The sequence below is a fragment of the Canis lupus genome, chromosome 11 (genome assembly GCF_003254725.2).
Source record: "Canis lupus dingo isolate Sandy chromosome 11, ASM325472v2, whole genome shotgun sequence".
In the NCBI taxonomy this organism is placed as follows: Eukaryota; Metazoa; Chordata; class Mammalia; order Carnivora; family Canidae; genus Canis; species Canis lupus.
Window position 1 is genome coordinate 67,252,424 of NC_064253.1, and position 280,999 is coordinate 67,533,422.

Below are 280,999 nucleotides of genomic sequence, written 5' to 3' on the forward strand. Positions count from 1 at the left end.
TTTTGTTTTCTTCTGATATAAAAGTAATCACCCCAAAAATGTTTAAAAATACAAAGTGTACAAAGTAAAAGGCGAAAGCCTGATCTCACTGCTCACTGAGGGGCAGACACAGGGCAAGTAAATACACAAGATTTCAGATAGTGATGAGCGCTAGAAAGGCAGGCAAAGGGCGGCGGCGTGAGCGGCGCGGGGTGGGGGTTCCGAAGGGCGGCCAGGTGAAGATTAAGGGGCGTGTCCTGCAGGTGAGCCCCCGGCCCCAGCAAAGGTGCGCGGTGGGGGGGTGGGGTGGGAACCAAGGGCAAAGCCCCGCCGAGGACCTTCGGCCCCCCAGTCGCTGCCCAGGGCTTGCTGCAACGGCACTTGTGCTCGTTATGCTCTCATTTTCCTGGGAGCATCACAAATATGCATATATTTTCTTTCTTCCTTCTCCCCCTCCCCGCCCCCTTCTTTTTAAACAAAACCTCCTCCTGTAGTCTTAAAACCGGCCTGTTCATTTCATTCAGGGCCCCCTCATCCTCGTGGGGCCCAGTCCTGGGAGAAAATACCAAGGGCAGAGTCACAGAGCTTAGGCCATCAAGGGAGAGCTTGACTCCAAAACTCATTGTCACAAGCAGGATTCCTACAAGTGGGAGTGGAAAGGGTGAGTGGGAGGTCAGAGGTCCAGCTGCATTTCACAGAAGCCCAGAAGGGTTGACTTTGTTCCAGGTTCCAGGGTCGCCTGAAAGCCATCTCCTTAGGTTCTGGTCCCATCTCCGTCACCTGACTCTGTGAACCCTTCATTGAATTCTCTTCTTTGCTGGGCCTCAGTCTCCAATATCCAAAATGGGGGGATTGGACAAAATAACTTTCAACTGAGGTCCAGATCAGCTTGTAAATCAATTTCCAAGGTAATTAACTTTGTCCATGGAACCTCAGTTCCTCCATATATAAAAAGAGCATGCTTACTTCAAGATGAAATGACAGCACATGAAAAAGCTCTTTGAGAAGTAGATGACTTTTTTTTTTTAATTCATTTATTCATGAGAGACACAGAGAGAGAGAGAGAGAGGCAGAGACACAGGCAGAGGGAGAAGCAGGCTCCATGCAGGGAGCCCGATGTGGGACTGGGACTCGATTCCAGGACTCCAGGATCACACCTGGGCCGAAGGCAGGCGCTAAACTGCCTAGCCACCCAGGGATCCCCAGATGATTCTTTTTTCAAAAAAATTATCTTTAGGGGCACCTGGCTGGTTCAGTGGGTAGAGCATAGGACTCTTGATCACTGGGTCATGAAGTCAAGCTCCACACTGGGCATAGAGACTACTTAAAAAATAGCAGTAATAAAACAAAAAGGGATGCCTGGGTGACTCAGTGGTTAAACGTTTGTCTTTGCTCAGGGAGTGATCCCAGGGATCCAGGGATCAAGTCTGGCATCTGGCTCCCTGCAGGGAGCCTGCTTCTCCCTCTGCCTGTGTCTCTGCTTCTCTTTCTGTGTCTCTCATGAATAAATAAATAAATAATCTTTAAAAAAATAAAAAATTATAATTTTTATATAATTTTTAATAATTCTGTGTTTATAGTTGACACACAGTATTACATTAGTTTCATAGTTTCAGGTGTACAACATACTGATTCAACCTCTGTATACATTTTTTAAAAGAATTTCTTTATTTATTTATTTATTTGTTTGTTTGTTTGTTTATATTAGAGAGAGAAGCTCTGTATACATTATGCTATGCCAAGTGCAGCCACCATCCGTCCGCATACACACTATTACAACAGCATTGACTGTATTCCCGGTGCTGTACTTTTCATCCCCATGACTTATTCATTCCATAACTGGAAGCCTGTATCTCCCACTCCCCTTCATCTATTTTGCCCATCTGTCCCCTAGAAGATGATTCCTTTCAGATAATTGCGTCTCCTGAGTAAGGCTTCTGTTTGGTCACATAACTATTTCAAGCCCGGGCACCTGTTGCACACGGCAGGTAAATCCATTATCATCTACGTGAGTGTGCCCTCTGGACTTGCAACCCTGACTTTACTGTTTGCCCTTTAGGTTCTGTCTTTCCGTTTCCCTGAATAACTTTTCAGCAGAGATAAAGGAGACTTGCATGTCACAGGAAAGCCAATGACAGGTCCCCACTATTCTGCAATAAGCTTCTTTCTGATTTCCCATTTCAAAAATGGATACCCTTGGGGCACCTGGCTGGCTCAGTTGGTAGAGCAAGTGACTGTGGATCTCAGGGTCGTGAATTCAAGCTGCTCACTGGGTGTAGAGCTCACTTAAAAAAAAAAAAAAAGGTACACTCTGGAAGCCTGGGTGGTTCAGTGGGAGAGCATCTGCCTTCAGCCCAGGGCGTGATCCCGGGGTCCTGGGATTGAGTCCATATCAGGCTCCCTGCAGGGAGCCTGCTTCTCCCTCTGTCAGTGTCTCTGTGGCTGTCTCTGTGTCTCTCATGAATAAATAATTTTTTTAATGATATACTCAGTAGTTATAGTTTCCTCCCCAAGTCAAATGACAGAAATCCTCCTTGGAGGTTTTCATTCCTTGATCTAGCCTGGGTAGACTCCGACCTCATGACCACTCCTGGAGACTCCTGGCATGTCATTATACTGAACACTGCCTTTGGTCCATTTCTCTTTGAGGAACGCCCACACAGGCCTGATCCCAGGATCCTGAGATCATGACCCAAACAGAAATCAAGAGCCAGATGCTCAACTGACTAAGCCACCAAGGCATCTCATATTGTGAGTGTGTGTGTTTTTAAAAATATTTACTAGTTTGAGAGAGAGAAACATGAGTAGGAGAGGGAGAGAGAATCCTAACCAGACTCTATGCTGAGCATGGAGCTGATGCCAGGCTCAATCCCACAACCCTAAGATCATGACCTGAGCTAAATCCAAGAGACACCCATCTGAATGCACCACCCAGGTGCCCCTTGTGTGTGTGTATGTGTTTTAAGTAAGCTCTACATCCAACATGGCACTTGAACTCATGACCCTGAAATCAAGAGTTGCATGCTCTGCTGACTTAACCAGACAGACACCCCACCACATTTTACTGTTGATGGGCATTTGGGTTATCCAGTTTGGGGTTACTGCAAATATTAGAAAATGTTGACAGGAGCATTCTTGAGTATGTATATCTTTGGGGGAATAAAGGCACACATTTGTTAGGTAAATACCTAGATGTGGAATGAACTATACATATTTTCAGCTTTAGTGGATAGGGCCAATTTTCTGAAGTGGTTGTGCCAGTAAATGTCTTTAGAGTTCCCTTGCTACCCATTCTCAACCATTGGCATTGTCTCTTTTTAAAATTTTAGGGACTCTGATAGGTGTATGGTGGTATCTCACTGTGGGTTGTTTTTTTTTTTTTTAAGATTTATTTCTTTTTTGAGAGGGGAGAGAGATGGAAGGGCAGCGGGAGAGGGAGGGAGAGAGAGAGAGAGAGAGAGAGAGAGAGAGAGGGAAAATCTCAAGTAGACACCCTGCTGAGCATGGAACCTGACCTAGGGGTCAATCCCACAACCCTGAGATCATGACCTGAGCCAAAACCGAGAGTTAGATGCTTAGTCGACTGTGCCACTCAGGTGCCCCTCGTTGTGATTTTATTATTTTATTTTTTAAAAAGATTTTATTTATTTATTCATGGCAGAGAGAGAGAGGGAGAGAGAGAGAGAGAGAAGCAGGCTCCATGCAGGGAACCCGATGTGGGACTCGATCCTGGGTCTCCAAGATCACACCCCAGACTGAAGGTGGCGCTAAACCGCTGAGCCACCCGGGCTGCCCCCCTCGTTGTGGTTTTAATTAGAATTTCTCTGTTGACTAATGAACACATTTTCATATATGCATTGGTGGTTTTCATTTTTATTTACACAAATCACATGAATATATCCTTGTTAGATATAATACATGAATATAAAAATGCATCTGATGCTAAGATAACACATAAAAAAGCTTAAGTTCCCCTAAAACCAATACCCTTCCCAGGTTTGAGCACTGGGCTTGGAGTTTGGAGACCAGAATTGCAGCCTTGGTCTGTCACCAGCTTGTGTGAATTTGAACAAGTCCCATTTCTGGGTCTGTCTTCCATCTGCACAATTAGTGAACTAGATGGTCTCTAAAGACCTCTTTGATGTTCTGATCACTGTTTCTGTGATTATAAGAAACTTCATGTGGTGGGGGTGGCCGTTTGGCCCTCTAACCACCCTATCCGTTTTCCTTAGTTAACAGAACACTTGAGGTTTAGCTGGGCTCATGCCTGCCCCACTAGAGTCTATCTTTCAACATCCCTTACACAACGAGGTGTGGCCACGTGACTAAGCTCAGACAAGAGCATATGGACAGAAGTGACATGCTGAACTCCCGAGTTGCGCCCTTATAAAGAAGCATCATGCCCCCCAATTTCCCTTCTCTTTTTGGTGACCAAAGAGAGGAGCTAACGGTGAGGACTGGACTTGTCATCTTTGACCATGTGATGGAAGCCGAGATTTGCTGAGTTAGAACAAGTCAGGAACCAGAACCCACCACATCATGGACTGGATTGCGTGGGGAGCAACACTTCCATCTAACTATCATTACTTTGGCTTCTTATGACCACTGAGCTTGAATCCTAATAGTCACTGGGGTATGACTTTGAATCGGTTATCAGGGCAGGGGTTCTTTTTTGTTTTTGTTTTTGTTTTTAGGAAGTGACAAGGGAGCCAAGATCTTAGCAATAGACAGCCACACGGATTTGGGGGAAAGCATTCCATGCAAAGGGGACAACAGCGGCAAAGCTCTGAGACTCCACTAGACTTCCGTAGAGTGAGGCAGACCTGGTCAATCATGGTGCCACATCTCCCTTGCCAGGGTTTACTGACTGGAGGCTGGTCATGTGACCTGAGCAGGGCCAATCAGAGACCTCTGGAAATGTCCTGCATGGTGGGAAAAGATCTTTCTGGGGGAGCCTAAGTCATAAGGACCATGTGGCTGTCAAATGGCAAAAGCCCATCTCTGACTAAAGCCAAGCTGAGGCAAACCTACAAGAACTAGGAAGGGACGTGGCCTCCATGACAGCCTTTAACCCTAGACCCCACCACACTTGACCTTACTAAAGTCAAGTTATGAAAACTAATCATTTTTTTTTTATCATTTCCTTTTTTGCTACTGGATTTGTCACTCGCAACCAAAAATACCTGAAACAATAAAATATGGGGTGCTGCAGATCACAGGCCCTAATATGTGGAACTGGTGGAGTTCATGTGAGGTGTGGGGTTGGTCAGAATTCCTCCTTTCCTAATTGGGAAATTGGTAGTCAAGTGGCTGATTAAAATGCCCGTGGTTTGTTGGGACCCTCCGCCATATGCCCAGTGAGGTTGTAGTTTTAGGGATCGTAGTAACAAAGTGAGAATGGTCAAAAGTATTGGTTGTTGTGGCCTTTGGGAAGGTCCTACAAGAAAGACAAGCTGTCGTCTAAGCAGGCATCTCAGAAGGAAATAAAGTCAAGTCTCGTTAAGAAAGGGCCCGAATGCTCACCAACAGGCTGTGATGCTTGGAAGTCTGAAAATATGCCAGGCTAATGGTGGGAGCAGCTGAGTTCTCTCTGTGCAAGGATAAAATTACCACCAGCAAGGGGAGGGCGCACAGCAGGAGACTGGGATGGTGGAGGAGCTAGATCCCCCGGGACCACCCAAACCCCTCCAGCTTGCCTGCCTGGCTATTGCCTCTGGACACAAAACCTAGCTGGGCTGGAACAGACACTGAGCAGGCACCTCTGGTGACCTATCCTGACTCCAGAGGGCACTTCGCTTAGACCATGATGCCTGAGGCACGCTGGCCGTCGGTACACCCCGTTATAACAGCATCCCGTTAGATCCTGAATTTGGCTACTGTTTATTGGGAGATGGTGTGGCACAGTGGTTAAGGGCAGAGGCCTTGGAGTTCAACTATGTGGGTTCAAATCCCAGCTCTGACGGCTTCAGTGATGGGGCTCTAGCCCCAGTTGTCTCACATACTAGTTGAAAGGCCTTAGGTGAGTCACAAGCTCTCTAGATAGAGCTCCCTCACTGCAAACCCACGCTAAATTTAGGACTCCCCCGCTCTACTGTCTCTTCCAAGCTTCCTATCTTAGTAAATGGCCCATCAGCCATCAGGAGCTCAAGCCAAGTTCCTCCTTCCCATCTAATGTACCTCCTTCACCCCCACGGTCACCACTCCAGCCCAGGCTACGCATTTTCTCATCTGCACTTTGCCAGTGCTGTCAAACATTTTCACAAGATGCAAACTCGGAGCAAGTTGTTCTGTTGCTTAAAAATCCTTCGAATGGCTTTGCTTTCTCTTGGAATAAAGTCTGAAAAGCCTCCCCCATCTTCCTTATATGCTTTTGAGCCCTGCATACTTTGGGCCTGGTCTCTCTCCCTTTCCAGGTCAGGCCATCTCTTCCTTCACCCTCCACTGTGCGTGTTCTCCTAGCTCATTCTAGACGCAGAGTTCCCTCTGTCAGGAATGCTCTTAGCTTGCTTGCTCATCCTTCAGGTGCAGCCTTATGTGTCAGCTTGTCGGGGAAGTATGTTTGATACTTCAGACCCAGTCAGGTCCTGGTGACCTCCTTCACAGCCCCTGCCACATCACTGGTGACACATCTGCCCCCTGGTTCTCCTCAAGGAAACTCCTCCTCAGTCCACTTAACATTTGCTTCTGAGGGGCCTGGACACATACAGAGGTGTTTGCTTCTTGTGGAATTTGTATCTAAAGAGCCAGGTCTGTCTCCCGTCTCCCTATGCCTAGAAGAAGCAGGCCTTGTATTAGCTTGGCAGTGATGAGTCTGGGATGTCCCTGAAGAACCCCCCTTTCCCTCATTCCTGAGCTCAGGGATCAGGGGCCGAGGGGCCAGGAGACAAGATGCCAAGAAGCTAAAAAGCTAACCGAGCCAAAGGTTCTGGTCTGGTCAGAGCCCTGAGGCACATCAATAGCTCATCTCCAATAGCATCTAGGTGGGAGTCCCAGTCTCAGGCTCCTTGGACCTGAGCCTGGTGAGATCAGGTCCTCAGGCCAGCTGCAGCTCTGGGGAAGATAACTGGGAGTCAGAGGAGGCTGGTCCGCCTACAGGAGCTGCTGGGAGTTTCTGATTCTAAATTTTCAAATGGACTGTATTGCTTTAAGATCTGAATTGGGCTTGCTTTGGCCCTAGATTTGGGAATCCTTGTCATCTTGCAGGCAGGCAGGTAGACTTTGCAAAAGCCCTTGGCTGGGCCTTAACTTTTAAGTGGAGAGATAGGAGGTCGTGAGTCTCAGAAGAAAGCACACTTTCGGGAGTTCAAGCCAGAAACCCATGAGGGCACCCTCGTTTCCTCTCATCCCCTGGACTTAAAGCTTAGGTAAAATCTGCTAATTCTGCCTCCAGAATGTATCCTGAATAGGTCTACTCCCTCAGTTCTCCACTGCCACCACCCTGGTCCAGGCCACTGTCAGGGCTCTGCAAGGGCCTCCCCACCGGCCTCTTTCTCGTTCCCCCTTCCCTGTTCTCATGGCAGCCGTGTAGGAAAGGGGAACACACGTAACTTCTGGTTGAGATCCTCCAGGTGGCTTTCTATCCAATGCAAAATGAGACCGAGCTTCCTACCAGGTACAGAGCCTACCCTTCCAACCTCTGGTCCCGTCGCCACCCTGTGTTTCTGTACCCTGCTTTTAGCAGCCCTCCCACCTCCTTCCACTGCAGGACCTTTGCACATTTTGTGCCATTCTTGTGGCTTCTGATGCACTTTGCTCTGCTTTCTGGAGGATCTTTTCTGGTCCCTTGACCTCATGGAGGGCTTCTTAACCACCCTCTCAAGAGACACCCTTGGTCCGTTATTCTGTCTCAGACCCTTTCCTTCAAAGTCCTAATTACAATTTGTAATTGGTTTGTTTTCTTGATGAACATCTGGCTGCCTATTCTCCTTCACAGATTCCACACAGAAGACAAGCTGAGACCTGTCCTGCTATATGCCCAGTACCCAGCACCATGCCTGGACACCAAGCAGATGTTCTCAAAAATTCTCTCTTCAACAGAAAAGCCTTTTTGGTGATAGCACCTCCAATCGTCAGGAACTCTCTATTTGCTTCTGAATTTTGATCCTCAGGCAGTGTTTCTGCTCATTAACCAGTAATTCTTCTCTGGGTATATGGCTGACAGCAGAACAGAGGATCTCAGGCGGCCTGGCAGCGTGGGTCTGCGCGGGCGAATCATCTTCCAGTGGAATTAAAGCAAACCTTAACTCTAAACCTGAAGATGTCACTCTAGGTCTGTGGGCCACTGCCCAGCTCCACTGCCAAAGGCCTTGGGCTTTCCAGAGCTTCTCATGATACAAGATGCAACTTGCCCTCCTCTACCCTAATGCTCCAAGCCCCTCTCCTAGGCCTCACCAAGCTTGCACCCTGACCTCCTAGTGGCTTTCAAGCTGAGGCCATGCCAGGAGGAGGAGCTGGGGTGGCGGAGGTGAGCCTCAGTGCTGACCCAGGGGAGGAATGGGGAAGCCTGGGAGGCTTGAGTGGTTAAAATGTGGCAGGCTGGCAGAAAGTACCCGGGGCTGCTGGATACCTGCCAGCGTGTGAATAGGAAGAGGGCACGAGGGCACAGTTCTAAAGTAGTATTTACTTTGGTTTTCACTTCTCTAAGGCCCTGGGACCTTTTAAAAGTTCTAGCTGTTGGTCTTGTGCTCGGTCTCCATCACTCCTCCTTCAGCCACTGCAATAGCTGAGGTGTGTAGTAGGTGATGATGATGTCGGCACCTGTGGGGGACAGATGCAGGAAGGGGGAGAAGCCTGGCATCAGCTCTGGGCACCCCTTTGGGGAGACGAGGGCCAAGAGCAGAGGGGGTGGAAGGCTGCTACCATGAAGGGGCACAGCTCGTGGGCATTATGACATAAGATCAAGCCAAGCTCCGGGCAGTTACAGCTCTGCACACCGTGCGACCCTGGGCAAGTCATTTTCGCTTGCTGGGCCTGTTTGCCAACGTATAAGGTGCAAGGTGGGGAAATGAGTAAGCTGTGAGGGCCCTCCTCAGGCTGTATGCACACCAACAAAACCAGCTCCCATTTGCAGAGTGGAGAGCATATGCCAATGACATATATCATCCTCACTCAATTCTCCGGACAACCAATGTCGGGTGTTTTATCCCCCGTTTGCAGATAAGGACTCTGAGGTTCACGGACATGGCTCAGCTAAGGTCTCAAAACCAAAAAGTGACAGAGGGTTCTTCCTTCACTGCTGCATGCTGTGTTCTGCAGTTCCATGTCCCCTCCTCTTTAGATCGCTGCTATTTCCAGGCATGCGACGCCAGGCTGTCTCAACTTTATTTCCCTCTCTGGGCAAAGTGCCCATCAGCCCTGTAGCCCAGGTCAAAAAAACCCCAGCCCCGCCTGTTCACCTGCGCGGCGGAAGGCGGTCATGGCCTCCAGAACAGCAGCCTTGAGATCAAACGCCCCGGCCCGGGCTCCGTGCCACAGCATGGCAAACTCTCCGGAAACGTGGTACACGGCAAGAGGGAGCTCAGGGTGCTGCGGAAAAGCAGTGGGAGGCGGACAGGTGCAAGGGCGGAACCTCTGGGAGTGTCCCTTCCTCCCAACCGGTGAGCATCTTGAGCCCCATGCCCTGTGTCACTACTGCTGGCAGCCTGACACATTTTTTTTTTTTTTAAAAGACTTATTTATTAGGACGTCTGGGTGGCTCAGTGGTTGAGCATCTGCCTTCGATTCAGGGCGTGATCCCCGGGTCCAGGGATCGAGTCTCGCATTGGGCTCCCTGTGAGAAGCCTGCTTTTCCCTATGCCTGTGTCTCTGCCTCACTCTCTGTCTCTCATGAATAAATAAAATCTTTTTTTTTAAGATTTTATTTTTTAATTTTTATTTATTTATGATAGTCACAGAGAGAGAGAGAGAGGCAGAGACACAGGCAGAGGGAGAAGCAGGCTCCATGCACCGGGAGCCTGACGTGGGATTCGATCCAGGGTCTCCAGGATCGCGCCCTGGGCCAAAGGCAGGCGCCAAACCGCTGCGCCACCCAGGGATCCCTAAATAAAATCTTAGAAAAAAAACCAACTTATTTATTTTAGAGAGGGAGGGGGTGGGGCAGAGAGAGAGAGAGAAGCCTAAGCAGGCTCCCCGCTGAGCCAGAGTCCGATGACACTTGATGACACTTGGCCCCATGACCCTGACTTGAGAGTTGGACACTCAACCGACTGAACCACCCGGGCGCCCCAGCCTGGCTCATTCTTGAATGGTGAAAGCACAGCAGCTCAAAGGCCCTGCGCGCCCTGGGGCAGGTGGCTCCGAACTCAGAGAGTCTGTCAGTCTGAGATCCCAGAGCCGGCGGACAAGCTCCCTCGTCTCCCTGGGCCCCCGCTTGTCTCCGCTCTCCTGCTCACCTTGTCCTTGACCTCCCGCACAACGTCCAGGTAGGGCATTCCCGGCTTCACCATGAGCATGTCGGCTCCTTCCCGTACGTCCCGGGCCTACGGGAGGAAGTACCATGTGGGGCATGCACAGGAGGTGAGCCGGGAGGGGGACAGGCCGGTGGGGCTCCTGCACCGGTCACGGTCACTCACCACTGCTCGGAGGGCCAGGCCCCGCGCTCCCGGTGGCAGCTGGTAGCAGCGGCGGTCTCCAAAAGCCGGGCTGGACTGCGCCGCGTCCCTGGGAAGCAGAGGCGTCAGTGGGGGTGCTCCAGCTTTGGGCTAATGGGCCAGGGGTTTGAGAGCAGACCTCTGCTAATCCTCACTCACCGGAAAGGTCCATAGAAACAGGATGCAAATTTGGCACTATAGCTCATCACTGACACCTGCGGGCAGACAACGAGGGTGGAGGTTTCAGATGTCCCCGGGTGAAGTGACAAGGAGAGACAGGATGTAGGCTTTGGTCTAGTCCCAGTAAAGCTCTGAGTCTCCATTGAGCGGGATCCCAAAGGCCTCACCAGGGCTGTCTGCACTTCTGTGATGCTTAGCAGATACGGGGGCAGGGCTGGCCCAGGCTTTCTCCTTACCTTCCCCACACCCCCCGCCACGCTCCCCGCCCCTACCCTGTTGCCAAGTCCATGTGCCATCAGAGCCTCCTTGATGGCCTCGACGCGTCCATCCATCATGTCCGAAGGGGCTACCACCTGACATCCTGAGGGGCAGAGGGTGGCCTTCAGAACTCTGGGACCTGCCTGTCCACTCTGCTACCTCCCTGCCCCGGAGCTGCTCACTCACCTGCCTTGGCATAGGCCAGTGCCACTTCTGCTAGCCGCTGGCGGCTCTCCTCAGCCAGGAAGGCCCCATTCTTGCTCAGGAGCCCTGCAGGGACAGGCAGCTGGGTTTGGGGGAGCATCTTGACCCCTGGCCCACCCACCCAAAGGGGGACTAGGTAGTGGAAATGCAGGTGGCAGCAGGGCTGGTGGAGGGCGGGAGCTCACCACAGTGACCATGGGAGGTGTAAGGGCACAGGCAGACGTCGCAGGCCACCAGAAGGCTGGGGAACGTCTTGCGCAACAGGCGGATGGCCTCGATAGCCGGGGAGTCCTCGGAGTCGGCTGCTGAACCCCGCTCATCCTAGCGGTGGCGGGGGGACACAGGGAACACGTGCTTCGTGAGGCCCCCAAGAACCAGGATGGCCAGACCTCACAGGGTGAAGCTCCCTGCATGGGAACGCAGGCAGGACAGTCCCCATTTTGCACAGGCCTGCCCAGTCAGGGTGTCACGGCCCTACTTATTAGCTTCCTGTCCCTACGTGGGTGCTGTCATGGGGGGGCGTGCCCCTGGCCCTCTCCCAGAGCAGCCTAAGGCCATAACGAGGACGTGATCAGTGCGGGAGCTCAGCTCACCCTCACCCGACCCTCCTGTGACCCTCCACTGTCCTCCCCTTGAAGCTACTTCTGCTTCTCCACCTTGGGGACTCTGCTGGGGACTCCAAAGACCAGGACACAGCGCAGGCCCTCTTCCACCAGGGGCTTCAGCATCTCTTCCAGCCGGTTTACACCATACCTGCGTGGAGGTGGGGCAGAGGGGCTGAAAGAAGGTAGGAGGCAGGCAAGGGTCTCCCTCGCCCCCCTTTAAGAGCCACGCTGCAGCCGGTACCAGGGGGGCTCAAGCCACACAGCACAGGGAGGGGTGGGAATGCTCCCACCAAACAGATGGAAAAACTGAGGCCTCCCCGGAAGCAGCTGTGGAAAGCCCCCCAAGGTTCTCACTGAACTCCCATTTGCAGCTCAGCTCTCCTTTGCAATGGCCTCTGCTATGATGTTTCCGGTCATGAATGGGTAGCTCATCCCTTTCTGAGGCTGCCTCTTCTGTTCTGGAACAACCTTGTCCCTGAGAAAAACCCATCTCTCTACTGAGCTGAAGTGAGCTTCTCTGGGTCTTCTACCTCTGGGTCTGCTTCCAGGCACCTCCAGCTGGGAAATCTCTCCCTCCATCCTCCCCCGGGCCCTCCCCACCACATCTCCTACCTGGCCACTCCTGGGAGGCTGCTGATGGGCTGTACGTCATCAGGAACGTCCCTGCAAGAGTGGGGGGCTGGGCTATGGACTGGTAGCTGTGGGAAGGGCCATTGGTGAGGGAGGGCCTGGGAGGGGTGGTTGGGGAGATGGGAAGGAGCATGGAAGTGGGGATGGAGGGGGGAGGTTGGGGTACAGTGTCTGGTTCCCTGCCTGGCCAAGCCCAGGGCCTGAAATAATAACAGGAATAAGAGTGACAGTGACAACAGAAGCAAATGGACTAAAAGAACACTTAATCATACGAAGGAGTCAAGCGGCTATGAACTTGGGATTCTGAAGGCAGAAGGCCCTTGCCTGTGATCCCAGCCACCTGGCTAGGTGACCATGCCAAGTGGAACCATTCTTTGAGCCTTGGCCCTTCATCTGTATTTGGGTGGATTTGTTCATTCATTCGACTAATACCGAGCGCTTATCACACACCAGGTACCATTCACTCTCTGGAGATACAAAGTGAACGAAACAAACACAAATCCCTGCCCGCGTGGAGAGGACACGGTAGGGGCTAATATCCATACTGTGCTCCTATGAAAACTGTCAGGGCTGAAGGAGATAATCCACGTAAGCTTGCTCAGCAGAGTACCCGGTACACAGTAAGCGCTCAATAAATGTCAGCCATTGCTGTCATGAATAATCATGACTGCCACCTCTCACACAGACATATAGATCTTTACAATCTACAGGACAAGCCTTCTCAGCTTCTGGCTTATTGCAGAGCTTAGGATAGCGGACCAGGGAAATACTATTCTTAGTTTTCAAATGGGAAGACAGTTCTTTTCAAGGTTTGTTCGATTCCTAAGACTGTTGTCCTTAACCCACTCTCTTTCACACACATATACACTCTTTCTCTCACACACACACACACCCTGCAGATCAGAGGCGTGCACCGTTCCTGGGGACTCACGTGACAAAGATGGGGTAGATGAGGTTGGAGGCACTGAGGGTCGTGGCGGCTGTCTGCCAGGTGCGGAGCAGCGGGTGGAAGTAGCCGCTGTGCAGGACCGACTGGGGCTGCATGGTGGGCAGCGGGATCACGGCACCTGGCTGGTGGGAACCGCAGGCTCCTGAGCGGTGGCTGCACACTCAGCTCTGGGGTGGGAGTGGGGGGGCAACAGGAAGCACATGAGACTTGGTCCCTGTCCCCAGGAGATGGTAACCCCCCCACTCCTGGATTCCTGCCTCTTCTGCTCTCCGGTCAGCGCTCCTCCTAGTGTGGCTCACCAATCCCTGCGGCTCTGAGGCAGGGTTAGGCAGAGGAAGGGAAGTAGGCCCTTTGGAAACTTCCTGAGCTGTGGGACTCTAATAATCTCAGATCTGGGCTTGTATTTTATACGGTCTCTTTTTCTTTTTCGGTCTCTTTTTCTAAAATAACCTTTCTCTAGCAATTCGATACAATTTTTTTTTTGTATTTTATAAAAAAAAAAATCAATCTGCAATGGATTGGAAATTAGGATGAGAAGCACTGACCTAGCCAGTATTTAAACTTTGTTTATTCCATGAAAAATGCTCATGTGATTGGCAGAAATTTTATTTTTAAAAAGATTTTTATTTATTTCTTCATGAGAGACGCAGAGAGAGGCAGAGAGAGAAGCAGGCTCCCTGCAAGGAATCTGATGTGGGACTTGATCCCAGGAGCCCGGGATCACGACCTGAGCCGAAGGCAGCGCTCAACCTCTGAACCACCCATGTGTCCCGCCTCCTGTAATTCAACCTCTAGAGAAAAACACTGTTCACACCTTGGTACAGAGACTTCTTGTCAGGCACAACCCACACTAAGAGGATTAAACAGCACAGGCCCGACAGATAGACAGACCCTCCGTAGGGTGACCGCCTAAGTGGTCTTTTCCAGCCTGAGAGCCTCCTGCTGTTCCCCAGCACAAACCACCCTTGGCTGATTTCTGATTCTGCTCACCCCGTTCCCTTTACCTGAAACGTTTGTGGGCTCTCCACAACCTCTCACCCCCAGATCCTACCCGGTGTGCCCACCTTCCCTCCCCCACTGAAGCTCCTTTCGCCCAGATCATAATCTCTCTTACATAACAGCTCTTTCTGGATCTACTTTATCTCATTCCAGTAGACAGAGCTTCTGCAGGGCAGGATCCACAGTGAGTTCATTTCTGCCTCCCCCCCCCCCCCCTGCCCAGCACCCTGGCACACGGTAAATATTTAACAACATAACTACCTATTGCCTTAAATATCCAGTAAGTGATATAAGACAGAAGGAAGCTGAGGCCGGGGGTGGGGGGGTGGGGGGCAGTGCCTGGGTGGCTCAGTGGGTGAAGCATCTGCCTTGGCTTGAGTCATGATCCCAGGGTCCTCGGATCCCAGCTCCCTGCTCAGTGGGGACCCTTCTTCTCCCTCTCCTCCTGCTTTTTTTTTTTTTTTTAAAGATTTATTTAATTTATTTATTTATGATAGTCACACAGAGAGAGAGAGAGAGAGAGGGAGAGAGAGAGAGGCAGAGACACATGCAGAGGGAGAAGCAGGCCCCATGCACCAGGAGCCCAACGTGGGATTTGATCCCGGGTCTCCAGGATCGCGCCCTGGGCCAAAGGCAGGCGCTAAAGCGCTGCGCCACCCAGGGATCCCTCCTCCTGCTTTTTAAAAAATAAATATCTTTAAATCTTTTTAAAAATATTTTATTTATTTATTCATGAGACACACAGAGAGGCAGAGACACAGGGAGGAAGAGGAACAGGCTCCATGCAGGGAGCCCGAGGCAGGACTCGATCCTGGGACTCCGGGATCACGCCCTAAGCCCAAGGCAGATGCTCAACCACTGAGCCACCCAGGCGTCCCTAAATAAATAAAATCTTAAAAACAAAACAAAAAAGAGGGAAGCTGGGGCATTAACACTTGTTTCTTGAGCACCAGGCCATTCTGGGCACCTGCACACACCATTTCTCACCCAGGTGGCACTACGGTCCAGGCTGATGGAGGGCTCAGGGAGGAGCTGCCCTAAGTGAACCATGAGTTTGGAGGCTGGAAGAAGCTTGCTGGAAATAGTCGGGGGGCTTCAACTTGGTTTTTCAGGATGCGTGTGTTCAGCTTGGCAGAGGGAAAGGGGAGGATGTTCCCTTAGGAAGGGAAGAAAGAGGCCAGGGTAGGGAAGGAGGACTGGCTGTGGGCTTTTCTGAGGCTGAAGAGGCAACTCTTCAGGGGAGGGGACAAGAGGGGACCACTGAGGGCAGGGAAGATGAGCAGGGGTGGGGGTACGGCCTACTGAGAGGCTCAGAACCAGGAGCAGAGTGGATGGAGCAGAGGGGCACACACACTGCGGAGCCGAGGGGAGGACAGGAAAGGCCTGTCGCGAGGCAGCCAAGAGCCAGTCTCTTGGGGCGGATGCTCTGAGCTTGTGGGACCCACAGGGCAATGGAGACAGGGACGAGGCAGGAACAGGGTGGCAGGGCGCTGAGCTTTCAGAGGTGCCTGGGGAAATACCCAGTAAAGGGGTGGAAAAGCTACCAGATAGTTCCTTGTATGAATGGCACCCAGGGGTCCAGAGAAGGGCAAGGACGCATTCAAGGTCACACTTGGTGAGTTACGAGGCTGTAAGGGCAGGCCTAGAAACCTCGTGTGTCATCCTCCAGGTGGGGGGTGGGGGTCCCCTAGGACACTGATAATGCCTCTCTCCCCAGTCTCTGGGGTCCCTTTCGCTCCCTCCCAACCAGCTCAGGGGCCCATTTTATCCAGTTCCCCTCCTTGGCAGGGCGGGCTGGGGTTATCAGGAGCCACACAGAGATCCACCTACTACCACACCCCTAGGCCAGCCCTATCATCTGACACAGAGGCAAGCCAGGCCCCCCAAAGTCATCCCGACCCCCAAACGAGCAGTCATTCAGCACACAGAAAGTCCCACGTGCCCATTTTGCGCAACATTTGCTGTCAGGTCGGCTGGGGGTCAGCTCACCTCGGAGAGGTTAAGTCCCTCGCCCAAGACCACACAGATGGTCAGTAAATGAGCCAGAATTTGAATCTGTTCTGGACAATGAGTACACGGTTTTATCTACCACCCCCCCGACACTGAGGAACACTTGATTCAGCGAGCAGGTCTCTGCCTATACGATCTGCCCGTGGGTCAGCGAGGTGGAGGACGCACAAGAGAAAAACATCCCGAGCCTTGTGTTATGTGCTGGGCACGGGCCTAGGTGCACATGTATCTCATTTCACCGCAGAGATTATTCTGGCTCTTAGTGATAAGGAGACAGAGGCTCTGAGAGGTTAAGTGACTTGTTCCATGTTGTTCTAGAGAGTCAAGTCGGATTTTGAGCTCATCTCTGATCCACTTCCCAGAGAACTACCTGTATTTTATTTTTTAACATTTTATTTATTTATTCATGAGAGACACAGAGAGAGAGGCAGAGACACAGGGAGAGGGAGAAGCAGGCTCCATGCAGGGAGCCCGATGCGGGACTCGATCCCAGGACCCCGGGGATCATTACTCGAGTCAAAGGCAGACACACTCAATCACTGAGCCACCCAGGCATCCTGAGAACCACCTTTATGGCTTCTGGAATCCAAAACTGCATTCTACTGGCCTCAACTACCCACCTGTTTTAGAAGCCTGGGTGAACAAATACCTTCTGCTTATCAGAAGCAGCAGAGCACGGCTGCCTAGGGGCTTTGCAGGTCAAATTTTACCACGAGGTGGTGGGAGGGTTGGTGATAGGGGCAAGGGAGTGGGGTGAGGGTGGAAGAGGTAGGTCTGACTAGGGCAATTCTTGTTTCTGTTTCTTTAATAATGTTTGGGTTAGGGAGAAATTTGCTTTGAGAAACAGGTGTCAGTGCTGAGAAAATTTGAACTCAGGAAAATCGCCAATCCTGTTCATCTCGCACATTCTGAAGCGGGAAATGAGGAGCGGAGAAGTATAGGATTTGCTTGACATCCCACGGTGAGTCAGGTACAGAGGTGGATTTGACCAGGAGTCTCTCCCAGCTTCCAGTCCCGTGCCCTGTCACCTCAACCACACGCGGTCATTCTGTTACAACAGGCACTTAATAAATACCACCGAAGAGAAAAACAGCCCTTGAGCCAGACTTGCTTGTTTGCAGAGCCAAACCCATGCCAAGGTTTTGCTTCGCAAAAAAAGTCCCTCAGGATTGGGAGATTTCCACACATTTGGGAGGGCACTTCTTCCAAATTAAGGGAGCCTCCAAGCCACAGCTTAAATCCTATGACACTTCACTGAAGCAAGAGCAAGTCACCAGGGCACCCAGCACCTCTGCTCACCCACATTAGACTAGGTTAGCTTAGCTGGAAGGCAGTACAGGGCGGTGCAGAAAGAACCTTGTTTCAGGATCCCATGGTCCCATATCTGCTCTGTGCCCTGTGTGTCACTTTGGGCAAGGTTGCTGGCCTTTCAGAGTCCTTATTTCATAATCTATAAAATGGGACTGATACCATCAAGCTTGCAAAGCTGAGGAAATTAGATTAGAGATAGTTAGGAGGTACGTGCCTGGCACTGGGTAGCAGCCCAGTAAACGTGTAAGCTACTTTTATCATCATTAGGAGAAGTGAGCTGGAAATAGACCCCCTGGAGTCATCACAGGTGTGCCATCACACCACCCCAGAAGGGAGAACTTTCACGCAACCCCGTGTGGCCGCAGGGTCTTCCGAGATATCTCCAGTGGGGTCCCTGCCTTCCAGCAGCTTCTATGGTGAGGAGAAATGATCACCACACTGACACTACAGGAGAGGGGTGGACTAGATGTTATCTGTGGGAGGGGCCTGTGTCTCCAGGTGTCAAGCATGGCTTCATGGAAGAGGCAGTTTTGCAGACTGATGGTGAAGGCATCTCCTCCTTCGATGGCAACTTCCCCAATCTGGGCCCTAAGAGCTGCCACTGTGGGAAGGGGGGTTAGAAGAGCTGTGAGCCTGAACACCCCCTTCACACCACCCCAGCCCCAGGCGGCTCATGCTGTGCTCTGCTGAGGATTTCAGAGGCTGTGCTATTGGAGAGAAAGTTGGGAGCTGCTGCCAACTCTGGCAGGCCCTGCTGCTGGCTGGGGAGGAGGCAGTCAGGAGGGCCAACTAAGGTAGAAGGTGGCCAAGGGCTGAGAAATCCAAAGCCCCAGAAGGGCTCAGGAAAGCAGCTGTCAGGCAGGTCTGAGAAGGGCCCAACTGCCTGCCTGTTTATTCAACCAGCATTTCCTGAATATCTACCCTGGGCCTGCCCCAGTGCTAGATACAGGGATTAAAGAGAAGCATGAGACCGGGGACCCGGGCCTTGATGAGCCCAACCTCTTCTGGGTTTAGCTATCTGGAGCTACAGGGACAATGTGCCAGTTCCACAGACTCCCAGAACATCTTGGCTAGGAAGCTCCTTAAAGCCTTTTGACTACGTCATTGAAATGATGGTGAAACTGGGCTCAGAGAAAAGACGGACACTGGCTCAAGGTCAGGCAAGGGGTCAGTGGTAGATGTCGGGGTCAGAATCCAAGCCTTCAGCAGCCCAGTTCTCAGCCCACCATTAGCCCTCGATACTTGAAGTACAGACTTCAAAGCAGCTACCAGCAGAGGTGGGCTGGTGGAGAAGGGGGGGGTGTAGGGGGGGAAGGAGGAGGGAGGAGGGAGGATGTGGACCCTGGACTCGCCTGCAGCTGGCAGCCTGATGGTTACGTGTGTGGGTTTTGGAGTCTGTAGACGTGGGTTCAAACCCTGATTCCGACACTTTCCTAGCTGTGGGAGTTCAGTGTCTGCACCTGGTAAATGGGCGCGTTCTCCAACTGACCTCAAAGGCCCTTAATGGGCCCGTTGCCTTAATGGGCCAATGCATGGGACTTCTGTAGAAGCGCAGCACCAAGCGCCTGTTCCTGCCTCCACTTCCGTGCCTCATCCTTCGGGGCACTTCGGGCTGCTGTGTACTAGTGGGCAGTGTCCACGGGCCGCCAAGGGAGTGGACCCCGGAGAGGAGGGGACGGTCGGAGCCGGGCCCCCCAGGGCTGCGGCCACGCTCCAGCCCGCGCGGCTGCAACCCAAGCCCGCTGCAGCGGAGCAACCTACGCCCGAACAAGGGCTGCACAAGGACCGTGTCCTCGGCTGCACCCGCGACGGGGGTTCGGGGCCCGGGGACGCCGGGCTCTCGGTGCCACCGCCCCCACCTCCAAGGGCGCCATCCCCCGGAGCCCGGCCCCCGCTCACCTGCTTCCTCAGGGGCTCGGGGCCGCCGCTCCCGCCGCCGCCGTAGCGCCTTCTAGTCTCCCGGGGCCCGTGCGGGGGCGGGGCGGCTCGCCCGGAAGCAGCTCCCCCTCGCCGCGCCCCGCCCCCGCCGGCGCGCAGGCCACGCCCCCTGCGGCCGCTTCGCCCGCGGGCTGGTCAGCTCGCGCGGAGGCCCCGCCCACGCCCGGGGAGGCCTGGCCAATCGGGTGCGCGGAAGGGCTGGCGGGCCCACGCCCCGCCCCCCGGAGCCCCGAGCTCGGGTGCCGGAAGGCCCGCCGGAGCCCACGTGGGGGCGCGGGGCCGCTGCGGCGGGGCCCTGGCGGAGGGGAGGCGGTTGCATGCCCGAGGTTCCCCTTACCGTCCTCCCCTTCCCAGCCTGGCGCATACTTGGCGCCGCTTCGTTGTTGAAAGAATAATTGGGGGTTTGGGGGTTAAGGACATTAAAACAACACCTTAGATCTCGGGGTCCTGCACTCGAGCCCCCCGTTGGGCCCCCTGCTCAGGGTGAAGTCGGCTTCTCCCTCTCTCGCTCCTCCCTGCTTGTGCTGTCAAATGCATCTTAAAAAAAATAAAAATAAAGCAACAACAACAAAAATAAAGCAACACCTTAATGCCCAACACAATAGCTAAGTCCATTTTTGCAGACTGAATATTTTAAAGCTGTTGAGTTCAGCACCAGGCTGCCTTCCAGGTTTTCAGAGAAAATTAATTCCAGCGTAATTACTCAGGGCCTGCTCGGGGTACCATGGATGGAGAGATGTGATGTGATGTGATGTGAAAGGTATGGGCGCTCCGGAAAAGCGCCAAGTCTAATGGGGACATCAAACGGATCTGGGATGGGTACAGTGTGAGATTTGACGGCAGGTCTGTGCGGGGGTTTGGGTAGAGTATGTGCAGAGGCAGGAGGGAACCGGTGACGCTTGGGGCTTGGGGGAGCTAGTAGGATTGGGTGGGTGAAGTAGGGGTGGAGATTAGGACCTTAGTAAAGGAATGCCTCCATAAAGGTGCATCAGGGATTCTGGAAAAGCTGACTTTGACTTGCTAAGGAGGCCAGGGGGCTGATCGTATTACACTTCCTTTCAGATTTTCTCAAAATCGGTACTCCAAACCTGTTTTTTTTTTTTTTAAGATTTTATTTATTTATTCATGAGAGACACAGAGCAGCGACACAGGGAGAAGCAGGCTCCATGCAGGGGGCCTGATGTGGGACTGGATCCCAGGACCCCAGGACCACACCCCGGGCCAAAGGCAGGCAGTTAACCTCTGAGCCTCCCAGGTGTCCCCTCCAAACTTGTTTTAAAAGGTAGAGAGGCTTAAAGCTGGGGAAATTTGACCTGCGTAATTTCCAGCTACTAGAGCTCTGATCTGTGGCCAAATGAGGGAGGTGGTAGAAATGAAGTCATATTTTTTTTGTGCATTTATGAGTCAGGGACCGTACCTAGCGTTTTGCATTCACTTATCTAATTTTGATGAGAACTATGTTACTACCCTCATTTGACAGACTAGGAAGACAATCTCCAGGGAGATTAAATAATTTGCCCTATGTCACACTGACTTTCTCTGCAATGCCTGCTAGTTAGGTTCCTTCAACTCATAGGGGTAATTAGTTTATATTCCCTGTGCATTTCTTTCACGACACCTGTTCCATCTCTGAGTTTATTGATAATTAAGCGTAATTAGGACCATCTACCTCAAAGAGCCCCCAAAGAGTGAGAAACTTAAGAATGCTGCTGTTTGGTGTAATCTATTTTTCACATGTCTCTTATTCTTGGCAGAAAGACCTGCTTCCATTCTCCACCCTGCATGAGTGGCGGGTGGCGGGAGGGCAGTAAGAGGGAGAGAGAGAAAGAGAAAGGGAGAGAGAGGAGCGGACTCTCTGCTGAGCAGGGAGCCTGATGGGGCTTGATTCCAGGACTTTGGGATCAAAACGTGAGCCGACCAGGTGCCCTTAATCTTTCAGTCTTACCCATAAAAAGTATTGTGAATGCAACAATATGAATAAATCTTAAATATAATGTTGAGCAAAAGGAGTCAGACTAAAGAATACATATTGTATGATTCCATTTATAAGAAATACAAACCAGGCAAAATTCACTTGTACTGTTGGAAGTCAGGATAGTGATTACTGTTGGGGAAGATAGGGAGTGCCTGGGAGACCATAGGGGCTTTCTAGGGTGCTGGTCATGCTGTTTATTGATCTGAGTGTTAGTTACATGGATGTGTTTGTGCAAATTCATCAAGCTTTACATTTATCTGCACCATTTAATATGTTATACTTTATTTTATTTAATATTTTTAAAAGATTTTATTTATTTATTCATGAGAGACACACAGAGAGAGAGGCCCAGAAACAGGCAGAGGCAGAAGCAGGCTCCATGCAGGGAGCCGGATGTGGGACTTGATCCCAGACCCCAGGATAATGCCCTGAGCCAAAGGCAGACACTCAACCTCGACCGCTGAGCCACCTAGGCGCCCCAGTATGTTATACTTTAATAAAAAGTAACAACAGGGATCCCTGGGTGGCGCAGTGGTTTGGCGCCTGCCTTTGGCCCAGGGCGGGATCCTGGAGACCCGGGATCGAGTCCCACGTCGGGCTCCCGGTGCATGGAGCCTGCCTCTCCCTCTGCCTGTGTCTCTGCCTCTCTCTCTCTCTCTCTGTGATGACTATCATAAATAAATAAAGAAAAAATATTAAAAAAAAGTAACAACAACAACAAAAACCCCCACTGGACTATTGTGAGTGCTTCCCAGGCAGGTATAGGGCCTTGTGCTAAACGCTTTGAAGTGAGTAACAATAGGGATTAGTGGTTGCCAGGGGCTGGAGGGAGGGAAGCATGGGGTCTAAGTGCTTGACAGGTACAGGGTTTTTCTGGGGTGATGAAAACATTTTGGAACTAGAGAGAAGTGATGGTTGCGCAATATTTTGAATGTGCTAAATGCCCCACATTGGTCATATAATTTTATGTTCTGTGAATTTCATCTCAATTAAAAGATAAAATGGGGGCGGCACTTGGGTGGCTCAGTCAGTTGGGCAGCAGCCCTTGGTTTTGGCTCAGGTCATGATCTCAGGGTGGTAGCTCAGCCTGGTGTTGGTGGGGAGGCTCCACACTCAGCAGGGACTCTGCTGGAGATTTTCTCTCCCTCTCCCCCTGCCCCTCCCCCTGCTCACTCACTCTCATATAAGTAAAATCTAAAAACAAAAAAAAAACAAAAAAAAAACCCTGGTCTTAAAAAAAAAAAAAAGATAAAATCGGTTCACTGAATGCAATGTGGTATTCTGGAATGGATCCTGGAACAAAAAAGGGCATTAGGTTTTTTTTGTTTGTTTGTTTTTGTTTTTTGTTTTCTTTTAAAAAGGGCACTAGTGGAAAAACTGGTGAAATACAAGTAGTTTGGTATTTGGTAGTTTTTTCTTCAGTTTTGACAAATGTACCTTGGTTATGTAAGATGTCAACATGAGGGAAAGCTGGGTGATTACATGAGAACTCTGCACTCTGCAACTTTTCTGAAAACTAAGATTGTTCCAAAGTAAAAAAAGTTCATTAAAGAAAAAAAAAGAGAAAGAAATAGAAACAAAGTCACACACAGGGCCGCTAGAATAGGATCCTAGCTTTCATAAATAAATTGGTGGTAAGATCTTGAGCAAGTCACTTCTCTCTGATGAGCCTCAATTTCTCATTGGCAAAAATCGGATTAGGTTGCAAAAGTAATTTCTTATTTTTTTAAAGATTTTATTTATTTATTCATGAGACACACACAGAGACGCAGAGACACGGGCAGAGGAAGAAGCAGGCTCCATGCAGGGAGCCTGATGTGGGAGTTGATCCTGGATCTCCAGGATCATACTCTGGGCTGAAGGTGGCGCTAAGCAGCTGAGCCACTGGAGCCGCCCTAAAAGTAATTTTTTAAAAAAGATTTACTTGAGAGAGAAAGAGCACGCACACACAAGTGGGGGAAAGGGCAGAGAGAGATGCAGACTCCCCATGGAGTTGGGGAACCCCATGCAGGGCTGGATCCCAGGACCCTGGGATCATAAAGTGAACCTGAAGTTGGATGCTTAACTGGGCCACATGGGGGCCCCAGTAGTTAAAAAAAAAAAAAATCTCTATACTCGATATAGGGTTCAAATTTATAGCCCTGACATTGAGTTGCACACTTTGCTGACTGAGCCCCTCAGATACCCCTGAAAATGTAATTTTGCACTGGTAAAAATGGTAACCTTTCCACCCTCCAAATCTAGATCAGAATCTGTAGGCATGAAGGGTTGTGGCTTACAAAAGATGAGATTTTTGCCTTACCTTAGTTAAGCAACCTTCAAAATTCAGATACCACCACAGGAATGTTAAAGGTGTGCTTGGAAAAAACTAGTTGATAACCTCAGATTTTTCCTTTTTTTTTTTTTTAAAAAGTAATTTCTAGGGATGCCTGGGTGATTCAGTGGTTGGGCATCCGCCTTCAGCTCAGGTCATGATCCCAGAATCCAGGATTGAGTCCCGCATCACGCTCCTTGCGGGAAGCCTGCTTCTCCCTGTCTGTGTGTCTCTGTCTCTCATGAATAAATAAAATTTTTAAAAAATTTCTACACCCAGTGCAGGGCTCAAACTTACTACCCTGAGGTCAAGACTCAGGCTCTACCAGCTGAGCAACCCAGACACCTCTTAAATTCTGTGGTTTTAAGTCAGAATTCCCATTCCCAGGAAATATGCTTTTTTTCTTAGGTAGTCAAAGTTCGGGAAGACCTAAAGCCATGTGGAGAGTTCTTCTGGGGGATGCATTAACTGGAGACTTACAAGGTAGTAGAGACAGATTGGAATAGATGGTGAGGCAAGCCCTCAAGCAGGTTTTGTGTACCAGGTTTAAGTATGGATTAAATGGAAGCAGTGAGGGCCTGGAACATAGCAATGTTCCAGGATGATCCACTTGGCAAGCAGTACTTGGGGGAAGTTGGGGGGCAGCAGACAGGTGGCAGGACACAGTTCAAAGAAGCCACAGGAGTCCAGAAGGGACTTGAGAACTTAGCTGAGTGGTGCTCATGGGAATTAGGAAAGGATGTTTCTGCTGTGGACAGGGAAAAAGCCACCAGATCTAATGACTCCTGGGGTTGTAAGTTTAAGGAATGTTATTTATAAACTCGTGACTTGAAAGTTATGTAGATTAGAGGTAATAAAGCATTGTGGTTGACATCATGAAGGTAAAAGTTCTCCTTTATAGGATTTCAGAGTTCATACTTGAAAGCATGTAGGACAGTACCAAACACACAATAGGGACTCGATAAATATGGAGTCATTAAGCAACTAGTAACCATAGGGTGCCCAGCAGAGCCATAGAAAAGCTCTTGTCGTGGTCGAAGAGCAGCATCTGCTGGTCATCCAAGGCAACGCAGGATCCCAGATTTACAAAGACCTGGCCCAGTCTACCTTCCAAAAACCATATAGGGATGATCAGTGAGGGTCCTCCCCCAAAGTATAGTATAAACAAGCAAGATGAAACAGGAGTCATCACTGTTAACAAGAATGTTCTTTATTTGTACAAAGCATTATAATTTTCCTCAACATTCTTCATTTATTTGTCAACAAACTCTTGACTATATTCATTAAACAAATTAACAGTGTCAAACTACATACATTTGACTATCTGTCAACCTCCAAGCGCTCAACTTAGAGACAAACAAAAAAGTGCTTGGAGCACCAAATATCAAGAGAAAACAACAACAACAACAAAAAAACAACTCTGAGAAAGGTCAACAGAATTACTTTAGAAGCAGTTAAAGGGGATGGATTTTTTTGCAGTGGGGATTAGATTCCTGAGCACCATCAGATTTCTGCACTTTGGGACATTAAGCAGGTTATCAAAGATCCTGGGTTGGGAGATGTGACAAAAGGAGGAAGAAAGTGGGAATGGGGAACAGAGGAGAGGCAGAAGGGAGACAGGGAAGGGAGACGCAAGAGGGAGAAAGTTGTGCCTAAAAGAAATAAAGTTTGGAATTCGTCATGAATTAAAGAATGAAAAACAAAAGTCACAAGCCTGGGAAATGGACTATGAGAAGAAAAAGCCTGGGGTTTTATACCTTCCAGGAGGTGACCATAAATCCTAAAGCCATAGAGTGGCAGGCAATGAGGTGCATCTGAGACTAAACCGTCTGTTTTTTTTTTTGGGGGGGGGGAGGGGTAAGATATTGGCACACGTGCTTGACGAGTTCCACTTTACACTAATGATTTAGAAGCATATGCACCCAGAGGACAGCACCCCAGCAGGTCAAATGCCTACCAGGCAACATAGAGGAGCTCCACGCCAAGTGGGTCTGGAGAAATAAAAATTCAATCAATGTTAACGCCAAGTGAAAAGACAACAGATTTCATTTCCCCCCCATAACCTTTTAGTAGTTTCCTAAAGCTAAACCATCCCAACCACTTATAACAAGCTAGTACTGCCAAATCCTATACAATCAAAACAGACCAACCATGCTCAAAAGCCCCAATTTTTCCTGAGCTTTGACTGCCTCTGTGACCTGGAACACAGCAGGCAGCATGGAAATCATTATTACTTTTTTTTTGGGGGGTGGTGGTGGTGGTGGTGATGGATGGGGACCAAAAAACTGCCAGACCACATATATAAGTAATAAGAGATCAAATCGACTAATTAAATTTAGCCGCTCAGAATCCCTCTCGTCAAAAAGTCATTACCTTCAGAACTGACTTAGCAAAATGGGACTCTGCTATTCAGATGCTCTGACGGAAGCGCTGGTTTTGGTCATTTTAGTCAGTTTTTATTTTGATCTTCTCAGGCTCTTCTGGCGAGGCCCACTCTCCCCAGCAGGGAAAGAGCCTCTCAGGACCGCACCACGTTTCAGGGCGGTACCTGCCAAGGTGCCAACGTCTTCCCGTCCCACTAGTTGTCTACTTCCTCCTCTTCGTTCTGTTCTTCTTCTTCCAGCCTTTCTTCGTCTTCATCGTTGTCCTCATCTCTGCCCTTGTCTTGCTCCTCTGCATCGGTTTTTTTGTCTTTGTCCTTCTTCTTCTGCTCGGAAGCTTCCTTCTTGCCTTTCTGCTCTCTCCTGTACGCTGTGAGGAGGAAGGCGGTTAGCAGGCAGGGCTGGACCAAACCCACCGCAAGCAGCCAACTCCGCTGCACAACCGGAGAAGCTGGGGCCGGGAAGGAACAGTGAATCTGCTCGGCATCACAAATCAGATCAGATTCGGCGCCCATCGAACGGATTCCGAGTCGCAACCAGATACTCGGTTCCTGTTCCTACGCAGACCCCAGCTGCGAAGGCTCAGCGCGGCCAGGTGAGCCGGTCACACGGGACGGACATCTCCTCGGCCGCACAGAGCAGAGGGACGTTACCTTCCAGAGCTTCTTTCAGGGGGGTGACGAACCGCTGGAACTCCATCTCCTCCATGGCTGAGAGCACGTCACTGGCGTTCAACGTCTTGCGTTTTCCCTTCATCGCGAAGTTGTTGGCACTGAAACAAAAGGGAGATTCGGGCGTGAAACGGGGCAGGGCAAAGCCTAGGTCAGGGATGCTCGGATGCGTCCCTCCCCTTCCCTGCACAAAAGGGTCGTTTTATTTTGCTTCAGACCTCGCGAGCCCTGGACGAGGGCGCGACCTCCGCCGCACCGCGGGAGGGCCCACCTGTTGGGGGTTCGCGACTCCAGGGTGCGGAGTGGGGACCGGACGGGGGGGGGGGGGTCTGTGCGGCTCCCTCCCTCCCTCCCTCCCGCCCCAGCCCCAGCCCCAGCCCCAGAGGAGCTCTCGCCGGCTCCGCCCGGCCCGGCTCACCAGGAAGTGGCGTACAGCACGAAGACGCTAGCGGCGCGGGAGATGGCGCTGCGGGCCTCCTTGGAGATGTTGACACCGTCCGGGAGCTGCGAGAAGAGCGCGGGTGAGTAACGCTGCGGCCCGGGACCCGGGACCCGGACCCCGGACCCGCTCCCCCGCTGCCGGCTCGTCCGCCCCGCGCCCACCCGCCAGCCGGGGCTGCCCACCGCTTCCTTGATGATCCTGGTGATGACAGCATTGGGCAGGTTTAGGTCCTCGGGCCTCTCCGCCATGGCCGCCGGCGCCGCGGCCCGCCTCCGCCCCGAGCCTCTCCTCCAGGCCGCTCCGGCGTCCGGACTTCCCGCGTCGCCGCGCGCTGACCCAAGGAGGCTTCCGTCCCGCCCCCCGGGGCCCACGCTGCGTCCCACAGTGCCCCGCGCGCCATTGCCTCCCTCAGCACCCGGCCCCGCCCCCGCCTCGAGTCGCCCGAGCGTCCGAACTCTGCACGCCGCTACGGCGTTGGCCTTCCCGGGTTCTCGTCCGGCCTCCCCCCGGGGACCCAGCGGCCCCTTCCCAGGCTCGTGCCCCTGCTGCTGGCCGCCGCCACGTCTAGAGACTCCTCCTTCAGCTCAAGTATGGCTCACCGGAGCTTCCGTCCCTTCCCCACAGTGCTCTGCGCCGTTGCCTGGCAACGGCGGGCGTGGGCGACGGAGGCGTGGGCGGGGCTCCTTCCGACGCGGGGCGGGGCCTCGCCGCGTCTCGGCGTCGGCGCGGGCGTCGGGCTTTGCGGCCGGATTCGGCTTCCCGGCCGCCCGAGGCCCGCTGTCCCGCTCTGCGGTACCGGAGCGAAGCGGGTATCTTTAAAAAAAAAAAAAAAAAAATTTTTTTTTTTTTTTTTTTTTCAGTTCTGCGGGACCTGATGTCCGTCTTGGAGCTCTTCACCCCTCCCAGCTTTGCCATAAGCGCAGTACGGAGAACCGTCGCCTGGAAGTGCTGCACGCAAACTCCTTTGCGGGCGCAGCGCTAAGGCTGGGGACGTAGACGCGGGCGGGGCTCGCCTCGGGCCTGGGTTCGGGCCGCCCAGGAGGAGAGCGCGGCCTTGCGTTCACTCAGAGCCAAACCCTCAGCCTTCTGTGTGTCTTTTACTTCGTTGACTTGTGCATAATACGTCTTTCCCAGTCGCAAGCATCATTAGCATGGTGTTGCACTGGCTTTTAGGTTGCATCATTGCATAGAAATTATTCTCATTCTCCCTGAGCTCGAATGCTTTTTTTTCCCCCTTAAAATGTGCTGTCTTATGTCACCCTTAATTTACCTTTTTTTTAAAAAATATATTTTTAAATTTATTCATGAGAAACACAGAGAGAGAGAGAGAGACAGGCAGAGACACATGCCGAGGGAGAAGCAGGCTCCCTGCAGGGAGCACGATGCAGGACTCGATCCAGGGTCTCCAGAATCACGCCCTGGGCCCAAGGCAGGCTAAACCGCTGAGCCACCTGGGCTGTCTTTAATTTACTTATTTTTGAGTAATTTCTTTCTTTCTTTCTTTCTTTCTTTCTTTCTTTCTTTCTTTCTTTCTTTCTTTCTTTCTTTCTTTCTTCTTTCCTTTTCTTCTTTCTTTCTTTTCTTTTCTTTTTTTTTTTTTTAAGATTTTACTTGTTTATTCATGAGAGACACAGAGAGGCAGAGACATAAAGGGAGAAACAGGCTCCCTGTAAGAGGCTGGTGCTGTGGGACTCCATCCCAGGCCCCGGGGGATCACCATCTGAGCCAAAGGCTGATGCTCAACCACTGAGCCCCCTCAGGCATCCCTATTTTGAGTAATTTCTACCGGGAACGTCAGGCTGGAGCTCATGACCACAGAGTCATGATCAAGAGTCACATGCTCTACCTCCTGAGCCAACTGGGTGGGCATCCCAGTTTTCCAGCTTTTGACAGAGACATAAGTACAGAGAAATACTTCCCTATTAGGAGAAAAACACCAGCAAACGTGATGATAAAGAGCAACTGGAACTGGATTAGTTAGAGATTATAGGGTTTGGTGGGGGAAACTCTCCATTTGGATGTAACAGGTCTGGTTTAAAGATACCAGGAGGCTCTCAGCTCCAATTGCTGTATAGTTGGAACTGTGAGCCGTGATGTCATATATTTTGATCTTTAAGAGGAACCAGAAATCTGAACACCGTGGACTATCTCCACTTAAAAAAAAAAAAAAGATTCAAAGTGCAGGCCAAGCAAAACAAGTCATAGGGCAGCTGTGATGCCATGCCAATGCTGCGCTCTCTTTGGTCTAATTTATAAGCTCTTGAGAACAAGGACTTATTTTGTTCATTACTGTTCTCTATGCCTGTTACAGGTCCCATCACATATATGGTAGTCAGTAAATGTGTTGGATAAAAGGAAGAAGAAATGGATACTGTCCGTAAAAAGTTATTAGGAACAAAAAAGTTATTAGGGATCAGGTGGTAGTGATCGCCTAAAATATTTCTAGAGAGAGAAAGATGATACTGTTTGTTGATCCTATATTATATATCATACGTAAAAATATATTATTTCTCTTAATGCTTTAGGGATTTTTCTTCCCCTCTTTATATGAGGAAACAAGCTGAGAGAGTTGAAGTCACTTGCCTACGACCATACAGCCAGTAAATGAAAAGCCAGAGGCTTCTGATGTGACTGTGAGTCTGCTGATTTGGTGCTTGAGCAAACCCATTGGTTTCTGCTGGGTATTTTTTTTTTAAGATTTTATTTATTTATTCATGAGAATAGACAGAGAGGAGAGAGAGAGAGGCAGAGACACAGGCAGAGGGAGAAGCAGGCTCCATGCAGGGAGCCCGACGTGGGATTCGATCCCAGGTCTCCAGGATCAGGTCCTGGGCTGTAGGTGGCACTAAACCGCTGAGCCACCAGGGCTGCCCTCTGCTGGGTATTTTAGCTGCCTGTATGAAAAAGGAGCATATTGGGCAGCCCCGGTGGTACAGCGGTTTAGCGCCGCCTGCAGCCCAGGGTGTGATCCTGGAGACCCGGGATCGAGTCCCACGTCGGGCTCACTGCATGGAGCCTGCTTCTCTCACTGCCTGTGTCTGCTTCTCTTTCGGTCTCTCTGAATAAATAAATAAATAAATCTTTAAAAAAAAAAAAAGAAAAAGGAGCATATTGAAAAATGAAGCATGTTTTCCAAAGGTTATGAGCCCATCTAAAGCCATCTCAAGCATTTCTGTGATTATATTCTGATTTGATAGGACTTTTTGGAGATGGGTGGTGTCTTCTCCCCAATGGCTAATGAAGGGGAAAAGGGAAGGATGCCAATACTTATTTTGAATTATGTGCCAGACCCTGTAATATCCATTAACTAATTTTTGTAATGACCCCGTGAAACAGGCTTATCCTCATTTTGCAGATGAGGAACTTGTAGCTCAGATTGCTTAAGTCCCAGGTTACTCAGCTAACTGGCCAAGTGGGAGACTTTATGAGGTCAATCTGCTCCAAAAACTCTTGCCACTCTACTTCATGCTGAGATGTTTTCATACTTCCTTGTTACCCAGTCTTTTAAAAATTTTGATTATAATGTAGTCAAATATTGTGTTATAATATAGTGATGCAACAATTCTATATATTTCTCAGCAATCATCCCAATAAATATACTCTTAGTCCCTATCACCTATTTCACGCTTACCACCCCCTCACCTCCCCTGTGGTGACCAGTTTGTTCTGTATAGTTAAGAGTCTGTTTTCTGGCTTGTGTCTTTTCTCTCTCTCTCATTTTATATCTTAAATTCCACATGAGTGAGATCATATGATATTTGTCTTCTCTCTGTCTGACTTATTTCACTTAGCATTATACCCTCTAGCTCCATTCATGTTGTTGCAAATGGCAAGAGTTCATTCTTTTTAATGGCTGAGTAGCTTGTTACCCAATTTTTTTTCTTTAAAGATTTTATTTATTTGAGAGAGAGGTAGTGAGAGAGAGCACGAGCAGGGAGGAGAGGGAGAAGTGGTCACCCTGCGAGCAGGGAGCCCGATGTGGAGCTCCATCTGAGGACCCTGGGATCATGACCTGAGCTTAACTGACAGGCACGTAACCGACTGAACCAACTGAGCCACCCAGGCACCCCAGCTTGTTACCCAATTCTTAATTATCCTGTGACCATCATTTATGTGTATAGGTTCAATAGAAATATTTTATGCTTTGAGACCAAATTAAGATCTGGACTGCATGGCTAATGTATTATATGCTCTAATTGTGTGGTGGTTGTTTCTTTAGAGGGCTAGAAAGCTGCAAGATTGGCTTTTGTCCCAAACCATTTGTAGCTATGCATTTGCCAGACGAGAGTCAGTGGGATGAAACCACCTGCAAGTTGGCTATTTGTCAGCATCCACAGTGCTGGGCAACGATCCGCCGGATTGAGAGGGGCCACCCTCGAATCCTGGGCACCCCCCGCAAAACAACTATCGATGATGAAGGTGAATTAGTCAGCCCTGCTTCTTCCTTACAATATCCTTGAATTATTTCTGTTTGGGTCCCTTTTGACATACCACATGTTTTCTTCTGGTCTATTTTCTCAGACAAACTCCCGATGCTCACCATTGTAAACATGTCAGATTCCTGCATACGGGCCAAGAGACTTGCTCATCATCATTTATCAGGATTTACCTTTACCAAACCTCCCTCTTTATTGTGTCCTGGTTCAAAGGTTCACTCCAAATTTCAAGGCAGGTAAATTATCATGGAATCCTCTTTTATGAGCCTCCTATCTCAAAATTCTGGCTTGACTTCCTTCACCCATGTAGTAGACCTTGACCAGTTCAGTTAGAGAAATGGAATTAGGTAGTGGGAAAGCATTATTTGTGTTGTAGGAGTTAAAATAGGGGTGTGTTACTTTGCTAGGGTCATCCTAACAAAGTACCCTAGACTGTGTGGCTTAAACAACACAAATTTAGTTTTTCACAGTCTAACGGCTAGAAGTCCAAGATTAAGGTGTTGATAGTTGTTTTCTGGTGAACTGTTTCTCCTTGCCTTGTAGGTGACCATTTTCTCCCTATGTCTTAACATGGTTTTCCTTCTGTGTGTCTTTGTCCTAATTTCCTTCCTTCCTTTCTTCCTTTCTTTCTTTTCTTTTCTCTTTTTCTCTTTTTTCTCTTTTCTTTTCTTTTCTTTCATTTTATTTATTTGAGAGATAGAGAGCCGTGCCAGAGAGCCGTGCCATTTATTTGAGAGACAGAGTGCATGTGCCAGAGGAAAAACACAGGCCAGGGGAGGGGCAGAGGGAGAAGCAGACTCCCCACCGAGCAGGGAGCCCAGTGGACATGGGGCCCAGGACCTGGGGTTCATGACCTGAGCCGAAGGCCCACGCTTAACTGACTGAGCCATACAGGCGTGAAACTTTAAATTAAGTTTTAAATTTTAATTCCAGTATAATTTACACAGTGTTATATTAGTTTCAGGTGTAGGACATAGTGATTCAACCATTCTCTATGTTACTTAGTGCTCGTCATGATAAGTGAACTCTTAATCCCTTAATTTCCTCTTCCTCCTTTTTTTTTTTTAATTTATTCATAAGACACACAGAGAAAGGGGTAGAGACACAGGCAGAGGGAGAAGCAGGCCCCATGCAGGGAGCCCTATGTGGGACTCGATCCCGGGTCTCCAGGATCAGGCCCTGGGCTGAAGGTGGCGCTAAACTGCTGAGCCACCCGGGCTGCCCTAATTTCCTCTTATTTTTTTTTAAATTTTTTTATTTATGATAGAGAGAGAGAGAGAGAGGGGCAGAGACATAGGCAGAGGGAGAAGCAGGCTCCATGCACCGGGAGCCCGACGTGGGATTCGATCCCAGGCCTCCAGGATCGCGCCCTGGGCCAAAGGCAGGCACCAAACCGCTGCGCCACCCAGGGATCCCTCCTCTTCTTAATAACAGCATGAGTCATATTGGATTAGGACCTATCTACCTCTCTGTGTGACTTCATTTTACCTTAATTACCTTCTTAAAGACCCTATCTCCAACTACTGAGGGGCTCAAATTGTGAGGTATTGAGGGTTAGGACTGAAAGTAAGAATTTGGGGGGCACAGCTCAGTCCACTGCAGGGGGTATCTCATCAGCCTCTGCAGGTTATCAGAACACTGTGTCTACACACACGGTCTTTCTTATCTTTTATTTTTAGGCGTGAAACTATTTGTAAGCTCTTGAAGGCAAAAGCAGTGATCTCCTTTTGAATCTACAAAGCCTAGGTGCCTAGTTAGTGCTCATTGATACGGGAAGCTAAGGGACAGGGATCTGCAGAAAACTGAGACTTACAACATTTGGAACCCCTGTGGTTTGGAACCAAAGCACACCTAGTGGCCCCTTGTTCCTTTCTCCTGTTTAATGTAAGCAGCCCTTAGTGGTTTCCATTAGACTAAAGACAGTATGAGAAAGGGTAGGACTACTTTCTGGTTCTCTAGGACTTGAACCTTGGGAAGAAGGTGGCTTCTCCCAGTCAGGGCCTACGAAGGCAAAGATCATGACATCACTCGTGTAGTCACTCATTGAATTCACAAATGTATTTTGGTGGGGACCATTGGCTGGGTTCTGGGGATTCAGTGGCAAATAAGATACAGTCTTTACCCCTAAAGGGCTTGCAGCCTAGCTGGGGAGGCAAAGAGGGGCACTCCCAGGTGCATGGAAGCACATGGGAAGGGTTCCTCACCCAGGGCACTATAGTTTGTGCAGATGGCACTTGTGTCTGTACCTGAAATTCCAGCAGTCTGGTGAAGTGGGGGTTGCAGGTGGGAGGTGGCCACGAAGAGAGTTCTAGACTATGGAAATAACATATGCAAAGGCCTGGAGGCAAGAGGAAGTTCTTCAGGTATCAGGAGAAGAGCTCACTGAATGTGAAACAGAGCAGGAATGGGAGAGTGGTCAGAGATGAAGCTAAGGGAGCTGGAGTAGAAAGCAGTGGCCTAAGACAGTGAATCATACACATCCTGATTCTGTTAGTTTCACTGTCCTTTGAAGACTTTTTCACCTTGGGGAGTAGGAGTAAAGGAATTAATGATCACATGTTCAGCTACCCTTGATGTGCTAGCAAAGAAATATTTACATGCATTTCTGCAACATTTTCTGTGGTAGATTTAAGATGTCTCGGTGCAAATTCCTTGACACTCCTCTCCTTGAGAAATGGGGTCTGTCTCCTCCACTTGAATCTGGCAGGCTTCATGACTGCTTTGAGCAATAGATAGGATAGAAGAGATGCTGGGCCAGTTTCTAGTCCCAGGCCTTAAGGAACAGGCAGTTTCTTCTGTTTCTTAAAATACTCTGGTAGCCCTGAGCTGCCATGGGGAAGTTCAAATACCCTTAGCCTGCCCTACTGGAGGGTGTATGGTTAGATGCTCCAGTTGATGCTCCTGGATCCAGCCTTCCAGTCCTTTCCTCTAAAGAACCAGATTTGAGAGTAAAGCCATCTTGGACTCACTAGACCAGCCTTTCCCTTCAGCTGAACACCACCAAGTAACTACTACTGATCACATGGGAAGAATCATCTACCTGAGCCCGAACCAAATTCCTGACCCACACAATTGTGAAATGTTATTAAATGGTTGTGGTTTTAAGTCACTACGATTTTGGTAGTTTGTTATACAGCAATTTGTAATGGGAGCATCCTCTTGGCATACTTCTTTTGTGTTTTGTTTTCCTTTTTTTCTCACAGTGTCAATGTACCTTGTTGCAATGCCCCTATACTACTAAAGAAAACAAGTGTCGTTTCTTTGTTCCCAAAGTGCTCTTATATTCAAAGAGAAACTTAACTGACAATCAGACCCTCCTGTGTTGATAAGATAAAGTGTTAAAAAGCTAACAACTTGCTTCTAAAGGAAGATAAGATTTAGCAGAAGTACCCTGTTTTAGAGGAGCATTGTCTTGAGTGTAATTGCTTCCACCTTGCTCTTTTGCTCTTGCTAATATTGAACTAAATTTAACCTTTTTAAAGATGCGTGGTATTCAGGGGTGCCTGGGTGGTTCTGTCCGTTAAGCGTCTGCCTTCCGTTCAGGTCATGATCTCGGGTCCTGGGTTGAGCCCTGCATCCTGAGATTGAGCCCCGCATGGGGCTCTACGCTAAGTGGGGAGCCTACTTCTCCCTCTCCCTCTGCCATTGCACCTGCTTGGGCCCTGTCCCTTAAATGAATAAATAACAGCAACAAAAAAAGCAATGGCCTACATCACAATGTCTGTTTTGGAGGTGTTCTAGAACAAACACATACAACTTAAGTAAATGAGGAGACCCTACATTCATTTAAGTATTAACTCTCAGGTTTTCTGCGGATAAGCAGAAGGCTTTTCCTCATAGCACTGTCATCCCAGTAAGTCTTTTGTGTTCCTATATCATATTTGGAAACTCATTTTTTTAGGCCTCAGAAGGATTTACCTAACAAAGATGTAATCGGCAATACTGATAGATCTCCTAAAGTAAATCACAGATTAACAAAGGTACTTCCTCAGCATTTTCTCTTTACTAGTGGGAATACAATATCTGTCTCTGTTTAACATTGAGGGTGACTATAATCCAAATAATGGCAATGATAACTAATATTGGGCCCTTAAGTGCTGGTCTGCAGAGATGCCTATACGTACTATATAGTTTCCAGAAATCCCAGACACCAGTGGGATTGATTTTTGGCTGTTTGGCATGGGTAAGACTTTCCTGTCTGTATCCTACATAGAGCATGTTCAGCTACTAAGTAAACCCTATCATCTCATAATATGGGGAAATTAGAATGCTGGAATGTCACACCTAAAATGGGCCTTCAGATCATCTACTTTGACGACTGTCAAACTTTTTAAACTATGACCTACAGTAAGAAATACATTTTGCAACAAAAGAGCATAAAACAATACTTACCCTAATTATGAGTGATCTACTCTGCTATTTTCTGTCCTATTTTACGTTTTTTTTTGAGAGGGAGAGAGAGCAGAAGTGCAAGTGAGGGGAGGGACAGGGGGAGGGGAGAGGGAGAATCTTAAGCAGGCTCCATGTTCAGCATGGAGCCTGATTTGGGGCTTGATCCCGTGACCCAGGGATCACGACCTGAGCCGAAATCAAGAGTTGGCTGTTTAACTGAGCTACTGAGGTACTCCACAACCCTATTTTTAATAGGTTTTTTTCCCCTCCTTCCTGTATCCTACCAGGGGTATGGACAAGATGGTTTATAAGGTTTCCTTAGCACCACTGTTCTAATATCCTAAATGGCTGAACGTGAAAAGTGTTGTGACCTTACCTTTTATGTAGATGTCTCTAATCATAGACCGGCTATAAAAGCAGAAAACTTGCTTCTGTCTCTACCAATTTCCTCCCTGTTCTCAAATTGTATTGTGTTATCTGAAAGGGATCTAAGTGTTTGGAGTGGAGTAGGTGGAACGAGTAGTGTTCCCTCAGGTAAGCCCCAAGTAGTTACTCCCTTAGATGTATGGGGTGGGGAGTTGCTCAGTGCCACCCTAATGTCACAGGGAGGTGGGGGGTAAGACTTCACTGAAAGTGTTCACTCTTGTAGACACCTGTACTGCTGTCAGGTTTCTCGAGGAATTGTTACGAAGACAGTATGGGGAAGAGAAATATCTTTTTATTGTCTTATGCACTACCTGACCCTTTTCATTAGCATGATAATTCAGTTTTTAGGCCTGTCCTGAATACTAGCAGGAGCTGGCACCTTCTAGCCATCCATAGGCTTTATATCTTTCTCTTAGCTTTCAGTGCTGAATTTGAATGAGACACAACTTCCCAGCCCTCAAGATGTTAGAAATATGGTTGTAATCTGGATCCCAGAACAACCAGAGAAGCAGATGAGGTGAGTATTGTGTCCAGAACTTGGGAGCCTTCCAGCCTTCTATTCTGCCCTTTGCAGGCCTCCTATCTGTCATCTCCTTTTTAGCCACCTCATTGCCAGTGACAGGAGGCCAACTAGAGAAGGTTATGGTCTCTTGTACTTGCCTCTTGCTCCACTGTGGTTCTATTTAATGCACTTTCCACTTCCTGTGGTGAGGCTTCTCTACATCAAGTCCTACGTGGCAGTAAATAGCATGCAAGACTGGGCCTGTGTATTGTGAGGTCTAAGAAACAGATACTTCCTATCAGTTTTTCTTTTCTTATTTTATTTATTTATTTTTTTCTTTTCTTTTTTTTTTTTTTTTAAAGATTTTATTTATTTATTTGAGAAAGTGAGAGATAGCAAAGGGGGAGGGGCAGAGAGAGAGAGAGAGAGAGAGAGATTGGCAGACTCCCCACTGAGCAGGGAGCCTGACATGGGGCTGATCCCTGGAACCTGGGATCATAACTTGAGCTGAAGGCAGATGCTTAACTGACTGAGCCATGCAGGCAGCCCTTCTCAGTTTTTCTTATTAGCCATCTCCAGCTAGTGAAAACATTTTCAGTGAAGCATGTGACTCTTTGGTCTCAGCTACAACTGGCACAGTGGCACAAAATAAATAGCATGTTGGGATCCCTAGGTGGCTCAGTGGTTTAGTGCCGCCTTCAGCCCAGGGCATGATCCTGGAGTCCCGGGATCAAGTCTCACGTTGAGCTCCCTGCATGGATCCTGCTTCTCCCTCTGCCTCTCTCTTTCTCTTTCTCTGCCTTTCATGAATAAATAAATAAAATCTTAAAAAAAATGAAATAGCATGTAGAACTTGTGTACAAAGCAGAAGGATTTGGCCAAGGCCCAAAGGCTTGCTAATACTGATAATCTTTAGAAGAAAGTGTTTGGCTTTTCTCTCGTAAATGCTGAGGCTTTCAGGTTCTGTTAAGTGACTAGATATGACATGTTTTAAGAATTTCTTATTTTATTTTTTAATGATCCTATCAGTGCTTCTGCATATATGCATTTGTGTGTGTGTATGTATATGATGTAAACAAACAAACAAAAAATACCCCTAATGGTATATTTCCTTTCATGTAAAAAAAAGCCCAGAGGTGGGTTGGCCAGGTCTAGTGCATTAGCTCCATGAGGTCATCAGAAACTGGCTCTCTGGTCATCATCCTTCGTCCATGACTTTCATTTTCTCATGGGGTATCTCATGGGGTCTTTTAAGATCTAAGTTGACTGCTAGAGCTCCAGCCATCATATCCATGTTCCAGGCAAGGAGGTGGAAGATGACAGAGCAAAAAATACTTGAGCACCTCCTCTGTGCCAAGCAGTAAAGAATCTAGTGAAGAAACAAATAGACTTGCTCCCTATCCTCCTAGAGTCTTGTGATGGTGGTAGGGGGTGGGGTTGGGGGTCCTCAGGCCTTACAAATGTCACCAGACTTAAGTATATAATTACTAATTTGGATTAATGCTTTGAAGGCAAATAACTGGATTGTATGAGAGAATAGTAGGGCACCTAATGTAGACGTGAGATTAGGTCTTCTTTTTCCAAAGCTTCTGGGCAGTTGGTTCCTCTAGGCTTCCAACCAGCCATCTTTGGGTACTGAATAGAGGATAGAAATCTTCAAATATCCTTGGTGCTTCTGTTTGAGAGGTCTGGGAATAAGCTGTGGTTATTCTTTCAAGTCCAGCTGAGAAGAAGCATGTTGTTCCCAGCCAGGACTGGAGGAAGGGAAGAATGAAATCTACAGTGGTAAGTTGGATATATTGGCCAAACCTTTATGAGACTAGACTGTAGAGTTTTGTTTTGTTTTTCCTTTCTGGTGCCTTCCCCTTTCCCCCATTCTTATTAAATAAAAGTTGCCAAAGAAAACCCCTTTTAAGGAATAATTATCAAAGCATTTTCTGTTCAGAGACTCTTTTCCCTACCTCCTCCCTGTAGGAAGGTGAAAGGCATCTTGAAGAAAAGTTAGGAGGAAGTGTTGGATATTCGGGGGTAGTTTTTGACTAACTAAAGACAAATTCCCAGTGTGATAGAGGGAGAGCTTCAGTGGACTAGAGGTTACAATGTCCTGGGGGTTCTCATCTCATGCCACCAATTATGGGTAAATATAGCCTTGGGTAAGTCATAGAACCAGAAGGTTGCTACATCTGCTACCGTAGTGTCTCGGTCCACTTTGTTCATTGCTGAATCCCCAGTGCCAGTCCTGTACCTGGCACATAGTTGGTCAATAAATATCTATTCAGTTTGCTCAGTGAATGAATTAATAACGCTTTTGGGAGAAAACCAGAAACAATTAATCCTTGTGACCTGAATTCAACAATCGGGTGGGGAGCCAGAGAGGGAAAAATACGGTGGCCTTCATGGTGCAGAGGATGGGGAGCTGCTGGAGCGGGTCTGGAAACAGGGAGCTTGGTGTGCCAGGGTTTTGTTTGGGAGGCCCGGATGTTGACCGGAAGGAGTGGCACTCAAGAGAGTACTTCATTTCCATTTTTGCTTTTCTAGAAAGACAGTTTTCTCAATGAAAAGCAGAAAACAGAAACACAGCTGGGACCTCCGGAGATGATTGTGCCCCCTCCGTCGCCAGTAAACTTTTTTGAGCAACTAAGTACAGAGTCCATACCTTTCTGGAACCAGTTTGACATGGTCCCTCAGGATCTACTGAAGGAGTGAGTATCTCTGAAGCCTGGGGGAGAGCCAGAGTACATGCTCCTCTCTGAAGCAGCAAAGGCATGAAGAAACATGCTCTTTCTGAGGAGGGAAGGGAGAAAATTGTCCTGCCTGCTTGTTCAGTGAGTTCTGAGATTTACGAATGTACAGTAATCACCGCCAATTATCAAGTACTTAGCACTTGTCAGTCTCTGCCTGTTCTCTTATCTGAACCTCCAAGAGGCACTATTACTCTCTTTTTCTTCCTATTTTTAAAGTAAGGTGTACATTCAACGTGGGGCTCGAACTCACGACTCTGAGATCAAGCGTTGCACGCTTCACCGACTGAGGTGGCCAGGTGCCTCCACTCTCTTCTTCATGGATGAGTTATGGATAAGTGAGAGGCAGAGAGGAATGTGGCTCGGAGTGAGACAGCCTTTGGATTTCATATTGAAACATCCTGGTTTTGATACTTTATCGAGCATATTTATGCTTCGTTCCCTCATTTGCAAAATGGGGATAAGAAGGCCTGTCCTGATGAGTTGGAAGGTGTTACCTGATGAGTGCCTGTTGGCATAGGCTTTTTCAGGCCCAGAGTAGAAATTTATTCAAATTTGGAGCCCTTTTCATCCCTTTTTTCCTCAGCCATGCTTACCAAGAGGAACTGTTGCTGACTGCCTGTCTCTGTCCCCTTCAGCCTCTTGCCCAATGAAGGGAAAACCATGCCTTCTCTGGAGATGAAGACACAATTGGCCATGATGAAGAAGAAACCACCCCTGGAAAAGAGCCGACCCGACAGTGCCATTTCTGCTAAGATGTTTTTATCTGTACACCGTCTCACCCTGCAGGTGAGAGCTAGGGAGCCTTGAAGAAATGTCTAGGTCCAAATCCAAACTCATTTGTCTTCAAGGCTAGAAGAGGTTTTTTGTTATTTTATTTTATTTTATTTTATTTTATTTATTTTTTCATTCATTCATGAGAGACACAGAGATAGAGGCAGAAGGAGAAGCAGACTCCATGCAGGGAGCTTGATGTGGGACTTGTTCCCGAGTTTCTGGGATCGTGACCTGAGCTGAAGGCAGACGCTCAACCGCTGAGCCACCCAGGCATCCCAAGGCTGGAAGAGTTGACTTTCTCTTTCTTCTTATTTCTCTCCACCTTTCCACGCTGGACCTAAGCCCCACAGAAGGACTGGGCTATATGTAGGTGAAAGCCAGTGCATGGGGAGGGGTTTGAGGAATGTTCCGTTTCTTCCGCAGTTTGTTCCCTGCCCCGTTTCCTCTCGCCAGAGCCCAGGTACGAGGCTGGTTGCACTGGGTTCTCAAACAGTGCTTGTCGGCTGGGTACCTGCATGTGAGGGGTATGTTTTGGGAAAAGGAAGCACCTTCAGTAGAGCTTTTCTTCTTTTTTCTCTCCAGAGACCAGCATTGAGATATCCTAAACATTTGAATAAATTCTATTATAACCTAAACACAGAAGGTAGGTTTTCTTGGTACCACCAGATCCTCCGGCCCTGTCCCCCCTCAGCCCACAGTTCTCATACTTGGTCTTGCTCCCAATTTGATATGTTTGTGGCCATAGTCACATAGGATCATGTGTAGAACTGAGGAAACTGCGGATTCAGGAAGCAGCCCCCAACCCTCCCCATTACAAATGGCTCGGTTCTGATAGAGGATGTCCCCGTTGTGGAGCAGGGCCCAGCAAGCAGCCCCCCGGGAAAGCTGGGAGCTGTCTGGGAGAAGAGGATTGAGCTGGGGCTCTGGTCACTAGGTCACAAGAAGCAGCAGTGGCAGCAGAAGCAGCTGCAGCAGAAGTTGAAAACACCACCTAGGAGACAGGTAGAGTGGCTGTGAGGGAAGCCCTAGGACTGGCTGGGACTGGGCTGAGGGGAGCAGCCTGAACTGGAAAGCGGTGCACGAGGTGTGAGTCTCCTGTTCTCTGTCTGGTTCTAGATACAGAGAGTTCCTGTCAGCTTGCAGGTATTTCCTTCTTTCAGACTCTTTGTGAAATGTTTTCTTCACTTCCGAAGGGCCTAATTCAGTTCCTCCTCATATGGGTTTCAGGAGGCCAAAAAGAAACCCAAGAGTGATCCCGGGAGCCAGGACATTTTGCACAAATGTTCAGGTGCCGTGGCTTATGGCCCACGCTATGGTAAGGAGAATATGGGCTTGGGAGGGATGGAATCTCAGGACGTAGCTGAGGGCAGGAAAAGCTGAACATGTCTGTTATTTTGGGACCTGCCTTTGTTAGGTATTCAGAATTCTCGGAACGTTCTGGCTTGGCTGGGCTACCGTGCATCATCCTTCTATCAAATATTTACTAAGGAAGCAAGCTGGGCCAGATGTCTGCTTTGTGTGAGCATTCAAGAGAGGACCATGAGCATGAGTCAGAGTCATTTTTTCTCAGGTCTTTAGGAAAAGCAGAGTGGTTTGAGAAGGAAGAGCAAGCAATGAGTCAGAACAGAGCCAGGGCTCCTGACTAGCCCCAAGAGGGTTCTAAGGAAGCAGAATCCAGCCTCAGCACCCTCTTCCCAGCCACAAATCAGTCCCTGGAGGCTCAGGTTGAGATCAGCACATTAGATCCTTCCAGGAGGCAGGTGGCCAATTCTTGACAGGTGATCCTTTTCCTCTGCTGAAGACCTGAATAGGTAGCTCTCCTTTTTGGAATCCTTATCACATGTCTGAGCTGAAGGATATACTTACCCTGGTCCCTCTGATGTTGCTCAGTTGGAGTGCAGAAAAAAAAAAGGGAGTGAGAATCCCCTTAAACCTTAGGAGCTGCTTTAGCCTTGCTCAGATTGGACCTTGCTGACTACTTCCTTGTCAGAATTGGCTCTCCCCTACCTCCCTGGGGCAGTGGGAGGGCTCAAGTAAGATGTTCCCTCAGAAGGGTGTTCCTCTCTCAGTTTGTTTCCCATCCTACTGGGCCCTCAGATGCCAACAGTGGCCCCTGACCTTCAGATTCAAGAAGCTTCCTGACCTTCATGTGGGAGGTAGACAAAACCAGAGCTGTGGCCCACGATGGGGCTGACGGGTCCAAGGTTAGCACCCTATCCCGGGTGGTCAGCACATCCCTGAATTCATTCAGGTGCCTTTCATTTCCTCTTCCTGATGTCTCCAATAGGAGCAGACTTGCTTGGGTGACTGGGGTGCCTTTTTGAATTATGTTCTTGGAGCAGTGGCCTGGTTGAGAAAAACTGTATGGAAGAGTTGATTTTTGCATTGGATCTTGGATGTGTGAGAGTCTTCCTGATACAGAGGAGAATCCCAGAAGTAGGAATAGACTGTGCAGATGTACCTGGGCTGTGCAGGGAACACAGTGGTCCCTCGTGGCCGTGGATTATGTAAGAGGCCATGGTAAAAAGGTCAGGCTGAAGAGGTAGGCGGGAGCTTGTATAGCTGCTAAGACGTTTGACTATGGTCATGGTGTTCTACTGTGACTGCATATTGAAATCAACTAAGGAGCTTTCCTTCTTTCTTTTTTCTTTTCTTTTTTTTTTCAGAGAGAGAGAGAGAGAGAGAGAGAGTGCGCACATGAGTGGGGGCAAGAGGAAGAGGGAGAGAGAATCCTAAGCATGTTCAATGCCCCAGTGCAGAGCCTGACATGGGGCTCGATCTCATGACCCTGAGATTATGACCTGAGCCCAAATCAAGAGTCAGATGCTTAACCGACTGAGCCACTCAGGTGCCCTAACTGAGGAGCTTTTAAAACCCAGATACCCAGGATGTACTCCAGGCCTATTAAATCAGAAGTTCTATTGTTGGGACCCAGGCCTCAGTGTTTTCTAGAACTTCCAGTACTTTGAGTGTGCAGTTGAGGTAAAAACCAGTGCTGGTAGGGAGCCAACGGAAGTGTTCAACAAGGGAGTTCCTCGGTGGGCTTTGCTTTTTTGCATAACTCCTCTGGTGGCAGCTTGGGAGATGTTCGTTTAGAGAAAAGGAATTGAGAAAGGAGAGGATGAATGCTAGAGGATGAATGCTTTTAGGGACTAGTTGGGGAGACAGCCGATGCAGAAGAATCCAAGAACTAGAGCTTTTTGAAGAGAGGGGTTCCATTTTCAGAAGCCAGTATGGGGACTAGGGTTGGTGCCAGAAGGTCAGAGGAATCTTCATAAACTGAAAACATAGGGTCAGGCTTCTTTTGCGGCGATGATGTGCAGATACCTGCCCCTTTGGTTTCTTGGAGGAACCCTAAGTTGTTTTTGTACACTTGACCTTAATCCCTAATTCTGTAGTAGATGTGGTCACAGTCCGAGGTGAACCGAGTCACAAATAGAACTCAGAGGCCAAACTCCTTCTCACCTCCTCTAACCTGTCTTGTCCTAGATGAGGAGTCACTTGTAGGCTAGGGGGTCAACTAGAAACCCAACAACAGGATATGAAATACGGATAAGAAGATAATTGAATTGACTTTGTGGTCACTAGGTCACAGAACTCTACTGGGTCGGAAAAGTGACAAAAAGCAGCCACAGCGGGTGAAGTCAGAAGGACCCACCTCGAGACAGGTAGAAGTACTGGAACCATTGTGCCTGGGCCCTGTTTCAGTTATCTATTACTGTATAACCCACCACCTCAAAGCTGAAACCACAGTGGTTGGTTGTTTCTCAGGATTCTGAGGGCTGATTGGACAGTTTTTCTGGCGTTGTTTGATGTCACTCCTGCAGGCACCTTCAGCTGGCAGCTGGGGTGGGGCTGTTAGCCAGATTGCCTTAGTTCTCTTCTGTGAGGTCTCTCTCTCTCTCTCTTTTTTTTTTTTTTTTAAATTTTTATCTATTTATGATAGTCACACAGAGAGAGAGAGAATGAGAGAGAGAGGCAGAGACATAGGCAGAGGGAGAAGCAGGCTCCATGCACTGGGAACCAGACGTGGGATTCGATCCTGGGTCTCCAGGATTGCGCCCTGGGCCAAAGGCAAGTGCTAAACCGCTGCACCACCCAGGGATCCCACTGTGAGGTCTCTTTATTGTGGTTTGTTTGGGCTTCTTGACAGTATGGTAATCTCAAAAGCACTTTCTCGAGAGATGGGGCTGGACCTGGAACAGTGTCACTTCTGTTGTATTTTATTGGTCCAAAAAAAAAAAAAATCACAAGTCCAACCCAGATTCGAGAGAAAATGGACTCCATCTCTTGGTGGGAGGAACAGCATGCGCCTTCCAGGTTGGCCACCACCCCTGGAGGAGTCACTTGTAGGCTAGGCTTTCCCCAGTAGACAGCTGGCAATGGGACAAAGTGGGTTCTGGCTTCATCCAGTCAGCCTGGAGGGCAAAGAATTTGTGAGACAAGCTTCTCTCTTTAGTCTCAGGAGGTGGCAATTTGTCCTGTCCTCGATGTTAATTTTTTTCCAAGAAAAGCATATTTTAGAAAAACCTTTTTTTGATTCAAATTTCCTTACACTTTAATGAATTACAGGATTCCAAAAGGAGACCACAGGTGGAATACTCTGAGAATTATCCGGATTCCTTTCCTGATAAGGATGGTAAGTTACTAGGGTGGAGGAACCTTAGTAAGTCACTTAGGCCAGGGGGGGACTGAACCTGTGTTGACAAGGATGGTTTACCTCCCTGGAGGCCATAGTCCTCATCCCTCAGAACGGTCCTAAAGACACCTAGCCCTTCCTTTTCTGTCTTTCATTTGTCACAGTTGGCAGAAGGTTACAGGTACAGTTAATGGCTGGGTCTTCTTTTAGATCCTGAGTTATCCAAGACAGAACCCTCTAAAAAGGACATCAGTGCTCAGAAGGCGGTTGTGCTGGCATCCCAAGGGAGGAGCCCAGAGGACCTTTCAGACAGCACATCTAGAAGAAGGTGGAGCCCTGAGCTCAAACTGCTGAGGATTCTTCAGGCCACTGATGATGAGGATGAGGAGGACCAACTCTCTGGGTCACAGAGCTCAGAGTCTTTCAAGACTTCACAGGGCAGCCTGACTCCAGATTAGGATGCTTAGAATCCTGAGGACCCCAACCTTGGACATAAGAGCAGAAAAGAGAGAGGACTTCTGCTCCCTGGAGCCTTTACCAGGGCCTGACTGCAGGGATTCGGCTTTCTTCATTCACTTCTCCTTCCCTCTAAAATAAGTGAGGGAGAAAAAGCCTCACCCTTTTTAAACGTAGATTATTTCTCTTTCATTAGGGACAGAATAATTTTAGTAATTAAACAAAACTGCTAATTAAGGAAAAGCCTCATTCTGTTTCTGCGAGGAGGGGAGAGTTGTTTCTGTAGATCTGCTTTCTGGGTCACTTTTATCCTCACTCTGAAGCTCTAAAAGGTTTCCAGTTACAGGAGGATGTATTTTGGGGCACCTGGCTAGCTCATTCTATAGAGCGTGTGAGTCTTGATCTCAAGGTTGTGAATTCGAGCCTCACATTCAGAATAAAAATTACCAAAAAAATAAAAAATAAAAAATAAAGGAGGGGGGAAGATGAGTTTGGTCTGTGGGAACACCTACTATGTGTCTGTCTTTTCCTCTCATTCCCTGGAAATGGTTTCTTTTAGGGTTGTCACCCAATGATCGTTATCAAATAATATTTGAATTAACCCAAGAGAGTCTAAAGCTCCAGATTTTCAGTGACTGAGTCTGTGGGAATGTTTTGGTGATGCTCATAAAGACTCAGAATTTCAGACTCTCAGGGGACCTTGAATTTGGTTTTTGGAAGGATTTTTTTTTTTTAATGTTTTTGTCCTTAAAGTTTTTTGTTTTTTTTAAAATATTTTATTTATTTATTCATGAGAGACAGAGAGAGAGAGAGGCAGAGACACAGGCAGAGGGAGAAGTAGGCTTCATGCAGGGAGCCTGACGTGGGACTCGATCCTGGGACTCTAGGATCATGCCCTGGGCCGAAGGCAGGCACTAAACCGCTGAGCCACCTAGGGATCCCCTGTCCTTAAAGTTTTTAATAGAGAAAAATTTCAAAAATTTTGAAATTCAAGAGAATAATATAATGGAACTCTTAGTACGCAGAATGTTAGATGCGGGCAGTGAAAGCCCTTGCCCTGTGCCCTTGGCCTGTGAGCTGTGGTCAGGGCAGCTGGAGCCAGTTATTCTCTCCAGCTCTGCACCCAGGGTCAAGTCTTCCCATCCGTGGGAGGTGGCTGGAAGAAGAGAGCCCTGGCTGTTGGTGGTACTCATTAGCACTCAGCCTCAGCCTCCAGTAGTTGGGGGTAGGATAAGAAATGATGACATCTTGTCCCTCTTGACCAGCTGTCTGTCTGGGAGCTGGGGGAGGGAGCCCTGTGTTTTTGGGCAGCAGCAATCTGGGGTAGTTGAAGTTGGGGTGGGAAAAGCAGAAACAGCTCTAAAGTCATACAGCACAGACTCAGTTCCTACTGAGCTCAAACAGTTTGCTGTATGCTGTTAGGGTCATTTTCAGAGACATAACTTTTTTTTATTTTTTCATTTTTAAAAAGATTTTATTTATTCATGAGAGAGACAGAGACATAGGTGGAGGGAGAAGCAAGCTCCCTGTGGGGAGCCTGATGTGGAACTCAATCCCAGGACCCTGGGATCACTACTCGAGCCAAAGGCAGATGCTCAACTGCTGAGACATAAGCATTTTTTTAAAAAGATTTTATTTATTTATTCATGAGAGAGAGAGAGGCAGAGACACAGGCAGAGGGAGAAGTAGGCTCCAATGCAGGGAGCCTGATGTGGGACTGGATCCCGGGTTTCCAGGATCACACCGCTGGCCGACGGCGGCGCTAAACCACTAAGCCACCAGGGCTGCCCGATAAACATTTTTAAAAATAATTGTCACTGGACAACAGTCTGTGAATGTCTCACACTTTTGTTGGAAGTGGAACTCAGGACTGGGTCTGACATCTTTTTTCCCCCCTTAAGATTTATCAATTAGTTTTAGTGAGAGAGCACGCAAGCAAGGGGAGGGGCAGAAGGAGAGGGAGAGAATCCCAAGCAGTCTGCTCACTCCAGTGGGGCTCTATCCCACGACCCTGAGCTCATGACCTGAGCCGAAATCAAGTGTCGGTCACTCAACTGACTGAGACCCCCAGGCGCCCCCTGAGATCTTTTCATAAGAGAAACCTATCCCTCATCAATTATTTGGTTCCACTAAGTATAGTTCGTACAAGAAAGACATTAAATGTTAACTCTTTTTTTAACGTTGTCTCCAAACAGACCAAATTAGAAAGCTAAAACTGCTGCCTACTCATTCCTCTCTTCCAAGCCAAATCAAAATTATATGACATCATTTGTGTTACTAGACTGAACTATACTTAGCTGAATCTTCATAATAAGAGGAGTCCAAGAATCCAAGAGGTGTTATGTGGGCTGTTTTTCTGCAAATAATTATTTCTCAAACGTACATTATATTGCAGAATGACTTGTGTGGATTAACTTGAAAATTACACCTTTTTTCAACATCTAAGCCTTCCCTCAGACCTGTCCACTCAAGCAAACTCGATTTCCAGTGGTCAGTAGTGAGGTTGAGGACAGGGCAGGGCTGAGCTTTCATTTGGTCATTTTATCTGAAGACTCAGAAGAGAAATTCTATTAACCAATTCAACTATTAGTCAAGCAACTCTCAGAAATTGGCAGATTCTTTTCAGTTTTGTTGACGAGCATAAAGTTACCTTTGAATCATGACACATTTTGAATGAGAAGATGCTTGCTGTTTGAACACTGGCCTTTGCTTCTGTTTTCAAAGGGAGGAAAAACTATTTGCAGGCTGAAACTTGTTTCACCTTTGTTACACCAATCCCTCAGATCACAAACAGAATTTAGGGCAATATAGGGCAGCCCCGGTGGCGCAGCCTTTTGGCGCCGCCTGCAGCCTGGGGTGTGATCCTGGAGACCCAGAATGGAGTCCCACTTCGAGCTCCCTGCATGGAGCCTGCTTCTCCCTCTCCCTCTGCCTGTGTCTCTGCCTCTCTCTCTGTGTCTATGAATAAATAAATAAAATCTTAAAAAAAAAAAGAATTTAGGGCAATATAATCTGCACGCCACATTACAATTTTCAAGCAGTTCATACCCACTATTTTGGTTGGTTCTCTGGCCAAATCTATAGATAGATGGGGATTGTCTCCATTTTGTAGATTAGAAAACAGGCTCAGAATCCAGGGCTGATGAGAACTCATTTGGGGCTTCGAGAACCAAAAAAAAAAAAAAAAAAAAAAAAAAAAAGCATCCTTTAAGACACTTTGCTATGATCTGTTGAAAATTCTCTCAATGAATATACAGATCTACAATAATTACAATATGAGTGGCATCTCTGGAGTTGGCCCAAAACCTTCATCCCAGGACCTGGTGGCCTTGCTGGAGAGATAAAGTCATTTAATAGAAATCCAAGGCCAGCAAGGGAAGGGGGCTGGGCTTAGAATCTGGGTCCTTGCTCTTCTCATCCACTGAACTCTGATGCTTCTCTAATTCCCTCTCTTTAATGCACAGCAGAGCCTGGGACAGTCTTTATCAGAAAGGAAGGATGAGATCACGTAGAAAAGAATTGACTGAGAGGAAAGAGCCCTCACGAGCACTTTGGGTTAGCCTCTCCATGTTCTGAGAGAAGAGGAGCCAGGTAACTGTTGCTAACTGCCACTTCCCCACTATCTGGGCCGTAGGAATCAGGAGAACGAAGGCCCAACAGCCCAGGAAGCTCTAGCTAGAATTGCTTGGAGATTACTTTATGCATTTAAGCAGACAAGAGGTCTTAAGAATTAGTTGGAATATGGTCCTAGGATCCTTATAAAAGGAGCACATTTCCAATGACACCTAGCCTGGTTTGACCTGTGCCTAAAAGCAGTCAGTGAGTCTTCAGGCAGTCTGTGTCTACACTTTCCTCCTTGCAGGGCCAGCAATTTCCTGTTTTGGTATTGGTCCTGACATATGGGGTAACAGACTCTGTTCTTCATTGTTTGTGGGTTACAGTAAGCTCCCTTTGATGGGAGAGAGTCAGGGTTTCAACCAGGGTAGCAGTGACCCTTAATGAAAATCTGTTTATTCAAATATGCCTAAAGGAATTGTTTGCTAAATTATTTTTTTAAAAGATTTTATTTATTTATTTATTTGACACAGAGAGAGCGTGAGAGAGCACCAGCAGAGGGTAGTGGCAGGCAGAGGGAGAGGGAGAAGCAGACTCCCCACTGAGGGAGCCTGACATGGGGCTTGATCCCAGGACTCCAAGATTATGACCTGAGCTGAAGACAGAGGCTTACTGACTGACTGAGCCACCCAGGTGCCCCTTGTTTGCTGAATTAAAGACATAAATGCCTCTGACTGTTAGATAAGAATGATTAGAGGTCCTTTGGAATCTAGAGAAGTCTGGGGAAGATTTTCTAAATTGTCTCTTTCGGTTGTCAGAAGGTACCAGGGTATGAAATTATTTTGTCCTTCTGTTTATATGTTTATCTAACCAATACTGAATACCTATTCTAATACTAATAATAATTCTAATACTGAATACCTATTCTAATTGACCCTTAGCTTGTCTTGATAGAGATATGAAAAGTTCTAGGGAGATGAAGAATCATTCCCTGGAAGCTAGCTAGAAATTTTTTTTGATCACTTGGCAAAGCTGTTTGGGACCACTAGGTGGTGATATTACATTGTGAAAATGATACTCTGAAGCCTGGTGGCCTCTGGTTCTTTTCTGAGGCCAGAGTTTACACAGCCAAAGACATGTCCTTGTGAGTAAATGGAGGAAAAAACTCCACATTTCACCAATGAGATAGATGATCCAATTTAAATGCTCTGATGAATGAATTCATCTTTGAACAATTTAGAATGTCATTGGAAGAACTCGTTCAAGAGTTCTGGATAAATCCTGGGACGTGCCCACAGTCCTAGGATTTGGGGAAATCGGGAGCTATTGATGGTCCTGACAGTCATCAGTTGGGCAGAAATTGAGGGAGGCAGCATTTGATAGGTAGAAATACCAAAAATTATTGGAGGCTCTTATGCTGATTTGCAGCTCCTAAATTTATTTTGATCAGATTTTTAATTTTTTTAATTTATTTTATTTTTTAAAAATACAACATACAAACTTTATTTAACAAAAGTAACAAAGTCACACAGGCACTTATATTAAGAGAAAAACTGACTAGAAGAAATTTATCTTGAACATCTTATAGTAACCTACTTGCAGTTGCATTTAACTGAACTCTGTTGCTGTGAAGAATACAGCTCATGACCAGGTATGGATCAACAATTTGCACATTTTTCAATACTACCTTACATACACATATACGTTAAATTTGAAAAAGATTTAATTGACGATCCCCAGAAAGACTTCATTTTTGTTGCTCTTTTGGAAGAGGTTATCTAAAGAGAAGAATATGCGGTTCTGGCTCATGAATCATGTAATGAACCCAGCCTAGACTCTGCTGGACACCAAGTCTCCTCCACTCTTCTTCAGACATCAGATAGGTTTTCAGTACTTGTTTGGAAAGTTCTCTGGGTAACATGACATGCTGGTACTCATAGTGCTCATAGAAGTACTTGTCCGAGTAGTAGATCTACTTGTGGGCCATCCTGCAGGCAGCGAGAGCAATGGGGTGTGAAGAGTGGGCACAGCAGGCCACATATCCACGTCAGGCCGAGGCAACGACTCGACTGCCTTGATCAGAATTTTTAAGAAAAGATTTTATTTATTAGAGAGAGAGAGAGAGAGAAAGCATGTGCTGGGGAGAGGGGCAGAGGGAGAGGGAGAAGCAGATTCCCAACTGAGCAGGGAGCCCGATATGGGGACTCTATCCCAGGACCACAGGACCATGACCTGAGCCAAAGGCAGCCACTTAAATGACTGAGCCACTCAGGCACCCCTATCTTGATCAGATTTTGCCTGTTTAAAAATTCGGGGAGGAGGGGCGCCTGGGTGGCTCAGATGGCTAAAGCATCTGCCTTTGGCTCTGTGTCACAATCCCCAGGTCCTGGGATCAAGCCCCACATCGGGCTCCCTGCCTAGTGGAGAGTCTGCTTCCCCCTCTCTCTCCGCTTCTGTCCCCTCCTTCTGCTGCTCCCCTTGCTTGTGTGCTCTCTCTCTCCCAAATAAATAAAATCTTAAAAAAAAAAAATCAGGGAGGATGAAACCAATAAATTCAGATTTTTTTTTTTTTGAGTCTCTTTTATTTCTAAGGATGGCCTGGTTTTGGAAGGAATCTCCAAAAACAACACTCTCTCTTGGCCTCTGGATCAAACTCAACCCCTTTGCTTGTCTTACAAGCCTTGTAAGATAGGTCTGTGGCCTGGCAGGGCCCTGCTTGTCTCCCTCGCCCCAATTCCCCCCTCTTCTCTCTGGTACTATGTGCTCTAGTCATGATTTTTTTCATCTGGTTCTTTTTTTTTTTTTAAGATTTTATTTATTCGTGAGAGACACAGAGACACAGGGAGAGGGAGAAGCAGGCTCCATGCAGGGAGCCTGATGTGGGACTTGATCCCCGGTCTCCAGGATCACACCCTGGGCTGAAGGCGGTGCTAAACCCCCAGAGCCACCTGGGCTGCCCATCATCTGGTTCTAATGAGTCATGTCCTCTCTTACCTTCGGGCTTTTAAAAAAAACTTTTTTTCCCTATACTTTTCCTTCAACCTGTACAATTCTTTTCTTCCCTCTGTGCCTGACTACTTTCTACTCATTCTTTATTATTTAAAAGATTTTATTTATTCGTGAGACACACAGAGAGAGAAGCAGAGACACAGGCAGAGGGAGAAGCAGGTTTTCTGTGGAAGCCTGATGTAGGACTCCATCCCAGGACCCCAGGATCATGCCCTGAGCTGAAGACAGACGCTCAACCACTGAGCCACCCAGGTGTCCCTCTACTCATTTGTTAGATGTCAGCTTACCTGTTACGTATTTGGGGAAGCTTTTTCTGACCACTGGTAGGGATGAGGTCCTCCTCTTTCACTTTCCCTCTCCCGGCCTCTGTGGAATTCATGGCTTGTCTGATGCCACCTTCCACAGCCAGACCATGAGTTCTGAGTGGCATTTGTCTTCAGCATGTACCTTCAGTACCTAGTTGAGTGCTTGACACATTGGAAATGCTCAGTAATATATGCGAAGTGAGCAAATGAATGAAAAACATGCATGACACATCTCTTTCCTTCAGGGTTCATATAAGGCAATAGTGAGCTGAGTGGTACAGAGAAGGAGCTCTAGTAACAAGAAGAGAGAGGGGCACTTTAGATGCTACCATCTGAGGCTACTAGGTTTTGGCAAATGGAGATGTCTATGGAGGTGGCCATTAGGCAGGTGGAGGGAAGTGATGCAGATTAGAAAGAGTGGGAGGATAAGCAAGGAGTGTCATATTCTGGCCTGAAAAAAGTGGAAGGCAGGGCTGGAGACAGCCTGTGTCCCTGTCATTCAGGGCCTCAGATGCTGGGCTGGAGAGAGTGGGCTCTATGTGATAGCCATCAATGGCTTTTAACTAAGGTAGTGATAGGACTAAAGTGGTGCTTTACATGTTGTTAATCTGGGGCACCTGGATGGTGCAGTTGGTTGGATGTCCAACTCTTGGTTTTGGCTTGGGTCATGATCTCGAGGTTGTGGGATGGAGCCCTGCATCATGCTCCATGCTCAGCACAGAGTCTGCTTCAGATTCTCTCTCCCTCTCCCTCTGCCCCTCCTGCTTGTATGCTTTCTCTCTCTAAAATAAATAAATATATCTTTAAAAAAAAAAAAGAAAAAAAAGAAATTGCTAATCCAATGGCAACAAAACGTGAATTGGAGAGACACCAGCAAGCCCAGCAAGATCAGTTAGGAGGTTATCACCAAACTCAAGGTGGGATGTGCCCAGGGCCTGGAGTGTGCAGGCAGCAGTGGAATGGAAAGAAGGGGGCCTGGCACAAAGGAAAAATTAGCAGAAACCTAGAAACTAGAAAGAGTGAGGGAGAGGGAGGAGCCAAAAGAATTTTCAAACTGATTCAGTGAGGTGCTGTCATTTATTTGAAACTAGGAGGTCCCAAGGAAAAACCAGTTTAAGGAAAGATAAGAGAATTCCTCCATCAAACTTTTACAGTGAAGTTATGGCTTTTAAAGAAATATTTTAAATTTTTATATTATCCTTTTAAAAAAGATTTTATTTGTTATTTGACAGAGAGAGAGAGAGAGAGAGAGAGCAAGCACAGGCAGGGGGAGCAGCAGAGAGAGAGGGAGAAGCAGACCCCCACTGAGAAGGGAACCTGATGCAGGGCTCGATCCCAGGACCCTGTAATCAAGACCTGAGCTGAAGGCAGCTGCTTAGCCAACAGAACCACCCAGACATCCCTGGAGTTATGCTTTGTATGCTTTTCATTTATGGAAGTTCAATCAATGTACAGAGCCAAAAAATGAAGCACAAGCAGGAAGGAGTGACGGGGAGTACAGTGCACTTGGCAGGGCTGTTCCAGCTCTGCCACTCAGTGAAAATACAGTCCAGAGGGAGTGTGAAATGCAGAAGGCAAATTTGCTGTTCCCCTTCTGATTTACAATACCATGTGTATTTAATGGATGACGAAGGGCTTATTTGAAGGTAATTTGGTTATTCACAATTTATGCCTTGTATGCTGACTTTAGATCTGAATTTCCTGGCAAGATTTGCCTTTTTAAAATGTGTGCCAGATGCCAGGGTGGACAGTAGGCAGCTACTGAGAAGACACACCCCAGTCACTGCAGTAGAGTTGCACACAGTCTAGGTGGGTAGGAAGATCTGGAAGCAGACAATTAGGGCTAGTCTAGGTGAGCAGTCAGGAAGGCAGTGGGTGCAGAGAGGAAGAAGAGCATTGGTTAGTGCATCAAAGCAGAGGTGGCCCTGGGCCTGGGGTTGGAGAGAGATATGGGTCCTTCTCAGAACAGCACAGAGTAGCAGCAAGAGAGGAGATCTCAGAGGAAGGGGATCTAGAGGCGGGAAGGTGGATTTAAGGGCATGGCTGGAGAACACACCTCACTAGAAGGCAGGAAGAGCCACAGAACAGAGGAATTATCAGGAAGTGGGAGGAGAACTTTGGCCAAGGGGATGAGGATAGGCACATGAGAATAGGGAGAACCTTTGAGTCCTCTGGATGCTATCACCTCCATCCCCATGGTTCTTCCCAGTATGCTCTGCTACTGTCCACTGAAAGAGTACTCACCACCACAGGACACTCACCTAGAGATAGGCTTTGCTCTACATAAGCCTCACGGTCCAGCTTGAGTGCAGTCCAGCTGAGACATAGCTCTCAGCTGTGCTTGCCTCATTTTAAACTAAAACATATCTGAACTACTTTCCGCCCGAAGTAGGATCCACACTCCCACATGACTGCAAATGTTAACTTGCTAATTGTTCCCCTGGAGTTTGTTTCTTTGCAATTACTTTGTCAGGATTTAGACAAGGCAACATAGAATAATTTAGTTGAGGATACAGGGAGCTCTGGATGTTTTTTAAGCCAACAATTCCTTCTACTAGTTATATTGTTCTTTCCAAGAGATTAAAATAGTAGGAAATGTATGTATCCATGTAGTTTACCACTTCTGGTGTTCTCTGCATTCCTTTGTGCAGATCAAAATTTCTAGATGGTATCATTTTCCTGCTGCCTGGAAGACTTTTTTTTTTTAATTTTTAAAGATTTTATTTATTTATTCATGATAGTCACAGAGAGAGAGAGAGAGAGGCAGAGACACAGGCAGAGGGAGAAGCGGGCTCCATGCACCGGGAGCCCGACGTGGGATTCAATCCCAGGTCTCCAGGATTGCGCCCTGGGCCAAAGGCAGGCGCCAAACCGCTGCACCACCCAGGGATCCCTGGAAGACTTTAACATTCCTTGTGGTGCAGGTTTTGTCAATGATGAATTCATTCAGCTTTTGGAAGTCTGAGAAGATCTTTATTTTCACCGTCATTTTTGAAGGGTATTTTTGCTGGGTAAAGAATTCTCAGTTGGCAGGTTTTTTTTTTTCTTTCAATGAAGTTGCAGCTTCATTGTCTTCTGGTGTGTGTTTCTGATGAGAAGGCTAATACCATCTTTTTTTTTTTTAAGATTTTAATTTATTTATTCATGAGAGACACACACACAGAGAGGCAGAGACACAGGCGGAGGGAGAAGCAGGCTCCATGCAGGAAGCCCAACATGGGACTCGATCCCAGGTCTTCAGGATCAGGCAGGCCCTGAGCTGAAGGCAGCCTCTGAGCCACCTGGGCTGCCTGGCTAATCCCATCTTTGTTCTTCTGTATGTAATCTGGGTTTCTTTTCTGACTGCTCTCAAGACTCACTTTATTATTGGTTTTAGACAGTTTGATCATGATGTGCTTTGGTGTAGGTTTCTTCATATTTCTTTCACTTGTGATTCATTGAGCTTCATGGATTTGTGGGTTTGAAATTTACATCAGGTTTGGAAAATTTTTACATTATTTCCTCAAATATATTTCTGGCCCTCATCTCCTTCAGGGATTCCAATTATGTATGTACTAAGGTGCTGGAAGTTGTCCTGAAGCTCACTAATGGTCTTTTTGTTTATTTTTTTTTTTTTGCGGGGGGAGGGTCCTTTTTTTCTATGTTTTATTTTGGATGGCTTCTGTTGCTATATTTTCATTTCCTTTAAAAGGTTTTATTTATTTATTCATGATAGACACAGAAAGAGAGGCAGAGACATAGGCAGAGGGAGGAGCAGGCTCCTTGCAGGAAGCCCAATGCAGGACTCCATCCCTGGACCATCATGCCCTGAGCCAAAGGCAGGTGCTCAACTGCTGAGACACTAGGTGTCCCTCTATTGCTATATTTTCATGTTCACTAATCTTTCTTTTTTCTATGGTGTCTAATCTGCTATTAACCCCATCCTGTGTATTTTTGCATCTCAGACATTACATTTTTCACCTCTAGATGTTTGATTTGGTCTTTTTTATAGTTTCCACATCTCAACATGCTTTTAAAGTGCTCCTTGAACATAAAAATATAGTTGTAATAACCATTATAATGTACTTGTTTACTAATCCTATCACCTGTGTCATTTCTGGATTGATTTCTATTGCTTGACTTTTCTCCGTACTGTGGGCCCTATTTTCCTGCTTCCATGCATGCCTCACAAATTTTTATTGGATACTAGACATTGTGGATTTGACCTTGTTGGTTGTTGGGTATTTTTGCATTCCTCTAAATATTTTTTTTAAAAGATTTTATTTATTGATTCATGAGAGACCCAGATAGAGAGGCAGAGGCACAGGCAGGGGGAGAAGCAGGCACCATGAAGGGATCCCGATGTGGGACTTGATCCTGGGACTCCAGGATCACACCCTGGGCAGAAGGCAGGTGCCAAACCGCTGAGCCACCCAGAGATCCCCACATTCCTCTAAATATTCTTCAGCTTGTTAAATTACTTAGAAACATTTTGATCTTTTGGGGTCTTACTTTTAAGCTTTTTTGGATAGCATCAGAGTGTCATTTAGTCCAGGGCTAATTATTCCCCACAGCTGAAGCAAAATCTTTCTGAGTCACTACTCCATGCCCCATGAATTAGGGGGTCTTCCCAGTCTGGCTGATGAATAGAGGAACTATTTCTGGCCCTGTGTGAGCCTCAAAGACAGTTCCTTGTAACCCTCTTGTATGGTTCTTTCCCCAATCTTGGGATACATTTATCAAACCCCCAGCTTAGAAGCACTTATCTGAGGGTTTTGCAGATCTCTTGGGCTCTCTCTTTGTGCAACTTTCTTTCTCTGACACTCTGTCCTGTGAACTCTAGCTGCCTTGGCCTCCTGAACAACTCAATTCAGGGATTTGGAGTTTGTCCAGGTTCCCTCTCCCTTTCAGCAAGTCTCTCTGGGCAATAAACTGGGGCAATTGTCGGGCTCACCTTGTTGGTTTTCTGTTTCTTAGAGATCACTGACCTTTTTGTTTGAGGTCTAATATCTTGAAAATCATTGTTTCATATTTTTTGTCCAATCTTTTAGTTGTTTCAGGTGAGAGGGAAAATCTAGTCCTTGAACTGGATCCAATGCCAAGATGTTACTCCATCTTGGCTGGAGGCAGAGGTTAAATATAAGTTCAGAAGACTTTTTGAGGGCCTATGAAACCTCTTGACTATGCCACACCAAGTTGAATGTTGTCAGGCCAAGAAAATGGTACCTTTTGAAAAAGGCTTTCAACATAACTACAAGGACACTGAGCCATTCTAGGAGAGACTGGGGACTCTGCTTTTCTTCTTATGCTTTTGTCAAGGCTCTGGCTTTTATCTTTGGATTCAGCAACTATTTTACAATTCTCTGGTGGTAAGGGCTTTGGTCTCGTACTTTTTTTTTTTTTTTTAAAGATTTTATTTATTTACTCATGAGAGACACAGAAGCAGAGACATAGATAGAGGGAGAAGCAGGCTCCCTGCAGGGAACCTGATACAGGACTTGATCCCAGGACCCCAGGATCATGACCTGAGCCAAAGGCAGACACTCAACCACTGAGCCACCCAGGTGCACTGGTCTCTTGTATGTTGAGAACTTATTTGGAGGTTCTAGCAGGGGAGCACAGCTACTCTTATACCCTTGACTGAATAATGGTCCTCCTCTATTGAGGAATGTGATTCACTTTGACCAAGTGTGCTACTTTGGGAGGGACATACATGGCACATGGAGCAGTGAGGAAGGAGGGGGACACCTGCCTGGCTAGCCAGATCAACTGAAGTGACCTTGGCAATCAGTGGGGTGACAGATGTCACAGCCAGATTGGTCCTGGTCTCTTGGCTCACTTGGAATCTTGAGTTTTTTACTTGGTTTCCATTTAGACCCTGTTTGTGCATTTAGGTCACCAAAGGCTTCTCCACATGAGGCAAATTACAATTTCTCAGCGGTACTTACTGTAACCAGCATCTGCTCTTATAGAGAACCATTAATTCAGAGATACTGTGTTCTACCTTGAAGATGAATTGCAGACACACTTTTAAAGAGCAAATCCTGCATTTCAAGGGTGAATAAAATACCACTTTACAAAGCATTCCAGTTGGTTAAATTTAGGACGAGAAGAAAACATGACCCAAGGATATTCTCTGGCTTTGAGCCCAGGGTATTTTTCCTTTTAGAGTGAATTTGGTACATTTTCATTCATGTGGAGCTGTTGCCTCCCAGCATTTTATTCTGGGATGGAAGGTCAACAATGACTGCCTTGTTGCTAAATCCAATGGACCCTTCTCAGTTATTAACCTACTTGACCTCTCAACAGTATTTGACGCGGTTGACAATTATTTCCTCCTTAACACGCTCCCAGGCTTTCCTTCCCCCTCTCATGCCTTTTCTCCCCTGCCTGCCTTTTCAGTTGGTACACTCCTTGGTTCTTTCCTGAGCCTTCTTTTCACATTAAACATGCTCCTTGGACTCTCCTATCCATGCTCATGACTTTCCTGGGAATTTCTACATCCATATTTCTAGCCTAATCTTTTTTTCCTGAACTTCTTGTCTAGTATCTTCAGCTGTTCATTGGACATCTCCACTTGGATGGCATGTGGGTCACTCAGCTCCTCCTCTCATGTTCTCCATCTCTGTAAAGGGCACTTTTTTTTTTTTTTAAGTTTATTTATTTTTTCAGTAATCTCTACACCCGACATAGGGCTCGAACTCATGATCCGGAGATCAAGAGTCATAGGTTATCCCAACAGAGCCAGCCAGACACTGAAAGGGCACTTCTAAACATTGAATTTCTCAAGCCAGGATTCCTTTTTGCATTTTATCTTCCAGTCAGTCATCAAGTACTATTGACTCTACCTCTTTCCATGCCTTCCAGCCACTATCATCTTCTGGACTCCTAGAAAAGACTTCACCTAACAGTACTTTCTGTTTCCATGTTTCCAAGGCCACCCCTTACCCCCATCCATTTTTTCTCACTCTGGCCAGAGTGATCTTTCTAAAACATGAATTAAAGCCTTTTTTGGAATGTTGTTTAAAATCTTTTGACGAATATCCTGTGCTCTTAGGACAAAGCCCCATCTCCTTTCTTTTGGGTTAAAATATACAAAAACTCCTTATTGTGAATTCCATATAGCGAACTGATTCTCATTGGATGCCTCCACTGATTTTTTCCTAATTCTCATATCCATAGCCAACCTACAGTTTTAATTAAATGGTGTTTTGACAAATAGAATTGCATCCTTTTTTTTTTTTTTTTAATTTTTATTTATTTATGATAGCACAGAGAGAGAGAGGCAGAGACACAGGCAGAGAGAAGCAGGCTCCATGCACCGGGAACCCGACGTGGGAATCGATCCTGGGTCTCCAGGATCGCGCCCTAGGCCAAAGGCAGGCGCCAAACTGCTGCGCCACCCAGGGATCCCTAGAATTGCATCCTAATCTAGACAATCAACAAACCAAATAAAGCCCTGATTTATAGTACTTGCCAATTTCTTTAGTGCAAATACTCCCACCATGGTTGGTTTTGAGCAACCAGTGTGACATCACTGCACATGGAGTTGGGAACAGTCTATGCACAGTAGTATAGATAATAATAAAAAATGGTAAAATAATTAGGAAATGATGAGTTTGGAGAATTTATTTTGAGTGTGTTAGTCTGCATAATGTAAATTTAATAATGGCTGCATTTAATAATCACCTTGCAAAATCCTGCACATTTCACTATCTGCCCTCATGGGCCTGTATGAATTGGCTCCAGCCCATCATTGGATTCACATTATAAATATGTATTTCCTAATATGGGTTAAAGTTAAAAGGAAAAGATGAAAACTCCTCTAGAGACCTATAATGTTTTTGGGCCTGGGTTTAACCCAGTCTTTAAAAAATCTCCAGGGATGAAGCTTCATAGTCTTACATAGAACAAACCCATTTCCTTTCTATGGAAATAAGAATTCTGAAACTTCCAGGAGGTACATTTTTGATAGTTCCTCTGGGTGATGTCTAGAGTTTCTGCTCACCCTGCACCCTTTTTGCTTTTCTTGGGGTGGGGGATCAGACCTCAGATTTTCATCTGGGGAACCACCTACCAAGCTCTTTTTAATAATAATGAAGCTCTGTATGATGCTTACCTTCTTGCATATTACTTCCACCCCCACACTTTTAACTTCCCTGCCATGTGAGGCTTCCCATCATTGAGTTCCCCAAACGAACAATGCTTCACTCTCCTTTTGCTGGGTGTGTTTTGTTCTTTCTGCCTGTGGTAACCCTTCCTTCACTTCCTTTGTTGGCTACATCATCCTTCAGATGTTTTTCTTTGAAAAGTCCTCTCTGACTTCTTTTACGACCTCAGCCTGGCCTGCGACTCAGACTGAATGAGACGTTAATCTGTGCTGCCACAGGTCAACATGATGGTTCCTCTGTTGTAATACCCATCCAGTCTCTTACTAAATCATATGCCCCATCTTGTTCACTTCTAGAACCCCAGCGAAAAGTGTAAGGTTCAGCACAAAATAGTGTTTAGCTTCATAAACATCTGTTGAATTTTATTATTTTTAAAAAAGATTTTATTTAGGGCAGCCCGGTGGCTCAGCGGTTTAGTGCCGCCTTGGCCCAGGGCATGATCCTGGAGACCCAGAATCGAGTCCCATGTCAAGCTCCCTGCATGGAGCCTGCTTCTCCCTCTGCCTGTGTCTCTGCCTCTCTCTCTCTCTCTCTCTCGTGTCTCTCATGAATAAATAAATAAAATCTTAAAAAAAAAAAAGATTTTATTTATTAGAGAGAGAGAGAACACGAATGGATGGAATGGAGGGAGGGGGAGAGGCAGAGGGAGAAGCAGACTCCCCCCCCACCTGCCCCCCCCGCAGCAGGGAGCCTGAGGCCAGGACCCTGAGAGCCAAAGTCAGAGGCTTAACTGCTTAACCAGTTGAGCCACCCAGGAGCTCCTTGAATTGAATTTTAACATGTCAGTAGCCACAGAGATTTCAGTCCCCTTGTGTGTAACCTAGTCATTCTGAGCAGGAGGACTGGTAGGGAAGGGAAGATATTCTATAATGATTCTTTGGCTGGATTCTGATTTATCCAATGTTTATTTACTGCTTTGGCAACCCCATTCAGTTAACAGCTCTGACCTTTAGTTGCTTCATCAATAGAAATGCTTGAACTTCCTGGAGGCAGATGCTTTTTAAAACATTTTTATTTCTCTGATTTATCAGTATTTTATGCCTCTCCTGTGCAATGATTATTCTGTTTTTTTTGTACATTTATATTTTTCTTACTGATTTGTAAGTCTTCTTGATTCATACATACATATATTTTATATATATTTTAATTTTTTTAAAAGATTTTTATTTATTTATTCATGAGACACACAGAGAGAGAGAGGCAGAGACACAGGCAAAGGGAGAAGCAGGCTCCATGCAGGGAGCCTGATGTGGGACTCAATCCCAGGTCTCCAGGATCACACCCTGGGCTGAAGGCGGCGCTAAACCGCTGAGCCACCTGGGCTGCCCCTAAATTCATTTTTTAATTTAAAATTTAAAAATTTTTTATGGCCATAAAAAAGCTTTAATTTTTTTCAACCATTTAAAAATGTAAAATCCATTTTTTAAAAAAGATTTTGTTTATTCATGAGAGACACAGAGAGAGGCAGAGACACAGGCAAAGGAAGAAGCAGGCTCCCTGCAGGGAGCCAGATGTGTGATTTGATCCCAGGACTCTGGGATCAAGCCCTGAGCCAAAGGCAGATGCTCAACCACTGAGCCACCCAGGTGCCCCATAAAATCCATTCTTAGTCCACTTGTACAAAAATAGGTGGTGGGCCAGATTTGGTTTGTAAGCATAGTTTGCCAACCTCGGCACTAATATGCTCATTAAATCTGAATGATCTTTATATTCCTAGAATAAATATCACTTGATCATGAATCCTGCCAGCTTTGATTTGCTAATATTTTAGTTAGGAACTTTGTGTCTACATTCATAAATCAGATTGGTCTAGTAGAGATTTCAAATTAGTTATAAGGCAAAGATAGATTTTATTTGGCCTATAAAATATTTTACAATTTTTTGAGTGAATTGCCCATATTAAAAAAATGGGAGATATTAAATGAAAAATTTGAGATTTCTGGCTTTCCTTTAAAAAAGGAATGTGGCCAGACTGGGAGAATGTGGGCTCAATTTTGTTTCTCTCTTTTTTAAAAAAATATTTATTTATTCATGAGAGACAGAGAGAGAGTCAGAGACACAGGCAGAGGGAGAAGCAGGCTCCATGCAGGGAGCCTGATATGGGACTCAATCCCAGGTCTCCAGGATCAGACCCTCGGCTGAAGGTGGAGCTAAACCGCTGAGCCACCTGGGCTGCCCTTGTCTCATTTTTAATAGAGCTCCTCTATGTTTTGTATTTCATTAATTTCTACTTTTTTTTTTTAAGATTTTATTTATTTACTCATGAGAGACACAGAAAGAGAGGCAGAGACACAGGCAGAGGGAGGAGAAGCAGGCTCCATGCAGGGAACCCGATGTGGGTCTTGATCCTGGGAATCTGGGATCACACCCTGAGCCGAAGGCTCACTGCTAAGCCACCCAGGCGTCCCTTATTTTTCTCTTTGAACTTTGGTTTATAAATTTCTGTTGCTAAATTTAACTGGTTTTTGTCTTTGCCTAACTTTATACCTAGCACTGAGAAATCTTCCAGTTTTTTCATCTAGTCCTGAAACAGTTTAAATTACATAGATATTGACTGTTTCTTCGAGGTCTCATAGAATTGGCCTCTAAAACTATTGGGGTCTTCTATAATTTTGTCAGGTAGAGTTTTGATTTCTTTTTGTATTATATGTATGGTTAGTCATCTATCTACTAAAAATTTCAAACTCTTGTTTCAGTTTTAGTAATTAATACTTTCTAGAAAATCACCTATTTTCCCCCTAGATTTTCAAAATTATAAAGTTGCGATGGTTTTCTCTTATACTTTAAAGAATTACCTTGATCCTTTACCTTGTAGCATGGCCATCTTTCTCTTTCCTAAACTTGTTTATTTGTAGTTTTTTTCTGTTTTGCTGGAGTTCTATTTATTTGTTTTTTCAAAGAATCAGGTTCTGGTTCCATTCTTCAATTCTAGTTTATTTATTTATTTATTTTTTGTATGTATGTATGTATTTATTTATTTTTAAAGATTTTATTCATTTATTCATGAGAGACACATAGAGAGGCAGAGACACAGGCAGAGGGAGAAGCAGACTCAATGCAGGGAGCCTGACGTGGGACTCGATCCTGGGACTCCAGGATTATGCTCTGGGCCGAAGGCAGGTGCCAAACTACTGAGCCACCTGGGCTGCCCCAAGTCTAGTTTTTTAAAAAATAAAATTTAACTTGTTTCTTTAAAAAATTTTTTATCAAATTAGCTTCTTCTAACTTTTTGAAATGAATCTTTAGTTAAAAATTTTTTAAAAATTTATTGTTTTCTAAAAAAAACACTTTCCCTCATTGAACTTTCTATTCTGTTCTATTGATCTGTTTGTCTTCTGTCTGGTGCTACATCACTATAATTTCATTTAATATATGGTAGTCCTAGTCCCCTTTATTATTATTTTTTTTCAAAAATGTTTTGGATATTAGGCTAGACGATATCTCAAATGCACTATGATTCTTTGATAGCTAATGCAAAGATGTAGCCAGATAAACCCTTTAGTCCCTTCCTCCCACCCAAACTGTCTTTGGGGTTCTTCTAGATACAAAATCACTATTTATATATTCATTAAATTTATTTATAAAAGGTTTTATTTATTTATTTAGAAGAGAGAGTGTGCACACAAGCAGGTTGGGGGGAAGGGCAGAGGGAGAAGGAGAAGCAGACTCCCTGCTGAGCAGGGAGCCTGCCACTGGGGGGGGGTGGTGAGGAGGCTCAATCTCAGGACCCTGAGATCATGACCCAAGCAGAAGGCAGGTGCTTACCCACTAAGCCACCCAGGCGCCCCTGTATATGGTGTATTTGTGTATGTGTGTACATGGTGATATGGTATGTATATGTATATGTGTAGAGTATGTGCAACATGTGTTTGTGTTGTGTCTGGAGTATACTATGCACTGTGGAGTGTGAATCAGGTGTAAGGGAGACATTGAGGCCCACAGCCCCGGGGGTGCTAGAGTGCTTAGGGCATGCCAGAAAGACAGGCTTGGCTAGCAAACTCCCCTGCCTCCTTAGGGAAAGCAGGGCCATGACTGCAACCCTTTCTGGATGGCCCCTTTGGACAGTAATGTGCGTGAATAGGCCCAGTTTCTCCTGTAGGGCCTCTGCCCAGGTTCCCATTCATTTCTATCCTCCCTCTCCTGAGAAGAGTGACCTCTCTTTTTAAGAGAAGGGAGTGTCCAGTGTTCTACTAAGTAAAGGAGCCTTACTATTGCTGGTTAAAGTGGTGGAGATGGTGGCATTAGAGGGGTCAGATCAGGATCAGAGTGGCTTTGGGTTCTCCCAACTGAGTAGGTTAGCTGCAGAGTGGCCCTTTACTCTGAGTGGGGGTGAAGTGTCAGTGTGAGTTTCAGTCTCCGCACCCCCCACCCCCACTAGCCCACACTATTTGAATGCAGCTCTATCCTGCTCTTCTGGGTCCCACCCTCCTGAGTGTGCATCTGTACTTTGCTCATGGCTTCCTGAGCTCAAGATTGTCTTCCCCGATACAGGCTCCACTGTGGCCCCAGGCAGAGCTGTGAAGGGGCCACTGCTACCTTGGGCACATCACTGTCCCTTCCTGTGTGGACCTTCCTTTGCCTTGGCTCCACAATGCCATGCTTTCTAATTCATATTGGGAATAAACACTGCTCTCAGGGGCATCCTCCGTCATGCCTAACTCCAGCTCCTATCTTGTTCTTGCAGGTCTGTAACACCACCAGCCTTAGTGTCCTTTCTGCATCCTGTGGCTTGAGCCCGATGCTGGATGGAGTGGCAGGGCCAGCATACCTCTGTGCTGAGAAAGGATGCGTGGACGCAAACTACCCCAGCCAGGAGGAGAATCAGGCACATTCAAGTCCAGGGTGCAGGTAAGTCTGTCTGTCACTGGTTGGGGCCAGAGGAGTAGGCTTGCCTCTGCTCTGGGCAGTGCTCGTGGTATGTGGATTGGGCAAAGGGCAGAGCAAGGGCTTCATAGAGTGCCAGGTTTCAAACAGTCCGCTGGCCTTTATGTGACTCATTTGCACTTGACCATTAGTTTGCTGATTCCAGGGCTCCTTCTCTAGTGTCCGTTCCTTGTGGTAGCCAGCTGGCCCTGAGCCTTCAAGATTCCTTACCTGCCTCAAGAAGGCAAGTCTGCAACCTGCACTTGCTTTGCTGTTGTCCATGAGGCAGGTGTGGAGGCCAAAGAAGAATGGACAGAGGATGTCAGGCAGGCAGGCCTGGGTTCAAATTTTAGCTCTGCCAGCCTTGGACAAGTCACCTCCCCTCTCTGCCTGAGGTTCAGATTTATCCCTGGTAAACTGGGGCTAATACTTTTCAGGATCACCATGAGGATTAAATGAGATGATGTGTGTTAATTGCCCAGCTCAGCCCCTGGCACCTGGTACACAAAACATTCAACTTTCTCCCCACTTTCTCTCTTGCATCTTCCAACCTTGTCTTGAGTGGATCCCTCAGCCAGATATCCATCTGGCAACTTCCAACACCTCCCATTTTTAGATTTACATAAGACCAGCAGCTTTCCCTCCCACAGCAGCAACAGTCAGAGATTTGCAGAGCAGATGTCTTGGTGTGAAACTGTTCCCAGGAGGTGTCCCACAAATGTTTGCTGACAAAGCAGTGCAGGGACTGACCTTCCTTCCAGCTCTGCCTCCTGACACCTGGCTCTGGAGACCGAAAGCCGCCTACCCTGCCTGCCAACCGTGTGTTTCTGTCCTCGCTCCTTTTCCATGGCAGCAGGCTGCAGATAGGGGGCTGTGAGGTTGGCCGAGCAAGCTGCTCTGGTCTGGACCTGTGCGGGGAGGGCTGCTCCCATCCACGAGGAGGCTCAAGAGGCAGATGGAGAGGGCAGAGTTTGGGAAGGGGGCTGCAGCCTGGTGGGGGCAGCCGGTCCAAGCATGGAGAACACTTTCCCAAACCCCACCGCACTGGGCCGGGAGGATGCTCCTTTGCCCTTGCTTGGGTCCGGTGATTACAGGTCTGGGCTTCAAAGCATGTTAGGAACCTGGCTAATTGCTGGCTCGGGGGAGCTGGGCGAGCAGGCCAAGCCCGCCTGCGTGGACACGCCAGGGGCCACGGGCCTCGCATGGGGCGGGCACTTCCAGCCTGGAGCCGGGAGCCCGGTGCGGCCGCCGGGTCCTCCCGGGCCCTCGGGGAGGGCTGCGGGCTGCGGGCTGCGGGCTGCGGGGAGCGCGGAGGAGGGGCCACCGGGCCTGCAGGTGGGGCGCTGCCGGCTGTCCACCCCGGCTGTCCCCCCGGCTGTCCCCCCGGCTGACCCCCGGCTGTCCCCCCGGCTGTCCCCCCGGCTGTCCCCCCGGCTGACCCCCGGCTGTCCTCCCGGCTGTCCCCCCGGCTGTCCTCCCGGCTGTCTCCGGCCGTCGGTGGAAGCCTCCCCATTCAAACGGCGCGGGCCAATGAGGGCTGGGCGCGCCGCCCGTTCAAACGCCGCGGCCCCGCTCCGCCTCCGCCTCCGCCTCCGCCTCCCGACGCGGGCCGGGCGGGCGGTGAACCTGCTGCCAGGGCGACGGGCAGCAACACCGCCGCCTCGGGGTCCGCGGCCGCCATGCAGCGCTCCCTGCACCGCGTGGCCCTCGGGAGCCGGCGCGCCCGCCCCGGCCTGTCCTTCTACCTCGCCACCTTCGGTGAGTGCCCGCCGCGCACCCCGTGCCGGGGCAGGTGCCCGGGAGGGGCTGGGGCCCTCGGCCGGCTGGGCAGTCCGCGGGGCACCCCTGCTGCCCGGCCGGTCGCGCCAGGTGCCAGGTGCCAGGTGCCAGGTGCCAGGTGCCAGGTGCACTGGTTCTGCCCCACTTGGCCGCAGTGATCGCGCCGGCTTGGTCTTTGGGAGACCGGTGCGCACCCCTAGTGTCCCAGGAGCAAGCAGCTCAGGGTTAAATCGCGGTCTTGTTACTACATCTCAAGGTTTCCTCCCTCCTCTGGCCTTTGGCTCAGGGACAGAACAGGTGCCAAGTCAGCCCCGGGGGGGCGGGAGGTCGGTCAGCTCCTGTGGGCTCGCCTTGGAAGCTGTGCTGTGACCGCGCTATCTGACCCACAGCAGATGTAGGAGAATTCTCTTCTCCAGGAGTGACCAGACCCTCAGGAGGGTCACAGGGGCTGCCCTGGGGGCTTGAGGTAGAGAGAAATGGGCAGGGGGCCCCTGCTCCCAAACCCCGACCTAGCACGCCTGGGGTCCCCCAAAGAACAGCGGGGCAGCAGCTTCCCCAAGGGTCTGGGCAAATCCAACCTTTCAAGTAGCCCTAACAGAGATAAGAGCCCTGTCCAGAGCACAGCCCTTCATGTGTGTCCTCACTGGTTCTGCAACTACCTGGGGAGAGCGGGTAATATTTTCTCTGTGGAGACTTGACATCCAGAGAGAGGAAGGTCGCCCAGTGGCAGACTTCGTACCTGAGCTCAAACCTTCCGAGACGACTTGTCCAGCACTTTTTTTTTTTTTTGATTGTATACAATTTTCTTTATAAAGGTTGGGGTAGTTACCAACATACAGGACTTTGGCCAGAGTTCATAGGCAGAACGGCCCAGGAGTTAGGCCCTCCCTGGGGTTCCGGCTCTCCTAGTCTTAGGCTTACCCCTATCAGCGTGCTTGGTTTTTCTTCACAAACAGCCTTTTTCTCTAGGAGCAGAGGGAGTGATAGAAAAGCAGTGGCTTGGCCCCTAGCAATGGCCTGCAGTCTGGCACCCTGGAATTCACTCGTCTAGTTGGTGGGCGCTGATGAAGGGAGTGATGAAGTAGCCACCATTTGTTGATTACTTACCACGTGCCATGCCTTGTGTCAAGTACTTTTTCTTGTTTGCTCTCTCCCAAACCTTGCAGGCAGTTCCTGTTATCCCCACTGGGATATGGGAGTCTACCAGACAAGGGAGGTTTCTGGGGTGGTCTGAGTTGGTGGGGCTGGGGTGGTCAGGAAAGAGTGTCAAGGAGCTATGAGGCCCTATTACCTTAGCTCTGTCCTGATTTATTTATTTTTTATTTTTTAAAAATATTTTATTTATTTATTCATGAGAGACACACACACAGAGAGAGAAACACACACACACAGGCAGAGGGATAAGCAGGCTCGATGCAGGGTGCCTGACATGGGACTGGATCCCGGGTCTCCAGGATCACAACCTGGGCTGAAGGCGGCACTAAACCACTGAGTCACCCGGGCTGCTCTCTGTCCTGATTTAAAGGTAAAAGTATATCTCATTGTTTTTTCCTCCTTGTTATCACTGTCAGATGGCTTCCTTGTTGAAAACTTAGTGGAAAGGAGAAAGCAAAGAATCACCTGTATTCTGACTCCTCAGAAAAGACCATTGTCAGTTAACATTTTTATACCCTTCCCGACTTATTTGTGAGTGTATGTGTAAGGGCGTGTTTAATTTGCAAAGAATCAAGGCCATATTGTATATACCGTTTTAGAATCCATTTCTTTTCCTTACTGGTATAGTGTGACTGTTTCCTAGCATCAGTTCATAGTCTTCTATTGAATTAATCATCCTGCCAGATCTGGGAAGTTGAGGAGTGTCCAGAACAGCAGGGAGTGGATTCCCCGCCCTGGCGTGGCCTCAGGGTTGGGTCGGATGGTTATCTGGAAAGGGTTGCTGCTTGAACCAGTGACTGTGACCTGAGTGTGCAGCGGGCAGGCAGGAGCCTTGTAGGGTGGGGAGCCTCCCGCTCTTATGTATGCAGTCTCCACTCAGATCTCTCTGAGGACACAGCTTGACACCGGACAGTTCTGCCCTGTTTTTCCTGCTTAAATTCTAATTTCCTTGACAAATGCTGCCCTTCTTTGAGGCTGTTGGTTTTCTTCATACATTGAGTGCCTTTTCTTGTCTGCTCATGAATGAAGATTCGTATTGGTGGTTACCAGACCTGGTCACTTTGCAGAAGCACCTGGCAAGTCTATTGAAAACAGATTCCTGGGGCGCCTGGGTGACATAGCAGTTGAGCATCCGACTCTTGGTTTTGGTCTTGGTTGTGATCTCAGGGTCGTGGGATCAAGCCCCCGTGTGGGGCTCTGAGCTCAGCATGGAGTCTGCTTATGACTCTCTCTCCCTTTGCCCCCCTGCTCTTGCACACTCTCTGTCTCTCAAAATAATAAATAAGTCTTTAAAAAAATGTCCCATAGATTCCTAGGATCTTCATAAGTCTAGGGTGGAGCCTGAGAATCTGTAATTGTAAGAAGCCACAGAAGTATTTTGATGATTAACCAGGTTTGGAAGCTATGGATTTAGTTAGCTTTGGTAGCCAGTGTGAACTCTCTTAACATGAAAGCCTTTGCTAAGTTTACCCCTTTGCTGGCTTTTTTCCAGCACGGCAGGTAGTCCCTGGTTTTTAGGAGTTGGCTTTGCCCTGGTAGGACCAGATGAAAGTGTTGCCAAGCTGATGGTTTACCAAGCAGTAACATTTATTTATTTATTTATTTATTTATTTATTTATTTATTTATGCATGTATTATTTTTAAAGATTTTATTTGTTTATTCACGAGAGACACACAGAGAGAGGCAGAGACACAGGCAGAGGGAGAAGCTGGCTCCATGCAGGGAGCCCAATGCGGGACTTGATCCCAGAACGCCCTGAGCCAAAAGCAGATGCTCAACCACTGAGCCACCCAGGCGCTCCCCCAAGCACAAACGTTTAAAGGGAGTTAAATTTCCAGGATCTCTGGAATTATAAAGAAACAAAATTGTTTTCCTTCCAGAGAGAGTACTGTAGGCATATGTTGAGGTTTATGTAGTGTGTGTGTATGTATGTGGGCGTGTGTGTGTGTGTGTGTGTGTGTGTGTGTGTGTACAGGGGTCCAGTGCCTTGTCCCCTAGTAAGAAGCATGTTCAAGTAACATTAGTTGGCCACACACTGACTTCTTTTTTTTTTTTTTTAAAGATTTCATTTATTTATTCATGAGAGACACGGAGAGAAAGAGGCAGAGACACAGGCAGAGGGAGAAGCAGGCTCCATGCAGGGATCCTGACGTGGGACTTGATCCTGGATCCCTAGGATCACACCCTGGGCTGAAGGCGGCGCTAAACCGCTGGGCCACCGGGGCTACCCCACACACTGCCTTCTAAGGAAGTGTTCTGGCTGCAGGAGAGGGGAGTCTATAAACCAGGCCTAGAACCCAACTCCTCCAGGGATGACAAACGTGTTTTCTGTAGAACAGATGCCAGCCGGCTGCTGTGCAAGTTGGGCAGCGTGAAGCAGGGCCCTGAACTGGAGGCTGCGATCTGGCCTTGCCGGCTGCCCCTGACTGGCCTTGCTGCTCTGAGCCTGGGCTGGTCCCCAGGCTTGGCCAGAAAGCCCGTCCAGCGACTTCTCAGGAACCCATCACTTGCTGGTCGGGGCCCTCGGTATTTATTGTCATTCCTGTCATTTGGGGTCTGTTTGTGTGGGAGCTCTCAGAAATTCTCAGTTTCTGGCCTGTCAATAGCCCTTTTGTTCTCTTTTCCCATTCTGCTCAATTTTTTAAAAATCCTTTTTATTCAGAAAAGTGTCCCTCCCCCCCCCCATAACATGCAGTTCAGTGACTTATCACAAAGTAAATACCTGCGTATGTAACTTGTACGGGGGGTGGGGGTGGGGAGTGGGAGGCGGTCAAGATGACCAATATCCAGAAGCCTCATGTTTGATGTTTGCAGTTTTCTTCTTTATCATTCAGCTCAAAATAGTTTCTTATTTTTATAGCCATACTTTCTCAAGTCTTTAGGTGATTTGGAATTGTGTTTCTTAATTTCCAAATAGTGGAGATTTTCTTTTCTTTTTTAAGAATTTTATTTATTTTCTCATGAGAGACACAGAGAGAGAGAGAGAGAGGCAGAGATACAGGCAGAGGGAGAAGCAGGCTCCCTGCGGGGAACCTGATGCGAGACTTGGTCCCAGAACCCTGGGATCATGACCTGAGCCACCCAGGGGTCCCAAGTTGTCAGTCTTTCTTTTATATATTTTGAAACAATAGAGTGTACAGATTTAGAATTACTATCTTAGTAGAGAACTGAAACTTTTATTACTATGAAGCCTTCTCTTTATTTCTAGTGGAGAAAAGTAGGCCTTTCCTGATGTCAAAATAGCTTCCCAGCCTTTTGGTTAACAATGAATTTGCCTGGTGTACCTTTTTTCGTCTTATTTCCATCAGTCTTCCTGTTTCCTTCTGTTCTAGGTGTGCTGTGCCTCTTACAAATGGCAGGCACAGAGTTGTGTTTTTGCTGCATGATGCAGACCCAGGGTGATACCTTCCTTTGAAAAGATATTTGCTTCTGTCAGGGGCTTGAGGTCATTAGTGATCCGGGATAATGGTACTGTTAGGGATTGGGATCATCTGATGTTAGGCTGCAGTCCCTTGAGGGCCGTATTCCCTGCAGAGCAGCCCTGGAAGGTTCCAACCCCAAAGGACCCCACTCTTGACAGGCCCTGGTCTCCAACACCCGTTCCTCTCACCCTGTGAGACAGACAGAAACTCCGCCCAGCTTCTCAGCCTCCCTGTCATCTCTCTGGAATTTGAAAACACCCTAAGGAGAGAATTAGTCCAGAAAACATTAAACTTCATTCCACAGAATTCCCTCCTCCCAGAGCCTGCTCCCTAGTTCCTCTCTGTCCTGTTGTATCTCCAAGAAACTACTTCTAAATGTTTTGTCTGGCTCTTCTAGATTTCCTCAGTGGACCTGTCATCCTAGAAATAGAGGTTCCCTAATGGGTGTTTTCTAATTATTCTGAGTCGTTTTTTCTCTTTTCATCTCCTCTCCTTTCCTCCCTCCCTTCCATCCTTCCATCCACCCACCCACCTTGCACCCTTCCAATCCTCCATCATTCCATCCTTCCTTCCACTCTTCCACCCTTCCTTCAACCCTTCCATCATTCCATCCTTCCTTCCATCCTTCCCTACACTCTTCCACCCTTCCATCCTTGCTTCTACCCTTTCATCCTTCCATCCTTCCACTCTTCCATGCTTCCATTCTTCCTTCCACCCTTCCACCCTCCACCCATCCTTCTACCCTTCCACCCTTCCATCCTTCCTTCCACCCTTCCACTCTTCCATCCTTCCTTCTACCCTTCTGGCCTTCCATTCTTCCTTCCACCCTTCCAACCGTTTATCCTTCCTTCTACCCTTCCACCCTTCTACCTGTCCTTCCTCTCTTCCATCTTTCCTTCCATCCTTCCATCCTTCCAAACTTCCTCCCTCCCTTCTACCCTTCCACCCTTCCTTCCACCCTTCTACCTGTCCTTCCTCCCTTTCACCCTGCTATACCTGTCCTTCCTCCCTTCCATCCTTCCTTCCACCCATCCATACTTCCTTTTTTTTTTTTTTAAAGATTTTATTTATTTATGAGAGAGAGAGAGAGAGACAGACAGACAGACAGACAGGCAGAGGGAGAAGCAGGCTCCATGCAGGGAGCCCAATGTGGGACTCAATCCTGGGACTCCAGGATCACACCCTGAACTGAAAGCAGGTGCTAAACTGCTGAGCCATCCAGGGATCCCCTTCCTTCTACCCTTCCATCCTTCCATCCATCTTCCTTCCATCCTTCCTTCTACCCTTTCATCCTTCCTTTCACCCTTCCAAACTTCTTCCCTCCCTTCTATCTTTCCACCCTTCCACCCGTCCTTCTACCCTTCCACTCTTCCGTCCTTCCTTCCACCCTTCTAAACTTCCCCCCTCCCTTCCATCCTTCCATCCTTCCATTCTTCCACCCTTCCATCCTTCTTTCCACCCTTTCATCCTTCCTTCCACCCTTCCCCCCTCCCTTCTTCCCTCCATCCCTCCATCCTTCCATCTTTCATTCTACCCCTTTCATCTTTCCATCCTTCCCTCCACCTTTCCACCCTTCCATCCTTCCTTTTTCTTCCTTCCATCCTTCCTTTTGTCCTATCAGTGGGAATGTCTTCCATTTGCTGGGTGCTCCACGTGTATTCATTCTCAGTTTTATAAGAGGCCTGCCAGAACTGTATGGTTCTTCTTCTTTCCATTGTACAGATGAGGAAACAAAGGGGTAGTGATTCAGGATCATCAATGTGGAACCAGGATCCAAGCCAGGTCATACTGACTCTAAAACCCTCGGTTTGCTAATAATTCCTTCCGTGCTTCCTCCCTGGTGTTTTCCCAATTAGACTTGTTCTACTGGAAAACTTTGATAGTGAAAAAATAACACACTGTAAAACATAATGAAAAGAAATCATTGACTTCACAGTGTGGCTTGGAGCCATCAGCAAGGATGTAACAGGTGTTCATCATTGTAAAATAACATTTGACTATGGAGAAGTTTGTAGTATAAGATAGGTAAAGGTGGCAAGAGTCATTTCTAAATTGCGGCAAAACTGACAATTTTAAAATTCAAGTTGTTATAGTAAAATTTAAAAGAAAATCATAAAAGGCAGAATAATGTGAATTTTCTGTATGTTGTGTTTGTACATGAATAGGTATAAAAGAAAATCGTTTGCTCTGAGGTTGAAGCCTTTTCATGAATGTGCTGGGCTGTTCATGGGTTAACGTGAGACGATTCCAGATTTTGCAGTTGAATTGGTAATGAGTACAGTTTCAATCTATCAGAATTCTTTGTGGAGAAAATCAAGGATCTCACAAATGGAAAGTCTTTTGTTTCCTTAGTCATAATATACTGATTTATCTTAGAATTATATTTTCTTAACAGTTTTAAAAATTGAAGAATTGCCTCGGAGTTGATATCAGGTTTATGTTACCTGACTACAGAGGCAATCTGGAGACATATTCATTATCTGATGCTTCGTAGCAAAGTACCCCAATACCTATTGGCTTAAAAAGCCCAAACATTCATTATCTCCCAGTTTCTGTGAGTCAGGAATTTGGGAATGGCTTTGCTGGGTGGTTTTTGCTTGGGGTTTCTGCTGCCAAGATGTTAGCTGGCGAGAGCAATCTATTCCTGGAACTAAAAAACAGCTTGGGAAACCACATTAATATCAGGTTTCACAGGAAGTAGAGAGTCAGAAGAGAGGAGTCGCACTGACCCGTCATCATCTCTCTCCCACCACTGTAGCCCCCGATCCCCTGGGCTCTGCAGGCCTCCTTCTGCCAGCAGGCACCAGCATAAGTCAGGCTGTTTCTCCAAATGGAACTCAAGATTCTCCTTCTTCAAAGGAACAGACACTTGCAAGGTTCCACAGGGCTGCATCCCCAGAGCTGGATGGTTCCCATCTCCCCAGCGCCCCTGCAGCATACCCTTTCTCCTGTAGAGGGCAGAAAGTGAAATCTGTAAATGTGTGAACCCCTCTCTGAGCCGTGTTCAGGCTGCCCTGTGGGTCAGGCAGCCCAGGATCGCAGAGGGAGGGGTGCCTGACAGCCGGTTGGCTCCTTCCCGCTCTCTTGCACACACAGCTTGAGGTACAGACCCATCTCCACAAATCAAGGGGGAATCTGTTGAGTGTTGGTGGCTGGTGAGGCTACATGGAGACCCAGCCTCCTTTGTACATTTGTCCTGACATCGTCCCCCTTTCTGTGGCTCTCAACACATGGTAGCTCCTAAATGGGGAATTGCTTTTGAGGTGAACTGGGTTTGGGGATGACTGCTGCTTCATAGCAGCCAGGCCATGAGACTCTCAAGAGATGTATCCTCTGCATACTCCAGGGTGACGTGAGCTCCCTCTAGGACATGTTCCTGCTGATCCCCGAGTCCAGCAGTGGTGTGCGGGCCCTCATCTTCTTTTTTTAAATTTATTTTATTATTTTATTTATTGATACACACACAGAGAGAGAGAGAGAGAGAGAGAGAGGCAGAGACATAGGCAGAGGGATAAGCAGGATCCATGCAGGGAACCCAACATGGGACTCGGGACTTGATCCTGGGTCTCCAGGATCACACACCCTGGGCTGCAGGCGGCGCTAAACCGCTGCACCACTGGGGCTGCCCTCTTTTTTTTTTTTTTTAAAGATTTATTTATTTATTTATTCATGAGAGACACACACACACACACAGAGAGAGAGAGAGAGAGAGAGAGAGAGAGGCAGTGACACAGGCAGAGGGAGAAGCAGGCTCCATGCAGGGAGCCTGACGTGGGACTCGGGACTCAATCCTGGGTCTCCAGGATCACACACCCTGGGCTAAAGGCAACGCTAAACCGCTGAGCCACCTGGGCTGCCTGGCCCGCCCGGCCCTCATCTTGCTTCATTTTCTGAGTATGTCTCTGCCTGGCTGTGTCCTGAGAGTCAGAATTTGTCTTCCTGTGGTCCTCTTATAACAAACAGAGTAAGGTCTGCCAGCTTGAATTTCTTTTGCTGGTTTCCATGCCCTTTTATCTACAGGACCCAGTGAGTCTGAACCCCCCTAGGTCCCATGCCAGCAAAGTCTGGATTCAGTGCCTTCCCTGTGCCTTCTGAGGCTCACTGTCACCCAGGATTTTTCCTGTCACGTGTGTCCCTGTCTGTTCTCCCTTTGTCTCTGGGCCCTGGCTCCCATGCACTTCTACAGCCTCTCTGGGTCCCCGTCACCACCTCCCTGTGCAGACAGAGTGCTCAACCACAGCTCAGTGGGACTTGGCGGGGGGATGGGTGTGCCCTCTCCAGGGCCCCTGAATACCCTGGTGAGAATGGCTTCAGGCCCTGTGGCCTGGACATTCCTGGTACTGTCATAGGCCACTTGCTGGACCTGGGCAGAAAGCGGGGATAGTGACCAGATCAGAGATTCCAGGGATGGGTTTTTCAGATTGGCTGAAGGCCCCAGGGTTTCAGCCTGACTTCCCCTCTACCCCGTGGTTTATTTCTTGAGACTTGGGACGTTTCTTTGAGCCTGCCCTCTTTTTGGGTTCTGAAGCAAAGCTATGGCACCTTGTCCTGTGCCTGATGGCTCCCTCTGCTTCCAAGCCCCAGGGTTGCATCGGCAGGTACGGTGGTGTCCATTAATGGCTCTAGAAGACCGGGTCGGTGTACACACAAGAGTGCTGGAGTTGGGACAGCATCTGGTCTCCCATTCTAGCCTGCCTTACTTGGGTCATTCTGGGTCCAGGGCAAGTCACCTTTCATATCTGGGCATGACTGTTCTGGCTCCCAGTCGAGGAGGCTGGGCAAGATGACTTCAGGGCCCTTGAGACACATTGATTTGATGGAAGGGGCTAAGTGGGGGAGGCAGAAGGAACAGGTGTGGCTGAGTGGGCTAGGGGTGAGTAGGGGCAAAATTCTTCATTTTGCCCTTATCTGTGAGCCCACTGTTGGGCTGGAGGAGGGTGTGTGCTGCACTGGGGGCCTGAACCTCGGCTGTGGGGCTTGGTTTCTCTGCTGTAACAGGATAGAGGGCACGCTTGCCATCCCTGAGGAGGCCTGCAAGGGGTGCTGGGCAGTCTCCTCTGACTTCTGAGTCAGTCTTTACTCCAGGCCTGTCCTGTGCTCCAGCTACACTTTTGGCCTTGGCCATGGCCCTCCAAGTCACACTGGGCTGTGAGTTCCCTGTGGGTGGGCACCGGGCCATTCAGATCTGTCCTTTCTGACTCAGCGCCCCCCATGCAGGTACCTGGCTAATGTTTGTCGAATGGAACCAACGGCCATTTGTGCTGGGAGATTTCTCCATCCTGATTTCTGTAAATGGGTTGTTGGTAGGTGATGGTGTTGCTCAGCACAGTGGCTCCCGCAGCTTCGGAAAGCCAGATATGTTCAGGCCAAAGCTGCCTTTGCACTGGTGATAGTTTCAGAAGAAACGTTTAGGGTTAAACACAGTGGCCTTTGGGTTGATGAGATGGGATCTGTGACTGCTGGCCACTTCTGTCTGTTTCAAAGCCTTTTCCTACTCGACACTGGATCCAGCGTAGTTTTTGTAGGAGATTTCTCAGCTTGAGGGAACCCCAAAGTGGTAATCGCTCAGATCTTGAGCTAATAATACCATGGATTCTCTTGGTGTCTTTCATCCAATGACCTCCTCACCCTGCAGTGTTATCTGATCCACACACAACTTGGCAAGTGCAGACACCCCTGTTATTAGCTCCACCTCACAGCTGGGGACAAGGTGTCTCTGAGAGAGAGGAGAGTAGTTGGTACTGGAACAAGAACAGGCCTCTGGGCTTCTGAGATCTGTGTCCTGGGCAGGAGAGCAGTAGGAGTTTCTGATGAACGAGGGTTTGCTGGAATCTGGGTTATTTGGGTTTGCAGTTTAAACACCCCCAAAATGTGAGGGACAAGTGGTTTCTAGGCCCCAGAGGTTAGGGAACTGCTCAGAATTTCCTTCCTTTCTGTTCTCCAAACCTTGCCTGGCCTTCCTCCAGCCAGCAGCGAAGCACAAGCCCCAGCCCCAGTCCTAGTTTCATGGGGCATGTCCAGAGATAAACATTTGGGATGTTGAGGAGATGTCTCACTGTGCCTGCCAGGAGGAGTGGTGATCTAAGAGGACACAGCCTGGAGATTGACAGTAGAACCATGTCTGGGGAATACAGGTTACTGAGAGGCCACTTCTGGCTCAATATAAGATGGAACATTGAACAATCAGAGCTATCACAAAAGAAAAAGCGTTCCCATTACAGGAAGTGAGATCCCCGTCACCAGAGGTGATCAAGCAGAGGCTGAGGACTGTAAGACAGGGTTGTCATGGATGCAAGGGCTTTCCGGTTGATGTGTGGAGTTGCTGCAGGCTGAGAGGGCCTGCCCTGTCCTCCTTGCCTCCCCAGTACGTGTTCACCAGGTGGATTGAGTTCATTGGCTTCTTGAGGTTCCAGGAAGAGTCCAGTGGACTGAGGAAAAATTGTCAACATGTCAGTGAAGAAGAGAAGCATGATCCTTCTGTCCATGCTGAAGGGCCCACTGGGCATCTGTGAGGAAGACTTGATGTTTTATTTTGTTTTGATATTGTCTTTAAAAAAATTAGAAAACCCAGGGGGAAAACTGACTCCTCATTCTTCACCTGCTTTCCAGCCCTGGCCCTTCCATTATGGTTACATTTACTCCTCCTTTCGTCTCTTCCTTCTCTCTCCCACTGCCCTTCCGTTCTTTTTTCATTTGCTCTTCTTATTTTTAATTTTTATTTTTAAAAAGATTTTTTAATTAATTAATTTGGAGCTAGAGTGAGAGAGCAGAGGGAGAGGGAGAGAGAATCTCAAGCAGACTCCCCACTGAGCGTGGAGCCTGACTTGGGGCTCCATCTTACGACCCTGAGGTCATGACCTGAGCCAAAATCCAGAGTCAGACGCTTAACCAAATGAGCCACCCAGGTGCCCCCACTTCTTATTTTTAATTATAGAAGTGCTATAGTTCATAAAATTTGTGTTGTTGAAACAAGTGATAAAGTCCTCTTGACTTCCCTCCCTCCAATTCTAGAGGTGATCTTTGTTTTTCATTTGGCATCACGCACGCGCACACATGCACACAGAAATATATAATATGTATATTGTTCTGCAATTTGCTTGGTTCTCTTAAAAACTTATTGCAACAATCTTCCCCTGTCAGGACATATAGAGCTCCCCCATTTTTTTGCAATAGCCCCTATTATTCCAAGCACAGCCAGAGATGGCTCATTTAACCATTTTTATATTGATGGACATTTCAGGTGTTTCCAATTTGTCCTTATTTTAAACAGCACTGGAGCACCAGCCTTATGTGGTTTTTGTCCATAATAGTTACCTGGGAGAAGAATTGCCAAGTTGAAGGACATGCACAATTAAATTCTAATAGCTAGGGCACCTGGGTGGCTCAGTGGTTGAGCATCTGGTCGTGATCCCTGGGTCCCGGGATCGAGCCCCACATCGGGCTCCCCATAGGGAGCGTGCTTCTCCCTTTGCTTGGGTCTCTGCCTCTCTCTCTGGCTCTCATGAATAAATAAATAAAATCTTAAAAAAAAATTCTAATAGATATTGTCAGAACTTACCCTCCATTATACTTCTCACAGGGTCTGAGAGTATGTGTTTTCTTACATTTTTAGCCAACATTTGACGTTATCTTTTTTTAAAAAAAGATTTTATTTTATTATTATTATTGTTTTTTAAGTAGGATACATGCCCAGTGTAGAGCCCAGTGCAGGACCTGAACTCCGTCTCTGGAGATCAAGACCTGAACTGAGATCACGAGTCAGAAGCCCAACCGACTGAGCCATCCAGGCGCCCCTAAAGATTTTATTTTTAAGTAATCTCTGCACCCAACGTGGGGCTTGAATTTACAAACGAGACCAAGGGTCGCCTGCTCTACCAACTGCGCCAGCCAGGAGGCCCAACATTATCTGTTTTTTAAATGATCTGTCAAGCACATTGATAGAAAATGGTATTTTTTAAAAAAGATTTTATTTATTTATTCATGAGAGACGCAGAGAGAGAGAGAGAGAGAGAGAGAGAGAGGGAGAGACACAGGCAGAGGGAGAAGCAGGCTCCTTGAGAGGAGTCCGATGTAGGACTCGATCCCAGGACCCTTGAGCCAAAGGCAGACCTCAACCACTGAGCCACCCAGACATCCCAGAAAATGGTATTTTATGTTATCTTACATGTCCCAGATCTCTTTGAGGGCGAGCCTCTTCTTGTACATTTATTGGCTGTTTTGGCTTCTCTGAATTTCCAATGTATGACCTTTGTCTATTTTTCTATTTTGTTGTCTCATGACTTTATGATACCTTTCATTGTAATGGACATTTAAAAATCATATGGAGTCAGAGTTGTCTATCTTTTCCCTTGGTGCTTCTGCATTTTGTGTCTTGCTAAGAAGGCCTTTTTCCAAGCTTATAGACATGCTCAGAGGCTTTTCAGCGTGCTCTAGTCCGGGGCTCCTCAACCTTTAATGGACCTGTGCCTCCCTGGGGATCCAGTCAAATTGCAGATTCTGGTTCAGTATGCCTGGGGTGGGGCCTGTGATTCTGCATTTCTGAGCGTCACCCAGATGCTTCTGATGCTGGTGGTTCTCGAACCACACTTGGGTAGTGTGGCTCTATGCCAACGGTTGGTTTCTCTTTCGGGACATTGGAATTCTGCGGGATGGTCCGGGATGGTAGCACGGACTCTGAAGGAGCTCTCTGGCCACGCCTGATCTCTTTGCCTTTGGTTTTCCCCCAAATCATCTGTCGTTTTGTCCTTGTGTTGTGACTGCCTTTCCAGAACACAGCTAGCTGTCAGTCACAGTGGAGGGCTTGTCCTGACCTCCCCTTGGGCCCCCATGGACTCCCAACCAAGGCCCAGGATCCTTGACTCTCCCATCTGGGCTCGTTGTGATGTGGTTGCAACAACTTTTCCAGATGTCCCACAGAGAGAGCTCTCCAGCGTTAACCTAGGCTGCCTTATAAAGTAATGAGCTCCCCATCACCAGAGAGGGTGTAAGCCCAGGGTGGAGAACCACTGCTGGAGGTATTGCAGAAGGGACTCTCGTTGCGACAAGGCTAAGTGGCTTCTGAGCTGCCTTGCAGCCCAGAGACTGGATGGATCTTTGAATCACTTTCCATGAACAGAAGAGCATTCTCATCGCTGCTACCCCATCTTTCACCCAACAAGGAGATGAGTTGACGTTTCTTTTTTTTTTTTTTTTTAAAGATTTTATTTATTTATTCATGAGAGACACAGAGAGAGAGAGAGAGGCAGAGACACAGGCAGAGGGAGAAGCAGGCTCCATGTAGGGAGCCTGATGTGGGACTTGATCCCAGGTCTCCAGGATCAGGCCCTGGGCTGAAGGCGGTGCTCAACCGCTAAGCCACCCAGGCTGCCTGGTGATGTTGTTTCTGTTGTTTCCTTAGGTCAGCTGAAGCTGTCGATCGATGCCCGGGACCGGGTTCTGCTGCTCCACAGTGAGTATGAGGCCAGGCGAGGAAGGTCCTCTGTGCCACTCAGAGGATTTTGCACTTTACCTGTCCATTTATGCATTTGTCTGTCCTTTCACCCAGCACAAAAGTAGTTACTGAGCTCCTGCCATGGCCTTCGCTGCCTGGACCCTTCTGTTTGGCCCTGTAGGCCCTGCCCAGCTTTCCAGCCTGAGTGGTTCTTGCTGTTGGAGTCTCCCTGTGCCCTCTTTCCTGTCCTGTTATGTGCACCCCCTTGAGAGCATCATGCTTGCTCATGCCTCTGTGCCTTTGCACGTGCTATTTCTTGTGTCTGGAGTCACCTGTCTTCTTTTTGAATTCCTTTTGAAAAATAACCCTCCCTCCCTCTGATTTTGTAAGAAACATGCCTGCCTTCATCATCATTAAGACTCAGGAAGGAAGGCTCATTTGGCTTCATTTTTTCCCCCTCCAAGAATTACCCCCTGACCTACCTAAGTGCGTTGTGTCCTTTTCTGTGTCCTTGTCACAGCCCTGACTACACAGTGTCATTCTGGTCTATACAGGGAGTGCAGTGGGGCAGCAGCCATGTCTGCTCCACCTGCACTGGGGCCAGGGAGACCCAGGGTTTCCTCAGGCCAGGAGTCTGCCCCCCATGACCACGCCCTCGAGAGGAAGGATGCACACAGGAACAGTAGCTAGGACACCAGGCAGAGTAGACCAGCAGGCGCCTGGGGTCCTCCGGTCCTGGCCTTGGGGGGGCCCAAGGTGAAGTTCCCAAGGACCAGCAGAGGGGGGTTCTTTGCCAGCCAGAGCCTGACTCCAGCTGTGCAAACAGATTTTGCAAAATGCATCTTGGCCTCCACCACTTCATTTGTCCTGCACAGTTTGCTTTGGCTTCACCCCAGTCTTAGGGCTCTTCATCCCTTCCAGCCTGTTCTCTCTCTCCTTTGGCTTTCATAGGCTTCACGCCTCAGACTACGGGAGCCCCGTCCAAGCCAGGTCCAAGCCAAACCCTAGGGCTCAATCCAAACTGGACAGAAAAGAAAATAGCAAAGAGGCTCTGCTTCTGTCAGGCCTGCTGTCTGATTCCTGCAGACCTCAGGCAAATGGGCTGTGCTCACGTTCAGGAGCAGGCTTGCACCTCACCTCCCACCCACCCCTTGCTTTTTTTTATTATTATTTTTTGTCTAGCCAGCCTTCCTTGAGCAGTTAGTTACTTGCTTGCCAGGCACTCTGCTCAGCACTGTAGACACATTATCTCATTTAACCGGCACAACTACCATGCGAAGTGAATGTTGTGGTCACTAACCCATTATTATCACTTCTCCATTGAAAAAATAGCAAATTCAGTTGCAGAGAAGCAAAACCACTTGCTCAAGCTCTCATGTCTAGTAAGTGGTGGAGCTGGCATGTGTGCTGGTCTGTGAACCCGGGGCCCTAGGCCATCTCTGGACCCAGGCTTTTACCTGCTGTGCTCTGCTGTCCACCAGCCACAGCGCAGCTGACAGGGCAGGGTAAGTTCTCTAGCCTGGCTTCTCCATCCCAGGAGGCAGCCTCATGTGGAGGAAGGAACAGTGGACTAGGAGTCAGGAGATAGGGATCCAAACCCAGCTCTGTCATCCCCATTGGTCTGATTGCTCTGTGGCTTTGGGCAAATTTCTTACTATCTCTGGGTCCCCCATTAGTCTCATCTTTCCCATTAAATGAGGGGTTAAACTTAATAAATTTGCTGTTCTCTTTCAGTTGTAAGTTTCAAGGAATCGAATGTACCCTAGAATGGCTCAGTGAGGGTGCTGCCTGCATGTGGGAAATGGTGGGAATGAACTAGATCAGAGGGGGGTTAATAGCCAATGGCTGTTAGACACATTAGGGACTAGTGATAATCCTTCCCACCCATCTACCCACCCCAACATTTTCATTCTTTGTTTAGTCATAGAAGGCAAAGGCCTGATGAGCAGAGAGCCTGGCATCTGTGATCCCTACGTGAAGGTATATGATGGGCTGGAGGTGGGGATGGGGATGCTTGGGATCGGGGGGAGTGAGGGGCCATGGCACAAGACTGTGCCCCAGGGTCTCAGCACATCTGTGGGCCTGGGGCCATTCGAAGTGGCAAGGACTGCCTCATTATTTGGTCAGTAGGCATTTTTTAGGTCCTGTGATGAGGTGCTAGCTAGGACAGGCTCCTCCCTTAGCCCAGCTTGGTCCCTAAGGCTTCTTGCAAGAGCTGGAATCTTATGGGTGAGCATAGCGAACGTGTGGGTGATGGAAACCCACAGATAATCCCAAGCCCTCTCTTGAAAAGCAATATTTTCACCCCTCTCCCTGGCAAAACCAGAAGCAAGGTGGCCAGTTTTGGATGGTAGAGGGGAGGGACTGTCTCTGAGGACTGCAAGATCCATCAGAGTGGGGGGGCCCCTGCTATGAAGACAGAGGCCCCACAGGGCAGAGGGCCTACTTCTGGCCACGACCAAAGGCCTGGCACCTCCCAGAGTGTGGCAGCTGGGATGCCAGGTGCAAGCCCTGATGCACCCCTCTCTACCCTCCCCAAAGTCCTCAGGCTGGTCAGAGGCCACTGTGGGCAAGGACTTGGTTAGGAGCAGGGCAGGAGCAGAGGCCTGGGAAGAGCAGCTTGCAGGCCAGAACACAGATTTGGGGCCTTAGCAGAGGCTGACCTGAGCCTCTGGTGAAGGAAGCACCCAGCAGTGGCGGGGAACTGAGGGGAGAGGCGGGTGCTGAGAGGAAGAGCAGAGGTGGCTTAGCTGCACCCCATCTACAGCTGGGCCCGTGGCTGCCTTGGTGGTGTCGCCTGCTGCGGGGCCCTGTCTGGGCATCTGACTCCGGTGCCTCGGCCCGGGCTTCTGTTTGTTTCTGGAGTCTGAGGACTGCACTCTGTCCTCTGTGGAGGCCGGTGTGAAGGCCACCCGGGAAGCCTTTGACCTGGGGGATGGGCAGCATCAGCTGTTGGGCTTGGGGGATTCCGCAGCTGAGAGTCATCATCTCTTGCTTACTTTTCTCCAATTCAAGATTTCTTTGATCCCAGAAGATAATCGACTACGTCGCCAGAAGACGCAGACGGTCCCAGACTGCAGAGAGCCAGTCTTCCACGAGCACTTCTTTTTGTAAGAGTCTGGGGCAGCCAGGCCCTCCAGGGGAGAGGGAAGGAATGTTTATCTGGAAACAACTCTGTTTGCCAAATCTAGAAGTAGATCTAAGCAGAAAAACAGTGACTTCTAAAGGATGTCTGTGTTTTCTCGTTCACTGGGGTCCTTGCATCCCTGGCACCGGGCCCAGCAGCGAGGTCCGTGGTGATAAGATATCGCTTGGCTGGTTCTCCCAACCAAAGTGCCCAGCCTGAGGCTGATGGCCCCTGACCAGTAGGGATTTTCCCACTGTGCCTCGGGCCAAGGCTTCTCTGTCAGTAGAAGAGATTTTCCAAGCTGTGAGATCCCTCCCCCTTATAAAACTTGCTACCCTCCCTGAGCCTCAGCTTCCGTAGTTGTAAAATGGGCTTAGGAGAGTAGTAGCCTCAGAGGGCTGATGTGTAATGAGACAGTGTAATGCACTATTGATGATGATGATGATGATGATGATGATTTTTCACCCCTTCCTGAACTCTGTGGCTGATGGGAACTAAAATTCACTAATTTTAGTGAAAATTAAGAACACTTTGGCTTTTTTTCAAACTGCACAAGGTAATTTTGCTTATTGTAGAAAAATAGATCAGCAAAGAGAAGAAAGGAGACCTCCCCCTGCACCCCCCAAGCTGTATTACTTATGACATGCCTCAGCTTATTTCTTCTCAGGTCTTTGGATTTGTGTGGGTGTGTATGCCTGTCTGTGTACGTGCAGGTGTTTACAAAAATGGAATTGTTCTATAGTATTGTGCAGGAACCTCCCTTTTGTCTCAAATGAGGTAATACAGACTTTTGTGTATGTGAATACTCACCCCCCTGCCCCCGCCCTATTGGTGCTTGAGTCTCTCTAACCAGTTCCTTATGGTTGTTTAGGTCATTTCTAAATTTTGTGTTTGTGATGGACTGAGGTGCGGCCCTGCTAACCCCCCAACCGTCTGGTTTGCTTTGCAGTCCTGTCCAAGAGGAAGATGAACAGAAGCGCCTTCTGGTCACTGTGTGGAATAGGGCAGGTGACTCCAGGTGAGGGGAAGCGCTGAGCTGGAGGGGAAGGCCTGCTCTAGGCCCCTGGTGGCAGCCAGGCAGCCAGCAGACAGCAGGGACTCAGTTAACGCTTGTTGGATGAATGTCGCAGTGGCAACATTAAATCTGAGATGCTGCCACCCCGTCGCAAGGACTGAGTTATCAAGGAGTGTCTGCTGCGCCCTTGGTATCAACAAGGCACCATGTTGGCCTCTGGGGATGCCAGCCAGCCTGCCCGTGGATTCTGCTCTCAGGTGTCTATGTGCAGGAAGGGACACCAGGTGCTGTGTAGACACAGATTACAGTAACAATATACACAGGCTCAGTTCCACAGGAGTAGAAGCTCCAAGGGAAAAAAAAAAGCCCATTTCTTTCTTAGTCATCACTCTACCTGGTGCCTAGCACATAGATGTTTTGTAAATATTATTTGAATGAATAAAAGATTGAATGAGTAATAAGGACAGTAAGTATGGGAAGGAGAGAAGTATGTAAGTAAGTAGGTATGGGAAGAGGGAAGGAAATTCATCGTGGGCCAAGGTGATCAAGGAAGACTTCATGGAAGAAATGGGATTGTGAACATGGGGTAGAGATCAAGAATAGGACAAGGAGGGGCAGTCCAGGTGGGTGGCTCAGCGGTTTAGCACCGCCTTCAGCCCAGGGTGTGATCCTAGAGACCTAAGATCAAGTCCCACATTGGGCTCCCTGCATGGAGCCTACTTCTCCTTCTGCCTGTGTCTCTGCTTCTCTCTTTCTCTCTCTCTCTCTGTCTCTCATGAATAAATAAATAAAATCCTAAAAAAAAAAAAAGAATAGGACAAGGAGAGAAGGTTTTGCATGAGCAAAGCAAGAGGCAGGAACATGCATGCCAGGCTTGGGCTGCCATGAGGAGGTGGTGTAGGAGGTACAGAGGTTTTATGTGGGAGAAGCCAAACAAGCTATGTTGCATGCTGCCTGGGACATAGGAGGCCGGATGTGGTCATTAGCTGGGGGTTTAGTGCAGCACAGGGGAGGGGTGCTGGGTGAGAGGGAGAATCAGCTGCCCAGCAGAGGTGGTAAGAGCACCTGGACTGAGTACCGTGGCCCCACTGTGAGCAGCCAGGGTTCATTCACCTGGTGCAGCCCAAGGAATCTGGGGGACCCTGAGGCCATGCATTTGTTGAGCAATCATAGAACCAAGTAGTGACCAGATCAGCTCTGCTCCACTTGCAGTTAAATGTTTTTTAGTATCTTAAATGTTATAGCTGGTATGCCTTTTTTTTTTTTTAAAGATTTTATTTATTCATTTGACAGAGGAAGAGAGAGAGAGAGAGAGAACACAAGCAGGGGGAGCAGCAGAGAGAGAGGGAGAAGCGGAGGCAGAGGGAGAGGCAGACTCCTCGCTGACCAGGGAGCCCCATGTGGGGGATCAGGACCTGAGCCGAAGGCAGATGCCCAACCGACTGAGCCCAAGGTCACATGGCCAGTAGGTGGTGGAGCCAGGATGGGGACCCAGGGAGTTAGACCCCAGAGTCTCACTCTCAATACTATATTGCCTCCTGGGGTACAAGCAAAAGGATGGAAGAAAAACTGGCGGGATATAGAGGGCAGGGCATGGCAGGGCAGGAGTGGGGAGCGATCTCAAAACTCCCTGGTGTTGCAGGAGGGTCAAGTACAAAGTAGGGACCAGCTGGAGAGATGAGATAAAGAGGTTGGTGTAAGCCAAACCAGATGCATCTGTAGGTGTTCTTTGGAGTGGGCTTCCTCCTAAGGTTGGTGGTTCCCCCCCTGGATTTGCATCAGAGTCCCGTGGGATACTTGCAAGGAACACAGCTTCCCAGGTGCCACATCACATGGATTCAGTCTGGTCTTCCTGGGCAGGGCTGAGGGATCTACATTTACCCAAGTTTGGGAGAACCTCATGCCCCGTGGGCTTGGTGTTTGGGAAGCTGGCAGTAGAGAGATACTGAGGGGTGTGAGCAGGGGAGAGGCAGATGTGTGTGTAGGGCTTTGGCAGGCTGAGGAGGAGCTAGGAGATCCTTGCCGTGATCTGTGAAAGAGATGCTTTAGGGATGGGGGAGGGGAGACAGACTTAGGAGGTGAGATTAATGGTACTTAGTGATGGTTTGGCTGTGAGAGCAGCAGGTGAAGTCAGGGATCATTCCTGAGCATCAGGCGGGGTCCCCCAGCCAAACCAGCATGCCCTGAAAAGGCAGGGAACCAGCTTTGGGTACCCTGAGATGGAGGGGCCAGAGAGCAGCCCGGTGAAAGCTGTGTAGGGGGGAGGCTTGCTGACACAGCCCAGAGGGAGAGAGAGGTCCGTGCCAAGGTACGGATGTGGGGGCCGTGCCCACCAAGGCGATGGCTGAAGTGGTGAGTTGGTGGGACTGCTCAGGGTGACAGTGAGTGACAAGGCTCAAGGGTCAGAATCCCGTCTTGGCAGGAAAGCCCGAAGAAGACAGAGGAAGGGTGTCAGAGAGTTGGAGGACGTCTGAGGAGCCCACGGGATGGAGGCAAGTCGGGAGCAGGTGCTGGAGGCAGGTGCCACACTGGGATCCACCACGGAGGTCTGCCCTCCTGTGAGACCAGAGCGAGCCGGGCAGGGTGCAGTTCATGTTTTTTGGAAAATAAAGTGAGGCCGGCGGGGAAAGTGAGTCAGCGCCCAGCGGGGAGTGTGACAGAGGCAGTGTCTCCACTTGTTGCCTATTTTGGGAAAGTGAGATTCCTTATTAAACTAAACACCGTGGAACTCATGGTCACAGTCCCAACCCAAAGCTCGAGAGGGACAGAGCAGGCCCAGGCAGGCCCACTTCAGAACAGATGGCCCCTCCGAAGCTGCCAGCACCACGGAGGCCTGCTCAGCTGCAGGGAGGCAGAGTGTTGATCCGCCTCTGAGCCAGGAGGCCGACCCAGCAATTGCAGGAAACTTCTGCCCTGCGGAACGCTCTCAAATCACACTGTGCTTCTCCAAAGCGCGGGCATGCAACTTAGCACCATCTAAGACCATTTACCGAGCGCTTCTCTGCGCCAGGCACCTTACCTACATTATCTCATTTAATCCTCCTAGCAACCCCGAGAGCGAGCAACTATTACTGTCCCTCTCTTCAGAGAGGAAGAAACTGAGGCTTCTTAAGGTTAAAGCACTTGCGTGAGGTTATTAAACACTTACCGTGTCCACTGTGTGTGGACATGGCATAGCAGATTCCATGTATCGTCTAATGCAATTCTCACGATGGTCTATAAATAAGGTAATGTTGCTGTCGCTCTCTTACAGGTGAGGACACAGAGGTGCAGAGAGGTTAACTAACTTGCCTAAGCTAATGCAGCTAGGGGGTGATGGAAACAATTCAAATCCAGGCAGCCTGGCGCCAAACCTATAGCTCGCTTGACCGTCTCACGCAGGCGATAAATGACTCTAAAGCTGTGCTGTTTCTGTGTCAGTACACTTGTTCCTCGGGGCCTGGGCTGCTTCCTATGGCATCTATCTATCTATCTATCTATCTATCTATCTATCTATCTATCATCTATTTAATTTATTCATGAGAGAGAGAGGCAGAGACATAGGCAGAGGGAGAAGTAGGCTCCCTGAGGGGAGCCTGATGTGGGACTTGATCCAGGGATCACACCCTGAGCCAAACACAGACCCTCAACCACTAGGCGACCCAGGCGTCCCTTCCCATGGCATTTATAATGTGGTTTTACAGAAATCATCCAGCTGAACATGTGGCGGCTACATTTTGAAACTCATAGGAGATAAAAGGGAAGCGTTTCATGACTTCTCACCATCCTTCCAGTGATGGCTGTAAACTTGGATTAGGGGAACAAGATGGTCTACAGAGACATTCTTGAGGAAGTGCTGGGTGATATCCCCTCATGGTGGCACAGTGGGTGCTGAGGGGAACCAGGCCTCAGGGCAGGAGATTTGGCTTAACTCCAGTATCACTGTGAGACGTTGGGTAAGTCCCTTCCCCACTCCGAGCCTCAGTTTCAACTGTGAAATGCAGTGAAAGATACAAAGGTTTCTTTTTTTTCTTTTCAAAGATTTCTTTAAGCTTTTACGTTGTGTGAGTTTTCTTTTTTCTTTTTTTTTTTTTTTAAAGATTTTATTTATTTATGATAGACATAGAGAGAGAGAGAGAGAGAGACATAGGCAGAGACACAGGCAGAGGGAGAGGCAGGCTCCATGCAGGGAGCCCGGCGTGGGACTCCATCCCGGGACTCCAGGATCGCGCCCTGGGCCAAAGGCAGGTGCTAAATCGCTGAGCCACCCAGAGATCCCCTTTTTTCTTTTTCTAAAGATTTTGTTTATTTATTCATGAGAAACACACACACACACACAGAGGCAGAGACACAGGCAGAGGGAGAAGCAGGGTTCCCCTGCAGGGAGCTGATGTGGGACTCGATCCCAGGACTCCAGGATCATGCTGTGGGCTGAAGGCAGGCGCTAAACCTCTGAGCCACCCAGGGATCCCCGGTTGTGTGAATTTTCAAGAAATTATAGACATTTTCAAAGTTATGCAAAAGTAGAAAATATCATCTAATTAGCCCTCATATACTCATAGTCCAGCCTCATCAGTTATCAATATATGGCCAATCTTATTCCCTCCACGCTCCCATGCATTCTCCCTTCCACCAGTGAATTCTTTTATTTTTTTATTTTTATTTTTTAAAAAAGATTTTTATTCATGAGAGACACAGAAAGGGGCAGAGACACAGGCAAAAGGAGCAGCAGGCTCCCTGTGGGGAGCCTAATGCAGGACTCAATCCCAGGACCCCAGGATCACGACCTGAGCTGAAGGCAGACACTCCACCACTGAGCCACCCAGGTGTCCCATCTAGTGAATTCTTTTGAAGCAAATCCCAGATATCATCTCCTCTCACCTCTCTCTCTCTCTCTCTCTCTTTCTCTAAAAGATGTCTTAAAAAGACAACCACAATGCCATCATCATGCTTGACAATTAATAGTAACTTCTCAATATCGTTGACTATGCAACTCAGCTATTTAAAAGTTTTGTTTGATGAGATGGTGAAGGCCAAACTGAAGCTTCCTATATCAGTCGTAGCACTTTTCAGAACCTGTGGCCAGAGAACAGTCTTAGGATTGTAATGTCACACACCACATTAAAAAAAAAAAGAACAAAACACACATACATTTAAAACACAGTCTCTTACACAAAGAGTATGTTCATTTATGGAGAGTCGGCTTGCTGTGTGTCATACCCTGTCCTGGGCATTCTAAGTCTTTTCTCTCTTTTAATCTACTTTCCAAGTGGGACCTCAGTGCCAAGCACAGTGCCATAACGTTAGGTTGTGACCTGACATAGGGAAAGAAAAGGAAAGAAGAGAAATGAATGGAAAAATATGTGTTCAATTTAAACCATCAAATTAAAAATAAATTGAGATTAAATGCGGTACTCCTGCAACAGAAAGTTTAAGGCCCCTGCGAGAGAGAGAGAGAATTAAAATTCATTCCCTGAAAATAATGCATTTTCATTGTGTGTGTGTGTTTCTTTTTTAAAGATTTATCTATGCATGAGAGACACAGAGAGAGAGGCAGAGGCATAGGCAGAGGGAGAAGCAGACTCCCTGTGGAGAGCCCCATGCAGGACTTGATCCCAGGACCCCGGGATCATGACCTGAGACAAAGGCAGATGCTTAACCACTGAGCCCCCCAGGTGCCCCTGCATTTTCGTTTTGTAGTTGGTCTCTTACCCTTTACTCAAAAGGTAACTGAGGCAAGTACTATTCGTCATGAGTGTTCCATGAAGCCTTCCCTCTGAGCCTTTGTACTGGCTGTTCCCTCTGCCTGACATGCCCTTCCTCTTCCTGTCCCTGACTTAGCTCTTCAGGCCTCCTCCAGCATCTCCACTCTCCCAGAGCTTTCAGCGTTTGTTGCCCACACTGTCCATCTGTCAATCTCACCCTGTTGAGTGATATTCCTTGTATTGCTGCCTTGAATTGCTATTTAAATTCCTGCATGTTTGTCTTCTTTCCTTAATGCCGCGGCTCTTTGCCCAGTGCCTGCCAACCAACCACAGGCATGATGGATTTGTCCATTTGTCAAGACTTCACTGAGTGCACCGAGCCCTGAGCTCAGGGCTTAGCATTCAGAAGTAACCAAGGCTCAGCCCCTGTACTGTATGCCCATACACTTTTCAGGCAGTCTCCAGGGTAAGCACTAGTTCCCAAGATTATAAACTGACCAGTACAAAGCCGTGTACTCAGATTACACGTAAAAGAAGTCTTTCTTCCTCCCAAGATTTTTCAAAAGCAGGCTTCAGGAGTAGCTAATTGAAGAACACTTAGAGTTTCCTGCTTATGGACATTAATTGTGACAATTTACTTGGCCTGAATTAGCATGAAATCATTGGAGGCCCCTTAGCAGGGAAGCAAAGCTCATGGGAGGCTATTAACCATTTAGCATTCTCTAAGCACCAGGGAATGAAAATTCCACTTATTGAAGAGCAACAGGCAGAGGAAGCCTTTATTACAGCTAAAGCGTCATGCTTGAAGATTTAGAAAGTTACAGCCATAGCCGGTGTGAAAGGGAAGTGTGCAACAAGGAAGTGTGAGCACCTAGATACCTGCTCCTGACCGTGTTGACAAAATTAAATCAGTGGTGAGGACTTTGGCAAGGTCTTGACAAGGCTTTTCTGGAATGGCAACTCCGATCAGCGTCTGTCGCTCGCCCATGATGGCCACTGTGGCTGTTGTTGCTGACTTGGCCTCTTCCCAGGAGGGAGGAGTTCTTGTTTCTGGTGCTGGGCTGGGAAGATGGATGTGGGAAGGGTTGCTTTCCTGGGGTGAGCACACTGTCCTCCTTGGGTAGATTATTAGCATGGCCTTGAATGAGGGAGGGGGCAAGGAAGGGGGGGCAGTGGCGCCCAGGCTGCAGGAAGTGAGGGCGGGGAGGGGGATCCGGGGAAGTAGCCCAGTGACAGGAGCTGGGGAGGCACAGCCAGGTGCAGAGTGTGCAACTGTGGGGCAGGTGACCAGTTCTGAGGATCAGTCCCTAGTGTTCTGCAGCCCTACCTCTCCCTTGACTTGGCTGCCTGTGAGAAGCTGTTTTGTTTTGCTTGGGACTGTCAGGTGGTAAGCTGCCACCCTTTCCGGAGAATGCAAACAGTATGTATTTATAGAGACCTGGTCCACTGGTCCTTGACTGGGGCAGGCTCAGGCGGCGCCCTGCAGTATTCTCAGGGCAGCTTTCTCTAGACTTGCAGTCTGGATCCCACCTTGGACTCATGGTGTCTGGTCCCCGGAGGCTGGCTCTGGGGCGCAGACCTTGGACGGGCTCTTCAGAGGGTTCTGTGGTCCACGCCTAGTTACAGCCACTGGCCTCACTCGGGCTGCTGTAGGCCAGGTTCTGGGGAGGCACATCTCTAGGGAGTTCACTGCCCATCTGGGAGGCTCAGTCCATCTTTGGCTTTTCGCTTGTGTCTTCCACAGTGTTTGCTCAATCCCTTCTGTGTGTGGGTCCCTCAGATATTGAAGGATTAATGCTTCCATCTAAATACTCATATTGTTTCTCAATCAATAGCTATTAAACCAGTCTCTGGGGCAGTCTGAGTTGGGGATGCTCTAAGAAAGGGGAACAGAAAAATGAAAAAGCAGCTCTATTGTTAGGATAGAGAAAGATATGTTAGAATGGAAGTATTTTCAAATACTTATATACTGTTTTTCTTTTCTGATTACAAAAGTAACACTTTTTTTCCCTGTGAAAATTTGAAAACACTGAAAACCCAAAGAAGAAAATCAAAACCCCTCTAATCCCATTTACCGGGTACAACCATTTTTAATATTTTTGTGAGCATCTTTCTCATTAAATTACTGATTTGTAAACTTCCTTTTCTCTCCCAGTGACAAGATAATTTTTTGAATTTCATTAATATTAACCTTTGCCATCATTACTGAAAGCTGCCAGGTATCATTCGGTCTCAATGGTGATTAGTCTTCCGGAACTTTTTTTTTTAAGATTTTATTTATTTATTCATGAGAGACACACACAGAGAGAGAGGCAGAGACACAGGCAGAGGGAGAAGCAGGCTCCATGCAGGAAGCCCGATATGGGACTTGATCCCAGGACCCCAGGATCCCAGCCTGAGCCGAAGGCAGATGGTCAACCACTGAGCCACCCAGGGGTCCCAGACTTTGAATTACTCTTAACCAAGGAGGACGTGACTGAACTCAGCCCCTTGCCACAGTGTGACACTCCCACAAGGCCTGACTCTGGCTCATGCCTATTTGTCCAGCTGGAAGCGGGTCAGGTCCGTCTCAACAATTTTTGTGTTGATTTGGACCTTGATCTGAAACTGTCCAGGAACTGCTAAGGTCCTACCTGTACCTGAGAAACACTTCTTGAAGTTGAGGTCCCATAACTTTTCAGTTGAGCATCAACCCACTGACATGGTTGCTGAAATTCCCGGTGGGGACTGACTTCTGATCCTTCCAGTACCAGAACAGTTAATGCTAAGTGAAGTAAGTCAGGCAGAGAAAGACAAATACCATATGATTTCACTCCTATGTAGAATTAAGAGACAATACAAATGAGCAAATAAAGAAAAAAGACAAACAGAAAAACCGGACTCTTTTTTTTTTTTTAATTTTTATTTATTTATGATAGTCACAGAGAGAGAGAGAGAGAGAGAGAAGCAGAGACATAGGCAGAGGGAGAAGCAGGCTCCATGCACCAGGAGCCCAACGTGGGATTCGATCCCGGGTCTCCAGGATCGCGCCCTGAGCCAAAGGCAGGCGCTAAAACGCTGCGCCACCCAGGGATCCCAAAACCGGACTCTTAAATAGAACAAACTGGTTGCCAGAAGAGAGGTGGGCCGGGGGAGCGGGGGGAGGGGAGGTGGTGCCCTATCTGGATGAGCACTGAGAAATATAGAATTGTTGCATCATTATACTGTACACCTGAAACTAATATAACTGTATGTTAGTTATACTAAAATAAGAAAAGAAAAAAAATCCCCAAAGCCTATGGTTGGCTCTGAGCTTCTATGGTTGGTGGAGGGAGTACTGCTTTCTGATGTAGGGGGCACAGCTTTCCCATGGGACTAGTTTTGGGACCTTGGGAAGGGGACCAGCTCTGAGCCTTGGCCTTTTCCTCTGTGAAATGGAGAAAATAAGCCCTTTCCACCCTAATTCACAAAGTTGGAAAGATCAAATGAGATGACGCGGGTACCAGTGCTTTGTAAACCACAGCGTATCGGGCAGACCTGGGGTGCACCCCGTAGAGCCCGGCGAGAGGGTGCTGACTCAAGCCTCTGTTGTTCCCCCAGGCAGAGTGGACTCATTGGCTGCATGAGCTTTGGGGTGAAGTCCCTCCTGACTCCGGACAAGGTGGGTCCCAGGGTAGTGTCCAGCAGGGTCATCCCACCAAGGCCAGGGTTAGCGCAGGCAGAGAGGCCTTTGTCTGGAAGCCCTTGGGTGGGGCTTCTGTCTTGAGTGCTTTGTGGCCTGAATCACACCACGGTTTAGCATCTGAGTGGCCAGGGCTTTGGGTCGTCTCCTTGGTTGGTTCTTGTCACAGATCGGTTGTCAGGCAGCCCCAAGGCCTGGCTCTGGGGGGGCTCTGGGTCTGCCGTCTGCCACATCAGGACCCTGGCAGGTCCCTCGGAGTTCCCAGCACTCCTAGACTTGCCCCGGAGGAGGACGGCTAGGTGGTTCTCATCCTCCTGACATTATCTATTAGGTGTCGTGTTGTTGGTCTAGCAAGTGCTTGTGGGGTGGAGTGAGCAACACTAGCCTCTGTGGAGCTTTCCTTTAGGGTCTTCTGACCGCAGCACTGGCTTTATTCCCTCTGGGGAGATGCTCCATGGGGACTGCTCAGGAGCCTCAGGTGCCTACTTTCTGGCCTCTCCATCCCTCTCTCATTCCCTCCCTTCTGTTCTGTCAGCATTCATTGGGCTCCTACTGTATACCAGGCACAGTGCTAGGCACATCAAAGAGCCTAGGCACCACCTGGTGGGGAGGCAGGCGTGCGAGTAGACCGCTGTTCTCCAGGGACAACAGGCTGTGGGAATTCAGCAGAGAGGAAGACCAGCTCTGCCCGGAGCATCAGGGAAAGCTTCCTGGAGGCGTAGGCGTCACAGCTCCCTCCGGGGCAGGACGGCTGGAGTGTCTGTCTCTGCAGCGATGATGCTCCTGAGGGAGACTCTCTAGCTGCTGCTGTTTGAGGGGGAATTGGTGGCTGCCCGACCTGTGTCCCCTGCCTCCTCTGCCTGAGCGTGTCATGCCTTCTCTCGTAACAGGAAATCAGTGGCTGGTACTACCTTCTGGGGGAAGACCTGGGCCGGACTAAACACCTGAAGGTGGCCAGGCGGCGGCTGCGGCCCCTGAGAGGTACGTGCACACCACCTTCAGCTTCCCCCCAGACACGCTGCTCCACCCGCCCCTGGGGCTTCTCCCTTCCCTCCCTGCCCCTGTGTTTTGTGGCATCTGTCACCCCTGGCTGCGATCAAGTCAGGGGTCCAGGGGCTTCTCACGAGCACCTGCTGGAATGCAGGCTGCAGGTAGCACTTGCCCACAACACCTTATTTTTGGGGCTGGACATCCCCGGGAGAGGATTATATGCCTGACCCTCTGTGGTTCAGCTCCCTCCATTCTGCCTTATAGAGAGCTGGGTTTCGGGAGCTTCCTGCTACGCTCCTTCCCAGGCTTTGGTGCAAGGATCCTTCCCAGGTTGCCTTACTGGCCTTAGGGCTGTCCACCTCGATAGGCAGGGCAAGTGGGCCCTGCCGTGAGTCCTGAGGCTCAGGATCCAGCTTTTGTGTTCCTTCTGTTCTGTTCTTCTTACATGCAGGCCTGGCTCTGATTCTCTGCTTAGCCTGAGCCCAGGTACCCCCATGTCCTGGAGGCCGGCAGTGATCTGGACAGCCACCTGGGCCTGGCACCCTGGCCTCGCCCTCTGGGTGGTCTCTGGAATGGACTCTCTGTGCCAATAGAAGCGTTCTGACTCTGCTCTGTCATCTTCCAGACCCGCTGCTGAGAACACCAGGATGTGGGGATGCTGAGAACGGGGAGAAACTCAAGGTAGGTGGGGACGGGCCTGGGCAGGACTGGCAGGGCCTGGGCCCCTCCCTGGGCTCTTACGTGGTCCTGGTCTGTCCCTTGGCCCAGGAGACCCCTAAGCAGGACTGCATTTGGTGCCCGAGACTCAGGTTCACTTCAAGCTTGGAAACTCAGCAAGTCATGCACTTTTTTCTAAGGATTTTATTTATTTATTCATGAGAGACACACAGAGAGAGGCAGAGACGCAGGCAGAGGGAGAAGCAGGCTCCCTGCAGGGAAGCCGATGCGGGACTCGATCCCAGGACCTGGGGATCACTCCCTGAACTAAAGGCAGACGCTCAACCACTGAACCACTCAGGCATCCCAAGTTATGCATTTTTAAGGGATTATTTCTTGTGCTTTTCTCCAGTTGCTCATGGTTAGGGCAGCAGTGGGGAGAGAGCCAGGCCCAGGCTCTGGAGATGGAGGCATCTGGAGATGGAGATGGCTCTGGATCTTCCTGACTTTCGAGCTGTTGAATCCGAGTCTCCCCTATCCCCCAGGTCCCCTCGGATGGCTGGTTTTCCCCAGCACTGTGGCTGAATCACCCTCAGCTTAGGCCTGTTGTCAGGGAGCAGCTGTGAGTCTAAACCTGAGACCAAAGACTTCTTATTCCACTAGGGCTTTGAATGGAGAGAGAGGAACCTTCACATCAGGATTTTAGGGCCTTCCCCCAAGTTCATTCCATCTCTCCGTGGGACATGGTCTTCTCTAACAACTGGGAGAGGGAGAACAAACTCCCTGTGACTGAGAAGCCCCTCTGTGCCAGATGTTGTTGTTCCCTGCTTCAACCCTCACTGCCACCTCTGTGGCGGGCGTGACTTCCCCATCTCACAGATACCCAGGTTCAGAGATGTTCGGTCACTCTCTGCGATCACGCAGCCAGCAAGTGATGGAGGCAGGACCCCAAGCAAGGTCTGGCCACCTGAGTACACTGTGCCACACTGCCTCCTGTGCGTGACCTACTTGGGAAGATACGATGGCGTGGTTTCCCTTGATCACAGCTTACACAGAGGTGTATTATATTCTACAAAACGTTTTTCCTTTCATTTACTCGGTTCATCCATTCACTCACTCATTCACTCATTGTTTAAGCATTCTCACGGGCCAGACCCTGTGCTGGGTGCTGGGTGCTGGGTGCTGGGGCAGAGCTGTGAGCAAGTCAAAGCTGCCTGCCCTCATGCAGCGTATAGTTTAGAGCTGCCCTGTGCAATAATATGGTAGCCACTAGCCCCTGAGGCTGAAACACGAGTGGTTGAAACATGGTTAGTATGACTGGGGACTGGAGTTTTTCATTTTATTTAACTTTAATTAAGTCAGATTTACCTTGCACATGTGTCTTGTCACTACCATATTGGACAGCACAGTTATTAAGTTATTCAAATAACTTCCTGGCTACTGTATTCTGTGGCTTCATTAAGAATTTAAAACCTTCCAGCTTCCGGGGCACCTGGGTGGCCCGATCGGTTAGGTGTGGAACTCTTGATTTCGGCTCAGGTCATGATCTCAGGATCATAGGATCAAGCCCTGCATCAGGCTCCACCCTCAGCATGGAGCCTGGTTGAGATTCTCTCTTTCTCTTTCTCTCTCTCTTTTAAATAAATACATAAATCTTAAAAAAAAAACAAAAAACAAAAAACCCTAGCTTCACTGGCGGAGCTGCAAATACCTTTCTTCCTCTCTCTGTACTTGCCAAGCACAGAGAGATTAGTGACCAGGGAGCCCTACTGGTGGTTTGTGGGAATGATGCGACATGGACGGCAGTGCTGCACGTTTCCAGGTGGCTTCATTCTGGATCTGCACACAGGCCCTGACCCAGGGGGACATTGTTCTGAAGCCCGCTTGATTTTCCTGGGCTTGCACACCCAGAGGGGCCCATGGGACCCAGCACCGAGGGGGTGGTTGTTAGAGGCCTGGTTGGGCTGGGGGAGGGCTCCCAGAGGTCACCCGCTCTAGTCTCCCATTGTGCACATGGGGAGATGGAGACCCAGAAACCTGCGTGATCTACCCACTGTCATGGCCACCAGAGCTGGGCTGTACCAAGGGACACTCCCTGGCCTCAAGGACATGAGTGGCCGGGTGGGTTTCCTTAGGGACGGTGAGGAGGGTGTAAGGGGCGCTGGGCTCACCAGGTACTGCTCTACGAGGTGGAGAACAAGACTGGGGTTCTGTGACCTTGACCACTGTCATCCCCAGCTTCTTGGTGGGTAAAGGAGGAGGCCGGATCATTTGGTGATTGGAACTCCCTTCCTGATTTGCCTTCATGGGCCCGGGGTGTCATCAGATGCTTAGAGCCGCCCTCTTGGTTGGCCAAGGAAACGGACTTTTAAGTAGCTGGTGAACGGCAGCCTGTTCCTGGGACTCCCGTCGTTTCAGGTTCTGGGTCTTGCCTGGGATGTCTGTGAGTGCAACCCCCTCAGGCGTCCTTGGATTCGTTCGATTGTGTTAGTCCCCTGGACTTGCTCCCGGGGACAGCTGGGGCTTGCAGGGGGAGGTGGCCTTGTTACAGAGGGGCCGTGTTTTCTGCCTGGGTTCTCCTCCAGCCAGGGGTGTTTGTGAGAACATTGGAATCACAAAGTGGCCCACGGCGGAGAATGCAGCCAGAACAAAGGCGCCCTCTCCCCGCCCGGGCCCGGGGAATACTAACTAGTTGACAGGAATTTTAATATAAAACTCTCCCTCTTCCTTGTCACTCGGAGGTTTCAGGAAGCCTTCGGGCTTATCGTGCCGAGGCACACAGCACAGACAGGGCTTGGGGAGGTGAGAGGTGATTTCCTGCCATTCTTCTGCGGGGCGGGCTTCCCAGGGCGGTCATGCCAGGCTGACGGGGCGCAGTGCGGGCTCCCACTGCTGGGGGGAGAGCTGGGATTTCATGGGGCGGCAGCCGAGACGGGACCGCAGCCATGAACCGCTTCAATGGGCTCTGCAAGGTGTGCTCGGAGCGCCGCTACCGCCAGGTGGGTGCTCGGCCCTCGGGGGTGCCGGGCTGTGGCCGGGGGCCGGGGCGGGGGCCCACCTGAGCGGGACTTCTCCTCCCCCGGGGCCTTCCTGGCTTCTTCCTGCCCCTTGTAGGTTGGCTTCAATCCGGGGCAGGCCGGAGGCCGGAGCGGGCCCCGACGTCCCCCCTTTACCCGCGGCCCCTCTCTGGGGGCAGACCGGGCCCAGCTCTGCATCATCCTAACCCGGACACGGTGGTGTCCTCGGCGAGATTATCTGGTTGATTTGCTGCGGTTTTTACCTGGGGGCAGTGTGGGTTTAAAAAAGGGACCCCAAGCCTGAGATGGGAAATGGCCGAGCAGCTAGGTTTTGTGCTTTTCCTAACTTCATACTTCCTCGAACTTGCCCTACGTCTCTGATGGGACAGGATCCCCCACTGTATGTGTGTGATCATGTGTTTTCACGTGTGTTGGTGTGCGCTTACACGTGAGCTGGGATGTTGCGTGCGTATGTGTGTGCACACGATGTGCCCCCTGGTCGCTGTGATGCCTTGAGGTGGCTCTGGAGTCCTCAGGCTCCAGAGCCCATCCTCACAGACGGGCTTGGCCTCTCAGCTGCCGCTTCTGGGATGTGGGGCAGAGTGGGGGTCATGATCTCTTGGCCTCAGGGCTTTTCTGGGACCATGTTGGACATGTTTTCTTTTCTTTTCTTTTTTTTTTTTTCTTTTTTTCACGTTTTCTTTTAACAGCCAGGACTGGGGTCAGGGCAAGTGAAGGAAGGGACGTCCAGATTTTGGGAATGGCCAAGCTGATGGAAGCTCAGGAGTGGTTCTGACTTTTTTTTTTAAGTTTTATTTATTCATGAGAGACACAGAGAGAAGGGGAGAGACACAGGCAGAGGGAGAAGAAGGCTCCACGCAGGGAGCCCGATGTGGGACTTGATTCTAGGACCCCAGGATCACACCCTGAGCCAAAGGCAAAAGCTCAACCGCTGAGCCACTCAGGCGTCCCAGGAATGGGTCTGATTTTAGAAGTATAGAAAAGCTCCTCTGGGGCAGCCCCGGTGGCCCAGCGGTTTAGCGCCGCCTTCAGCCCGGGGTGTGATCCTAGAGACCTGGGATCGAGTCCCGTCAGACTCCCTACATGGAGCCTGCTTCTCCCTCTGCCTGTGTCTCTGCCTCTCTGTCTCTCTGTGTGTATCTATCATGAATAAATAAATAAAATCTTAAAAAAAAAAAAAGCTCCTCTGTATATTGTAATGACCAGAGTGGAGTGTGGGTCCCGACTGCTGCAGACAGACAGCCTTCGGTCCTCGGAGGGGCCTCCTGTGCGCGGCTTGCTGCCACCCACCCGTTCTCCCTAGCATCCTGCCCAGCTCTCAGGGCCCTGCCTATACCCCCGGTCCTGCTGGAGCCCCGCAGAACAGCCCCAGTGACCCCAGTAGCTGGGTGCAGGGTGGCGGGGTGGAGGACGCTGTTTGGGAAGTGGAGGTTTGTGGCCACCTGGGCCGGTGGGCCAGAAGACAGGCACGCCGGCTGTCACAGCGGAGCGAGGCACGAGTACGGACAGGGCCTGGCGCTGACATCCAAGATGGATCCTATGCTAGGAACCAGCACCAGCTCTTACCCTCTTTTTTTTTTTTTTTTTTAAAGATTTTATTTATTTATTCATGAGAGAGACAGAGAGAGAGAAACAGACACACAGGCAGAGGGAGAAGCAGGCTCCATGCAGGGAGCCCGATGTAGGACTTGATCCTGGGATTCCAGGATCATGCCCTGGGCCAAAGGCAGGCGCTAAACCGCTGAGCCACCCAGGGATCCCCAGCTCTTACCCTCTTTACCCGAGGCTCAAGAGCATGTCTCTAGACCTCTCTGAGCCTCAGTATCCTCGCCAGTGGAGGAGGGTTGGTAATATCCAGTGATGGTGCCATGGGGTAGATGGAATGTCGTGTGCAAAGTGCCTGGGGCAGGGCCTGGGAAGTACATATAGGAAATAAACAGTGGCAGTTAGGGATTGGGATGGAAGCCCAGGTGGGGCAGAGGATCAGAAAGCAGGCAGGAGGGCCGAGGTGAGGTGCCGGCCTGGGTGAGATCTGGGAGCAGTGACCGGAAGGCGCAGGAAACTCCCAGCTGCCAACGTCCCCGAGCCTGGGCAGGCCTGCTCCCCACATCTCCTGACCCTGCAACCCCAGGTCCCAGAGGAGGGCTGAGCGCTGGGGGCTGCCACTTGCTGTCTTCAGGCCTCAGCTTCCTCTTCTGTGAAGTGGGGATAGGAAAACCAGTCCTGCATTCCCCCTGGGGCTGCAGCGACGATCCAGTTCTTTGGGGACTGTCCTCTCACCGTAGTGAGTGCTCATCATGGACAGAGTGTAATTCTGCTTCCTTTACGCAGTCCCACCCCTCACTCGGGGCCAGGAGGGGAGCTTGCTTCCTGGCACCCCTTCCTCTTCCCTTCCTTCCCAGCCCCCAGCTGACTTGGATGGTTGTCTGGGCTGGTTCTTCTTAGGCTGATGCCTTGAGAGGCAGAGGGGACTAGGTCTACAGTCCCTCCTGGACGAGGGGACCGGGATGTGGAAGGGGGAGGCTCTTTTGCAGGAGTATACTTCTCTCCAGATTCAACCCTGGGGCCAGTCCCCAAACTACTAGCACTGAGCCCATGGGTGCCAGGGCCTGTTTACCTGTTTGTAGAGCCAGGACCCCAGGCAGGAGGGGTTGTGGCCCTTACTGGGGTCAGAAGGGGAAAGGTCTAGAAAGACTGGAATGCCAGCTCCTGCCTGGGCTGAAGGTAGGATGAGAGGCCCCGTGAAGTCCTTGCTGCTCGCAGGGAGTGGACCAGGCTCCTGACATCTCCCCTTAGCCTCAGCCTGGGCTTTGCACACTCACTCCACAGTTTGTTTTTCTTTCTTTCTTTCCATTTTTTTCCTCTTCCTGTCTTAGCTGCGTGTTTTCCCAGAATTCTTATGGGAACAGAGTATTTTCCTGCCCCCCTCCCCCTTCCCCTTGTCTGTCAGATTTCCTGTTTTACAAACTCGCTTTGAATCCAGGCCCAGGGCTGGTGGGAAGCAGAGCCTCCGGGGCCTCCCCGACAGCCTCCAAGGCCCCTGGTCACCCTGGGTCCCCCGGCCCTCCCCTTCCTCACGCCTGGCCTGTGGGACAGCTGGTAGGTGAATGCCAGGCACCCAGCCTCAAGGATACAACCCCTAGAGGAAGGGGACAGGAGTCTCCTGAAAAGGCCGCTGGCCCTTGACCTTTTCTAGCGTGCTGAGCTGGCTTCTCCTTCAACCTGCCTGGGACACCCTCCCTCGTGCCTCACCAGGGACCTCTCCATGTCCACTTCTCCTTGGAAGTTTCTTGGGACCCCAGGGAACCCCTTTCCTGGCTTCTCCTCCCTTAGGTCTGTCACTTTCTCACACCTGCTCTGAGCAGCCTGGACTCACTCCTTGGGCGAGCAGGGCCCAGGCCTGCTGTACCCCACCCACAGCCTCGTTGGCAGTGCACGGAGGGAAGTGTAGCAAGGCTGAACTGAACTGAGCCAGCAGATAGCAGTGTACCCTGACAGTTCCTGCTGCTCCTGGGACCGCTCTGCGCTGTCCTCACTAAGCGGTTGCTGAGTTCCTGGCATGCACTAAGCCTGCCTTGCACCAGCCCGCCATCCAAAGTCAAACACAAGGAACTATTCCCAACTCGGTTCTTGGTTCTCGTACTTTGCTCCATGGCATGTTGAGTCCTTTGCTTTGGAGAGATCTGCATATTCTTGGGGCCCTCCAGGAGCCAGAGGTCAAGACTTCAGCCCTCTGGGCAGCCCTGGTGGCGCAGTGGTTTGGCGCTGCCTGCAGCCTGGGGTGTGATCCTGGAGACCCGGGATCAAGTCCCACATCGGGCTCCCTGCATGGAGCCTGCTTCTCCCTCTCCCTGTGTCTCTGCCTCTCTCTCTCTGTGTGTCTATGAATAAATAAATAAAAATCTTAAAAAAAAAAAAAGACTTCAGCCCTCAAGACCTCGGTAGAACCTGGCATGCATGCAGTAGGAGCTCCATAATTGTGTGTTGCTTTGCAAAGAGGGTGCGCAGGGCCTTTTCAGGGGACTTCTGAAGGACGGTTGTGGACCTGCCATGCAGCAGGCACTATGAGGTCAGTGGCTGGTGTAGGTTTCACCAGGAGGCCTGTCTGTGCCCTTACCTGCCCCCTCACCTGGGAGCCCTCACTGGATGCCTCAAGCCCCAGCAATGGCCTTCCCTGAGCCCCTAGCCCTTGTTCCCTGGCCCTTGTCCTGAGGTTGTGAGTGTGTATGTCCCTATCTTCCTTCCTCTGTGCTCTGGGCCACCTGGGTGGGTGGGCTTTGTCCCTGGGCTGATACTCTGTGAGCCCCTGAGGGAAAAGAAGAGGGGCCCGAGGAGGCAGTGGATCACAGGCAGTGGAGGCGTGTAGGTCTGGTGGGCTCTCTGGACTGGACCATGTGTCTGTGGGGCCTGAGGAAGGCAAGGCTTGCTCTTCCACGACTCTGTCCACCCTGGGCCCTTCCCCATCAGCCTGGACTTACGTCCTGAGCTCCCAGCCTTCCTGCTTGGCCCACAACCGAGTACTAAAGATGCCTGGGCCAAGGTAGGGACAGCAAGGGCTGGCCAGCCTCCTTCTTGGCCCCAGCTCCCTTGGAGAGGAGGGTGGTTCTGGAGCAGGGTCTGTGGGCTTCCCAACCTTGGAGCAGAGGCAGCAGCCTTGTGGCTCCTGGGAGTAACCATGCAGGGCTGTGTCCTAGATCACCATCCCGAGGGGGAAGGACGGCTTTGGCTTCACCATCTGCTGTGACTCTCCGGTTCGAGTCCAGGCAGTGGATTCTGGTAAGTGAGCACGCTTCTCGGGTGATGCCAGCCTCGCTTGCCGGCCACGTGCCTGGCTTCGCCCACAAGATGTGGGATCTGAAAGGGGCGGGGGGCCCACAACAGTGTCCCACTTTTTCAAAACAAAAGAATAATATTTTTAAATGACCACAGTCGAAGGCTGAGGTTTATGAAAATATATTCATCATTTTCTTTGGGTTGTTTTTATCAAAATGAAAATAGATTTTTGTATTTTGCTTCCCAATCATGTCAAACAGGAACGAAACCTCTATTTTCAGTAAGGGCCGCATAGGAAAATAAGAATCACTGTGGAAGCCGTGACTCGAGGTCCTTTGACAGTGTCAGGAGCTTCACAGGAGCCCTTGGGTGGCTTTTCTTTGTCCCTGCAGGAGGTCCAGCGGAGCGGGCAGGGCTGCAGCAGCTGGACACCGTGCTGCAGCTGAACGAGAGGCCCGTGGAGCACTGGAAATGCGTGGAGCTGGCCCATGAGATCCGGTGACTGGGCCAGCGGGGGGCTTTGGGCCTCGGGCTAATGGCACCCCCCCCCCAGCCCCCAGGGAACCAGGCCTGCCCTCCTCCCCTCCTCTGTGCAGCTGTGAGCAATTCACTTTGCCCCTCAGGGAATCAGCTTCTTGGCCTGAAAATGGAAGGTTCAGGCTCCGAGGAATTTTGAATCCCTCCGCCCCCTCCCCACAGCAAATAGCAGGGAAGAAGCTCTCGAACGGACCCTGCGGTTCCTGTCACTGCTCCAGGGAGTCACTTTCTAGTCTGAGCTCATTAATTGCTGTGACCTTGGAGCTAAGCCTGTTGTTTTTAAAGGAATGTGTAGATCTCGCAAATTTTTCGAATGCATGCTTAAGACATTATTCTTTAGGATATTGGGGTCCCCCTTAGTTTCGACACGCTAGGGTGAAACTCTCATGATCATTTTAGGTATACTTCTAGAATAGAGAAGTTGCAGGGGGGTGGCTCGCTTGCTCCTCCTTGCTTACACTTTACCCGTTACCGTGACCGACATCACTTAGCGGAGTTGCGTATTCTTGTTTAACCTGGCCTTGACCTCAGGGTTCTTCTCAGCCACTGCAGGTCAACCAGAGTTGACTGGTGGAAGGGACACTTTTGCTGTCTCAGCTCAAGATGGTCTCTTACCCCTGGGGTTTGGGGGTTTTCTCTCCCCCACCCCCACTCTGGTCCTCTGCCCTGTTCTGTTGTAGGCCCCGCCCTGGCTGACTTTCCCCAAACTCAACCTCTTTGTGTGAACCTCCCCTCCCCACCCAACTGTAGGAGCTGCCCCAGTGAGATCATCCTGCTTGTGTGGCGCATGGTCCCCCAGGTCAAGCCAGGGCCGGACGGCGGGGTCCTGCGGCGGGCCTCCTGCAAGTCGACACATGACCTCCAGTCACCCCCCAATAAGCGGGAGAAGAATTGCACCCACGGGGCCCAGGCACGGCCCGAGCAGCGCCACAGCTGCCACCTGGTGTGTGACAGCTCAGATGGGCTGCTGCTCGGCGGCTGGGAACGCTACACCGAGGTGGCCAAGCGTGGGGGCCAGCATACCCTGCCTGCGCTGTCCCGGGCCACGGCCTCCACGGACCCCAACTACATCATCTTGGCCCCATTGAACCCCGGGAGCCAGGTATGGACAGCTGGTCCGGCGAAGGTGAAGAGTATGGGTCCCTGGCCTCGCCCAAAACTGTGTAGGGAGGAGCTGCAAGGGGCTGGAGGTGTTCGGTCAGGAGGCGGGGGTACGTGTTCACTTCCGCCACCACGGGGCTGTTCTGGGTAGAGAGGGAGCAGATGGATCTCTGTATCCCTGGGCACAGATCCAGGCCCGAGGAACGTCACAGGGAGGAAGATTTCACCTCAGAGGAAGGAGGAGCTTGCTGCCAGTCTGTGCTTTCCTACAGTGGGGAACGGGCTGCCGTGAGAGGGGTGAGCCCCCTGTAATAGGTGGGAAAGCAGACCCTGCATGATGGCACGGTGGGACGAGGAGTAGGTGCACCAAAACGTTAGTCCTGGGGCACACTTTGGGAAAAAAAGTGTCCTGAGGTCAAATACGTTTGAGAAATACCCCAAACTCTCCTCCTCTTCTGGGAGATTCCCAATGTGTAATAGCCTGCTCGAGGCTCTGAGGGTATCCTGCAGTCAAGGCTGGTTTGACCCAGGCTTTCCCCAATTCCCCTGACGGTGTCCCCCCTGTGGCAGGGTCATTAGTGTCCTACAGTGCCAGTGTTCCCGGGAACACACTGGAGCAAGCTGCCATCAGGAAAGCTGGGGACTCAGCCAACGGGTTACACTGGATGAAAGATAAAGCTTTGTTCAACTCTAACATTCTAGAGGATTCTGGATTCTGTAATCCCTCCAAGTGCCTCCACTGCTCCTTAGCCAGGCTGCTGGGCTTTGGTGCCCTGAGGTGCTCCCTTCCTTTCTGCAGGCTGCTCACCTGGTTGTCCTTCCCCATTCCTGGGGTGGAAGTGATCCTTCTATCTTCTTTTGCAGCTGCTGCGACCTGTGTACCAAGAGGATGCCATCCCCGAAGGTGGGTCTTTCCCCGGCGGCTATGGCCTCCCTGTCCCAGATAGCTGTGGGGTCAGCTGTCAGGATCCCCAGCGTGTTGACCCAGACTCTCTCTTCCCACCATACCTGTTCTCCCTCGCTGAACCAGTGTCTTTCCTCCTTGGAACCTGAACTGAGAAGGAAGAAGGGATCTTCCCACAGCAGTCTAAGAGATGGTGTTTGGGATTCTGGGCATCTGACTGGGATTCATTCCATTTTACTGAGCAACTAATATACGTTAGGTGCCGCCAGCAACATGCTGGGGCCGCCCAGGAGGGGGGCATGGAGGGCTCGAATTGGAGTTGCCTGACTGAACGGACCCATGTCCCCTCCCTGAGCCTCGGTCCAGTGAGTTCAGGGAGTCCAGTTTCTTTTTCTATAAAATGGGGCTGACACTTCCCACATCAGAGAGTTGTTGGGAGGGGTAGAGGAGAGACTGGCTGTGAGGGTCTGCCCCCTGAGGGAGGCGACACCCAGGACAGTTGTCTTTGAGCTGCAAGGGTGTCTCTGTCCTGGTTCTTCTCCGCTGGCCTCTGAATCCAGGCCTTATGTTTTAAGAGCCCGGGAGAGAAGCTGAGCTCAAGACCCGGGCCTTCTCCCAGGAAACCTGAGATACCAGTCTTGGTGCTGGAGCTGGCGTAGTGTTCCTGATGGTCCTCCACGTGCCTGCTGGGGTCCAGCCCCCTCGAGTCTGTCTGGTGTCTGGAAGGCAGTGGCCAGCCTTGCCTGGTGGCCCTGTGCTCCAGCCCTTTCTCTAGTGCCTACAGAACGCATGGTGACTTCCTTCCCGGAGAGGGGCCTTTTCCTAGCTCCTTGCGGACTCACTTCCTCGCAGCCTCCCCATCGGTAGTGTGAACTCGATGCTGGCTTATAGCAGGGACTTGGAAGAGCGCCTGTGCCTTGGGGCGGGGGTGGGGGGGGCTCCCATCAGGCTCAGACCTGCTGACGGAAGGCATCTTCATTCTCTCCAGGGCAGGCCATTTGGATGGATGAGCCTGGTCTGTTGGAAATGCATCTGTGTTCCTTCTGGGGAGGAGTCTGATGGTTATTCAACCTTGAGTTCTTAAAAAGCTTTTAGTCAGCGCATTAGGTTAGAGCGGGGTGTCACCGCTAAATGGTGACTTCATTAAGGCAGGGCCTGGCCGGCTCCTTTCTGCGGATCCGGTGCTGGACCCGGGGTGTGGCAGGCAGCCGGTGCTCAGTAGAGTTTCAGCCGAGGGACTGAGTGAAGGCGAATGGCTGGTGGCTGCCAGGGTTGGAAGGCCGGCCACGGAGCCCAGGAGCCGGAGAGGTGTGCTGCCTGCGGTGGGCGAGTCGTGTGGGACGGAGTCCTCCTACCCTGGGTCCACGTTTTGATTCCCCCCTGAGAATATGGTATTTAGTGACTCAAAAGAAATCATCTAAGCTGTGAAGAGAGATGGACAAGTACAGAGATGATGACAGCGTTAATAACAGTGGTAGCTTTTTAAAAAAATATTTTATTTATTTTATTAGAAAGAGAGTGAGCACGAGCAGGGGGAGGGGCAGAGAGAGAAGCAGACTCCCTGCTGAGCAGGGAGCAGGATGTGGGGCTCTATCCCAGGCCCCTGGGATCATCACCCGAGCTGAAGGCAGTTGCTTCACCGACTGAGCCACCCTGGCGCCCCAACAGTGGTAGCTTTTTGAAGGCATTGTATTGAGAACTTTGATCTTCCTTCCTTCATTTATTCCTCATGGTAATAGTGTTTTTCGATATGCAAGGACATCTTGGCTCTTTATCAGCAATCGAGTCTTCATAGCTTCCCGTCCTGGAGCTCAGAGGAAGGAGCGGCACTGAACCTTCCCTTAAACACACTTGGGGTTCTCCAGAGGCCGGGGCTGTCAGCAGGGTGCCGACCTCTGTCTCCTTCTCTGGCTGGGCCACCTGGCCTTTCCGGGAGGAGGGTTGAGTCATCCAGAGCTGAATGGGATCTGGTGCCCTTCTGAGGCCTAGGGCACTTGCTGCTTGTAGTTGGCATATTCCCTGGGGCCCTGGTGCCCTCAGTATTGTCCCCTGCCCTGCAAAGGGGCCCAGCCTCAGATTCCCCACTGCCAGAGTGGGATGGCTGCCAGGGCTCGCCTCGGAAGCCAGAGGAAAGCCGAGTAATTACTGTGTTTGGTCAGTGAAGCAGGTGTTCTAGCAAAAAGGGGTGACATGGAGTTCAGACCAGAGGATGTTAAGAGGTAGCAGGTGGGAAATCACGGAGTTTGGCTTCACAGAGCTGAGCAGCTGGGTTGCAACCTGGATTGTTTTTTTAAAAAGATAGTTCAGAAAATCCTTTTTGGGGAGCCATGCCCCCTTGCCACGTGTTATCCAGGGGTGTGTAGAGATGGGGCTCTCAGGCATGACTGCTGGATAGGTTGGGTTGATGTTGCTTTATACCCTATACTGGTCAAGTGTCCTTGGGCAGGTCTCCCAGCTACTCTAGGCCTCACTCAGTTGCCTGGTCTATACAGCGGGGCTCAGCACACCTTCCCCACCCAAAGGCACAGGTGTGGCACCCGGCTTACTTCTGGCTCTGTAGGCCCAAGGCGAAGATGCTGTGACAGCCCTGTGCAGCTGGGCTAAGGAAGGGAAGAGACAGATTCTTTTCCAAGCCTGAGACGGGACGCACAGGGCCCAGGTTTTGGCCTCTGCAAGTGGTACCCTCTAATTTTGGTCTGTTTTGCCTCGGTCCCCCACTTGTCAGTCCCGTGTGGTTTTGCCTTCTCTGGTCTAGGCTTGGTCATGTTCTGTTAGACTGTCTTGTCTAGTTTCAGGTAGACCCTGTGATATCTCATTCACAGTATGGTTTGGGGCCTGGCAGGCCTGTCCTAACACCAGCCCTGGTGGATGCACTGTCTGTCAGCTTGGGTTTGTGCTAATCCCTCGTGCGCTCCACTCCTATACCGATCACTAAGCTGTTTCCCTTCAGGCCTGTTGTGAGAGCCCCCCATCCCGCCCTCAGTCCCCGCGCCCTCCCCAGCCTGGGCGCACACTCTTTCTACTCTCTTGCCTCCTTGAAGAGGCAGGAAGTGGTTTAAGTTATTATGGTTTGAGTCCTGCCCCAAGATGTGGCTGTGATCGGTGGTCACTTGTCATGGGGATCTGACTTGTTTTTCTCACCCTGATTAGTGAGAAGGGGCATGTGGTGGGCGGAGGAAGTAAATGTGAGATCTTCTGAGCTGAGTCTTTCCTTTGAGGCTGCGGACCTTGCGTTGGCGGGGAGCTTCCCCGAGACTTAGCTCAGACCACCTTTTCACCCCTTGGCTGCCAGAACTGGGGTTGGGTGCGAAAGGACTCCTAGGTCCTCGGACATGGGCCAGACATCCAGGTCAGTTGCCCATACAGGAGGGGGCCCAGGTATATGCTGAGCCCTAATGCTTGCTCTGCCCTTGACCTACCCACCAAGCTAGTAAGTAGAGGAGTAGGATTTGGGCACAACCACAGGGCCTCAGAGCTGGTGTTCTTTCCTCAAGAACTGGGCCAGCAGGTGCCACTCCTTATTTTAGACTGACGTAGGCAAGCCAGGCTGCCCCAGCTCCCATGGTTCACAGAGGGAAGGCTCCGATACAGCCTCGCAAAGCCCACTGGATCTTCTGTCCCTTTGTCCATGGGACTGGGAGGCGATGAAACAATGTGAAATGCACTGGGCGCATAGAGGGAGCCGCAGGGCTGGGAGAGACGGGAGGCGGAGAGAGGGCGTGACTGACACCCAGGGCGGCCCAACTGACCCATTGTTCTGTGTGGGACTGTGGGCCCTGGGAGGTCAGATCTTCTGATTTCTCAAATATGAGAGATTTCCTGATTTTGTAAAGCACGAGGCCAAAATGATAGGTGGGTCTGATTCGAGCTTTGGACACTGGTTGGGGATTGCTGCCTCCCTCTGAGCCCCGGAGCTGCTTATTTATGTGTCACCAGCTCCCATGAGAAGAGTGCGAGGGAATCCCTGAGGCTCAAGACCCTTCAGGGGCCTCCCTGTGTTTTCAGTACCTTGCACAGGGCCCGGCAGGTAGCATATACTCAGGAAGTGGTGACTGGCTGGCCCAGTCTGTGTTCCCTGTTTCTGCAGAGGGGATGCCTTTGCCTGGACATGCCTCATGGTCCCCCCATTTCTGTTCCGCAGAATCAGGTAGTCCCAGTAAAGGGAAGTCCTACACGGGCCTGGGGAAGAAGTCCCGGCTGATGAAAACAGTGCAGACCATGAAGGGCCACGGGAACTACCAGAACTGCCCGGTCATGAGGCCGCATGCCCCACACTCAAGCTATGGCACCTACGTCACCCTGGCCCCCAAAGTCCTCGTGTTTCCAGTCTTTGTTCAGGTAAGCTAGTGGCTGGCCCCAGGCGCTCCCTTGGGAGATGAGAAAGAGGAGGATCCTTCACCCCAGCATCAGGGATGGCGCCTTGTTCCAGAAAGGATCCCTCTGGGGAAAGAAATGGCTTCAGGTGCTCAGGATTCTGGGGGTTATACTGAGGGAGCAGAGGTCTCCAGGAGGAGGAACAGGAGAGTGGGGGCCGGGAAGCTGAGCAACGAAAGCCTCTTGTCCCTGCCCCCTTTCCCAATTTTCCCTTTCTCTGGGGACATGCAGGCACACTACAGCTACTTGTTGGCATTGCCGCGGGGCCGGCTTGCTGAGGCTTCTGCTTTTCTGGCTCATCAGGTGCTTTGCTGTTTGGAAGTGAGCCTTGAGCTCTGGCGTCTGGCCTCCTTGGTCTTAGCAAACGTGTCTGGCCAGTATGAGCTGGTGGCCTGAGATTCATCTCCCATCTCCCTCTCCTCCTGCTCCCTCTGCTTCTTCCATCCCTTCCTCCCTTTATGTCTTCCACCACCCAGACAGAATCAGCATGAACATTCGGGTGTCTTTTCTGTGTGTGTGTACACATTCCAGAAAGAAAACCGAACAACTTTTATTGTACATTTTCTATCCCTTTGCCTTTTGTTGAGCAAGGAGCCTTGATGCGGGGCTCCATCCCAGGACCCCGGGATAATGACCTGAGCCAAAGGCAGATGCTTCACCGACTGGCCACCCAGGCACCCCCATCATTGCCTTTTTTAAATGAAAGTTGCAGCATGAACATTTTCTACGTCACTAAATACTCTCCAAGCCTTTGTTTTACAGTGCTTGCATACTACTCTAGTTTACGGACATGTATTTATTTAACCAGCTCTCTGTTCAGATATACTTCTATCTCCTCCTTAGCTATTGCAAACAACTCTGTGATGAAAATCCTTGCGCATGAATTGCCCCCTCTGATTATTTTCCTTGGAAGAGAGCCCTGGAAGTGAAATGACGGGGTCATGGGCCAGAAACACGTCAAAGGCTCTTTGTATATATTTACAAATGGCTTTCCAGAAAGACTGTGTTCGTTGGTCCTCTCATCAGCAGCATAGAGGTGACACAGTCAGGGGCTTCATTTCTGACCATGCCTTCCTTCTCCATGCACCTCTGGCAGGTGACACACCTCTCCCTGGATGGCTCCTGCCTTTCTTTTGGTCTCTTCTCTTTCTCAGGACAAGACCACAGAGGTCTGTACATCCACTGGGATTATTTTCCCCTTTCCTTTTAAAATCTTTACAAAAAATGACAATTTGTTTTCAGAGAGTTATAGCAACTTTTAAATTGTAAAGTTTTTAAACCAAAAATGGCATAACAAGTGTGCAGTTTAATGAATAATCACGAAGCAGGTGTCCCCTAAGATAAAGCCGTAGGCCATTGCTGCCTTTCCAAAGGCCGTATGTTTCCTCTAGATCCTCATACCCTCCTCCCTGCCAGGCCTACCCATGAGCCCGACTCCTTAAGAGTCATTTCCTTGCTTTCCTTTATTTTTACTATCTCTCTGTGCTTTCCTGGATAACATATTTTGTTTGGCCTCTTCTGGGACCTTGCTTCTTTTGCCTCACAGTCTTTGTGAGATCCATCCAGGTGGTTGTGTGCAGTTGACATCTGCTGCATTATCTTTCTTCTAGCACCTTGCTTGGTGTTGGGTACCTGAAGCCATGTTATAAATACATATTCACCAAGGATTAGTCCTGCTGGGTAATCCAGAATTTAGGGAGCTTTCTCTGGGCTGGGCAGGTGGCAGGGGTTCCTGAGTGGGAAAGGGGCAGGATGATGGGGTGGCTGAGGAGTGTGGGTGAGAACTGGTCCCTGGGGACTGATGGCTGAGCAGGAGGCCCTCTACTCAAGGGTGTTATGAATGTAGAGTGGGGACTGGGCTGGCTCTGAAGGGACTTAAGTGACCAAATCTGGCATGAGGCTCTCAGGGTATCTCTGAGAGCCTGGGCCTGGCAGGAGGGACTTTTCCATGAGGCCTGCATGGGTCAGATGGAGGGAGGGCGGAGAGGGCCCCCCAGAGCCCATCTAGTCGGGGAGCTCGGGGGAGAATGGTGAGCACCTAAACATGTGGTTGGACTTCCTGCCAGAGCATGGCTTTTACAGTGGAGCTTGGTGGGGAAGGTGGTGGCAACAGTTCCGCCCAGGACAAGAGTATCTGTCTTTCTGTTTCCACCTGTGTGTGAGGGGGCGTGTGGGCTCACGGGGTGGGGGGAGCCTGGAGCCTTCTCTCGGTCGGCAGCCGACAGGGTTCTCTGTGGCTGGCTCTGGCAAGCTGCCTCCCCCTCCACCCACCCCGTCTCCATTGGGCTTCTCTGAATTGCCCACATTGTTTTCAGCCTTTAGATCTCTGTAACCCTGCCCGGACACTCCTGTTGTCTGAGGAGCTGCTGCTGTACGAGGGGAGGAACAAGGCTGTGGAGGTAAGGCTGACACGTGTGCTTCCCAGGTAGGGTTTCACCAGCATCCTCCAGGCCCCTAACTTTTCTCTTCCTGATGGTCTTAGAATTGTACAGTCTCAGGGCAGGAAAATCCTGAAAGCTTCCACCCCGTCCCCTTTCCCATCCCCCTCCTTATCAAATGGCTGCCTAGCTTGCTCTTGTACCTTTCCAATGATGGGGAACTCACTACCTATCAAAGCTGTGTAGTCCATCTTTGATGGTTAGAAAGCTTTCCCAGCCCCTGAAGACCTCCCATTGTCTATCTTAACTTCCTTCACCCCGGCTGTGATGAATGGCTTTGTAGATGAGAAGATTGGAACTATTAGCCAAAGAGAATTTTTGAAGGAGCATCAGTTGCTCAGGTTTTCTGGGTCTGTATTACCCCAAATCCCAGCTCCTCTTCTGAAGGATACATCTGTGATTTCTTCTGGGCTCTAGCTCTGCCGATGGAGGCCTGGGTGTGGAGATTACACAGTTCTGCCCGGGAGTTTCTTATCTCTTATCTCTACCTGGGGGAGTTTCCCTCACCCACACAGTCCCCAGAGCCATCTCAGGCCAGTGAAATCTACTTGGCGCTGAAGTTGGAGCCCTGGGATCTGACTGGACCCTCTGCAGGGCTTGCTGCCGATTGGGCCGGCAATGGGGCTCAGCGGAGCTGAGCAGCAGCTTGGGGTAGTGGAATGTTCAGGAAGCCTGGAGGCTAGAAGCTTATAGCCAGCTCCTGCTCTGCGGCTGGCTCACTCCTGACTTCCCTGTCCTTTCCTTAGTGTTCTCCTCTGAACACTGGTGGTGTGTGTATTTGAGGCAGCTGAGGTTAGCTGATCTCTAAGGGCCCGTTCAGCCTCAGCATTCTGGGACATTATGTGTAATTGTGGCTAAGTAGGAGGCTGATTTTGTTTTTTCTCAGCTAGGGAACCAGAACTTGTTTATTCCAAATGAGCATTTTCTTTTTCTAGGGAACTCCCTGCTTACTTCTACCCCACTGGCATTGCTCACTACACTTCTTCTTTTTATTTTATTTTTTATTTTAAAAAATATTTTATTTATTTATTCATGAGACACAGAGAAAGAGAGAGGCAGAGACACAGGCAGAGGGAGAAGCAGGCTCCATGCAGGGAGCCCGATGTGGGACTCGATCCCGGGTCTCCAGGATCACGCCCTGGGCTGAAGGTGGCGCTAAACCTCTGAGCCACCCGGGCTGCCCTTCTTCTTTTTTTTTTTTTTTTTTTTTTTTAAATTTTTATTTATTTATGATAGTCACAGAGAGAGAGAGAGAGGGGCACAGAGACATAGGCAGAGGGAGAAGCAGGCTCCATGCACCGGGAGCCTGATGTGGGATTCGATCCCGGGTCTCCAGGATCGCGCCCTGGGCCAAAGGCAGGCGCCAAACCGCTGCGCCACCCAGGGATCCCTGCCCTTCTTCTTTTAAAAAATATTTATTTATTTGAGACAGAGAGAGAGCAAGCAAGCAAGCAAGCAAGCAAGAGAGCAGGAGTAGGGGCAGAGGGAGAGGGAGAAGCAGACTCTCCGCTGAGCAGGGAGCCTGACGTGTGGCTCGATCCCAGGACCCTGAGATCATGACCAGAGCTGAAGGCAGATCCTTAACTGACTGAGCCCCCCAGGTGCCAAGCTCACTACACTTCTGGACTTCCTCTTGAGGAGCTTTCTTAAGAACCTTGGCATATCTTCTGAGTTACCTCTGAGAGAGTAAAACTTCACCAGTAAATTTGAGTTTTAGGAACAAGAAATCGCTTGGAGCTGTGCTTGATGAGTAAGTGTGTGGTGGAGCTAAGTCAGGTGGCCAAGTGTCAGAAAGTGAGGTGTGGCTACAAATTCACAAGACTCAGATGAAGGCAGAAATGACAGCCATCCTAAAACACATACCTATGTCTAAATCTGCTCTTTTGTTTGTCTTCTCACCACTGGGCGCTCAAACACTTCTCACTGCACATGCATTTAACATAGTAGACCTTAAATTAGCTCCTGCAGCATCCTTGAGAGAGAGGCCAGTTGTCCCCACTTTACAGATGAAGAAGGTGAGGCTCCCAGTGAGATCAACTGGAACCCAGGGGTCTCAAGGCGCATTACGGATAGAGCCAGGATTAGCAGTTGGATCTCTGGCTCAGCAGTGCTTTCACGATCCCATGCTGCCTCTGGCATGTTTGTTGAAAAACAGACTGACAAGCACAGGCTGGAGCCATAGCCTGATTATGTTTACAGTCTGTCCAAAAAAGCTTTGTCTAGTGGATCTTTAGAGTCTTAGAACTAAGAGATCCCTTTTGAAGACTGAAAGAAACGACTTGAAGACAAATAAATATCTTTCTTTTTCATGAAACATGCTAGGCTGCCAATACATGGATCTTGGTACCTTTAGGTCAAAAATACAAACCAATTCAAGAGGGGCTTGGATAAGTTTGTAGAATTGCAGCGTTGGTTGGGCCCTCAGAAGTCATCCATTCTGACTGCTTCTCTGTAACTTTCCAGCTGATGGTTTTCCAGATGGCTTTGGATTGGGAGAGGCAGCCCCTCCAGGCACACACAGGTTTTGTTACGGGAGAATGCTAAATTGTAGAAAGTTCCCTTTTACCCATAACAGAAATCTTTCTTCCTGGAATGTTCCCGCTTGTTCGTCTTCCCGTCTCTTCTCCGAGCATGCTCCAGGTCGCTAACGTCTGGGAGCTGATGAGTCTCACATTGGGCTGCCCCACATCATGCGCCCTCCCAGAAGTCACACGCTTGAGTAACGTGCCCTGAGATCAAATCAGCACTATGGCGTAGCCTCGCTTACACGTTCAAACAATAGCTGTTGAGCATCTACCAGGCCCTGTGCTCAGGGTCACAGGGGAATTATGAGGCCCAAGACAGACACACCCTCACTTCATGCACTGACTCACTGAGTTTACCATTAACCAAGGCACCAAGGTCTTTTCTGCAAACTCTGCCTTTAGGCAAGATCTCTGGGGAGAGCTTGCTTAGGGCTCCTTGGGAGAAGTGAACCTCCAAGTTGCAAGGATTTCCTAACCAAGCGATCTCTCAACCTTTGACCCTTTGGGAAAGCAGATGTGTCCTTGGAGCAAATGTGGGGAAGGCACCCGGCGGCCCCATGGCCTGTTGTGGAAGGCAACAGGTAATTGGGCGGTGGAGATGGCATCACTCCACTGTGGGCCGCTACGGCTCCTTCTGGAGGAAGTCCGGCAGGGTGCTGGTGGCACAGGAGAGGGATCCCCCTGCCCCTCTGCCCTGTGTCCAGCTGTGTGCCAGCTCTGTCCTTTCCCTGACCCGACCTTTGGGGAAATTCTTCATTCATGCCTTAATCACTTCCTGTCTAGACCACATTCTCAGCACTGGGAATTGGGGCCAGAGTAGTGGCCTGGAGCTCCTCTCACCTTGCCCATGGTTCTTCCCAAGTTGCCATCCACCTAGCTCTCTTAGAGCCTGGGACCTTTTTTTTTTTTTTTTTTTTTTTTTTAACATTTTAGATTCCTGACAGACTGCCCCCCCTCGGACCCTTCCCCTGCCAGCTTCCCTACGGGTCTGGAGGTATGACTGCCAGATTTCTTTTTAGTGGGAAAACCTGCAAGTTTGCTCAGAGAATCAACCCCTCAGGTCCTAGATCATTTTTTCCCCCTTCTTTAACTTCATTTTTGGTCTCCTTTGCTTTTCTCTTTTGGTCCGTGCTTGGCTCCTTTCGCATTCAGGGGGAGGATGGATGTAGGCATATGGATACCTCTCCATGTTATAAGAGCTTTGGAGTCAGACAGATCTGGGCAATGGTCCATGGCTGTGTGGCCTTGGACAGGTCACTTCAGCTCTCTGAGCTGCATGGTCCCCATCTTTGAAGGAAGGCAGTGATGCTATTTACAAGTAAGAATCCACTGAGCAGAAAGAAAGAACTTAACAGATGGGCCTTCTTTTGGGCTGTGTTGGGTCAGGACTGTGGTTTGGGAGAAGTCTGGAGAGTCATACCAGAATCTCTCCCAGCCCACATTTCCAGAGCTCTCGTGTTGGGTGCCCATTGGAGAAGCTAGAGCCCAGGAGAGCCTCCTGCTCAGGGACACCCCCATTGCCCCTATGGCCCAGATTCCTCCAAACCTCTGTGCTTGTGCTGTGCTCAAGGAGCCAAGTGGTCCTTTGAAAAATATTTATGTATTTTTAAATCACGAAAGTAATAGGCTCTCTTGTCATACAATGCAAATTAAACAGAAATGTATAAAGTGAAATTCTGCTCCCAAAGGGAAGAGTGTGATATCTTAGACATTTAAAAAATGTATAAATCTACAATTTTATGTTACAAAATTGGATTAAAATCTAGGCATTTTTGCACATTGAGCTACTTGGCTTTTTAGGGCAATGTGGGCACCATGTGGACAGATTTCTACCTGCATTTCTGTCCACATAGCCTTACTTTATTCTTTTGATAGTTGCATAAAATTCTCCCATATGAAGGCAGATTTATTTTTTAAAGAGTTTTACTTATTTATTCATGAGAGACACAGAGAGAGAGAGGCAGAGACATAGGCAGAGGGAGAAGCAGGCTCCCTGCAGGGAACCCAATGTGGGACTCGATCTCAGGACCCTGGGATCACGACCTGAGCCAAAAGCAGATGCTCGACCCCTGAGCCACCCAGGTGCCCCTAGAATAATTTATTTTATCCATCCTCTCTTGTTGGGTATCTGTGTTCTTTTTTTTATTATGAAGATACCGTTGAGAACATCCTTATAGTTTCATATTAATATATCCTTGTAGGTATTTCTGTAGGCTAGAGCATCAGAGGTAGTTATTCCGTCATCTTTAACAGTCTGATAGCTAAATGTCAACATGTTGACTTTCTTAAACTTCAGCAATCACCCCGAGCATACTCGCTGTGGCCTTTGAGGGTGCACGCCAAGCCTTCTGGGTAACTCCTCCTACCTCAGAAGAGATAAGGTGTCAAGGTTTTGATACCTCAAAGGGAAGTTCACATAATTAATAACATTTTGTTTTCTTTGGAGAATCTAAAATTGGATTTTATTGCTTTTAACTAAGAGCTGCTGCAAGGCTTACAAAGCAAAGAACAGTGTAATCTTTAGTGGCATTAGGGGATCAAGTAGTTTTTTTTTAGCACGAAACTATGCTGAGCATGCCTGTTGGTTTACCTATAATGTCTAAAAATAGCTTTCTCCTTTTATTTTTGGAACAGCTAGCGCATAAAAGAGATAAAAGTCACATACATGTCTGTATTAGAGCGTAAGTAGCTGGCTTTCTCTTGAACTGATTATGTGTTAATGTAGTTAAAATCATCCTCGAAGAATGTGATCATAAGACCTCACACTGCATGATGCTTCAATTCAGTCTACACAGGGCTCGTGAAAGAAGCCTGTGAGGGACCTGGGCAGGGACACTCCCCTGTCTGTACAGATGAGAAAACTGAAGCATCAGCTCTGGGGACCCTAACCAGGTTTTCATGGCTCCTTAGTGGAGAGCCTTGTGACTTCTGACTCCAAGTGCAGCGCTCTTTTAGCCAGACATTTAGAGGAGAATACAAGCAATTGTGCCAACATCCCGCAGCTCCCGAGTGGCGCCAAGCCAGCAGCGCTGGGCTGAAGATTCCAGGGGCCTGTAGTCAGAAAGATGGCCTGGCGGGGGTTGGGCTGTGGAGGTGGAGAGGCCTGCAGGGGTCACCTGCCGTGGAAGGTGAGGGTCGTGTTTTATCCTATTTCCCTACCCCCTCCCCATGATAAAGAGTTAGAGGTGTAGAAAACTCTAGACCAAAGGGAAGTCCTGATTGTAGATCACATCTCTGTCCTTGGCCAAGGCCACACTGAGAGTCTGATCCTAGTTCTGCCCGAGATGACCAAGACTCCTTACCCCGGCCTCCCAGGGAGACCGTGGCTCCCGGGCTCTGGGGCAGCAGAGCAGCCGGTTCTGTTTGCTCTCTTGGGATGCAGGTGACGCTGTTTGCCTACTCAGACCTGCTGCTCTTCACCAAGGAAGATGAGCCGGGACGCTGCAACGTCCTGAGGAACCCCCTCTACCTCCAGAGCGTGAAGCTGCAGGAAGGTAAGTGCGTGCCCCAGGTGCCCTGGATTCCATCCTGCTTGCCCTGAGTCCCGCTACTCTGGGCCGTACAGATGCACAGTTTGGATTTGACCCGGCTGCCAGGCGGGCTGCCAGCCATCAGTGGGGCATCTGAGCACGTGGGGTTGGGGCCAGTCCTGCCCCTGGGCCGCTAGGCTCCGCGACACTGGCGTTTCATCCTAGGCCGTATGCCCTGAGCTCTGCTGGGAGGTTTCTGGTCCAGACACGTTTCAGGGAGGCCGTGGAGTGGGAAGAGCTTTGGGCTCACACAGACCTGTGCTTAGATCTCGGCCCTGCCGCTCACTGCCTGTGATCTTGGGCACGTTCTACTCCAACCTCTTTGAGCCTGGGGGCTCACGTGTAAGTGGGGCTGCCGGTAGGTTGTTGTGCAGATTTAGTAAGGTCATATGCAGGGGCCCGGCCCACACCAGGTGCCCGGTGCTCGCTGCCTGCTGCCCCACTCGCCACGCACATCCCGGACAGGAGAGCACTGCTCCTTCTGCACCCAGCCACATGGCCCAGGCTGGGGCCCGGGGAGCAGGGGTCCCGGGGGACCGTGGAGCCAAGGTCCCCTGCAAACTTTCCATCGGGCCTCCTCCACTCGGGAACGGGAAGCCAGCTGGGAGTATCTGTTGAGCGGTTTGGTTTGGCGCCTAAAGTCCCTGCTGAAAGGGGCTTGATTTCCTCTCCCAGATTATGAAAACAACAACAGACCTGTTTGAGCACGGGCGACAGGGGCAGAGAGGAAAATATTACCCTGCGAAAGAATTCTGTTTTGACGGGTTTTGCTCCAGGAGAACTTCCTGCATGTTTGCAGAGCCGTCCTGTGTTCCTGTGCACGGTTCCTCCTCCTCCTCAGGAACCCAGGGAGTGTGAGAACCTCCCCTCGGGCCGCCCCACAGGAAGTCACTTACAACTTCTCCTTCTCTGCCTCGAGCTTTCTCCTGCCCACTGAGCAGGGCCGCCCCTGAGTGGGGAGAAGCAGGTCACCTGTCTCTGGGCCAGCTCCTCTTGCAGGGTGGCCGCAGGCAGCCTTCTGAGTAAGCTCCGCTGCAGCAGCTCCCACCCTGGCTCCCCAGGGCCTGCGGGGGGGGGGGGGGGGGGGGGAGCAGGTGAGAGCTCCGGCAGACTCTGCCCAGGGCTTCCCTGCCCCGCCCTGTTTCCCTCAGACCCAGCTTCCCCTGCTCACCCCTCCACCCCCTTCTCCCAGCCCTGCCACCCCCCTGCACGCATACCCCGCCTCAGACAATCAGGACCCAGTCAGGGATGGGGAGCCCGATAAGATGCACAGGCTGATTATAAGACCCAGACCTTTACTCAGTTGTGCTCATCATGCTCCTCACCCAGGTCTGGGGCCATGAGCCCTGGATGCTCATCTGCTCAGCCTCCTGCTAGAAGAGGGGAGGGGAAAGAAGAGAGGCTCAAACTGGCCATGCTTTGTGATGGGACTGGAGTGGGAGAGAAGAGGCCGTGGAAGAGCAGAGGGTCAGAGCTGGGAGTTTGGGGTCTGGGCTCTGCTTCGCTGCTAACGTGCTCTGTGACTTCAGCTGGCCGGCTCCCTTTTCTGGACTCTGGTGTCTCAGACTGTGAAGGATGGGTTGGACCCATCCTTGATGGTCTTTCCCAGCCCTGACGTGCCCTGACAGGAGGTTGCTGTGAGATGGTAGATGGTGCCCAAACATCCTGCCTCCACCCCTTGGGGTGGGCTGGGGGTGCTCGGCTGGGGATTGGTTGGCTCTTCCCCTCCTGGAGCCCTCAGACCCAAGCCTTGAAGTTAGAGTCTGGGTGAGCTCCGTCTTCCACTGGGTGGTGGCTGGTCCGAGTGGGTGGTGTGGGGCCTCAGGTGTTGCAGAGGACCTTCCAGATGCTGAGCTCTTGTGAGCAATAGCCTTGTGCAGACATGGCTTCCTTGAGCTAGAGCCCACATCCTCTCCCTGCAGATAGATGGTAGGCTGAGGGTGGCCAAGGCTGGCACCCCTCAGGAGAGAGGACCACGGCCAGCAGAGCCTGCTGGCTTGGCATGGGTGTCGAGGTGTGTGTGTGTGAGTGTTCACGTATTCTGGACTTGCTGCGACGGTTTGGTGCAGGTGGTTTGGTGTAGACGTGTTGTCTTGCCCTTCTCCAGCCCCTTCTCCAGCAAACAGTGAACATGGCTCTCCAGGGACAAGGCTCGGTGACACTGAGCACACAGGTGCATGTCTCATCTCTTAGATTTTCCTCCAGACGTTGGTGGAGCCCCTCCTTCCTCCCCCTGCCTCCACTCCCCTGAGACAGGCTTGTGGTTCCCAGGGCTCACAGAAATCCAGTGTCCCCTTCTCCTGCAGTTGGAGTTGGGGCTGTGGGACCCAGGGTCCTGAGTCCTGGCACCTGGCCTCCAGCCCATCTCCCACTGCAGCAGCGAGGGCCTGGGTGAGGCTTTTAAGAGATCCATCTGGGGCCTCGGCTGGAGCTTCTATTAACAGAATGGCCTCTGATTAATGTTGCTCATGCCTCCCAGGTGTGTCAACATGCATAGAAAGTTCAGTTTGGGGCAAAGAGGATGGTAATAAGGAGCACACCCTGCCTTTCCTACGGGCTGGGGCTGACAAGGGCTTTTCCTAGCAGGGGGGACCCTATGCCACCCAGGGAGCAATGACTGCCGTGTGTGACTTGCCCGAATGGAGCTTAGCTCTGCTGGCCAAGCATCCTCCCAGGGCCTAGCACGAGGCACAGAGCATTGTGAGTGCCCAGTGAATGTCTGTTGGCTGAATGAATGCATGAGCGACTAGGAGACTAGAAGTGCTGTGCAGCTCAGGGGCTGGGGCACACTTCTCCAGGGCTCCCAGCTGGTGGTGGCCACGTAAACTTCGCCTGCCCTCCTCCCTAGCATCCCCAAACTACAGCAGGTCTGAATGGCAGCATAAAGGGAACAGGCGGAGAGTTGGTGCTAACAATTGGGACATCTCTGGTCATCCAGGGCCCATTGTGGCCTCTTCCTGTCTCTGCCACCCACTGGCTTTACTGGTCTTTATATTTCTCTCTCCCAGGGGCCAGCATCCCGCCCACAGTGTGTCTTCCTGGCCTGCTCTGTTCTCTTAGGATGGCCTGGAAATGTCCAGCTGATTCTTGGGCTCTCCATCCACCACGAGGGAGCCAGGTACCCAGTCTCGGTAACTCAGCTGCTTAGGGTTCCAGCTGCTGGAACGCTTGGAGTTAAATTTAGTCAGCTGACATTTGCTGAGCACATCCTCCAAGCTCACCTCAGTGCCAGCTGCCTCCAAGGCCATGGCAGGGGGAGAGACACATTCCCACCTCTGGAGTAGGAGTGCAGAGTCTGGTGGGATGCAGAGAAGTAAAGGGGTGCGGGGCAGGGGGAGCAGAAATGTGATGCACTGGTTGGAACTCGGGCTTCAGAGGCAGCCGGCCTGGGTTCGAATCTCAGCTCCACCCGTCACTTACTGCATGCCTATACAAATTGTTTTCTCTCCCTGGGTCTCAGTTTCTGCAACTGGAAAATGGAAACAACACCCCTCTTGGCTTTGTCACGCAAGCATAGGGAGTGCTTGGCGAATGGCTGAGTTTGGGATCTCAGACCAGGTTTGAGAGGGCTCTGGGAACATGACAGAGGGATCAGACTCGAGTGAGGAAGCCATCTCTGGGCCTCTGGACCTCTCTCTGCACGGCCCACAGTCCTTGGTGGGAAGCAGGGTTCACCCAGGAGCCAGTGACTTGCAGTGGAATTTCAAAATGATGAAGGTAGCTGGAGTGTTGGATGGAAAACCCAAATGTGTGCTGCCTCCAGGTCTCTTTTCTTTGTACTTCTCCACACTCTGGAAAGCCCAGGGCCCGGTCTAATGTCCCAGAAGGGTTTCTGACGGGGTGAGGTGGCTCTCCTGGGTCAGCCACCACTTTTCCGCGGCTACGCCTCCTTCCTGGCACCCTGGGTTCCGGGGGCTTGCTGTCCCTTGTTGAGGCTCTGAGCCATGCTGAGCGCTGCCCCCATTCCATCCTTCTCTCAAAGCGCTGCCAGCACAAGGCTGTGATGTGGAACAGACTTCAGGGAAGGTTTGGGGTAATGTAGGAGGGTGGTGGCAGGGGGTGTCACAGCCCAGGAAGTTGTCAAGCAGCCGTCAACCACCCCCTGCCATTGGGAATATGTCGTAGGCTGAGCCTCCCCCAACCTCTCGGCCTCCTGTCTCCCCGAGGCTCCCATCTCCTTGGCTTTCCCCTCCCATCTGGAGCCTTCTTTTCTCTCACTGCCAGCTTCTAAAACCCACATTTCTGTTATTTTCTTACATAGATCTTTTTGTTTCTCCCTTGGCACTAAGATCTGCTTCTGGAAAGCCAAGGAGGCATCCAGAATGTTTTCTTAAACAAAAGAAACCACCTCCCCTTGTCTCCACCCTCAGCAAGGCAAATAGTTGGTGGAAGTTTCCAAATGAGAGGTTTCTTAAACATGATGAGCTTCCTAGGGGGGCCCTCCCCGTCCCGACCCTCCTTTAGGTGAGGAGAAGTAGAAGGATTTCTTCTGAGTCCAGAGTGAACTCCCCTGCCACCCCCGCCATCCCCCTCCCCCCCATTGGACTATTGGACTATTTTTCTCTGGCTCTTGCTGGCACCCCTGGCCCTAGGGAACTGCCCGTATGCTTGCTGCAGGGGGGCCTGGTCTTCACCCACACGAGGGCCTTCACTCACTGCTTTTCTTAGGAGTTGGCTTGCCCCACTATCTCTGTTACCTGGTTAGCTTTGCTTTGCAACCCATTTTGGTTTATCGGACAATTTCTTCGATTCAAATGTGTGTTGAGCCTCAGTTTTCCCCACACGAATCATGGATGCTAGTGGCCCCTGCGTCCTGGGGGTTGTTGCAAGGGTCGAGCTTCTGCACGGACAGCAGATGGCACAGCGGTCGGCACATGGCCCTGTAAGTGTGTGTTGTTATACGTGTGGTATGGTTGTTTCTCTCAATAATGACTACCTGCCCAGTGAAGTCAATTGCTTGAAATTCAGGAAATTGCTAACCATCCCTGGTCTGTGCCCCGAAGAATGCCCCGGTGGGGAGTGATGCCAGGTTCCGAGGAGCAGCCCACAATGGTCAGGGAAGGGGCAGGGCTTCTTCCTCACACTTGCTATCCCTTGAACCACAGCTTGTGCTTCTGCACGTCTGTGCCTTTGCCAATGCTGTTCCCACCTCCCGGAGTGTCCTTCTTCCCATCTTGCATTGAAGTTCAAGAGGATCCTCCTCCAAGGAGCCTTCCCCAGCAGCCAGGGATCACCTCTTGGTCTTTGTGTTTCTGAAGTGCTGGGACCAAATGGGTCGTCTGTAGGTTCTCTGCCTTAGCCCCTCTGCTGGAGGTGCGGGGAGCCCGACGGCCCCTCCCAGCTGCCTCCCAGGTGGAGAAGTGGAGGGTGGGCAGTTTGGGATTGGAAATCGGGGCTCTAGGAAAACACACTGAGGGGCTGGGCCCAGGCTGGGAGGCCATCTGCGGGTGACATCCAGACCACGACTGGGGATCTCGCTGCACAGCCCACACATTCCTAGGTCCATCCAGCAAGTTAAGTGGCCCCTTGTTGAACCCTTGGGAGCATTTCAAGGAAAACCCAAATGTGTGCTGCCTCTGTGTCCCTCCGTGTCCCTCATGGCAGGGAGCATGGAAAGACCGAAGCCTTCTGAGGCAGGTGACAGCTCCCTGGACCTGTGCCCAGAGGTGTTCCTGGCTACCTGTCAAGGGAGTGGGACTGCAGCATCCCTGGGGTGATGCAGACCTGTGGGTAAAGCCCTTACTGCTGTGCCTCCATCTGCTTAGTTCCTAAGTGGGTTTCCCTCCAGAGATTTCCCTGTCCCCTGTGCCTGCTTCCTTCTTCCTCTTTTTCTGGAAGGTACTGCACACAGGCTTCTGGGCGAGGCAGCTGGCAGTACTATAGCTGCTTAGACTGTGTTGCCGACTCTAACGCAAGTCTTATATTTTCTTTCCTCCAAGGTTCTTCAGAAGACCTGAAATTCTGTGTGCTGTACCTAGCAGAGGTGAGTCCTTGCCTCTGGATCTGAAGAGAGAGCTCTGTGGCCTGGTGCTAGTGGGAAGACATTGGTCTGCGTCTAGTCCTGGGTTCCAGTGCCAGGCTCCATGTCATCTCATACCGTGGTCCTGGGGGGTTTCCTGCCCTAGAATGGGGTCAGGAGTCCCTACCTCAGTGTCTCTCACCTCTGCGTGGAAGAGCAGTGGGCACAGAAGTGCCTAGAAGGGGGGTACCTGGGTGGCTCAGTCGGTGAAGCATCTTTCATCTGCTAGTCGTGATCCCAGGGTCCTGGGATCGAGCCCCACATCGGGCTCCCTGCTTAGCGAGGAGCCTGCTTCTCCCTCTCCCTCTGCCGTTCCCCCTGCTGGTGCTCTCTCGCTCTGTCCAATAAATATAGAAAATCTTAAAAAAAAAAAAAAAAAAGAAAAGAAATGCCCCGAGGGGACAGAAGGACATTGTGATCCCCCAATTAGGACCCTCTGGTCTCCAGCACCTGCAGGGGTCAGAGTGAGGCTGTGGCCTGACAGCTATGCATCATTTTCTTTACTTGGTTGGTAGCCTTGCTTCTGGAGATTTGCCCTGGTTCTTGTGCCTGCCTCCTTCTCCCTCTTTTTCCAGGAAGTACCACCCATGACCCCTCCTGCAGAATCTTGTCAGCGTTTTAAAGGGCACGGATGTAATTGCACGTTTACCTGGGCCAGCTAATGCAGGCTAAAGGAAACATTGAGTGTCTGCGCTTTGGGGCTGGAATGATGCCCACTCCGTGTGATTGGTATTCCTGGTTATCTCAGTCTGCTCAGAAGCACGTATGGGCGGTGCTATGCCTTTGCTGAACAAAAGCAGGCAGACAACTTACTGCTTGATATACTTTGGGAGATAAAATATTATCAGACCAGGGCTTTAATCACAGAAGTCCGTGGTGATGAAAACGTTGATTGCTACGGAGCCATAGAAACTCTTGAATTTTCAGCCAAATTTCTATTCCCAGTCTCATGTCTCTGCTGATAGGAGCAGGGGCAGTATCCATTCTAAGCAAGGATTCGTTAGACCCGTTCCCAGCCTCTGCTTCTACTTAAGTCTGTTCCATCTAAAAGTCCTGGACACACCAGCCTGTCTGGTGGGACAAGATGCTGTGGGCAGGGCATGGTCTACACTCGCTGGCCAAGAGGAAGGTACCCTTTGGAGAAGGAGTGTGTATGTCGCTTACGATTAAAAATCATCCTTTTAGTTCCTGGCTATGAAAAGGGGTTCAGGCCTTCGAGAGAGTCCCCTTGGCTGAACAGATGCCTGGCAGAGAAGGCGGAGTTGACCAGTTAGCTTCATGGGAGGGCAGAGCATTTTAAAGGGCAGTGGACATTGTCGGAGCTGAACTGAGGACCTTGACTGCCTAGAATGGCGACCCAAGGCCCAGGAAGGCATTGGATGTCTTCCCCTGGTCGGCACATCTCCACCAGGCACAGGAAGTAGCTGGCAGAGGCGCTTCAGAGCCCATGGGTAGTCGATTCCACAGAGCCCAGCCACCAGCCTAGCAGCTGTGAACGAGGCTGGGAAAAGTCAGAGCACTGGCCCCTCAGCCTCACCCCTCTGGATTCCAGCTCTCCCTGGCAGGGCCTGAAATGAAGCTCCAGGTTCTTTAATGCTAGGAGAGCTTCCTGCCAGGCTGGTTTGTTTTGTCCAGAGAAAAGCACTTCTGCTTATTGGCTTCCAGGGAACTGTGACCGCCTAGCTCTCCAAAGATTGATGAAGGGATATTGATTCAGGGCCTTTTATTTCAGTTAAAGTGCCAGGAGTTCTGATCCAGAGGGGCTGGAGATTGGAGCTCACAGGCAGCCAGAAGCCTCTTTTCTCCTAAGAGGCTGTTGTGAGAGGCACATCTGTAACGGGAAGATAGGATGCCTGCTTGCTCTGTAGCCCCACATAGGTTCGACATGATGCTTTTGGATCCCACGGGGAACCCCAAACTCACATTGTCACTGGACCTTCTCCAAGTGGTTTATCTTCATTGTCTAACATGCAGGAAGCACCCAGAAAAGAAACTGGGGCAAGAGAGTCAGGAGTTTGAAAGGTTTTCCACTGCATTCCAAAAGCCTCAATTGCCTGGGGAGGGGGTGGGTGGGCAGCAGCTTTGGTTGTTTCCTAGCAGTAGGTGCTGGGTGGCATTGTCCTAAGTAGTCCTTGGCCCTGGAGTCTCTATTTTCCTGGACAGGTATCCCTCAGCCCCTGCAAACCTGTGGGACAGACACAGCCTCCTACTGGCTTGGGAACACCAAGGTCACTGGGACAAATGGCATGTCGGTCAAGAACCATTCTCTTGGGATCTGATCCTGGCTCCATTAATTTGAGAGTCTGTGCTTTGGGGTTAGGAAGACCTAGACTTGAATCATGGCTCTGCCATTTCCTAACTGAGTGATCTGGGCCAGTCACGTACTCCTCTCTGAAACAAGGCTGATGGGGCCTACCTGGCAGGGCTGTTGTAATGATTAAATGAGATTCAATAAGATACCCTGGTCAAGGCACTTAGCACAGAGCCTGGCACAGGGTGAGTGCTCCATAAATGGTAGTTATTGTTATTGTCAGCTTCATAACAGGGGGAGAGCTTTTCATATTCATTTATTCTCCATTAGAGACATCACCAATGATTTATTGACCTTTTAAAAAGAAAGCTAAGAGGAATATCTCATGTTCCTTGTAATGTACATACAGAGTTACACAAACGCGGTAAGACTGCAGGCTCTAGGGCAGGGGACAGACTCTGAATCTCCTTTCCTGAGGTCTCCCGGGGCCACTGACTTACCCTCTCCAAGCCTCAGTGTTCTCATCTGAAAAATGAAAGGCTGTGCCTTTCCTTCCTACCTGTATCATAAAGTCATTAGACTTAAATGAGAGGATGTTTGTCAAGGCAAGTGAACAAACAGTAGCAGGAGGGGTTTTAGTTCCTACGAAGATAATACTAATTCAAGAACAAGGAGATATGGCAAGACAGGTTGTTTTTTTTTTAAGATTTTATTTATTCATTCATGAGAGATACATGCACACACGGGGGGAGAGAGAGAGAGAGAGAGAGAGAGAGAGGCAGAGACACAGGCAGAGGGAGAAGCAGGCTCCATGCAGGGAGCCTGACATGGGACTCGATCCCGGGTCTCCAGGATCAGGCCCTGGGCCGAAGGTGGCACTAAACCACTGAGCCACCCGGGCTGCCCAAGACGGGTTTTACAGAGGCCGGGAGCACCCAGGTTTCTGGCTGGATTTGAGGATGCTCGTGTTTGAATGCAGAAATCCAGGCCCAGTTCTCCATCAGGAGGCCCCTTCTCTGAGTGAGTTACATGAGGATGCTTTTAAGGCTGCTTATGGCCTCGACCCTGGGTCCTGGTATGTGAGGGCATGGTGTGCAATGGCATTGAAACCAATGAGTTAGATCACTCGGGATTAAGAGAGACTGTTCATATGCAGGGCAGCCAGGCAGGCAATAGGTCCTTGATTTGACAGATATATACAGATGGGAATTCAGCTACCCTGGAGGAAGTTGGTTCTAGGCTTTCTCTCTTGACTAGATCAGCCTCCAAAGCTCCTAGAAAGGAGCCTTGGGAGCAAGGGCCTCCCCAACATGTTTGCCCATCTAAGACAGCCAACCCCTGGCCCCTGGGGCCAGGCGTGGGTTTAGGTCTTTGGTGCCTCAGAAGGCTTCTGGATTCTCTAGCATTATGGGGCTTTCAGCTTCAAGCTCTCAGAGCCAGAGACTCAGCCCTGAACTCTACATTGAGATAGGTCATATGGTCACCATCCCAGGCAGGGAGAAACACGATTTTCTAAAAAGAGATTATCTACAGGGCAAGGAAGAGGAAGTGGTTCTTGTGGTTGTCAGTAAAATGGAGATAATCACAGCCTTTACCTTGCAAGGTTATTGGAAGTACTGAGACCCCCCTGGCGAAGTGCTTAGCACTGTGTGGGGTATGGCATGTGGGGGGTGGTGGTGACTCAAGATGAGTTTGCCGGCAGCCCTCTCACTGTGAGGGGAGGCTTTCCTGCACTTCTGTAGAAAGGCACACGATCCTGGAGCTCAGAGCAGTGTAGAGTAGTACAAAAAGTTACCAGTGAGCTCTGCAGCTGCTCTGAGACCCACTGGCTGGCAGGGCTCTTTGAAGGCTTTCGTGCTCTGGTTGCTTCTGGGCCCAGTCTGCAAGGGGGAGCATTCCTGCCAGGGGGCAGTGACTCAGCAGGCCTCCTAGGGGCCTCTCAGGTTTGGGGGATGAAATCTCAGCGGGTGTTTCTCCAAGGCTTTGAGTCTTGCTTCTGGGACTTGCTGGCAATAAGAGTTGGAGGAGCCCTTAGTTCTCATTGCATGCTCTGAGCCATGGTTTTCCCCTCCCTTGCTTTTGGGAGCAACCATCTAAGCCCTTCCTACCTCTTCATGAGATTGTCGAGATCAAAATGAGAGCATGGATAGGAAAGCGCTCTTAAAAAAAAAAAAAAAAAAAGAAAAGAAAAGAAAAGAAAAAAAAGGAAAGCGCTCTTTAAAACTGATAATTAGAGAAAATGAATTGTTATTAAGGCAGAGTTCCTGCTTTGGAACAGAAAGAGAAGAAGAGGTTTGGCTCTGGGAGGTTAAGTGATGTGCTGAAGCCCAAAACGCTAGGTCGAGGCAGGGCCAGCTTTGTGGAGAGATGGCCTGTCTAGGCTGGAAGGGACCATGGTCCTTGCCTCACCCCTCACCTGGCCGGGGAACATGGTGAGACACGTCCTGCCCTAGCTGGCTTCCCTCTGGGGAATCCTGGGGTCTTCGTTGCTGGGCCTGTCCTTCCCCTGCAGCAGACTGGGGGCGGGGGGTGGTTCTGAGAAGTGGAGGGAATCTGTTGTTAAGTGGGACAATTGCCTCATCACATCTGCCCAGTTCTCTGAAGCCAAAGGGTGGCGATTTCTTCCCTCTCTGATGCTTTTAGGAAGACCAGCGCCTGAGCACTTTGGGGCAGGAAGGAACGGCTGGCATGCTGGGAACACTTAGCATGAGAGCCGACCCCACCCTGAAGGGTTGGGTGAACGTCCCTGCATGCTAGTCGAAGATGCTGGTAGCCATCCCAGCTCAGAGCCATTGCATGCGCTGTTCCTTCTGCCTGGAACAGTTTCTCCCAAGCAGTTGCCTCGCCGGCCTATATGGTTCAGGCCTTCACCCTAATGCCACCCCTGCAGAGAGGCCTTCTCTGACCACCAGGCTCAAGCAGAACCTCTCCCTTTTGGCCTTTTCACAATTGGTAATGATATTATTCCATTGTTCAATGGTTTATGGTCTCTGCCCCAACCTGAGGGCCAGGGCTCCGTGTCTCTTACTTGCTTCTTACCCCCCCACGACCTAGTACAGCCTCTGACATGTAGCAGGCGCTCAGTAAATATTTATTAAGTGAGCAAAGGACTGAGTAATAACAACAGTAGCTGCTCTCTGTCGAGGCCTCGGACTGTTCTCGTGACTTCCCTGCTCTCTCACGAGCACCAAGAGGGGGTGATGTCATTACCATTGGCATCTGACAGGCTTTCCTGAGGTCCACAGCTAGGAAGTGGCAAGGCTGGGATTCATTCAATCCTTGCCACTTCCTCCTAGCTGTGGACCTCCGAGAACGACTGCAATAGAAGTCCGAGGAACAAGGACTGCCTAGAAACACTGCCCTTTTCTCTGTTCCAAGCCATCCAGCCCATGCTCTCAGCTCCCCGGCAGAGCTCATGTAATCGCAGCCCTGTGAGGTTATAATCAAATTCCAGTGGAGTCAGAAAGAGCCTGCAGTCCCCTGACCAGAGTGTTCTAGAGTGGATGATCGCTCTGGGCGTGCTGGACTGCCCCCCCGCCCCTCCCCCCAGCATGGTCCAGCTACCCCCATCCCCACCCCTGCCCCAGGGGGGCCCCCCTCCCTGGGTCTCAGCAGGCAGCGCCCTGGTGCTTGTGCCAAAGCCGGCCTGCCTTTGACCTCATCCCGAAGTCCCTCCGGGAGCCAGAGCTTACCGAGGCCATCACTGGCCATGCACCGTGCTGGGCCCAGATGGAAAAGGCCTTTCTGGAAGGACTTTCTAGTCTAGTTGGGGGGACGAGACTGTACTTAACAAGGTTACATGGCAAGATGAGATTGGAATGACAGCAGCACTTGGGCTGGAGTCTGTCATTGCACCTGACGGAGCTGAGGAGCCCTGGGGCGCCCCCGGCTCCCGTGCCAGGCACTAGTACGGCCGTAGGGGCCACATGACTGCACCTGCCAAAGACTTTCTCAAGGGACCTGAGTTTCTGTCTGAGTTCTGTTGGTACGTCTGTCCACCTGCCCATCTAACCTTGCCCTTGTGATCAGATCTTGCACCGAGGTGGGGGAGGGGGTGCCGTGTGAGCTGGAGCGGGGTCTGGGCTCCACAGAGCGTCAGAGGCCTGGAGACCTTGGCCCTCTGGGTTCCCCTGTGCTCCCCCAGCTGCTGCCTTGTGCTGCCTGTCCCCGGGGGTGACCTCACCATTTCTGTCCTGTGGCTCTCCACAGGCCTCCACTGTGTTGGGAACCAACGCCTCCCGCCCTTCCCCCCATCCCGCGGGCACACCGCTCCCTCGCCAGCTGGCCCCCGAACCAGCTTCCCTGCTCCTCTGGCTGCCTCGATGTCACTGGGGATTAGTGTGCATTTGTGGCTTTTAGTGGGCCCTCCCCTCCCTGCTGCAGCCTCACCCTCTGGAGCCCAGGGATGGGCTGGGGCCTGGGAGCCCCCTGAACCAGGGAGCAGCCCTGACCATCCTTTTCTCTGTTTTCCCTGACGTCAGAAGGCAGAGTGCTTATTCACTTTGGAAGCGCACTCGCAGGAGCAGAAGAAGAGAGTGTGCTGGTGCCTGTCGGAGAACATCGCCAAGCAGCAACAGCTGGCCGCTTCGCCCCTGGAGAGCAAGGTAAGGGCCTCACCGGTGGCCACAGCCCTGGCTGCCTGGCTTCCCCTCGGCCAGCCTCGACCCTCATGGCTCCGATTTGAGCTTGGGACCAGCTTCAGCTTAGGACTTGGATCTGAGCAGCAAGCCCTCGGCAGGGATGCCTGTGCTTGAATGTCTCTCCCCTTTGGCATCTCACTGGGTCTACAGAGTCGGTTTTGCATTGCTCAGGTGGAGTGACAGAGCCTGATGGGGCATGGCCATCCGTTCTCGGCTCTGTTCGATGGCTTGCCTATGGCCAGGTCTCATTTGGGTTGGCCTGCTGCTGCCTGGCATGTCGTGCCCAGGGGGAGCACACTGGTGTTTAACACTGGCCGAGGGCAGGCATCTTTGGGAGGAGGTATCTGCGTCAGAAGCTGTCTAGTTTGATGCAGGCCACGGCCAAGTGGACCCAAGTGGAGTTTGCTGGGGCCTGGGTGCTGGCCAGCAGAGCATCCGGGAAGATTAGGGCCTCCCAGCAGAGGCTGACCTGGGATAGGCGCCCCTCAGCTGGCCTGGTGCCCGTGGAGGGGATGGGAGCCAGATCACAGCCTTGCCCTTTGTCGGCTCCATGCCAACCACAAGGCACAGTTGTAGTTCCCATTTGTGAGTCACGCAGGTGACTTCTCTGGTGAGAGTGTTGGCCATTTGGGGATTTGGTCTGGTTGGCTGTGTAAGGATCTGAGTGGTTGGTCTGCTGGCTCAGGGGGAGAGGATGAATGAAACTGCGCGGCAGTCGGTAGACTGGCTGCCCTATTTCTTCTCCCCTGTGCGTTCAGCGGGCATATGGGGGCTGCGGGGACAGGCCTGCTAAGGCAGGAGGTTTCTGGCAGCCTCTGGAGCGGCCGTGGGGGACAGCAGCTCCCCAGCTATCCCCTAAGGAAGGGAATGATGGTCTGAGAATTCTGGAATCTCAGACGTGGAAATTATTTTGTTTTATACTTGGCAGGGGGCAAGAGTAACTTTGTGGAGGGAGGATAGTGGGAAGAGCATGGACTTTGAATCACACTCTACTGCTGACTGGCGGTGTGACCTTGGGCAAGTCGCTCTACTACTCAGTGCTTTGGTGTCCTCATCTGGGAACAACAGTTCCTCCTCCAAAGGGCTGCCGGGAGAGTCAAATGAGATGGTGCATACACAGCTCACGGCACAGTGCCTGGTATGCAGCAGGCGCTCAACCACAGTGGTGGGGAGTGCACTGCCCCCACCTCTGCCCTGGCTCCTTGTCGCTACCTTCCTACCTCCGGGTTCTTCTATGAACACAGACCTGTGGCGGAGGCTGTAGGCTGCTTGGCTTGGTCACAGTCAGAAACCAGGCCATTCTCTTCGCTGGGCCAGTCCCTGGGAGGATCCATGGCTGAACTCATGCCCCACCCCCACCCCAGCTTTCTTATGTTATTGGCCTTAGCTCCTTCTAGTCTGGGGGGGAAGAATTCTTTCTGCTTCAACTTCAGAGTTTGCAGGCTCTGAAGTGTGCTGCCAACATCCTCTCAGCGCCTCGGGCGATCTCTCCATCTTCAGTTGGGAGGACACTTTGAGCGACTGAACAGGGTCTGAGTTTCTGAGACAGGCTCTGGGCCCTGCAGGCTGTGGGATGTGGCTGGCTGACACCAGAAGGGCCCTAGCGGCTGGGGCCTGGCTTCAGGGCCATGCCAAGACCCATGGGCACCCTGGGCTGGCCACCGTTAGACACCTCTTCAAATCAAAACGCTTTACATGTGTGTTTTTAATGGAGCAACTGTGTGTTGGGTGGAGGAGGTTAAAGCATGGGGACAACTTCAGAACCGCCTCCTTGCCTGAGAACCCGACCCTGCTGCCGTCCTGCACACCCCACTGGCCCACTTTCCTTAGAAGGCAGTTACGTGACCATCTTTTGTTCGGCCTGGAGGCCCCTTGGGGTCTCAAGCCCAACCTCCCCCACCCCTAACCCCCACCGTACCCACTTAAGGAGTCTTAGTGACTTAGTCCTCCTGGTCATTTACAAAAAGCTCCCCGAGAGACTTTCTGGTAACTATGACTTTCTCCAGTCCCATGGAGCTCCAGGAGGGCTTTCGCATCCTTAGCAACTTGGCCTGGTGGCCATCCAGCCAACCCACACCTGCCCTCAGCTCCTCCGGGTCCTGGCAGCCTCAGAGGTGACCATGAAGGACCTTGCCGAGGGTGGGGCCACAGCCATTCTGCTAAGGTTGCTGACTTCCAGGGAGAGAGAAGAGGGAAGGCCAGGCAAAGCTCAGGCCCCAGCGTCTTGTTCTTTAGGCAGAAAGTCTCACTTGATTGATTTGTCCAGACTGAGTAGCATGCCTTTTTTTTTTTTTTTTTTTAATGCCTTTTCTTTGTTCTTTCTGAGAATGCTCCGCCTTCTGCTGCATGAGGGAAACCTTTGCCCAGGCTGTTCCCTGCCCTAACTCAGATGCCTCTCTGGGGAAAGAGGGGCTTGCAAGGCTACTCCCCAAAGTCCCATGCTGCCCTTTCTCAACCCTGTTCAGTAGCGTCTGCCGATAACCTTGGAATGGGGGACCCTCACACCTCTCAAGGGTTGCAAAGTTCTTTCCAAATTTACAAAACATAAATGGGAACATGAAATGCTTATTGGAAAAGGTAGAGGGAAGTCGGAGAAGATGGATTCGAAGAACAAGAGAGGCGGGTGTGCCACTACCTGCCGTGTGACCTCTGGCAGCTGCTTCCTCAGCAGTCCCACTCGTGCATAGGTCAGCTGGCCCTTTCTTGCTTTTGAACTTTGAGATCTTCCTGAAAGTTCACCATGGAAGATTATCACGGAGGGCCTGGGGTCATGCAGTCTCTGGATGATTTCCGCATGACTTGGTTGCCTGTGAACTCTACAGCCTGTAGGGGCCAGGTCCTTGGGTCCCCTCTCAGGGGTGGGACAGTCACAGGCTTTCGGTGCTGTCTTGAGGTGCCTGGGGGTTGCTGGCGGGGGTGGGCTCCAGCTGTGGTAGTGCAGACACAACGAGGCAGGCAGCGTCCAGCCCATACCCCTTCTCTGGGAGCTCCGTTGCCTTTTTCAGCTCACTTTGAGCTGCCCTGAGTCAGCCTGTGTAAGCTCTGCCTCTCTCTGTAGGAGTGAATGAACCAGCTTCCTTCCACTCACCACACCCTTCTTTCTCATCAGAACTCTGCCCATTGCTTCAGCATCTATTCCTGGAGGGAACCTACCTTTCTTCTGCCTGGGATAGCTTTTACCCGACTCCCGGCCACGGGGTGTGCTGGCATGCTTCTACTGTAGAATAATAACTCACGGGTAGTCCCGCCTGTGGCTGCTGAGATTCTAAGTCAGTAGGGACAAATGGTTGCATGTTATTTTGGTTATTCAAATATACATAATAAATGCCTGCTCTGTGCCAGACACTAGGTTAGGTTCTTTGGGGTCGCAGAGATGGATGAGACCTGTCCTATGGAACTCTTATTTATTTATTTATTTATTTATTTATTTATTTATTTAATTTATTCATGAGAGACACAGGCAGAGGGAGAAGCAGGCTCCTCGCAGGGAGGTGGATGCGGGACTTGATCCCAGGACCCCCGGGATCACGCCCTGAGCTGAAGGCAGATGCTCAACTGCTGAGCCACCCAGGCATCCCGGAACTCTCTTTTAATTGGGCAGAGGTGACTAGGAATGGCACTCCATGCTTTAAAGGCTGTGCCTGTTGGGTCCTAAGAGCGGTCCAGTGAGGTCCAGAGTGGTCTGGGCTGCACATTCATCGTCCACTCTCTAACCACCCCCTGAGCCCCCACTACATGCACAGCGCTGGCCTGGGCCACGGGAAGCCTGAGGAGAGTAGGCTTCCGACAGCCACCAGGCATATGAGAGGAAACGCAGGGCAGCAGGTAACTGCTCTGTTCTCTGGGTGCACCCTGGACTCCACGGTGGGAATGCACAGATGGATCCGCCACACTCTTGCCTTGCGAGATCGCAGTCCAGTGGTGAGACAGATATGCCAACAGATTGCTCACAAGTAAAACGGCAAGTGGTATGGGGGGTGTAAAGTCTTGGCACTCTGTGAGCTCAGGTGAGGCAGCGAGCCTGGCTGAGGCTCAGGTGTTTTCATCAGTAAAGTGGCTGGATTGACAGGGTTCTCCTGACGATTAAACTCAGGTCATGTGTGCACAAGAAGAACTCCATGAACTAGCTGCTCTTGTCACCATTTCAAAGCTATGTTTATATAGGAAGATTCATCTAGTGGCCTTGCTTGTTGAAGCTGAATGCTGCTGCTCTGAGCACATGTGATGACCGCTCCATGTCACTGCCTGGTAACCACCTGCTGTATTGCGGGGCCCAGGCAGGGAAACTGAGGCCTCCTGTGTCTGCTCTGGCTCTGAGACTTCTCCCACAAGTGACGCCTTGTCATCTCCACTGGTCAGCTAGAGGCGGGGCCCCGGAGGTGCCAGGGTCTGTCCGAGCTCCGTAGAAAGGAACAGGGACAGGTCCTGGAGTCAGGCAGCCCCGGCCAGAGTAGACAGCGAGCTAATTCCAGTTCTGTCTGGTTCCACAGAAACTCCACCCTTATGGCTCTCTCCAGCAGGAGATGGGGCCGGCCAACTCAACCAATGCTACCCAGGATAGAAGCTTTACCTCATCAGGACAGACTCTGATTGGCTGAGCAAACCCAAGGGCGGGACTCTGCTTCTGGCAACTTAACCCTTTGTTGGGCATCCCCTACCACACAGTAACCTCACCTCAACTGGACCCAAAGCGGAGGACCAAGATGGTGGGCCTAGGGTCACCTGAAGGCAGTGGCCCCACGGGTGTGTGTGGACTGGCATCAGAAGGACCACAGTGGTATGAGCGGCCCTGTGGGCACGTGCAGACTGGCATCAGAAAGTTCCAAATGGAGAAGACTCAAACTTTCTCCCTACAAGGAAAAAGGAGAAGAAATAGTATCTGGGCTTCCCTTGACTCCAGTGCCTGCCTTGGGGGCAGCAGGAGAGGTTGGCAGAGGTCAGCCCTGACGGAGAACCATGGCCTCGGCCTCCACTGCCAGAGGATGTCCCCACTCAATCGCTTCTTCATCTGTTCTCATTCCTTCCTTCCTTCATGCAGCAGATATTTTGAAGGGGTGGGGCGGGGGGGCATCTACTTTGTGCCAGGCTCTGGGCTAGGAGCTAGGGATTCTGTGGAGAATGAGGTGGATATGGCCTCCACTCTTGTCATGATTTCAGTTCTAGTAGGAGAGTGAGCATTAAATAGCTCAACACCAACACACACGCAACACGTACACGTACACACACATGATTACAAACTGATGAAGAAAAGGATTCCTTTAAGAGAGAATATGATTTAGATTGCTATGGGGAGCGGGGCTAGGGGGTTGGGTAGGGAATATCATCCCTTTGAAGTCAAGACCTGCAGGCCAGAAAGGAGCCAGTCAGGGATTTTGGAAGGAGCGTTCCAGGCAAATAGAACATCCTGTGGAGAGAACTTGAGATGGGAAAGAGCTTGCCATGCTGGGGCCGACAGAAGCCAGGCCGGTGTGGCCAGAGCTGAGTGAGGAGGCCGACCAGCTGGGTGGGGGCCAGATCATGCAGGGCCGCGGTGGTTAATGTTTCGCTGGTGTCATTCTAGATACAGTGGGAAGCCACTGAAGGCTTTTGAGAAAGGGAGTCAATCTCAGGTACATTTCTAGAAGATCAGAGAGCCCAAGGTGGCACCCAAGTGGGTGTGAAGAGATCAGTGAGGGGGTCCCTCCAGTCTTCCAGATGAGGGCCAGTGATGGCCCGTCCCAGATAGTGGTTGGAGAGGTAAACATGTGAATTTCCAGATCCTGGGATACGGTGGAGGCTCTGGGATGAGAAGAGAGAGTTCCCTGACACCCACCCCCCCCCCCCCCCCCCCCGCAGCTCCCGGCCCCAGTGTCTCTTCCACTCTGTCTTGTTCTCTCAGTGATGCACATGAGCACTGGAGCCTTCTTTACAGAGCCTCCTCCCAGCCAGGCCTGGGTAGGCACGAGGGCTGAGTTCTAGGAAGGACCCTAGAAGTTGGGAGCCATGGGGCTTTCACCTGGCCCAGGTGGTAAAGTTCACAGCCCCCAGGCCTCGGCAGGGGTTGCCGTGCCGTCTCCATCCTGTGCTGAATGGCTGGACAGGAAGCTGCGACACAGCTCTCTGGAAGCTGATTAGGTCTGCTTGCTTCCGAGCTCCCACGGTTCAGGGGTGGGGGCTAGGTGTGGCCCAGCTAAAGGAAGACCTATTAGGAGACAGTGATGAGAGCCCAGCCTGCTCACCACCTGGAACCCGGGGATGGACAGCTCTCACACTCTTCTCTAACTGCCAAGACCTAGAAGGAGGGAAGCCAGAGGTCACAGGTCTGAGTAATAGAGCTCGAACACAAAAGATATGTGTAGGACCATGGTCACTTGTGTAGAAAAAGGGGGTCCAAGAGGCTAGAGAGATGATGGCTCAGGCCAGAGAAGCCCCTGGACCTTGGATGGTCTCTGCATCGTGTCCTGTAAAACCTTCTCAATGTCATTAGGGAGGGCTCTTACGTCTGACGAGGTTGCTCACCTGCTGTGGCCACTTGAACTCCAAGAACGATGGCCCAGAAGAGAATACGTCCCTCACCTCCCATTTAGGCAAGATCAGAACAGGGGATGGAATGTATCTGCCGGTGACCAAGCTGATGCCCCAGCCCAGCAGGGGGACAGGCTCGGCCTGCAGCTCGCTTGCTCGCTTGCGGCGGGGGCGAGGGCTACACGGTGTCCGCGGGCCCGGACTCAGCCCGCAGGGTTCATTCCGAGGGGCGGAGCAGCCGTGTCTGCCCAGACAGGAAGCTGCACTTTGATTTCACTGGACTCCCTTATGAAATGACATTAAGGGGGATGTGGGGCCCAGGAGAATCGCCTGTCTGGGAAGGCAGCAAGCTTGATTCTGCAGGACGCGGTGACCCACGTCCGCCCACCAGACAGGTGCGGAGGACAGGAGCTCTGGCCACAGGGAAATGGAGCATCAGAACACGACATCGGGCCCCGGGGACAGGGGTTCCTCCCAGCTCGTCCTGACAAGCTGCCCACTTGAGTGGTGCTCCTTGCTGGGGTCCTAGGCTGGCTGCCGGGAGGAGCGGACATCGGCTTCTGGGGCATCTCCTCGCCGGGAGCCCATCTCACTGGGGACCGTGGCGAGCCACAGTGCCGCTGCATCTCTGCCTCTCAAATCGATGAAACAATTAATTTGGCTCCACGGGCCCGAGGAGATGAAATATGATGGGGTGGCCGCTGCTCTGCAGGTCCCAGTGCCTCCAGGATGATGGACACGCTCTGGAAGCTGCATCTGAGAGTCATAATCACGGGAAACATGCTGGGCCCCGCCCTCCACATAAATCATGCTAAGAAGCCTTACACAATGGTCTCTTTCCTGATGGCCCGATTGTCTTGGTTTGGTGTCTGGGGCCTGGGAGCCAGGAGGACGGGAGCACACCACTGATTGTTGAAAAGGCCATCTGTGCGATTTGAATACAAAGTGATCCTTTCAGTTCCCCTCACACCCTCTGATCCCGTGTTTTCTTAGGTCTCAGGCGCTGGGTCTTTTGAAACTCTCTCTCTCCTTTAAGTAGCCATGCCCGGTCTCTGCTGGCGAGCTGGGACCTGCTGGAAATAATGACATTTCTTTATGTAGGTCTTGTTTGTTTGCTTATTTAAATTCTTTATTTAAAATGTTTTCATAAGTTCTGAGACCAAAGCCCTCACTTCTCACACACGGCACCCAGTGGGGTCTGCAGAGTGAGGGCGGAGGCAGTCTGGGCAAGGGTTCCCCATAGGGACAGCAGAGCCTTCCGGGGATGGCAGTCAGGATCCCCAGGCCTCCAGCAGCCTCTGGGTACAGGTGAAAGGGACTGAGACTCAGAGAAATGAAATGACCTATCCAAGGTCACACAGCTAGTAAGAGGCTGAACTAATCTTCAAGCTGAAACCCTTCCACCTGACCCACTGCTTTTCCCAGATGCAAAGGGGATGGAAGCCGAGAAGTCAGTAATCTCCTTCTGGAAGAAGCAGGTGGATGATATCCTGCATGTAGAAGCTGTGGCCCTTTAAGCTCTAGAGGAGATGCTTTGTCCTCCAAATGAATGAGATGTCTAATTTTCCACATAGTGGAGAAAGCTTCCAGAGTTCATATGTCTGAGGGGTAGCCCAAAAAGCTCAAGAGCTTCACACCAGATTTGATGTGAAGGGCAAGGGAGACTGGCTCTCAGGGGGCACCAGGGTGGTGGGCTGATGCCCCTTCCCCTCTCGAGTCTGGCCTTCCAGAGGACTGGCCCGCAGACACAGAGTTGGGTACCCAGCAGCAATAGGACTGTGGCCAGAGGCAGAAAGGGACAGCTCTAGGTTTAGGACCTGAGCCCTTGACCCGAGCCCCATCAAGGGCAGGGAGAGAGTCCACACTGCATTCTGGGCCCAGATTTTGTTAATTGACTAGTTCCAACTCTCAACCCCAAGTAACTGGGAGTCATCTGGGCTGGATTTCAGATATCCCCCCGGAAAGCAGGCTTTTCCCGAAGAGGCTCACCTGTCTTCCTGTGTCTCCAGCCTTCTCCCCAGCCCTGCTTGCTGCCCGTCTGCCTCTGGACAGACAGCCCATGTCGCCACCTCGCTCTTCACCTGAGCCATGGCGCTGTTTTTGTTTTAGCTCTTAACGAAGACAGGGCAACCTTACTCTCCGTCCTGTCTTGACCTTATCTTCCCTCAAGCCTTCCTCTGAACAAGGCCACCACCCTGCAGTTGTTCCCAGGTCCTTGGTTTTAAGGGTAGAATAATAACTCTAGGTGGTTCGATGAGCACTTACACCGTGACCTCTATCTATTGTCTCTTTAATCCTCACTCCGGCCCTCATGAGGTTCATTATCCCCATTACACACCTACTCTCCTTACAGTCAACTTAGACAAAGATACTGCATCTTAGAGAAATTAAGAAACTTGCCCAAGGTCACACAGCTGCGGTAACTAGGTTCGGAACCTGGCGGCCCAGCTGCCGAGCACCTGCTTTGGATTGCTCTGTACTACTGCCTTCTGGCAATCACAGATCGTCCAAGCTGCTTCCAGACCACGTGGGAGGCTATTGTCAGAATAAAGCCCAGGTCTCCTCTTGGTTCTCAAGCCTCTCCCTGGGTGCACCATGCTCCTGCTTTGGGGCTGCAGCCCAGCCACACTGGATTATTTCAACCCTTCTCCAGACTCCCTGTGCACATTCATGTTTTAGCCGTCCTCCCAGAGGTGGCCTGCCGTCCTCTGCTGTCCCTGCCGGCACAATCCTCAACCTTTAAAGCCTGGCCCCTCTCCTGAGACACCAATCTCGGGCATGTCTCAGAAGTCATCGCTTCCTTCTCTCTGTTCCCGTGGTATTTTGTTCATCCTTAGCACGGTGTGTTAAGCAGATATGTCTCATCTGCAAGACTGTGAGTTCTTTGGGAGCCAGTGGCAGTCATATCTTATCGATTTCTTACTCTGTTACTGCCCCGTCCTTCGTACATGCTCAGGGGATATCGTGGAATTGATTTGGGTCAGACGGTTCAAGCCTCTCGTGTTCTAGAATTTAAATGAGGAGACTGAGTCTCAAGGGACGTGAGCTGGCCATGGTCATGGGACACTGTTAGTGGCCAAGTTAAGTCTCCTGACTGTCTTGGCTCAGAGCTTTGTCTCTTGCGCCTCCACTTGGTGAGACCAGAGCCCGGAACCCCACCTGGTTTAGTAAACAATCTGGCCAGGTTGATTTCAGGGTCACGGATACGACCGTGTTCCGTGCTGACTCCTGGCATCCTCAGAGGCAAAGGAGAACTGACCAGAGCTGCTCCCATGGTTCACTTCCCCAGGTGTGTGGAGCTCCCCTCTCACTGAACCCCTTGCCCTCGGAGAAAACCAGAGTAGGATTCTGAGGATCTTGGTTTGAATCCTGATGTTATTGGTAACGTACTGTGTGACTTTGGGCAAATTACTTTATCTCTCTGATCATTGGTTTCCTTACCAAGAAAAATGAGGCAGTTGAGTCTAGATGAGCTCCAGGAATCATCTTCAAAGCCTCGGGACCCTGATAGCAAGCAGGTTAAAGGAAGAAAGAAAACAGACGTTCTGGTCTTCACTTTGAAACAAGATGTACGAGCTGTGAATATATGCAAATGCTGTATGTGGTTAGTATTCACCATGTACTCGAGACACATAAGGATACTTACGGATCTTGTACAGGAAGGGATCCCTGTCATAGGTACACAAATTATAAGCACACTCCTGACTCCTCCCTACCCCAAGGTGCCTCCTTCTGGACTGGGCCCTGGGAAGCTAGTACAAGGAGCTTTCCAAGCCCAAATCCTCCCCTCTTCTTTCCTCCTTTCTACTCACCGACTGTTTTGTTTGAACTTCACATATATATGTGGGCACTTACGTTCTTTTAACCTTTCCAACTGGGAAAGGGCCCATGGCCTGAGGCTAACTTTCAAGTGGAATTTATGGTAACCAAAATGCGGGGCCTTTCATTCTCGTGTGATCAGAAATCTCTTTCAGATTCCGCCCCAGAAGTCACCACTGACTTCTTCTTATTGCCTTTAATGTGCATCTTCTTTCATACAAACACTGCTCCAGGTAAATTTTCTACCAACAGTGTCTTTTAAATGTGAGTGGCTTCCTCTGATAGTGTTTGGCTGTTGCTCCTTGTGGAAGAACATTAAGGGTTAAGTAGGCTAGCCTAAGAAGCCGACCACCACTTATAACACAGTTTTCAGTGGGAGAATGCGTTCTGAGGTCCATAATCAACTCTCAGATGGACTTTGAGAACACAGCTCAACACATACCCCAAAGCCGATGAATATTTTATGAATGACTAGAATTTTGATAGAACCATTGAACCTTTGAATGTGGAACTGAAAAGCTTCCCTCTTCCCACACCAAGATCAGTTGACGAACAAGCTAATTTATAGAAACCAAGACCAAAAGAGAGGCAAGAACTTGGCCAAGAGCCAAGCAGTTGGTGCTAGAACTGGAAGTGGGGCCCAAGTCTTTCGTTTCTAGGCCAGTGTTCCTCTTTAGTGACTTTTGAAGAGTCGACCAGGTTGGGGGCAGGGAGGGGCACAGATGTCCTAGAGATGCTCTCCTTGTCTCACTCGGCTCACTGTGTTGTCATTAGGAAAAGTTAAGTCACCACTTGGGGCTGTAATGGAACTAGTGAGAAATGGCCTGGCTAATGGCGTGGGGGGGGAGGTCGTCTAGTCGGCTGGCTGGTCTATAAATTCCTGCCGTGTTCCCGCCCGAGCAGAATGAATGGGGCTGCTGTTTTACCTGGAGCTCCGAGCATGGTGGAGATGTTCCCTGTGCTCTGTTCTAAAAATAGTGGTGGGAATGGAGCTGAGGGGAAGAGGAGGGGGCTCCTTTGGGAACTGGGTGGGGCGCCTCACCCCCTTCCTCTTCCTGCCAGGCCCTATGTGAGGAAGAGCCGCAGGTTGAGAGGATTGAGATCTGAGAGGGTCCTGGAGCCATCAACCCTCACACCCCGTCCTCACACAGAAGAGGAGGCCCTACTAGGCCCCAGGAGGGGAAAGGACTGGCGAGCAGTCACCGAGCCCAGGGAGGAGGTCCCCGCTGGCAGACTCTTTTCCCCCTGCTGCTCAGCAGGGCAGCTGCAGTCTGTGAGGTTTTCTCTCACTGCCTCTGGGCGTGCACAGGGCCTGGGAACTCCTGGGGCCGGATGTGGTTGGGCTTCCTGAGAGTCGCCCAGCAGGCGAGGAGCACCGGCTAGTCTGCCCCAAGCCCTGACCTCTGCCAGTGGGCCTTCCAGCGCCACGCCTTCCCTTTGCTGGCGTCCCCACCCTTGCTAACTTGCTCTTCTGTCGCCTTCTGGACTGTCTGCAGGGACGGCAGACAAAGGCCTATAGGACAGAGGGCCTACTAGCTCAGGACCTTTCTCTACCCTTCTCAGGAACAAGGAGACCCAGCTAAGGTAGAGGCAGGGGCCTGGGTTCAAACCCCAGCTCTGCTTCTCCCTAGCTGGGCTGTTAGTAGTGGGCCACCTAGCATCTGTCAAATGAGATGAGGACCCCTATCCCACTGGATTCTTGGGCTGTGCAAAGTGCCTGGAATGTAGGAGGTACTCAGCACTGCTAGCTGTCATCGCTAAATCAAGCATGAGCACAGGCTTGACTTCCTGCAACCCCCCTTCTTGGGGCTTCTACCAGTGGAGGCGTGGCAGACGTTTGTTGGTTTGTTTTTTAAAGGCAGGTGACTTTTTGTCATGTTGTTGCAAAAGTAATTTGTATTTTATTATGAAGAAAACATTGAATACGGTTGAACCAGAAGAAGGACATGAAGTTCACTCTTAATCCCAACACCCAGAGATAACCACTGTTAACATTTTGGGGTATATCCTGTCAGGCATTTGTTTATACACACATATATCTACTTTGCAAATTGGTGCACACAACTGATGCACACAACTTTCTCACTTGTTTTTTTCCATTCAGCGATGTAGTGTATCCATGTTTCCATGTCAATAAATATTCTTCTACAGCATCTGGGGAGTATTTCATTGTGTAGGCGAAATAGTTTTATCTAAATAATCTCCAGTAGTTCGACATTTGTGTTGTTTCCAATTTTTCTTTTCTTTTTCTTAAAGATTTTATTTATTTATTTGAGAGAGAGAGAGAGAGAAAGAACGTGTGTGCATGAATGGGAGGAGCACAGGGAGGGAATCTCAAGCAGACTCCCCACTGAGCAAGGGGTCCTATACAGGCTCAATCTCATGACCCATAAGATCATGACCTGAGCTGAAACAAAGACCCGGGGGCTCACCCAACTGAGCCACCCAGGTGCCTCTCCAATTTTTCACTGTTACAAAAACCTAAGATAAAAATCCTTATAGGCATATCTTGGTATCCCCAGCATCATCCAGTGTACATGTTTGACCCTCCACAAGTATTTGTTGAATAAATGAATATTTTTTTTAGAATAAATTCCAGGGGGGCAGCCCCGGTAGCTCAGTGGTTTGGCACCGCCTTCAGCCCAGGGTGTGATCCTGGAGACCCAGGATCAAGTCCCATGTTGGGCTCCCTGCATGGAGCCTGCTTCTCCCTCTGCCTGTGTCTCTGCCTCTGTCTCTCATGAATAAATAAGTAAAATCTTAAAAAAAAAAAAAAAAAAAAAAGAATAAATTCCAGGTAGTAGCATTTCCAAGCAGAAGGTGTGTATTTGTAAAAAAGCTTCCTGATACCCATTGTTAAATGACTCCCTGGAATGGTTGTACTGATTTATGGTCAGTACTTTAAAGATTTTATTTATTTATTTGAGAGAGAGAGAGACAGAGAGCGCACATGCATGCACAAGCAGGGGGAGGGGCAGAGGGAGACGGAGAGAGAGAGTCTCAAGTAGGCTCTGCGCTAAGCATGGAGCCCGATGCACAGCTTGATCTCCAGACCCTGAGATCATGACCTGAGCTGAAACCAAGGTTTGTTTGTTTGTTTGTTTATTTATTTATTTATATTTTAAAAAGATTTATTTATTTGAGAAAGAGAACATGAGCATGGGGAGAAGCAGACTCCCCACTGAGCAGGGAGCCCAACATGGGGCTCCATTCCAGGACCCATGAGACCATGACTTGAGCTGAAGGCAGACATTTAACCAACTGAGCCATCCAGGTGCCTCTATTTATTATTTTTAAATTTTTTTAGAGAGGAGCAGGGAACGGGACAGGCAGGGAGAGAGAGGATCTTTTTTTTCTTTTTACCATTTTATTAATTTATTCATGAGAGACACAGAGAGTGAGGCAGAGACACAGGCAGAGGGAGAAGCAGCCTCGCTGCAGGGAGCCCGACGTGGGACTCGATCCCAAGACTCCAGGATCACACCCTGGGCCTCAGGCAGACGCTCAACCGCTGAGCCACCCGGGCATCTCTGATTACTAGAGATGTTAAATATTTACTTATTTGCCTTTTAGTCACTTACATTGCCTCTTTTGTGAGTCGTTTGTTCCAGTCTTTTGTACATTTTTAAAATTGGGCTACTTACAGTTTAATTATTAGTTGACAAGAGCTCTTTATATAATAAGGATTTTTTAAACTGATTTTATTCACTTATATATTCATGAAAGATACAGAGAGAGACACAGGCAGAGGGAGGAGTAGGCTCCACACAGGGAGCCTGATGCGGGACTTGACCCCGGGACTCCAGGACCACACCCCGGGCTAAAGGCAGGCACTAAACTGCTGAGCCACCCAGGGATCCCCTAATAAGGATATTTTATTTTTTATTTTTTATTTTTTATTATTGCTTAAAACTACAGATGTCTCAGATTGATAGATAGTCTTGTCTGTAAGTTGTTTTGGTAGCAGCTTGTTGAGATATTATTTTTGTGCCACAGAATGCATTTATTCAAAGTATATAATTCAATGTGATATATTCACAGACTTGTGCAATAATCACCACAATCAATATTAGAATCTGCAAAAGAAACCATACCCTGTAGCGGTCACCCCCACCCCCCATCTCCTTCAACCCAAGGCAACCACTGAGACATTTTCTGCTTCTATAGGTTTGCCTATTGTGGACAATTCCTATAGATGGAATCCTATAATATTTGGCCTTTGTGGCTGTTTCTTTCACTCAGCGTCATGTTTTCAGGGTCCATCCATGTTATAGAATGTGCCAGTACTTCATTTCTCTCTGTGGCTGAATCATATTTCATGGATGCATGGATGGATCCCTGGATATACCACATTTTATTTGTCTGGTCATCTGTTGATGAACGTTTGAGTTCTTTCTGCCTTTTAGCTACTTTGAATAATGCTGCCATAAATGCTTGCGTGCAAGTTTTTGTGTGGACATATGTATTCACTTCTCTTGAACATACACCTAGCACTAGAACCCCTGGATCAAATGGCAGCTTTATGTTTAACCTTCGGAGGACCTGCTAGACGTTACCCAAAGGGACTACATGGTTTTATGTCCCCAGCATCAGTGTATGAGGGTTCCAATTTCTCCGCATCCTCTCGGATAACACTGTTATTTTCCCATTTTAAAACCCAACACCATCCTAGTGGGTTTGAAGTAGTATCTTGCTGTGGTTTTGAATTGCATTTTTCTGATGACTAATGGTATCTATAAATTTTTAAATGTTTTTTTTTTTTTTTTTTGCCTTTGGGGTTGTGGTATTTACCACAGGATTATATAATATTCACCCCCCCCAAAACTATATGGTTTATTTTTTAAGTTTTACCCCCTCCTCCTCATTAATATGTCTATTCCTACAGCAGGTTAAGACTTAATTAATTACAGCTATATGGTAGCAGTAGTAGTATACATCCCAAGGCTGCCTTCCCATTATTCCGCAAAATTTCCTCTGAAATTCTACCCCTGAATTCTAGTCTGCCAGAGGTTTTACCCTTACCTTCTCCATAAACATATTTCAATATCAGGCATGACACCAGATCTAGAATAGTTTATCCTCACCTCTGACTACCCATTAGTGAATGTGTCAGCTAACCTATACTTCTCTTTGCTTTCCTCTGTGCCTCCCAGGGATGGTTGAAATCATCTGGAATTTTAGTTTCTGATTATTATCGTTTTCAGACATTAGTCCTGTTATGTTTTAAGAGTCATTTATTTAAATTGCATTTAACTCCTCAATTATGGTATCAGTGGTTAAGTGTATAAATGTTTCTGACTTCATTGCTTTCCCATCTCACAGATACCACACCATCTCGTTCTTGACTCCTTGACTTGGATTCATTTTTTTTTCTGGAGAGCTCTCTTGAATAATTTTTCCAGAAAGGGTCTGTGGGTGGCACAGTTAGTCTTTCTAAGTCTGAAAATATTTGCCCTCATGTTTGAGTCATCCTTTCTCTAAGTAGAGAACTCTAGGCTAGCACTCCTTTTCCTCCAGAAACTTGAGAGCGACGCTCTGGCATTCCAGCATTTAGTGTTGTAAGAAGTGCCGTACTCAGTTGATCCTTTAAAGTTTCTTTATGGAAACAAGCAGGATTTCTCTTTCCATTCTTTGGAATTTAGAAATGTCCCCAGATCATTTCTAGCTGTTTGTTCTCCTTGGTGGTTTTTCCTGGTACTGACCAGATAAGCTCTTTCAGCTTCTATTGGCTCAGGCAAACAGGTGAATGGTGGTGACATTTTCTAAGGCAGCAGCAGTGGAGAGGGGACAGTTTGGGTGACAGGTTCATGAATCCCACTGCAGGTGCAGGTACTGTGATGGAGGCCTCCTTAGTGGGTTCTCATGGAAACAAGAAACTTCAGATCAGGGCTTCTTAAACCACCTGTGGTAAAGGGCCTTATGCTTTCATAAAACTCACACTACCGTGATTTCTCATCTGGTGTGCTAACACCTGAACCAGCCTTGTGCCCTATTCAGTAAGAGCAGTCCACTGGTCTTGCGCTTGGGTATCATGGAGATGTCAAATGGCTACAAAACTTTCCAAACTTTTGATTTTGATGCTCACTGCGTGGCAAAGCAGCAACAAGAAGTTTGCGGATCTGCGCGATTCTGCAGACCACGTTGAGTAGCACTGACCTAGTCAGATCCCAGGGCCCATTTTAGAAACAGGGAAGTTGAGGCCCAGAGAGCAGATTGGCCTCGCCCTAGATCTCAGAGAAGACAGCAGCAAAGCCAGCATCTCAGTCCCATCTTTCCTCCGCTGACCCTCTTTTGTGGTGGGCCCAAGCCCAGCAGTCCGAGCAGTGAGTAGACTCAGGAGGTGCTGTATCTAGCAGCCAAGGTCACAGGGCCAGCCTCCACATATCTGGGTTGGTGGCTCTGTGCTGAATGCCAGCCAGGAACTCGGTAAGTCGGGACCCTGCCTGACCCCAGAGCTGGCACAATTCACAAGTGAATTGAGGATTGCTCTCCAAAGCCTGAAATCTTTGGCCTGCATGTGGCTGGGTGAACTGCAGCCAGGAAGGCAGATGGTCTTGGCCCTTGGCCACCCCGTACCTCTGCAGCTGCTTCAGGTCAGGCTGCTGCTACCGAGGCGTCAGCGATGTGTGCCCGCCCAGGTTGGAGGCAGAAGCCAGCCAGGGAGAGTTCTCCGGCTCGGCTCTGCAGGTGGACATCTGGTCTCCCGGCTTTCACCACACGTGGGCTTCTCCTCACTATGGTTGGGAGATCGAGCTCCCGGGAGCAGATTGGGAATTGCCCTTGATGCCTGAAGCTGCTGAGGCAGAGGAAGATGGCAAGAAGGACTTGGGGGCAGAGCGCACAGGTGAAGAGCATCGGCCTTGGGGCCATTGTTTCTGCCGTGGGACCTTTCCATACCTTAGTCTCCCCCTTTGTAAGGTGGACCTGTTGCTCAATAAATGGGAACGACTGTCAGCTCTGAGTACATGCCAGGTACCATGTTAGGCCCTGCTCCTCTGTTGTGCTCAGCAGATACTTTCACATTTGACTCTTCACATCAGCCCTCTCCAGGTGAATTCTGTCCTTTTCAGAGGATGACCACAGCAATGACGACACAGTAGCCATGGTGCTGCTACTTACTTGTCCTCACACACTTGTCTGTGTGCTGGGTACTTTGCCTGCACCACCTCATTTGGTCCTCCACTGGGCACAGTGAGGCACATGGTAATAGCCCTATTTTACAGATGAGGAAGCTGAGACTCAGAGATATTAAAAACTTGCCCAAGGTAACTCACATTCAGATTTTTTTTTTATTTGACTCCAAAGTCTGTGCTCTTTCTGAATTCCACGGGCTGAACTCATTCTTTCCGTGAGAGAGCCCGGAGGGACCTGGGACTGGTCTCTGAAAGGGGCAGGGGAGCTGGGCTGGGCCCCCTGGACACCCCTCTCTGGCCTCGTTTTAGGGATGGAAAGCTGAAGCCACTAAGGAGGAAGGAACTCACCTGGGTTCTGCAGAATCCCCCATGAACTTGAACTTGAGGAGTACCTGCTGTGACCTGCCCCACCTTACCACTTGTAGCGCGTACCCCGAGAACAAGGCTAGTACCACCAGGAAGAGCCAGGTACGTGCTCTTAGCAAGCAGTGGGAGAGCAAGTCCCTTACCCTGGCATCAGGGTCACAGAGGCCAGAACACGGCAGGACAGTTCCTGCCTGCAGCATCAGCGCCTGGGTCAGCGATGCTCACCCTCCAGCTCAGATCTCTGGGAGGGGGCTGCTTCCCTGCCTGCCTGTGTCCATAGCCCCAAGCACAGGCTCCAGCACACGTAGGGGTTCAGTGTTTATCGAAATAACAGATAAATGTGTCTTGGCTGACTCTTCTGTGGCGAGGCCTTTCTGAACACAACCCATAGACCTCTAAACCAGGGATATGATACTCACTGAGTAAAGGCCCAGAAATTCCTAAGTGGGTTAGCAGATTTAAAGCTCGGGCTGGGGTGAGGGTGTGCAGATAATTCTATAGTCTCCTGAGGCCGCCCAGGCTTGTCATACTCTTCTCTAGCAGGATGGGGCAGGAGCAGGGCTCTGTAGAGGATCGAGCCAGCGTACCCTGGCCCAGGCTCTCACTGCCCTGACACCCAAGCACAGACCTGACTCTTTCATTCTCCAGGGGGAATGTTCCAGGGAGAATGAAAGCCGGAGCAGCTGCTAGTGGGGACTGCGGTGGTCTTAGTCTGTCATATGCTCTGGAATTCCTGGGACTACACCTCTCCCTGGCTTGTGCCCAGTTTCTGCCATAGTGGCATCTCCCTCCTCCCCAACCCAGAACAAAATCCCAGGGGACTTTGGATCGGAAGGCAGGACGGGGAAACTTATTAAGTAGCCTTTGGCAAGTGCCCTCCTTTCCTTGAGGATGCATTGCCATGGTACAGCTTCAGGGCACTGGCCTGCCCAGCTGCCTGGCCTGCATCCTGCTGCTGCCGAATTGCCCTAAGGGCCTTTCTGGAGCCTTTGGCTTTGGCTAGGGGTGCTGCCCCCCGGAAACGGCAGGTACATATACACACTGGCTTCCTGCTGACCCTCACAGGTCCCAGCCCTGGGAGCAGCTTCCAGCCTATCCGAACAGTGAGAAATTTGCCTCCCTGATTGGGCAGTAAAGCCAGCCAGCTTCGCACCTAGCTGGGGGGCTCATCTGTTGCACGGGGATGCCCTGCGCAGGGGTGCAGGGCACAGTGCAGGGTGGACTGGGCTTGGCCCATAGCTCTGCACTTGCTGGTGTGTGACCTTGAGGAAGTATCCTAATCCCTCTGCTTCTGTTTATTCATTTGTCAAGTGGGGACATTAGACATCATATCCAATAGGGATGTGAGGGATTAATGAGTCAATAATTGGGAAGTGCTCTGACGGGAAGTGTCAAATGAATGTCTCTTAAATGAAATATGGGGATCAGTAAATGGGGCGCAGGACTTGAGTGCCTATGTGCCGATCCCCATGGCCTGTGGGCCACCGAGACCTCCCTGTTCTCTGGATCCCAGGTCCTCCTGTGCTGAACAGCACCATCGTGTAGGTAGGTCTGAGGAGCACTGAGGTGTAGTGGAAGGAGCACTGGACCGGGAGTGAGCAATCCCTGGTCCCAGCCCTGCCACTCTGTTGCTCTGTTTCCTTGGGAAAGTCACTCTCTGTCTCTGAGCCTCAGTTTTACTGTCTATAAATGGGAAACAGCCGTGGAAGGCCTCCCAGGGCCCTTCTGGCTGAGGTAGCCTGAGTCTCCGTGAATCCCCCTCCTGCCCCAGGCTACCCATGGGGAGGCCCCCGGCTTGGCTGATTGTGTCTGCGGCTACGGGGAGGCAGAGGGCAGTGGCTGCGTGGGCCCCCTTACCTGGTCTGGCAGGCTCCTGGGTCTCTGGGCATGGGACTGCTGGGCCCTTTCCTCATTACCCTCGTGGTCCAGAGCATTGACAAGCACATTCTGCGTCTGTCCTGGACCCCGCTCCCTGGGTTGGCGGAGCGGCTCTGCCCATCACGGCACGGTGTCTAATTACGGACTCACTCACGAGTCTGGCTGTGTGGCTGGTGTGTGTCCCTCCGAAACTTTGTGCGTACAGGGCTCGGGGCTGCCAATTCTCTACTGCATCCCGAGGGCCCAGCACACAGCCTGGCGTGTGGTTGGTGCTCCAGAACTATTTGTTGATTGAGAGGTGAAGACCCAGCTGAAACTCGGGGGCTCCTCCTGTGTTAAGGAACCCCCCATTCAAGCTCTTCACCCTAAGCAGTCTTATCCCAAGCACCGGGAATTCAGCCCTAGTGGAAATTGGGCAGCCCCATTGATACTGGACTCCCTTGAGACTCATCTTCTTAGCTTCCCAGGATGAGGTGGTTCCTGCTTCCCAGGAGCCTGCAGGATGACACTCTTCCAATCTGGAAGATTCTTGGGCCCTGCCAGGACTGCCTTGGCTCTGCCCCCAGCGACAAGACAAAGTATTGATTGGAATTTGTAAATGACCTGCTCAGATGAGGGCTGTTCCAAGTCGCCCCTGCTATGGGATGTTTTCTTCTACCTGCACGCGTGCGTGTGCTTGTATGTGTGAGATAAGACAGGAATAGAGCCAGAGACGGGCAAGGAGATGGGCGGAGATAGACATTCAGAGACACTGAGACTAACACAGGAGTAAGAGGCACAGGACAGCAATTCAGTCCCGGGGGCCATCACAGGGTGAGGTGGGAAAGAGGCCGACGGAGCCCGTGTGTGCCTGCTACTCTGGTCATAAGCAGTTTCAGGTTGGAGCTGCCTTGGGGGTCACCCCTAGCGTGGGCCCCAGGCATTACACGAGTGCATTTGTTGACATCAGACAACCAACTGTGGTTGGCCGCGACATCAGACAGCTTGGTGCTGGCCAAGCAGCTTCCTGCAGCAGTGGGCTACGCAGGGCTTAGGGGCGGGCACCCTAGAGTTGGCCCGACTGGTCTCCACTCCTGGCTTCACAGCCAACTGGCTGTGTGCCTTTGGGCAACTTCCACTATCATCCTGTACCTGAGATTCTCCATCTACGAGTAGGGTAAGAACAGCCCCTGCCTCACAAGGTGCTGGTGAGGATCTCGCAAGTTAACGAAGGCCAAGTCCTGGGAATAATGCCTGGCATGGGATCCTTGAATTCTCTCTGGATCCCACAGGTGGGCAGGTCAAGAGTCGTCAGCCCCATTCTACAGATGAGAGAACCAAGGCTCAGGGGTGGGCAGGGACTTGACCAGTGATACCCAGCCCATCAGTGCTGGGGCTGGAACGGGATCTGGGGGCTCTTGCCTCCTAGCTCGGGGCTCTCTCCTCTGCCCCCCATGGTCCCTCTGTGAGGCATGGATGTCTCCTTCACTTGTCGCCCTAACTCTTGAGCTGTTGTAATGTGCTCCTCCCAGTGGTCACATTGTGGGGGAGGAAGTCCCATGCCTTCTGTCCAGAGTTTGACACACAAAGCTAAGCTCCGGCCACGCTGGACGGTGCTGCTGGGCGCTGATCTGAAGCAGCCAGCTGCTCCCCCATCCCGAGGCGGTGACATTCTCCGAGTCAGCGGCACGTTGGCTGCAGGACCCTCCGTTAAATTGCAGCCGCCTACTGGGGTGTGAGCGGCTGGGGGTGGGGGTGGGGGTGTGCCGGGAAGCCCGGGCGATTGGCTCCATCCTGCTGGGAGTGGCCTTGCACCGCCCCAGCGGCGGGAGGGGCGGGGACCCCTCAGCATGCCCGTGGGGTGCTCTGGCTGGGGGATCCCAGTGTCAGCGGCTGCCACCGTCAGCGATGGGTGCCTCTCCCCTCCCGAAGCGGCACTCGAGGGGCCAGCCCAGGCCCCAGGGGGCGGGTCCAGGGGAGCCAGGGCCCAGGGGAGCCAGGGCCCGTGCGTGTGAGTGTGAGTGTGAGTGTGAGCGTGAGCGTGCGCCCCGGAGCCCGGGCTCGTCGCAGGCTGAAGGACCGGCTGCCCGAGGACAGGACACTTCCTGAGACACCCCACTCTTCCTCCTCGGGGGAAAGTGGCTTGGGGAATCCGAGTTTTCTTTAATGGAAGAAAGAAATCCCGAGCGGCGGCAGCAGCCTGCTGGACAGGGTGTGTGTTTGGAGAGAAGGAGGAGGAGGAGGAGGAGGAGGAGGAGGAGGAGGAGGAGGAGGAGGAGGAGCGAGTGATGCAAGGGTTTTGAAAACGCTACCTAGATGTGGGAGGTGGAACCTGGTCATTTGGTTCTGCTTCTCCCAGCAGGTCCCGCTCCCCGGGGGAACTTGGGTAAGTCCATAAATAGCTCTGTGGACACAAAGGAGCTCTGTCTGGGGAAGGAGCCGCTTGCCTCGCCCGGCGGCCAGGAGCTGCCCCCGCCCGCCCCGCGCCCGCCGCCCGCGGGAGGAGCCGGTGCAGGAGCCGGCGCAGGAGCCGGTGCAGGAGCCGGTGCAGCCCGGGCGGCGGGAGCGGCGGGAGCGGCGGGAGCGGCGCGGTGGCCGCGGTCTCGGGTCCCTGCAGGAGCGCGGGTAGGTGCCAGGGACGGCGCGGCAGGCGGGGGGGGGGGGGGGGCTCTTGGCCAGGCCAGTGCCCCGTTGCTATTGTTCCTTCCCAGGGCAGCCATGGACAGGCATGTAGCGGCTCGGCCGCGTGTGTGCTGCTCTGAGGCAGCTCCGCGTGTGTGCATCTGTGTCTGTCTGTCTGTCTGTCTGCTGGTCCGGCCGTCTCAGGGTGGGGGACCCCGCGGGGCTAGGGGCATGCCACCGCTGTGTGCCGCTTCCCGCTCCTAGGCTGGTCCGCCGGGTGGGTCTTCCTTCTGGGAGAAAGGAATGCTCGGTGACCCTAAGTTGGGACACTGCACGGGAAGGGAGCCTTCAGCCAGCCGCGTTGGTGACCACATCAGGGATGCTGACTGTGCCCAGGCACCAGGGATTGGCCCATCTTGCCTGGTTCTGTGCCAGGGAAGGAGGTGGTCTGGGGCGGGACGGGGTGGGGGGCAGCCCTCAGTGTGGGGGGGCTGCCTCCGATTTGAGAGATTTCTGCTGAAACGTCCACAGGAAGTGCAAGAGGGATGCTCTGCCTCAGGAGCATCCTGAGCCCCTTGAGAGAGGTCCTGCACCTGCTCCCTTGTCTCTGGTTGAGAACTGGAGGGAGGGGGGTAATTGTTAGGGACCTGCTCACCCCCGCAGAGCTAACCACTGTGAGGGGACAGAGGTCACTCCCTTTACCAGGAAGCCCCACGCCTCTACTCTTGTCCCGAGGTGTCCGAGGGACCTCAGGGCTGGGGAAGAGCCGTGGTCCAGATTGGGAGGGGCCGTGTCCACAGAGCAGGTGTCTGGCCGGGACCAGGGTGGAAGACTTCTGCTTCCCGGAGCAGGGAGCACGGGACCCATGGGTGCCATTACGGGCCCTGAGCTAACGTAGTTCAGCTCTGAATCAGGTGCTCCTGGCTTGAGATGCCTACTTAAGTACAGGGCCACCGGGCCCCTCACTGAAAACTTTCCACACCCTGCTGCCCTCAGGGGTATGGCCGGGGCCTATCTGGCTTCTCTGTGGAGGTGGCTGGAGGGGGCATATCTCTTGGAAGGAAGGAGCTGCAGTGCCTGCCCACCAGCGCCTGGAGAGCCCAGCCAGGGCCCTGAGGCCATCGTCAAAGTTTCCACCAGGGCCCCTTGAGTCCTTTATGCCCAGCCAAGGGGCACCTCCCTTCTTCCCCAGCCCTACCATGTGGCATGGCTTAGCCCAGGGCGGGCCCTACAGGGAGCCAAGTTCCACAACAGGGCGTGCTTCAGACCCAGCCTGGCATCTGTGGCGGCTGGGGGGGGGGATGGGGAGGATGGAGGCAGCTGAGGCAAGGGACCCCCTGCTGGGTAGCCTCCGGGGTCTTGAACCAGAAATCCTGGCCCCTGCCCCAGCTTGCTGGCCTTTGCACATGTTCCCGCTGCCTGGAAAGCCCATTTCTTTGCAGGTCTTAATCCTGGAGAACCCAGACTTTCACAACTAGAGCAAATACTCCTGCAGGAACCTTTCTATCCATTGGAGGCGGCACCCAGGGCGGTTGCTTCCTGTCTTATTTACGTGGGATCCAGGCCTCATTTGTCTCTGGGTCACAGAGGCCTCACCTGGGACCCAGGACATGATGGGAAAGGGCGAGGATGGGCTCTCCTTGAGCACAAGCACTGATGTCCAAGTCAGCTCTTTCTGCCCATGTCCTAGCTCTGCGTGGCAGAGAGTGGGCTCTATCAACACGAGGGCCTGGTTAGGCGTCCCTTTGGAGGAGCCCTAGTTTCTGTGTGGGGCCATGGGGCTATTTTGCTCTTGTAAGGCCAAGAAGTTAGGGGTGGGATTTGACAGGAGGTGAAGCAGGGAGAAGCTTGGCCTCAACCTGTCTGAGGTCATGGGAGGGCCTCGTTGGGGGTCATGCTGGGCTGGGTGGTGTTCACGCCATGGCCTGGGCCATGGCGGGCGGAAGGGGCAGCCCTGGCTGCTTTGAATGTGATGTCTACGGTCCTTTGCACAGACCACAGTGGCCTGGGGCCCAGCTGGGGTCCCCTTGGGATGCTGCCAACCACAGAGGTGGATCTGGGCTTTCGTGTGGGGCTGCTTCTCAGCCCCTCGCTTCTCCTCTGCCTCGCTTGCCCAGAAGAGGCACGGTCAAGGAGGGAGTACCTATGCTCAGCTGGGGTCCTGGAGGCCCGTAGAGCTTCTTCCCGTTTACCTACCCAAGGCCCTGGAGATGGCTGAGTCCATTTGCCTTCTGGACAGATAGGTGAGGAAGGACTTGCCTGAAGTTACATTCAACTCAGCAGCCAAGTGGGGACGAGAACCCAGCTCTCCAGTTTCCCAGCCCAAATCTCTCTTTGTCGCACCAACTGGATGACTCTTTGTCGCACCAACTGGATGACTCAGAGAACCTGGCTTTCATTCTGGTGTTCCCCCTTTACTGGACTCCCCAGTGACACATTGCTTTCTAGAGCCCCCTGGCTTACCAGCTAGAGCCTGGCTCTCCTCTAAAAAACCGTGTGCAGTAGAGAAAGCCCTTGCTTGCTTGGCCAACAGGCCAGAGACTGAAGCACATTCTAGCTCCTACTCACTGGATCATCTCAGGCAAATGTGCTTTTTTTTTTTTTTTTTCTCTTCTTCTGGCTCAGTTTCCCCTTTGGAGCAACCAGGAACTGGACCAGGTCCCTTGCAGGGATCCAGTTCTTTGTAGACCCTTTTCTCATCCCGGGTTCTGCGAGTCACTGGCCAAGGCCAGGCTGGCCCAGCGGGGAAGCAGCCCCTAACCTGTTATTCAGGGACTTTTGGTCAGAGGCCTTCTCCTGCACGCTGGGGCCCAGGCCAGGGCTGGGAGGTTTGTTGGTGTTTGTGGAGCTAGGCTGTTTCCAAGATGTCATTGCTCAGGGAAAACCGTCATTCCTCCCAGGGATAAACAATGCTGCTTATGGCTCAGCCTGCTAAGCCCAGAGAGGCTGGAGCCACTCACAGCAGGCCAGCTGGGCTCAGCCCCAGGGAGCTGCCACCTTCCCCGGCTCAGCCAGCTGCGCCCAGGCACCTGAGATCAAGGTGGCAGTAGGGCAGGAATGGGGACAGGGGTGCTGGGGCCATGACCCACTTGGGAGATCAGGGCCTCTAGGCACAGAGGAGAGAGCAGGGGGGTGGTCCCAGGATATTCTCTTTCTCTGGCAGTGGGGCTCGGTCATTGCTCCAGATGTATGGAGAACTGCCAGGTTTGCTCACTGTTCCAGATGGCCCAGGGCTTGTCCCCTCTCCCTGCCTGCCATGGGCCGGCCTGCTTGCACCTGGCACTGCACAGATCTGGCTGCTGCCGGAGAACTGTCAGCGGCTCCCAACTTAGAAAGGCCGGGGGGTAGTAAGTCATTTGGAACTGGGCAGGCTTCTCCCCATGTAGCCAGGGCTTTCTGTGGTGTCCTCAATTACCTCTTGGTGGGGTTCGCCTCCTCGGGCTACTAGCAGAACTCAGGCACTCAGGGCAGGGTGCCGGAGGCCTGGGGTTTGCGGAGGCCTGGGGGTCACATGTCCCGGAAGGAGCCGGGCAGAGCTGCTGTGAGCCAAACAGCTAGCCATGACCTAGGACCAAGGCTAGGGCAGCCAGGGGACGGGCCGTGCAGTGGAAGTGGGCACGTGGCCGTGTGACTCCCTAGGTAGGGGTCGCACCCGCAGCCCATCTGGGACACTGACGTCTTCACTGCTCAGACCTTGACTGACGGAGTTCCCAGTTTACCTCAGTAGTGGCCCCAAACTTGCCCTCTCAGTCTGCTCCCTGCCTCCCTCCCTTCCTTCCGCAGGTGTTAAGTACCTGCCATGTACCATGCACTGGCCAGGCCCTGGAGGTACAGATAGACGCAAAGGGCCCGATCTTTAATCCAGGGGTAAAGATGGGCATGTGATGGTTGGTAACAGCACAGCTCTGATGAGGAGACCCAGGGAGGGGGAACCCTGGGGAAGCTTCCAACCCAGCCTGGGAGCCTCAGCCAAGCTTCCTGCAGGAGGTGAGGCCGAGTCTGGGTGCACAGATGCCTGTCCGTCAAAGGAGCAACTGTCCGACCCGGTCTGTCCACCCTTCTGTAGTGTAGACATGATTCCTGCCTGGCCATAGAAAGCACCTGTGTGTGTCCAGGTACTGTTCTTTCTAATCCCAGGCAAGGCTCCCTGGTGTGTTTTGGGTGAGTGCGTGGGCTCTGGACTGGAGAACGGGCTCTCCCGCTCTACAGCTGTGTGCCCTTGGGCAAGAACTGAACCTCCCCTTGCCTCCCTCTCTTGAAGCAATGGCCCAGCCTCACCGGGTTCAATGAGATGTGTGTGCATGAAGTGCTCCAGGTGCATTGACGTTGAGTCATGGCAGCCGTGAGTGCCAACTAGCACCTCACCTCTCGGTGGCTACCGAACGAGGCGATGTAGGCCAAGTACTCAGCACGGGGTCTGACACGGTGTTGTCGTCCTGGAAATGGGAGGCGATGCAGCGGCTTTTGCGGGGTGGGGGGGTTGGCATGTGCCATCAGAGATGTGCAGGTGTGCCACGCAGGGAGGGGCTCATGATGGAAGGAGGCGGGGGTGGGCCCTGGGATGAGGGCTTTTGTTTGTCTTTTACATAAACTTCTCAGTGAAATGCAACATACTTAGAGAAAGGTTAGAACCATACAGCTGAGGGGTTTTCACGAGGTGGACAAACTCCCCAGGTCAAGATGTAGAACATGCTCCTACCCCCGGAAATACCCCCGCACACCCTCTTAGTCACCACCGCCCCGGCCCCGTCCTGACCGCTCTCCTTGATCGGCGGCCTTGCCTGATTTTGAACTTGGTGTACCCGGGATCACTGAGCGTGTACTCATTTCACACCGACTTCTTCCGGCCCACATTTTGATGATGAGATTTGTCAACATTATTGTAGGAAGTTTTGTTTTGCTTGTTCTCACCGGGGTGGTTCGTCGTGTGAATATGGCGCAGTTCATCCATCCCGCTGTTGAACATTTGGGCTGTTGCCAGTTGGAGGTTATAATGAAGCACGCCGCTATGAATAGTCTCATAGATGTCTCTTGATGGGCTGTACGTACTTTGCTGGTGGGTAAATACGTAAGGTTTACAATTGCTGAGTCATAAAGTGGTATATAATTAGCCTTAGTAGATACTATCATCTAATTTTCCCAAGTCTGACACCAGTACCCTCCCTGCGAGCTGCGTATGGGAGCTTCTGCTACTCCCTCTCCTCACCAGCGCTGCTGGTGTTAGATATTGTGATAACTAAATGTGGGTTTCATTTGCATTCCCTTGGTGACTAAGGAGGTTCGAGACCTTTCCCCTGTGTTGACTGTTTCCCACCTCGCTGTGAAGGGCCTGTTCAAGCGTCTCCCTCCAGTTTTCCCCTGGGGTTGTCTGCCTTTTTCTTATGGGTTTGTGGGAGCTTAAATATTCCGAGTATGTTTCCACTGTGGGGTATACACATTGCAAATATCTCCTCCCACTCTGGGTCTGGCCTTTCTACCCTTTTGGGGAGGGTTATCCTCTGAAGAGTGCAAGTTCTTGATACAGTCCAGCCTGTCAGAGAGTGCTGGTGGAATCCTGCCTCTTACAAAGTTGTGGGCGTGCCTACGTCATCTTCCAGAAGGTCCATTCTTTTACATTTCATATTTAGGTCAGAAATCCACTTGAACTAGACTCTTAAGGACGGTGGATGTAGAAGTCAAGACTCCTTTTCCTCGGGGGTGGTTACCCAATTAATTAGAAAACCATCCTTTCTCACTGTAGGGGATCATCGTCTTTGTTAGAAATCACCTGGCCATGCACGTGGGGGTGAGTTGAATTTGGAAGGATGAGTAGGAGTTCGCCCGGTGGACAAGAGAGGGGAGGGTGTTCTAGGTAGGAAGTACAGTGAGTGGAGGTTTAGGGGTGCCCGAGGGTAGAGTGTGTTTGGGGAACTACAAATAGTTTAGACTGGCTGGGGGTGGGAGTGGGGAAGGGAGAGAAATGGCATGTTGGGGTCGGGGGTGAAGGGGTCAGTGGGTGGGGGCAAAACACACAGGGTAATGAGCTGGGACTATCCCAGAGGGATAGGAGGGTTTTCAGTGGGAGAAGAACACAACCAAGTTCTTGTGAGAAAGGAAGAAAGGATGAGAGGAAGTCCCATGACAGGAGGATGGTTGTGGAACTGACTACAAACCCAGCCGACCCCAGCCTCAACATCACCCCCTTAGCAGAGAGCGCGCCTGCTTCAGGGAGGCAGCGGTGCAGGTAGCGGCATGTCTGGGGTCTCGGAGGTGACCTGTGGCCTCAAGGTTATGGCTGAGCCCAATGGCCAGATATCCAGTCTAGTGTCCTGGACGGAAGAGCCTTTCGCCTTGACTTCCCACCCAGTTCCCAGCACTGCAGGCCCTGAAAGAAGAATATTTTAGGAACCGGGGCACCCAGACAAAGACTGGGATCCCTCCCTGGAGAGGGAGTGCTTTCTGTTTTTCCTGCCCTCGATGTATCCACAAGGAGACCTGGCCGTACCGTGGGCTCTGATTCCTCCAGGCTGGCTGAGATTCAGAGCTAGACAGTCGTCCTCCGGAAGACGTGGCCTAGAGAGAGGAGTAATTAGGCCCAGGGAGCCAGACTGACCCAGCCTAGGGGAGACTGAACGCAGGCTCAGCTGCCTCTCCTGCCTCCAGGGCCTTTGGTATGGGCCTCAGTTTCTTCCCCTGAAATGTACAGATAGCAGAGCCCCTGTCTGAGGGCTGTTGTCAGAATGTGCCAAGTGTCCTCTCCCAGGGTGCGATGCAGGGGAGGGGACAGATGGTGTTGACGCGGATGACAGTAGTAAGCATGGTTACAGGAGCTGGAAATGTTTACTGAGCACTTACTATGTGCCGGGCGTCTTCAGTGGGTTGCCTCCCCGCAATGCTGTGATGTCCGTGCTAGCTGCTGACACCACCATTTACAGATGAGAAAAATTGAACCTTCGGCAGGGTAAGCGGCCTGCCCAGAGGTTAAGGGCACCCAGCTAGGAAGTGGCCCAGGCAGGATTCGAACCCGGGCTTGTCTATCTCCAGACCTCTGTTCTTCCCCAGCATGAGGCTTCCCTCCACCACCCTCGACCCCACAGGCTCTCTCTGTTCCCCGAACTGTTGCTTGGAGTGAGGCCTTTGATTTTGGGTTCGTCCCTGGGTCCTGCCGGGAGAGAGCGCCAAGCGGTGGGGGGGGGGGGGGTGCAGCCCAGTGGGCCGAGCACTGCTGTGCACCAGGCCCTGCCTCCTGCCCACAGGAGGCGTCACACTGACTCAGCCACAGGGTGAGGAAGGGGGATTGAACCCCAGGCCTGCCTGATTCCGAATCCTGGTCTCATGACCGCAGTACTATTTGCGCCCTTGCCTGGGGGTCCTCCTGGCTTGGCGGAGGTTTTTTGTTTGTTTGTTCGATCAACCTAGCATTGAATGTCACAGAGAAGGCACGCGCTTCTGGCTCTCTCCCACGAGAAGGGGTCCCTGGAGGCAGTCGGTTTGGGAAGGGCACCAGCCGGATGCAACTCCGTACTGTCCCCCACCCCCGCCGGGTGAGTCAGACACCTGCCCCTCCGTCTCCACCAGTTTGGGGTCTGAGCCAGGGGGTCCCCACGTCTGGTCCAGCTCACCACGCCCAGAGGGGTGCCAGGTGAGGTCTTTTGAAGGGAGGGAGGGAGGGGGTGTGGAAAGGCCTTGCAGCGGCAGCAAAGGAGGCCACAGGGTCGCAGGAAGAGCAGGGCTTTAGAGCCCGGCTGAACCGTGGTTTCAGTTTGACTCCTTGGCTCACTTGCTTGGTGATCTTGCACGTCGCTCTACCTCTGAGTCCCAGTCCCAGTCTGGGGGCCAGTGGTACTGGCCATACAGGGTCACTGGGGGTGAGAGAGTGTGTGGAGGCCATCTGTCCCGGTGCCTGGTGTCTGGGAGACGCTCAATCCACGGTTTCTCTCTTCCTCTCCCCCCACCATCTTTATCAGTGTTTTCTGTTTCCATCGTCTCTGGCTCCACCTTCCCTATCTCTACAGCATCACGTAAACACTGCTCTCAGGGGGAAGTCCACATTCCTTAGCACACCCGTGCTTCAGCTCCATGGAACCACCTGTACTTCCTTGAATGTTCTGTGCAGTCTCTGGCTGTGGGCTGGGTGTCCTCGCCCATCCCTGTCCCCATTAGCTCCTCCAGGAGCCATCCCTGTCTTTCCTGCTGCCTCTGTGCTTCTGCAGGCGCCTGAGAAGGGGGAGCGTAGTGGGAGGGTGCCATGGGCCCTTCACCTGGTTCTCTGTCCCATAGCCCAGCACCTTCAGGGAAGGGAAGGTGTCTTGTCACTGTTTGCCCTGCACAGTCCCCGGTGCGTGGCTGAGGCTCTGTAGGTATTTGCTGAGTAACTCTGGGGGCTGGTGGGGGCAGTAAGTGAGCCAGCGACACCATCCTGATAAGCCAAAGCAGGGCCTGCCCAGGGCCATGAGAGCAGGCCAGGCGGGACATTGGCAGGAGAGCAGAGAGCCCAGAGCTGGGGCCAGAGAGGCCCCTGGGGCCTGGCGCTCTCCTGACTGAGGCTCCAGTCCCAATGGGGACAGCAGCAGCCCTGCCGTCCACCTCCGTGCCTTGCAGAAGAGAAGAGAAGAGAAGAGAGCTGAGAAGTGGAAGGGGTCTTTGGGTTGTGGGGGCTCCCCGTCCAGGCCCCCATGTGCACTGGAGCAGGGGCATCTGGGACCCGAGAGAAGGAGCTTAGCAAGATGGTCATAGGGGAGCTTGGTCCTGGAAACTCGCACCTTGGGAGCTGCTTTCCCTGCCTGGCGAGAAGTTGGGCATCCAGGACGGTGTTGGGGGGCAGCCCGGGAAGCTCCCAAGGCCAGGCCTGAGGACGTGTCCTTCTGGCTGTCCCAGGTGGCAGTGCCAAGAGTAGGGAAGCTTCGAAGAGGGATCTCCTCACTTCTCAGTCCTCGTGGGTTCCTCTTCCATGCGTCTAGGACAGGCTGTCCTTGGCTTTGTGCCCACAGTTTGTGAACTGGGAGAGCTGCTGCTCTCCTCTGCACCTTGGTCTTGCTTCCAGGCAATGGGTACGGTACGCTCCCCACTGTGATGTGTTGCCCTCCTGAGTCCCCCATGGACCCGGAGTAGTTGTGGAATTCTTTAGGGACGGAGAATTTCCATCTGCATTCACATCGCTCCTTGCTGTCTCTCCTGCCCTCGGGCCTCTGTGTATGGGAAGCCTGTGTAGGTAGCGGAGTGCAGCGAGCCTGCCAGCATCTTATGTGGGGGACCAGGGGCTGCTGAGGCCATGCCTCTTCTGCACGGGCTTCCTGTTAGAGAGGGAGTGCCGGGTGTTGCAATCCATGCTGCCCTAGGTTCTGGTCTGCATTCATGTGCTGATTCTGTTGTATGACCTTGGGCACATCACCTCCCCTCTCCGGGCCTCGCTCACCTTATCCGTTAACTGGGGCTGTCCCCCCAGAATTATCTGGGGAGTCAGAAAAAAGCCGAGATGCCAGCCCTACTCTTGGGGCAACTTATCCAGTAAGATCTGGAGTTGGGCCCAGATAGTGATATTTTTAAAATGCTCCACCGGTGATTCTAAAGTGTACCTCTCTTTTGAGAACCAATAGTCTGGATCGGTGCTATTTTTAACGTGCGAATTAATCTCTTGGAATCTTGGTAAAGTACAGACTCTGATCCAGTAGCTGTGGATTGCAGGCTAAGATTTTATATTTCGTGTGGGCTTCCAGACGCTATTGTGCCTGCTGGTTCAGGGGCCACCCTTTAGGTACTGAGCGCCTAGGGGGTCCTGTGGTCACTGGATTGCCCATTCATTCATTCATTCATTCATCCCACATCAAACACTTAAGATGGGGAGTGCTGAGAGGTGAGGCCAAAGGGAGACAGAACAGAGACCCTCTCAGGGCTACAGAATTTGGACTTCACCGAGAGGGCACTGGGGAGTCTTGACAGGGCTTGAGGCAGAGGAGTGGCAGGGTCAGATGTGCCTAAAAGGCATCAGAGGGGCCTGAGCTGCCTCCGGGAAGTCTGCGGCAATTCCGATGGGAGATGACGACTGATGGGAGATGACGACCGCGTCTGGAGGGAGGTGGTGCAGGAGTGGAGATGGAAGGAGTGGAGAGATTGTTTTATTTCTAAGTTAATCAACCTTGTTTTTAGAGCAGTTTTAGGGATCGAGAGGAAAGTATGTAGAGTTCCCCAGTCCCCACACTTGGCATCACCTGCCCCAGTGGAATGATTTTGCAGATTTTCCAAGGGACAATCAGGAGGCTTTGGTGACCGGCTGGAGTTGGGGGGCTTGGTGGCAGTGAAGGGACAGTGAGAGAGGATGATACCCGGCTGCCTGCCTTGCAGCTGGTGTGGCATCATGGATGGGCTCGCTTTCAGCTTGGGGCACGTTGAGCTGAGGGCACTGGCGGGATGTGCAGAGCGGGGTCCCTGTCTATGCCCCCTGTCCCACCAGTGTGCTGGCTGCCCTGCCCACCGAGCAGATCTGGGGCTCAGTGTCATCTCAGAGTGGCCTTTCCCACATGCCACTGTGTTCTCTCCCACCACACCTTATGGTTTTCCTGCCCATCACCAGCCGTGCTTTGTATCCATTACGTGTTTCTGTGGGCGACGTCGTGGCTTGTGTCCACCCTTCCTCGCTGGCCTCGAAGCTCCACCGGGACAGGGATCGTGTCTTTCGTGTTTCCTGTTTTACCCACAGAACCAAGGACAGTATTTGGGGGCAGCGCCGTCTTCTGAGTACTTGGTGAACACTTGCCTCTGGGGTCTAGACTCAGGAGCCAGGTCGGGGCTGGCAGTGTGGACTGGGCGGTGGCCAGACAGTGCAGATGGTGACTGTAGCCCCGGGAGTGGACAGGTGCCCAAGGGAGTGCGGAGGACCGAGACAGGCGGGGACCTGGGACAGGCCTGGAGGCCGGTGACCTGCTGAAGAGGGGTCACCTTTCCGGTGGGAGGAGATCCAGGGAGGGAGAGGTCCAGGTGGGCTGTGCTGCGGTGGTGCTGCGGTGGTGCCGGCTGCCGTTGGAGTGCCCATGTGGTGCCGAGCTCTGGGTGCACGTCAGCTCAGCACCCTGCCACCGCCCTGGGGGGCTGGTCTGAACCCCGTGTTATGGCTGATGGAACAGGGGCTCATAAAGGCTCTACCTCAGGTCACCTAGCCAGTTGGAGGGGGCAGCCTCCAGAGCTCTCCCCCTGTAAAGTGCTGTCCCCGCCCCGTGTTCTGGGTCAGACCTGTCGTGTTGGGGGCAGAGGAGGACAACAGCCCGGAGGAGGCTCGGGAGGAGGCTCGGAGGCTCTGAGCTGGCAGGCAGAGGCAGGGGGTAGCTCCAGCCTGGGGGTCAAGAAATCAGGCCCAGGAACTGGACCAAGCTGCGCCGGGGGAGCTAAGTGTTGGCCAGGCAGCTGAGGTTCCTGGGGAACCTGGGGCCAGGCAGCATCACCCTGGGGACCCAGAGGCCAGGGAGCTGCTCGGGAACCCAGAGCACGCCAGACTTGAAGGGGTGACCCCATCTCAGAAGTCAAGCCTGGAGGTCGGGCGCTGGGCAGGGATTCTAACAGCCTCTCCCTTTCTCCAGCCACTTTCCAGTTTGCAGAGCGCTTTCCTGCCCTTCCTCAGACTTGGTCCCCTCGGCCCTCTGGAAGCAGGGGGGTGGTGGCGGCAGCAGCAGGAAGTAGGAAGTGTCCTCACTTCATGGCAGAGGAAACCAGAAGTGATAGCCTGACACACAGCTAGCAAGCAAATGATGGAGCGCGGATTCCAGCGCAGGCCTTCTGGCTTTAGGTCCCGTGCTCGATCTGTAAAATGCTAGCTGTGTAAGGGCCACCCAGAGACAAAGGCAAATCCCAGCTCACACCCCCTCCCCCCTCTCCATGCAGGAAGTGGTTTTTGAGGGCAGATGCAGAGCCCAGCATCTGTGGTGGATGTGATGAGTCATCTCAGGGTGAGAGCTGCAGGTTGACTCGGGGGTCAGGAGACCTGGTTCCACATTTAGTAGCTGTGTGACATTGGGCCAGTCACTTCCAGCAGCCCACTGCCACCCCAAACTCCAATAGCGGGTTGGTAGGAGTGAGGGAGGAGTCTGGGACCCAGAAGATGATCTGGGAGTCCTTCCTGCCACCCCTTCCCGGCCTAGTCTGAGCCCTGGATTGGACTGGGGGCAGAATTTGATTAGATCTGAAACAGCAGCTTCATTTAGAGGGCCTGGCTCATTTCCTCTGTGCTTCTAGCAGGCAAGACATGGACAGAATTAACACTGCGCCAGCCAAGCCAAAGAAATGATGGATGGGAGAGAGACAGACTCCCCACAGGAAGAGGGCGGCTGCCCGAGCTCTCCGGACCCAAGGCCCTGGGCCAGCAGGCTCATCTCTCCGGGGCACCGGGGCTGGATTCTTATCACCCCAACCTGTTGCAAAGCTAACTGGGTGTTACCAGCCACCTGTACCTCCTCCTCCGTCTGAGCATTAAGACCTCATGCGTTAAGACCAGTGGTCCAGCCTGGGTTTTTTTCTGCTCAATGGAGGGGCAGGGATTGTGTGTGACAGGTTCAGGGTTTCGCTCGGTACCCGGAGACCCAACGAATGCGTGTATGTCAGTGTGCGTGCGTGTCACTGTGGTCCTTCCCCACCCCCACATCCTGCTCACACTGCCCAGAGCAGCTTTGACCCAGAAGGGCCCTGCTCCTGTTACGCTGTTCCTCACAGGACAATCCCACGCCTGGCATCCATTGTGACATACTCTCATCTTTATCTCTTTTCCTGTCCTCGTTCCTTCCCTTGCCACCGCTCCCCCCCAGATTTCTGAGGTTTCCTGATTTGCTCCAGAAGCCCCCTCCCCCCAAGGTGCTCCCAACCCCAGCTCTCCCAGGAGCAGGGCCCCTTGGAACCCATCTGGGCACCCACACAAGCCCCACCCCGTGGGGAAGAGCCAAAGAGCACTGGCTAGTCCTTCTTTGCCAGTATCTGCCCAGGTATGTATGGGGCCCAGGTGAGGGGCCCCAGGTCGTGCGTGGCCTCCGCCCTTCCTTCTAGGCTCCTGGGCCCACCCTACTTGCGTGCCAGGGCCCAGCGAAGCCAAGGGGACACCCTTGGCCAGGAGGCATGAGTGCGGATACTCAATCAGCCTCCAGTTTCGTAGGTGACTCCCTTTGCTCCAGGACCTCAGTTTCCCCATCTGTAAAATAAGACTGGACTAGTGATAGCTACCACGTTAGTAAATGCTTCTCCCGTGGCCAGGCCCCATGGACCCCCCCAACCCCAACCCCCAGGATAGTCCTGGGAGTCCTGGGAATCAGTGTGCTATCATGGCCCTGCTCCAGGTGAGGAGATACGGGGACGGAGAGGCTGGGAGGCTGGCCAGGGTTGCACAGCTGGAAAGTGACACCCCTGATCCCTGGGCACCCTGGGAGCCCTTGGGTCCTGGGTGGTTTCCCTGCTGCCTGGGGAGGCGGTGGGGGGAAGGCCTCTGGGGACAGCGCACTTCCCCCCCTGGCTTTGTTTGGTTTGGCCTCAGTTTGGGGCAGGATTGGCGGAGGCTGACTGACTTGCATTTCTGGTTTTGGGTCTGTGGCTGCGCTTTCGCGAGGGGGGTGGCAGGCTCAGGCTCAGTCACCGCTGGGACAGGCGGGCCCCACCCCCACCCCCCAGGAAAGGGGAACCAAGGCCTGCTCCCCCCACTCAGGGCCACGCAGTGGGTGGTGCCAGGCCCTGAGGGCACCGCTGCTGCTTCCTTCTCTCTGCTGCTTCCTTCTCCCCTTCCTTCCAGGTTGGGGAGGGGGTGGCCCGGGGGAGGGGACTGAATGTGGGGCAGCGGGGAGCTGGCTGTTTGTTTTCCTAGAGGAGGTGCTCCCTGGCGGGTGGGGTGGGGTGAGCGGCGGAGGTCTGGGCCTGCACTGCTCCTGCTCCGGAATGAGATCAGAAGCAGGCCTGGGAGGAAGGAGCCAGAGGCCCCGCTCTCACCCCAGTCTGTCCCCAGCCCAGATTGGTGCTGGTGCTCTGGGGCATGTGTCCCGGTCACTGGGTCACTGTCCGGGCTGGGCCCTGTCGTCCTCTCTGGAGAGAGCTTTCTCTGTCCCTGGGAACAGTCTAATGGGGCTAAGACTCAGCCCTTAGTTTCAACATGGGATTTGTGGATTGAGAGGCCCCCCATCCCAGTCACCAACTTTGGCTCTGGGTGTTTGGCCGAGCTGGCCTCCAGGGGCCCCTGGGAAAGATGTGCCGCGGTTGGAGGCTTGTGACTTCAGCAGTGCCCTCTGGACCCATTGTTCCAGTCGCCACAGCGGCCACCACCACCACCAGCAGCCCATTCAAGAGCTTTGGATTTTCGGGGAGCCTGGCTGGCTCGGTCTGGTCGGTAGACCGTGGGACTCTTCATCCTGGGATCATGGGTCCAAGCCCCACTTTGGGCATGGAGCCGACTTTAAAAAAAAAAAAAAGAGCCTTATACTTCAATGCTGTGTTCTCCTGGTCTGTCACTTGTGCATGTTGTCTCATGTAATGGGTGGGGACCTTGAGACCCAGAGGGTTCAGTGACTGGCTTGCCCCGGCCCCCCGCTGTGTGAATTGCCCTTGGCTCCTGTCCCTCCCTGGGCCTCAGCCTCCCTCTCTGATTTGGGATCATGGGCATTTCAAGGGCTGAGGCTGTGAGGTGTGAGGGGTCCCCAGGGTGGAGCCGTCTCCCACCTGTGGGTACGACCTACAGGGCAGGGAGTCCGTGTGGGTGATCACCTGTCTTCGGCTGTGCCTGAGAACCAAGCACTGGCCAGAGAGATCATCCCAGAGTCCTCAGAGGCCCTCCCCTGGCCTGGCTCAGCCATCCTCTGGGGGGGGGGGTGCAGGGAGGGAGCTCCCCTTTCACTCTCATGCTCCCAGGCGGTGGCTGTTCCCCACACCGCACAGATGCCAGGGGGCCCCTGATGCACGTGGGACAGACCTGATGGGACAGAGCTGATGCACGGGCTGCCTGGAGCCCTGGCTGGGCCCTGACTCCCAGACAGGAGCCTGGCTGGGGCTTCACCGTCACAGCCTCCCCAGCGCTGAAAAGACCCCTCGGCTCTGGGCCTAGCCTTTCGGCGCCGGGCAGCGGGGCAGTAGTGGAAGAGTCACTGCTCTGCGCTCAGCTGTCATCCATCAAACGGACTTCATGGTCTCTACATCAAGGGCTCGTAACCTATGTTCTGGGACTGCTTACCTCTCAGATTCTCAGCCAGGGTCCGTGTGTGTCCCTGTGCACGTGCACGTTCCCATCGATCTGTACAGCCCCCAGGGATGTGTGGCCACTTTCCCCTTCATTAGTTCTAGACGGCCACGGCCTCCTGATGGGCGAAGCCCAGACTCCAGATAGTTTCCACGCCAGCATTCCAAGACCTTGGGTGCGATGAGGGGCCCAGCGCAGGCATGAGACCTACGTCCCCCACGTCTCTCACACATCCCCCCCACGTCCCCCCTTGTCCCCCCATGCGGCTCAGCACTGCTGATTGCTCCTGAGTCTCTCTGAGCGAGCTGCCCTTCAGGCTCCACCAAGAGCACCATCTTCCCCTTTGCAAATGAGGCCTGTAGGAATCCAGCAATAACGCCAGGGGTCCTGAGGGCTGTGTGTCAGGCAGGAAATGCTTTCTTTACTGTGTGGAACTCCTGAGTTTCCTCCAAACTCAGTTTAGAGGAACCACCGGGTGGATGATCCCTCCGTGAGGTCCCCTCATGTGCCTGTGACATCTGCGTAGTCCAAGTGTGGCCAATATTTCGAAGTTCTGGTTTCATTCCATTTTACTAGCCTCAAAGAGAGACTTAAATATTCAGAGCAAGTTCTTGTTTAATATGATTTTTTTTTTTTTAAACTTTGGTTCAGGTACAGAGGCTACCCTTTGGCCAGGTCCAAAGTCCTATCACTTTGTGACTGCTCTGGCTTGGGACTCGGTTTGGTTCTGGTTCATGAGGGCAGAGACTGCCGGGCTCCCCTTTTACTCCCAGAGACACCAGGACACCTCCCTTGGAGGGCTGCTGGGAAGATCACACAAGAGGAGTGTTTAACTTGGCGTGGCCCCGGCGTGCAATAGGAGCCAGATAATAGCGGTTACTTCTTCTTCCCCTAAATGACCAACCACGCTTTTGATGGAGCGGACATAAAATTCAAGGGAGAAGATAAGGGTGGGAACCCGTGGGCAGCTAAGCCAGAGGGGCTTTCTGTTTCTATCTGGTGCTTCAGCTTTCAGACTGGGGGGAGTCAGGTGTGGGGTTCAGCCTCTGTGCTGCCGGCTCACGCACCGCGCCTAGCATCTCGCAGCCTCCTGTTCTGAAGCTTTCTTGTTTGCCTCTTGTTTCCCAGATGTTTGAGCCAGAGGCAGATGAGAAGCGAGAGATGCCCTTGGAGGAGGGGAAGGGGCTGGGTGCCGAGGACCCCCCGCCCAGCAAGGACCCCTCTCCTGGCCAGGAGCCTCCTTCAGGACAAGACGTACCCCCCAACAAGGACTCCTCTTCCGGTGAAGAGCCTTCTCCTGGCCAAGAATCACTGTCCAGCAAAGACTCACCTTCCTGCAAGGAACCTCCTCCAGGCCAGGGGGCCTCGCCAAGCAAGGACTCCCCACCATGCCAGGAACCCCCCGCAGCCCCGGCCCTCCCTCCCTGCCAGGACCTTCCTGCTGGGCAAGAGCCCCCTCCCAGCCAAGACCTCCCCGTCACCCAGGATGCCTCTGCTCAGGAGCTTGCACCCAGTCAAGATGTGCCCCCCAGCCAGGTCCCCCCACCGGCTGAGGAGACCGCAAGCTCTGGGGACCCACCAGCAGCCTCCGGGGACCCGCCTGTGGCCCCCAGGCCAACCTTCGTGATCCCCGAGGTCCGGCTGGACAGCGCCTACAGCCAGAAGGCCGGGGCGGAGGGGGGCAGCCCGGCCGAGGAGGAGGAGGACGCCGAGGAGGCTGAGGAGGGGGACGAGGGGGATGAGGAGGAGGAGGAGGACGACGACACGAGTGATGACAACTACGGAGAGCGCCGCGAGGCCAAGCGCAGCAGCATGATCGAGGGCGGCCAGGCCGAGGGCGGCCTCTCCCTGCGGGTGCAGAACTCCCTGCGGCGCCGGACGCACAGCGAGGGCAGCCTCCTGCAGGAAGCCCGCGGGCCCTGCTTCGCCTCCGACACCACCTTGCACTGCTCGGACGGGGAGGGCGCCGCGGCCACCTGGGCCATGCCTTCGCCCCGCACCCTCAAGAAGGAGCTGGGCCGCAACGGTGGCTCCATGCACCACCTCTCCCTCTTTTTCACAGGACACAGGAAGGTAAGAAGGCCGAGGGTGGGTGGGAGTGGGTCCTGAGTGAGGAGGTGGGGAGGAGGGAGCTGCGGGGGAGGCGCACCACCGTCCCACCCCGCGCGCCTCTCAGCCTTCCCCGGAGCCTTCTACCCATTTGACAGGGGATGCCACTGAGGCACAGAGGGACCGAGGAGGCCGCACCTGCACCTACGCCCATGACTCCGTGACTCCCTGTGCTGTGTTCTTACGGCTCCTTGGGACTCGGGGGCGGGTGTCCCCACCGAAAATAGAGCAGGTGTGGCCTCGCCCAGGACGTCATGTGCTTGGATCCAAACGGCCTGAGACGTGGGCTGGAGAGCTGTGTCCTGTAGTAGAACAATTAGACCAGGCCCAGGCCTAGTCGGACCAGAAGTCCGTCAGCCAACAATGACAGCACACATTTACCCTGTGCTGGCATTATGCTAAGCAATTTATTTTATCTTATTATTATTATTTTTTGAAAGAGTGCACAAATGGTGGGGAGGAGGAGCAGAGGGAGAAGGAACAGAGTTGTTAGCAGGCACCATGCCCCGCGCAGAGCTCGATCTCAGGACCCCAAGATCCTGACCTGAGCCCACACCAAAAGAGTCGGACGCTCAACCGACAGCACCACCCAGGCGCCCCAATTCTAAGCAATTTCACTGACCTCACTAATGCTTACAACAGCTCTACGGAGTGGATGCCATTGCTGTTCCCTACAGATGAGGAAACTGAGGCACTCCAGGGTTATCTCACTTACACCAAGCCGCATAGTTTATAAATGTCTGCACCAGAGTTAGGTTCTGGCTCCAGGGCTGGGGCTCTTCACCACCATGCTATTTGCCTCTAACAAATATTTATAAATAGATGAATAAGTGTTTATTGATTTCCTGCCGTGTGCCAGGCCCTGTGCTCTGCGTCTGCAGGGCTGCAGGAATGTGTGAGGCCGACCTCAGCTTGTGAGGAGGGATGAGTTATCTGCCTGGGTCGGGAGGGTGGCCCCACAGTGGAAAGAGTGCACGCTGGCCCTGAAGCCCATTAGCCAGCTTGAGCCTGGGCTCTTGTCCCCCACGTACTGTGTGGCCTTGGGTGAGTCACTCACCTCCTGAGCCTGAGTGTCCTTCTGTGAAAAGCAGAGATTCATTAGACTCAGGTCCCAGGGTGGTTGAGGATGAGCCAGAAGAGCCCATTGCCCAGTGATGTTGGCGCAGGTGCTGGTAGATGCTTTTGAGGTGCTAGCAGCCAGCACGGCACAGGGCGTCACAACAATGTTGTGAGGCTAGGTGGGTGGGGGTGGGGGACAAGAGCCCAGGCTCAAGCTGGCTAATGGGCTTCAGGGCCAGCGTGCACTCTTTCCACTGTGGGGGTGGGGGGCTCCACGGAGGGCAGAGACCTGGGAGTTCAGGGAGGAAGGATGTCAGGGCCTAGGGCCATTGGGTAAAGCTTCCAGAGCAAGATGCCCCTCGGCTTGGCCTCGATGGTTGAGCGGGTTTAGACTAGAGAGAGGATGAGACGGGCATTCTGTGAAAGTGGCCTGGACAGACTCTCCATAGAAGCCACTTTGGTTAGAGCAGGGGATTCCTGAGACACGAGGGTGGCAGACACACGGCACTCATGCGGCCACCCCTGCCTCCACGCCCCCGGCAGACATGACCAGCAGATCCCAACACATCTCCCCACTGAGCTGGGCCGTGGCTTCAGAAGCCTTCTTAGCCTCGGCCACTAGCAATGAGGCTGACTTCGCACTTGGGAGGACGCTGCTGCAAGGTGTTTGGACTGGAAGGCCAGGCCGGGAGCCCCAGGAAAGGGTCTTAAACCGCAGCCCCAGAAATCGGAACTAAATCCCAAAGGAACCAGGACTGGATCTCCATTTCCCCGTCCACAAACACATGTGGTTCTAACTTTGATGTGCTCCACAATCACCAGGAGGAGGTTGTTAATATATAGATTTCCTTTTTCTTTTAAAGAACTTTTTTATTCATTCATGAGAGACACAGAGAGAGAGAGGCAGAGGCACAGGCAGAGGGAGAAGCAGGCTCCATGCAGGGAGCCCGACATGGGACTCGATCCCGGGTCTCCAGGATCAGGCCCTGGGCTGCAAGAGGTGCTCAACCGCTGAGCCACCCAGGGGACCCTAATATATAGATTTCTAAGTCTCCAACTCCAGGCTCCCAGAATCAGAATTGCCAGCAGGTGGTACCCAGATCCTGCATCTTAAACAAGCCCCCTGGGGGCTGTGCTGTTCCCCATAGTTTGATTATCTACGTCTTGGGCCATTTCTTGATGCAGCTTCCACAGGCGAGAGTCCAGAACTTTGTTCTACCCAGGTGAGGCCTCAGGCTCACTCAGACCAGGCCTGGCCACTCGTCTCTGGAGGGCACCCAGGTCCCAGGCCTCACCACCCTCCGGGCCTCCTGCTTTCGATTCCACACCCCACCCCATCCCAATAAAAATACAAATATTTATTTACAGATAAATTCACGCATATTCATGCAAGCCCTTCTAGTTCCCCCAGACCAGCTGATCTGAGCTTCCATTGGGGGCAGATACTTCTGTTTTGGAGTCCGGCAGGCCTGGACCAGCTCTGTCCTGTTTCAGCCTCCTCCTCTGGGAGCCCGAGGTTTTTGCTGGCATCCCCCCCTCCCTGTTTGGCCTCTTGTTTCCTTTCTTGGGCTTGAGCGACAGAGTTGGCAGGGGCCTCAGAGGCTGCGCGTCCACGGTTTCCACTTACCCGGCTGCCAGTCCATCATCGTGTATATCCTGCTTGCTCCAGCCAGCCGGCTTCACTAAGAACCCTGCCCTTGAGGTCAAGGCTGGGTGAGCCCCTGGTCGTGTGCCATCCCTCCCTGGCAGGGGGCCTCGGGCAAGTCCCTGCTCTTTCTTGAGCCTCAGTTTTTCATCAGCGAAAGGGGTATTGTAATAATACCTCCTCTGTAGGGGAAAACCAAATAGCCTGACGCCGGTGGGGTGTTTCGGGCAGTGCCTGGTACTCAGCACTCGGTGGGTGCTCGCTCTATAAATGGGAATCGTGTTGCTGACGACGAGGAGAGCAGCAGAGTGGTAGCAGGCCAACATTCACGGTGCCTCCAGCTCCCTTTTCTGGACCGTGCGGCGCTGGGGCAGGGTGGGGACACCGTGGCCTCCAGCGGGGAGCCTGAGCCTCCGCACACAGCAAGTGATGCTGGAGCCAGGCCTGGCCTCACCCTGCCCAGTCCTCCCTGGCTCTACCCCAGACCCTGCAACTGCAGACTGGTGAGGGACAGGGTCTGGGGGGCTGGCAGCTGGCGGGGAGGCAACGGGTTCCCCCGTGACTTCCATCTTCCTGCCCGGGGCCTGGCATGGGCCTGGCTTTCTAACATCTAACATGGGCCCGCCCACCGGCCACTGTTTCCAGGCTGTGCCAGGCAGGAGGTGAAAAGGAGAGGGACCAAGTCTTCAGGTGGAGTCAGGCGGACCTGACTGGATCTCAGCTTTGCCTCCTCCTTCCTGGTCCTGAGACCTTGGCCACGTTCTGTCTTTCTTTGAGCTTTCATTTTCTCTTATAAAGGGGGAGTGCTAGGTCTTCCTGGAGTTGCCCCAGGGTTTCGAGAAGGTGGCAGTGTGGGGAAAGCTCTGTGTCGGTGGCAGGGGTGAAACCCAGGAGGGCGGGACAGAGCTGGTGAGGTCCTGGGCTGGTCTCTGTGCTGCTGCGTGGCTAAGCTGAGACAGTCCCAGGGGCCACTGTCCCTACGTTACCAGGCTGCGACCTGTCACCCTGCTCTCCTGTGTGCAGAGTGAGTTCTCCTGGGAGTAGGAGTGTCTGAGCCAGACAGATCAGGGAGATGGTCCACTCGCCATGGTCCTTTTACAAATGGGCTGCCTGAGGTCCAGAGAGAAGACCTTCTCCCCCACCCAAGGTGAAGCTGGGGCGGCCCCTGGGCCCGGACTCCCTGCGAGTTGCGTTGTCTCACAGTGCCCCCTGCTGCCCGACCCCTGCCTCGCCGGCTGCCCCCTGGCGGCCCCGCAGCCTTGCATCTGCTCTTTCCTGGGGGGCTCCCCCCAGCGAGTTTGGGTCTGAGCCTAGCTTGCTGCCACTTGGTTCCACCCCAGCCCGGCCTGGCCAGGCCCAGGGTCGTAGGTCGTTCTTTGACATCGAGGAGACAGAGGCTGGGGCCCTCCCTGGCCATGCTTCCTTCTCCCCGCCTCCTGCGGGGACCTGCATGGGCAGGGACTGGGTGCCACACACCAAGCTGCCCGCCGGGCCGGAGGTCCAGACAAGAGCACCCCAAAGATGCCTTCCGGCCCCAAGATGTGACACCACCACAAGGTTCTGTGGGGTCCACCAGGCTGGGCCAGGTCAGCGAGAGCAGCCAGGCAAGGCTCCTGCTCCTGAGACCCCCCAGTCATGGGTGGGCCAGGCCTGAAAGTCTCTGCCACTTGCCAGCTTGTGGAGCCCAGGCAAGCTACGGAACCGCTCTGGGCCTCGGTTTCCCCCACTGTAAATGGGGCAAATGACAACACACCGTTTTCAGGGCTGTCGTGAAGATAAACAAGGTAAAGTAGGTTAAGGCCCTTCACGTAGCGAGAGCTCAGTAAACACTGGCACCATGCACCGTAGCGCTTGCACGCACCGGGCACCGTGCTAGGCACTTCCCGTGTGTTCGCTTAGTTAATTCGCACCCCGCCCCTGTGAGGCCGGTCCAGTTATTATGCCAGTTTTACAGATACAGAGACCGAGGCAGAGAGAGGGGGAGAGGTTGTGACCCGGCTGAAGTCAATCAGCTAATAAGTCACCGAGGTAGGATTCAAATCGGGGCAGTGAGGAATTGCCACTCTTAACCACAACTATCATTATAGTTATAATTGCAGTAAGAATTATAGTTATTATTCCAGGAGGCGGGGAGCTCCCAGGCCTGGAGCGGCCGGGTGGGGGCTGGGCAGGCCCCAGGGATTCCTGCGTGGAGTGACCACGGGAGGGCTGGTGGCTCCGGGCTCCCCTTGATTCCCTTTCAGCAGGGAGGGCCCTGTAGAGTAGCAAGGCAGCGGGGAGCAGCTGGGAGGGAGCGGCCTTTTGTGTGCTGGGTCGGGGCAGGCCTTGCCGTGCAGTGGCTGGGAATCAGACCCTGACTCTCTGGCTCAGTTTCCTCTCTGTCTGGCCCGCAGCGCCCCCCCCCCCCCCCCCCCCCCCCCGCCAGTGTCTGGGTTCCCCCAGCTGCTCTGGGGTCAACTCCCAGGGCCTGAGCTAGCAGGCTGGTGGCTGTGGGCTGGTCCCTGCTGAAGATGACACCCCCCTCCCCCCCACCCCTGCCCCAGCAGTGGAAGGAAGAGCCCATTTCCCAGCAGCGCAGTGCAGAGGCTGGGGGTGCGGGTGGGGCGGGAGTGGCCCCCAGGCCCATTGTGTGGGCTCGATAAAGTACGGAAGCCAAGGTTAGAATGGGAGGAAGCCCAGCGCCCGTGGCCCTTTCCCACGGGTGGGGGCTCCGGGCACGGCCTCGCCAGGCCAGCGTGACTGCAGCCCGTGTGCACGGGAGGCCGCAGCAGTAAGACTCCCGGGCAGTGAACAGCCCTGCTTCCGGAGGGCGCGGTGACTCCTCCAACAGCCAGGGGGCTGTCACCCCAGCTCTGCTGTAGCTAAAGAAGCTGATGCTGAGAGGCCAAGAAGCCCCTCCAGAGCCAGTGGAACTAGGATCAGTACCTGCTTCCTGCAAAGCCGAGCTCTGGAATCACACACCATGGATGGGTGTATGCCTGTGTGTGCACGTACACACGCGTGTTTACAACCCCGGCGGGGCAGTCCTCAGGAAGGAGGTGGCACTTCCCCCGAGGCTTTTACTGAAAACATTCAAAGTGTGCGCCATCCTTACCTTTGAGTAGCAGCATCCTCTGGTGGAGAAACTCGGGTCTTAGATGCACACCGACCTGCCACTTCAACGCTGGGTATCTTTGGGCAAGTGACTTGACTTCTCTGAACCTCCGTTTGCTTTATGGACTTATTCTGAAGATGAATGAGGTAGTCTCTGGATAGTGCCCATTCCGGGGTCTGGGCTATAGTATGAGCTCCATAAAGGAAAGTATAATTCCCCGCTCCCTCCATCCATCCGCCCATCCACGGTGGGCATTCCACGTTGGCTAGTCCCCCCCCCGCTGGCTATCACTTCAGTAAGGCCACTTCTCTCCCCAAATTCCGAACACTTTAAGAACGAGCCCATTTTTATTTTACAAATGAGGAATCCACGGCCCAGGGTGGGGCTCATGGGGAGTCTGAGCTGAGATCCACACGGGGTGGTATTTTGTCTTGTCTGGGGACATAGTGTCCATGCCCAGCCTGCTCTGAGCTCTAGTTCCTCCCCCATCTCGGGGCATTTCCTGGGCCCCTGTTCTAGGGTGGCCCTGGCGGGGCCTTGGGTTTGGGCTGGAGAAAGATGGACAAGCACCAGCTGGGCAGGGAAACCGCAGACAGCTCTGGTAGAGATGGTGGGAATCTGGAGCCGCCTGGAGGAGAGGTGTGGCAGGCTGGGGGGAGGAGGAGAGAGGGCATCCAGGGAAGGGGAGGAGGCACAGGCAAAGGGGAGGGCCAAGGAGGTGGGGAGGTGCAGTCTGTGGCCGAAGGAGAGCAAGGGGGATAGAGCTGAAGACTAGATTCAGGCAGTGAGGACCTCAAGCCTTGTTCCCCATCTGCTTTCCCTCTCTTTTTTTTTTTTTTAAGATTTTATTTATTCATTCATGAGAGACACACAGAGAGAGGCAGAATCACAGGCAGAGGGAGAAGCAGGCTCCCTGCTTCTCCTGCGGGGAGCCTGACTCAGGACTTGATCCCAGGACCCTGGGATCACCACCCAAGCCAAAGGCAGACACTCAACCACTGAGCCACCCAGGTGTCCCCTGCTTTCCCTCTTTGATTCATTCTTCATTTGACAAGTATTTGTTGAGCTTCTAACATGTGTCAGGCCCCATGAAGGTGACCCAGGCAGACAGAGGCCTTGCTCTTGAGAATTCACAGTCAAGCCCAGGGGAGAGACTGAGGAAAAGCCTTTTCAAAGGTGGTGGGGACCTCACGAGGGGTGAAGGGGCACAGCCTTGGCCTAGGGCTCTGGGAGTGCTCCCTAGGCCATGAGGCATTTCGGTGGCATACCCAAGGGCTAGGTCTTTCCTGAGGCTGGGTCTTGGGAGTCCAGGGAGATGGGAGGGTAACAAAAGCATCAATGGTGGAAGGTGTAGCCCTTGGAAAGGCCTGAGGTGAGGGGGGAGGTCAGGCAAAGACGTCCCATTTGGCTGGGGGGCAGGAGGGTGCTGGAGCAGGGGTCAGGCTGGAGAGGTAACAAAAGGAGTTGTAACTGATGTTAAAATACAACTTTCTGGGCAGCCCAGGGTGGCTCAGTGGTTTAGCGCGGCCTTCAGCCCAGGGTGTGATCCTGGCGTCCCAGGAACGAGTCCCACATCGGGCTCCGTGCATGGAGCCTGCTTCTCCCTCTGCCTGTGTGTGTGTGTGTGTGTGTGTGTGTGTGTGTGTGTGTGTCTCATGAATAAGTAAATAAAATCTTAAAAAAAAAAAAAGCAATTTTCTGCCCAGATCCGATGGCAGACCCTGTGTATCGTGTCACGGGGTTTAGATATTACCCCGGGGGCACTGGGCAGAAAGCCCAGCTGCTGACTGATCCCAGGCCTCTGCCAAACCTCACAAGCCTGAGTTGGCCATTATGATCTCGATTTTGAAATTAAGAAATGGAGGCTCACAGAGGGACAGTGATTGGCCGAGTCACGCTGCGGAACCCGTCCTGTAGCCCCGCTCTCCCGTCTGCCCTACTGCCTGCAACGATTAAGGGCTGTGACTCTGACCCTGCCATCAGGGCTGTGACTCCGGCCCTGCCATCAGGATTGTCTCTCTGGCTTCTCCCTTGCAAACTGGGCTCCGAGTTGCATCAGGAGGAGACCCCTCTAGCTGGAGCATCTGTCAGCCACACCTGGTGGACAGACTGTTCCCAGAAATGGGTCTCCCTGTCCCTCACCTGAGGGTAGGAGCTTTGCAGGAGAGGAGTGGGGCGGTTGGAGGAGCCCTTGGCTCCCTGAGCCTCTCTGCTCAGCCAGCAGCCGTCGGCTGCCCAGGCCGTAACGTGTCTATCTTCCTTCCACAGATGAGCGGGGCTGACACAGTTGGGGATGATGATGAAGCCTCTCGGAAGAGAAAGAGCAAAAACCTGTACGTTGCAAAGATCCATGATCCTCAACCTTGCAGTCAGGGAGACTTCTTCCCAAGCCTTTCTCCCTCCTCCATCCCTGGGCTTGTCTCTCTTCCGGGGGTACAGGTGGGGAGAAGGGGCCGTGCCCAGCCCTGCCCTAGAGAGACGCCAGTCCACAGCAAGACCTTAAGACTGGCCAGTGGCCCCGGGGGGGCGGGGGCACTGGGGTCCTGAGCGTCCGGCTCTGGCATCAGCACGCACGCAGAGTGAGGCCGCCTGCTGACTCAGTACCTGGAAGCCCCAGGGAACCATGCGGAGGCAGGCAGCCAGGTCGTCCTGGCCCCGGCCCAGCTGGGCAGTGGCTGAGTGACCCTGACAAGTGCTTTGCTCCCTCTGAGAGAGGACAGACAGCAGTCCTCGGGATTCCCCCCTTCTCCCCGTCGGGGGCATTGCCAGGAGGTGGCGCTGCTGGTCCAGGTAGCCTGGCCCTCGCTCCCCAGCCTGCAGGCCGCACTCCTGGGCTTTACACTGCCGTTTTGGAGGTTTGTGAGCCGTACCCATTAAATTAACAGGGTGTGTGTGTGGGTTCTCCTTGGGTCTCCTTGGACACCGAGGCCCAAGGCCCAAGGCCATCCAGGGGGATGGAGAGGAGGCCCTGGGGCATGTGGTGGTGTGCCCCCTGGGTCCCCTAGTGCTCATCATCACCTACCAGTGGGGCCTGGGGGAGGAGGACAGGCATCTTTCCAGATGCCTCCTGCAGCCACTTCCCTGGCCTCTACTTTGGCTGGCATCCACTACCCTAGAAACTTTCTTCCCGGCTCCTTTGCCCTCTCCAGCTTCCTGTGGCAACGGTAGACTTCTCTCACTCTGCAGCCAGGAGCAATCACGCCCTTCTAGGGAAGGTGAAATGCACCAAAAATAGCTCTGTGTACCAACCGTTGGGTCCCGGTGTCACCAAAGCCACTGGGGGTGCCGCTCCCAGGGGTGGGGCGGTGGAGGGCCGTGGAGGGCGAGCATCTGCCGCGCCAGAGCTGTCCCGGCCCGGTCCACTGACTCTAGCCTCCCTTCCTGGTGGGTGCTGCCTTTTGAAGGCCTGAAGCTCACCCTTTTTTTTTTTTTTTTTTTAATGTTTTTAAAGAGTTTATTTATTTGACAGAGAGAGAGAGAGAACACAAGCAGGGGGAGCAGGAGAGGGAGAAGCAGACTCCCCACTGAGCAGGGAGTCTGATGCCGGGGCTCCATCCCAGGACCCCGTGATCATGACCTGAGCAGAAGGCAGACACTTAAGCTACTGAGCCACCCAGGCACCCTGAGGCTCACATTCTTAAAAACTTTGTCAAGGACTCTTAGGCTCTAGGGTAATAAAAATAACTAATATTTATTGTGCCAGGCACTGTTATATGATCTAACTTAATCTTTACCATTATTTCTATTTCATATTTCCTTTTTTTCTCACTTACTCTGTTTGACCAATGAGCAAATTGAAGCAAAAAGAAGTTACTTGTCCGAGGGTCATACAGCAAGTACGTGGTGGAGTGGGGATCTGAGACCTGGCGTGCTGGCTCTAGAAATATCGATATACATGTGTATATATTTTTCCCCAGAGCTGTTATATTTGAAGTTCAGTGCAAAGCACTCTGAGGGAGGTTCACAGCAGCCCGGCCAGGTGGCCTCTGAGTGATGAGAGTCCATTCCCCAGAGGCCACTCATTCCATCTCTTCATGGCTCTGGTTGGAGGAAAGTGCTCCTTTAGCTTCTGCTTGTGGGTCCCTGTTCTGGCTTCTGGACCCACGTGGGAACGCGGGGGGGGGGGGGGGGGGGGGCGGGGGGGAAGGCTCTGAGCTCTGCTGTCCCGTCAAACAGACCACTATGCTCCAGGAAGTCGAATGCTGGCATTCTAGTCACCCCGGGGCGCTCTAAGGGCCCCCATCCTCACCAAGAGGACTGCCAGGCCCTGGACTCCTTGGCCTTAGCTCATTGGCTTAGACTTGCAAGAGCAGGTTCCCCCATCGCTGATGAATGAGAAAACCTGCTGAGAGGTTAGGTAACTTGACAAAGAGCACACAGTTGGTACCTGCTGGGGTTGGGATTTGTCCCTGAGGCTCTGAGGCTCCGGAGCCCACACTTAACCTCCACGGGACACCACCTCCCTTACCTACTTACCCAGGGTGTCCCATAGGTCTTAATGCCACTTTCAGCTTGAATGACTTCAGGAGGGCAAATACCACAAACTTACAAACACCTGCTTGCAAGTTGCATTATTTACATTTCTTTTACACTTACTTAGCTTTGCGAATTGGCAAAAAAAAAAAGGGGGGGGGGAATCCCTGGGTGGCTCAGCGGTTTAGCGCCTGCCTTTGGCCCAGGGCTCGATCCTGGAGTCCCAGGATCGAGTCCCGCGTCAGGCTCCGGCATGGAGCCTGCTTCTCCCTCCTGTGTCTCTGCCTCTCTCTCTCTCTCTCTCTCTCTCTCTGTGTCTATCATAAATAAATAAATCTTAAAGAAAAACCCACAAAAAATGATTTTGCCAATACATTTTTTATCGTGACTTGGTTCCGGTCAGCATTTTTAATCTTTCATCAGAACAGAAACCAAAAATCAAAATTAAAAAAAAAAATGATGGTTCAAAAATCACAAAACTACATGTGCATTTAAAAAAAATTTCCATAATTAAAATTCCAAACGACGTTTTTTGAAAGTTTATAGGATTTGTACTTCTGAAGTTGTCTGAGCTTTGAAACAGTACTCAGACTTTGGGGACACCCTGCGTCTTCACCGACGCTTGTACCGAAAGCCAGCTGCCGAGGCTGAGGCCGGGGAGCCTGGGCTGTTCCCCTGGAAGGGCGGGGGGGGGGGGGGGGGGGGGCGGGGGGGGGTCTAGCGACCGGGGAGGAGGGGGGCGCACAAACTGGAGCCTGGGGCCTTTAACCCCTTCCTTGCCAGCAGCTTTGCCCGGGGCTGAATCGGGCCTCCTAGGGGGCGTGGCAAGGCTAAAAATGATTCCTGGCTAAAAATAGCCAGTCCTGCCACCCTGGTGGGCAGGGTCCCCCCCACTCCCTCCCTCCCTCCCAGCAATTTGCTGACTTGTTTTCTCCTCCTTCCCCCGGCGCTGCCATGGCAACGGGGAGGCCGGTCACAAATAACTGGGTCTGGCTTTTTGCCGGGGGCCCCAGAGGCCGCCCCTTGCAGACACATGCCCCTTTCACGGGCTCCCTCCCAGGGTTGGCCAGGAGGGATATTTTTTTTTCCGCTCCCGTCCTGGGCCCTCCCATTTCCTGGCTCCTCCTGTCTGAGTCCCAGCCCGGCCCGGAGCCCAGTCGGCGGCTGGGATCCCCGCGAGCGAGCGCTGCACCGTCGTGCCTGCGGGTGGGGAGCCCGAGCCTTGGGGGCCGAGGCGGGGCCCCGCGGAGATGCTCCGAGGCATGTACCTCACCCGCAACGGGAACCTGCAGCGGCGGCACACGATGAAGGAGTAGGTGCCTCCCGCCCGGCGCCCCGCCCGGGCACCCAGTAGGTGCCACCCTGGTCCGCGCCCGGCCGCCCGCTGACCCCCTTCTCTGCTTCCGCCCCCAGGGCCAAGGACATGAAGAACAAGCTGGGCATCTTCAGGCGGAGGAACGAGTCTCCCGGGGCCCAGCCCGCGGGCAAGGCAGACAAAATGGTCAAGTCATTCAAGTAGGTCGGGTCTGCACCCCGGGGTCCCCAGGGGAGCGGGGCTGGTGGGGGCTAAGTGGAGGGGGGCGTTGGGCTGGATCCAGCTCCCGTGGGCTGGAGGCTGTCTCTGAGGGAGCCTGGTACGCGGCAGGCAGGGGGGAGGCCGGCCGGGCAGGGGCAGGGGTGGGCCCAGGGAAGGGGGTGGGCTCCCCAGCTGGGCCCGGCCACCGCCCAGGGCCAGGGGCAGCTAACAGGCCCCCCAGCCCCGTGCCTCACTGCGCCCCTTCCCTCGTCCCCCAGGCCCACCTCAGAGGAAGCCCTCAAGTGGGGCGAGTCCTTGGAGAAGCTGCTGCTTCACAAATGTAAGTGGGGCCCAGCCGGCCTGCTCCCCGCGCCCCTCCGGGTGTCGTCCCCCTCCCGCTCCGCCTTCCGCCTCTGCGGACAGTGGCCTTCCCTCTCTCCTGGGTGCCAGGCCGGGCCCCCCGCTGTGGGGAGACGCGGGGCCCTTGGGCTGGCCTCGGAGCCGGTCCTGCCAGCCCCTCCCCGTCCAGGGAGCTGGCCCGGCCCGCAGGAGGCCGCCGCGACCTGTGACCTGCGCGCTCGCCCGGTTCCCAGAAGAGCGATAAACCTTTCCAGGGACGCGGCTTCCACGGCCGAGGGTGCCCGCAGCTCACGGGCACGGCCCCTCCGATCCTCGCAGGGCTCCAGGAACTGGCTCGTGAGCCCCATTTTACAGATGGGGGAACTGAGGCCCAGACCGGGAGAGACGTGGCCAAGGCCCACGGAGGGGCAGCGGCAGGGCCGGGGCTCCTGGTTACCCTCCCGAGCTCCCGACGTCGCACCCTAAGAGACCCCCGAGGGGAGGCTGGGGGGTCCCAGAGGGCAGGAGGGGCTGCTTCTCCTCACCCCGGGGCCCGGGCTTCTCGTCACAGATGGGTTAGCCGTGTTCCAGGCCTTCCTTCGCACCGAGTTTAGTGAGGAGAACCTGGAGTTCTGGCTGGCGTGTGAGGACTTCAAGAAGGTCAAGTCACAGTCCAAGATGGCGGCCAAGGCCAAGAAGATCTTCGCCGAGTACATCGCCATCCAGGCGTGCAAGGAGGTGAGGCCTCAGCGGCCGCGAGGGGCTCAGGAAGGGGAGAGGCGAGAGGGACGCTCGGGGACCGTGGTGCGGCCAGGGTGGAGAGGAGCAAGCCTGGGGCCCTGGGAAGGACACGTCTCCATTGGTAACAAATCAGAAAGGCGGCTGGCGGGCGCTCTGTGCCAGGCACGTGCTGAGCCCTTTATGTGTGAACTCTTTTATTTGATCCTCATGACGACCTGTAAAATGGGTTCAATATTATCTTCACTTTAAAAACGAGGCGACAGGAGGATCCCTGGGGGGCTCAGCGGTTTAGCACCCGCCTTCGGCCCAGGGCGTGATCCTGGAGACCCGGGATCGAGTCCCACGTCGGGCTCCCGGTGCATGGAGCCTGCTTCTCCCTCTGCCTGTGTCTCTGCCTCTCTCTCTCTCTCTCCCCCCGTGTCTCTCATGCATAAATAAATAAAATCTTTAAAAAAAAATGAGGCGACAGTGTCTGCTGAAGTCAGAGGAGCTAACATCTATTGAGTGCTTACTGAGTGTCGGGTACTGTGGGCAAAGTCGCAGCGGGTGATCTGTTGATCTGCTCGGTCTGTGTTTCCCGTGGATGGCCTTGCTTCGTCCCTGCCACTCTGAGGGGTACACCACTCCTCCTAGCCCGCGGACAGGACAGGCGGGCCTCGGAGCACTCGCGCGATGTGCTCAGGGTCCCGGGCCTAGGCACGGCGCCGCCAGGATTCCAACCAGGCAGTCTGACCTTAGAGGTGTTTTCAGGCCCTATAAGCTACCAGCCCTACAGTGAGCGACCCGGCCAGGACTTGGGTCACTGACCCGAGGGCCTCCACTCTGAGACTTAAGACGTGGAGCAGAGGGGCTCGGAGGTGACAGGCTGGGGACGGCCCGTACCTGGGCCCCCGCCCCGGGGTCGGCCCCCTGCAGGTGGACCTGACTGTGCTGCCCTCCCCCCCACAGGTAAACCTGGACTCCTACACCCGAGAGCACACCAAGGACAACCTGCAGAGTGTCACCCGGGGCTGCTTCGATCTGGCGCAGAAGCGCATCTTCGGGCTCATGGAAAAAGACTCGTATCCACGCTTCCTCCGCTCTGACCTCTACCTGGACCTCATTAACCAGAAGAAGATGAGTCCCCCACTTTAGGGGCTGCCAGGGTCGAGCCCCGTGTTCACACCAGGCGGGCTGGGCCCCCTTCCCACCTGCCTCTCTCCCTCTGCGACGGAGGGGGCAAGCAAGCCCCCGGAGGCTGTGTCTCCGGATGGACAGACGGACATTCGGATGAGAGGCCTGGACCGAGAGAGGCCCAGGCCACCGGAGGAGCAGAAGGACTGGCCCTGTTGGGTCCCCACTGCCCCGGTACGAGGGGGCCCGAGGGCCCCGGCAGGTCAGGGGCCCTGGCTGAGCCAGACCTGGAGCTGCTGCTCTGTGCTGCGTAGACTCAGCATTGACCAAGTTCCTTAAAGAACTGGCTGATGGGGCAGGGGGCCTGGCTGTGGGCTCCAGGGATCTCCCGGGGGAGGCCACTGGGGCTCGCCACTCCGACCCCGCCTTGAGTTTTATTTATTTAAATAGTAGTCGGATGCTTGGCACGTCGTCCTGTTATAGGAAATTTTTGCCTCATCGGTTTTCCTAATTTACAAGTGCAATATTTTAACCAACGCCTTGTGAAAAGCCACCTCGCCGAGAAGGTGGACACCACTTTCCAGTTTCAGGGGAGTTGCTGGTCCCAGGCACCAGCGGTGGGCAGCTGGGCCTTCTGGACTCATGCGGCCTGGTGGGGGTGGGTGCTTCCGTGGGAGCTCGCACAGAGATCCAGCACCCCCCTCCCCCGCCCACCGAGGGAAGTGCCCCTCAGGGGCTCTGGGAAAGCATGGCACCCTTGGACCACACAGCAGCCAAGTTCTGGAGCAAATAAAAGGCCTGTGTTATTTCTCGTTCGTGTGTTCCTGGGTCTTGAGCTTTCCCAGGGTGACTGGGGCTCGGGGGGCTGGGGTCAGTCTGGCTTCTCCTCTCTCGGCATCACCCGCCTCCCACCCCAGAGCCACAGACACGGTGCCCTGGGGCTTACGGCTCACTGACCGCTTCCCCGGGCTAGGCATCCTTGTCCGACTACCGTCTCACCTTCTCCACAGCTTGGGAGGTGGGGGTTAGGCCCAGTTCACAGATGGGGACAGTGAAGCATGGGCAGGTAAGGTGACTTGTCCAAGGTCATACGGCTGGCGAGTGGCAGAGACCGGGTTCTGCCAAAGCCCAGCCATAGCGCCTGTACTCCGGATTGCTGTCCTCTGCTTGCCACAGGATGGAGGCCTAGCTTGGCCACCATACCCTGGGATTCTAGTGGAACTAAGGCTGGTTGGCCGAGGTGGAGGAGGCCAGCGTCTCAGGCAGGGCAACAGATGCAGATGGACAGGTCCGTGGACACCTTTAGGACAGAAGGGAGATGTGGGCAGGTGGCAAGGCGTGGGGCTTACAGAGAATCCCTCCGTCTCCCTGGAAGGCTTCCCACTCTGCACCTAACAAGAGGTGCAAATTTAGGCAAGGTGTGTCCCAAAGCCGCATTTCACTCGAGGCCTTGCACCACTTGCTCGGAGGCGATGAGAGAAGAGCCTGGAACCCAAGCCAAGCTGATGCCAAGGCTGGCCCCCAGTGCCCCCCCTACAGCCTGCTGGGGGCTGAGGCTCTGGCACGGCCTGGAGTGGGGGCCCCCGGTGCCCCCTCCTGCAGCCTGCCACGGCCTGGGGGCTGGGGCTCGAGCATGGCCTGGAGTGGGGTCATCCATTCAGAGCAAGGGTGTCATCCAGGCCTGCGATTGGGAACCTGACAGCTGGGAAAACAGACCCTGAGGGGAGCACAATAGCCCTCCTGTTCCTCCCAAAACAGGGCTAGTGGCAGGGCCGGACGGAGGTCAGGACTGGAGGCCCAGCCTCCCTGAGGTGTCTTCCACTTGGAGGAGACACCGGCCCCAGAGGCTCACCTTCCCCTTCAGGTTCCAGGGACATAGCCTGGGGCCAAGCCCTCGGCCTTCCCACCCCCGGTTGCCACGGAAACCAAAGTCCCGCAGAGCAAAGTCAGGCAGATGGAATTCCCATTTCGGAAGGCCCCACTGCCTGGTTTCCATTACTCACACTGGGTCCCTTGGCCCGGAGCGGCTTTGGCGACGCCGAGCAGCTGGAGAGCAGACTGGAAAGGTGCCGGCATCCTCCTCGCCCTGGGCCCTGCCTGGGCTCCCCGGGGACCTTGCGTAGCGCCCTCCCCGCTCAGGCCTCACTACTGTCACCTATACGGCGTCTGGGCTGCTCCCGACTTTATTTTGTTGTTGTTTAACATGCGAGGAGGGAGCAGACCCCTTGCCGTCAGTCTGGCAGTCCCAGGCTGGTCAGTGTGGGATGTGAGGGCTGCGAGGTCGTCGTGTCCAGGCCCCTTCCCAGCCTACAGATGGGAAGACTGAGGCGTAGGGAGGCAAGCAGCCCTTCGGGGAGGTGAAAGGCCCGGGCCCCGGCTCCATGGCTAACTACCAGCTCTCAGTCTTTGAAAAAAAAATCCTCTTTGCCTCAGTTTTACCATCTGTAAGTCGTGCTCATTGACACCTATCCAAGAGCTTGGGGGACCAAGTGAGGTCAGCCCAGTGCCTGGCGCAGGGATGTGCTCCTTCGTCGCAAGCTGCTGCTGGTGACATCGTTATTGAGGGTCACAGGGAGGTGAGAGCTCCTCCGGCTTGTCAGGCCCGGGCCCTGCCCTGATCAGGGCGGCCAGGGAGCCTTCAGGCTCAGACCCCGGATCACTGTCCTTCCAGGAACGTTGAGCTGGAGGGCAAAGCCGGCCTGTTCCGGGGAGCGTCAGCCATAGCCCGCGCCGCACGGCTGCCGGTCAGCCTGGCTCGGAGCAGCTGGGGTCAGCCTGCAGACAGAGTGAAGGGTGGGAAGGGGAGAGGGCACGGCCAAGGCTCCCGGGTGGATGCCAGTGGGAGGGCGCTGGGCCTTGGCCCGCCCGGCAGAGCTTCATCCGCCTCCTTGTGGGCCAGTCGGGTGGGTCCCTCACGCTCTCGGCCTCTTGGCCCGGCCTGGGGCGGACACGGCCCCCCGGACCCTCCAGCCTGGAAGAGACCACGGGGTCTAAGCTGCTGACTTGCGTGCTTGGGTTCCTGCTTGCATCTCTTGCAAGATCTCTTGCAGCTCGAGATCTCCCATGGCAGCCGAGCAGGGCCTTGGAGTCTCGGAGGGTTCTAGAGTTCTTGAGCCCTGTGTAGTCAGGATCCCGGGGTGGGGTGGCATGAGGGGGGCAGGTCAGCAGGCCCCCTGCCCAGATAGGCCCCCTACAGGCTCCCTGGTTCTCCGGTTTCACTCCTCTCTGCTCCCCCCACCCTCCCCAAACTCCTGGGCACTCCCCACCCCCATGTCTCTGCTTTGCTCCTCTGGTCCTTACCCTCCTGTCCCCGCCCAGGTCCCTCTCACTGCCATCCTACTCTAGACAGGCTCCCTGGTTCACCCCCCTGCCCCAGCCGCTCCCTCAGCTCCCCGCCCTCAGGCAACACACCCTGGGCCTCCGACAAGTGCTCTCGTGCTGTTGTGTTGCTGACATCTGTGAAACATCTGGCTCTGCCTCGCCTCTCCCCGGCAGGGCCAGGCAGGAGGGAAGGGGGTACCTGGGCCCCCTGCGGACAGGGTAGCCCCGTCCTTGGGATCCTTGGGCCGCAGGAGAGAGTGGGGGTGAGGAAGAGCTTCAGGGCGGGTCTAGGCCCGCTCAGCATGAGGAGAGTGCGGCTTGGGGGGCCCACGGCTTGGGGGGCCGGCGCCAGGGGCATCCGTGCCTTAGCTCCACGTCCCCGCGCCGGCCTGGGCAGTGCTCAGTGCTGTTTTCCTTTTATAAGTGAGAAAGTTCACGGTCAGGGAAAGTGGGAGAGTATGTTGTGGCCGAGCCCAGACCGGGTCCCGAATCCCTAACGTCCGGGCAGCATCACCTCCAGCCGGTTGGAGGGAGTTAGTGGGGAGCACAGGTTCTCCTTGTCTCCAGGACACAGCTTTTCTTTTCTTTTTTTTTTTTAAGATTTTATTTATTGATCCATGAGAGACACAGAGAGAGAGAGGCAGAGACACAGGCAGAGGGAGAAGCAGGCTCCTTCACCTGGACCCGGGACCACGACGACCTGAGCCACCCAGGTGCCCCAAGATAGGGCTTTTCTCACGAAGATCGTGGGCCTCACGTGTGGAGATACCTGGCCCTGGGCTGAATCTCAGTTCTCCGTGGAGCTGTCGATAAATTGCCTTACCTCGGTGGTGTTGTCTATACAATGGGTATAACAATCCCACCTGCCGGGTCTCACGGGGACTCGGTGAGATAACGAATCTGTGTAACCCTCAGCACAGGACCAGCCATGGAGGGGGCGCCCCACGGAGGCGCAGGCGGAGGGAGGCCCGGGGCTACCACTGAGCATCCAAGAGGTGAGGTCAGGCCAAGCAAGCAGCTGCGCAGGAGGAAGCCGCCCCCGCATCGGCCCCATGGCCAGTCTCTAGGACAAGGCCACCAGTGCCCCAAGGACAAGGGTGGGGGGCGGGACCCCAAGAGGGTGGGATTGGGCCCCGGGCCTGAGTGGGCTCCGCAGAGGCCCGCTTGCTGTTTCGGGGCAACTGAATAGCACCCACGCTGTCAGGCAGCTGCCTTCCCTCAGATGGTCCCAAACCTGCGTGTGACTTGGTACGAGGCCCTCCGCTCTCTTGCTGGTTTCTTCTGGAAAACAAGGAGAACCGAGCTTGCTTTCTGTCTGAGGACCTTCCGAAGGGGCGCATGGTGCTTGGTGTGATGTGAGAGGCTGGATCCAGGCCAGGTGTGTCTGCATAGGGTGTGAGTGTGTGTGTTGTTAGGACTAAAAAAAGGGTTTAGCAACTCCTCCAGATGCCTGGAGGGGCCGCCTGGAGGGAGCCGTCTACTTGCCACCTGCCTCGGGGTCCCCGTGGGTTCATGACCCTCAGACACGGCTCTTCGTGTCCCCCTGCCAGGCCCAAGTGCAGAAGGATGCGCTGGTTATTCACATACTCGTTCCCCTGAGGTCCGCACCCCTCCCACACACACACACACACACACACACACACACAGGCCAGAGCAGCCCCTCTAGGCACCGAGCTCCGGGTCAAAGGCGGAGCTGAGGGTCCCCGCACTTGCGGGGAAGGAAACTCAACCCCAGGATCTGCTTCTGCTGCTACTTTGTGGCAAGACCCTTCCCTCACTGGGCCTCACTTGGCCCATCTGAAAAATGAGTGGAGGGTATTCCAAGTCAGAGGAGCCATCTGACTCTGATACCTTTTTTTTTTTTTTTAAGATTTTAATTATTTATTCATGAGAGACACAGAGAGAAGCAGAGACACAGGCAGAGGGAGAAGCAGGCCCCATGCAAGGAGCCCGATGGGGGACTTGATCCCAGGACCCTGGGGTCACGCCCTGAGCCGAAGGCAGACGCTGGACCGCTGAGCCCCCAGGGGCCCCGCACCTTAGGTTGTATTCGCTGCTCCCTCCGAAGTGCTCCTGCCGCAGGAACTGGCTCAATCCCCAGAATCTGTACCGCAAGGCCACAGAGGATGGTGACGAGGAGCACGGGCTCCAGACGCTGGCAGGCCCGGGCTCTGGCTCCGATGCTGACTTGCTGTGCAACGGTGGACGAGTCCGTGTCTCGGAGCCACCGGGTCCTCAGCCAGAAAGAAGGGGTCATAACGGGGCCCGCGACCGGGGTCATGGGAGAAGGAGCGCAGGCTGCGAGCTGCCCAGGCCCTCCCTGCCCGAGCTCCCTGCCTGGGCCCACATCCGCCGGCCGGAAGGGTCAGCACCTCTGGGGCAGGCGTCTCACTGAGATGCAAGTGGTTTGGGTTTTCTTTTTAATAATTTTTCATTTTGCAACATTTAGGTGTTCACAGGAAACAGCCAAGAGGTGCCCCCCACGTAGCCTTCATGGACTTCCCCCAGTGGCTGTACCTTCCCCAGTCGAGAGTACAGCCTCAAAGCCAGGACGTGACACTGGGACACTGTGTGTTCCTGCGCTATTTTGTCGCGTGTGTAGATGACGGAACCGCTATGGAACTGGCAAAAGAACTGTGTCACCACAAAGATCTCCCCGGATCCTCTTCTACCGTCACGCCCATCCCCCCCGCCCCCCCAACCCTCACCCCCAGCAACCACTAATCTGCTCTCCGGCTCTATAATTTTGTCATTTTAAGAATGTCGTATAAATGGAAGCATGCACTATGTGACCTTTCGAGATTGTCTTTCTTTGCTCATCGTAATGCCCTTGAGATCCATCCAAGTTGCTGCGTGTGCCAAGAGTTCGATCGTGTTTCTTGCGGAGTGGTGTTCCGCGGTATAGACGTGCCGCGGCTGGTTTACCCATTCACTTGTTGACGGGCGTTTCGGTTGTTTCCAGTTCCGTGTAGAGCTGCTACAGGCGTCGTGTAGAGAGTTTTGCGTGGACACAGGTTTTCACTCCTCCGGGATAAGCGTTCAGGAGTGCAAGTGCTGGGTTGTACGGTAAATGCAGGTGTCGTTTGTAAGAAACTGCCACCCGGTGAGAGATCCAGTTTCTCTGCCTCTTGGGAGCATTGAATGCCGCCCCCACGTTTTTCACTGTGGCTGTTCCAATAGGTGCGCGGTGAGATCTCGCCAGGTTTTCATGTGCTGCCTCCCTAATGAGTAGGGATAGTGGGCATCCTCTCGTGTCCTCGTCCTCCGTCTGCATACCCCCTCTGGTGAAATGTGGCTTCCTGCCTTTGGCTCACTTTCTCCTTAGAGCATTTGCTTTTTTACTGTTTTGAGTTCAAGAGCACTTGATGCACTCTATGAAGACATCCTTGGTCACGTAGGTGGTTTGCAGATCATTTCTCTGCGGCTGCAACTTGTCATTTCATGCTCCTAATGCATCTTTTGCAAAGCAAAGGCTTTTTTTTTTAAAAATGTTGATCAAGATCAATGTATCACTTTTAAAAATTTTTTTTAAGTTCTATTTTTATTTTTAAAGATTTTATTTGTTTATTTATGAGAGACACAGAGAGAGAGAGGCAGAGACACAGCCAGAGGGAGAAGCAGGCTCCATGCAGGGAGCCCGACATGGGACTCGATCCCGGGTCTCCAGGATCAGGCCCTGGGCTGCAAGAGGTGCTCAACCGCTGAGCCACCCAGGTTGCCCTAGAGTTTTTTAATTTTTAAATAATCTCTACACCTGTTGTGGGGCTTGAATTCACAACCCCGAGATCAAGCATTGCCTGCTCCTCCGAGTACCCCCTTTTCCCATTTTCTTTATTTCGTTTTGTTGTTTGGGTGGTGGTTTCCCTCTTTTTGCTTCTAGATGGTGCTTTGGGTGTTAGGTCTCAGAACTTCTCACCAATCCCTAGGTCTAAAGATTTTCTCCTACACATTTTATAGTGTCTTATATCTTAATCCCCCCATTAAATTCTTGTGGAAGATGTGAGGTTGAAATTGAGATTCTTGGGTTTTCTTTTTGTTTGTTTGCTTGTTTTTTTTGTCTTTGTTTTTGTTTGGGCACAAGGATGTCCATTGCTTTAGCACCATTTGTCGAAAAGACGATCCTTCATCTACTGAATTGTTTTTGAAAAACCCCAGCTTTATTGACATGCAACCACACATGGTTTAATCTACCTATTTAAAGTGCACAACTCAATGGTTTTTTTTAGTATTTTCATGGAGCTGTACAACCATCACCACAATCAATTTTAGAACGTTTTCATCACCCCCTCAAAAGTCTCCCTACCTATTAGTGGTCACCCGCCCCCCTCTCTATCCCTACCTTCCCAGCTTTGGGCAACCACTAATCTACTTTCTGTCTCTACAATTTGCGTATTCTGGACATTTCATGTAAATGAAATCATACAACATGTGATCTTTTCTGTCTGGAAAAGACAGAAAAGTGGCTTCTTTCACTTAGCATAACATTTTCAAGGTTCATCATGTGATAGCGAAGCCTCGGTCCTTCCTTTCTTTGTATTGCCTGCTAGTAGTCCATCGTATCCATCCCGTGTACCGCGTAATAGACCACATGGTCTTTATCCATTCAGCAGTTGATGGGCCTTTGAGTCGTTTCTGCTTTTTGGTGATTATGAATAGGGCTGCTATGAACATCCACGTGCAAGTTTTTGTGTGGACATATGTTTTCAGTCCTCCTGGGTGTACACCTAGGTGTAGAGTTGCAAACAAATTGCCAAGTCATAAACAAACCCTATATGCTTAACCTTTCGAGGAACTGCGTTTCAAGCTGCACCGTTGACTTTCCCACCAGCAGTGAGGGCTCTAATCTCTGCACATTTTTACTGAACGCTTGTTATAATGCCTTTTTTTATTTCAGCCATGGGTGTAAAGTGTTATCATTGAATTGCTTTCATGCTTTTGCAAAAATAGGTTGGCTAGGGCAGCCCAGGTGGCTTAGCGGTTTAGCACTGCCTTCGGCCAAGGGCATGATCCTGGAGACCTGGGATCGAGTCCCACGTCGGGCTCCCTGCATGGAGCCTGCTTCTCCCTCTGCCTGTGTCTCTGCCTCTCTCTCTCTCTCTCTGTGTGTGTCTCTCATGAATAAATAAATAAAATCTTAAAAAAAAATAGGTTGGCTATACGTCCTTTTTTTTTTTTTTTCTTTTAAAGAGTTTATTTACTTAATTCATTAGAGACCCACAGAGAGAGGCAGAGACACAGGCAGAGGGAGAAGCAGGCTCCATGCCAGGAGCCTGACACAGGACTTGGTTCCGGGACTCTGGGATCATACCCTGAGCCAAAGGCAGACACTCAACCGCTGAGCCTCCCAGGCGTCCCTATGGGTCCATTTCTCGATTCTCTATTCTGTTCCATTCATCTGTGTCCCTGTCCCTCCACCAATGCCACACGGTCTTGATTACTGTAGCTATATAACAAGTCTTGAAATAAGTGGAGCGATTTTCTCATTTTATTTATTTATTTATTCAAAATTGTTATACCTCTTCGAGTTCCTTTGCCTTTCTATATACATTTTAGGATAATCTTGCCTTGACTACAAAAAGTCTTCCTGAGATCTTGATAGTAATTGCATTAAGCTTATATTTCAATTTGTGGGGAACTGGGATCTTTACAACATGGACTATTCCCATTCACAAGCCTGCCATGTCTCTCCATTTATTTAGATCTGCTTTGATTTCTTTCATTAGCATATTGTAGTTTCCAGCATATAAAACCCATTTCATTAGATTTAAACCCAAGTATTTCATTCTTCTTTTAGTGATTTTAAATAATAAAAGTTTCAGTTTCCATGTTCATTGCATGCACATTGGAATGTAGTGGATTCTTGTACGTTGATCTTGTAGCTTATGACCTTGATGAAGTCAATAGTTTGGAGAGGTTTTTTGTAGATGCCTTGGATTTTCTGCACAATCATGTCATCCGCAAATAGGTACAGGTTTTTTTTTTTTTTTTTCTCATCTGTAATGTCATTTATTTACCATTCTTGTCTTGCTCCTGGGCAAGACTTTCACTAAAAACTAAAGAATGAGGGCAGCCCGGGTGGCTCAGCGGTCTAGCGCTGCCTTCAGCCTGGGGCATGATCCTGGAGTCCCAGGATCGAGTCCCACATCGGGCTTCCTGCATGGAGCCTGCTTCTCCCTCTGCCTGTGTCTCTGCCCCTCTCTCTCAGTGTCTCTCATGAATAAATAAATAAAATCTTAAAAAAACAAAGAATGATATTAGCTGTCAGTGTTTTGTAAATGCTATTTACTAAGCTATTTTATTTACATAATATATATATATATATTTACATACGTTTATAGAGGAAGTTTGCTTATTTACACGCAAATTGCTCTCTATTCCTAATCTTCTGAAAGTTTTTCCCATGGGTGGGTGTTGAATTTTGTTAAAAACTTTTTTTTCGCTTCAGTGATGCCTGGGTGGCTCAGTGGTTGAGCATCTGCCTTTGGTCAGGGTGTGATCCCGGGGTCCTGGGATCGAGTCTGCATCAGGCTCTCTATGAGGAAGGAGCCTCCCTGCTTCTTCCTCTGCCTATGTCTCTGTGTCTCTCATGAATGAAAAAATTAAAAATATTAAAAAGAAAAACTTGTTTGCTTCAATGGGTATGACCATACAACTTTTCTTGATTAGCCTGTGAATATGGTGGATTACACGGACTGATTTTCAAGTATCAAACCCATCTTGCATCCCTGAAATAAACTTTATCTGAAAATGGTATATAATTTTTTAATATGTTGCTGAATTCTCTTTGCTAATATTCTGTTAAGGATTTGTGTTTCATATACATGAGTACTATCTGTGGTTTTTCTTTCTTCTACTGTCTTTGGTTTTGTTATCAAGGTCATACTGGTTTGCTAAAATGAATTGGGAAGTGCCCCCTCCTCTTCTATTTTCTGGGACAGATTGTATAGAATTGGTGTTTTTCTTTTCTTTCTTTTCTTTCTTTTTTTTTTTTTTTTTTTTACAGATTTTATTTATTTATTCATGAGAAACACACAGAGAGAGGCAGACACAGGCAGAGGGAGAGGCAGGCTCCTTGCAGGGAGCCCCACGTGGACTTGATCTCAGGACCCCGGGATCATGACCTGAGTCAAAGGCAGACGCTCAACCCCTGAGCTACCCAGGTGCCCCAGAATTGGTGTTTTTCTTTTATTTTTTTCCTTTATTTTTTAAAGGATTTTATTTATTTGACAGAGAGAGAGAGAACATGCACATGAGCATGCAAGCACAAGCATGGAGAGCAGCAGACAGAGGGGGAGGGAGAAGCAGGCTCCCAGTAGAGCAGGGCTCCATCCCAGGACCCCAGGATCATGACCTGATTCACCCAGGTGTTTTTCTTTTAGATGTAAGTGTATTTTAAGCCTCCGTTTGAACCGAGGGACAAGTGATGGCAGCGCATTGGCCAAGATAAGTCACATGGCTGCGCCCCACGTGGAAGGATGGTCTACCTCCAGCAGGCAGAGCTGCAAACTCAGATGGCAAAGGGAGTGGGTGCTGGGAGAGGTGAAGAATGGGGACCGGTGGGGCTATCACAGAGGCCTTGGGAGCTCACCTTTGGGGTCTATTTCACCCAACTAAGTTCTTCACTCTGGGCTGTCAGCACCCACAGGCCCGGGCAGGTGGGGCCTTTCTGGAATCCACGTCTGCCTGACTGGACCCTACGTCTGCCTGACTGGACCCTCCCAGCAGGTGCTTTCGGATGCTGTCCGTGTGATATGGGTACACTCACCTTAAGCACAACTTATAAATCAAACCCTCAATGTGGAAATGATAGAAGACCTTCCTTACAGAATAATCAGTGATCAAACTCCCAGACTGTAGAAGTGAGCTCCAAAAATGGGACTTAATCTACTCAATTTGGTTTATTCCCGTTTTTCCAAATGTTTCCTTCGCCAGCTTTTCTGTTGGTGTGAACTGCGTCTGTGTCACGGGGAATTCAGAGAAGGATGAACTCTGGTCCCCACCACCCGCCTCTGCCCTGTGCCCCCCGCCCCCACCCAGGTGCACCCCAGAGCCTTTGTACAGGTTGTTCTCACGGCTTTCCTGCTACCTCTTCACCTGGCCGGCTCCTTAACCTTCAAGACTCAGCTCAGAGGGAGGGTACGTCCTCCAGGCACCCTTTGCTGATGTCCCAAGCTGGGAGGAGAACCCTCCCCTGAGCTGTCCCCACACACTGCTCAGGCGACTCAGTCCTAGAGTTGCCCTTTGTCTTTTCTGGACTGTGAGACCCTCAAAGGCTGGAACCGAGCAGCTGTCTGGGTCCCCAGCATCCGGCCCAGGGTCCAATGCAGAGGAGCAACTTGAAGGCCAACAGCTGAATATCTGTAGGCTGCCTGTGGCCAACACAGCCCACGGCCAGAGCCCCTGGGGCCAGAGCCCCTGGGGTCTGCCTCGGGTCTCCGATGAGCAGCCCCCTTCTCAGGTCTGGAGGGGAGTGCCAAGCGCCCCCAGCTCCTCCTTCAGGACTGCTCCAACTCCTTCAGGGGATCTCAGAGGAAGCCCTGGAAGTGAGGGCAACCGTGGACCTGCCCCAGGCAACAGTGGCCTTGAAGGTCAGGAAAGCTGCCCTGGCATTCCCGACCCTGCTTCCCTTGAAGGTTCGCTTCCTCCAGCCTCTCATTGTTTTGCTCAGCTTCATCCCTCATCCCTCATCCCTCATCCCTCTGCTTCTTGTGGTTCCTGCTACCTGGACTACGTTTCCCTGTCTCTTCTTGCTTTGCGAGTCATGGCCTGTTCTTCCAGGATTTTTCCTCTGGACCAGCCACAGGCTAAGTCTGAAAGTCTGCACCGAGGGCCTGCCCTCAGGGGATTATAACTGGCCTCGAATTTTCCACTAAATAGTTTGCGGGTGTGAGTTTGGACTCTCCCTTGAGGGTATCTGGGAGCTGGCCAAGCTGGACTTGGCCCAGAGTAGTGGCCAGGAAGAGGGGGGCAGCTCCTGAGCCCTGGGCTGAGATAAGCAGCTGGACCCCAACACTCCGGTGGGACTATTTTCAGCCGCTGGTTCCCGGCAGGCCAGGCCTGCTTTGGGCCTGGAGGGAGAACAATGGGCCATTGAGCCTTATCCAGCCCTGAGCCCTGTGAGGCCCCGTGGAGGGCAAGTGACAGCCTGTGTGTGTGTGTGTGTGTGTGTGTGTGTGTGTGTGTGTGTGTTGGGGACCAGAGCAGTGCTCCAGACCGGGAGAACAGAAGTTGCCTGCCCCCCCACCCCCAGTCCCCCATGCTGACGATCCCCAGGCAGGAAGGGATTCTATTGAGAGGTCTTTGTCAGACTTCCTGTGGGGCCAGGTGCTGGGCCAGCTGAGCTGCTCCAGAAGACTGTTCTCAGCGGCCACAGCTCAACACGTCTCAGGCCCTTCTGCAGGGCCAGACCCCGGGCTAAGCACCACAGGTGCTGCCTCATATTTATCAGCCTCATTGTACAGATGTGGAAACTGAGGCCCCGGCTCACACGGCAAGCAAGAGGCGCAGTCAGGACTTGGACCCAGGTCCTCTCTGTCTCCGTCCAGTGGGCAGGACCCTGCAGAGCTTTCGGGTCTCCCGCCAGCCCCTCGCAGGTCCTCCCTGGGACTCGTGGGCTTTGCGCTCTGCTTCCTGATGTCTCTGACTCCGTGAACCACCTCGGGCACATCACTTGCCTTCTCTGGGCCTCGGTTTACTCATCTGTACAATGGGGACGGCCTTTCTCTCCGGGTAGGACCAGAGGCCAAGCGGGGTGGTGCTCCGCAGATGGAGAGGGGTCATGCGTGGTCGGGCCTCCCTCCTTTCTAGCCTTGGATGATTTAGAGAGCCATGAACCCAAGTTCTGTTCACCCCGCAAGCTGTTCACCCAGGAAATGCTCTCCGAACTTCTCGGGGTGGGTGGGTTTGCAGCTCTGAAGGGTGCCCAGCGCCTCCAGGGAGTTCAGTGTGAAAGGAGCTGCAGGCCCATGAATGGGCGATGGCAGCGCAATGAGGGACATGCAGGACAGCAGCGGGGCCGCCTCCCCGGGCCGCGGGACCTGAGCACCGCAGACCCGGAAACCTTGTCTGCGCTGGTCCCGAGGCCGCAAGTCCGAGATGAGGCTCCGTGGTTCCTCCTGAGCCCCCTCTCTCTGTTGCAGGCGCCACCTTCTCCTGGGGGCCCGCGTCATCGTCCTCCTGTGCGTGTCTCCCCTTCCTATAGGGACACCGGTCCCATTGGATTAGGATGACCCTAATGACTTCATTTTAACTTAAACGCCCCCTCAGAGGCCCTGTCTCACATACACTCCCATTCTGGGACCTGTGGGTTAGGATTTCAATATAAGAATTTGGGGGTGTGGGGGACACCTGGGTGGCTCAGCCGGGTAAGCATCTGCCTTCAGCTTGGGTTGTGGTCCTGGGGTCCTGGGATCCCCGTCCTGCAGGGCAGGGAGCCTGCTCCTCCCTCCTCACTCCCCGCCGCATGCTTGCATGCTTGTGCACGCTTTCTCTCGTTCTCTAAAATAAATAAATAAAATCTAAAAATAAATAAATAAATAAAATCTTAAAAAAAGAAAAGAAAAGAAAGAAAAGAAAAGAAAAGAAAAGAAAAGAAAAGAAAAGAAAAGAAAAGAAAAGAAAAAAGAAAAGCATCGGGGGGGGGACACAATTCAGCCCAGAACAATGGCTCTTTAAAACAACTGACAGCAGCTGCTTTGCGTGTAACAGCACGGAGTGAATCTGGCTCAGGTGAGGCCCCTCCAGGAGTCTCCAAGGAGCGGCCAGACAGATGGCCAGACTGACGTCTCCAAGGAGCAGGAGAAGGGGGAGGGGCTCAGAGAGGGAGGAGTTTCCAGAAGGCTCTCAGCGGTCAGGGCCCTCCCCTACCCCAGCGGGTTAGGGATGCTCTGGGGTCAGGGATGGTTGACAAAGTCGCAGGAGTTGCGCTGCCTCCGAATGGCCACTTGTCCTGTGCACTGGCCTCGGCGCACGGGCCATCTCCGTGACGCTAGTAAACCCCGTCTTCAAAGAACCCCGCAGCGCCAGGCCTTTGGGATAAGGGGGCGGTGGGGCGGGGTGTTTCAGGGCTGGAGCCCGGTGGGCAGCGGGGGAGGAGGGCGGCTGTGAGGGCCGAGAGCAAGGAGGACCCCTGAGGACGGAAGCTCTGCCCAAGTGCACCTGCGCTCGGGGAGGACGGGGAGGACGTGCCAGGCTGTCCTATCTTATCACACAGGACAGAAATAACAGGAGGCTGTGGGGACGCCAGACCGCTGTCCTCGGGAAGGAGGCACGTGCGCTGGCCTCTCAGGGCGGGCATCAGGGAAGGCTTCCTGGAGGAAGTGAAAACTAAGGTGGGTCTTTTTTTTAAAGATTTATTTATTTATTGGAGAGAGCGTGAGCGCGCAAGCACAGTGAGGGGGCAGCGAAAGCGGGGACAGAGAATCCCAAGCAGACTCTGTGCTGAGTGCGGAGCTCGGCACGGGGCTTGATCTCACAACCCTGAGAGAGATCACGGCTCCAGCCAAAACCAAAAGTTGGACGCTTAACCGACCGTGCCACCCAGGCGCCCCAGGACTAAGGCGCGTCTTTTAGGTGTGCATCGGAGATGCCAGCGGGGGGCAAAGGCCTTCCAGGTAAAGGAGCCTGCAAGGACCTACGTCTGGGGGCTGCAGACTCTGAACCCCCCTTGCTGAGCTGTCTCCCAGCTGCCAGGCCCCCAGCTAAGTTCTTCCCGTAGGTGGCCACGTGGGACTGGCTGGTGTGACAGGCGAAAAGGTGCAGGAGAGAGCAGAGGGGGTGCTGGCCTGCCCAAGGCGTGACTACAGACGTCACGGCGGCAGGGAGACAGGAGAGGCTTGGAGCGGCGGTGGTCAAGTGACACGACCCCAGGGAGGGACGGGCCCGATGGCCTTTGACGAGGCCCCGGGGCCTGGAGAGGGGTGGACGTGGAGTGGTGAACAGGACCAGCGAGAGGCAGCCGAGAGGTCGCGGGGACCGCCCCCAGGGCCACTCCAGCCTCGACGGTCAGTGTGGTTCCGGGCTGGCATCTTGATGGATGGCCGGGGTACTCCAAGGAGGGCTTGACGGTGGCTTTCCACGAGCTGCTGTTTCTTCTCCCCTGCAGCTTCCGCTGGGCCACGAGGGCCCTGTGAGCCAGTCCGGCCCCGCCGGTAGCCCACGCTGACCAGTGCAGCCGGGGATGTGACCAGGACACGTGGCCATCCGCTCCTGCCCCGCGCCTGCCTGGGTCAGGTGCCTCCACACCCACCCGTGGTCCCCCAAGCACCCCATTTACCGCACGAGGAAACCGGGGCTCAGGGAGGGAGGAGGACTTGCCCGAGGCCCCTGGACTAGAAAGGCCTTGACTCTGGGTCCTTCTATCTCAAGAGCCCGGCTCCCAAGAAGATCCCTGCGGCCCAGCCCTCGCCGGGTAGGGCAAGTAGGGATGAGCCTCTAGCACCTCTGTGCCTGAGGATAGAGGGGAACATGGGTGAGAGGGCGCCCGGCCTGGCGGAGGCTCCGGGTGGGGACGTGGGGACGGATGGAGAGCTGGGCAGGAGGAAGGCCCACGCGCTAGGTCAACTCCCTCCACGCCTGCCCCGCTGGCTGCCTCTGGGCCTGTGTCTCTAATGGAGAAGAGGAGCCAGCGCCCGTCATGGAGCTAAACCCTGCAGGCCTGCAACTGCCCCCCTCACTTCCCGGCCTGATCCCCAAAGCCAAGGGGCTGTCCTCCTGGCTCCAGAGACTTCTCTCCTTGTGGCTGCCAGGCGCCTGCCTTCACCTCCATCTCCCCTCTGAACCTGTTTCTCCTCTGATAAAATGGGGGGCAGTGATGCCCCAGCGCTGGGTGGGTGTGAGAGAGGAGCGAGGCCACACTTGTGGAGAGCGCGGGCCCCTGGGTGCCAGCTCCGGGAGCCATCCCTGGGATTTGCTTGCTGGCTCCATGGCACTGAAGGCCCGTCTACTGTGGGGAGGGGCCGGGGCTAGGCTCTGGCTCCTGCTCTGCGGGTAACACTGGGCCACACGCTTCTCTGAACTTCAGCTTCGCTGCCTGTGACCCTTTGGGTGGGGGATTTTAAGACTGGGGGTCACCAGAGGCAAAGCCCAGTTCTGACGCTCAGGGCAGGGTCTGGCGGGGTGCTGCTCTGTCGAGTGGTCTCCTTCCCTACAGCTGGCTCTCTCCCCTGTTGTGTTTTCCCCCCAACAAACTGCCCTGGAAATGTCTCTAGAGGTGTCGTTTTGGATCGTGTGCCGGGTGGGGGAGAAACAGGGACCCTCTCCCCAACGTAGGTCCCCTTGCAGATATGCTTCTGGCCTGATTACAGCATCCACACGCAGCACACGTCAAATACCCACACTACACACACACGTGTATCAAACACACAACGCACACACCCCCGCACCCTATTCAGAGCACGCATCAAGCATATCACACGGACGCACCACAACACATCCCACGAGCACACACAGTGCACATACACAGTATATATACACATACCGCACCGCGCCCATCACGCGCACAGGCCGTAGTCGTACATATCACAGATTTATACACATACCTGCAGAACTCTAGTATATTTAGCATATATTTAGAAATTATTTATTTGAGAGTGAGCCAGCGAGCGTGATGGGGGGAGGGCAGAGGGAGAAGGAGATGCAGACTCCTTGCTGAGCAGGGCGCCCGATGCGGGACTCGATCCCAGGACCCTGAGATCACGACCTGAGCCACCCAGGTGCTCCCATGTAGCATCTTTTGTTTGAGAAAATACATTTCAACAAAAGCTCTCTGGGTTCAGTGATGCTCAGAAATGGTTTGGCCTCTCATTCAGCCCCACGGTGTCTTGGGATAATCGAAGACCACCCACCACCTTCTTTATTCCGGTCCCAGAGAGCGGCCGGGTCGCGTGGATGCGGGCACCCCAGTGGGCACGCTGCCCGCGCCAGAGCTCCGGGGGCCTGGGTGGGCTCCCCCGTCTCCACTCCCCAGGCCCGAGGGTGCGTGCGTGCGCGTGTGGAATTGTGTTGGGGCGCGTGTCGGGGGACGCGGGCGTCGGGCCGGGCAGCCTCGGCCCTGCCCTATCTCCGAGCCCACGGCCCGAGGATCCCCCCGCAGAGAAACTTCCCGGTCAGCCCCACCCAGAAGGCAGAGCAGATGGAAAATTGGAGCGAGCCCTCGTGTTGGGTCAGGGAAGAAAATATTCTTTTTCCCCCTTCTCTCTAAAAATATGCCTGGACCTTTTTTGAGCCTTGATGCAATAAAAACCAGCTGTGGCTCCGAAGGCCCCCGCAGCGTGCGCCCGGAGAGAAGGAAAACAGCAACAGCCGCGGGAGGCGGTGAGCCCTGTGTCCGGGCGCGGGGCCCAGCCTCCCGCCGCCTCCGCCCTGGGGCCGTGTCCCAGATGGGTGCCGAGGAGTCCCCGGTCCATTCGCCCCCCGCGTGGGCTCGGGCTGGGCGCCACTTAGCCCCCTGTTCAATCCTTGGTGTGACAATGACAAGGTGACCAGAGGCGGGTGTCGTCTGTGACTTGGATCCTGCCCCCAGGTGCTCCTCACCCCCTGGGGGACACAGACGGGCACCCGAGGTACCCAGAGCCAAAAGAAGGGAGTCCTCTGGTGGCCCAGAGGAGGGACAGGCCACATCCGTCCGACGTGGGGAGCGGGAGGGCTTCCCGGAGCAGGTGACCTTTGGATTGCTTTAAAGGAAGGAGACGCGGAGGGGTGTTCTATCCAGGAGGAGGGACCAGCTGCAGCAGAGGCCTGGGGATGGGGACAGTGGTTGCTGTGATGACCAGGATGCAAGGCCAAGGTGTGGGGACGCAGAGAGAGCAGCTTGGGGAGGTAGACTGGGACCCCGGAGGCCGGGTGTGATGTTCTGCGTGACAGGGAGCCGTGGGAGGGGCTTGAGCAGAGGGGCCACTTGCCTAGAGGCGGGCTGCTTGGAGGGTATTTGGAGGGAAGTCTAGTTGTCTGGGTGGAGCTTAGGTTTTTATGAGGGAGGCCCTTAAAGAGGAGGCTCGTCTTCTAACTGGACTTCTGGCATCCTGACCTCACCCCATGGCACAGGCCCCTCTGGAGGGGAGTGGAGAAGAGGAAGGGATTTGGAGTCCAAAGATCTGGCTTCTGGTTCTGATCCTACTCTGGAACCCTGGGTCCTCGAATGGATCACTGGCCTTCCCAGGCCTCTACTTTCCCACCTGCAAAATGGAGCCATGAGGTTTTTCCCTTTCTCTGTTTGTCCAGTTCTGGCTGACTCGTGAGGCCCCGATGACAGATGGGGAAGGGACCACCCTCTGTCACCCAGCCCGCCAACAGCCAGTCAGGTGGGCACCCAGGCTCTGGAGGAGGGCTTCCTGGTGAGGATTTGTGGTTTGGAGAGCCCGCTGGGGCTGGCCTCCGGACACAGCTCTGTCCCCAGCAAGCTGCCACCGCCCTCAGCCCTGATGCAGGTGAGAAGCAGGTGAGGCCTGTTCCTCCCTCCTGGGGAAGGGTCTTCAGGATGGCTAATGGGGACCCTCATGTCGTCCTGTCTCATTCCCCCGAGGAACCCGTGAGGATGGGTTTGTCACCCGTTCACAGAAGACAAAACCGAGGCCCGAGGGGGGAGTCGACTTTCCCCAACACCTACGGCAGGTACAGGGGAGAGCTGGGGTCTGAGCCCTGTCTGCCTGCCTGGGGCCGCTGTGCCACAGGATCCTCTCCCTCCTGTCACCCCCTGCTCCCTCCAACCATCATGGGATCTGAGGTCCTTTGGGCCACACAGTGGGGGGCCAGGAAGTGTCCGTGGGCTGGCTGGCTGACGGGGGGGAGAAAAATCCAGGATGGGCCAGAGCCTCCCCAGCCCAAGTCCTTCCCTGTCCTGGAGAGATGCCTCCTCTTCAGGCCACGCCAGCACCGTGGCCCGCCGACCCTCTCCAGGTCCATGCAGCCACCAAGGGAGGCCTGGCCGCCCGCAGGCTGCTCCCCATCCCCTGCCCAGCCCAGCAAGGTGATTGGACACCAGGGCGGACTCCTGGAGCTCAATGAGGTGATGGTCAGGAGGTACCTTATGGCTGTTGGGGTTGCCAAGAGTGGTTTGGGACCCCTGAAAAATTAGAAGGGGCCCCACGGTGGCAGACGAGCTGAAAGTCCTTATGGGGTGTGTGTGTGTGCGTGCGCACGCTGCAGGCAATGCTGCTTCCTGGGCCAACTCTCCCATTGGCCCTAGATGTCCCTAGTATTTTTTGGAGCCCCTGAGTGATGCCAGCTGCCGGCGGCAGCAGCCCCTAGAGGCAGGTGCCTCCTGGCATTGTGGCAATACCCTCTTCTTGACTCTGGGGTCCACATAGTCTTGTTCCCAAACCTCCCAGCCACCCCGAAATCCCCACTTTTCTCTGCCTCTGCCTGGACCCCTCCTACCTGTCGAGAGCCTTCCTGTGTTTAGATTTCGTCCTGATACTCCTCTCACCTCCTCTGGAGCTTCTTGGAGATCCATGGCAATCAGAGGAGTAATGATGATGATGTAAAGAATAATCTAATAATAATAAAGCCGATGATGTGATGCTTTCGGTGCACTTTATCAAGCAGTAAGGACTGGTAGCTGTGCTAAATGCTCTGCGTTCATTCTCACTTTCTGTCTTCACGAAAAACCTGGGAAATAGTTAATGATGCCGATTCCTGACGAGCACAGGGCTTAATCAAAGGATTCAGAGGGTGTCAGGCACGAGGAGTGCCTGGGGGCACCCAGCTCTGGTGTTTGTGATTTCATTGGTCTGGGATGTTGGCTTGAACGTCTGAAATTTTTAATTTTGATTTAAAGATTTAATTTATTTGAGAGAGAGTGCAAGGAGGGGGAGCAGCAGAGGGAGAGGGAGGAGCATGTTCCCCGCCGAGCAGAGAGCCCGATGAAGGGCTCGATCCCAGGGTCCCGGGATCATAACCTGAGCCGAAGGCAGACGCTTGACCCACTGAGCCACCCAGGTGTCCCGGGCTTTGACATTTTTAAAAGATCCCAGAAGATCCTAGCCTATTGACAAGTTTGGGCACCACAGGCTTTTGTGAAAAGTGTAATAAAGAGATTTTTTAAAATAGCTCTTTTGAGGTATTGTTAACATACAGTCAACTGCATTTACTTAAACTTGATGAGGCTTAAATTACTTAAATTCGATGAGGCTTTTTTTCTCATCCTGGTAATCAGTTTTTAAGTGTATGGCTCAATAGTGTTAAGTGTATTCACACTGTTGTGCAATGGATACCCAGAACTTTCTACCTTGCAAAATTGAAACTGTGTGCCCATTAAGCAAAGAGTCCCCATCCCCCCTCCTCCCTCCCCAGCAGCCGTCGCTCCGTCTCTAGGACTTTGCCCACCCTAGGTGCCTCGGGTAAGTGGAGTCCAGACCCTGTCTGTCTTCTTGTGATTGGCTTATTTCGAGATTCACATAGCAGGCGTCGGAACATCCTTCCTTTTTAAGACTGGATAATATGCCACTGTATGCGGACACCGCGTCGTGCCTATTGGTTCCTCCATTTACGGATGCTCGGGCTGCTCCCACGTCGTCCTGGCTTTTGCAAATAATGCTGCTGTGAACGGGGGTGCACGAATATCCCCTGGATACCCTGCCTTCAGTACCCAGGGGTGGGACTGCTGGATCACAGGGTAGCTCTATTTTTAATTTTCTGAGGACCCTCCAAACTGTTTTCCATAAGGGCTGCACCAGCTTGCACTCCCACTGACGGGGCACAAGTCTTCCAGTTTCTCTGCATCCTCGCTGACACTTGGTATTTCCTGGGCTTTTTGTTGTTTTGGGGTTTTTTTTTGTTTTTTGGATCCTGGCCTTCCTAACGGGTATGAGCTGCACCTGACTGTGGCTTCGATGCACATTCTCTCACGAGAAGTGACGTGAAACACCTTTTTGTGCTCTTGCTGGGCGTCTCTGTATCATCTTGGCAGATTGTGGAGAGGACTTTTCACTCCAGCGTGGTGAGGGGTTAAGGACCCAATAGGGGGTGATGACTCTGCAGCGAGTGACAGCAGGCAGCTGTAAGCACTTGTCAGCTAGAAGGGGGCGAAAGGTGGGCACCGTGCTACCAGAACCCGCCGGAGCAGGAGCTGTGGCCTAGGGGCTGCCTGACAGGGGTGGTGACCCCGCCACCCCCAGACCTATGGCCAGGCTGAGGGCATGTGGGAGCCTCCTCACCTCTCTCTCCTCCTGGCACCCTCGGACCTCCAGCCTGGGTGGGGTCAGCCTCCTGGGCAGCGGGGCAGGGAGAGGTGAATCGGCAGGTGGGTGGGGGGGAAGGTGCAGGGCAAACAGATCCCCCAAGAGAGATGTCTGTCCCCAACTCCATATTGTAGTTGAGGAAACTGAGTCAAATTCCACACAGCTTGAAGATCACCGGACTGCGATCTGAACCCTGGCCTAGCTGATGCCAGCCCGAATATTCTAACCACGGGCCGCACCGTCTCCTGGCGGCGGGCAGTGCTCAAGCAGCGCAGGAGGGGGTCCTGCAGCCACCATGCCAGGCCCTCCCTTGAACTTGGCCAGGCTGATCTGCCTCCTTCTCCCCCTTCCTGTTGCGCTGAGGAAGCAACCAGGTTCGCTGGTGATTTTGTTCTTGGTGGGGTTTGGGGCAGGGGAGGGAACCGGCCCTCGGCTCTGCTGAGCTCTGCCCCTACCTGAGGCTCCAACCTTCCTTGGCTGATTGTCACCTGCTCCTGGGGCCACCAGACCCTAGAGCTGAGAGGGACCCCGCAGGCCCTGTGACCCAAGCTTCTCACTGTTCAGAAGGAGAAATGGAGGCCCGTCTCCCAGGTTGCTGGGGACCCCGCGGTCGCCGAGCCTGCGCCGTCACTCACCGGGCCCCCGCCTCCCGGGAGCGCACAGGCCCAAAGATGCTGAGGTGGGGATCATTCTCACGCACCCATTACAGCAGGCGCCCGGTCTCTGCGGGTTCAGGATGCTCCTCCAGACTCCAGACCAAGAAAAACCCTGGGTTGGTGGCTGAGACATGGGACCAGCCCTCTGGATGGAGACTCTGTCTTCAGGCTCTTTGGTGGCACCAGTGGTCTCAGTGTGGCTCAGTTGGGTGGAATGGCCCCCCCCTCCTTCCAGCCCCCACCCCTGCACCCCCTGTGCCTGGAGGGCCTCCCCATGTGCACCTGCAACCCGGGCCCTCTGACGTGACCCGGAAGAGTCCCGTGGCCTTGGGCTCTCGCTGCAGCGCAGAGAAGTGGGGTGGCTTGTCCTGGGCTGTCCTGAGGCGCCCACAGGTGCTGGACACTACCGACCCGCCTGGTGCGCCCTGAGCCCTTCCTTCCCGCCCCTTCCCTGAGTTCTGCTCAGCAACCACCCGCTTGCATTTTTGCAAAGTGATGTCATCTGCAGATAATGGTTTTTCCGTTCCTGGTGGAGCAGGAGTCCCAGATATTGCGCTGTGGGGGAGGGGTTCTCGAGAGCTGACCATCCCTCCTTAGACGTGGGGGACTGTAGGCACCGCCCCCCAAACCCTCTGACAGACACATCTAAGGTGCAGAGGGGGCCCCAGAGAGGAGCCCCTCCTCCTCTTGGGGTGGATGGGAGTCTGAGGCCCAGAGAGCGCAGGGCCTGACCCAGGCTTGTACAGGATTTAGAGGAAAAACGCTGGACTCGACACCCCGACTGCTAACATCCCGGGCCCACAGCCCATAGTTCAGGGTCTCCCAACCTCAGCACTATTGACATTTGGGGTGAGGGGGCTTTGTTGTGGGGCTGTCCTGCGCCATGGGGAATGTTCAGCAGGGCCCTGGCCTCTACTCACTAGGTGACAGCAGCACTTCCCTTGATTTGTGACAACCAAAAAACATACCCAGCTCGAAAAAAAAACCAACAACAACAACAACAACAAAAAAACAACATACCCAGCTATTGCCAGATGTCCCTTCCTGCCCCAGGAGAGAGCAAAACCCCCTCCCTGCAGAACCAGTGCCATGGTTGGACCCCGGCAGCACTTGCTTTACCCACCACCCTCCATAATTTTTAGACTTTTTTTGGGGGGGGTGCATAGAAGAGGCTGGTAATTAGGCCTCAGGTCCCCAGGAAGAAAGTATCCCCCCAACCCCCGAGCCCTGGAGCCACCGCGGCGGGCAGCAGAAGGTTCCTGAACCCGACGCCCGACGGTGCTTGGTCTGAGACCCGACTCCGTGTCAGCCCCCCCACCCTGGAGGGGCTGCGAGGGGCTGGCCGGGGGCCAGGACCTCCTCCTGGCTGGGAACACTGCTTCCTCTGACCACTTTTCTTGGAGCAAAACTGCTGTTTTATTTTCTTGGGGAAATAAAAATAAATGCTGGTTTTTGTAATCCCATCCCGAGCCCATCTGGAAAAACCAGGCTCACAGAGCTTGGCGGCCCGGGCTCGAGGGCTGTGTCTGGCGGAACCTGGAGTCACGATGGGAGCCTGAACATCGGAACAGGCTCGGCTGACATTTCCTTTCCTGTTACAAGGTTTCTTGGAATGTCAGCGGCCCCGGGAGGCAGTCCGTGGGCAGGCGGAATTTGGTGGCAAGAAGCCCTGGACAGGCCAGAGGCCAGCTCAGCTCCTGACTTGCTGTGTGACTTGGAGCCACGGCCCTCGGCCTTTCTGAGCCTCGATTTCCCCACCCGCGAAGCGGGAGGAGCAGCGTGTCTGCACTCGTGGCCCACGGACCGCACGATCAGGATCCCTGCAGGAAAGCGCTTGAAACGCATGTCCCCGACTCCTGAGTGAGCTTCCCAGTGATTTCAGTGTACTTAGCCTTGGGGACCCCCTGCCTTCGGAAGCCCACATTTCCCCTCCTGGTCTCAAGTTTGAACACACTAGGGTTCTGTGGGGTCTCCCTACCCACCCCCACCCCCAAGCGTGAGGGTCTCAGCGGAGGGGAGGGGTCCGATTAGGCGGTGGGTCGGGACTGGGCACAGCTCCTGAAAATTATCTGCTTTCAAGCTCCTGGCAGGGTCCCCATGGTCCTCAATCCCGCTGAAGTCACTGGTAAAGCACTTGAGTCCTACAGCGATGAAACTCTAGCTGCTAGTTATAGAGTTTGGTTTCAAAATTGTGCCATTTATTATTTTTGTTGGATTGGCTTGTAAACCCTTGTATAGTCATACATCATTTATAACTGCTTTATTCCGCAAGAATGCATTTTCCAGATGAGGTCGATTCCTTCTGTGAAAAACTAAAAAAAAAAAAAAAAAAAAAAGTCTTTTTATATGAAATGGAAGTCTTTCACTATGTGCTACCTATTTATACCACCCGAAACGGGGGTCAGGGAACATAAATTTACTCCCTGGGAGCTTCGCCTCTCGTAGGCACAATGCTTTCAGGGACAAGTACGCTGCGTGGTCACCGTGCCCGGGCACTGAATGCCCTCCAAGATGCTCCATCCCTGTGTTTGCTTTTAAAAGGTTTGTTTTGCTTTAATGATTTTGTTTTGAACTATTTCTGCCTCACAGCACACGGGCAATGACTTCTTACCACTCTCACGATGACGCCCTCTCGTGGAAAACCGGTCGCCCAGGCGTGTTAGAATTATTTGTCTCTTGGGAGTTAATAAGCAACAGAGGAGAAGATCCTCCCGTGAGTTAAGGGCATAGACTTCTGGCTTTTCTCTTGGCAGCCAGGAATAGAGGGTAGCTTTGGTCTCATTTGAAGCCCAGTCCCCAAGGCCCCTGATAATTTTCTGGATAAGTGAGAAATTCTTGCAGATACAATTTTCCACATAACTAATTTACATCCCAGGTGGATTCGTTTTGCTCCTGAATTAGAGATGCTCTCATTTCCTCCCCCTCCCCACCCTGTTCTTGCAGAAACCGCTCCACCTCCAGCCCCTGACACAGGACCCAGCTCATTGGCCTCCAGATCTCACGTGGGCCAATTGGATTTTTCTGGCCAGGAAATTTGCAACTGGGACTCCGAACTGGAAAAAGTCACCCGTGGGGAGCTAACTTGCAGGCCGTGTGACTCAAAGGCTGAGACTGCCATGAGTTGCTGCCCTCAGGGGGTCATGGGCAAGCCCAGAGCGAGCCCGGAAACTAGGCCGGGGAGCCTCCTGAGCAGAGATGCAGGGCAGGGTGTGTGGTGCTGATGGTGATGGGGGTGGTGGCGACACAAGTGTCCCAAGCCCCGGAGGAAGGGGCTTACCCTAGTCAAGTCACAGAAAATCAGGGCAATGAAAGCCCTGGAAGAGCCCCTGGCCTCTCTCTACGTTTGGCAGACTGAGACCCCCGGAGGTGGCGAGGCTGACCCAAGGTCACCCGGAGGGGACGTGGCTAAGCTGCACCTGAGCTCTGGGGGCTTCTTCTGCTGAAAGCCTGGCAGGCCGGGCTTCCTCTCTCTTCGGACACATTCTCATCAGCTGGGAATCTGAGGACAGAGCAGACGCCAGCAGAGCACGGCGTAATTGGCTCCAAATGTCCCCCCAGAAGCTGGTCACGGTGTCTACAATTCCACCGTCTTCCATTTCCAGAAGTAGCCCTGGGCAGGGGAACACTCTGCATCTCATTCACAGAGAAGATTAAATAATGGTTTGAAAAGCCCAAGATCAGGAAATCCACCTTTATTGACTCCCCAGGCAATTTATACCCTCCACGAAGTCTTACAGAGGTAACCCAGTCACTCCCATTTTACGGGAGGAAACAGGCTCACGGGGTAAGGTGACTTGCCCAAGGTCACACAGCAAGGCAGGAGCAGGGCTTCGGATCTGCTTCCAGAACCCAGGCTCCTTGCTCTCAGGAGCGGTGAGTGCTGAGTTCTGGAGCCAGGGAGAGGCCGAGGAGGTTGCAGCTGCAAGATGAACAGGTCCCACGGAATCATCCAGAGGGAAGAGTCCCGGCCTGAGGATCCTGGCCACCTGGCTCCATGACCTTGGACTCCACTTCCTCACGTCCAAAGGAAGCTTGGCCCGGATCCCAGAGAACTCTGTGGGCTGACAGTGGGCCCGGGCTCTGGAGCCAGAAGGGGAGGGCCCAGCTGACTGTCCCCCCACCCCCCGCCGGGGTCCAGAGTCTCAGTGAGCAGACAGAGCAGGGACTCCGGAGCTGACTCCCCGGCTTCGGTCCCCCTGCTCCACCTGCTCGGTCCCCCTGCTCCACCTGCTGCACCGCGTGGGTTCAAGTCTGTTACACTAACGGCTCCCGCCTTCATTTCCTCACCTATAAAATGGGGACAAATAATGACGCCGTCTTCTCTTGTCGGGAGGATTCAATAAGCCGATGCACGTGCGGTCAGAACGGGCCTGACGCTAGCAAATCCCCACTGGGCTTCCCTCCTGCACCCCCGCGCCCAGTCCCGCCGGCCCATGCCGTGGCTGCCCTGACACCCACAGCTGGGCCCGTGGGCCCGTTTCCTGGGCAGAGTGAGTCCGTGATCACTCAGACATGACACACGGCCTGGCCGCCCCCACTGGGACAGCAGGAGGCCAGTCCGGAGCTAAAAATAATCACTTTCATGAATGGAGCCAGGGAGGGCCATTCAGGACTCACAATTAGTGTTTGTGTTAAACCCGAGCCGCTGGCTCTGCACCCCTGGGCCTCAGCGCCCGCCCTTCTGTGCTGCTGCTTCAGGGGAGACTCACCCCGGGGGGGGGGGGGTGGTGGATTGGGTGCCGGAGGGGAGGGGTGGAGTGCGTGGAGGGGTCCTTTAACAGGCCCAGAGCCCAATTCCCCTACCCCTTCATGAGGTGAGGCAAGATTGAAAACCCCCTTTTATGTGGAGAAAATCTAAGTTTCCAGAGATCACAGGGTGGGCGGTGGTGAGGGAGGGGGAGAGGGGTGAGGAGGTAAGGGGGGATATCATCAGCTCAGGGCTCTGGATCTGTGTCCTCTCCCCAAGCTCTTCCCTTCACCTGCTGTGGCCAAGCGACAGCCCCCTGGGGAGGGGTCCTGGCTGGAGCCAGAGGCTGGCCTGAGCTTTTCTTCTCTCCCTGAGACCCACACGTGTGGGCATGTCCTGAGGATCAGGGACAGAAATGAGGGTCCAGTTCAGGGAGCAGCAGAACCAGAGGTGAAGTTGGGTCAGAGACACCCCAATAGGGCACGAGGCAGAGGCAGAGCAGCAGGTCCGAGCCACCAGGAAACCTGATGGGTGACAATCTTGGGGTGCCCACCAGCCTGCCGCCAACGAGACCCTCCAAGCATCTTCCCTCTAGGGCAGGAGCCAAGCACTGACATCCTTGGGGGTGTGACCTGGGTGCAGCTGGCAGGGTGGGAGACGGTAAGTGCTAGGCTGGGACCTCAGACCCCCAAAGGGAGTCAGGCCAGGCCATGCCGCTGCCCTGCTAAAATCCTTGTGGGTTCCTACTGCTTGAGCAGCTGAGGGCAGGGGACTTGGGGCCCCGGGGCCCCAGCCAACGCTGTCCTTTCCTAGGGAAGGATCAGAGACCCCGAGAGGCATGAAGACCAGCAAGGGCTCAGAGGGACATGGAGAAGGACCAAGGTCCAACTTACGATGGAGACCACGCTGAGCTTGGAAAACGCGGCCCCTCCTCTGACCCTCAGGGATACCCATGCCCAGGCGGTGTGGCCACAGCCACTGGCTGCAGAAGGAGCAGGAGGTGAAGGTGGTGGCCCTACTCCTCTCCAGGTCCTCAGGCCAGATCCCACGTGGGCCCAAAGTGCGTTCGGGGGGAGCTTTTAGAATTTGGGAAGTTAAGACTTTGGAACTTTGAGCATCTTGGAAAACTTAGAGCTTTCAGGATCTTCAGAAATCTTGAAATCTTGGAACCGTTCTAATCTTTGGAATGTTGAAATCTGGAGCGCTTTTAGGATCTTGGAGCCTTCTGACATCCTGGGTTGAGGCCCGTTGAGGGATTTAAACCGAGGGCTCTTGCCATCTTAGGGTGGAATTGCCCTCTCGGTGTAGACACGGACATTCACCAGCACACATGGCCTCTCCCTCCCACCAGCGCTTGGAGCCCGTCTTTCAAATACCCCGATCTTACACAGGTTTTCGTTGCAGAATTTTTTCAGGCTGTAAAAATAAAATTGTAGTGATCGTCTTACATTTTTTGATGCTGTGTTCCTTAAATAATTCATGACAATATTTGTTGGCTTATTGGATTTTTAAGATTCCAGGGCTTTTTTTTGTTTTTGTTTTTGTTTTAAAGATTTTATTTATTTATTTGACAGAGCACAAGCAAAGGGAGTGGGAGTGGCAGGCAGAGAGAGGGAGAAGCAGGCTCCCCTCTGAGCTGGGGGCTACATGTGGGGCTTGATCCCAGAACCCTGGGATCATGATCTGAGCTGAAGGAGGATGTTCAACCGACTGAGCCACCAGGTGCCCTCAGGGTTGTTTTTATTTTAAAAATGATTTTCACCTCTCATGTTCTGGATTCGCCATATATTCTCGCTGGGACGGGATGTAGAAGTCAGCAACTTTCACAGGTGGAAAACTGTATGGAGAGGGCACAGGATCTGTTCAGGGTCCTACAGGGATTCAGAGTCAGATCTGGGCTTTCTGGCTGGATCTGAGCGGCTCCCATTACCTTCCCCATGCATCCCCCCTCCCCCCCACTCCCAGCACCCCTGTTCTCAATAGCTGCCCCATCATTCAGGCTGAGGATTTCCAGTGCCTTTCTACGGAGCTCTCTCCCACTTCCAAGCTCCTCCTCTGCAAAATGGGGCCTCGGATTCTTGAGCTGGGCCCAGGCCCCTGTGCCTGGAACACGAGATGCGTGTGAGGAGCAGCGACACAGCCAGGTCACTTCCAGCAAGTGGGATGCGTGGGGAAATCAGGAAAACAGACGCTCCCCTGCAGCTGGGGCCGTGGAGAACTGGAGAGCCGAGCACTGGTCTTCTCCAGGGTCCTTCTGTAGCATCAGCCCGTGAAGGCTGCTCAGTCCCTCTACGGCGTCCTCCACCTGCCACTGTCGCCCCAGCCCCCTGGTCTGGCCTGTCTCAGGGCTTCTCTTCCTTTGTGGCCTCTGCACCCCCGGCCCCCTGGTTTCTGCAGCCCAGGGCTCCTGTGAGCTCAAGCCCTCTGCCTCCCTTCCCAGATCTCTCAGCTCCGCAGTCACTCCCAACTTACACTCAGTGCTCCCCAAAGAGAGGGCTTGGTAGGCTTGGAAGGCCCCGACCAGGACAGGATTGGATGGACTGAATGAACTCCTGTCCATGGGCTCTGAATCTTTGACACCATTGGGGTCACCATCGGGGTGTCCGACACCTCAGTCAATTGTGACGCTAACCCCAGGAGATAGTGCAGACCCCACAGTCCCCAGTCCCACGAGCCACCTGTACTCCTGACCAACTGGCTATGAATTCGGGGGTTCCCACTATCCCCCCTTCAGTTTCCATTGTTTGCCGAAATGACTCACAAAACTCAGGAATATGCTCTACTTATTATTGGGGTTTATGAGACAGGATGCAACTCACAGGGCAGTGGGAAGAGATGCATAGGATGGAATATGGGGGTGGGGGGGTGGCACAGTTTCCTGCCCTCTCCAGGCCCGCCACTCTCCCAGCGAGCTCACACTCACCCACCCAGACATCTCCAAACCCTGCTAGGGGCGGTTATAGGAGTTTCGTTATGTAGGCATAACAGATTTAATCCCTGGCCATGGGTGATTGAATTCCACCTCCAGCCTCTGTCCCCTCCCAGGGGGTTGGAGTGGCCGTGGGAACAGCCAGCCCCATCCTGAACCTACCCAGGGCCCCCGCCCCTCCAAGTCACCTCATTAGCATACAAAAGACAATAAACTCCGAGGGATTCAGACCTCCCTGCCAGGAACCAGGAACAAAGAGCAAATGTTAATTTCTTATTAAATCATACAGGCCACTTCTCAGGCCACCAGCCAACTTCAAGCACCCACTTTGTCCGGGCCGCTCTGGCCACTGTGGGAGGATCAAACCGTGTAGGGCCTCAGATGGGACCCGGCAGGTGATGGAAGGGGCTGCATACCTGGTGGCTGCTCACGCACACGCAAGAATCCCTGCGGTCTTCCGAAATCATCCTTTCTCCCCTACTCCTTCCTTCTTGTCACCTCTCCTTTTTTTTTTTTTTTTTTTTTTGAGAGAGAGAGAGAGAGAGAGCGTGTGCATGAATGGACGGAGCAGAGGCAGAGAGAGAATTTTAAGCAAGCCCCTCGCCCAGAGGAGAGCCTGACACGGGGCTCGATCTCATGACCCTGAGATCACGACCTGAGCCCAAATCAAGAGTCAGATGCTTAACTGACTGAGCCACCCAGGCGCCCCCCGGTGTTTTATTTTCAAAAAAAGATTTAAAGGTTTTATTTTAAAGTGATCCCCACACCCCACATGGGGTTCAGCCTCACAATCCCGAGATCAAGAGCCGCATGCTCTCCTGACCGAGCCAGCTAGGTGCCCCTCGCCTTTGCTCTTTTAAATGACCCATTCAAAAGGAAACAATCGTCTGCAGATCTAGCCATCCTGCAGCTGCCTGTGCATCAGAGGCCCATTCTCCCTCCACTTCCAGGCTCCACCTGCCCCCCCAGCCCCCTCTCCTCATGCCCACCCGGTCACTCGGGTCTTCTGTTAGTTCCTGAAATGAGCAGAGCCTTTTCTATCTAGATGCTCTTCTTGGGGCACCCGGCTGGCTCAGTTGGTGGGGCGCCCGAATCTTGATCTCAGGGTCATGAGTTCGAGTCCCGTGTTGGGCGTGGAGATTACTTAGGAATAAAATCTCTAAAAAAATAAAACCCTGGGGCACCTGGTGGCTCAGTTGTTTGGCCATCTGCCTTCAGCTGGGGTCACGATCCCAGCAGCGGGGAGCCTGCTTCCCCCTCTCTCTGCCCCTCCCCCTGCTGTGCATGCTCTCTCTCTCTCTCTCTCTCTCTCTCTCTCTCTCCCTCTCTCCCCCCCCCCCCAAATACATATATAAATCTTTTAAAAAGTGGAATGCTCTTCTCTGCCTGCACCCTGCCACTGGCTAAATCCTCCTCCTCAGGCCTGGCCTGGCCTGTCTCTCCTCTTGCATGTGCCCCCCTGTTTTTTTCCTTAATCATACTCCTCAGGCTTCCTAATGATAGACTTCCTGCAGGGCTGTTTACTAAATCACTAGACCTAAGCTCCAGGAAGGCAGGGATCGGTCCTGTTGTGTTCGGGCGCCCTGCAGGAGCACCTGCAGTAGACCTGGCCTAGTAACAGCTGCTGAATGAATGAAGGAATGAATGATGAATGAATGAAGTTGAAGCAGAGATCATTACAGTATACGAAGGCTTATATGTATGAGTGAATTAGGAAAATGAATATTCACAACGTGAATATTCAAGCACAGTCAGTGAAAAATACAGTTAGGAATCTTCCACGGCATCGACATGGTCACTGAAATCACTGTTTTAAAGCATATTCGTACCCAACATCGTTAGTCATTAGGGAAATACAAATCAAAACCATAATGAGATACTACTTTGCACTCAACTAGAATGGCTATAATTTAAAAAAAAGGGGGGGGGGGTGAGGGGAAATAAGCAGTGTTGGTGAGGATGTGGAGAAATTGGAATTCTCAAACATTGCTGATGGGAACGTAACCTGGTGTGGCCACTTGTGGAAACCAGTGTGGCAGCTTCTCAAAGAGCTAAACATAGAATAACCATATGACCCAGCAGTTCAACCCTAGGTATATGGCGAAGAGAAACGAAAACATTTGTCCACACCAACACTCATATGCGAACGTTCGTAGCAGCATCCTTCACAGTATCGCGAAAGGGGGACCAGCCCAAATGTCGATCAGCTAACGAGGCCATAAGCAGCACATGGTGGGAGGCCTGGGGGGCTCAGCGGTTTAGTGCCGCCTTGGCCCAGGGCATGATCCTGGAGACCCAGGATCGAGTCCCATGTCAAGCTCCCTGCATGGAGCCTGCTTCTCCCTCTGCCTGTGTCTCTCCCTCTCTCTCTCTCTCTGTGTCTCTCATGAATAAATAAATAAATAAAATCTTAAAAAAAAAAAGCAGAACATGGTAAATCCACACAGTGGAACGATACTCCGCCAACAGACATGCGGTGACGTGGCCGAGCCTTGCAAACATGCTAAGGGAAAGAAGCCAGGCAGGACTCCACTGATGTGACCTAAGCGGAATGGCCAATCCACAGATGGAAAGTAGATGGGTGGTGGTCAGGACGGAGGGAGAGCGAAGAATTGGGGCTGACTGCTATAGTTTCTGGTTTTTTTGGGGGGAAAGATGGCCATGTTTTAGAATTAGATGGTAGTGCTGGCTGTCCAACTTAGTGAATATACCAAAAGCCACTGAATTGTACCCTTTATTATTATGATTATTATTATTAAAGATTTTATTTATTTATTTATTTATTATTTATTTATTTATTTATTTATTTATTTATTTATGAGAGACACAAGGAGAGAGAGAGGCAGAGACACAGGCAGAGGGAGAAGCAGGCTCCATGGAGGGACCCCGATGCGGGACTCGATCCCGGGTCTCCAGGATCACGCCCTGGGCCAAAGGCAGATGCTCAACCGCTGAGCCACCCAGGCATCCCTGTACCCTTTATTATTTAAAGAAAAAATGTTTTAAAGTAAATTCTACGCCTGATGTGGGACTCGAACTCACAACCCCGACATCAAGAGTCACAAGCCCTACCTGCTGAGCCAGCCAGGCACCCCCTGAATTTTATGTTATGTTAAACGGTGATCTTTTTGTTATGTAAATTATATCTCAGAAAATTAATTAATTGCGTCTTCAGCGACAGAAGAGCATGCTCATGATCCATTACTGGGATAACACCGGGAACATGGTCTAGCTGCCGTATGTGCTATAATCCACACAGACCACAATTTCCAAAAATTATTAGAGAGAGAGAGAGAGAGTCGGAGGTACAGCTAGGCAACCACAAACTCAGACGTGTAAGTAATGTCACGTCTGTCTCAGTGTTTACAATGACCTTAGGTCTGACTCAGACCCTGGTCCACTGGGACCGGTGGGAAATTCAGGAACAGTCATTCTGGGGCTCCCTCCTCTCCTCTCTGTCCACACCGGCGGGGGAGGTGGGCCTTTCAGGTTCTCTTCAGTGTGGCCTCTCTGATGCTTCCCTGAGGGGTGGAGGTGATAAGGGAGTGGAGTGTGTTTGGGGTTCAGCCTCCCTTCCCCTCCTCACCCCTCCCTGTCTTCCTTTCTCTCTGGTCCTACAGCCCCAGCCCTCTCCCCCTATCCCTCTGGGACCTTTAGCACAAGACTTGATATTTTTATAGCCTTTGTCCCTGTGGCTGGACTTGTAGGTGGTTCTCATTATCTTTCTTTAAGTTTGTTTGAATTTTCTGCTATGAACATACATTATATTCCTTTATCCATATAAAATAGAATTTAAAAATCTTACCACCTGCTACTACAAAAAAAAAAAAAAAAAAAAAAAAAAAGAGAGATACACTTTCCCTCCCCGCAGTGCTGGGTTCCCTTCAGTCCTGCGCCTTCCCTGGCCAGTTCTACTCGGAGTGGAAGCGAATGGTGCTCGAGTGGCACTGCTCGTGCCTCTTTCCACAATAGCTATCGGAGCCCAGGAGGACTGCGTGAGGTCCCTCAATATGGAATTTGCACGAAACTGGCAGAGAGGGGTGCCCGGGTGGCTCAGTCGGTTAAGTGTCTGCCTTGGGCTCAGGTCATGATCCTGGGGTCCTGGGTTCGAGTCCCGCATCGCATCAGCCTCCCTGCTCAGTGGGGAGTCTGCTTCTCTCTCTTCCTCTGTCCCTCCCCCCTGCTCGTGCCCTCTCACTCTCTCTTTCTCTCAAATAAATAAATAAAATGTTAAAAAAAGAAAGAAGAAAGAAAGAAAGAAGAAAGAAAGAAAGAAAGAAAGAGAAGAAAGAAAGAAAGAAAGAAAGAAAGAAAGAAAGAAAGAAAGAAAGAAAGAAACTAGCAGAGAACACCCTGACCCTTAAATATTAAACATTGAGAAAAGAGAAAGGGAGAGAAGATTTGTGAGAAACATCTTTGAAGAAAGGTTTTGTCGTTATGGGGTCTGGGGTATAAGCGGGGGGCCTCCACCTCCTGTACCTTAGTGAACCGGCTGAACAGGGCTTGGCATGCAGTCCCTGAAGCTGGGGGTCACAGGAACTGGAGAAAGGAGCCTCTGTCAGAGAAGGGGGCACTGAGTCAGGGATGAGTGACCCTCCTCCCAGAAGGTGTTTCCTGAAGCCTCTGTGGGCCCGGAGAGCCCACCTGCAGCCCTTCCACTCCCTGCCCCAGAGAATCTTCTGGAAAGGGGAGGGGTCTTGGGGATGGGGGAGAGTTTATGGGGAGGAGCCTTCATGGGGTGGGGGTGGGAAGGCAGAGGGAGAATGCTGGCCCGAGTGGGAGCCTCAGAAGAACAGGTGAGATTCCCAGAAGGGCAGCTGCGGCCAGGGACAGCGTCCCACAGAGGCGGCCCGGTGACAAGTGCCCGTCCCTTCCTCTGACTCTTCCTTCCCAGCGGCTCAGACCCTGGCTGGGTTGAAACTGCAGCCTGGACCTGGGATGTGGCGGTTGGGAGAGAAGAAGCTAACTACTGCCCCTCTTCCTGGCCCAGAAAATTCTCCTTTGGTCTGGGCATTCTCATTTCTCGTGATTATCTCGGAAGGGCGGCCCTTGCCTCGGGCCCAGCGGAGAAGCTGTTCGGATCCGGCGTCGCCCGCGTGGACGGCATCTTAAAGAGGGAGGGAGGCGCAAAAATTCGAGTTGTGTTTTTGATTCCATCACCGCCCAGCCCGTTCAGCCTGCTGGTTCCAATAGCTTTAGGTTTTCTTTTCCCAGCAGCCGCCGTGAGCCAGGCCTTGGCCTACTGCAACCAACGTGTGCCTCAGTTGGCCTCACGGAGCTCCTGGAGGCAGGCATCGTCCTCCCGATGATCCAGAAGGAGAAACTGAAGCCCAGAGCCATTCGGGTGCATGTCGTCGTGGGTCACACAGACAGCAAGTGGCAGATCTGTGGGCCTCTGAGAGGGACAGGCCTGCCTTCGAGTCTCCATCCCCCCATCTGGGGAATGGGGATGTGGGGGGTTACCTGGCAGGGTCGCCATCAGGATTCATTCGGAGCACTCAGAGTGCGCGTAGAGGTGCTCTGTGCACAGTGAGGGGTGCATCAAGGTCTGGTGGTTCTCCTTGGGCCTGCCCTCGCCACCCCCCCGCCAACACTGTCTCTGGCCGGGCCTGGAGCTATGTGCTTGGCCTGTGGGTCCTCGCGCCTGGAAACCACAGCTTGCTGGCACGTTCTACTTTTAGATTCTGGAAATCCCCCCTTCTGTCCCCCACCGTCCGTCCCGGAGCAGCGGACAGACGGGACCCCGCTGCCGGGTGGAGGGGCCCAGGGTCTGGGAAGGCGCTGCCTCTCCGGAGAGCTGCCAGGGTGAGGTCTGGCTGGCTCAGCCTTTTTCAGGCAGAGCTCCATGCTAACCTCACTTGACGTAGTTGTTTCTGGTTTACTGGGATCCGGGCAGAACCCGTGAGTCCTCAAAATATGAGATGCTGAGGTTTTTTTTCTGCTGCTGTCCGCCTGGCACCCCCGCCCCCACCCCCCAGCCCTGGCAGGGAGGGCCAAGGGATTGGGTGCCCAGAGACCAGAGCACGAGGAAATGAGGCCTGAGTGATGGGGGCCGTTCTCCTGGGCCGCCCCCCCACCCCCGACCCCTGCGTCCCTGCCTCAGTTTCCCTGTGACCTCAGACATAGCCGCCGTCCCTCTGGACCTCCCGAGCCCCTGTGGGGCAGGGAGGACAAAGAATTTTCCCTCTTCCCTTCTGAGCTCTTAGCTGAGACCCCGCGATGAAAGAGTAACAAGAGAAAACCAAGCAGCAGTTCATTAACACGTATACCTCGTGGATATGGGGGAGATTTCCAGAAAGAGTAACCCCCCATCTTAGAATTAAGGCTTGAGCACCATTTTAATAGGGAAAGAGGGGGATGGAGGCCTCTGGGGGGAGGCAGTGGTTCTTAGGAAAGATGAACAGGCTCTTTCTGTGTGTCTGCGTGTGGCATCCGCTTTCTAGGATCCTCTCCTGAGTCCAGAGTCAACACCCCCCACACCCCCCACCTACGACAGTTGAGTTCCTTTAGGAGGACCTGTCTTTAGGCTAAGAGGGAAGTTCAGAGAAATCCTGTTTCCTGCATCTGCAGCTTTTCAAGTGCCTACAGTCCAAAATAATCGATAGACCAAAGCGGCCTATGGTGGGGTGGCCTTTCTGCTACCCTTCACGTGAAATGAGAGGGGCAGTTCTCCACCCTGTGTGTGTGCGTGTGTGTGTGTGTGTGCACACATGCTTGTATGTACAGGTGTGTGTGAGGGAGAGATGGGAGCTTGGGAAGTGGGGTTGCATTTGAGGTTGTCGCAGAGATGGAGGCGGCGTCCTGTGGGGGTGCAGTGGGGGACAGCCAGGCATTCTGGATGCCCTGCAACGCACAGGACAGTCCCCCACAGTGAGGGCTGGCCCGTCACGTCTCATCGAGGAATTCTGGATAACTTTTCAAGGTTTGAGACTTTTGATATTTTAGGATCATTAAAGGGAAAAAACCAACTGGGTTGCTGCTTAATCTGAGGGAGAATTTTCTCGTGCTATTGTAGCTATCATCACTGAGCTCACCGGGCATCAGGCACCGTGCCAGGTGATGAAGAGGCCCTCAAAGGCCGCACTGCCCTCTAGGAGGGTGGCTCTCGTTAATTGGAAGGTCCCTTGGTGGGTGTTGCTGTGGGAAATTTGGGGATTAAGGGCTGGAAGCAGCAGGATTCTGGTCCCTAACTGGCTAGAGAGGGGGGTGGGGGAGGGCATTGGAGGAGAGGTAGGATGGGGAGGAGGGGAGTGGAGACCCTCAGGGGGCAGGATGCTGGGTCCTTGGGAGGTGGGGGACCCCAAGAGGCAAATTGAGCAAGAAAAAATTCTTAGAGTGTGGAGCTGGGGAGAAAAGGATGCTTTAAAACAGGGATGTCAAATATTCGATACAGAATTGTGCAGCGTAAACATTTTTCCACATTCCTTCTTCTGCTAAATCTAGAGCACACCCACAGATGCCCTGGGGGAATGGGTTTTTCCTGGTAATGGAGGAAGGGGCTGGGTGTTGCTCTCAGCAGATGCACCAAGGAACTGAGACAGTGCTCCCCGGGGCTGCTGAGTCATCCCCCCTGACTTGACTCCGAGCAGGTTGGAGACGAGAACCATGAGAAAGAAATCCCCTCACGTCGAAATCTTGGAGAGGGCTTCGGACTGGGGGCGAGGGGCTCATGGCAATCCAGTAATCCTAATCTCAAGGATGACTAGCATTTCCTGACCGCTTACCCAGGGCGGGTTTGGGGAGTCGGATGTAACAGGGGTCAACCAAGCCGGTCATCAGACGGGATCGGGTGAGCTGGGTGGGGATCCCAGCCCTGGCCCCTCTCCCTGTGTGGCCCTGGCAGGTCACAAACCCTTCCCTAAGTGCTGGTTTGTGCATCTGTAAAATGGGAGCAATGTCAGTGCTCCCCTAACTGCTCGGAGGGAAGGTTAAACCGGACGGTCCACATAAGGCACCGAGCGCAGTTCACAGCAAACATTTCTCAGTAGGTATCCCTGGTTGTCATGATGACGGTCACCACCCTCGGGGACGGGAGACTGCAGCTGACATTTGGGCTCCCGTATGTTCTCTCATTTCATCCTCACGCCAGTTCCCTGCTGTACGGATGAGAAAGGGCAGCACAGAGAGGTAAAGCTACCCCACCGGAGGCCGCACAGCCAGCAAGCCCTGGAGCCAGGGTTCGGACTCGGGTCTCTCTGATCCCATAGCCCAGCTCCCGCTGCTCCTCCAGGCAGCCCTCCAGGGCTGTGTGGCCGTGGGCAGGTCATGAGCTAGCTCCCCATCCCTAGGCCGGCTGGTAGGGGATTGCTGCGCTGGGCAGGGGGCCGATGGGTCCCAGCTCTGGGATCCCTTTCTGTGAGGAGTTTCAGGCCTTGGGAAGTGGGGCAGGAGTGTGGTGAGGTTCCAGGCCTGGGTCGTGAGGTCTGAGGGCCACGGGGGTGCTCCGAGAGAGAGTCTGCAGACCCAGGGGGCCACGCGGCCCTTAACACACACACAGGTGTATGCTCATGCAAGTGCACATCCGTGGGCTGAATCAACATTGCTTTACTCCCCTCACCGAGGGCCGCAGCCTTACTGGTGAGGTCACCTTACAAGGAATAGTCTGCACTCAAGGTCACAGGTGCTGACACCGGATACAGGCACGAAATTCCAGAAGGAAGTTGCCAGGGGAGGGCCGGAGGCTTGGTGACCACTGTGTCCCTGCCATTCTTTATGCGGCAAGCCTGACTTCTGCTCCCTGGGGCTGCCAGGGGGTGGGGGGTACCCGGCCTCCGGAGACAGGGGCACTGAGGGCCCCGCAGGTGGGTCCAGTGGCCTGGGAGGAGGACACAGTGAGTCAGGAACCTGCCATGCCACTCCCTCATTGAGTGACCTTCTCCTCTGTCATCTTTTCTTTCCTTTCCATCTGGAAGTGGCCTGGGCTCGGCTCCTGGGGGGTGGGCAGGGTCCTGGACGCCTGACTGGAATTCCTCGGAAATCCCCAAGCTGGGAAAGCGCAGGAGTATTCCCCTAAAAGGCCTGGTGGGTCAATGACTGACCCGAAGAAACTGTATTGCATCAAAGAAAAGGAAAGCAGTGTGGTGCAGAAATTTCCGGTAGGAAAGGTAGCCGGGGACATTCTTGAGGTGGGCTGGGGGTGGGGGGTGCTGTCTTCCTGCTGAGGGCGGTGACCTCACAGAGGAAAAAGAACAGCTGTTCCCATCACCTCGAGGCTGAGGGTGAGAATATGGCCTGGGGTTACAGCAAGAGGGATTCAGGTTAGTCTCTCGTTTCCACGGAATAGGGCGTTTGCTGGAATCTCACCCCACTGGGGATCCAGCGGAGGCTGTAAACAGGTGCAGCGCGGCTTACAGAAACCCACAGGAACCGAGCAGGGGCAGGGACGGGGAAGGACGGGGAAGAGCAGCTTCCCAACCGACAGTGGGGTTCCTGGGCTGGGCCACGCTCCTGGGACCCTGCTGGTGTCTGGGCAACAGGTACAGGGTCTGTTTCTCAGCAACCTGTAGCACGTCGCGGGAAGGGGCCTGGAAACCAGTAAAATCGAAGTGCAAACCCAGGACACGATGTTCGCTGGGCGCTTAGGCACTTGGTATGCGAGAGATCAGGGAATACGCGGAGGAAACAGTGTCGGGGTCCCTGATCCGTGGAGAGGCGGGGGGCTCAGAGGGCCTGCTTCCCACGTGCCGGGCCGCCCAGCCGTCAGGGGTGCACCCGGCTTTCCCCCAGCGCGCCAGGGTACCCGCTCCGGGTGCCCAGACTGCGGCCTTTCTCATCCCTCCTCTGCCAGTCCCTGAGCCACACGGCGGGGGTTCCAGGGACAGCGGGGGTTCCAGGGACAGCAGGCCAGACTCCGTCCTCGCGGGTGTGCCCTCTGCGGCCGGTCCAGAGGAGGAGCCTACAGGCCCATTCCAGAGGCATTCAGGGCAGCCGGCAGCCTTGCTAGGGATGCAGGTGCTTGAGAAGGGTGGGAGGAGGGAGGAGGGAGGGCCCCCCCAGGTGGGACAGTGGGCAGGCTCGGTGAGGACAGATGGCCCCTAGCTCCAGGATCAGTCACAGGGGGAGGGTGGCAGGGGACGGAGACGTTCTCGGAGGCCCCTCGCCGGAGTGCCTGTTTCTGCGACCCCGTCCCAGGGGTGTAGTGACCGCCCCTTGGAAGCAGGGGGTAGGCAGGGCAGGAGCACAGGCTTTGGAATGGGGCGTGTCTGGACTTGAACCCAGCTCCAGCCCTGTGTGACCTCGGACAGGCTACTCGCCCTCTCGGGAGGCTTCCCTCCCGGGAAGGCTGCTGCTGCAGGATGAGATGGAGCCGGGATGCTAAGGCAACTCCCTCCCCCGGCCCCCCAAGTGGGCCATTTCTCCCACAGGCACACTTCTGTGCAGGGGTGCTGCCCGGAGAGCATCGGGCCCGGTGCTGGGCCCCAGCGCCCACCGAAGGGGGGCTGCTGTCGCCGTTCGTGGCGGGCGAGTCCTGCCTCTGCTCGCTCTCGGGTCTCGGGTCTTGGGTCTCGGGTCTCCCTGTGTGCAGAGGACAGGACAGGCCGCCGGGACGTGTCCTCCCCGTGAGGCCAGGGCTCTGGCGGGAGGCGCGGGGCAGGGGCCGACCAGGCTGAGCCCTCGGAGATCGGATTTCCAGGCCCTCAGCGAAGCCAAGTAAACACGGGGGAGACAGCCCGGCTCCCTCAGCTGCCCGCTAACAACCAGATTCCCGGCCGCCCCGCCGCAGCCGGGCCCTCACCCGAGCGTCTGGCTCCAGGGTCCCAGGCCGCTGCTGTCACTCTCCGGAGACCCTGGGGTTTGGGGCGGGCGGGGCGTGGGCCGCCTCCAGGACCAGATGGCTTTTCTCTTGCAGTTTTACTTTCCGGCTCCGTCCTCCCTCCGTCGCTGGCCCGGGAAGGCTGCTGCTGCAGCGTGAGATGGAGCCGGGATGCTAAGGCAACCCCCTCCCCCGGCCCCCCCAGTGGGCCGCACCCCCATTTCGCCATGGCCTCAGCGTCAGCCCCTCTAAATTTTTCTCCTGGGCAGCCGGGGTGGCTCAACAGTTCAGCGCCTGCCTTAGGCCCAGGGTGTGACCCCGGAGACCCGGGATCGAGTCCCACGTCGGGCTCCCTGCATGGAGCCTGCCTGTGTCTCTGCCTCTCTCTCGCTCTGGGTCTCTCATGAATAAATAAATAAAATCTTAAAAAAAAAAATTCTTCTGTCCTCTGGCTTTTAGCTCTCCGAGAGAAATCCTGCATTTACCGGGTGCAACGGTGGGCCAGGCATAGGTAAGCCAGACATAGGATCCCAGCCCTCGAGGATTTTCGTTTCTGCCCAATGAACTCCTATTCAGCCTTCCCAGCCCGGCTCAAGGATCCTCTCCAGGCTACTCATCTCATGCCTCTTCCTCACTGGTTCTCTGCATTGTGGCCACATGAGCTTTTCAGGAGCTCTTCGGGGCCAACGTGCCTCTTGAGGACCTTCCGTGGAACGGATTCCCTGCAAATTCTCCCACTCGCCGTCCCTGAACAACCCATACTCACCCTTCAGGCCTCAGCTCAGATGGCACCTCACACAGAGTGAGGGCTTCACCCTCAAGGTCATTACCAGAGTGTGTAAGTTAAGCATTTATAGAGGTTTGTATGATTCCTACCCGCCCCCCTCTCTGGAGGGTAAACTCTACAAAGGACGGAGGGCCTGTGTGGTTGATCACTTTTGTCATTGCAGGGTCTAGTAAGGAAAAAAATGGATGAACCCCCTCTTCCACGAAGTCTCCTCTGATTTCCTCAGGCACAGTTTCTCTCTTGTCTGCACATCTCTTACTGCTTTCTTTCGTATCTGATTTTGTTTATGAATTTTTATTCTGGAATATTTTATGGATATAGAAAAGTGCATAAAGTATGTGTACAGTTTAAAAAATAGTTTTCCTTTTTTTTTTAAGATTTTATTTATTTACTCATGAGAGACACAGAGAGGGGCAGAGACACAGGCAGAGGGAGAAACAGGCTCCCTGTGGGGAGCCTGATGAGGACCTCGATCCCAGGACCCCGGATCACACCCTGAGCACTTCAACCAATGAGCCACCCAGGCGTCCCTAAAAAATAATTTTCAAGCAAACATCCACTTATCTACCACCCAGGTCAAGATAAAGAACGTTTCTGCCACTAGAACCCCCAGTGTGCCTTTTTCTACCCACAAGAGTTAGCTATGATCTTGCTTTTATTGATCATTTTCTTGCTTTATTTTATTGTTCTTGTTATCTGCATAGGCATTCCTAAACCACAGAGTTTAATGTTGCCCATTTTTGGAGATTTATGTGCACAGAATCATATGGCCCATATTTTTTTTATATGTGTTTGGCTTCTTTGGCTCAACATTATGTTTGTGAGGCTCGTGCGTGTGGGGCGTATAATTGTAGTTCATTCTATAGCGTTTTCTTTGCTATAGAAGGAATATTCTATTGTGTGCACCATATATTTATTCATTAGAGTTCAACTGTGCTGCCATAAACATTCTCTTATGTCTCCTGAAGCACATAGGCCTTCAACATTTTAGGGGACGTACCTAGGAGTAGAACCATTAAGTCAGAGGATATACACAGCCCCGATTTTATTAAGTAATGCCAAACCATTTTCTAAAGTGTTTGTAGCAATTTACACTCCCTTAGCTGTGAACGCGAGTTCCATTGTTCCACAGCCTTGCCAACACTTGCTATTGCCAGATTTAAAATTTTGGCCCATCTGGTGGATATGTTATTGCATCTCACGATCTTAATTTGCATTTCCCTCCTGACCAGTAAGCTTTACCAGCATTTCGTATTGCTATTAGCCATTTGGATTTCCTTTTCGGGAAGTGTCTTTCCAAGACTTTTGTTGTTTCTTTTTCTTATTGATTATCAGAATTTATTCTGGATACAAGTTCTTTGTCAGATATGTGTTGTGAATATCCTCTCCTACCCTGAGTTTTGTCCTTTCACTCCCTTAACTGCACGTTTTGGTGACCGGACATTGGAAATCTTAACGTAATAAGATGTATCAAACTTTTCCTTTATGTTTAGTGCCTTTTAAGAAATCCTTCCCTACCTTGGGTTCGTGACATCTTAAAAAAAAAACAATTCTGTAGTTGCTTTTCATGTTCAGATCTGCAATCTACACAGGTTTGAGTTTTTTTGCCTTTTGCATTTTTTCGGCATGGTGTGAGGTAGAGATCAAGGTTCATTTTTTTTTTTCCTTCCACACATCCAGTCGACTCAGCATCACTTGTTGAAAACAATGTTCTTTCTCGACTACATCAGCTTTATCATAAATCAGGAGTCCACCTGGGCCTGTGTCTGTTTTTAGATTCTGTTTCGTTGGACTGTGTCTCCATTCTTGTACCAATATCACGCCTTCCTATAGCTTTACTTTACTGTGCTGTAGCTTTTTTTTTCTTTTTAAAAGATTTATTTATTTATTTTAGAGAGAGAGAAAGGGAGAGCACTCAGGGGAGGGGCAGAGAGTCTCAAGCAGACACTGCACTGAAAGGGGAGTCCTATGGGGAGGCCTGATCTCATGACCCTGAGATCACTACCTGGGCTGAAACCAAGAGTCAGATGCTTAGCCAACTGTACCACCCAGGTGTCCCTATGCTATAGTCTTAGACAAAGTCTTGACAACTGGTAGAGCAAGTCTTCCATCTTGTTACTCTTCTCTGAGAATGTCTTGGGGCACCAGTCGGAAGAGCATGTGTCCCTTGACATTGGGATCGTGAGTTTAAGCCCTGTGTTGGGTGTAGAGATTACGTAAAAATAAATAAAATCTTTTTTTTTTAAATTTTTTATTTATTTATGATAGTCACACACACAGAGAGAGAGGCAGAGACATAGGCAGAGGGAGAAGCAGGCTCCATGCACCAGGAGCCCGACGTGGGATTTGATCCCGGGTCTCCAGGATCATGCCCTGGGCCAAAGGCAGGCGCTAAACCACTGCGCCACCCAGGGATCCCAATAAATAAAATCTTTAAAAAAAAATCTTGTCCCTTTGAATTTCCATACGCATTTTAGAATCAACCTTCCAAGTTCTGCTAACACACGCGCGCGCGCACACACACACACACACACACACACCCCTGAAGTTCTGCACTCATCCTTCACAGGCACTTAGCGCTGGATTATTGATGTTTATGTGTCTGCCCATGCCCCCGCCCTTCCCCAGCCCTGGTCCCTGGTGCTCCCTGAAGGCATCAGTTCGCACAAGCTTGAGCATCTTTCCAGGCTGCGTGTGAATCTAGTGTTTAAAGACATGTGTGCAAGACAGCCCCTGCCAGTTATCTCGTCTTGCATTCCCCATGAAATTCCCCATTCAACCCATGAAACTGCAGTCAGATCCACACTGGAGAGAAGCTGGCTGTGTTGGATATACTGAGAGATTCTAGAATACCGTTCTCCAACCTGGCACCTCTGTAATGGGTTTTGAAGGCACATTTTGACGATACCCAGTGTTTTCCAACCTCCCTGGTAACAGTTTTGCAAGCACCTTGAGAGCGCCTTCCCCCCAAAGTTCTTCCCACAGGACTTTGGCACATTGAGGGTCCTCAGTAAATGCTGGAGTTATGACTAGTAAATGCTGTTGATTCTTCTGTTTTACCAGCTTCCACAAATATTTTATCTAAAGAATGCATTTTGGGGTATCTGGGTGGCTCAGCAGTGGAGCGTCTGCCTTTGGCTCAGGGATCCAGTCCTCCCCGCAGGGAGCCTGCTTCTCCCTCTGCCTGTGTCTCTGCCTCTCTCTTTGTGTCTCTCATGAATAAATAAAATAACATCTTAAAAAATAATGCTTTTCAAAGGCAAATGTATTGAAATATAGCTTTCATTGCAATAAAACAGTATCCACTTAAATGTGTGTCTTGACACATGTATAGATTTATTTACTTATTTATTCATGATATATATATATATATATATATATAGAGAGAGAGAGAGAGAGAGAGAGAGAGGCAGAGACACAGGAGGAGGGAGAAGCAGGCTCCATGCCGGGAGCCCGATGCGGGACTCGATCCCAGGACTCCAGGATCTCACCCTGGGCCAAAGGCAGGCGCTAAACCACTGAGCCACCCAGGGATCCCCAACACAGGTATATGTAAATGGCCCCTCTACTTCCTCAAATGCTCCTTCCAATTCATTTCCCCAGGATGGCCAGAGGGAGTTTTTCTAGTAAATGCCTCAGATGTCTGCCTGGCTGTTGCTCCCCCATGTTCTGAAAACCTTTCCCTGGCTCCCACCGGGCTTAGAAACCATGCAAGCACCTACCATCGCCTTAAAGCCCTGCCCTGTCCACCTCCTGGGTCTCATTTTCTCTCTCCCTCCTGGTTTCTCCGTGCATTCCAGCCTCGCGGACCCTTTCTGCTCCTCTCAACCCGCAAAGCTCTCTCTCGCCACTGCCAAGAACGCTCTCCCCCATATCAGTGAACTATTGCCGGGTAACAAACCACCGCCAAACCCAGTGTCTGAAAACAACCACCATTCACGATCTCTTAGGAGTCGGTGGGCCAGCCAGACGGTTCTGCTGACCTGGGCGGGATTTGGCTGATCCTGGTTGGGCTCACTCATGCACCCTGGGTGAGCAGGCCGTCTGGGGAGCTGTGGGTCAGCAGGTGGCTCTGCTGATCTTGGTCGGGCTCCCTCACACTGGTGACCCAAGGGCTGTGGGCTGGTCTAGGCTGGCGCTGGCGGAGGTGGGGGGGGGTGGCTGAGACACCTCGGCTCTCTTCCACGTGCCTCTCCCACCTCTCCAGCAGGCTTGCTGGGGGTGAAGGCAGAAGCCCAAAGGAAGGTAGACTCCTGCGAGCGTGTTTTCAAGGCTCTGCTCCGGTCAAGACTCCTAATGGCCTATTGCTAAAGCAAGTCCATGGCCGAGCCCAGATTCAAGGGTGGGGAAATAGACTCGGTCTCTGTGGTGAGAAGAGCTGTAAGGTCTCAGGGCAAAGTCTAGACATGGGAAAGGAGAAAAAAATGGGTCCATCTTCATCCCTACTCCTTCTTTCTGCCTCATACTTTCCTACGCTCTTAGACACCTTCCCCTGACCATCCTGGGGGCAACGGTCCTCCCCCAGTCCTTTTCGGGGACACCCTGGGCTGCTTTCTTCACAGCCCCCGGTGCAACCTGAAATCCTCCTATTTGTGTGTGTGGTCCCGTGGCTGGGCGGGAGGCAGGGACCACTTCTGTGCGTCCTGCGTGCCTCTAGGCTCAGCCCAGGGCTTGGCACATGGGAACTGCTCAAGAAGTATTTGTGCATCGACTGACGACCCACCAGGGCTGCGTTCTTGGAGAAAGGAGAACACCTTACGCTGTGCCCCTGGGAGGTCGGGCCACTTCCCTGAGCCGTCCCACCGCAGAAGACGGGGGGCCTTACAGGAGGCAGCTCCCCCACGTAGCTGCAGTCCCAGAGCTGCCCTTGCCCTTAGGAATGAGGTTCCGGGGACAGGCTGGACCCCTGCGGCCCCAGTGGCCACGCCCCCACTGGGAGTCACACCGCCCCGGCACAGAGGGTCAGGCCATTGGGCCCCAGGGGACTCACAGGCCTTGCTCCACTGTCCTCCACTCTTAAAATAGATTTAAGGCCACCGTGTGAGGTTGGACCTCTGGAGTTTCAGAACTGAAAGATCAGAGCCTGCGGGTCCTGAATCCCTGTGGGGTCGAAGTGGGTGGAGGCCGCTTGGGGGGCATCAGGGGAATAGGCGGATTCTCCCCACCGAGTCCTGTGTTGCGGCCCACAGGCCCAGCCTGCCCAGCTCACCATGTGGGGCGGCGTATTAGAAGCAAGATGGTTTTTGTTTCTATTTTTCTAAAGATTTTTTAATTTATTGATTCATGAGAGACACACAGAGAGAGGTAGAGACACAGGGAGAGGGAGAAGCAGGCTCCATGCAAGAAGCCCGATGCGGGACACGATCCCAGGACCCCGGGATCACAACCTGGGCCAAAGGCAGACATTCAACCACTGAGCCCCCCAGAAGTGAGATGTTGAACCGGGACCTTCTTCATCCTCTACAACATTAATGTCGATACTAGCACTGGCAGTAACGACGGCAACTGCCATGTACTTGGCACGGACCATGTATTTTGTGTATCTTGGCCTATTCATGGCTCACAGTGGCTGCGTGACTTGGTGACATCACCATCCCCAGGTTACAGATGAGGAGCCAGGCAGGGTGAAGAGTGTGCCTGAGATCTCAGATTTGAGACCTGAGGTTTCAGAGATTTGAACTCAGGTCTGTGTAACGCTGACGCCGACAGCTTCATCCACCGCAGGCCCGGGTGCCCCTCGGTCCTCCCCACGGCGCCCAGGGCCTGGAGCAGACTCCAGGTCCTGCCCTCCTTCCCTGACCCTTTGGCCCCGGGGGGTCAGGGTCTGAGGAAACCCCTCAAGGCCTATCTTAGCCTCTCCTTGTCCCCACCAGCTGCCCCCCAGCCCCCAGCGACGGCCTGGGCCTGAGCCGAGGGCAGGCCTGGCTGCTGTTCAGGGTGTGGAGAGCCGTGGAGAGCTGCAAGTGCGGCCCTGTCAGGGGCCTTTGTCTCTCCCATAATTGGGACTCAGCCGTCTCTCCAGGCCCCTGAGACCCGAGGCGGCTGTGGGCCAAGTCCTTGGCAGAGCGGCGGCGGAGGAGCTGAGTGGAAGCAGATGTGCCCGGGGCCGTATCTGGCCGGGTGCCGGGAGAGCCAGAGGAGCCCTCGGGCCTGGGAGGATGCTCGGCTCTTAGAGCCAAGAGGGGGCCGAACCCGGAACAAAGCCGCCTCAGAGCCAAATATTTTAATCTGTCCGGTTTAAGAGAGGAATCAAGTCTTCATTTTTGTTGTATACACCACAGCTGGTTCTGAGCCAGAGGTAGTTAGAGACGGACCCCAGCGTCTGGTTCAACTTACAGACGGGGAGAACCTACGGGGGCAGGGACTGGCCCAGGGTCACCCGGCGCTCTGTGAACCACGACACGCTACACAAATCAGGGTGAGGACTGGCGTCCCCAGCCTTCCTCTGCCTACGTACTTGGGGACACCTTTCTCGTCTGGCCTGCGTGTGGGCCTCAGAGCCACGAGGTTGTGCAGAAGAGACCCCCGCCATTCTAGGAAGGGGAAAGATAGCCAGTGCCCACCTGTTCAGTGAGGTCACCTCCTGCTCCGAGGCCACAGGGGGCTCCTAAACCATTCGCTGGCAGAGGGACACGTCCCCAGGGGAGACGAGAGCTTGCCTTTCTTCACTGACCCTGCTCTTGGTCTTTGGACACAGAAAAGCTCTGCACTACAACTGGGAACCCTGGGTTCGAGTCCTGAGTCTGTCTCTGACGTGCCGTGTGAGCTTGGCAAGCTGCTTCTTTTCTCTGGGCCTTAGTTTTTCCATCTGAAACATGGGGTAATAGCATGCTAAGGTCTTCTGGACAGCAGAGAGTGTATTTTGAAGACCTGGTCCCTTGTCCATTTCTTGAGAGCTTCCAAAGCCAGGCCCCTGAGACAGGAAGAGCAGTATTATCACAACCGGGGAGGGATTAGCAGCACAGAGAGGTGCAGTGACCTGCTCGACGACACACAGCATCCACAGAGCTGTGGGGTTGGATGGAGGTTTCTTGATTTCTAGCTCTGTGAGCACCTCCTCCCCAGGAGACCACTGCTTTCTGAGCCCGACCGTGTGGGGACAACAGGTACGGCCTTCAGCTCCGAGGTCCTCCAGCACCCCTCTTGGGGGAGCTGAGAATGACGGCAAGGACAAAGCATGAGGCTTGCTTTGTCTTCCTGACAGAAGAGGCTTCAGGGGTTCGACACAGTGCTTGGCCCTAGACCCTTTTCAGCATCCCTGCTGGAAAGGGAGGTGAGCCAGCCTCTGCTTGGATCACCCCCGGATAGGAAGCTCACTACCTCCTGGGGCAGGTTAGCTCGGACTATGAGAAGGTAACTTCGTCCCCGACTCCTTATCCAGATCCCTCCTGACAATGGGCCCATCTGCTCTGAGAGCTGACAGGTGTCCCAGGGCCCCCTCACCGGGCCCCCTTGCCGCAGAGCCTCCACCCCTGAGGCTGGGACTGCCCCTCAGCAGGCAGCAGGGAACCAGCCTCTCTGGCCCCTGGAGGCATGAGAGGAGCCTGGAGCCCTTTGCCTGGACCTGGCAGGAGGGAAGGGACGAGAGTCCTGGGACAGGCCAGCAGAAGACTTGTTGGTCTGGGAATGAGAACACCTGAGTCCGAGCCACTTCGGGTCTGCCGGTGACGTGCTACGGAAACTTGGGTGAGTTGTTTTGCTTCTCCTGGCTTTAGTTTTCTCATCTGCAGGATGGGGATGTTCATAACCCCTGCAGGGCCCGTGTGGCTTGTATAAAACCTGCTGGGAGGGGCGGCTGGAAGTGAGACCTTTGCAAAGTCAAGCACTGGACACAGGTGAGGATTGTGCAGAGAGGAGTCACCTCCAGGTGTGACTCCGGATGCATCTGAGCTGCCCCACCCACCCCCGGGACTGTGGGCGGGTCCTCAGGAAGGTGTGCAGGTGATCCCAGGGCACCTGCTTCACAGACGCTCCACGAACCACTGGGTCCTGGGCCGGCGCCGTGGGACAAGGGACACGGGGCCGATAGGGTAGGAAGCTTATTGTCCTCTGATGGCAACTCAAAACATTTTTGAACATATTGGAGTGAACGTGGATGTGTTCTGGAACAGAAGGACAGTGTGGCAAACACACGGAAGGTAAAACACCAGGCTGGAGAGACCCCAGGCCGAGGGCAGCCTTCGCCCTGTCCGGCGCGGCCCCCTTGACTGCACAGGTCCACCCAATAAAATCAAATTTCTGATTAAGGCGCCCCGCCCCCAGACCCTTCCTTCGGCAAACTCCACTCTTATTTATTACAAACACGCCACCCACAGAAACCTTGGTGAAGTGTCTGAGCTCACCTCGCATCCCTAGAAGCGGTAGCCCTCGCCACCGTCACCACCTTATCTCCCACGGGCCGGGGTTAGGAACTGCTTTTCTGACAAAGCCAGACCCATGGTCTCACCTGGGAGGGCTGGGGCTCAGAGAGGCTCGGGGGTTCCTGCGGCCGCTGCTCAGACAGTCCCGGGCACGCGGGTTCCCGGGGGGACCTTGCTGGACACCAGTTCCAGCATTTCCAGTCATCTCCCAGGGGAGCCGATGCTGCTGGTTCGAGGTCACCCTTGGGCCCCACAGCCATCTAATGACGGACCTGGGGCTGCTGCCGCAGCCTGCGTACCTTCCGTGCACCTGCCGTCATTGTGACCTGGAAGGCACTGAGAGCCTGAGACCAGGCTCGGGGGTGCTGTGTCCCCAAGAAACCAGGGCTTCTCCATCCATCTGAGGAATTAGAAGATTAACATATTGTAACCTCTGGCTCGATGAGTGACTCAGGCAAGGATCATCAGTGCGCGCTAGGCCCCAGGGTGGGGGTGTTGGGTGACGGGATACCGCCAGTCTTGAAGTGTCACCCCAAAGGTTACTTTGGTGCCCGGAGGCCTGGCAGTGACCACCTACACGGGCCGTCGGGCCGGCCCTTGGCCCTGCTGAGATGCCACCCTTGCTGGAGACCTTTGGCCCAGGGTAGCGTGGGGATCCCGTGGGACATTGTGCAGGCCGCCTGGCCTGGGTTCTTCCAAGGACCTGGTGTCATGAGGAACAGAGTCGAGGACGCCTAACTGCCCAGCGCCGTACGCCGTGCTTGATGGGGCCCTGGGCCAGGAAACGTAGCCAGCCACCAAGCACGTCTGGGAGGCCACCGGGGAAACGTGAGCGTGGACGTTGCATTGAGTGACGTTGCCTGGTTCATGCCGCTTATCGCTGGGGTGGCGCTGCTCTGGGGTCGGGAAGGGGATGCCCTCCTTCCGGGGGGGACACGCACCCTGAGGCGTTTGGGGATGGAGTGTCATGATGTCCCCATGACGGCCCACCTTCCTGTTGGGTGGTTTGGCGAGAGGAGAGGGAGAGACAGACAGACAGATGCAAGAGCACGCCCAGGGCGGGAGCGGCTGTGGGCAGTTGGTGCCCTCGGTGCAGGCCATTGCCTCAACCCCTCCATGTGTTGGTGCTGCGGAGCCGTAAATCCTGACCGAAATCTGAGAGAGACAGACAAGAATTTAAATATGCCCTCCACCCCTCTTCCCCTCAGAGTCTCATTGATGATGGAAACCGAACCTTCTAGAAGCCCCTTCGCAGCCCGATGTCTGGGGGCAGCGTTTCGTGCTTGCACCCCTGCCCTCAGCGGTGCTTACGGCGCTCAGCACCTCAGTTTCCCCATTTGAACGGTATCAGTGGCTGTGGGGAGGACACGTCGCGATGCCCGTGGGGCGCTGCGCTGCAGTAGGTGCTCGATAAAGCAGGTGCCTGCCCACGGCAGGTGGGCGCCTGGGCCCGGCCCCACCTGGGCCTCCCAGCATCCTGCCGCCCCCCGAGCTGGGCTCTGTGTGAGTGAGAAACACTTCGTTGTGGCCGTAAGCTCTTGGCTTTAGGAATCGTTTTGTTTCCAGCACAACCTTCCCTATCCAGGGGGGCCCTGTCCCCGGCCGAGACTCCCTGGAATGCTCATCTCCAGGAGGGTCAGCTTCACGGGCACCTCCCAAGCGCCTCTGACCCCGAGCCGATGCCCTGAGCCCTGTTAGGAGCCTCTGAGCATTGCGCCCCCAGTCCCCAGCCCCCAGCGGTCCCCTGGCCCTGGCCCAAGGGCCCCTGACCGTGATCACAGAGAGGGCCGCCCCTTTCCCCAAAGCCAGGCTCTTATCAGCCGATCTGCTGCAGGACGTTTGGTCCTTGTCTGAGTCTAGACATCAGAATGAAAATCTCTTATCAGCTCATATACTAGGGAAGTCGGGTTGGGCCGTATCAAGGCCAAAATTCCTCTGCCGTCAGCACAGCTGCTGCTGCATCAGAGATGAAGCTTGTTGGAGGGGAAGCCAGGGGCGAGGGAAGGAGCCCTGGACTGGGAGCCGGGAAGCCTGGGCTCGGGGCCTGGCTCTGCCTCTCACTGTGCGACCTCAGGGAGTCTCTTCCTTTCTCTGCCACCGAAGATTCAAGAGCTCTGTTTTTCCTGCCCCAGGGCCTTTGCACAGGCTATCCCTGTCCACCAGCGCTTGCTCGCCATCTTCCCTCCTTGGCTGCTTAACTCTCGCTCAGCCTGCACCTCTCAGCCGGAAGCACAGGGTCATTGTGTTCAAAGCGCCCCCCACTTGCCGCCTTCAGAGCAGAGTTTGTTTGCTTTCATCACTTTAATTAAAGCCATTGCTTAAACGACTCCTTGTTCAGGGAGCGTCTCCTCTTAGGCTGTGAGCAGCTTGGAAGTGACCGTCTGTGCACCTTTCTGCGACCCAACCCAGGCTGGGTGAAGGAAGGAGGATGTGGGTGAACCGACCCGGGAGAGGCTCCCTGACAGCCTGGGTGTCGGGGGCGGAGTTGAGAGGTGCCCGGCTGCCCCCACCCCTCTGGTCTTCCAGCTTCCCGGGCCAGGGCTCCCGGGGGCCTAAGTGACCTGGTCCTGTGCTGCCCCCTGCTGCCCACGCCGAAGACAACAGCCCGGGGCCGCGCTCCGTGGAGGACACCCTGGGCGCCTCCGGAGCTGCTGGGCTCGCCCCAGACAGCAGCCCCCCCCCCCCCCCCCCCCGCCACATGGGGGCTGTTATCACCCATTCTCTCGACGAAGAAAGCCCACATCCGTTCATCTTTCTGGAAAATATTCATCGCGTATCTATTAATTGCCAAGCACTTTGCTGGGAGCTGGGGCTTCCCTAGAGGACTTTCGGCCCGTGGAGCCTGCGACATTCAGGTCTTCCAGGAAGTGGGGAGCCAGTAAATGCCATGAACACGTGTGTGCACGTGTGGCCAGCACCTGGATGGGCCAGATGTTAACCCACCTGGCCAAGGTCACCAGGATGCCGCTAGATTTGAGTCCTGCTGTCATGATCCCAGCTGAGAGCGATAGAAGCACCAAACCCAGTGTTTCTTACGCGTGTGTCCACTTGTTTTGTCCTGACCCCAACCCTAGTGTCATCCCACATTGCAGAGGGGGAAACGGGATGCAGACGGGCTAGGAAACTCGCCCCGGGCCCCTTTAGCTGCCAAATGGTGGAACCAGGACTCAAACCCAAGATGGTTCAGCTCTAGAACCTCCTTAGCACGGAGCTACACAGACTAGAAGTTTGGAGAGCCTCGGCGTCAGTGACGGTGGCCGCAAACCCAGGGCCACCTCCCCGCTCCCTCCCCAGCCAAGAAGGAGCAGAGGAGCCCACCCTGGCCAGTCCCCCGCCTCCAAACCTTCCGAGTTCGAAGAGCAGCATCCAGGCCCGGGAGGGAGAGACAGGGGAGGAGACGGAGAGCGCCAACCCTGCTAGGGAGGCCGGGGAGGGGCTGAGGATGCCGAGAAGGCTTCTCGGAGGAGGTGAGGGCTGGGCAGGCCGAGAGGAATGAGTAGGACTCGGATGCGCAATCGTGGGTGGGTGGGGGGCAGAAGCAGAGGGACGGGGTGCGCGGCTGCTGCAGGCTGGGGGAGTAAAGCTCATCGCGGGCTCCGAGGTTCAGGGCTTGCCCCACAGGCTGAGGAGCTGCGCTGCCTGTGGGCTGGGGCCTTGCGGGGGTAGGACCAGGTCAGGTGGGGGATTTGGAAGGGGCCCGGGCTGCAGAGTGGAGGGGGGCGAGGGGGCGACGAGTCTGGGGCTGTTGCAGGCGACAGGGTGAGAGGGGCGGGGACAGCCAGGGGCCAGGGATGAAGGCTCAGAGGCTGAAGCCAAAGGCGAATTTTGGAATCGTGTGTCTGCCTCCCCCGCCTCACCCCATCCTTTCCTCCAGTTTCCCCTCAGTCCCTCCTCTCTGCTCTTGCTTTTTTAAACAAATTTTTCTGACACTTGCTAGAATAGTAAAGAGTTTATTTAAGACTAGAGCAACGGAGGAGAGAGGCTGAGCTTAACTCTGAATACAGCCAAGACAGCGGGGGATTTATCGGAGGAGCGGATGGGAAGCGAGGCGGAGGAGGAAGGGCAGGGAGTGCTCGCTGACAGGATTCCTGCAAGGCCGGACGCCCTAGTATATCAGGGGGGGGGGGGGGGGGAGAGCTTGCTGGGCTGAGCACTGTTCTTTGCTAAAATGTAGGCACAGGGGTGCCTGGGGGGCTCAGCGGTTGAGCATCTGCCTCTGGCTCAGGGCGTGACCCCGGGGTCCGGGAATCGAGTCCCACATAGGGATCCCCGCAGGAAGCCTGCTTGTCCCTCTGCCTGTGTCTCTTCCTCTCTCTGTGTCTCTCATAAATAAATATACAAAATCGTTTAAGAATAAAATAAAATAAAAAATAAAACATATGCACGTGTGCATGACCAGCTATGGGTGCAGGAGTACATGCGTGCACACACGCCTACATATGCACACCCCCCACGCCCCCGTGCACACGTGTACATGCACGGACCTGGATGTGTCCTTGTGCATATGATACAAATACGGCCTTTGGCCCAGGGCGCGATCCTGGAGACCCGGGATCGAATCCCACGTCGGGCTCCTGGTGCATGGAGCCTGCTTCTCCCTCTGCCTATGTCTCTGCCTCTCTCTCTCTCTCTGTGACTATCATAAATAAATAAAAATTAAAAATTAAAAAAAAAAAACAAATTCGGACGCCACACACGCGCACACCACAGTGTCCGCACATACGCGCTCGCACATGCACTTCTGACACCTCGACTCTGCCCCTACCCCCTGCTGGGGCAGGGACTGCGTTGCTGGGGTGAGGGGGGCTGGCACAGGTGCAGCCACTGCCTCATCACCAGGCTCCTTGGGTATCTGGGGACCCCGGCCTGGTCGGTGACCCCACTGAGCCTCTGCTGCCACCTTGTGGCCACTTCCCAGATGGCAGCATGTAGGGGCCAGGTCTTTCCCTGGTTTCGGTTCTGGGAAAGCCTTGGGAGCCTTGCCCGCTCCCAAGTGCTGGGTTTTGCCAAATGCTGGGTGGGTGATTAGTGGGGCCTGGAGCAGGGGAGGGCCCCAGTCTCCCCAGTACCTCCTGACTCCTTATCCCCTCTCACCTCTGGGCTTTCATGTGCTCTTTCTTCCGCTTGGAGCACCTGCCAACCCCTTCTCTGTGAGCCCTTTGGGGGAAACTTCACTGTGCTCAGCTCAGGATCCGGGAACCCCATGTGGCTTCTGGCACAGACTGGCCTTCAGTGAGTAGAGGAGTGAGGGAGAGGAAGGGAGGAGGAGAGAGAAGGAGGAGAAGGGGAAGGGGAGAGGGGAGAGGAGGGGGAGAAGGCAGGCCGCAGGAGGGGAAGATGGCTTGGTAAGCTGTCACCAGGGGGCCATGGGCCCTGCCTGCATCCCCAGAGATCAAAGGTTTAACCAGAAGAGAGAGAACAAAAGCATGAGATTTTTTCACAATCTTTTAATCTGGCTCTAAATTATTGCTTGCTTGCTAATATTTTTATTAGGAGACAGAGGGAGTCCTCCTCTCTAATGCTCCCGAAAGGCAAAAGTTATGAGCGGGTGTGTTGTCACCTCCGTATAAGAGGGGACAGGTCCCCCTATTCCTCAGGATGTGTAGTGGAGCCGGGCCAGGGCTGAGTGCATCCCTCCCCCCTTCGGGGCTGCCTAACCTGTAGCAGGGGTGGGGCCATCTCTGCAGCTGAAACATTTATTTATTTATCTATCTATCTATCTATCTATCTATCTATTTATTTATTAAGATTTTATTTATTTATTCATGGGAGACACACAGAGAGGCAGAGACACAGGCAGAGGGAGAAGCAGGCTCCCTGTGGGGAGCCCGATGTGAGACTCGATCCCAGGACCCCGGGATTACGCCCTGAGCCAGAGGCAGATGCTCAGCCACTGGAGCCACCCAGGTGTTCCCATTGGTCTAATCCTTAAAAATCACCCAAGTAATGTAGGGTTAGTGTGGACAATTTTGAAAGTACAAGTAAACAAAAAAAGGTGCCCACAATCCCTCTAGCGCAGGTGCCCACAGGGTCCGGATGGAGGGCGGGCTCCTCGTGGTGTGTTCACACGTGACCTGATTGAAGATTGAGCCCCCCCCACCAACTGTGGGAAACATACTCTGGAACTACCATATGATTGTCGTCTTTGAACCCAGGGACTACCATATCCTGGGGGGCCCTGTCGCCCACCGTCATGTTGCCTGGCGGCTTGGGATGCCCAGTTTGCTACCCCGGGAGGGTGCAGGCCTCTCCACTAGAAGTGGGCGTAAGGGCCGCAGCAGGCACAGGCCATGGGCCTGTATTCCCGCCAAATGTAAGCGGTGGCTGCGTTGAGGCTGCTTGAATCATCACCCAGAGATGACCCGGCGGTTTCCCGATATGGGAACTGGGTCCCTTGCAGATACGTGACAGTGTTTGGGCTCAAGTGATGTTCAGGAAGTGCATTAAAACATTAAAACAACACCCTCCAGGGGCACCTGGGTGACTTGGTTGGTTGAGCATCTGACTTTCGGTTTTGGCTCAGGTTATGCTCTCAGGGTCGTGAGATCGAGCCCCACGTCGGGCTCCGTGCTTAGCGCAGTCTGCTTGAGATCCTCCTTCTCCCTCTGCCCCTCCTGTTTGGGCTCTCTCTCTCTCTCTCTCTCAAATAAATAAATAAAATCCTAAAAACAAAAACAAAAAAACACCCAGCAGATTAACAAAGTAGCAAGTTGGATGGTATAATGTGGGAGCGACTGTGGGAAACAGCCATTACGCACCGCCCCGTGGTGGGGGTGGGGTGGGGGCAGCTATAGATACCCACACAAACAGTATGGCCATTCTGGAGAACAACCTAGAACCAGCAAACCCACTCCTTCACTGACAACCTGGAGAGATTCCCACCTAGAGGAGGAGTGTTTGGGGTGAACGGGAAATGGGAGGCGCCCCAGGCGTGTCCACCAGGGGGATGACTCAGTGAGCCCAGAGGAGGACAGGAGGACACATCCACGAGGGACGCCACTTGGTAAATAGCAGCTCCCCGGCACGTACCGATGGCACCTCGGAACCGATCTTGAGAGCGGGGTTAAGTCTATACCGCAGCACCACCTGCGCCAGCGTCAGCTCCTGTGGTGGGCATTTGGAACTGCGTAGACCATTCCGTTTGGGCTCCGCGCCCCTCCCCCGGGGTGCAGCTGCCTTGCTCCCCGGGTCCTCCTTAGGACTTGCTCTTTTCTTTCTGCTTAGAAAATGTTGCGACGACATCGCCTAGAACGTCCCGGGCCTTTGGCTCTGTACGCACAGTGGCCTTTGCAGCTCACGAGGTTCTTTACGTTGCCTCTTTAATTATAGAGTTTGTTTCGTTTGTGGGTTCTCGTACATGAACATCATTTTTTTTATTCATTGCTTGTCTCTCCATCTCCGTTTTCCTGAACCGATCATGTTATCAATTGTGACTTTTAAAAAAGATTTTATTTATTTATTCATTAGAGACACAGAGAGAGAGACAGAGACACAGGTGGAGAAAGAAGCAGGCTGCACCCAGGGAGCCCGACGTGGGACTTGATCCCGGGACCCCAGGATCACGGCCTGGGCCGAAGCAGCACTAAGCTGCTGAGCCACCCAGAGATCCCCTCAAATGCGATTTTTATTTATTTATCTTTTTCTTCTGCATTCTTCCTCCAAACCACCAATTCATAATCTGCAGCATCAGTGCTGCTGTTTCCTGCCACCAGTGTGGCCTGGGTCCTGCCATCGTGCTCCCGGCTTCCTTGACCACCCACATCCCATGCACCCCCTGTTTTTGCATCTCATCTTGTCACTTTTCAGGGCCTCCCTGCCTTCTGGGGCTCCATGACAATGCCCGACAGGACCTTTGGCGGGCCATTTTTTTGCTCATCTCCTGGTGACAAGGTTTGCTCACCTCCTGGACATGACTCTGTTTCTCACAAGAGAAAGTATAGTTGCTTTTTTTTTCTTTTTTAAAGATTTATTTATTTTAGAGAGAGAGAAAGAGCATGAGCAAGGGGGTGGGCAGAGAGAGAGAGAGAATCTTAAGCAGACTCTCCGCTGAGTGCGGAGCCCAGCTCGGGGCTTAATCCCGGACACTGAGATCATCACCTGAGCTGAAACCAGGAGTCCGATGCTTAACCCCCTGCACCACCGAGGCGCCCCAGTCTTCATAATTTTTTCATAACTTCCATGTTGGCTTTTCCATCCTTCCTCATCCTTGAGTGTGGCGGGATCGCAGATCTGCTCTCTCTTTGCCGGGCTGGTGACCGGCACCTCTGGTCCTCCAGCAGGAAGGCAAGTTGATGTTTGCACATGGCAGTCCAATTTCCTGTTTCTAGCAGATTTTCGTGTAGTTTGTTTGTGACTTGCCTGTCACCTCCATCATCTGCTTCTCTGTCCCTTGGGTGATGGTGGATGGCATAAGGGCCCCTTTAAGGGCACTGCCATGGACACTTTCTCATGCCTCCCCCTGTCGCCCCACATGGGACTCAATGTCTCAGAAGAGCTGCTTCCTTGCAGCTAAGGTTAGAGAGGACAGCTCCTCATGTCCTTGGTGGCACAGGTCCTGGTCAGGGAAAATGGTGAGGGAGGCCGAGTGTGAAGCATCTTCCTGTTTTTTTTTTTTTCTCTCTTCCAGATGGTTCTTTGTATTGGGAACCTATGAAGTGTTCTTTTAAAAACTCAAGCTGTGGGACAACGGGGGGCTCAGCAGTTGAGCATCTGCCTTCGGCTCAGGGCCTGACCCCGGGTCCTGGGATCGAGTCCCGCATCAGCCTTCCCGCAGGAGGCCTGCTTCTCCCTCTGCCTGTGTCTCTGCCTCTCTCCGTGTGTTCTCATGAATAAATAAATAAAATCTTAAAGAAAAAAGCCCTCAGCCCGTAGGACAGCAACACTTGATCTTGGGGTTGTAAGTCTGAGCCACATGTTGAGTGTCAAGATTACTTAAAAATAGTCTTTAAAAAAAAAAACAAAACCCAAGCTGATTCATGGGACTCTCTTCTCAAAGCAACTTATGCCCTCCCCATTGCCCTCAAGTTTGGGTCTGAGTCCCTGCATATGCTTCCCAAAGTTCTCTCTGACCCCATCATGCCTCCTCTGAGACTCAGTTTCTCATGCTGCCCTTGGCCTTGGTGTGCCTTCCTGAATGTGCCACGCTCTCCGCAGACCTCTGTGCCTTCACACAAGCTGCTCCCTTGGGCTCAATGGCCTTGCCCTTCCCACCCCATCTCTAATCTGGAGGGGACGAAGGTGGCGGAGGCCTAGGTGCATCTCTTCCAGGAACCATCTCTGATGTCCCTGACTGATGAGGTCCTCCACCCCAACCCCGTGTTGCATTCATTCATCCGTTCATTCCCTACGTGTCTCCTGGATCCAGTTTCATTTCAGACACTCTGGCTTCCCTTCTTGCCCCGGACTCCGAGAGGCAGGTCTTATGCACCATCTCCAGGGCCCAGTAGCAGGTCATTCGGTTAACGCTGGCATAACTGAACGATGGGCTGCACACTACCTGAGCCGAGCTTCTGCTAGAGGGTAGCACCATACACGTGTCCCCTTGAGCCCCGGTCCTGACGGCTGGACGTGCCAGGCTCCGGGGCAGCACGGTCAGAAGGGCCCACTGCCTCCAGCAGAGCAGCTCTAGAATATCCCAGTCTTCTGAACAAAATCCTTCAGCTGAGCCCTTGGCCTGCCCCAGGACCACACATCCTGTGTAGTCTAATTTTATTAAGAATATTTTAGAATCCAGGAAAGCATGTGAGGGCAAAGGAAAAAGAGGGGACTTCTTGGCTGAACCACATGCAAACAGTGGTAACAAGTAGAAGGCTCTGCCTGAAGCCTCAAAGTCTGTGTTTAGAAAATACAAGGGCAAAACCAACATCATATAACCGGACATTTACTAAACTATCCTTTTTTGTTTAGCATTTAAAAAAAGAAAACCACCACGTTGCCTAAATTGCTTTAGGAATCTGAAAAGACTTACGCATAATCTGTCTTTCCAAAGACAGAAACTCAATCCTCTTTTGCTCTTGGGAACAGAATGTAAAAATAATCACCAGCTTTAGGGTCTGAATGTCGCCTTGACGGGGAGGAGGTGGGGTGCAGGGGGCAGTGCCAGCCTCACAAGTGAAGGTGGGCAGAAATTAGCATCCTGAACTGCCCGCTGTGGAATTGTCATTTAACCAGGTTAAAAAAAGCTATTCCCAAACAGGCTCCTTCTGACGGCCTCGGAGCTGATGTGGAAGCCGCCAAATGTGTGTATTTGTGGAGTTGTAAGTAGGTCAGATATTTCTGTCGCTAATTATTACTTGTGAAAAAATATGTCGTGAGCTTGCCGCAGGGAGAGTATCGGAAGCAGCATTGATCTTTGGAAACTCCAGCCAGATTTATCCCTACGGGGCTGGAATCCTGAGGACAGACAGACGAGGGAAAAAAAAATGTCCTAAATCCAGGTGCACGTGGGGCAGTTGTGGGAACTCCAGCCGGAAATTGGGAAATTGGGGTTCTAGCCCCTGATTTTCACTTCCCTCTTCTGGGCTTCCGTTTTCTCACCAGGTTGGATTTGATTTTCAGTGCAAAGGTTCTGATACCACGACCTCATCAGTGGAAGGTCATGTCTTGGAGACCTGGGGTTTCCCTTCTCTTTTAGGGATAGGTTTTTGGGTGCTGGGAGATATAAAGGAATCAGTTCAGAAGTGAGATCAGATTATTTTTGGCAATGAATGTTAGTGGAAAATTTTGTGGCAGCCGGGTCAGACCCACGTTTGTAACTATCTGTTGAGTGTTGAATATGTGTTGGACATTGTGGCAGGCATGTTGGACACACGCTTATGACTCTGCCCACTTCTTTGTGTATTTAGGATTGGTGGCCACCAATTACTGAGTTTCAGAGGGTGAGATGATTTGCCCAAGGCTATCCAGATAGTAAGTAGCAGAGTTAGAATTTGAACCCAGCTTCTCGCTCTAGTATCCTAAACCAGCCCCCAGAGCTATGCATGAGTGAGCAGCTGGGGAAAAAAGATGCCCCCGCCCCTCCCCCAGATGTGAAGTCTGGATACCAGGGCAAGATGTCGCTCTAATTAGTTTTATTTTATAGGCTCAGAGACTTGTCAATGCTTTACGCAAAGTTATACAGAATATGCAAATCAGGGGTGGCTCTGGTTGGGCCAGTACAGCACCTGTGTTTCTCTGATCTGAAGAGTTCTACCTGCAGAGCTTCCTGGTGGTGTGGGCAGTGGGAAGGGTACTGGGCGGCTTTGCACAAAGTCAAGTCATGCTTGCAAGTGCCCTCCAAGTATGTCCAGGAAGCAATGTAAACGCACCCGCCATAGGACAGTCTGAGTGCCAGGTATCTGGGCGGAGATGAATTTGGTTGCTTTGAAAAGCTTTTGTGTTTGTTTTTAAATAGGTGGGCTTCATTTTCTCATCTTCAAAATGGGCGAATGAGGGCTCAGTCAAGCATATGACTCTTGATCTTGGGGTTGTGAGTTTGAGCCCCACATTGGGCGTAGAGCTTCCTTAAAAAATAATAATAAAATAGGGGTGCCTGGGTGGCTCAGGCAGTTAAGTGTCTGCCTTCAGCTCAGGTCATGATCCTGGGGTCCTGGGATTGAGCCCCAAGTCTGCTCCCTGCTCAGCGGGGAGCCTGCTTCTCTGTGTGCCTCTGCCCCTTCTCCCTGCTTGTGCTCGCTACCACACTCTGTCAAATAAATAAACAAAATATTATAAAAAATAATAAAATAAATTGATTTTAAATTTAAATTAAAAAAATAGGTGAATGAGCTTAAGGCCCTCTGATGACCTGAGTCTTCAGAATCCGATATTCAGGCATCTGGAACATACCATCCTCTTTTTTTCTCCAATACTCTGCTTATGATGACCCTGGCCTCTACCCCTCTCCAGCACTCACTCCCACCACCCCTTGTTTGTCATCCCCCGACCAGGAGGGTGTCTGCCTGCCTTTTCTTGCTTTCCATATTTTGCACCTGCTGTTTCTGTGCCCCGGCCACCTTTTCTCTCTCTTCTGTCTAATTCCTCTCCTCTCCCAGGCCAGCTTAGATGTTACCTACTCCTGCCTCCAACCCCAGGCAAGCCCAGGCACCCTCACCCTCAATGCCCAGCTCTCTTGATAGCGCTTATGAGTTGGATTCTTGTCATGGTTACTGGGGACAGAGACACAAGCCCCCCCACCCCCGCCCAGGTACACATCCCAGGACTGCCAAAGTAGTGGAAAATTAACATTTAAGGAATTAACAAGTCAAAGAAGAAATGCATCTACCCATTTTAGTGTAAAATTGTCCAAAGGAAGAAGTTGCTATAAACCCCCCACCCAGCTTGTGATTTTAGACTAAAAATAGGTATAGGGACACCAGGCTCCTCTAATCCCCTAATATAAATTTTAATTTTTAATAACTTGAGAAATCAGGGAACTATACCTATGGGAGAATGATGAGGAATCAGCCCCATAAATTAATGGAAAGTATGTGTTCACATTATCTAACTATATTAAGTGTGAATAATAATTAATTATAGATTCTACATGCGGTCTTGTCTTAGAGATTCAATGTGAAGGAATTGAAAAAGTCATTCATCACCCCCCCCTGTGCTCCACCCCAGGCCATAACATAAAAAGCAATGGCCAAAGAATTTTCCATAATTTATGAAAATCATCATCTTAGAGGAAAAATAACTCTCATTAGGAGCATAATAACTTGGAAAAAAGAAGCTGTACCCAAGTGTGTTTGCTAATGCTGTTGTAATCATTTGGCCCACCCCTCCCCTCTCTCCTCTGCATTTATTAAGTCTTCCATGCATTCACTGTCTCTCTGGTGTTTGGAGAGGTGGCTATAGGGAGAAGCGAATGTGAACTCTAGGGCCAGATTGAGTTCAAAGTCAAACTCATCTACTTTGGAGCTGTGTGGTCTTAGGCAAATCACTTAACCTCTCTGTGTCCCAGTTTTCCTATCTATAAAATGGAGGTAATAACAGTACCTATCAATAGGGTTGGTATGGATGGGGAGGGGGTGAACAAGCCAATACGGATGAAGTACTCAGCATAGCGCCTAAGCACTCACTAAATGAGAACTCTAGCTGTGGGTCTGGTGTGCTGGGCACCACGGAAGCAGGACCAAGCTTCTGTCCCTGAAAGAGTTGGCTGACTGGTGAGGGAAACACTCTAAATAAGCCAGCTCCCTCCAAGGTACAAACTGGGGGGTTACATATGGACGTGAGTACGGTATTGGATACAGAGCGATGGGGCTTCTTTGGTGAGGGCGGCCGGGCTACTTTTCTGAGGAGGTGACATTTTGCTCAAGAGGTGAAGGGTGAGAAGGAGCTGGTGAAGTCAAGAGCGGGGGGGGGGGGAGAATGTTCCGGGCCTCGTGGGTATAGCTTGCGTGCCACACTCCACGGGGTCATCCCCTTCCCTGTTGCTGTTAGCTGTTGAGGCAAACTTTAGGGCCACGATGATGAAGGATATAGGAAAGTCTCTAGACAGTGGCACGGACTCGATAGGAGTTGACAGTAAGGAGGTGCACGGGACGGGACGGTGGGGAGGGGCAGGTCCTTAGCAGTCAGAAAGCCTCCTCTGGAGAGGCGAGAGGTGACTAAAGCTCATCTGCCATTCCCACTCCATAAACGGGTTAAAGACATCAAGTTAATGCCCTACAAGGTATTGGAATGGAAAGTTAATATCCTACAGGGAATGGGAGAAAATCGGGGAGCCTAGGTTTCTGGTTGGGAGGCAGTGTGGGAAGAGCCTTCCTAACCAAGACCCAAAACTCACAAGTCATGGGGCAAAACACAGCTAGTTTGGACTCCATCAAATGAGGGATTTCTGTCCAGCATGGCGGGGCGGGGGGCAGAGACAAAGAGGGCAGGTGGATGCTGAAGGCTAAGACCAGGGGGCTCCCAGAGGGAGAGAGTCAAATGGCCAACAGCTCATGAGGAGATGCACACAGGCGCTAAAATCCAAGATATGTGGGTGGAAACTTCACACGGGAGCCCCCTCCTCCACCTAAGAATGGTGGCACTTGGGCAGACAAGAGCGAGGAAGGCTGGCTGGTGCCCTGAAGTTGGGGGCCGTTCCCAGGAACGCTGAGCATGAAGCACAGTGGCTCTGAGTGGAGGGGCCGAGGGAATCCTGAAAGCCAGGCTCTCCCCAACGTCAAGCCTCTGGCCTAGGGCTGATTAGGCCAGAAAGAAGGGGAGCCCCCCAACCCCCACATTCACACACCTCCCCACCTGCCCACTGGCCAGGGGTGCGTGGAGCTGCATGCACCTGGAGGGGGCGCCTTTGCTAGTTCACACGGAGGCCCCATTTGGGCTCTGGAGCCCTGGCCTTTGAGAAGCCTTTTGACCTGAGTCAACGCAATTCGGTAATTCCCCATGACCCCTAAGACCACTCCCGGCTGTCTGTCTCAGAGACAACTCAGAGGACAAAGGGAACGCTCATGAAGCTGCCACCGCAGCAGAGTTTGGAGGGCCAGGGGCTTGGAGGCCACCCAGGTGTCCATCCTTGGGGAAACAGAGGAGAAAAATGTGGTGTGTTCTCACCGTGGAATGTTGTGCGCAGCTGGGACAACTGTTACACATCACTAAATGCACCTTGGTGCTGAGCTGGGCAGGGCAGGGGGCAGGGGGGGAAATAAAAGAACCAGATGAGAGCTATAACACAGAATTAGTCATGTTAATTATTATTATTATTTTTTAGTCATGTTAATTAAAAGCGTATACAAACACAGAACAGCACGACATGTTTTTAAGGACTCGGGAACATTTAAGAACATATATCAGCTACATCAGCGAGGATGCGTATGGGAGAAGGCGAAAGGTGGGGGGTGGGAAAGCAGGGATGAGGAAGAAAAAAAAATTTAAAAAACCCAACACAAACCCATGGCAAGTGAGTCGTCTGTGGCCAGAACGCGCCGGAGCTGAGGAGGTGGGTGCCTGTACCTGCTGCCGCACCCAAGGCTGGTAAATGTGAAAAGACAAGAAAACAGAAGCAGAAGGAAAACCCTCCCTGTCCTCTGTGGCTGAGCGCACGCTTGTCTCCTTCAAGGAACTGGGCACCATTTCTTGTCTCCTCCGAGCGCTCCTGGCACACGCTCCACTTGGCTGGAAGGTGGAAAATCACTGATTTGTCATCTATCTTTCTACCGATCGCAAACAGCAGGCCCCAAGAAAAGCTGCTGGATTGATTTCCTATTACCTTGCACTTCAGAGTGGCAAGACACCACCCTACACTGATAAATGTGTTAACTGCCACGAGGGGGCCGGTGGTGTGACCTCAGAATTTTTGAATTCTGGTCTCCTTCCCATCACCAACCTGATGGCTGACCATATGCAGATGCGTTTTCCTTTTGGGGTCTCGGTTACCCAAGGGTGGCTCCTAAGTAGTAGATGTGGGATGGATTTCCCTCAAACGATTTCCTTTTCCTGCTGGCTCACTGTTTGCTCACATTTCCTTAAAGGTGAGTGGTGCCAAGCTATTGAGTCCTGGCCAATAGAATGTGGATGGAAGCGGTATCTTTCACTCCTAGGCCTGGTCCATGAAGACCTCCCTGTGCGATTTCCCGTGTTTTTACACTATCTGCTGGCAGGTTGCGGGACATCTCACAGAGCCCAGTTGAGGAGATCGGGTCCCCCAGGTCACCTCTAGGTGGAGAGGCACCCAGGAAAGTTTTATAACCAGAACCAACCCCTGTTGGACAGTTGAATGAGCAAAATTAAGCATTTTAAAATAATTTTTTAAAAATATTTTATTTATTTGAGAGAGACCCAGAAAGCATGAGAGAGAGAGAGAGAGCAAGGACAAGCAGGGGGAAGAACAGAGGGAGAGGGAGAAGCAGACTCCCCACTGAGCAGGGAGCCTGACGTAGAGCTTGATCTCAGGACCTCAGGATCATGACCTGAGCCGAAGGCAGACACTTAACCAATTGAGCCACCCAGATGCCCCAAATTAAGCTTTTATTGTGTTTTTGCCATTGACACATTGGGGCTATTTGTTATACCACACGTCCTCCTGACTGATCCATTTCCTTTTGACTCAAGACAGATGTCACCAGAGAATTCCTTAATTTGTGGAAAAATACTTCTCCATTTTTCCAGTTGATGTTTTGTGATCTGACTCCTTTATCCTACTCAAAAGTAGCTAAATAGAGCTGAAATAGCAGCTGAGTATCCCAAAAGATTCAGAGTCCTCCCTGCATCTCCTGCCTACGATCCACGTAAGCTAGAACCAAAGGGATGGCTCAGAAAGAGCAAGACTGCGGGTGTCTCTTCCTCAAAAAGGCTTTCATCATCCCCTGTTGCTTTCAGGAAGAAGCCAGAGAGCTCATGCCTACAAGGCCCTACAAGAACTGGCCCTGGTTTATTCTCCTCACGTTTCAGGGAGCGCCCCAAACTCAGAGCCTTTAGGCACACTGCTTGCTGGGCCAGCATCCCCTTCCATCCCTTCCTTCTCAGCAGGGGTGTCTTGGCAGACACCACTTTCCCTTGGGGTTCTGGGCATCCCGACCACCCCCTTCTCTCTATCCATGTGCTTGCTTTTCGTTCACAGCCGCCTTCTAATCCTGGTGTGATTCCTTGCTCATGCTGAGTCTCCCCACCTGAACGTCGGCATCCCAGCCGAAGGACCCAGCCTGTCTGGCTTCTTGCGGGATCCCCACAGGGCCCAACCCTGTCCCTGCCTCACTGGCAGTCCTCCTGCACAGATGTGGAGCAGATGCATCAACCGATCGATGAACAAATCATGAGGGGAGCCAATGGGCTTGCACTGTTGGAGGTGCAACATGCTGTTGCACTGTTGCACATGCATCATTCTGGGGAGACTTGGGTATTTCTTGGAAGGAACGTCTCTCAAAGGAATGACAGAGTTGTCTTCTGATGCACTGGGTGATGGCACGAGGTCTGTGGCTTTCCGGAGTGAATCTGCAAAGCCGTGGCCCTTTTCATACACACAAACTCATCTCCATGGCAATTGTTTTCTCTGCAATTTCCCTTGAAGTGCCCATTTGTGTTTCTTGATTTCCACACGAAGATGACCTTGTTAGGTCCTGTTAGGTAGAAACAGGACGAAGGCTCCAACAGCTCGGGCTTCGGGCGCCCGGGTGCTCTGTGGGTTCCCTGTGGGTAATTAAGGGGTGAGCCAGGTGCCCCTGCGGGTGGAGTGAACCCAGAGGCCTGACGGGTCATTGGAATAACAAATAGTGGCAGCTGGGCCAGCTGCAATCCCAGCTGCAATCCGAGCCCTCAGCAAAGGGATCTGTTCCCTCAGCCTAGTAAGGTTATAAAAGGCCGGGCCAAGAACAACCCCCCAGCCCTGCCACCAGGACTCCCCAAAATGCCAGTGCGGTAGGGCGAGGACCGGCCTTCGGATTAACAGTCTCAGCACCTCAGCATCTAACACGGGCCCGCAGTGCCAGCCCCCGACCCCCCAGGTCCGCCAGTTTACTGGTTTCGTCCCCCTGGCACCCCTGCTAAAGGAAACGTGTGTGCCCTGACCTATCACTGCTGTTCAGATCGTGATTGGCGTAAGGATTACTTTCCAATGATGCTGAATTTGAGTTTCTCCCCCAAAGCATTTGCTAGATTATTTTCCTCCTGTCCTTACCCATCGTCTCTATCCATCGTCTGCGATTTCAGCTGGGTCCCTGTCTGGGCTGGGGGCTGGGGGCTGGGGACTGCAGGGAGATGTGTGCATGTCCTTCTTCCAGACCCTGGGCAGCAGGTCCAACCTGCAGGGGCCTCAGGGAAACTGAGGCCAAGGGAGGGGCAGCATGGCACTGCCTTGGGGTAGAGCCAGGTCTGGGCCTGTGGTTACTCCCTGCGCCTCCAGGGCTCCACACTGCATCGCAGCCATCCCCGGGGGCGGGAGGAGAAGGGCAGACGCCCTCCGGGCAGGATGGGAAAGAGGCCAGTTCCCTCTCTGCCCAGGAGCGGCCAGTCCCGCTGGGCTGCGCAGCCCCAGTCCTACTGCTGTGTCCCAGGCCAGCCTTGTGACAGGGGCCATCCGGTCCACCCTGCTTTCCTCGCCTGGTGCCTGCGGTCCTTGTCCTCAGGGAGCTGTCTCTTCCTGGCTCAGATGGGGCATCCCCAGGGTTTAATGGGTCTGGGGTATGGCTTGAGCATCAGGATTTTGAAGAATGCTCCAGGTGGTTCTAGAAGGCATCCAAGTTTGAAAACCACTGCTTCCTCCCCTGACCTGGGGTGGGCAGATGGACCAAAGTGGGCCGATCAGCATCCCTTCCTGGGATTGCACTGTAGATATAAGAAGGTCTCTCTTCAAAGGCGTTAGCATGGTGCCAGCCTGTCTGCTCTGTGCCCCTAGCCACCCTCCCTGGCTCCTCCTCTCCCCCACGCTCTCCAGGCTCTCCACAGGTAGCTCTCCGCATCCCTGGGCTGCAAGCTGGACATGCACCCCTGCAGGTGGTCTCTTCCTCCGGGAAGGGCTTCTTTCTCACCAAGTCCTTCTTACCCCAAAAGAACCAGGTACTCATGATCTATTCTGGGGGGCCCTCCTGGCTCCCCGCTGGGGACGGGGTCTGGCGCTGCTCTCTCGGGCTGCCACGGTCCTGTGTGCTCACTGAGGACCTCACCTCTGGGCTGTCATGGGCTGTCCACACTCCGTTCCTGCCGTCCTGCTCCAATCCACGTCCCCTCCCCCAGGCTTCACTCACCCCAGCACAGGGTGGGGTCTGATGAGTCTGTGGTGAGTCAGATTTAGCTCTGGGAGGCAGGGGGCAATCACCTAGCCCGGGCTGGGGCTCATCCTGTTTCTCAGTGTTCCTGAGAGGGAGAGGAGGATGGGAATGGTAAGGAGAGCGGTGTCAGGTGTCGGGGTCCAAAATAGTGAGGGGAGAGAGGGATGGGGAGGAGGGGTGGAGGGAGAAGGGGGGGAAGGAGAGGGGATGGGGAGGGAGTGGGAGGTAAGGGGAGGGAGGGGAGGGGAGGGGGAGAGGAGAGGACAGTCCTTCTGGGCTTTTCTGGCTCTTCTGTTCCTTCCTTCACCCGACAGATGTTCTCTCATTCTCTCGGCCCCTACTCAGGGGCATACAGCGAAAATTTCCCAGAGTTAAACTAAAGAGCAGAAATTTAAAATAAAACCTGGCCTTTTGGAAGCAACGGTAGGGGATTCGCAGAGCCCAGGCTTTGCGGGAAGTGCTCTGTTCTGCGGGGCAGGGCTGCTCCACTGCCTGGTCCCAAGGAGGCCCGCCTTAGACTCGAGAAGTAGGGGACCTAGACTTGCCTCCTGACACTTCCACGGTCTCTGTGACGATGTGTTCCTTCTCCCTGAGAATATTCCACAGTGTGCAGCTACCGGATAGCAAACACCACAGCCTTGTCTCCCCATGGCCCAAACCGGCGGGGCCCTTTATGTCTGTGGCCTGAGCGGTGACCAGGAGCAGCCATGAGAGATTGCATTTCAGGTGCACCTGGGTGGCTGGGGGCGTTAAGCATCTGCCTTCGGCTCAGGTCCTGATCCCGGAGTCCTGGGATCAGGCCCCACATCTGGCTCCCCGAAGGGAACCTGCTTCTCCCTCTGCCCCTCTCCTTGCTCCTGCTCTCTTAAATGAATAAATAAAATATTTTTTTTTTAAAAAAATGCCTTTTATAAACCTGCCATTTTATAAGAACTGTTTATATGTTTATAAAGCTACAAAACCAAAAAAGGAATCAATGAACAGGAACCCAGAAGGGGGTTGTTTTGGTTAAGATCAGAAATCCAACTCGACCTCGCTTCAGCAGGCAAGGTAATTTATTGATCCGAAGTCTCGGGAATGTATGTGGCTGACAAAGACTAGGAACTCCGTCTCAGGCTGGAATAAGGAAAGGGTGTCATTTGTCACATGGAATGTTGGGAGGTGGACAGGCCAGGGAGAGCGTCAGCGCCGCCTCCCACTGGGTCCCCCATCCCTGGGTGCTGCCTTGGGGCTGCGAGGTGACTGGAGACCCCCAGTCGCACCCACAGGGGGTGATAAATCAGAAATGGGAAGGAAGGAAGGAAGGAAGGAAGGAAGGAAGGAAGGAAGGAAGGAAGGAAGGAAGGAAGGAAAGAAGGGGCAAGGGAGGAAAGCGGGAGGGAGGGAGGAGGGAAGGAAGGAAGGAAGGAAGGAGGAGGGAAGGGGCAAGGGAGGGAGGAAGGAAGCAGGCCCACAGCAGAGTTCTGGTTGTATCCCCCTGTTACCTCTCGCCCTGTGGCAAATCACCCCAACATGCAACAACTGAAAGTAGCAACCACGCATCCGCTCGTGAATCTCGGGGCGGCTCGGGAAGTTCTGGGCACAGTCACGGGCTGAGACTCCAGTCACGTGGTCCTCGGAGGGCCACCTTCCAGGGGTGCAGGGGCTTGCTGAGAAAGCAAATAAGATGCCGTGAGCAAATAGGTTAGGGAAGAGCACGTCTCGTGGGCCAGTCAGTGCTCCAGAGCCCGGGGCCCATCCAAAGCCAACCCCCAAACAGACAGAAACCCTGCTTGGGGCATCCAGTCCAGCAAGGAGGGCGGAGAGTTTTCTGTTCTGCAGGATTTCTCAGAGCCTTTAATACGCTAATAGGCGTCACCCGAGGGGGTAAGGTTTGCAGTGTTTCCGGAGGAGGCGGAGGGGCAGAAGAACTGATGGTCTTTGGACTAGACTTTGAGAAACGCCAACTTGGCTCAACCTCCTGTTGTACAGATGGGGACGTCGAGGCCACAGTCAGGGTCGCCCAGCCAGAGCGGGCACCGAGCCACGGTCACCTTGCTCAGGGCACAGCCTCTAGCTGGTCCCAATCTTCAATTTCTTGCCTCCCTCTCTCCTTCCTTCCTTCCCTCTTTCCTTCCCTCTTTCCTTCCCTCCTTCCTTCCCTCCTTCCTTCCTTCCTTCCTTCCTTCCTTCCTCTCTCCCTCCCTCCCTTCCTTCCTTCCTTCCTTCCCTTTCTTCTCTCCCTTCCTCCTTCCTTCCTCTCTTGCTTGCTCCTTCCTTCCCTCCCTCCTTCCTTCCCTTCTTCCCTCCCTCCTTCCCTCCTCCCTTGCCCCTCTGTCCCTCCCTCCTTCCTTCTCTTTCTTTCTTACACCCCTGGCTGCTGAGCCCAAGATCTGGGAGGCTGAGTCGAACTCAGATGCCTGAGATGGAGGGAGCAGGGCACTCCCATGCTCTCCACGGGGCCTCCTTGCCCCAGTCGCACACAGACGTCACACCTCCGGCCACATCAGTCAAGTTGTGTGACCTCTCCCTGAGCTCAGCCCTGCTGGTGTGAGCAGCTGGATCTGTCCCCTGGGGAAAGAGGCAAACTGGGCCCTGGGAAGATAAATGAGACTATGAGGAGGATGAGGGGGAAAGCCACCTTACAAACGTATGGCCCACTGCTTGGGCTTTGGGGAAGCTACCTGCTTCCCTGGGCAGAAGGCCCTCTGTGGACATCCTTGGCTGCCCTTACGGCCCCCAATCTGGTCCTTGAAGGACGGGGATCATGCTTAGTGTGGAGAATCTGGTCAGTTCTTTCAGTGTCCAGGATGTTGCTCATGCAGTGACCACGGGAGTTGGGTGAGCACAGCGGGGGAAACTGAGGTGCACAGACATAAAATCACACACAGGATGTCAGCAAGTGAGGGATACCCTTGGTGGACTTGGGACTAGAACCCAGGTCTCCCTGCCTTTCAAGACACCCATGCTCTTGTTGTTGTTGTTTTTTAAATTTAATTTCTTTATTTAGAGCTCATGACTGGCGGGGAGGAGCAGAGGGAGAGGGAGAGAAGGAGAATCCTCAAGCAGACTTCGCTGAGCACAGAGCCCAACGACGTGCTCAGCGACGTGCTCAGCAGGGTCGATCCCACGACACTGAGATCATGACCCGAGCTGAAATCAAGAGCAGGACGCACAACCAACTGAGCCACCCCAGCGTCCCTCAAAACACCCACCTACGCTCTTTAAGAAGCTCACTGTCTTCCGGGGATCGGGGATCGAAGGTAGGAACGAGGATTCCAGCCCTGAGGGCCTTGATGGTTAGGAGGAGCGAGTAAGAGGGTGTTGACAGCAATCAAGTGAGGAGGTGCAGTGGTAGCTTGTCTCAGGCCTGGTTTTAGGGGCTTCTCAAACATTATTATGATAATAAACCTATAAACATCACACTTGGCTGGCAAGGGAACCGAGGCTCGTGGGGTTAAGAGCACTGGCACGGGGTCCCCTGCCAGTAATGGCAGAGCCGGAGCGAGACCTCAGCTTGAGCTGAGAGGCTGAGTCTTTCCACCTGTGACCTGCCACGCCGCACAGAGTGATTGGGGTGTGGGCAATCCCTGTTCTAGAAAAGTCTATCAGCTAACCGTTTAAGAATATACACGGCATTGGGGGCCCCTGGGTGGGTGGCTCAGTGGTTGAGCACCTGCCTTCAGCTCAGGGTGTGATCCCGGGGTCCTGGGATCGAGGCCCACCTCAGGTTCCCTGCAGGAAGCCTGCTTCTCCCTCTCCCTGTGTCTCTGCCTCTCTCTCTCTCAATCTCTCTCTCTCTGTGTCTCTCATGAATAAATAAATAAAAATCTTAAAAAAAAAAAAGAATATAAACCACCTTACCAACCTAAAGTGGGTGCACCTGATGAGGGCTGGCTGAGGACAAAGCCGGAGCCTGGGGGGACATGTTGACAAGCCCTCGAAACAGGCAGAGGGACCTTCCTCCACAGACTCAGCTGCCTCGAGGGTCATACTTTGCTCAGGACAAAAGGCAATCTTAGCCCGACCCCCAGGACCCTGTGAGTCTACTTTAACATATAAAAAATTCCTTTAGAAATTTCCTCTATCTGTAACCCCCCAAGACACGTGCGGGCGATCATCCCCCAAGCACGTGGCCCACGGATACACATCTGAGGGGCTCATGACTCAGGCTTTATTAGAAGGTAGGAAGTGACCTTTTCCCAACAATAGCCAGCCCCCTACAGGGGGGAAACCTTCTGGAAGGTTCTGGAAACCTTGCTTCCAGAATCCCTTAGAGAGCAGCTATCCCCAAACCCCTCCCGACTCCCAGGCACGTCATCAGCCTCCCGTCACAGGTCCGGGGCAGCAGCTCTCCCTGCCCACGGGTCCTGGCCCCGGGCTTTAATAAAACCACCAATTTGCACTCAAGACACCTCGAGAATTCCTTCCTGGTCGTTGGCTCCAGATCTCACCCCACCAAACCTCACCTGTGTTCCAAAACTTCACCACACCAGCCATCCACCAGAGCCCAGTATCCTTCCCTTTCTAGCATTTTCCACCTTTCCCTCCCCTCTTGCCCTCGCTTGGCAAAAACACTAAGAGCTCATAATGAAATAAAACAACTGGCCTCATGACAAATAACAGCCCCTTCAACTTACTTCTTTCTTCAACAAATATTTCTTTAATATTGTGTGTTTGCTTTCAAGACATTTCAACAGCCCCCCTCAATGATCTTAACATTTTACCTGAACTAGAAAAATAAGAAATAAAACACTCTACTGGGAAGAAAAGGAAAATTGTATGTTCTTTTGTTTACACGAATGTACGGAAAATCATTACAGATCTCCATGCGGCCTCAGTGATTTTCCATTGTGATATAGAAGGAGAAATGGATAAACTGGAATTTGCAACCAATCTCCGGGGATTTCTTTTCTATTTGGGTGACCCCTGAAAGGCTTCTGGGCACGTAGCTATTTTTGAAAGAAAAGAGGTAAGGCTGAGGGCTGACCACCATTAACAATAGTTCCCCCAGATGCTAACTTATTCTAATGTTTGCTTGCGTTAATTTTTACTTAATCTGACGTTTTGATGCAATTGTTGGCATTTTGCTTTTGACCTTAAACCAGTATGATTTATTCAGGGCATGCTGAGAAAGCCAATGGCCCATCAGTGACCAAGGTGCTGCCTATTTTCTTAAATGATGACCCAGGCCCCTGAGGTTGATGGAGTGAGGTCAACTGGGGTGGGGGTGGGGAGGTGGTGCTGCTTTGATCTGAACTCTGATCAGAATTCCCCCCTAGGCTGCCTGGAATAGCAGCTTATTTCCCCTCTCCCAAGGCTCCCACCCGGAGGCCTTTACGTTTAGGGAAGATTTTGAGCCAAGTCCTGACCCTGGTCCATGAATTCTGGATGCAAGATGTGCAAAGTCAGGCTAAAAATTTGCTTTCTTAAAATTCTGAGCTACGTACATTCTAGGAATAGGAGACAGAGCACTAGATGGGGGCGGGGGTGTGTGTGTGTCAATTAATGTAGTTCTCCCACAGGCCCTGGGATGGAGGTTGTTGTTATGCCCATTTTACAGACAAAGGTATGGAGGCACGGAGAGTGGACCTGATTGCCCAAGCCAGCAAGCAGTGGTGCCCTGGATTCAGGCACAGGTTCCTCCCCTCCCAAGGTCTGGGATCTTGAGGACCATGCACAGTACACCTCCAGATCTGCTGTGTCACCTTGGTCTAGTCCCTCCCTCTCTGGTCCTCTTCTCGGAAATAGGGAGGCTTAACTTAAGGATGACTAGAATCCTTTCCAACACCAACCACAGATAAAATGTTGTGATGCTCCCAAAAGTCCAGCAGGCATCCAGGAAGTGTGGTCAAGTTGCCTCCACCTCCCCCCCACCCTCCCACTCCCCCCTGTAAAGAATGACAACCCTATAGACGAAGAGAAGTAGCAATTAGCAAGGGTGTCATGTACTTAATGTTTGTTCAGTCTGCACCATGATTTAATGAGGTAGGTGCTATTGTCATCCCCATTTTACAGATGTGGCAACTGAGGTTCAGAGAGGGGATGGGGTCACACCACTGGGGCTGGTGGAACCAGGATTAGCCCCCAGTTTCCTTGTGGTACCTTGCTCCTCACTGCCTCCCCCATCCAAGTGCACCTTTGCTTTTTTTTTTTTTTTAAGATTTTTTATTTATTTATTTATGAGAGAGAGAGAGAGAAGAGACACAAAGAGGAGAGAGAGAGGCAGAGACACAGGCAGAGGGAGAAGCAGGCCCCATGCAGAGAGCCTACAGGGACCCTGATGTGGGACTCGATCTTGGGTCTCCAGGATCACACCCTGATGCAGGCGGCGCTAAACCACTGAGCCACCCAGGCTGCCCCCAAGTGTGCCTTTGTGATGGCGGGATTATTTGTGTCCAGTCTAGACCATGAGTTCTGAGTGTCAGGGACCATGTTCTCTATATCTGTAGGAGCCAACAAAGGGTCTGGCCCAAAATAGATGGTCCATAAACAGTGTTGCCCTAAATACAAGGTCAGTAAACAGCATGGAATGAGTGAACCAGCCCAATACTCCGAGCGCATTTCTCCGGGGAGCTAACTGCACAGGGATCTCTGGGGGAAGCAAGAGAGTGGGTCTGGGAGAGGGGCTCAGAAAGAGACTTCAGTTATGGGATCAACAGCTTGAACTGAGTCGCCTCCCCACCCACCCTCCTTCAAGAGCTGGGAACTGAGCTCAAAGGTGCAAAATGTTTCATCAAAATGCTTTCGGTGAAACCCCGCTGAACCAGGACAGGACCCTCAGTCCTTGCTCCTGCTGACTATGTTGTAGTGAGAAAAGCTTACTCTTTTTTTTTTTTTAAGATTTTATTTATTTATTCATGAGAGCCAGAGAGAGCCAGAGACATAGGCAGAGGAAGGAGAAGCAGGCTCCCTGCAAGGAGCTGGATGTGGGATCCCTAGGACCCTGGGATCACGACCTGAGCCGAAGCAGATGGTCAACCACAGAGCCACCCAGGCGTCCCAGAAAAGCTTACTTTTGAATTTTGCCTTTTTCTTTGTGCTTTTCTTTTTCTTTTCTTTTTTTTGTGCTTTTCTGTATGTTGAAAATTTTATATAAAGATTTTTATTTTATTTATCAGAGAGCACACAAGAGAAAGAGCACAAGCAGGGGTGGGGGTAGAGGGCAGAGGGAGAGGGAAAAGCAGGCTCCCCGCTGAGCATGGAGCCTGACGTGGGGGGATCCCAGGACCCTGAGATCATGACCTGAGCCAAAGGCAGATGCTTAACTGACAGAGCCACCCAGGTGTCCCCCTTTTCTTTTTTTTTAAGATTTTATTTATTTATGAGAGATACACATAGAGAGAGATACACAGAGGTGAGAGAGAGAGAGGCAGAGACACAGGCAGAGGGAGAAGCAGGCTCCATGCAGGGGGCCTGACGTGGGACTCGATCCTGGGTCTCCAGGATCACACCCTGGGCTGAAGGCAGCGCTAAACAGCTGAGCCACCTGGGGCTGCCCTTCTTTTTTTATTTCTATAAAGATTGTATCTATTATTATTATTATCTATAAAGATTGTATATTATTATCTATAAAGATTGTATCATTATTATTATATGTGCACACACATGGGGGAAGGGAGCTGCGCAGGGACCCCTCCCCCCCCACTGGCTCCATCCCAGAACCTGGAGGTCACGACCTGAGCCGAAGGCCGAGGCTTCGCAGGACTGAGCCACCCAGGTGTCCCCCTATGAGGATTTTTAAAAAGCAAAATAAATGTTTATCTCTTTTAAAGGTAGGATCAATAACGAGATTGGATCTTCACTGTTCAGTGCTCTGGAAAACAGCAAAGTGTTGGGTTGGGGGGGAGCAAAGTCAAAGCAGAGCCAGTTTTAGCGAGGAGAGGAAGCCCTGCTGGGCCGCTGCTACCGCGGGTGCCCGCGAGGGGGCGCCCCGGGGCCGTCGGGCTGCAAAACTGGGAGCGGGGGGGGGGGGGGGGGGGTGCCCACCGCCCCAGGAGCCTGCATTGGACGGGAGCCTCTTTCTCTCCCCCTTGTTATTGGAGCCTCTCGAATCTCATCCTCCCAGCCATTTCCACTGCTGGGGGCCTTTGTGGTTCTCTTTGCCTGCACGTGAGTGTGTGAGTGTTTGGGGGTGAGCAGAGACCCGCACAGGCTGCTGTAAGCTGTACAGCTGGTTGTGCACCTGGGAGCTTTCAGGAAGATGCTGCACTCCCACCACCCCTTTTGCAAAACTCTGGGTCTGCCACGACCAGATTAAAGACTCTTTTTTTCTTTTTTTTGAACCAACCTTGGCAAAGCCAGCCTGGTTTTTCCGAGTAGGGGAGGGAAAAGCAATGCACCATTTCTCCCCAAGAAGAGAGTCACAGGAGGTTGGGGGGATATGGGGGAGCACGTCCTCTCTCTGACCCTGAGGAGGGGGGGCTGTGGAGGGAGCCCACTGGCTGAAACACTTCATGGATGTCTCTCTTTCAGAACCCTCAACCATCGGGGAGGGAGGGGGTATCACTATCCCCATTTTACAGATGGAAATGCCAAGGCTCAGGGACGTTCATTCATCTGCCCAACATCACCTCTCCTCCTCTCCAGCTCTTTGGGGACATGTAGGAGCTAGATTTTTTTTAAAGATTGTATTTATTTATTCATGAGAGAGACAGAGAGAGACAGACACAGGCAGAGGGAGATGCAGGCTCCCTGTGGAGAGCCCGACGTGGGATTCGATCCCGGGACCCCAGGATCACGCTCTGGGCCATAGGGAGGCGCTAAACCACTGCGCCAGCCACAGGAGCTAGATTTTAACCCCAGAAGGGCCGAGGCTGCACGGGGCTCACCGCCATTTGTACTGAGTCACAGACAGGCTTGGAGGTGACCTTCCAGAGAAGGGGGGGAGCCGGGGCGGGTGAGGGCCCAGGCTCCAACTCAGGAGGAAAGTACCCGGGTGAGAGCTCCAGCAGGCCGCAGGGCGGCTCGTCTCTGGTTCAAGTGCTCGGTGAGCCAGTGTCTGGAATCTCTCACGTTTCCCCCCATTAATGCATTCTGTACTTACACTTCTTCCCATAATTACTCTGCAGTAATTAACAAGGGAAAATAACACATCTGGGTCTCCGCGGCAACTCCAAACAGATGTGCAAGGCGCGCGGGCACACGCAGGTCCCTTAGGTTACTTGCCGACTGGGTCCTGAGCCCCTACTATGTGCCGGCGGGGGGCTGAGGTGCTGGGGTCCGGCGGCGAGCTGACGGGGCAAGGTCCCTGGCCGAAGGGTGAGGGGTGACAGATGGACGGTGGGGACGCGGACATGGCAAGGGTGTCAGCAAATGGTAAGTGCTGCGAAGACAGTAAGATGGGGGTGACGCGTGGCCGGATCAGCCTCTCCCTGGCAGTGACTTTCGAGTTGAGATCTGGGGAGAAGCAGCCCAGCTGGAGGGCGGGCAGGTGCCAAGGCTCCAGGGTGGGAACGAGGTTTCGGTGTTTTGAGAAGGCCCAAGGCCGGCGTGGCCGCAGCAGAGCCGTGGGGGCGGTGTGGGGCGGGAGCCGGGGAGCAGGAGGGGGTCAGACCCCGCAGGGCTGGGGAAGCCACCAGAAGGCTGATGTTACTTGAAGCCTAGTGGGAAGCCCACTAGGGGAGCGCTCAGCAGGGTCACAGTAGAATCGGACTTACCTATGTTAAAAGGAGCCCTGGCTGCGCTTTTCATCTGTGCGGAGACTCACCTGTACGGGGGAGGCCAAGAGAGAAGAGGGGAGGCCAGTGGGGGGCTGTTGGCAGGGGGAATGACAGGGCCTCGACGGGGCGGGATGGGCGGGCAGGTGCCTGTTGCAGAGCTAAGGCCTATGGGATTCGCCGATGGACAGAGTGTGGAGGTGACAAACAGAGGAGTGAAGGGACATCTGGTTAGGGGTGTGCCCTGTGGGAATCACACTCACGCATGCACACTCACACCACTCTCATCACTTGTTCAGCAGAGTGCAGCCCTGCCGGGCCCTGGGGATGGAGCAGTGAGCTGTGGTCCCTGCCTCCAGATGTGATGTAACACAGGTGACAGGCAGGACAGGTATGAAGTGACAGATGGGGGTGCGGGCAGGCCGGAAGGTCTGGGGGGCGGCGGTCAGCGGGGCTGTCTTGAGAGAAAGCCACTCCACTAGCATCTAAACAATGGGGCGACTTTAACCAGGGCAGGGGAGGTGTTTCAGGGGAGGGGGATGTGGGGAGGTGTCTGCGGGGAGGCTCTCTGGCCAGAGGGGAGGGCACAGGACGGTGGGCCTCGTGGAGGAGGCTGGGCCACCCCACGCACACATGGAAGGGCCAGTGTTGATCCAGGGCAACGGGAGCCACCTGCGGGGCTTGAGCAGAGGAGGGCCCGGGACTCTGGCTGCTGACTGGGCCCGACTGGAGGTGGCTGTGGAGACACCGAGAAGGAAGCCTGGAGCCTTGGACCCCATGCGCACGGGGCTCCACGTGAGACAGGGCCTGGAGTAAGCTTTCATTTCCATTCTAGAAAAACAAGGTGCTGTGATACTTCTTGCCCCTGGAGTTTCTGGAGTAAGAGTCACACCCACCAGACACACACGCATGCATGAAATACTCTGGAAGGCTCCACACCAAAATCTTAGTGCTCTTTATCTCTGGGTGCTGAGGGTGTGGGGTTTTTTTTTTTTTTTCCTCTTCCTTTTGGTGTTTTCATGCTTTTGTATTCTGTATTAAACATGGATTTCTTGTGGAATAACACATCCTAATAAACTCAAAAGGAAAAACCCTTGCCATGAAGACGGTGGCCCAAAGATGCACTAATTTCCTTACTATCTCCTCTCTGCCTCCCCATCCCTGCAGAGGGGCTCACAGAAGGCTCCAGCCCTTGGGCCTGGGAACTGGGTTGCTTAAGAGAACACAGGTGGCTCTGATTCCATGGACCCTTCCCCTCCCCGCTGTGCCCCCACAGGGCAGGGTCCTGGCTGGAGAGGCCCCACGGTGAAAGCAGCACACCTGGGCACTACTCTGCCCTCCGCAGCAGGGTGGGGTGGGGTGGGACACCCTAGAACAGCTTTAATTTGCAATCACTGTGGGAGGCATACCAGGTGGAGGGTATGGCAGGTGCAAATGCCTGCAGGCAGGAGGCAATGAGGAAATTAGAGGACCCAAAAGAGTGATGTGTCTGGAGCCTGGCAGTGAGCAAGAAGGGCGGAAAGGCCAGGGAGGTAGGACTTGAGATCTTGCAGATTCTTCTGGGAACCTGGGCTTGGTGGTGCTGGTGGTGGTTGTCACACAGGTGAGGGAGCTGAGTCCTTGGGAACTTGGGGCTGCTGAGGCCAGGAGCCAGGTCTCCATGTGCCTGGGGAGCACCCCCACCCACCTCAGGGCCCCCAGCAGGCTCCTTTCTCTTCCCCAACCTGTCCCACCAGTGGGCTGGGGGATGATACACCCACGGGGGCTTCCGAGGCCAACCCCTCCTACAGGGGCTGAGGCAGGTGTTGAAAAGGAGGATTCTTGGGCAGCCCGGGTGGCTCAGTGGTTTGGCGCCTGCCTTCAGCCCGGGGCCTGATCCTGAAGACCCGGGATCGAGTCCCACGTCAGGCTCCCCGCATGGAGCCTGCTTCTCCCTCTGCCTGTGTCTCTGCCTGTCTCTCTCTTTCTCTCTCTATCATGAGTAAATAAATAAAATCTTAAAAAAAAAAAAAAAAGAAAAGAAAAGGAGGATTCTTGAGGGTAGTGGGAAAAGTGGGGCCTCCTCACAGGCCAGACTGGGACAATCTCTCCGTCTGGGAACCTCTGCTGCTGCTGGGGATTGAGGGGGGGAGGAAGAGAGCCCGAGAAGAGCCCGGAGGTGAAAGAGGAGGGAGAGGGGACCTCGGGACTTGGCCCCCACACATCCATTCTGGGAAGGACTGACCCCCTAGCCAGGCCTTGCAGGTCCTGGGCTTGCTCCTGGGGTCTCAGCTGCCCCTTCTGAGCAGGGTGGGATTGCACCAGGAGGCCTCGGGAGTGCTTTCTGTTGGTTTTCTATCTCCTCCTCCCCCTGCTTCCTGGTCTGGGGGCTTTCTTGCTCCTAGCGTGTTGGGGGGGAGTTAGGTAGAGTGAGAAATTCGGTGTACAGACAGGAGTGGGGTTCAGGCTGGGTTCTGGAGCCACCCAGCTTTCCGTGCACCCTCCTCCCTATGCCTCCTCCCTCTTCCCCCGCTCCTCTCCATCCCCCCTGCCCTGGGGGACCCTCTACAATTATCCCTCCTGCCCCAGGGCTCCCCTAGGAACGCTCCCCCGGGGTCCTCGCCGCTGCAGGCAGGTGCCCCTGGGGACATCCCGGGCTGCCAGCGCTCGCCAACCGTAGGCCTGGTGGGGGCTGTTGGGAGCCCAGAGGGGGAGGCCCACCCTGCAGCCTGCACCCCCTCCCCGCCCCCCTGCGCTCGGAGCAGCACCCCCCAACCAGAGAGCGCGCGACTGGGGCCCTCGCTGGGTCTGCACCGGCTCACTGTTGACCTTGGCCCCTGTCGGTCTGTTTCCTCTCGAAACTAGGGAGCCCATGATGGCCCTTAACCCTGAGAGGAGTGAGCGCTTGCCTAAGCCGCTTGGGGAGCGCAGCTTCTGGAGCCACATAGTGCGGAGGAGGACTCACAGCGTGATCTTTTTCTGCCTAGGGGGTTAAAAGGACAGATCTGGAATGGGCTGCCTGGATTCTAATCCCAGGGTCCTGTGACTTGGGGCTAGTCACTCTCTTTTTTTCTGTGTCTCTGTTTCCCCCCAGGTGAAGTGGGGATGGTGTCAGTACCCACTGTGGTTAGTCTGGGAATTCAGAATACATTCGAAGTGTTTAGAAGATTGGCAGGGACGCAAAGGGCCCCTTGACCCTCTCCTGCTGTTAGCATCTTCTCGTTAGCAGGTGGGTGACTGATTCCCCTGCAGCTCCTTCCCGGTGTCAAGCTCCCTGGGATTCCCCATTTTGCTCTCCTGTTGGCCTTGGCTCCCAGCGCACTCCCGCCTTCCCTCCAGGCCTCTGAGGATGAGGCATAGCTGGCAGGGGAAGTCGGAGTGCCCCCAGTTGGGGGGGGGGGTGGCTAGCTCTGAGCTCTTGCCGGAATTTAAAATCGCTCACTTTGAGGCCGTTGACCTAGAGGGTGCCCCCTGTGTTGACTGTGACGGGCAGGACTCTGGGCTCCAAACTATCTTTGCTGGCTCTGGCAGAGGGTGAAGAGATCCTAGGGTATGGACCTGGTTTTAAATTCTGGGTTTTTTTTTTTTTTTAATTTTATTTATTCATGAGGGGAGAGAGAGGGGCAGAGACACAGGCCCACAGGCCCAGGGAGAAGCAGGCTCCATGCAGGGAGCCCAAGGATGGGGGACTCAGGGGACTCTATCCTCCCTGGGTCTCCAGGATCATGCCCTGGGCTGAAGGTGGCGCTAAACCCCTGAGCCACCCGGGCTGCCCATAATCTTGATATTCTCAATGACCCAACCGGGAAGGTTTTATTGTAATTACTATGATATCTATCTATCTATCTATCTATCTATCTATCTATCTATCTATCATCTATCCATATATATATGTTTTATCCATGAGAGACACAGAGAAAGAGGCAGAGGGAAAAGTAGGCTCCCTGCGGGGACTCGATCCCAGGACCCCAGGATCACACCCTGAGCAGATGGTCAACCGCTGAGCCACCCTGGTGCCCCTATGATTACTATTTATATTCTCTTTCTTATTTATTTATTTATTTAAATTTTATTTATTTATTTATTTATTTATGATAGTCACAGAGAGAGAGAGAGAGAGAGAGAGAGGCAGAGGGAGAAGCAGGCTCCATCCACCGGGAGCCTGATGTGGGATTCGATCCCGGGTCTCCAGGATCGCGCCCTGGGCCAAAGGCAGGCTCCAAACCCCTGCGCCACCCAGGGATCCCTCTTTCTTATTTAGCTCAGTTTACTGTGGGATGTGGCCCCTCCCCACCTTGGGGCCCCAGCAGTCATCAATAATCAATCAGGGTGTTCTTGCCCACAGAGCCTCTTGGTGTCCTCAGAAGCCTTCCTGAGAGAGGGTACCATAGGCCTTAACTACCGATCAATCACAGCCAGCATGAAAGCTGAAACCCATTTTGCTCCCCTGGCTAGCAACTTGCCTAACAACAATAAATTCTTATTAAATTAAATTGAAAGGCTCAAGGAGCAAGAGGCAAACGAGGCTCAAGGCCTGCGTCTCCTGACACCCACCCAGTCCAGTGCTTTGTGTTAAGATGTTGGTTAGAAGCCTGCTTCATTGAAAGCTTCCCTCATTTTTCTGACCTAATGGGACAGCCCCAGACACAGTGACGGGGACCCGCACACAGTTTGGGGATTGGCCAGTTACTCCCGCCAGGTACACCAGCTCCCTAAACAAAGCGGTGGGGCTGGAGGCTGCAAGGAGGCTCTACACTGTAATGAATTAATCACTCATAACAAAGACTCAAATTTACCCTTATCTCTAAACGGGGACATGCTTTTGACTAGCAAATTGGAAATTTTCATTTGCATCACTGCAAAAGCATGAATTTTTCTCTAGTTTTGTCATCTCCCGGACAGAAAGTCTTCCTTCTAGAGCCCAGGACCAGTACGGGGAGTGCCTACCTCGCAGGTCCCTGTGGGCTCAGGCGGGAGAGGCCTTGCTGGGCCACCGCAGAGTGGGAAGGCCTGACGCCCGCCCTGTGTCACCTCCCCGGCCCCGGTCTCTGCATCTGGAGAGTACAAGTGCCCGGCTCTGGCTGCCACTGTGCCAGCTCAGTAACTTGGGGGGAATTGCTTTGCTTCTCAGGCCAGTTTTCTCATTGAGAAGAGGGGAACAAGGGCATCTTCTTTGTCAAGACGAGCGAATGACACGCAATGTGTCTGAGAAAGCAGAATCCGGGAAGCAGAGTGGAACTGAATCAGCTGTCCAGCACCGTTGTTGCCTCATGTGGCCATCGAGCGCTTGAAATATTGCTAATGTACTGAAATCCTGTATTTTAAACTTCACTACATTTAAATCCATTTAAATTTACAAAGCTGCGTGTGGCTCGTGGCAACCGGGGTGGACTTGCCAGATCTAAATGTACAGGGATGGTCTCAGCTAGGAAGTAAATCTCTTCTCCACCTCCCGCAGTCACCCGCCAGCCCCAAGCAGTCACTGTGCATGAGTTCAGGAGCCTTACAGAACAGCCGAGCCAAATCTGCAATGTTTTATATGGAAAAACCAAGACCCAGAGAGGGTGGCATGACTTATCTAATGACGCATGGCCCAGGTCTCCTGATTCCTGATGGAGTGATGTCTCCACCAGCGGGGGGCGAGGGGGGGCAACCATGGTTGGCTGATTCTCCTTCTCCCTGGGGACAGCGGGCAGAGGTGACCTGCAAGATGGTCTCCAATGGAGACCACTTTTATTCCTGTTAACATTTCAAAATGCTGATTCCTAGCACAGAGTCCCTGAGACAGACTATCCATTGGACTTTTGTTCTTTCCCACTGCCAGGAGAGTCTCACAAAGCAGCCACAAATCTCCCCGCCCCAAAGGGGAAAATGTGTCAGGGTATGGGATTTTTCTCTGGACCTGGGAACCTGAGTCCACATGATGAAAATGCAGGTGACTGACAGCCAACCTGGCTCCAGAGAGGCAGAGTTCTGAATTTTATCTCCACCTTTTTGAACTGTGCAGAGGCCTTGGGGTGAATCTGGGCCACTAAAGTCCCAACAAAAGCACATGGTAGGAGATAATGAAGATTAAGGGAGACATTTCAGCAGAGCCCAACAGAGAAATGGATTAACCGAGATGCTATCTTATCAAAACCAAGGATGCAATAGCCTGTCTTAAAGCAGACCCATTCACAGTGAGGGGATTGCCCATAAAAAGCACCTCGTGGATTATCTAATCTGAGAGGGGCTTAGTACTTAGTGCAAGACCCTGCTCAGGTATTATCAGAGCATTTCTACTTGCTACCCATTATGATAGAGAAGCACAAATCTTGCTGTGTAGGAAATGTGCCATTTTCCTCCAGCAACAGCCTGACTCCCAACCACCGAGGAGTGGTAGAAGTCGGACCTAGGAACCAGAAGGCTTGTTTGGGTGCTGCCACTGCCTCACTGTGCAGAGCTGGACCCCTTGTCTTGCCTCCTTGGGGCCTCAGTCTGCCATTTGTAAATAAGGTGAGACTTAGAAAGGCCCTTTTGTCCACCACCCATGATCTCCCCTCCCACCGAGGCCCGTAACACCAGCTCCTGGCTCGTGGAGCTGCCCACTTTCCTGAATTCGCCATGTGGTTCCATTACTTAAGGCTCAATAGCAGCTCAAACGATCTAATTTGTTTTCTTGGTTATTATCTGTTTCCCTCCTGGATGTCAGCTCTTCGGGGATGGGAGGTTGCCTGCTTTGCTCACTGATGCATTGAGGTGTCCCCAGCCCTAGATCAGTAGCTGGCACATAGTAGCTGCTCGGTAAATATCTGTCAAATGCTCAGAATGGGGATCATTGACCTAAATGTAAGAACTAAAACTATAAACCTTTTAGAAGAAAACAAAGTGAATTTTCACGATCATGGGTTAGGCGGTGGTTTTCCTAGAAATGACACCAAAAGCATAAGCCACAACAACAAGATAGGTCCATTGGGTAATACCAAGATTAAAAATTTTTGTGCTTCAGAGGCCGCCGTCAAGAAAGCGAGAAGACAACCCACGGAGAGGGAGAAAATGTTAGCAAGTCGTGTCTGATAGAGGCAGAGTATTCAGAAGGATGGAAAGAGCTCTTACAATGAAAAGACAAACAATTGCAAAAAAGTGAGCGAAGAATTTGAACAGATGTTTCTCCAGAGAAGACCTACAAATGGCAAAAAGCACAAGATGCTCAACATCATTTGTGAGCAGAGAATGCAAATCAAAACCACACTGGGATGCTGCCTCGCACCTCCTAGGATGGCTAAGCTCAAAGTCAGGCCCTCACGCAAGTGACAACGGGGATGTGGACCGGCTGCATTCATCATGGCTTGCTGGTGGGAATGTAACCTGGTGCAGCCACTATGGGAAGCAGTTTGGGGGGGAAAAAAAAAAGGAAGCAGTTTGGCAGTTTCTCAGAAAGATAAACCAAGTGTTACCGTAGGACCTAGCCGTTCCACTCTTAAGTATATACCCAACAGAACTGAAGACCTACGTTCATAGAAAAATGCAGCATCATTCATATCACCAAAAAGTGGCTGGAAGCAACCCAAGTGTCCCTCAACTGATGAATGGCTGAATAAAATGTGGTACATCCATATGCCAATATTATTTGGCAACAGAAAGGGATAAAGTATTGATACATCTTACGAAATGGATGAACTCTGAAAACATTAGGCTAAGTGAAAGAAGCTGGTCACAAAAGACCACATGTTGTATGACTCCACTGATGTGAAATGTCTGGAATAGGCAAATCTATGGATTTGAGGCAGGAAGTCAGTGTGTGGTTGGTGGAAGAGTGGATGGGAAAGAGTGATCGTTAATGGTTATGGGATTTCATTGGGGGGGGGGGGACAAAAATGTCCTAAAGTTAGATTGTGGTAATGGTAGTATGGCCATGTGGCTACGAGGAGTCCAATGAATCCTACACTTTAAACGAATGGATTGTGTATATGGGATATATCAACAGAGCTGCTATTTTTTTTTTTTTAAGTAAAAACAAAAGAAACCATGGGACAGTGAAGACTTCCAGGAAAAGGTGATGTGGAAGCTGAGACCAGTGGTATGAGTGGAAGGGAAGGAGGTGAAGTTTGGGTAGAGGGTGGGGGTCAGGGAGAAGGGTGTATGGAGAGTGAGTGCTTTAGACTCAGAGCACCTGGCAAAGGTCCTGAGGAGGAAGGATGAATCCTGGAGCAAAGGAAGGACAGTGTGGCTGAAGCAAAGTCAGGGAGGCAGGACTGGGGTGAGACCAGGAATCACTACTGGGGAAGATAAGGGAACGAAATAATTTCCCATTCTGTCGGCAGAGAGTGGAACCTTGCCCTGAACTCCTCCTAAACTCTTAATTTCTCTGGGGGTTCAGCCGGTGAGTGCTCAGGGCGAGAACCCAAGTTTTTAGGCTTGACTTAAAATGTCAGCACCTACGCGTGCCCTAGTAGCCCAAATTCCGAGACTCTGAGATGAGTGCCCTGCCTCTGCACACCAATTTGCCGCTTGCGTTGGCAGAGGGTGGGGAAGCACACCACGATAGCAACCTCCCCGAAAATGCACAAGCGTGTGTGAACACACGTGCTTCTGAACATACACGTGTGCTCACACTTGTGTGTGCACACATCACGACATATTAGTGCAAGCACATACTTATGCACACAGACCCAAACGCACCGGCATCTATATGTGCGTAAGCACACACACAGACACGTGTGAGTCGACATGTGCACGCACCTATATGCATACACACAGACGCCCAGAATGGGGCAAGGATCCCTTTTGCTGCCTCGGGGAGCTGGGGAGCAGGGCCTGGCCTTCCCTCCCTCCGTTCTTCCTGGGCTCTGATGTACTCGTGTGGGCAGAATGTCTCCTTCAGCAGTGGCGGCTTTCTGCATTTTCTCCTCGGTGTTGCCGCAGACACTCCTTTCGCACAGCCTGTCCTTTGCTTCTGTGCTCCCAACTTGGTGTCTTGTGTGTAAACCGTGGTAACGTAAAGATCAAGGAGTTTGGGAACTTTGGGGCACATCCCCCCGCCGCCCCCTTCATCTCGAGTCCATCCCATGGCAAGGGCTCCTGTGCAGCGATTCCCACTCTGAGAGAACCGCCTTCCTGTACTTGACCACAGGACTTTTATGGGTCTGGCCCCCCTAACCCAGAGTATTCGAAGCCCTCCGGTTATAATCCCAGCTCTGCTCTCAGGACAGACTTCCAAGTAGCCTCTTCTAGTCTGCATTTTCAGCTCTGGGTAATGGAGGTGACCCCCTCTTTCCTGCCTGGTGGTGGGGAGAATTGAGCGGAGGTCTCACGCAGCGCACGTGCCCGACGCGGTGCCTGTGGGTGCTCAGAGGGATCGCGGTGCTCATCCTCTTCGGTTCCCCTCTGGTGGTGCCAAGGTCAGGCTGAGACGGAAATGTCCTGAGAACACTAGCCGTGCGGTGTCTTTCAAACCACAGTCCAGGGCTCCTGGGTGGCTCAGCCTGTTAAGCCGCCTTCCACTCAGGTCACGATTTCGGGGTCCCAGGATTGAGCCTTGCGTCATCGGCTCCCTGCTCAGCGGGGAGCTGCTGCTCCCTCTTCCTCTGCCCCTCCGCCTCTCATACTCTCTCTCTTTATCTCAAATCAATAAAATCTTTAAAAAAAAAATCAAACAGCAGTCTCTAGTAATGGACATTTGTTCAGAGGAGGGCTGGGGTGACCAAGGAGAAGCCCCTGGACTGTTGTGTCCAGGAGCCCAGCTCTGGCCCAAACTGGCATATCTGAGCCGCCAATCCCATCCTTGGGAGGTGGTGATTGACCTTGCTCTAACTGGAGAATGTCCCTGGGGGCGTCTCCCCCCACCCAGGTGGTTTGGCTAAGTATTCCTTCCAAGCCACCTCTAGGGTTTGTGTCTTTAGGCAACCTCCTGGTTGGCTCATCTTTCTGGGATGTGAAGGAGCGTGGCAGGAACAGGTGCGCAGCTTCTGGGAACATGTAGGGGTGGGGTAGGCTTGTTGCTCTGCCTCGCTCCCTTTCTCAAACCCCTCGAGGGGCTGCCTGCTGCCCCCAGGCTGGAGTCCCAGGTCCTTAGCCTGGCATTCCCTCCGCCCTGGGGTCAGCATGACCTGTGTCCCACTGCTCTTCTTCAGCCCCTGGAAGATACTGACCTGCTGGCCACACACTTGCTTGACTGCGTGTCTATCCTGCTGTCTCTCTGCACTGGGCTCTGTTGGAGCCCATCCACACCTCCGCATCCGGACCACGGTGGGGCTTGTGTCCCAACTTCTGAGATAGCCACGGCTTCTCGGGGAGGGGGGTTTCTGAGGCAGCCAGGGCCAACTTTGCATGCCAGGATGGACAGCAGGCTTGCTGAAAATTCATGCTCTCTCTCCCTCACCCCACCGCTCCTGGTACCACCGCCTTCAGGCAGTGAGGAAGAGCTGGTGTATAAATACCCCAACTCCCTTGCCCTTTTGTGGAATGAATTCAATGCTGTGGGCTTCACCGGCTCTGGAGTTCCCCACGGCGACGAAGCTCTAGGTACCTACAGGGAACATGGGCGTGATAACTCACCCTTCCCTGGCGGCCTCCCTCCTCCACTTCCTAGCAGTCTCCCCCTTCATCTCCCCGATAAGCTACTTTCGTACAAATCCTTGCCTCAGGGTGTGCTTCTGGGGGACCCCAATCTAAGTCGGGCCTCTGCCTGTCACCCTTTGCCCTCAGCCGCACAAAAGACCCTCAAAGCCGGTGACAGCCCCATCCAAGGATGTGAGGGGTAATAGCAGCTAAGACCAGACACCATTCTAAGCACTTTACTGAATTTCCAATCCTCACAATGACAACCCCGTGAGGGTGGTCCTATGGTTACCGTCATCATACAGGTGAGGACACTGAGGCTCCAAAGGGCTAAGCGGCATGTCTCAGGTCCTGACACGTAGTGAGGTTAGAGCCTTGAGCAGAGAACATCTGAGTCTATGGGGACAAAACCTGGGTGAACGTGCAGATTGGTTAACGCTGCTGCCTGCCTCTGTGTCACATCTGGCTCCGGATGTCACTTGTCCTTTGCAATCTTGGACCAGTTCTATCAAGCAGCATGTGAAGGCTGAGCCCAGGGCCCGGCGTGTCTTAGGGCTCCAGAGGGCTCATGCAATGACACCCCCAAATCGAATCGCTTTTCACAGCTCATGCCTCTCACAGCACTCCGCTCATTTCCTTCGGGCTCTTCTCACGAGCTGCATTTATTTTTATTTTGCTTTGTTGATTTGTGTGCTTTATAGTCTCTCTGCCCCACGTGACGATAAGGCACAGGAGAGCAGAATCCTTGCCTATGGTGATTTTCCTGTGTCCTTAGCACCTACTGCAGCACCTGGCATATAGTGGATATTCAAAGTATCTGTTAGTGAATGACTGGATGAGTCATCAGAGGGGAGCAGAGCCTTCTTGGCTACGTGAGGGTCTGGGCTGGATCATCCCATGTGTGACCGGCTTCATCTTCCTAGAATACGACTCCTGTTCAGTAGCCGCCTTGCCTGGATCACATGTGAATTACTGACAGAGGGCAGTTCCCAAACAGGGCCTTTATGTCCAGAATTTGCTTTTTGGAAGGTGCCCCCAGATCTCAGCTTTGTCGATCCAGGGGCCAGACTCCCAGGTTCCCAGCTGAAAAACAACAGCTGTGAATGCTAAATGAGATGCACGCACTGAGAGAGTCTTCGATTGGTAGACTGTGTATAAATTTCAATAATAATGGGGATGCATTCATCAGACCTATCAATCATTACCCCCAACACTGCGAAGACATTTCTCAATGTCAGACACATGCCTTGCAGACATATCCTCTGGAATGCAGCTGCATGGCCAAAGGCTCATGGTCCCCACCGTGGGCAGGTCCCTCCCCCCTCCCAGGACTCAGTTTCCCTGTCTGCAGGGAGGGGGGCTTGGAGTGGATAGTCTTGCTCTGACTGGGTTTCAGAGCTCAGGGCGCCAATTCGGTGCACGGTGAGACCTCATGTCTTTGCCCTCTGTGCGTCTGGTGCAACCCAAATACCGGCGTGTCTAGTTATGTCTCTCCTCTCCCAGAGATGCCCACAATGGTTCTCTTTTGCCTGGAGAATGAAGCTCCAACCCCTTACAGGGCATTGGAGACCTTGCTCGGCCTGGTGGCCAAACCCCCTCTCAGTCTCACCCCTACTGAGTGCCTGGTGAAGAGCCCACGCCACACCTGGTTCTCAAACGTAGGTGTGCTTTGTCTTCCTAGGAGTCCTGGGGCGCAAGGTGACGTTTACGTTGTTTCCTGGTGGCCAATGTGGGGAGTCTGGACAGGAAGACGCGTCACATCACAGACACAGCAGACCAGGGGGCCCGGCAGGTAAGAGGGTCAGGGAGGGGGAATCTCATGACTTGGCGTTTTAGGAATCCACCCCATGATTCCCCACCGGACTGGGGGAAAGGTGGCCTCATGGCCACCTCTGAGATTTCATAGGAACGTTCACTGGTCGTCTGTTCCGTGCCAGGTTCTTGGCCAGGCACTGGGGATGCAACAGAAAGGACAGATCCAAACAAAGAACTACAGTAAAAGGCAGAAGAGTTGTGTGCTGAGAAAAATGGGAACTAACATTTGTTGGCACCTGCCACGAGCTGGGCACTCTGCGGCCACTCCTCCTGGGGGGCATCGTGTTTCCAAAGATACCACGACAATGTCCCGTCCCATGTGCTCTTTTGCGGTGTGACTATAACCACTTGCCCATCAAAAATTGGTGTGGATTTCTCCTCCCCTTGGATCTGGGTGGGCCGCATGAGTTGTGTTGAGCCGAGGCTTTAAGAGATTAGCAGCACATCCCCTTTCTTGTTTTATGCTTTTGTTGAGGGCCGTTCGGGTCCGGCCACCAGAGGCCATGCTGTGGGGAAGCCCAAGCTGGTCACCAGGGGAGGAGCGGTGTACAGGGGCCCAGGTGCTCGGTCATGTGAGGGGAGCTGCCTTGGACCATCCAATCCAGCCCAGCCACCAGGCAGGAGAATGACCCGAGGGGACACCTTGGGGATCAGGACCAACCAGGCCTGATTTCCTGACCCACAGAATCATGAAAGAGGAAAACGCTCATTTGCACAGCCTCTTAGGCACTGGAATTATTTGCTAAGCTGCAACAGAACTCAAATGCCTCCTTAACCCTCCTTCCCATCTTTGAACAGTGGGGGTTATTGCTTCTCCTTCATGGACAGGAGCTGAAGTGACTGATCCAAGGTCATGGAGGAGGTCGGTGGTAGAAGCAGGACTCAAATCTAAACCTCTGTGACCCAAAGACTTGCCGTTCGCTCAGTTACGGTGTCCTCAGAGAGCAGAGGACCGGGCCTTTCCCTCTGGGGAGGAGAGCGGGGTGGCAGGGGAGTGACCAAGTGGGAGGAAGACTTTTTTCCTGTACTCTTTTGTACTCTTACACTGTTGCCCACATTACCTCCTCCAAAATGAACAAATAGAAGTCACGTTTTTATTAAAAAGAAAAAATAATTGTGGGGTGTGTGTGCGTTAGGGTGGGAGCAGGTGAAATTAGAGGTAGTGCATGGAACAGAAGCATTAGGGCTGGTTTAGAATTGGGTGTTTCCCATCGGTTGCACGTTGGGGTCACCTGCAGAGCTTCAGAACCCCAGATGCCCAGGCTCTGCCCCCAGAGCATTGGTTTAATTGGGCTGGAGCTCTGCTAGGCCTCAGGGAGCTTTAAAAAGCTCCCCAGGTGGTTCACGTGTGTAGCCCAGGTTGGGAGCAGCAGGCTTCGAGGGAGGACTCCGATTCCGCCGGCTGTGAAAGGCTGGGGAGGGGTGGGCTGAGCAGGGCCGAGGTGAAGGACTCATGTAGCCAGAAACTGCAAAATTTTGCTCTGGGGGTGTAGGTGCTTAAACAGAACCAACACAACAGAGTGCCCCTGCCCTCCACGCCCCGGTGTGTGCGAGAGCGCGGAGTCAGTTCGCAGAAACCCTCAAACTTCACGACCAGATTGCTCCCTCTCAGAGGGAATTAATTTGAAGGATAGTAATAATTAGGTTTGGTTGTGGGGACAGATGATAAGCTGCACAAAATCCATCACCGCACGGGTCGCCTTTCCTGGTCCCAGTGTTACCCGAGTCGGCAACCTGCAGCCAGCCACGGCCCTGGGGCATCCCGAGCACCAGCTCTGGGTACCTGTATGGGAAGGTGTGTTGGGAAATGAAGCAATTGCAAGACCAGGAGGGCAATAAAAAGCTCTGACTACGCGGGGCATCAGCCTGCGATGGTTAACAGCTTTTGGCATGTTCCACTCATAGCAACACACCAATCTGAGTTTCCAGAATAAGTCACACTTGGAAGAGTGTTTTTTATTTTATTTTATTTTATTTTTTTAGGGAATCCCACCATGAGACCCATTAGGCCCTGAGAGCTTATGGCCTTAGGCTTCAAAGTAATAATAACTGATAGTGATGAATAGTAATAATAGTAATAGCCAGCGTGGATCTAGTGCTTTCTGAGTGTCCAGCGCTGTTCCAAGTCCCTCTTATGAGTTGATCCGGACAGACTTGGGCTCGGATGCTAGCTTTGCCACTTGCCAGCTCTGTGCCCGAGGGTCCCAGTGGTCTTGTTGGCACATAAGGACACTGCTCCAGGTGAGGTGACCTTGGTGAGGGGCCTACTTCGGGCACACAGTGGCCCCCCACAATTCACTGCCAGCCTAAAGGTCACTGTTGCGAACCATCGTAACGTGGATTCAAAGTTAAAATTCAGCCTATTTACCGGCTTCCTTTCTTTAAAGCTCTGCTATCAGCTTTCCTAAGATTTATTCACGGTTTGGTTTCACATTTTCTCTGCCTGACCTCTTCGGCAACTCTCGGGGTCCTGAAGTCATCCGGCGTCAATTTTATTACTTCCCAGTATAAATTGTCCAGCCCTCCATGACCCACTGAGGCCGCTGGCTGCGTGTGACATTTTAAATACTAACTTTGGGGTTCTTTTCTTAAAAGGAGGAGGAATTAAGTTCAAATTGTGGCTCTTTAGAAATACATAAAACATGAGCTGGGCTTTTAGTGGAAAAGTCACCTTCTCTTAACCTCTGCCTGGCACGACTGGGACAGGCAGATTGGATCCCCTCCCTCTTTCAAAATCAAGAGCAAATATTGGTTTACCCTTAACCAAGATGACCTCAAGCTCTTTCTTGCTCGAGATGCAAAATGGAGCCATGGCCGAGCCTGTGATTTGGGGTCATGTTGCCACCGCTAGTTAGACTTGCCTAACTGCACACTCTCCAGTTAAAGTGGCCTCGTTTCAGCAGAGAGTCCTTTACCTAAAGGGAGGAGGTATGACATTTCAGGAATCTGGGGAGTCCTGGAAGGCAGGTATCTCCCTCACACGTTTATGTGTTCAGCACTGGGCTGTTCACAGAAGGGGATGGGTGGCCGAATGAATGTGGATTGTTGCAAACTCACCATTAACCCAATCTGGTTCAGAAGGTCTCCCCTCACCCCCCACCCCCAGGGGATCCTCGGAGGACACAGGTCATCCAGCTATTGAGAAAAAGACACTGAATTCTGGGTGGACAAAACCAGGTGAGGCCCAGGTCTGGTGTTGGAGCATAGCCCTGGAGGCCGGGCTGCCTGCCTATGGGAAGCTGGACTGGCTATTTAACCCCTCAGTGTCTTCTCTGTAAAGAAGGAATAGAAATAACAATCCCTCCTTTGGAGAATTGTTGTGAGGATGAAACGAACTAATTTTTTAGAAAGGGATTAAAAGAAACCTGGCAATCTTAAATATATATATATATAATAAAGCCAAGGACTAGCAAAACCATACTTCCATGACCCTTCCTTGAGGTAGTGATTTATTGCTGTTGAATCTTGATAATTTTCTCACAGATCGGCCACAGTAAGTCAAATTCCCCTACTTGTGCGAATTTCCATTTTGGTGGGAAATCTTAAAATTACTACCTTCCCCTCCATGCACCGCGGAGAGCTGGATGGCTGTGATCATCACTGTGTAATACATGGACTGAGAGAAAGTTCTCCAGCTCCAAAAATGCCCCCTTCATGTGCTCATGGACGCCAACCCCGCCCCCCCCCCCCCCCCCCCCGCCCCGAGTGTCTCTGCTTCTCCTTCCATCATTTGAGCACAGTTTCTTCATTTTCTCTCTTCTTCGTTAGGCTGTGCATGGTTCGTTTTAGGTGTCAACCTGACTGGCCACGGGGAACCCAGATATATATATATATATTTTTGGAACCCAGATATTTGGTCAAACGTTGTTCTGGTGTATCTTTGAGAGTGTTTCTGGAAGAGTATAACATCTGAATTGGTAGACTGAATAGAGCAGACTGCCCTCCCTAATCTGAGTGGGCCTCGTCCAATCTGTTGAAGGGATAAATAGAATAAGAAGGCTGATTCTCCTTGAGTAAAGGACTGACTGAGCTGGGACATAGGATTTCCCCCCCCTTTTTTGCTTTTGCTCTTGAACTAAAACATTGATTTTTCTTAGGTCTTGAGCCTGCTGGCTTGGCAATGGGACTTATACCATTGGCTCTCCTGGGTCTCCAGCTTGGTGACTATCGATCTTGGGATTTCTTCATTTCCATATAATCGCTTGAGTCAATTCTTCTGTCTCTCCAATTTATATCTCCTACTGGTTCTGTTTCTCTGGAGAACCCTGACTAATACACACTACAGTGCAAATTTAGTAAGAGCAGGGAGAAAAAAAAAATCTCTGTACCTCAGTTTCCCCATCCTTAGAGTCTAGTGAAGGGCTGGCATTCAATCAACAT

General features: G+C 52.5%; 4 protein-coding genes, 1 long non-coding RNA gene and 1 pseudogene across 28 annotated transcripts; 3 read left to right on the forward strand and 3 right to left on the reverse strand.

Moving 5' to 3' along the window:
* Positions 1–8,579: 8,579 nt before the first annotated feature.
* ALAD (aminolevulinate dehydratase) lies at positions 8,580–19,752 on the reverse strand. The gene is made up of 12 exons (XM_025432322.3): positions 19,614–19,752; positions 13,377–13,561; positions 12,428–12,478; positions 11,867–11,963; positions 11,396–11,531; positions 11,193–11,276; positions 11,021–11,109; positions 10,728–10,783; positions 10,551–10,638; positions 10,371–10,457; positions 9,375–9,504; positions 8,580–8,736 (listed from the first exon to the last, which is right to left on the reverse strand). Exons 2-12 carry the CDS (start codon positions 13,487–13,489, stop codon positions 8,675–8,677), a joined length of 993 nt encoding a protein of 330 aa, XP_025288107.3. The 5' UTR covers positions 13,490–13,561; positions 19,614–19,752; the 3' UTR covers positions 8,580–8,674.
* Positions 19,753–25,129: 5,377 nt separating this feature from the next.
* Positions 25,130–27,753, reverse strand: POLE3 (DNA polymerase epsilon 3, accessory subunit). The gene is made up of 4 exons (XM_025432413.3): positions 27,618–27,753; positions 27,412–27,497; positions 26,976–27,094; positions 25,130–26,692 (listed from the first exon to the last, which is right to left on the reverse strand). Exons 1-4 carry the CDS (start codon positions 27,681–27,683, stop codon positions 26,520–26,522), a joined length of 444 nt encoding a protein of 147 aa, XP_025288198.1. The 5' UTR covers positions 27,684–27,753; the 3' UTR covers positions 25,130–26,519.
* Positions 27,394–46,213, forward strand: C11H9orf43 (chromosome 11 C9orf43 homolog). Of its 9 annotated transcripts, none has more exons than XM_049116385.1 (18): positions 27,394–27,514; positions 28,296–28,547; positions 29,961–30,068; positions 31,655–31,854; positions 31,957–32,107; positions 35,773–35,851; positions 37,106–37,206; positions 38,910–38,976; positions 39,730–39,893; positions 40,571–40,721; positions 41,292–41,352; positions 41,644–41,711; positions 41,826–41,852; positions 41,937–42,024; positions 44,298–44,377; positions 44,656–44,783; positions 45,282–45,348; positions 45,559–46,211. In XM_049116385.1, exons 4-18 carry the CDS (start codon positions 31,704–31,706, stop codon positions 45,700–45,702), a joined length of 1,527 nt encoding a protein of 508 aa, XP_048972342.1. In that variant the 5' UTR covers positions 27,394–27,514; positions 28,296–28,547; positions 29,961–30,068; positions 31,655–31,703; the 3' UTR covers positions 45,703–46,211. The 9 variants fall into 9 exon arrangements, with proteins under 9 accessions (XP_048972342.1, XP_048972345.1, XP_048972347.1 ...); XM_049116388.1 differs by having other exon boundaries at positions 28,296–28,523; XM_049116390.1 differs by having other exon boundaries at positions 28,296–28,357.
* Positions 46,214–49,196: 2,983 nt separating this feature from the next.
* RGS3 (regulator of G protein signaling 3) lies at positions 49,197–187,105 on the forward strand. 15 transcript variants are annotated; one of them, XM_049116370.1, is made up of 25 exons: positions 49,207–49,395; positions 65,508–65,671; positions 81,441–81,491; positions 83,395–83,453; positions 84,489–84,583; positions 85,550–85,618; positions 94,879–94,939; positions 95,851–95,941; positions 96,576–96,631; positions 104,340–104,421; positions 104,811–104,916; positions 105,706–106,057; positions 106,921–106,960; positions 111,102–111,298; positions 113,650–113,733; positions 119,680–119,791; positions 125,767–125,810; positions 132,579–132,701; positions 150,503–150,661; positions 171,333–172,277; positions 180,380–180,444; positions 183,998–184,099; positions 184,379–184,440; positions 185,011–185,177; positions 186,129–187,105. In XM_049116370.1, exons 2-25 carry the CDS (start codon positions 65,569–65,571, stop codon positions 186,312–186,314), a joined length of 3,411 nt encoding a protein of 1,136 aa, XP_048972327.1. In that variant the 5' UTR covers positions 49,207–49,395; positions 65,508–65,568; the 3' UTR covers positions 186,315–187,105. The 15 variants fall into 15 exon arrangements, with proteins under 15 accessions (XP_048972330.1, XP_048972329.1, XP_048972327.1 ...); XM_049116372.1 differs by lacking the exon at positions 150,503–150,661 and having other exon boundaries at positions 49,199–49,395; XM_049116371.1 differs by lacking the exons at positions 49,207–49,395; positions 65,508–65,671 and adding an exon at positions 67,289–67,444.
* Positions 50,884–51,346, reverse strand: LOC112650457 (cyclin-dependent kinases regulatory subunit 2-like; annotated as a pseudogene).
* Positions 187,106–188,879: 1,774 nt separating the features above from the next.
* LOC112650459 (uncharacterized) lies at positions 188,880–193,194 on the forward strand. Of its 2 annotated transcripts, none has more exons than XR_007414149.1 (3): positions 188,880–189,062; positions 190,215–190,992; positions 191,485–193,194. It is a non-coding gene; the product is annotated as an uncharacterized LOC112650459 (long non-coding RNA). The 2 variants fall into 2 exon arrangements; XR_004803525.2 differs by lacking the exon at positions 188,880–189,062 and adding an exon at positions 189,074–189,877.
* Positions 193,195–280,999: the final 87,805 nt, after the last annotated feature.

Coding starts and splice junctions, on each gene's coding strand:
- RGS3 (XM_049116370.1), top strand. CDS start 65,569: ATGGAGTGGCAGGGCCAGCATACCTCTGTGCTGAGAAAGGATGCGTGG. Junction 106,058..106,920: donor CATTGAACCCCGGGAGCCAG/GTATGGACAGCT, acceptor CTTCTTTTGCAG/CTGCTGCGACCTGTGTACCA. Junction 185,178..186,128: donor CCATCCAGGCGTGCAAGGAG/GTGAGGCCTCAG, acceptor TCCCCCCCACAG/GTAAACCTGGACTCCTACAC.
- POLE3 (XM_025432413.3), bottom strand. CDS start 27,683: ATGGCGGAGAGGCCCGAGGACCTAAACCTGCCCAATGCTGTCATCACC. Junction 27,095..27,411: donor GTGCTGTACGCCACTTCCTG/GTGAGCCGGGCC, acceptor CTTTTGTTTCAG/TGCCAACAACTTCGCGATGA. Junction 26,693..26,975: donor CCTGAAAGAAGCTCTGGAAG/GTAACGTCCCTC, acceptor TCCTCCTCACAG/CGTACAGGAGAGAGCAGAAA.
- ALAD (XM_025432322.3), bottom strand. CDS start 13,489: ATGCAGCCCCAGTCGGTCCTGCACAGCGGCTACTTCCACCCGCTGCTC. Junction 10,784..11,020: donor CACATGGACTTGGCAACAGG/GTAGGGGCGGGG, acceptor GTCTGCCCGCAG/GTGTCAGTGATGAGCTATAG. Junction 10,639..10,727: donor TGTTTCTATGGACCTTTCCG/GTGAGTGAGGAT, acceptor TCTGCTTCCCAG/GGACGCGGCGCAGTCCAGCC.
- C11H9orf43 (XM_049116385.1), top strand. CDS start 31,704: ATGCATTTGCCAGACGAGAGTCAGTGGGATGAAACCACCTGCAAGTTG. Junction 32,108..35,772: donor CACTCCAAATTTCAAGGCAG/GTAAATTATCAT, acceptor TCATTTTTTTAG/GCCTCAGAAGGATTTACCTA. Junction 38,977..39,729: donor GAAGAATGAAATCTACAGTG/GTAAGTTGGATA, acceptor TTGCTTTTCTAG/AAAGACAGTTTTCTCAATGA.